This window comes from Strix aluco, chromosome 16 (assembly GCF_031877795.1).
Source record: "Strix aluco isolate bStrAlu1 chromosome 16, bStrAlu1.hap1, whole genome shotgun sequence".
Classification (NCBI taxonomy): domain Eukaryota; kingdom Metazoa; phylum Chordata; class Aves; order Strigiformes; family Strigidae; genus Strix; species Strix aluco.
In genome coordinates, this window is record NC_133946.1 from 2,401,529 (window position 1) to 2,627,323 (window position 225,795).

Genomic DNA, 225,795 nt, shown 5'->3' on the forward strand with positions numbered 1-225,795 from the left:
GCTGTTAAACATTTTGCCCTTTCTTCTTAGTACAGTATTACATCGTACATTGTTCAAAAACAAAGAACAGGTTTATAGAAGTAGCTTGGATCCAAGAAGTACCCTGCACAGAGCTGGGAAGTATAACTTTTCGTGATATTTTTACATATTTCACAATCTGCTGAGCAGACATTAAAACAGAAGTGAAGTCACCAAAGAATGACTACTCTGGAGAAATGTAAGTGGATTGCTTTAAAGTGTATTCTTGCTGTTTGTCAATCTTTTTGTGCTGAAGTATGTGCAATTTATTTTGTCTAGCCTGTTGATGTTTACTGTGTGTTTGAGTAAATCTCTAGAAACTCATAAAATAGTTCCAGTGGAGCTGATATGAATTGTGTGCTCTTATTTTTAATATGTGCTCTACCATCATAAATTTAGAGGTGAAGGTTGACAGGTCTCACCACTTTAAATTCTAGGTTTTCTTGCTCTCTTCTGGAGTATTCTTCAGAGCTTCTTCAGACAACTCTGTCCTCCTTTCTCTCTGCAGATGACTGCAGTTAAAGGTTACTTAACCAAACTGTGCTACTTCTCTCACATCTTGAACTAAATTTAACCCTGTGTCCACTTGCAAGATATTCATAAATGCTTTCCTCCTTGATGTTACTTCAGTACTTCTCTCCAGTGCAGAGCTGACATTCACTTTGGCTTTCCCTGCTCTGCAAGAAATATGACTCACTGATAGGTAATTAGTAATTATGCAACTTTCTTTTCTGGAATATGGAACAATGACAGCTTTGAGTAGCTTTTATTCTTACTATTAGAAGCAGGAGAAACCATGACTAACTGCTTAAAGCAAAAGTTCCAACACAGTAATGCACTGAATAAAACTGGAATGTGTAGAGCTATGGGCTCTAGGAAGGGTGAATGGGACTTTTTTTACTCTTGATTCAGTTATATCCATTAACTGCAAGTGTAGTGATTGTTACCAGGAGCCTTTAATTTCATTCTAATTGAATTGTTATACCTTCAGGATGGTAATTCTGTAGCCACTATCACTTCTGAAAAAAGAGCCTGACATGTAGAAGCAAGGCCTCTTCTGCTTCTTTATGAGCATATGAAAAAACTAAAGTGTGAACTTACCATAAGAATCTTTGAAATGAAAAAATTAAAACCACCACTTGGTTAAAATTTTCTGGGATGTGGAATGAACATTAAAACTTAAATGGCCCTTGCTTCATATGGCAGGAGTTTCTGCTACACCCTTTGCATATGCCCTATCTCTACTGTAGAAGCAGCAATGCAATCTACCACCAGGACTATCAGAAAGTAGTTGTGGTATTCTTGTTTTAATCAACAAACATCTGATTTACCACTTCATGAAAATGATTCACTACTTAGCAACTATTAACTTTTATGTATCATGTCAGCCTTAATCCAGATTCAAGACCGCATCATATAGTTGAATATTTTTATCCTTATGAAAGCTCATCCTTTCCTTCATTCTGATGAAATTATCCCAGAACAGGATGTCTAGGGACACAAATAGTTACACTTACTGTTTTAGGCACCTAACTTGGATGGAATTCAAGAATCTAAAGTTAGGAGGCTTGATTTCCTCTATTATACAGTTTTCTCAGTATGATTCAGAATCATAAGGCATATGCTTAAAATAAGCAGGGACTTCTCAAAAGTGGTCACACTGTGGGGTGGGGAGGGAAAGACCTGTGGAAATGAAAAGAAATGGCTGAATATTGTTAATATTTGTTCTTACGTTAGTAAGTATGTGGATTTGAGACATATAGACATGTGGCTCATGACCTGTATTGTATATAAAGCTTGTGGTCCAAACAGATAAATCAGACAAGAAGTTAACTCTGGGTCTAAATGAGCAAGTCTGTCATCTGGCACTTCTCACTTAATGTGTTCTCCTAGGACAGTGCTTATTCACCTTGAAGATTCAGATTCAGTTTGGAGAGGGACAGCGGCTAAAGAGATGTTTGGAATATTGCTGACAGTGTGTGAAAGTTTGTGGAGTCTGTGGAAGATGAGGTATTCTTTGCAGTTTACAGGATAGAAATCCTCTTGCAAGTTAATTACATGGTATGAAGTGCAACAGTGTCTCCCACAACTACACCTTAATGACTTCCATGAACAGACTCCCAGTCGGTTAAATTGCTTTTAAATAATTTCTTGTACTTCAATGAAGTAATTAATTCTAAACAAATTGCATAGTCTAGGACAAGAGGACTTGATAACTACTGTAAGTCCTTAGCAGGAAGAATGGAAATTTCCTGATCCACTTGTTCTGTACAATTTCTTGCTTCATATTCATTCAAGGACTTTTAATTGATATGCTTAATTTTTAAGTTGTACTTCAGTACTCTCCAATCATGTGAAGTTACGTGTACTTTGAGAGAGACTAGTTGTTTTTTGCTTGCCTATATCTTTCAAATCCATCCTACCTTTCCTGTTTCATAAAGGCTCTCCCAATTTAGGTCAGAGACCTGCTATTTGTCGCATAAAGCACACAGCACATACTTTCAGAATCTTGAGCCTAGTAACTAGGGTAAGGATTCAAGTCTACTTCAGGCCAGAGCAGCACAATCCTGAAGCTGTTGAGCTTTCACTGAGTAACTGTGAATTAACAACACACGCTGTTCTGACTGTTAATGCAACCTTCTCTAAGCCTGCAAGCGAAAGAGCTCTCTTCCAAATACAACAGGGGAGAACCGATAAACTGATTCCCTCCTGCATTCTGTTTGTTTGCTCGCAGAGCACTTGTCTGTAATCAGCTACTTAACTGCTCTAATAGAGGACTCATAACAATCACCTTTTTCCTCTGTATCATGTTGCAAGAGTGACAATCCAGTAGGCTGCTTCCATGTTTGGGTCTTAGGTTTAGTTTCCTCTTGCTGAAGGGGCTTTTTTAAAAGGAAGACCAGAGCTCTGGATTTAACTATGCTTCAGTAAGATCTGGTATGTTTGAAATATTTTATGGGAGGTTAGTTTGCACTGAGCAAACAAAACTCTTAAAAGCTGTTAGCTCCTTTGTTTTCCTGCCCCACCCAGATGCTATCATTGGTTCCTCTGCTCTTGCCACCCACTCAGCTGACTGTAGTTGTAGTGCTAGGCTCTTGAGATGAAAAGATTGTATGCTTTTGGTTGTAAACACTTTATTTAACACCAGGCACTGTAGATATCGGGGAAATGGCCGCTTTGGTTTTTTTAAGAATATTAAATTCTGATTCTTGGAAACAATGAAAGGCTTCTAATTCTCCTGTGACAACATGTATCAGTCTAAATTACACACTTATAAGGTTACTTAGTGAGCAGAGCATGTCTCATTACTTTTCAATCCATGTGTGAGGTTTGAAGCCACAACTAATCTTTCCTTGTCAGTGACACCTGTGGTTTTCCTCTGTTAAATATTTGATTTGGAAAGAAAAACATGCAAGGTAACTTCCACTCTCTGTGACACTAATTTAAGACCAAGTCTATCCATTTTTAATAAGAATGTGTGCTGCACTTAGCCTAGTAAGTCACCTTCTGGATGAATTAGCTACTTCTGTGCTGGTTTCTGCATTCCGTGTGGTTTCTGCATTTCAGAGTCTATAGGTGCTTAGCACCTATAAAAGCATGAAATGTGACTTGAAATTCTACAGAACATTAGGTGACTGAAGATATTTTAGGGACTTAAACTCCAGTAAGTATTCTGTGAAGGCCTTCCTTGTAGCAATCCTCTCTGGTTAGAGAGACAGAGAACAGTTCCATTTTTTTAAATGTTAAGTGATCTCACTGTTATAGCAGTCTCCACTATTACTGTAGAGAAAGAGGAAAGTACTGATAGGAATTAAATCACTGGTAGAAAATACTAGTTATGTCTGTAGTTGAGAACTGTCAATGTTAGGTTAATGGTTGGACTAGGTGATCTTCAAGGTCTTTTCCAACCTAGATGATTCTGTGAATTAATGAACTAAAATATTTTTAATCAACCTCGATAGAAAGAAAAGTACTGGGAAAACTCAGCCACAGAATATAGAAGCAGTTGGTGCTTTTTTCTTTAAAGGTTGTGTAATACCTATCAAATAACCTTGCTTCTAATTAGAACTTTACTGTAACTTTTGTAAACAAAAAATGCAAAGACCAGAAAACAAGTGCAAAATAATCAGTTCTTCTTGGCACTTCTTTCTTTGTATTAGAATTAAATGCAATCTTGTCACTTTAGTCATTCTGTTGGAAACTCTTGAGGTTTGTGCTTCTTTGTCTTTTGTTGAGATGTCAGGCGTTACTACCCTGGGTGCCAGCAGTGATCAGTGTAGCTGGCATAGAAGCTGAATGAGGAATCTGGAAACAGATGCTCCCTTCACTCATGGTAGCTTTACAGGTGCTTGGCATGCAGGTTTAGTAATTAACCTTTTTATGTCAGGCATCTTTTTGGGTAAGTTGGATAGGTGGTGGCATGGTAAGACAGCTTGCCTGAAAGGGCCCTCTCTTCAGGGACTTTAAAAAAAAAAAACAAAACACCACAACAAAAATCTGAAAAACCATGCTAAGTGGAAAGCCAATGTCACCTGCATACTTAAAGTAATACCTTTCTAAATCCTCAGGTGGCATTGTCACCACATCAGACTGTTTTTTGCATTTTCTGTTTGAAAGCTACTAAAACATGACAAGTGAAGATGATGACTTGCGTCTTGATAAATGATAATCTTTAAAGCATGAAATCTGCTTACAGTTCATCTTTCTTTTAATTCTTCTTCCCACCTATGAAACATTGGGTGGCTCCTATTTTGAGATCACCTTAGAAACCCAGGTGGGAGAGTTTAGAACATGTAGTTATTAGCATGTGGTGCTGCAAAAAGACACAGGTGTTGCACATGAGCTGCTTGGGGCTTTGGAGCAGAACAGCAAGCTCACTTGGATCTCAAGTGATGCTGAAAGAATGGGCTGACACCCCTTTAAACTGAGAGCACCTGGTGTTAGTCTTCCTGCCCAGTTTGTCTCTAGTTCCTTTCATGGGATTTTCAGGGTTGATTGCTGCTGCATCTTCTTGATCGCTTGTCTAAAAGCTTTTGCTTGTTCTCTTCATCATCAGCAGTTTCATAGGATTCCTTAGGAAATTGGTTGCAGATGGAGATGGACACAGACTTAAGGTAAGAGAAAAGTACAGATGAGAAGTTTCCATGAGGAGAAAACAGAAAAGGCTCAGAGGTTCCTCTGAATAGTGGCTTGTTTGAACTGACCCACAGTGAACTTGCTGCTCTACTTCATCTTTTCTGCATCATCTATGTGCCCACCCGTGCTGACTTGTAACACTTGCTTCTAGAGGGACCGCTTGCTTCCTCTGTTTCACTGCGTTTAATTAAAGCATTTGTCCTCAGCTGTAAGCCTTTTGCAGCCATAGTTCTTTTGATTGCAGGCAGCAATTTTTCTTTTTTCTGTTGAAGCATATATAGTGTGTTAGCGAGTGTTCAAATATGTTTCATGGCTTCTGGGTTTTGTAGAACTTCTTGATGTCTCCTCAGTACTTGAGTATTGTTCACCTGGGTAGCTTGGGAGGCTAGTGTAAATTCCTAGACATACCTCACTGGGAAAACATGGATGTGATTTCATGTGCACACAGTTGGCACTACAACATGTGAGATTAACAAGTGATTATTTTTTCTAATATAAAATGTGCAAAGTGAAAAACTACTGGTGTTTTTACTTCTGGCTATCTGTAATACTACGCTGTCTATTAATTACTGGATTTCATAGGACTTCTCAAACTATATATAAAGTGCCCGTGGCTTCTGTTGTCCACCCTTCTGGTTTACTGCTGGGTTTATGTTCCCTGGAAATAGTCTTTTTTCGACAGAATTCTATTTAGAACAGATATATCCACAGCAGGTTTGAGTTCTCATGTTTCTTGAAAGTATTACTCAGTTGCATTAATCACATTATGAACATACATAGTAATTTGCAAGCATTGTATAATAATTTGAAAAATTTCCAAAGTGTTTAGTGTGTACATGTCTCATAATCTCCATAAACATGTACATGTGTATAGAGAACAATATATATTGCCAGTCTTTCCTCTTCCATTTTTGTTCATGCCTTCTGATTTGCTGTTTTATCTGTGGCTCCTTTTGGAACTGAGGGAGGAAACACTTAACCATTACTATTTTCAAAACATAACTGCTTTGCAAGAAGGCTAAATATAGAATGCCTGTGCTAAATTGTGCCATCTGTTCGGTGCTTGGCTTGCGTCAAAACTGTGCTAGTCCAGTACCTTCTTAAGTCCTTTGCTGCGTTGATGCCATGGTCTTCATGCTGGCTGTATGAAAGAGCACCATTTGGTCTGAGGAGAAGACCTGAAGCTGGGCTGCATACAGCATTATTGGAAATTCTTTGGGGCTGCCAACTGATGCAGTGCTATAGAATTAAATACTCTTAAGCTTGTGTCCACTGGTGGGCTTCTGAAAGAGGCTTTTGAAGTATACACCAACGATAGATGGTAAAATGTTAATAGATTTGACAAGTTCATGATTTATCAGGGGCACCAAAACTGAAGTGGGGGAGCATGGGTTGTCACCAGTGTCTTGACATAAGATGTGGAAGATGGGAAGAAACACTTCATCCTTACTGCAGAAATTACTCCTTGAGACGTGTCTAAAGCCTTCTGCCCTGCTAGCTTTCGAAAGCAAGAATTACATGTGCATAGAAGAAATGGGAAACTGGATTAACTAAAACTTGTATAGCATGTGGTAGTATTTGCACCTGTCTGAAAGAGAAGTGTAAAATGAAAGTTAAAATGGAAGGTGGATGATTAATCGCTGCTCTTAAAATATTTCTGCCATTGTCCTTTTCTTTGGGGTGGAAAGTATAACTGCTTTAGAGATTGTTTTGGAAGTAAACACTCTTACTAACTTATTGCAAACACTGATTTTTGCTCCTGCAGGAATTGGTTATAGTTTATTGGTAAAATTGGTGTAGGATGACGTGTCTCAGGCTTTTGTTCTGTTCTGCCAAAATGAAGTATCTGAGGAAAGATAAAAGGTACGAAGGTTGTACCTGAAATGTTGATTGTATTGCAGGTTTTGAACAACAGACTCCTGGCTGCTGTCTGGGATGTTTTGGAGCTAAAGTAATTTGAATACGTGATGTTAGTTGGTAAGCTCTGCTTATATGTAACTGCACTAACATTCTGAACTGTGTGCATTAGTAAGCTTACTATAAAAGCAATTCAGTGTTCTGGAGAAGTGACTCACAATTACTCTCTTTATGTACTCAGATTGTAACATTAGCATAGCAGATTTTCTGACACTCCTTTCACCTCTTTTTCTTTAGAAAATAATGACTGAAGATTAGTTCTTTGTTGGAAACTAAGAAACGCAGAGCCCAGATCTCTCTTACCTGGCAGTTAACTTCTTTAGGAAAGAGGCTTGCCTCAGGAGACTGTTTGTAAGTGGTGCATGTCTACCAAAATAATGTTTTAAAAAGTACTAAAGTAAATCTATACAATCAATACTTTTCAAATCAATTTAACAGTGTACAGACTGACGTAGTGAACACTCAATAACCAGAGTTATTAAGCAGGTATTCCTTTATTACGGTGCCATGTGTGTGTGGGATCTCCTAACGCACACACACGAGTTAAAAGCCCTCAGGCCATATAGGCAGTATACATACATATGCACGAGTTTTCTGAGTATTCAAATGGTTTCCCAGAAATCATTTACGTAGTTCCCTGCCCCAACCACGCATGCTCTGTAAAATGTGGTGGTGGTCGTTGGGTGTTCTCTGGTGGTCGTTTGATGAAGGCTCAAAGTCTTCCTTGCTGGTAAACTTCTGATCTTTTGCTAATTTGTGCTGAGCTGTGTGCACCTGCTGTGTTGTGGTATTTAGGCAGACAGTTCTAACTGTAATAGAATTAAACATTTTCTGTGTCATTGAATAGAAGATTGAAATGCTATCCCAAACTTACTTATTTCCAAATAAATATCATCCTCTAAATTACATGATTTGTTTATTTGTGTAAACTGTACAGGCATATATGTGCATGTATACATGCACAGATATGTACACAAATGTATGAATGGCTTTTCAATGTCAATCTTTGTAGCAAAAGCTTCAATGCTTGCAGTGCAAGGTGTACGAGAGGATTTTCTCTGCTTTACAGAACGGAGAGGTTTTTCATCTCTATTTGGTCAATGTGGTATGCAGTTTGGAGCCTTATAGTTCTACTTTTGTTAAGTTGTTGGTTACTGCACGTAGAGAAGCTGGTGCATGTATTTTTAACAAGTTCTTCTCCAGAACAATTGATTTTTGAATAGAAAGTATTAATAAAGAGACTGAAAAAGTAAAAACTTTGTTATAAGAACTATTTTTATGACTGCGTTAAGATGTGTAGGCTCTAGTTTGTTTACCGTTGGGTTTGAAAGCTTGACAACTGGTAAATGATCTTGCAGAGAGATGGTATCAGAGTCTTAAAAATACTCTGCACATGCTTGAGCAGGTAGCAATAAATGGAAAGGTGAAAGAAGAGAAGCAAGTTCAGGTGCATTCCATGAAAGGCACTTTCCTCCTGCCAGTTAATGAAAACAACCTGGGAGCTTGTAACTGCACACATTTGAGGGGGAAAAAAATCATTTTAGTTTTACTTCTTCTACAGTTCTGTAGGAGCTGTGTTCTAGAGTTAATTTTTAGAGCAAACTTCAATGCAAAGCTAAGCAGTGGTTGAGTGAAAGTGCTGATACACCATTAATAATGATATTGCAGATGCTGTTGCTTCAGTGAGTCTATGGACTGACAATTCATTTGAATAGAGCGAGCAAGCCAAAAGAGGAGGTTTTAAAATGGGGATCATACAAAGGACTGTTGCTGCACACAGACTGTTAGGTAAGCAGTGATAGATTGGGTGCATGTCGACGGCAATGATGGTGTGCTCTGTTTTTGAAAACTTAATTGTGCCTTCTGACAAATACAGCATTACTACTGCAGGGGCTGCTGTTAGCCTGTTGTCTAACTTCACTTGTGGTTAAATGCCTTGAGACATATTTAATCTTTTGTATCATACACCTATTTATCTCTCTTGTTACATGGTAATACTGCATGCTGTCACTGTTGGTGCCGTTCTGAATGCTCTGCCTGCAGAGATAGGAAATACAGGAAATTCTGATGATCAGCTCCAAGTTGCTCACATTCCTGCAACATTGCTCAGAGCCCCTGTTTTTAGGAGACTGTTGGTGTTTCCATAGTAAACTTTCCGTCTGCAGCCTGAAGCCCTTCAGAGTGGAACTTGGCAAACAGGCCAGGCCTAATTTTGCTGCCATCGATCTCAACTGCAGGAGCGCAAACTTAGTGAAGTGAGTCTTCTGGGGAGGTTTGAAATAGATATTGCATCAAGGATACTTTGCATGGCAAAACCAACTCTTTCAAGGGATTCTTGTGCATGCACACTTCACATACACACTTAACATTTTGTTGAGGAAGAGGATTGTTCTGATTAAAGACAATTTTCCTGAGAGGGAAAAATAAACAGGCAAACAACCCAGCTCAGATGCTGTTTGAGGTTGGCCAATTAAAGCTACACTGCAGCAGCTGATTTGATACCCAACAAACTTTAATTCTAAAAGCAGCATTTTTTTACTTCAAGAATCATAAGCTCTTTATAGTAGAGAGCTTTACGCTAGCAAAGACTACAGTGCTTGCTGGGAAGTTTGGGTGCCAGTAGGCAATCTAGCTATGGCAAAATGGAGCTTTCTCTGGTGTCAGTTTTTCTGCCAAGAAGTCAAGATTATTAGCCTCAGCTGATTTGGGGAGTTTTAGATATTGAAGTTTCTGGGTATCCAAATGGTCAGAAACGTGTAGAATGTGCAACAGAAGAGTGGCAGTTCAGAGGTTCTGAACTGATTTTGGTGGGGGTTTTTTCTCTATGTTTTTAGGTTAATTTAGCCATTTTGCCTTTCTGACCTTTGCAGTGGCCACTTATGCAATGGTAATTGAGAGATGAAATTCTGGTTTTGTTTAATTGTATCAGTAATAGAATTTCATACAGTAAACCAGATATTTCAGAGTGAGGAATGAGTGAGTGTAACTGAAAAAAAAAAATCTCAATTTTAAGAAGTTTTAAGCCCAATTCTGCTGTCAAGGTTTTTCCACAATTATGAAGTCTAGACACTTGCTTTGTGCGTGTCAACTTTATTTTTAACTTAATCTAGGAAGTAGGAGAACCTTGGCTAAACACAGCTCACAAGTGATAAAGGCTGTGAAAACACAGAAAATTGGACTGTAACCAGAAGCCTCTTGTGCTCGTTGCTGAATCCTGGTCCATAGGATAGGCTTTCTGGCACTGCAGTGTTAAACTGTAATTTATCTGGTGTTTGAAAAATGACTTGCACTGAACACACCTATTAAGTAACCACTAGTTTCTTGCATGATTCTTTCCTGCCATAACAATAACAAAATTAGAAACTACTTGAATTATTAACTTTTCATCATCCTAAATCTGGCATCCTTCCCGCAAACTGAGAGCTGCAGAAACCTTTTGGTTTGCTTTCTTGCTACCTGGGAACAGTTCAGGATTCCAAAGACTATACCAGGCCCACGGAGGACCTCTAACATAGCAGGTAGAAATACAGTGCAGAAAGAAAGCGGCTCTGTTCAAGGTGGAGAAAAGCATACAAAAGATGCAGGAGCTGCTAAACTGAAGGAGTTGCCTGTTGGAGAGATCCTCCTGAATGTCTCTGGTAGTGTTTCCATTGGCTGGCTTGTTAGTCCACAGCCCTGGTATGTCTCCTGCCCAACACCATACACATTTCAGTCTCCTCAAGTGCCTTTTTTTTTTTTTTTTTGCTAGGTTGCTCTGCAGGTTAAGATGTGCCTCACTGAAGTTTGATGTGCTTGTTTTGCAGATTTATCTATCCTACCCCACTTTCTTTCATCCATCTGTCCATGCACACGTGTACCACTCAGGTTTTCTATGTTGGGGCTTTTTTTGCGTGAAAAGATAGCAAAACCTGCAGTTTATCCCTGACCTTTGCTTTAGAGGAGATTGAGAGTTCCTACATCATGAATTAGTGATGCAACTCCATGCATATTACATTAGGGCAAGGAACAGTGCAGCAAGTGATGTGTACTCGTTCAGTATAAACTAGCACAGAGTGGCACAAAACTGCAGTATTCTGCAGTATTTGTGGACTGCAGTGTTCTGAGAGCTTGACATGGCACTTTCCTACATAAAAAGGGTTGCATTGTGCACAAAGTTATGAAAGAAACACTGCTATTCAGTGTGTTTCAGCTGTCTTTCTGTAGGGAGTTAGTAGTGCTGTCTAGTTTGGAGTTTGGGATTTTTTTGGGTTTTTTTTCAGAACTGGCCAGAGATCTTGCATGATCAGCACAGCGCTGCTCACAACTGTGTGGCCGACCTACAGGACAATGAAGTCTTAAGTCAAACATGTACAGAATTTGTAGGTGGTTTTGTTCTATCTCCTGTTTACACCAACTTAAGAATAAAGGCTGTTTGTTTTAATTAACACTGTGTCTGTATTTGTTGAATTCACATGGCTTTGAGCCACTGACCAGTCTCCTAGTGCTGTGTGACCACTACGTTAGAAATAACTGTCTCTTGAAGAAAGAGGGCTGACAGTAAAACTTGCCTGCTTAGCTTAAGTGGACTGTATTGCAGTTGTTCTGAGTGGAAAGAATTTAGCAGCTTCAACTAACGCTGATTGTGTGGAATATCATGCATCCGCTGATGAAAGGTAAAAGCCACTTCCTGTCTTTGAGCATAACGTGGTTCCTCTAGTGTTCTGTCATGTTCATTAAAGGCCTCCAGTTTTTGACTGAGTTGCTGCAAGAGAATTGACCTGTGCATAGTTCAGTTTTCTACCTACTGAAGTTTCACATTGGCCCTGGAACTCCCTTAAATTAATTTTCTTAAACTATGAAGACTCTTCCATGATAATTTTGTTGCAACGTGCTGCTTGGAGCTTGCTCTGGCCTGTCATTGCAGATGTGATATTAGTAATCTAAACTCTCAAGCTCTATCAACTTTGCCAAATCTTGCTGAGACAGCTGAAATCCCTTCCAAAGCAGACGTGATGGAATGGCTGTATATCCGTGTCTTCTCAGTATGCACGATCACATTAGTTAAGTAAAACAACGTTGCTTTTTTAGTAGCTCTATTATTTAGCTTTTTCACTTGGGCTCTTTTTGCCTCTTCTTGCCATGGTCACTTTTGCAAAGACTTCAGTTGTGTTTGCACATTCAAAGTGCTGAATATTTTGTAAGGCACACTTCTCATTTCCTACTCGGTATTCAGAGCTGCATCTACCATTGCAGAGATGGGGAATCTCCTCAGTTTCAGTAGAAAAGTTTTCTACTTCTCCTTTTTCATCCTACTATGTGGTTCTTACTGTAGCACAATGTATGCTGCATCTTTCCCTAAAGGAGAGGACTAGTAGTTTCATTGCTGGCTGGTAATACCTAAGCAGCGAGTCCCCTGTGGCAGAAGATACTGGAGGCGGTTGCATTGATAGAAGCTGCTTGGCAATTTATTCAACTTGAATTCCAAGCTGGCTAAAGCTTAAACCCAGATGACTTTGTATCAGTGCATGTACCTGTACTAGGATGAATCCTACTTAAGTTTACTGTCCTTTGTACATGCAACATGGAGAGTGAGTTATAAAACTGGAAAAGCCATGCAGAAATCATACAGCAAGGTCTGTGCCAACTGTGTGATGCCGTTATCCATAATGTGGTTCTTTATTATGATTAGATAACATTGCTCATTGCTTGGTTTTTCCTAAGCCTTCTCTGCAATTATGACAGCAGTTTAAAATTTATTTCTGCAAAATCCTTAAGAGGATTATTAACTAAACTTTCTGATATGACTTTAGATATCTCACTGGATTTGAATGAGGTTTATTTTGTGGTACAGAGGGGAAACAATTGATTTTTAATTCTACAGCTACTTGCATGGCTGCATGTTTACTATACCAGGCAATATCAAACTACAAGATGTAGATCAACTACCTCCATGACAGAAATGGTGCTGCTCTGCCATCTTATGGCAGAGGTGAAAACAGAACACAACACGTCCTACTTTAGTTTCAATGAATTTTACTGTATCCATATTAATGTGGGGCAGCTAGAAGAATAAATATGAATGCAGTTGACTGGCTGTATTTTAATTATAAATAAAGGAAACATCCCATCATTGTTCAGTAATCCTGTTTGGTTTAGCTTTCCCCATCTCCCTGAAATTGTGTTCTCTTTGGGCTTGGGCTGACTTTGCTTGTGCTTTCCGCACTCTTACGTTACTCTAGTAGTATAAGATTGTAGACAGAAGACCAGGTTCCGTTTTTAACGTCGTTGCAGTCTTCCTCTCTGGCTCTTTTTTTCCTCTGTGTCTCTATTTTAATGATTAAAGGTGAGGACTGTGAATCTTGCAGTCTTTCACAAACCCAAAACGCACTACCCAGATTTCAGCCTGGAACGTATCCCCCAAAGATTTTTAAATTCACCTTTCTACAGTTCTGGCACAATATAAACAGCTTTACGAGCATGCTACTTTGTCACTGTTCTCTCCTCTTTTCTGGCTTGACCTTTCAGTCTAAACCAGCAGACTGAGGGCTGTGAACCTGCTCTCTGATCCTCCCTATGCTGACTGCATTTTCCCCTGGGTCCTGAAGATAAGTTATTTAGTCATGGAGACCAAGCCTGGCCAAGAGCAAACAGACTGTGGTTATGTGCCAGTTTTCTCTAACAGTGGAAGCTGGTCTCTGTTGACTGATTAAGAGCAAACACATGGATTACTACTGGACTTCCTTTTCCTGGAATTTTAAGCTAGTTTGACAAATTCATCTCTGATCGCCTACTGTTTGGACTCAGTTCCATCTCCTTGTGGTACCCTCTGTGAGGGTACAGGCTGTTGCAGGCTGTGCAATGATACCAAGAGTTTTGGACTTCCAGTGGTGAATTTAGCAGGCACCTGGAGTGCTGTCCTTTTATGTCATTGTCTTGATGTGATGTGAAGTACAGACACTGTACTGCTGGCATAGCCATGCTAACGTAATACTTTTTTATATCCAATATGTTTCTGAAAAAGCATGCAAGAATTCATCTCACTGCTGTTTGTCTGAGTTATTTATGTATTTTGAGCATATTCTTTAAGCACTGTAATACTGTCAATGTTTCTCCCATGTTAAAATCAGACATTAAAATGTATTCACTGTGCTCTCAAAAAATCAAGTAATTTGCTGGATTTATTGTGGACCATTTGTCTGTTATGTGTAATTTTTAATAAGACATATGCAGTTGATGTGATGTAATTATTATGAATGTCTTCTATGCAGCAGACAAATTTTCCTTTTATACCTTACTCTGTTATGATGTTTTCAACCTTGTTGGAAGATTAATATATAATCAGAGCTTGCTGGCAAAGTGTATATCAGGGCCAATAGTACCCAAAGCTGGGGAGGGGAGACAGGTTAGGACTGTAGTCTCACTTGTATTGTTTCACACTGATGACAGGGAGGAGGTTGTGTGGCCCCTTCTATTTGATGTTACAGTTGCATCTGTCACATCTGTCACTTATCAGTATATACGTTTATAGTGTCAGGTATAAAAAAATAATGCAGTCATCAAAAGGCTATACCAAAGGTGGTTTCTTATGTTCAGCTCTTATGTTCAGGAGTTGTTTGTGTTTTATGATAAAATGCTAAAGCCATCATAGAAATGCTTAATCAGAATGGATGTTTAGATGTAGAAAATCTAGTGTGTCCAGTTATGATTTCCTAGTATCAGGCCCAAAGGGGAGAGAAGTATTAAGCAAAGCACGAGCTGGAGATTTATTCCTACGAGATGGTCAATATAAACTTATCAGAATGATTCCTATCAAAAGGATGGTGAGGGGAAAAATTATAAATCTTAATAATTTTTTATTAAAGTGGTTTAACTACTTACACTGGAAAGCATTCTATTCTTTATCATTGGTCATGCTGAGAGAAGAAATTACATTCTTGGAAAAAAAAATTGTCTCCTAATCTACAAGGCCTGCTTGGTGAACGTTTGTTCAGCCAAATCACGCCAGATTGCACTAGCATCATTTCAAGTGTCCTTGTGGAATTGTGGTATGATATAAAAATGTGCTTGTTAATTGGCGTACTTGTCTTGCAGCAGTTAGCTGTGTGAGGCATCCTTAGGGCTCTTCTCCACACGCGCAGTGCCTGTAGTGGGAGGGATGGATGGACTCTGTGCACAAAGCAGTGTGGAACAGCTGAGAGAGCTGGCAGCAGTGGAGGGCCTGTTCTACAGTGCCTTACATCTGACATCGTTGAGGTGCCCACTGAGTGAGGAGGGCCAGGACCTCACACCTTTGTGCTCATCATAACTTCTCTGTGGTACAATGCCTTGTGAGTTCAGGTTCGTTGCGTTTCAGGCTTTATTCTTCTGGATGCGAGAGCGTGCTATATATAGGGCCTAAATACCTGCAGAACAAAACCAGTAATTGCTAGTATGTTAGCATAAAATAGTACAGTTACACGAATTTAATGCTTTAGTGTTCCTCCATTTTTTGCTTATGTTTACACCGAGGAGCTGCCACTGTGCTAAAGACTATGCATTTCATTAGCAATAAAACATTCCCGAGGGAATGCTATATGTTTGGGAGCTAAGCAACGAGCATACTTCTGACTGTCACTGATTTGCTTAATCCATATGCCAGATTTTCCTTAGCTGAAAAGCATTAGTATCAATCTTTCCTTAAAAAGCATTTTGAGATATTCAGGCCAAATACTTGAGCTAAGCACAACTTTGTTCCCTTTCTCTTCCTTCATTTGTCCTTTCCCAATTATTCAGTTATCCTGGAGATGCAAGGCTGGTCTCTATCCAGGAGAAGCTTTGGCCTATCTCTTAACACATTGTGCTTTTCATAGCCTGCAGTATTTTTGCATTTGTTGGCGTTGTTCATCTTGTTTGGTTGTGGTCTTGTTTACTTTGAAATGTGAAATCTCTGTCCATAGGAAAACTTAACTACAGAAGGAGAATGTATGTCATAGCATTACTCATTGCAGATGCAAGTGACTGAGCCTGTGTATACAATTCTCATGTGCTGGTGAGCTCTGAAGCAGGAAAAATGGAGCTGTTGTGAAAAGTGGAAAAAAGCCAGCAGATGTTTCTTTTACTTCTTGGTTACCAGTTACTTTTAGCTAGTATAGCAACTACTGCCCTCCGCATAATGAAAAAGAGCTTAGTGCCTTTCCTCTAAAGTTGTGCTCCTTTTTTTGCACAGGAGACTCAAATAGATCTTGATACGTATCCAAAAGCCTGAATTAAAGACCAAATGTTCTGGGAAACAGTGTCTTTGGGGGGGTTTCTGTGGGTTCTTACTTCACCAAGAACTCTTTTGAACATTCTTGCTATTGTATACTTTGTTCTGTGCCCTGACAGGTCAACTGAAGAATTTAGGAGCATATAGCAAGTTGAAGTAAAAAGACTATCAAAAGCCAACCTTTCTTGTTTTACTGCTTCCTCAGAGTCCTTACTTTAGTTAATTAGAAGCAATAAAACATAACTAAATGTCTCTGTGAGGGAAGAACACTGGCCCTTTCAGTTATGTGGAGGGCTGGAATGGGAACGCAGTGGTAGCGGGGGAGGAAATCTTAAAAGCACAAAGTCTCAGAAAGCAGCCTGCATCCAAGGGAATCTGATATATTAGGCTGACTAATACTTGGGAGGATGTAGAGTGGATGTAAGTTGTGCAGGGGTGGTAGCAACTTTCCTGTTTGAACTATGGAGTCACTAGGTGACTGTATCTCTTAACTTCTGCTATGCTGCTAAAAGTCTATAAAGATATTTTGCCCTTTCAGGGGTCTTCACACCCTAAGAAAAGGGACTTCATAATCCCCAGAGTGTGATAGTTGGTAGAATATTGCAGAACATTGGGCTGAAACATGTTTACTAACCAGAACCAGATAGGAGGTTGTAACAAAGCTTGGGACAGAACTGAAAGCTCTGGGTCTCTTTTAGGAGAATACTCTGGCTGAAGTTTCATGATTGCTTTAGATATTTGAAATTGTAAATCGAGACTGTAATCAAAATGCATGCTAGTGCATGCATTCATTCCTTCTCCTTCGCGCTGACGCTAACATTCGATTTTTGAGTAACAGCTTTGATCAAAAAACCAATCCAGCTATAAAAGCAAATCTAGTTATGAAAAAAAGAGCATTCAGCTCTCCGCACAGCCTGACCAGAACTGCGGCTAGCCTAAGGGGAATGGCAGCAAAAGGGACTTTTGTGGGAGATGGGGCACACGTGCCCTTGGTATCAGCCTAAACCTGGGTTGGTTTAAAGCTGTCATGAACCTACAAGCACTGTGGGAACATACATCCGTTTTTGGATCGCTGTGAAGCATTTGCCTTGTGTGTTTTCAACAGTTACTGTTTGTCCTTGGTATAGTAGCAATCAATCATCAGCACTGCTTTTATTAATAGATGGAAATTAAATAGGTTCAAAGTGGTACTGGCTTTAAACTTTTGTCTCTGACCTTTTTATAAATGTTGATTTGCTTAATTTTCAGGCAAACATTTTGCATCCCCAAAAAATCCCAGCGACTGAAAAATCATGGCTATCAATTCATTTTTCAGAAAGATTCATAGTATTGTGAGCATTATTACTACAAAATTTCAGTTTGCAGATCTTTTTTGCAATGTTTACCCAAACCTAGCTATAATCCTAAACAATAAAACTAGCTTAACTAGGATTCATGTGGGAATGTTGAGGTGAAATTCTGTGGTTTGTCTTTTGCAGGAGGTCAAGTGAATCTATCAGTGATCTCTGCTGGTCTAAAAAAGTACATGAATCCCAGCTGAAGGCGTAGCACGGCTGAACGGCAAGGTTGTGCTCTGAGATGAGGCTATATTTGTAGAGAGGGAAAGGAAAAAACATATTCGTGATTTGAGGTATATAATGTTTTGATTCTAGGAATTGAGAATTTCAAGGCAGTAATTCCCACAGCTTTCCGATACATTGATCTTTGAAGTAACATGAAGGCTTTGGCTGAAAAAAGTGAATATGTGTGGTGGTGGTGTTTTAAACATCCTAAAATTGGTGCTATTCAGAGTCTTTTATATGCATCTTAATGTCTTTCATTTCAGGGAAATGGTAGACAATAATGGGCTTAGCTTGAGAATGAAACTTGATTTTCTTGTTACATCAAACGGGCATAATTTGAATCAAGTAATTTGAATTACTGTAGGCTAAAACTGGTGAAAAATAAGTTTGTTGGAAAATCAAAATTCATGCACAACGGGCAAAACAAGTACACTTAATCCCTATTAAAACTAAATTTGCTTTCAGTTAATAACTACTGTATTTGTAAATGTAATACATGAATGATAAGATTTATGAAATTTAATATTTAAAGATATTATATCTTGTTTAAAATATGAAACTGTTAATTTTATTGAGCTAATAGGTTTTCCAGCAGGGATCTTGCAAACTGTTCGGATGTGATCAGTGACCCTTGAAAGCGTAGCTCATTGTGTTTTAAAAAAAACCCCCGAAACTCCAACAAAGCAAAACAAACCCATAACCAAACCCAACACAAAACAGTCTAATTTAAGTGTGTCTCTTCTATTGATCTTCTAACAGGTTAACTACTAACCAGCGTTTGCTGCTTGTTTTACCCTTCCTCCCCTCTGTCCTTCACTTCTCATTCCCTCTTCTCTTAAACTTTCTCACTACTTTTAAACTTTGTCACATTGTCACTAGGTGAATAGATTTTTCACCTTCCTTCCTCCCTGGACAGGAGGAGCAACAGAAGCAACTTTTCTAGCAAGAATAGAAAGTGGTTTTTCATGTCTTGCCGTCTGGCCATCTCGGTGGTCCACTAACCTTCACTGAAAAGCAGCCTGTGCTCCCACCAGCCCTTAACCCCTGTTAAAAACCCCTCAAAACCAGAAGAACTGAGCAACCATTCTGGAAGGTTCCGATGATAAATGTTATCTATGTTCTTTGCTTTCTCTTTGTCTTAAACTTGTTTAATAACCTCATAGGAAGGAGCAGCTATATACATTTCTACAGCATCAAGCATACTTTGATTTACAAACATTTTATTCTTCAAGTGCACAGCAAACGAAGGGGCAGGCCAGACTCACTAGCATCGATTAGTGCCACTATTTTGGTGCTAGGGAATGTCTCTATCTGCTAAAACACGGATCAGGCCATTTTGGACAGTTAGTGATTTAATGGCTTTGTTTTTCTTACCACAAAGGTGCAGGACGCCAACAGGGTACAAAGCCAGCTCTGCATGGAGATTCAGAGCAAATGCATGGATGGAGATCAAGTCTGTAAGATCTGACCTTTGCCTGCCTTTGAGGAATGATGCTGGCAGTGCTGCCTGCCAAAGCCGCGAGTTTTAGGCGCAATAGCAGCTATCCAGTGGGGGAAGTAGGTAAAGTCATTAGTGCCTCTGTCTGCACACAGGGTAAAGATAACAGCTTCAGGAGAAAGATAAATAGGTAGCAAAAGAGGAGAACAAAGAATAGTAGGACAAGAAAGCCTGCACTTCTGTTTTGCCATCCCAGATAAGGAGTAGGTTGTACAGAACGTGCCCTTCTATGCTTTTTCTTTCTGATTTCTTTGGCTGCTGCACAGTAAGTGTTGCCTCTCTGTCATAAATTTGAAATGAGCTGATTGTTTCTTTATTTGCAAGTGGGCCGGATGTTTCTATTTCTCATCGGTAATGTGACAGATGTAGTTTGCACAGCATCACTTATAACTGCAGAGGTTGTGTTTTCTTGTTTTTTATATCATCCTGTTGGATGGCAGCGTTCCAAAGGATGTCATTGTGGTGGGTGATCAGGCAGCTCTACTGTACATGGAACTGACTTTTGGGGGGTGGGGGTTGGGGTTTTTGTTTTGTCCCTGCAAAATACAAGTGAATTAACGAAGGAAAGCAGCCTTCAAAGTTTTTGAATTAGAGCTGGAATGATATTGGTGATACAGGTTTCAGAAGTTGCAGAATTTGGGATCTCCACAGGACCAGTAGCAAAACTGCAGTTTTAAGAAGTTCTGTATATTTTTAACAGAAAAAACAACTGCAGCTCAGTGTTTCTAGGACAGGGTTTGTATTCAGTTGTTTGTTATGAAATTGCATATTCAGAATAAAAGCTGGATTTTGGTATCCTCCGACTAGCAGAGAAAAAGGACAACAAAACCCTAGAATCGAATAAATACAGAAATGATTGTTGGGATGTTGACTGATGGTGGATCTGGGGGGTATTGTGAAATCCTTGGCCAAATAATAAAACATATTCAATAGACTGGGGCTAATGAGTGAAGTATAAGATTGTTTTTTTTGGGAGCCAGAGCAGAATTTAAAAAACATAAGTCTTGTCCATTGTGATGGTAACCACAAAAAGGTAAACCGTTTAATTACTGTTGCAACTTACTTTAAAAGTATATATATTTTACATTTACCTGTTGGCATCTTCAAAAATATGGTTTTGGTAAGTTATGACTATGAAGGTGTTCAAGACTGAAATCTGTATTAGCATGCATGTATTGTTTACACCATGTTTTCAAAGTTTAATGAATTTCCTATGTGAAAATTATGGGTTTTGTGGGAATGTTTGAGGTGGAAATATTGCAATATTTTTACAAAGAGAGGGGAAGCTGAGGATCTCAACCACTTAACAATGTTTCTTCCCTGTCTTGTGTAAATATTTCTTTGTTCCCAGGTATAAATATCCCTTGCCCTTTTTGTTACAGATGAGATGTGTGTCTTCTGTCATCCAGAGTACATCTGTTGCTTCTCTTGATGATTCTAATGTCTTACTTGGTGCTTATATATTTCATATGAATTTGAGATAGTTCAGATAGTATTTTAGTTGTATCTACCACTTTGTTCAGTCATTTCCAAGTCAGGCAATACTTGCTAAAACTGATGAGATGAAAGTCTTAAGTGGTGAATTTGCAGGGTAATTTAACTTATGCTTTCTGTTTTGTGAAATCTTTTAATCTAGCTGCTGATGTGTTCCTTATTTAGGGTTTGAATAGTCTTCTAAGAGACTTGCACTTAAATTGCTAGTAAAAGTGAAGCTTAGCTATCAAAGTGACTTGGAACTGGCATTGCTGATTGCAGCAATACTGAATTATTCTTAAAAAGCTGAGCCCTGTCCTCCTTAGTTGCCTATTAAAAATGGGATGTAAACACTGCTCTTTTGAAAAAATGACACTTTGATATGGAGAGTGATCTTTGTCTTGTACAACACTGAGCATGCTGCCAACATAAACCTTTGGTATGTTTTTCAGGTCTGTAAAATTGGCTAAATATAAAGTGTGTAGGAAATAGAAGGTATTGCCTCTTCAAAAGCTGTAGAAATTGTAGAGGCAAATAGCAATTGACATTCTGTTTGTGTGTGTTCTACTTGAATGCGTAGATCAGCCTGGGTATGTGTTGCTAGCAAAACATGCAATGTTAACTTTATTTTGTCATTTTGCCTGAAAAAAAATAGTTTTAGGGAGGATTTTAGCTAGTATTTTACAGCAAAGACTTCAGTAATGGTGTAGAAAAGACTCATGCTCCATTAAATTTGGAAAACTTATTTGTGCGGGTAAATTCTTTATGGCTGGGTTAATGAGTAACTTCTACTTCAATTAGTTGCTGTTCTCCTGCAGTGTAGTATTTGGGTTTCTTTTTCCCTAGAAAAACTCTCCTTGTTTTCACTCAGTCGTTTAGCACCCCAAGATGCGCTTTGCCCCCAGTAAGCTGAAGTTATTCCTGACGGGGATAATTTGTATTACAGAGCTTCATGCTGTACCATCCGCTCTTCAGAAAGGTAGGATGAAAATTTCACATCTAGCTTTAACAGTTTTCTCAGTACTGATGGTTTTGCTCTTAAGCAGTGACAAGCATGGGAGTCAGTGCTGAAAAAAAGAAGCTACACTGGTTTCACCCTCTAAGTTTTTGATCCTAAGAGCTCATAGACCTAGACACAAGGCAGCATTAGGATAATTGCTCTAGTTTTCATTCTCTGCTTTTGTTCCAATCCAAGTCTGTAACTGAGCGTTATCTTTTAATGAGTAATTCTTATGAAACTTTTGTCTGATACCTTGATGATTCAGAATGAGTAACATTAAATAAATATTATAATTAAATAAAATTGAATACTCTCAGATTTGCAGCAAGTTAACGAAGGCCATGGTTTAGCATATGAATTGCTAACAAAATACAGTGAGCCCTCTTTTTCTGTTGTCTTATGTCTTAAAATCCAGAGTATTCTTTTTCTGGAACAAGTAATGATTGTAATTGTTCCTGTTTCCTTCATGAAGATTTACTGATTTATAGCAAACTGGAATGGAAATCAGACCTTGGCTGTTTGCATAACCATTTTGCTTCCATTTTAAATTTGCAGTAGTAAAAAAGGAAAATGTATAGCTTGATTTCTGAAGTTCTGCAAATCAATTGTTTTCACTATAAAAACTCTGGTTTGCCTGTCAAAACAGGTGCAGTATCTAAATCATCATAATAAGTTGCTCGCTTAAGCAGTTCAAAGCAGAGTATTCTGTAGAATAGTAGTCACTGCTTCAGCGTCCTGCCATGCAGACGGATGTGATGCAGTTTACATCGAAATCTCTCATCCAAACAGTGAACTACGTTGGTCCTGAAGCAGTCTGTAAAGCAGTCAGGAATCTCTTGGGCTTACAAATGCCATGGTGCAGAAGATTTTGGTGTTTGTCAAAATATAGATAATATAAGTTTGGTATAGTATTGATATAAATATTAACTTGCAACTTTTAATCTAATCTTGCATACATTAGGAGAATAGGCTTATTAAATGCTGAAAGAAAAAAGAAAAGTTTTAGTTTGTGAATCCAATTTTTTATTTTATTTATTTATTTTTGCCCATTTTCCCAGTACCAAATTCATTTTGGTCTAACCTAAATCCTGTTTCTTAAAATTTTGTCTCTGTTTCCTCTTTCCCCTTTCCTCACTGTATCATTGCACATGGGAAAAAGCTGGGTGCAGTGAGAACTGGGAAAGAATGAAAAAAATCAGATAAACGAACTGGATCATTTCTATATAAAGCCTTTTTTATTTAAAAGCTAGGGTAAGGAGCATTGTGTCAGCATTATTGTGACACTATAATCACTTGCATCAGCCATGCTAATCCTGAGGATGGTTGCAAACCCCTTGTTATAGTTGTTGTAAACTGCGTTTTATAGTTTGGAGGATTCCACACTTTCCAGTGTGTACAAGTATTGGTCCTCCATCCTTTGAATACAGCCACCGATCTGCCAAAACAACAACAAAATGTTCCAAGTTTATGGATGCTAAATTTCTCCCAATGTAGTGTTTAACAGAATTTGTAGTAAAATGTCTTGCAGATGTGTTTGGCTTCAATGAGTTTTCATACAGCTTCAAAAAAAAAAAAAAAGTGGCCACTGTTGAGTTTGGGAAGTGCACTACATTTGAACCTGGAAGTGCTTGTTTGGAGAACTTCTGGAAAATAAAGTACATTGCCTTTTTCTTAGCCCAATTTAGCCTTAGTCAGGGTAGTCTGGATTAGGACTTATAAGATGTGATTCCTGTCATGGTAGAGAGGCTGCACTGACCTTTGTGCCAGGCCATGCCTTCCAATTCTGTTACTAAAAAAGTAGAAAAACTTAAATTCAGACTGAATCCTTCCTTCTTTTCCCCCTTTTACTCTCAGATCCTAAGTGTGGGCAGAAAGCTCAAGAGACAAAACCATGGAGTTATCTTAATCTTTTCACTCGGATTGTTGGAGGAAACCAGGTGAAACAAGGCTCACATCCGTGGCAGGTTTGCACGAGCAAATGTGGTTTTATCTTCAGAACAAAGTCCTGACTTTTTGTAGAAATGACAAAAGGATAAAACAGGTATACTTTGTGCTTACTGACACTTGTGTTGTTGAGCTCCACTCTGCTTTTATGAAAAGCAGTGAATCAGGTGGAGAGGAAACAGAACCTGTCCTGCTACCTGATAAACCTTTGCTTATAATTTTTAATTTTGTTTATCATTATTTCTGAAAGAGTGTCTATTGTAAAAAGGCATGGGTAAAACTGCTCAAAGATAAGGCACCGAAGGACACCACCCCCAGCCCCCAACTGTTGTCAGGCATCATGAATTTGCAGTGCTCCCACGGACCTGCAAAGGAAAAATTCTCAAATAAGTAGCAACCTGTACAGTGTGCTGCATACCTCAGTGACTTGGCATTTTATTACATGTATGCTGCTTTTATCCCAGTACCAAGTCACAGCTGAGGGGAGAACAGCAAGGTTTAGGATCTCTTACGCTCAAGGAGTGTAAGAATGCCATGAAAGTATTTCTTGAAATGCAGCATGCGCTTTAGCTATGTGAATCTTCAGAGAGCATCTGCATGTACTCTCTCCTTTCTTCCTCAAATGCAATCAGAGCAGATATAAAGATTTTCTTTATTTGACGTGCCTTCGTTATGTGATGCAGGTTTCCTTGAAACGAAGGCAAAAGCATTTCTGTGGAGGTACCATTGTTTCTGCTCAGTGGGTGGTCACAGCAGCTCACTGCATCTTGGACAGGTATGGATGTGGTATTTCAGGAGCACGCTGCAGGTGCAGCAAAACATTGATTGTAAAAGTGTGTGTGTACTGTAACAGCTTTTAGTGACGATTGCTTACAGGTGCTACTCTTTATTTGTAACCAATATTTTTGGTGTTTTAATGGAAAGGGAGAAATAACAAAACCTTTGAACATCTCAAAAATAATTAAGAATAAAATAAATTTACGGGGATTGGTGGAGACTGATTTTGGAAGTGTAGGTAAAAATCTGTACCAAACTATAGTTACCAGGTGACTGCAATTTTTTTTTTAGCAGTAACAACTGGCAGAGTCTATGCAATTAAATGGTGAATGGATATAGTTCTAACCTCTTGCACAGTGGTGATTTTCAGCCTTAGTGCCAAAAAAAAAAAAAAAGATCTGTGAGCATTGTACAGAAGGCTTCACTGAGGTTCTAATTCCCTTATAGTTAATACTGAATCTTCATACCAATGGATAACCTGGAATTATAAATTTGATCTGTGTCTGCCATTGTCTGTGATGACATCTTGGTCAAATTAGCCAGTAACTGCAGATTTATGTTTATGTTAACTACAGTTTATGTTAACTACAGAAGGACAGGCAATATCTAAATCAGCATAAAGCCTCCTGAAGCAAAAGTAATTCTTCAAGTTCAGTGAATAAATTTGAAGCAGAATAAAAAGTTTATAATGATTGCTTTTGTGTTTCCTTGATGCACATCTGATCTGGTACTAGGAGCCCTAAAGCAGGATTCACTATGTTTTTAAGGTATAAACTGAGGATGCTAGAGAAGTGGTCCTAATTTTTCTGTATTATGTCCAAATCTTCCCCCCTCCTTCAAAAAGGGGTGTGACTGAACATGTTTAAACACAGTTAGAGGACCTGGTTCCTTAGTGGACCACCAAACCACAGTCAGAAGTGTAGCCAAATGATTTTTCTTCTCAGTCCTTTTCATCTCCTGATTTCTACTGCAGGGCATACTCAGCTCTTGCTGACGGTACATGTTATGTGCTCTAAAGTCTGAAGATGAAAGGTATTAGGTATCAGTAGTAATAACTTCAGTGTTTAAAACCAACTACATTTTTTTCCTTTCATTTTGAAGATTCTGTAGCTGAATTTTTATTTTTCTATTCTACAGGAGCCTACTCCAGTACTTGAGTGTCACTGCAGGAGAGCATGATTTAAGGATCAGGGAGAATGGCGAGCAGACACTCCCTGTTAAATATGTCATTAAACATCCAGACTTTGACCCCAGAAGGCCGATGAACTATGACATTGCCCTTCTGAAGCTGGATGGAGCCTTCAACTTCAGTAAGACCATGGTTATCTGTGATCTTTTTCAGTGGGGAAGGTTAGGCCTTTGCTCCTTCCAGATGCTGTGAGTAGTCTTGAAACTCAGTTTAAACCCATTTCACAGCTGTCAGATTATGCCACTAAAAATCCCCAGAGTATTTTGCAACAGAAGTATTTAAAATACCAGAGGTAAGACAGAAAAAGATAACAGTTGAATTAAATGATTTTCTTCAGACTTAATACTCCCTTGAAGAAAAAGGTACTGTTTTTTTGTATGTAGAAGATCAAAATTTGACCAAATAGGTGTTTTTATTTTTTATCGGTATAGGTGGAGATTTCTGCCACTAGTGAATAGTAAAGCTAGTCAAAGGCAGACCAGAGGTCAGAGTGTACCGCAGTGCTGTCTGTACCTTACTCACACCCCCTCTATTTGCCCTCTTTTCCCTCCCTGCAGACTGCAGAAAGGAGAATGGGATTGTCTTTAGGAGTGGCAGAATGGCCCATTTTGGGGCTGGAAGGGGAGGGGGAAGGTGAGGGGAGGACGGCTGTTTCCTGGCCTGTGGGCCAGCCATTGCTCAGCTGTACACTAACTTTGCCTTACAGTCAGGTTTTCTGAAAGGCTACTTCACATCAGTTTTATATAATACTGAGGTTCATACACTTTGCTCTTTCAAAGGCTCCAGCTCGTGTCACTAGGTTGCTCTTTCTTTGCCACTACAAAGGTGAGCAACTATGTTTTCTAATGGAAGTTCGGATCATAATAGCAGCTAAATTTAAGCTGAATGGCAAGACCTGGGCTGAAGCTTGTGGTGCTCCTGGCTTTCTTTTTTCACTCAAAACCACTATGAAATAGTGGCACAGATAAATTATCAAATGCCAGATTAATTTTTCAGATGCCACAAAAATAACAGTACTTTTTAGTTTAAAAAAAAAAAAACTGAGAAAGGAAGCTTTTAGTTGTGTTCTTTCAAATACTTATCAATAAAATTCATGTCCATGTGTGGCAGGTTCGTCAGTTTTGCCAGCATGTCTTCCCAATCCAGGTGAAAAGTTTGAAGCAGGATACATCTGCACTGCTTGTGGTTGGGGCCGTTTAAATGAGAGTAAGCCACTCAAACTGTTCTTTGACATTCAGGTTTCTCAGTGTCTTAGTGCTGAAGCTAAGAGCTTGATTGCATAGGTCATAGACAGACCAGAATAAAACATCAACTGTTCATAAGAATCGTAATCTCAAAATGGGATCTTTGCTAGTTTCTGTGCCTACTTGTGAATTATCTCAAAATACATTGCTACAATATGTAGACCTGTATTTCAATTTTGAAATCCATTCAAGTAAAACTTGTACACAAAGCTGGATGTTTATGTAAGCATAAAATGGCTTGGAACAAGTTTATAACTCGTGTGTGTGTGTGTGTATTAGCAGTGACATTAAGTTCACCTTTTAGCATTTCTTATGAACAATTTTTTTTTGGTTGTATTTCAGATGGACTACTCCCTCAGGTCTTACATGAAGTCAATCTACCAATCTTAAACAGTAAGGAGTGTTCAAGAGCATTATCAACTTTAAAGAAACCCATCCATGGTGACACTATAATGTGTGCTGGATTTCCGGATGGAGGAAAAGATGCCTGCCAGGTCAGTGGAACAGAGGGCCTTGTGTACTCACAAGTGTTTCTCAGAAGCTCAAGGCTCTGTGTGCCTAAATGAATACACACACTGTAAAATGTGATATTTGGAGTGTGTTAATTTTGATGTGTGAATTCTTTCATAGGTTCTGTATGGGGCAATGCACTTAATTACATGATTCAATTTTAATTATTGTATGAGTTGTACAACAAGTTCCCAAGAGCAATTTTGCAATGTATTCCAGTGCCATAATGCTTAGGGCTTTCTAACTTCAGAACGCTTGATAAATTCATTACTTAATGTTGCTAAGATCCTAAGGAGGGAAGTAAAAAGTATTGCCTTGGATTACAGAGAGGAAAAAGGTTAAGTGATTGTTCCTTGTCATGGGGGTAAAAAAAAAAAAAAAAGCTCCTCACTCTTTTTACATGCTAAAATGCAACAGATGTGCACCCATAAGGGGATTAGTCTCTTTCTCCCCCCTTTGACAATCCTGACTAAACAGAATAAAATAGAAAGTGTCTGTCTTCACAGTTGTTTGTTTTTTTTTTTAAATTGATGTTCCTATGTTGCAGGTTTGTTAGTATGGCGCAAAAGAGAACTCAATAAACTCTTTAAGGCTTGCTCAGTGGTATGTTATGCACTTCTGTGGGTTTTGGGCTTTTCCTTGTTTTTTACAGGGAGACTCAGGAGGCCCTCTTTTGTGCCGGCGTAAGCATGGTGCCTGGACTCTCGCTGGTGTAATCTCCTGGGGGATGGGATGTGCTCGTGGCTGGATAAGTAATGAGAAGAAGAAACATTACAACAGAGGATCTCCGGGAATATTCACAGACCTCAGTGCGGTGCTTTCCTGGATTCAGGAGAACATGAGTGCTGGTATTAAGTCTCCACAGTAATTTGTCCCTCACTTCTGACAACTCTTCTGTCTCATAATAATATTTCATTTAATTTTATCTTTTTCAACATATAGCACTTAGATTTCCCTGTTTTTCCTAGCAAAGCACTATAGCATTTCACGATGCCTTTAAGTATATGGTACTGATTGGCAGTTGTCAAAAACAAATTGAGAGCATTATAAATGTTTGCTTCTCTTCCACTTTTCCTCCTACTTGAACTATATCTGTGTATGTATATTTATTTTTTTAACTTTAAGAATGGTTCCTTTATCCAGCTAACCAATTAGCCTGATATTTTTGTTTTTAAGTGGAAATTCACCAGTTGAAAGTGTTTGAAATTCCATGCGCACCTCTTCGAAGTCACTTGTCATTTTCTCAGCTAAAATGTGTTGGATCAGACATTTGACTACATGGAGAAAAATCATGCTCTCAGAAGTGCTTTTGCTTACTCTGCCCAAAAGGCTACATATGCCCTCTGTGCAGGGGAACAGCATGATAATTATCCATCACTTCAGAAGTCATGGAAATATAAATGATAATCTGTCTGGGGTGAACTTCACTCGTAGCATTAAGAAACTGAATTAATATTTTCTTCCAGTTTGGGCTATTTTTTTAAAAAGGTATTGGAGATTGTGTTAAAATTTATGTAGAGAACTGAAAAACTGAGGAGGGGTGTTTAAGAGTTTTTGCTAGTCAATAAGAGAAAAAATTGTGAGAGGAAAAGAAATAAAACTTTCCTATTAGAAGCCAGCTTCAACTGGTGATTGAAAAAAGAAACCCTCATGATGTCAGAGAAAAATGAAAAGGGTTTAGCTTCCGCAAAATATTTAGTTTTTCAATGTAGAAAAAAACCCCAGAGATACAACGTCTTTTTATTAAAAATTGGCCCATTTTATTATCAGGAAAAAACAATATGATTTGCTATTGTGGTAATTAAAGTGTGTTGGCTCCAGTGAACAGAAAAAGTGATTTGGTAGGGAAAGTGATGCAATCTCAATTGCATTGCGCTAGGTTTTGCTTGCTTGTTCTTTTATACTGTTGCACTGGTGCAAAAGATCTGAACTGTAATTGCTGTCAGGCTTAATGTATCTGCGTCACTGATGTGATGCTGGCAGTTGGGTTCTGCTGCCCTTAACTGAAATGTATAGTATTTATTCAACAAAGTACATAGAAACAGAGTACTGTGCTGCTCAGAGTGAGCAGCGGCCTATCAATGTATGATTAATTCTATAAGTGGCTACTCCAGAGTTGTTTATTCCAAGGTCAGCATTGCCTAAACTTGCAATTTTGTTTTAATTCTAACTCTAGTGTATTGTAACCACTGTGTCCCCAAGAAGCATTTGAATTTGCCTCAGTGCTGCCTGTATAAAATTGGTATTTCACACAGATAAAAATAAAGTCTACATTGTGAATATGAAACTACAGTAATTTATTCCTTTTTTCCCACCCCCTTCCCTATCTCTCTTTTATTAGATCTGAAAATGAAAAGCTCCACAGGTGAGTACAGTATTTTTTCAGTATCTTCTATCTGTGTTAGAGTGTAAAATAGTCTGATATATAATCTATGAAGGAAGAAATGTGAAGAAGCTTGACTCATCAAAGCACTTTAAAATGTATTCTTTAAATATATACTTTGTATGTATTTACAAATTTGTATGTATTTGCAAATATGTTGTACTTCGGTACTGATGACTTCAAAAAGGAATTTTCCTTAAAACAGCTACATATATAAAGCTCTATTTTTATTGAGATGTAAATAACATTAATGGGAAAAATACAGAACAGAACCTCAAGCAATGTATGAAATCAAGGTAGTGCTGTTAATTTTGTAAAAAAAAAAAAAAGAAGTATATTCTAAATAGAAAGTATGAGGTAAATTAGTAGTACTTTTGTGCAGTCTATGATAAACCTATCTACTTGTCTGGTGTCTATTTCTGTGAATAAAATGCAAAAAAAGCCCCCATGAAACCCAACCCTGAATGTAACATGTTTTAAAATTGAAGTCTTACTTTAATGCTGCCATTTTTATGTTCTTGTTGGATGCTATTCATTTAGGTACAAGTCCATGTAAAGATACTAGAAACAACTCTTGTGAACTAGATCTTAAAATTTTAATTTTTGTAATCTAGAGTGAGATTTCTCAGATGATAAACAAGCTTGGGCACATGGTCAGTTTGTACAGACTTGCTGTGGCCAGTGAGATTTGGGTATTTAAGTGCTGTCTGTGTCTTTGAAATTTTTTACTGGTCTTCCTAGGATACTTCAAGTAAGATAATCTTGTAAGCATATGATTCCTTAAATTTATTTCTGTATACATAGTTGATAAATATCTTACTGGCTTACCTTGCAAGGAGAAAGAAAGGCAATAGGAGATAATTTTTGTAAGTAATTGTGTTTCTAGTGACACTTATCTGGAGAGGAAAGCTTCTGTTTCTTCTATTCCAGTTTTTTGTACTGTTTTATACTGTTGCAAAAGTCTTCTGCTGTAACATAGCTAAGGATATTGTTACAAATGGGCTGCAATGAACACTTTTTTTATGTCCTGAGGCATGCACATTTCCTCCCTGAAAAATATTTGTAGTGAAATCCTCATTTAACAAATAGCTTCTTTAAGGTAAAAAGCAAGCACTGCCATTTTTACAATAAAATATGGTAGCATGTTGGCAGTGCTTTATTTTTGCTCTCCAAGTATGTGTTTTAAAACTGACTTAACCGTAATTCCAAATAAAAGAGAGAAGACCCAGCAGAAACAAGCTGAGCAATCTTGAATCTCATAATATTCTCTAGATGTTTGAGCTTCTTGGTGGAACAGATAATTGTACGTGTGTCAAACCTAAGTCCTCCTATTTTGTTTTAACTCTACAATGCAGCATTTTGTAGCATTCAGGATGGCAAACTTCCTGATGGTGAAGGAGAACTAAATTTTCCTGGAAGTCCCAAACAGTTCTATCAAAATCACCAGTAAGTGGACAAAACACAGTCTTTCCCTATCAACTATTCACTGTACTGGTGTAGATGTGGGGTTTGTTTTTGTTTTTGTTTTTTTGGAAGTTTTGTGAACAGGAACTAATTTGTTATTCCAGGTTGTGTGTATGGACTCTATTTGTACCAGAAGGAAATTATATATTGCTTCATTTTTCCCACTTTGATATAGAGCCAGAAACATTTTGTGACTATGATTCTTTATCAGTCTATTCAAAAGATGACAGACTTGTTGGTGAGTTGCTGTCTCCTTATTCTTTGAAATAATCTATCAGGGTACTCTTTAATTCTAGCAGCAAGTATGCCCAATGAGGACATTGCGGTTGATTATGTTTTACTTATGTTTTCATGATGAATACATTGTGGCATATGATCTAAAATAAAAGACAAAAAGTGTGGGAGGAGAAAAGAATGGAAAATGCCTGGTAGGGAACCGTGTCAGCATACGACTTTCTGGTGTCAAGGATTTTCAATTTTTAATAGTGTGCGTCTATTTGGACTAATGGATTAATAGGGAATGTAGAAGAATGAATAGGCAATTTCCTTTTCATCCTATAATTTTTATAGATGAGTACTAAAGATGGTACATAAAAGTTTTCTCAAGTGACTAAAGACTTTAAACAGTCATTATTCTCTAATATTATATTTCAGGGAAATTCTGTGGAGGAGATCTCCCATTACCTATTTTGATTGGCTTCAATAGTATAAGGCTAAAATTTGTTTCTGACAACAAGGATTATGGAACTGGTTTTTCCATGGCCTACAAAGCTCTTACACCAGATATTCTTCCTGGTAAGTCTAAGTCTAGTCATATACCTGTCTGCACTCTAGGGTGGTGACCTGAAAAAAATTTTTGTGAGAAAATGAAAAATCAGAGGAAGCTCCTATGATATTTCTATGTGGATGATGGTATGAACAAGGGAAGTTTGGTTAGGCTGCCATGTGATATTGTGGAGAAACTGGGATGCCAGAAAGAGATAGGATACATACTGTTGAGAGAAGCCTTCCTTTAAATTTGCCTCTTCTCCATCCACTTTATATAAGATCTCATTTCATTCCCTACTTTCAGAATGTTTTAAAACTTGATTAATAAGATTAGTCAAATGAGCAGAATTTCCAGATGAAAGCTGCTTTGCTAGTCCCAAGCATGCTTTCATGGAGTGGCCCTGAGGGAAACAGCTAACACTAGGATACATGTCATGGAGAACTGCTTTTGGTTTTGCTGTGTAGAGCCGTTCACCGTTATTAGGGAGCAGGCCCAAGGGTCATCTGCTGAGTCTGGACAATCAGGTTACAGACAGACACCTGTTGTTCCTATTTCTGCTGCTTTTCCAGCTAGTTTCTTTCCTTTGCAGAGTGTAGGGAGGAATCCCCTCTGAGGGGCCTTGCCACTGCGTAGTCCATGGGGAAGGCATGTCCTCTGGCTGTGTTTTATGTCTCCACTTTCTGCTCCAAAGAAAGTTGGCAAATGTTCTTCTGACGTGCCTGTGTTCTGCTGTTCTATCCCCCCACACAGGTACCTGTGCCTGCAGTGCACTGCCCGTAGCCAAACGGGAATGCGATAGTCATGAGTTGAATTGCTCTTCTGCCTGGGAAAAGATTAAAAATTTTCTTTGCATTTTTTTCAGACAGAAGGATTTGCGTTGCTGCTCTTGTCCTGTTCTCTTTCTCAGCTGTGTGAAAGCACCACAAGTGTTTCTGTTTTTTTGGGTTTTTTTTGGTTTTTTTCCATGTGTGTGAATGATTTAATAGGAAATCACAGTGTCTCCATTTTTGTTTTCCTGGATTTCAAGGTTCTGGCTGTGAGTCCTTAGCCGTCCTTTTTGAAGAAGGAGTGTTACAAAGCACGCACTATCCTGAGCACTACAGCAACATGGCAGACTGTCAATGGATTATTTGTGCACCAGAGGACCATGTAATCAAGGTATACTATGAGCCCTTCTTGTGTCTATAGAATGGAAGTTGGCACCATTGAGTTAACAAGAAATTATACAGTGAAGGACAAGCAAGATCAAGCAACATAAGCTTGAATAATGCTGCTGGATGCAGTGAAGAGAAATCCCTTTCCATTCCAAAAGCCAGTTAGATTTTGATTTCTCCTTTGGGTTATAGTAAAATAGGATTTTTAGGTTTAAATTTTATCATGACTGATTCTTTTAGCAAATGTAATATACTGTATATCACCTGTGAGAAGCCTGAATGTCAGAGGAAACCAAACCCCAAAGGAATTGTTGAGAATACTAAAGACCCTTTGATTTTTTTTTTCCGTGTGATTTTAACAAGGTTCATTTTTTCATTTTTTGTTTAAAGCTTACATACCAGTCTTTTGAACTAGAAGAGAGTGAAGATTGCTCTTATGATGCTGTGACTGTGTATGAAGATGTGGGAAAAGAGGAGGAAATTGGTTTGACTTTTGATTTTTGATATATTTTGGGGATGACCTGTTTCTTTTATGACTTTCACTAGCTCTGTTCTACAGTCTAAAATCAACTTCACCTCTGGAGTCTCAGGTGATATTATAGGTACTAGTTTCAGTACCTTGAAAAATACTTCTAGGTATTGCTGCTTCTGTTCCACTTAGAGGCAAAACCACACTGAACAGAACAGTTTTGTCTATTTAAATTCTATATGAGATGCAGTTCTGAATTCATATAAATGAAGAAAATGTCATAACGCAGTGATTTGTTTTTACAGTAATGATCAGACACAGAAAGCCCCTAAGAGGTCTCCTCTTCAGAGTCCAATTGTTCTTCACTCCAGATGAGCATTCATGTAGTTCTTGCCACCTTGCTGAAGATTCCCCTGGCTTACATTGAATGAGAGGAAGACCTGCCCCTCAATTGATTTCAGCACTTGGTTGATGCTGGTGCTTAGATTAGCACTAGCAGATGCCAGTGCTGAAACACCAACAAGGGGAAATCAGGTTTCCAGTGTGTTCTGTATGTAATGGCAACCTATGAGTGAGAGTGCTGCAATAGGCTCTTGTGAAATAATGCAAGAGTCTCTTTGTTCTTAAAAGATAATTACTCAACAGGGACAGACTGTCAGGAATAATAGAACAGTCCTTCAGCCTCAGTCTGCTTATCTCTACTCCTCTCTTGTGCATAGTTATTTTTTACCCTCCTGTGTGAGAGCTGGAATACACAGAATATTGGGTACCCATTGTGGAAAGAGATAAGGATGGAAAAAGTACATGTCAATCTGCAGTGAACCTTTGCTTTTCTCATCTGTAGCAAAGTCTTGTGGATTTGCGCTACCAGCACCTGTTCTAAGCTCCTCTGCTGTGATGCTGGTTGTCTTTCATTCTGATGAAACAGAGACCTTTGGGGGATTCAGAGCTACAATCTCTTTTGTTCATGTAACAGGTAATAGAAGTAACTTGGGAAACTACCTCTCTGGGGCAGCACAAAGGGCTCTTTGGTGAATTGGGCTATTCAGAATTATTTTGCTCTACAAGATTCTCATCTAACAAATTGTTTCAGTGAAAAAACTGTATTGTGAACCTATTGAGGCATTAAACAAAAGGCCTATTGAATGGGTGAAGAGAGACAATGAATCTACCCCAAACCTGAGTTTTATTTTGTGTAAGAGTAGTTTGGTGCATTTTAAATGGCACTTTACTACCATGTGAAGATGTAATAGCACAGATCCCTACTGTAGAAATCTATTCCTTCTACAAAAATTATAATAAAGGAAATAAAAGTGATTTTGTAATAAAAATATCAATCAAGACAGCCTGCTTAACACATTTGCTATTTTCATCTGCTAGATTTAGATACTTTAGATTCAACTAGTGAAGAAGAATTTGAAGATATGGATATGACTGAAGAAGAAACACAGGTTCCAGCAGGTAGCCAACCAGAGTTATATTTTCTTCATGCAAATAGGAAGTACCTTTTGGACTATAATTTAAATATTTTCTCCAAATATTTAATGGATGCAGTTGTCCCAGAATTTCTCATAAAGGTATTTTGAGGAAATAAAAAAGATAAATAGTAATGCTCCGTGCTTTGGTTTTAGAAAGTAGCAGAACCTAATTCTTCTTGCTTCCTTCATCTTGTTATTTACAGCAATGCAATGACATTATTTCAGCTTGTATGTCAGTTTACACCTATTTGCTTTGGTCAAAATAATTGCAAAGAGTACAGGGTAGTTGAAAATAATAACCAGAATTTTAGAACTTCCCTTTTTCCCTCCAGTACTTTATGGAGAATGGGATGAGTCTGTATTCATTATAGGTTTGAGGCTAAAACTTTTGAAGGTAAGCAGTTGCTTTCATCTTGGAGAAGCTCTGTTTCTGCTAAGATCATCTCCTCATGCTATCTCTAAACATTTGGATCCTTTGTAATGAGGGAAGTTGAAAGATTTAGCAAAAAAAGGGAGGGGGGAATCTTGAGAAGCTGTGGAATAGCTCTTAAATGGATTGTTCTTTGCTTCTCCAAATCTTAACCTCTAAAGGCTTCTTGAGACATCAGTGCTCTCTGTTTCAGATCATATTTGTGGAATGCCTTCAAATCAGCCCAGGTTCATCTTCAGTAGGATAATTGGAGGTGAAGAAGCTGTACCATACTCATGGCCTTGGCAGGTCAGTGTACAAATTTCAGATGAGCATATCTGTGGAGGAGCAGTTCTTGCCAAAGAATGGGTTGTCACAGCTGCTCACTGCCTTAATTCTAAGTAAGTACACAGGACAAACCCTTCCCTGGGAACATCTGTAATTGCACAGTGCTTCTCTGCAGTGTGGTGGTTCTGCTCAGGGTGGGTGGCACAGTTTCAGTTACCACATACTTACAGCTCACACTGGATTATTTTGCTCCACACACATGTACTAGGATCATAGTGGCTACTAAGGAAGTGTAAGTAGCCTACTTCTGTAGGCTTGGTTTTCATTCAGATCAGTTTTCAGAAGAGATGGCAAGATACTAAGTCCCTTGTCATCCATCACTTATTCTTAGGTAGCTTCTTTGTGTTTGGGGCATTTACAGAGCATTTCTTCATCCACATAGAATCAACCTATCCAAAAATTCTAAAATTACTGAATTTGTGTAGATTTTGAAGGACATACAGGAGGCTTTTGTGCTCAGGGTTGATGCAATTCCTTTGTTAAGAACCTATCAATCTGTTAATCAGATTACATGGAAATTTTTCTGTCTTTATGGAGAGGAGACAAAAGGATAGTCTGTGTGGCTTTTGGGCTCTTTAAAATACTTTCTAAACTGCAGTTTGTTTATTAATGAACACTACTTTGCTTTGAAGTTCAAATTAATCACAAGTATATTAATTTAAAATTCACATTCATTGGGTCATTAAAATATTTTTTAAAAATCCTCCCAGGATTGATGATGATTAGGTATTCTGGCTTGTTTTCAAATAAAGTTGCAATTACTGCAAAATGAGGGTAAGCTTTCAAGAGCCCCCAAATGCCAAAGATGGTTAGTCATCTATATTCTCCACTTTGATTCTCTTCCCCACCCCCACAAAACTGGGGATCTGAAATGCAAGTGCTGTTTTGAATTTTGGTCTTTGACTTCTAAGTTTCTAAATGTTAGTTTGCAAAATTTTGTCAGGAGCGTTGTTGTGCTGTTTTGAAGGTACTGCTTTAAGAGCCATATTAAGGAGGAATTCTCCATTGCATGTTGTTACCACGTCATAATTCGTGTATGTGGCTTAATGATTCTACACAGCTAATGTCATCAGGGGGTTATGACAGGTTTTCAGGCAGTGAGAGGATTTGGTTAAGAAACCAAGGTGTGAAATGAAATTTTTCTGTTGCATTTCTTTATATTATTTGATAGGTGGTAATGTTTTAGAGATCACCTGTTTTTTCAATAAGAAGGTAGTGACCAGCACTGTCCCTGGACGGTGTGGACCATGCAGGCCTTGTGTTCTGCATCAGGCACCCCCATCCTTATAAAAGTGACCTTTCTCTCTGTTTGCTGTGTGTTTGAGAGATCCTACTGCCTCATCGTGAGAATATTTCATGCTCCCTAGAAGTTAGTGGGAAGATTTCCATAGATTTGTGTGGGAGTATGGGCCTCAGGAGTTGTTGGCTCAGGAAAATGTAGGGGCCTATTATCTGTTTCGGGTAGGGCAGGTTTTAAAATTCACAGGTTTCAAGAATGCTGTTATACCAGCCTGAGAATGTACTTTTTAAAAATTTTTTTTTAGGGAACTATACAGAGACTTATGGATGGTGGTAACAGGACTTCATGATCTTGCAGAGCAAGAATACAGACAGGTACTATAAGTTTTGCTTAATAATAAAATAGAAATCAATTTTGCAAAATAGTTTTTAATGTAAATCCATCTCCCAAATCGTTAATGATACAGCAATCTAACAGCCTGCATGCTGACCTTAATCTGCATTTACACAACACCTTTTGCATGACTCAGAGAAATTGTATCAACACAGATGTGTGCCTTCATCAGTAATGAACTCCAAAGATCAGTATCCTGGAGGATGTGTGAGTGAGGAGTGCATTGTCTCTAAATTCCCTGGTGACTACTACCAGGTCAGAAATAATTGGAGCACAACTTTCCTTTTTCCACTTTGCTCAGACTGAACAAATGTTTTTCCAAGACCCTCTTCCTACACTTGCTGAATGAAGTTTCCTCCATGTTCCCTGATCCATGTCCAAGAGGCATAATCTTGACTTGTTAATATAAGAAAGCTGGCAGCTTCAGCAGCTGCTTTTAAATGTGCCCTCCTCTTAAGGCATCTTGTATATGGCCTGAAAATTTATAAAACCAAAGTTACTTAAAGACACAAATTCCCAAGTTACTCAGAAAGTGTCAATGTCCTTGCTTTCCTAGAAAAGGTCAGTAAAGCAGTATATTATACATCCAAGTTTTAACAAGACCACTATGGACTCTGATATTGCCCTATTGCAACTGGCCGAGCCCTTAGAATTCAACCCCTACGTGGGCCCAGTGTGCCTCCCTGCCAAGGAGGAGGCGGTTCAGCCCTCCAGGGTGTGCGTCATCACAGGATGGGGTGCACATGAAGCAGGTATGCAGTCTTTGCTATTTCAGAGGCTGAGCATGATGTAGCTTTGTCTTAAATACTGTAGTCCATGTTGTAACATTCATTGTCTCTACATTAGTTTCTGGAGAACAGATGGGTTTAAAAGGTTTCGCTTGTGTAAGCTCAGCTAGACGTGCAGGGAAACAGGTGGGAGGAAAGAAATCCGATAATTTAGATTGAGACTGTTTGAAAAGGGGAAGAGTAAAGCTTTGTTCTGGAATCACTAATTCATGCCTCTACTGGTTTCTGAGATGTCTTTTACTTCAAGACAGAGAAAAGGGGAGAAAACTGCATCAGCTGGAAGTCCCCATTCTGGTGCTTGACACATGTCAGAGCTATTACATAAATCTTCCCAGTAAAGTGACCCAGAGGATGATCTGTGCTGGATTCCCTCTGGAAGAAGGCAAGGATTCATGCACAGTAAGTTGCACACATCGCTTTAGCCTTCTGACACGGGGTATGGCCAGATGGGTTCTGAAAAGGGGAGTGTTAAAACCTCGCCAAGAGCTGTTTTCTTGCAAACAGGCTGTAGGTGATTTGCAGTGAAAGACTCCTTGACAGTAGGATTTTAATTACTTGTATTGCAAAAAGAGATGCTTCCCTTGAACAAAGGTTATTTTTTTTCTCTGCCTTTTAAAAACAGAAACCCCCAAACACATGAGCAGCTGGGACCTCTTGTAGCTGAACTGATATTTTAAAAACATAAGGAATGATGTTGACTCATAAAAAGATTCCTTTGTCCTTATGCAGGGTGATTCTGGTGGCCCATTAGTTTGCCCTTCAGAAGATAACTCGGGATTTTACACCCTTCATGGAATCACTAGCTGGGGCTTGGGATGTGGAGAGAAGAGCTACCCAGGAGTATACACAAATGTCGGTGTTTTTGTTGACTGGATCAAGCACAGTGTTAACAGTAGTGGTATGTATGAAAAAAACAATTAAATTTCTCCTTTTGCTATCGCTAGATGCTTAATTCTAGGTCTTTTCCAGGGTGCCATTTTTATATTTGGATGTCCAGCACTTCCTGAAATCTTGGCTGTTTAAAATACCCGTTGCTGAATACCCAGAAACAGATGAATCTAAATTAGTAGTCACTTCTGAAAATCTTATTTCTTCCAAACATATTATTATTCCCTTCTCTATTACATTTCTTGTGTTGATGAATGTTTTCCTTACTGCTGCTTTGCTACTTTGTTTCTCAGGGTTGGAAGGAGGTAGGGAGGTGTGAACTGACATATAATGACAGCTGAGTCCACTTCAAGTTTACAGCCTCTGTTAATGATCTTTGCAAAGTTTACCCTGTTTTGTTTTTCTCATTTTTGTAGATGTCCCCATGGTGTGACTGTCAAGAGAGCAGCTCTGATGGACCACATTGTAAAACACTTCCAAAGCACAAATGTTATTGAAAGCAAAATTTGGTGAGAGTGTGTTAGTTCATGATTGGTGAACAGATTCCAAAACAGCTGATACTTACCCTGGTGAATTTACTGCTGATTTGCCTGAATTGAGACTTTGGCTTTACATGCGTCTGCTTGGGGCAGACAGAAGTTACTTGCAGGCTTCTCACACTCTGTCAATCTATTTTACAAGGAAAGAGAGGGAAAATAAGTCACCATATACCATATGCCAAGCATGTTCTTGAATGTAGTACTGGAGAGCGTAAAAAATACTACAGAAATGAGATGAAATAATTGTCTGTGTAAAACAACTGAAGGGGCAGTCCGTCATCCTTCCACTCGGGTCAATGAGAGTGTTACCCCGGCTCTGAGAGGACCGTGGCAGTGGTAGTGCACTATGGAGGAGCAGAAGAACACTGTCTAGTCATTAGTAATGTGAATCAGTCCATTTGCTGGGAAAAGGATATTTTTAATACAGTTTCTGTTTTAGCAAACTGTGTGTTGTTTAACCAGATAGAAGTTTTTGAAAAGACAGGTGTTACAGGCCAAGGGCCTTGAGCACCATGCAAAAACTGACAGCTATCCTAATTAATCTACACATGTAAATGAAGAGGTACTGTGTAATCCGCACACTCAAACTGAGCACTGTACTTGTAAATACTAGATTGTTTAATGCTCAAATGGCTGCTTACACGAGAAATTGGGATGATGGGCTCCAATTAGCTTTGCAGACTGTTCTGTGCACAGTCTTAGTGTTTAGAAACTAGACCAGTATAGTAGTACAGTAGGTAACACAAGTCTAATCCTTCTTGGACTCAATAGTCTGGAAAATAACTAGAAGGTATGTAAGATATCTCATTTTGTTTCTTTTGATATGAATGGCAAAAGCCTTTAGAGATGTGTTTCCCATACATGCATTTGATGCCAGTAACCCTACTTTTTTGATGACATTATCTTAGAACTTCTGATTTTTTAAAAAAATATAAATTTATTCTGTAGCAAGGGAAAAAAATAATCTCTACCTTTATTCCCAAATGAATATGGTAAATGTTTTTCACCAGTTTCTTCTCTTCACTATAAAGTTTTAGGCAAAAGCCCACAAAGTAATCTGGAGAATGAGCTTTCTGTGAAACTATGAAAAAGTTTCATGTTGGAAGGACTATAGATGAATTCAGATTAAGTGTAAGGCACAGCTGTATTACATTATTGATAGAGTATGCTTGTTCTGTCTTTGATAAGCTCTCTGAAGAGGTCTTCGGAGAGCAATGGAGGGAAAATATCCTTTGTAATTGTTTATTATGGAAGTCTGTTAATGTTCAGTTATGGGGGAAGTTGCTATTCGCCTACTATATCAGTTTATGCTGGGAGCAGATGTGTCTAAGCACTTGGCTGCTATTCTGTTTTGCTTAACAAGAATGAGATGACTTAAAATACCTGTAAAGTTTTAATCTGCTTCTTAATTTAATACAAGGATATCAAGTGGGTGTGTTGAGAAAAATAAAAAGGTGGGGAAGAACTACAGGTGGTATCAGCTGTGCTAACCCTATTGAATGCAGTGGTTATATGCTGATAAATTGACATCTCTTAAAAAAATTCCTTTCATATATTTGGAACACTATCTTAAGTTACTTTGATTTGATTGTTAGGGTACTTACTTTTTACTTGACTGCATGATTTTGATCTTTTGTGTTTCTCCTAGTATGGTTTTATAAGTAGTCTAGTTTTGCTTTTGTTTGTTGTATCTTTTTAGTCTCTTGTAAGCTGCCAGCATCTTTTAGCAATAATGTGAACTGGTTTGTGATGCAAATAAAATCTGATTTTAAAAAAAAAACCCAAAACTTTCAATGGAGTTCATGTAATGGAATTGTACTTCAGTTTTTACAAAACTTATATGAAGTCCACTTTAATTCTTGACAGTTATATGAGGCTTTCTCAAACGCTACAGTCAAAAGGTAGGATACAAATAGCCTACGTGAGTACTGAGGTAGGCTCAGGTTCCCTGCATGCTTAAAATCTGGGTATAAACCTTCTTCTGTTTGCATGTAAGTAAAAATGTCTTCTTTGTAACATTATAGGGAGGCAAATGAAGGCTTATTGCATTGTTCATTGGCACTGTGCTAAGTATTTAGAATAAAAGTCTATGTCCAGAAATAATCTTGTTCTGACCTTTGGTTAATAAGAGCAACTGTGACCATAAGTCTTCCTGCTTAGCTCTGAAATGGCAGCCCTGTTCTGCGTGTGTGCATGGGCGTGCGTGCTGGGAGTCCAGCTGCACCTAGATAGCCTTTGCAGGAGTGGTTATTAGAGCATTTTTGTAACTTTTGTTGAGAAGGGAAGATCTTAATCAGAAAATAGGAGGTATATGTCCATTGTTAAAGCATGTCTGGCAATAGTACAGAAGAGGGAGCAGTTGTCTGAAATCTGGGTTCTGGCTATATAGATACAAAAGATGTTAAAAACATTGTTGATCTCTGACTCTATGGCATTACCTCAGTGAATTCTTGGTTCATAATTCTTTTACTTTGCCATCTCCTCCTTTTCCAACCTAGGGCAGCATAGCAGCTTACTGCATCGTACTGCTCCGGGTTGCTCATGCTCCTGTGACCTCCCAGGTGAAGCCAGAGGAGCCACATCACAGCACTGTCCTACCCTTCCTTCGATGTACTCTGCCTGGAGGTATGCATGCCATGCATTTCCTGACTCTTTTCTTCCACAGTGGGTCTGCCTGAAAGGATCTGACATTCATAGTATTTAGGTGGCAGTGTAGAACTGTATTCTGTTGTGATCTTCCCAGTTTTTTTCTCTTTTCCCCTAGACTTTTCTGCTTTGTACTCTTTGGGGATAAGTGATGCAAGGGCAGTTTTTTCTCATGTAGGAATCCATTTACTGTCATGTATCTCATGCACAGAAAGGCTGTTATTTCTTCATCTGAAGTGACTAGACTTCGTTCTTTGCATGCTTTTAAAAGAGTGAATTTAACAGTAACACCAGAGGAACTGTGGATGGGCAGTGCCTCTTGCTGGGTGCACTGGCATTGGCGTGCAGTCCTTTAGTGTAACGGTGCAGCCTTAACGGCCTTTCATGACGATTGTACCTGTTGCAGACCTGAAGGAGGATGTTTGTGTATGAAAATGGAAGATGCCGTCTTTACCTTTGAACCTTGTATTGTTAGATTACCAGGTTACATGCTATTTCTGCCTAGAGGACTTGAACTCAGCTGTTTTACAGGACAGACTGCGGCCAGCTGGGACTAGACCAGAACTCCTGCGTCACTGTTTTCTGTTGCTGAACACAAAGGCGATGAGAATTGAGGTAGGAGAATGCAAGGGAGGAAAAGGGCTATAGCCAGTAAGTCCACCCAGGGTAACTGGATTTTGTGGTTGTTTCTGTCCCGCTGTTTTGTGCCAAGTGGGTGTGGGTGCTGGCAGTGCCCGGGTGAAAGTGACACCAAAACGGTCCCGCTGTCCTCTCCATCCGTGAGAGCTGGGGGCCGGACGCGGGGAGGGCTGATAAACCAGCACTCCTGGGGAGACCCGCGTCAGCCGGGCTGTGGGAGCAGCGGCGTTCCGAGATGCCCCGGGCCCAGCCCCCGCCTGGCCCCGCGCTGGCGCCCGCCCCCGCCTGCCCGGCGGCGGGGCACCGGGAGGCGGGAGCCGCGGGAGCAGCCGGGCCGGGGTTGTGCGGGCGCCGGTGGCGCGGTGCCCGCCAGCGGGGAGCTGCGGGCGGCCGCCATGGAGGCGCTTGGGGTGAGGGGCCGGGAGGGAGGCGGCCCCGGGCAGCCCCGCGCGGGGCCGGGCGCGGGAGTGGCGGGCCGTGCCCCTCAGCGCCTGCCCGTCCCCTCACAGGAGGCCCCTGTGGCCATCGCCGTGGCCGTGGTGGCTGCTTCTGCCCTGCTGCTGCTCAGAGGGACGGGGCGGAGGGCGGGCGGCCTCGTCACCTTGCGGGACCCCCTCGCCAAATACCCGCTGCGGCTGGTGGACAAAGAGGTGACCGGGGGAGGAAAGGGGGTGTCTGAGGGGCGGTGAGCCTGTGAGCCCGGGGTGTCTGAGGGGCGGTGGGTCTGTGGGCCCGGGGTGTCTGAGGGGCGGTGGGTCTGTGGGCCAGGGGTGTCTGAGGGGCGCTGGGTCATGGGCTGCCCGAGGCTCCGGGGCCAGAGAAGGGCCCAGAGCCCTCACGGGGTGACTGTGTCTCGGCAGCCAGGCTGCAGCAGGGGTAGAGCAGGATTCTTAAAAGCGCTTACATCTATGCTTCGGCGTTACAGTTGTTTCAAAAGAAGAATAGACTCATTTTTTTGTATGTTTAAGTCCTAGTTTAGAGCTGTGTTTCTCCCTTGATTTCCGTCCAGTGTGCATCAGTGAGAAGTAATTCTACCAGCCTCTGCTTTTGCACGTCGTGTCTTGCCTGATTTTTGGCCACAGATCATGAAATGTGCTCACTGGCCTGGGGCAATGGAGGGTTTACAGTTTTTCTTTATATAAAGGTGCTGCAGGGATTGAGCAGACAGGCAAAAGTCACTCCTTATGGAATTAAAGAGAAAAATACTTTGCTTCTAAAACTTATGATCTGTTTAAATTTTATTTTTCAAAGCAATTTCTGCTTCCCTTCCTAGCATTTGGCTTGCATGCTTGCAAAGAACAGGCTTACTAAAGCATATCATGTTGAGTAGAGTTTGAAATTCGAAGCAGTGGTAATGTTGACCTCATTCTGATATTGGGTTGGTTTTTGTTCTTTTTTTTTTTTTTTAGGAAATCAGTCATGATACTAAGAAATTCCGGTTTGGGCTGCCTTCACCAGATCATGTATTAGGATTACCTGTAGGTAAGTACTGAAAACACTTTATTACATGTATTTCTGGTTTTAGGATTTATAACTGTACTCGTAGTTCTTGGGTTTCTGACTGGGAATAGCTGAGCAAAGCAAGGAGGTAAAAGCTGCATCTCAATGCTGCTGTGTCGGAGAGAAATGTCAGACTTCCCAAAGGGTTGTATTTCTGATCTCTTGCGTGTGCTTTGCTCTGCTTGTGTTAAATTGTGTGGCATAGCTTTAGAAGAACAGCAACGCTGAACTGAGTCTGATGAAGCTCACCACCAGTTAGGATATAAGCAGAAAAGTATCTGTCAAAGCTTTTTCATACTTCTTACTTGTGTTCTGTTTCCATCTGGTGCCCTCAGTTTATTGTCAGCTGCCCTCTTGCTTTGGATGAATATGGTCACACTTGTGGATGAGAAAGATTACAACTCTTCTGTCTGGGGAACTTGGCTCTATTCTGTGCAGAACAAAGGGGAAAATAGACCTACTGTGTATAGAAGATGCTGCAATATTCAGAGCTTTTTCTGTGCATGCACTTACCTTTGATTTACATACATATGTGTACAAGTTTTCTTGCTTTCTGTAGCATGAAGTTCATTTCAGGCTAGGATTGGCACATTCTTCTTTCCTGTACCCTGCAAAACTGATGACATTGAACTGTGGACCTTGAATTAATGGTCATCTATGCAGGGAAAAGTCTCCCTTTCTGATCTGCAGATGTGGCAGGCATAGCCCTGTTTGTGCTGTACTATGTTTCGCAGTTTCCCTTGCTGTATGGCAGGTGTCAGGGTCTTCCCCATTCCATGCTGTGAGCACGTCCTTGTATGCTGCCTGTCAAGGGCAGCAGTCTTTCTCCAACTTCTCTTCTGGCTTGTATGGGAAAGTGTAATTGAACTGTCCACATTAACTAGACAAATGACAAAGGAATTGAGATGTGCCCTGCAGTGCTTGTGTTTATCCAGACTTTATTCTTAAGAATTTAGGAATAAGATCCTGAAACTGCAGGGGCAAGATTACTTCCTGGGAGATTACTGCCTTCTGCTTTTTACCGGGATCATTTTGCTAAAAAGAAAGTGTTTCCTGCCGGCACTGTTCCTGCTTTTTGTTTTTCCATACAACTCTCTAGATTAGTGCTGTCTGGCCACGAAGACCACTCTTGGCGAGGAGTTTCAGTTCTTTTAATCAGCAGAAAGGGGCCTTCTGGAGTCTGCCTCTTGGAGCGTTGGGTTGGGCAAAGAGTTCTCTGGACAGTGATGTCCGATGCAGTGGAAGACGCAGCGTTATGGAGGCAGGAGTTATGGAGAAGGACTGTGGCCCAAGGCTTTGTTCTTGATGTCTTGGTGCAGAATCTCGGAGAAGTTTGCTCTGAGAGATTGCTGCTATTGAAATGTAATACTTGCTTCTTTCTTTGCCTGTGTGAACTAGTGCATGCTTACTTTTACTTCGTTAATGAACATAAGAACAGCAGAACCCAAAATACAGAAGCACTTGAGAATGAGCAACAAACTTTCAATATTGCTATTTTACTATAAATTTCCTACTTTCCTGGTATCTAATCCTTGATTCCTTAACATACTGGCTCTCCTCAATTACCCCATGCTCCAGAAACTTACTGAAAAAAGAGCCTAGTTGTTTTATACAGCATTTATATGGTAAAGATTTTTTTCCATCATCGCTTGTGTTTAACAGGTTACAATACCTGCTTTTCTCTTGTCTTGTCCTCCAGAAAAGTTTGAAACCAGGAATGAAAAATTAAATAATCAGATTGTAATTCTTTTTCCCCAGGCCAACACATTTACCTTTCCGCAAAAATCGATGGTAATGTGGTGATTCAAGCCTATACCCCAGTTTCCAGTGACGAGACAAAAGGTTATGTTGATTTAATTATAAAGGTAAATTTCGGTTTCCTTTAATATAGATAAGTTGCTAACTAGAAGGAAGGAAAGTACTTCATTTTAGTGAACTGTAGACTTTATTTTGATTGATTTCCTTTTGAATAGGATGACTGCATGGCAAACAACTCATTTCACATTATCCTTGAATAGTAAGTTGTATCTGCTGTATGTCACTGAGAGAGAGCAGAGGTAGAGTAAGTGGAGAAGGGGATCACTTCTTTGGCAGTACTGCAGGAGCTGCTGCTAATGTGTTCATTGTTTAAGAAAATGGGATGCAGAAACAAGGGAAATCCTTTAAGCTAGGGAATGCAGGATGATTTGATCCCAGGACTTTTGGATTTTCTCATCTTTTTTACAATAGGGTTTGTCCTTAGGCAAAAACTGGGCTTTTTTTGCATGCTCTGTTCTTCATGTTACAAGTATGGTGAACTGTTATTAACTGCTTAATACTCTGTGCTTTGAAAGGTGAAAAAGCTATCACGTGGCTGAAGTCTCTGGGAAAGTCTTAAAAAGAAAAGATGAAGCAGTGCTATTTTCAGAAGGAGCAAATACAAAAATGGGGTGACATAAGGTTCTGGCTGCAGTGATAGTGAAATGAGGGTGCCAGCAGGTAATGTGCCTGCCACCTATTCCTATTAGCCTGGCTGTTTGCAGAGAGCATAGGAACATGTGTGTGACAGCATTTTACTTATTTTGGCTGCTGCCTGTAGCAAGGCACAACAGATAGCTGAGAGCAAAGAATTGTCTCAATTTCTTTCTCAGATGCTAAATTTCAGACCTGCAATATTGTGTTCTACAGTTCGTAATACTGTCTGCAGGAAAGCTAGTGGCTGATACCATACAAATTATTGTTTTTACAGGTCTACCACAAAAATGTGAATCCCAAGTTTCCAGAAGGTGGGAAGATGTCCCAGTACCTAGATGACATGAAGATTGGCGATATTATTGATTTCAGAGGGCCAAATGGGCTCCTTGTCTACAAGGGGGCAGGTACTGAGACATGAAGGTGGGAGAGCAAAAGGGAGGAACTTGGATCAGTTGTTTTCAGAGATGTTTTTTTAAAACTTAGTAACTTCGTAGAGGATCTTTTTTTAAAAAGTAGAAAAGAGAAAATCCACCTTTCCTGCTCTTGACCAAGAGCCCATTAGAATTGATATGATAGGAGAGATACTTTGTGTTTACTTTCTGCGAGGAATAGCTGGTTATTATCTCACTCCTGGGACCATATAATTAAATCTGAAGAGATCGCTATCACATTATGTTACTGAGAAGGCTGCACTGGACATAGTACCTCAGCTGTACATATGGAGGGAGATGTTCCAGATGCTTCTTAAACAAGGGAGGTTGTGGCCTGCAATGCCATTTGAGAATCTCAGCATTGTTACTGAATAACCTGCGAACTATGATCCAGCTCCATTTCATGATGAAACCAGGTCTGAGCTGACTGGGAGAAAGTGAGTTCAGAGAAGTAATCCTCTTTCAAGATACAAGTGAAAGATTTCGCTTTGATCTTGACTGAGAGCGACTTTGCACTTAACTCCTACTTTAGGGGGATAAAAGCTCAGCGCTTCTCTGGATCATGATGATGAGCAATATACTGAGTGTGTTGTATCCATCAGGATACAGATGAGTGTGTTGTATCTCAGAGGAAACGAGTGATGTGTGGGTTACAAACATTCCTTTCTGCTCTGCTTTGGCTGCTATAAAGAGCTAGGGAAGTTTGTTACTAGTTACAGATCTCTTAAGACTGGAACGTGTCAAGTGCTTTTCGTATAGAATACTTTTCATGGGCTTTTCATTTGGCTTGGCCTTTGGAGATAAATTCAGCTGTCTGGTTTTGTGATAGTTCTGAAGCAATGATACACCCAGGTGTAGAGCAGAAATCGGCTAGGTCTTATCCCAGGAAACTAGAAGGTATGACTGGCTGACTGCGAGTGTCGTGGGGATCTCATTAACTGGGAATTAATTACAGTAATAAAGTACTTGCTAAAAGTATGCAAGGCTCTGACATTCCTGATTCTAATCTTTGCAAGGGTTCGTGCTTGATACTGGTTTAATTACACCACCACTGAATGTGGACACACCCAAGTGGCTAGATCCATGACGTAAGTGAGGATGATGAAGATGGCCTAAGAAACCTGTTTCTCTGTAGCAGGGGCTGTGATTACCTTTAGCTACCACTAACATTTGCAGTTGCTGAGTTGTGTTCTAGGCAGTGATGTGGAAATCCTTGAGTTTATTATAAATGATGTTGGGTAGCAGGGAAGAAGTAAATCAGTTGTTCAAAGCTAGAATTGGAGTTTACAGAGGCAAGGAGGTTTCTATTCTTTGTGCTCAATGCTGTGCTCGTCCATTTAGCATTTCCAGATTTGTCTTAATTGGTAGGCTATAGTAATTTATTCCCATGGAATTTGTATCCATGTTTGTTTGGGGGTTAATGTACCTATAGCTTTTGAATATTTCTTCTAGGTACCTTTCTTATCAAGCCTCATAAGAAGTCTGAAGCAGAGAAAAAGTTTGCAAAGCATCTTGGGATGATAGCTGGAGGAACAGGTAAAACTATTCTCATCGTACGGAATGTCTCGAGAACGAAGACGTCTCTGTGGATGCGTGTGAGGAGTATCAAACACTGTACCTTAGTAGCAGAGCACTTGCATCTGTATTTCTTTTCATGAGTGTTTGGCAACACTGAGGCTTTCCAGTGGCTTGAGCTTAGTCCTGGAAGCTAGCAACTTCAGAGTTTTAGTCTTGATTTAACCGTGTGACCTCAGAGAAGTCACTTCATCTCTCTGAGCTTCAGTCTCAATGACAGTGTTTTAGGAGAATGTCTTGAGGGTAAAATTACTGTATGTGATGGAGAATGCTGAAAAGGAAAACCCCAGATACAAGTATTGTGGTTTTGGTTTTGCTTTGAAATGATTTGTAATAATAGAACCCCCCAACCTGTGCATTTGGCATGGATAGAAGGTATATAGAGCAAACTAAGCTCCCACAGAAGACTGAAGGAAGGCAGCATTAATATTGAAACTGTGGCCACAGAAGGAAATACCTGTTTTTTAACCACTTTGTTTTTTAACAGGAATAACTCCTATGTTGCAGCTGATTCGTCGTATCACAAATGATCCTAAGGACTCCACAAAAATATTACCTTCTTTTTGCTAATCAGGTGAGTATACTGACTCATCTGTTTGTCCTTCTTTAATGGCCTGCTTTTTTTGCTGGCCTCTGAGATTTTTTTAAACTGATGGGGCTTTGACCCCTGGAGAAAATACTGCTCTCTGTGTTTCATACTCTTCCAGTGACTTTGGGTTTGTATCGTCATTGAACCATTTATGAGACAATATTATCTGAGATAGCACATTTAAGAATGATCAGTATAGGGAGGAGTAGGAAACAGTTATTATGTAAGCTTTTACTATATTGTCTTGGGTTAAAGGGATTTAAGAAGGAGAAACTGAATTAAAAAAAATATCCATAAGGCCCTTTATAAATACTTGTGTGGTGCTGTCATAGTTCCCATGATGATCTTTTATTTGTTTTGAAGATGGCTCCTCATAGTTTCACTTGTACTCACCAGTTCCTATATTAGGGAATAAATAGTGTGAACAGATCCTGATCCCTCTACTCATTTTACTGCTTCACTGATTTGAAGGAAACAGAGTTTTGTTCCATTGATGTGTTTCTACAGGTCGCCTTTACCATGCTGGTACAGGGCCTTATCTGCCAGGGTCAGAGACAAATCCAGCTAATTGTGATACTAGCCTGGATTAAAAAATTGTTCAAATTTCTATCTTTAAGACAGAGTTTAGGTGGCTATTAAGTATCACAGTTTCTTCTTTAATCTAAATTTACAGAAGCCTGCAATGATAATAGCTATCATGTACAGGGGAAAAAAAAAAAGAACACTTGGTTTGAATGAGTTATCATTGCATTTGTAGTGTTGAATGCCAGATGGGCTCACACTAGAGGGCATCTTGAGATGGTTTATTGCTGAACCATGGTCTCATTTTGCAGACAGAAGAGGATATATTACTGAGAGCTGAGCTAGAAGACATTGCTAAGAGGCATCCTGATCAGTTCACGCTTTGGTATACACTGGACAGACCTCCCCAAGGTAGGCTACTGGTATGTGCTGGAAATGCCTCTGCTCGTCTCTGTTCAACAGTCAGAGTCTCCTCTTGTTCAAGGAGCCATTAGTATAATATCACGTCTTCTTGTCACACACTTTGAAACAACAAAGACACCCCCAACCCCTCAGAAACAAGCCTTACCACACCATCTGTTTTGAAAAGTGATCTAAACCAGGTGGGCCTTAGAAAGTGTGCACTAAGAATTAACTCCTGTTGGGTCAGACATGTTACTCCGTGGGTCTTTTGATGTATTTCAGGATGTGCCAGGTTGGGGAGTTTTCAGTAAACGTTACAGCTCTGGTTTGGGCTATTTCCCGAGTCAGGTTATGTTAGCATTTTGTTGGCATTAATTGCTTAATACCTGTAAATAGTACATGCACATCTTTTACCAGAATCTAATCTAGAACTGCTGCAAAACAAACCAGAGCTGCCGTGTGTATAGATTAAGGCATTAACTGTAGGCTGGTGTAGCGCTGAATGAGAAATGGGGGGAGAAGTTGAACTCTACTGAACCTCCTTTGAAACCTGGGTATTCAATGTATTAAAACATACTGCTGATGTTGTGAGTTGTGCTGTTATTTAACAGACATAAGAGCCAAACTGAGTCAGATCAAAGTTCTATACCTGTTGTCAGCAATAGCCATGGCCAAAGAAGAGTAATCTGCAGGTCTTGATATTTTTCCAGTCTTTAATATTTCGCAGTTCCGAACCAAATGTGTCTCTGCAGATACAGTAACTCTCAGTGGACTACCTCTGTAAGAACTTGGTGTGTCTCCTTCAGAGCTTGTGTGAAATTTTTGGCAGGCTGTTAGTGGTTCCATACTATTGTCACTTTTGTGTGAAGAATTACCTCCTCTGGTTTGCATTTGCCTCTTAATTCTTGTGTTGAAAGAGAGCGTGAATAGGTGCCTACAACTGTCTTCACATTACTAATTTTACAGACATCTGTCAATCACCCCTGCTGCCCCATCTCTTCTGTACTGAGAACTGCTGGTCTCCCCCACACTGCAGTGATTACATACCTTTGCTCATCCTTTTCTCTCAATCTTTACCAGCTCTGCTATGTCCCTTTTTAAGCCGAGCGGACCAGAACTGAACAGCAGTAGTCAAGATGCAGGCAAACTGTATTTTTACTTTAATGTGGTGTTCCCTTTTCTTTTCCTGATACATAACATTTCATATGCCTTTTGACTGCTGCTGTTTTCATAACCCCTGATAAATGCTCCTGATAAATGAACTTAAAGAACACATTTTTATACATGAAGGAAGGATTATTTTTCCTACCTGGCCTACTTTAAATGTCAGATGCATTCAATAATACTACTGCTTGAAAGCATTTTGCATTTCTTTCCTCTTTTTAAAATATTTTTTTTCCTCTTATCACATAACTACATGGCAGAACTTTTGTTATCATCAAACTTAGTCACTTTACCACTTGATCTCTTGTCCGATTTTTTTTTTTTTTTTTTTTTTTCCTCTGTATTGGATGGCACAGGTCTCAGTATCTGTCCCTGCACAACTGCCCCCGGGTGACCTCTATTCACTGGAAAAGCTGATTTACTCTTCCTGTTTATTCCTACCTGCTATCTGATTTCTTTTAAATCTATCATTTATTCACAGACTGTCATGCCTTACCAGCCAGATCCTTGTTAGCCACATGCTAGTTGTCCTTATCAAAGGGGACCACTAGCTTTGAGCTGAGAGATTTAACCCTCTCTTGGCTTGCAGTGATGGTGCCATAACTTTGCTGATTCTTCAGCTATGTTGTGAGTACAACATATGCAGTTTAAAAAGGCTTCAGAATGTACAGAGATTCAAATGAATAGTTTAATTTCTGTGTTTCAGATTGGAAGTACAGTTCTGGCTTCGTCACTGCAGACATGATTAAAACCCACCTCCCTTCCCCTGGCAGCGAGACGCTCATTCTCATGTGTGGGCCACCGCCTATGATTCAGTTTGCGTGTCAGCCCAACCTGGACAAACTTGGCTATCCCACGAGTAGTATGTTTTCTTATTAGCACTGATGTCATCTGATACCTTTTCGTAAGTACTGCATATTTTCCTACAGGAACAACTGGTATGTAACTGTGCAGTATTTTTGTATGTGTGTGTCTTTTAACCACTTAATGTAACTTCTGTGGTTTATAATTTCATAATTGCCTTTGCATGTTTTAATACTAAGAAGTTGAGAGATCTTCCTGAACAGTGTGGCAGTAACTTAGTCTAACCTCTTAAATTACTAGGAAATGTTAATTCTGAGGGGAAGAAAAAAAAGTGTAATCAGAGAGGTAGGACAGAGATAACGCTATTTGTGTGTAAACATGGGTATGGAATTTGGGAGAGGGCAATAAATCTGGACTGGGATTATTTGACTGTAATCAACAGGTAATTTTTTAGTGAATCCTGGGGAAGGAGAGTACGAAGAACAGAGTTTTGGGGTTTTTTTAAAATGCTGTTTTACAGCCCTTTAGCAGGGACTAAGAAAGAAGTCACAGTATGCCAAAGTGAACAGAATTTAGGTTACATGCAAATTGCTTATTACTGTAACAGAAATTCTCATTCATGTGAAATTTATTTGGGAGGATTACATAACTTCATGCTGTTGCCCAACAGCCTGAGCTAAACAATCACTGCCAAGTATACGTGGAAGCCCAGGGCTGCATATACAGACATAACTATCCAGTGATGTTGCATTCTCTGACTGGCATTCTCCAAGCGTAGTGCTTGCTCTTTTGGCAGTTTCAGAAATTTCCTTTGCTTATGAGAAAACATGGCTTATTGCTTCCTATTGTAGGCTATGCTGAGTCCATTTTATACTCACTTAATACCTCATCTTAAGTGTTTTTACCACATAGCATTTAATTCTTAGTCTTCAGTGCCTGAAGTACTGCATGTTCATTTCCAGGAATTTGTTTATACTACATTTGGTTTAGGGTCCCTGAGACAGAAGACTTGTTTCTTCAGGTGCTAATGAATATGTTTACTAAATATTTTTATTCATCTGAAGCAAAACAGAAGGAATCCAAGTTAAAAAATGACATAGAGCTTTTGTACTTCATAAGTTACATCTGTAGCAATAATGCAAAGAAAGACACAGTGATTCAGACTGTGATTCTGTCCCTGATGAGAGATCAACCACATGTCTTTGTTAGAATCATTCCATGGTCAGCAAGAGATGGAGGAACATTATGAATAAATTCTGAACAGTCAAAAAATAAGCATTTACGCCAGTGTTATGCTAATTAGGATTTCTTACTATATATACTAAAAAAAATTCAATAATTCTGTATATCAACTATTCACAGCCAAGTTAGCACAACACACTGAGTTATAAATACATCACCAAACCAAATCTGAAAATCCACTTGGAATATCTCAGGGATGTTAAGGCTGCATCTATTGGAGCAGCTTATCCTGTCTGTAGTGCTGTAATAAGTCTGCTGGCTAATTAACCTGACAAAATCTTTCAAATGCCCATAGTACATGATTGCTGATTGCATTGACAGATTGGAGATGTACTTGACTGGTATGTTTAATACCTTTTATTAATAATTTTTAGTTTGCTGATGTGTAGACTGACTTCTCATTGCTTTGGATTTTCTATTGTCATTTCATTGTTCAGTGATTGAAAAAAATTGCCTTGGTTTTACCATTTTGGACAATAAAATCATGTATTTAGCTTCTAAAATCTGACCATACAGTGCAGGGTCCCTCATGGAGTGAGGACTTGAATCGGTTACCTTTAAAAACTGCCAGTGATAGCTCTGGACAGTACTGGAGACTCCCCTTGACCTGGGAGTGACCTGCCTCCAGGCTCTATTATCTCCTGCAGCCAGCAAGGAGGGAGTAGCGCAAGCCATCCATACATATACTAAGTCTTTACAATTAAAATTTATTTTGTGGCATTTCCTTATTTACTAAGGTATCTTGTGAATACCTTATTAATAGATGCGGCACTTGTCAACAGATGCCCCAAGTAATTGCTGCTGTAAAGGAGACACTTTCACCCTCAAACAGCCCCTCAAGGAAGTAGTGAGAGGCCACATTTCCCTCTGTTACAGTGCTGCAGTCCTGCCTAGCTCAGTAGAATAGCAACAGATCTATTTTGTCAGGTGTTTTAAAAAAAAAAAGTACTTGTTTTATTATGGTACTTGCTTGATGGTCCTTAGTTGCATTTTACACATCACGGAGCAGGAAGGTTTGTCTCCTATTGCTAAATAAAGTATTCTGTGAAAATCTGTCTGTAGCTGGAATGAAAAGAGAACTGAAAGAAAACAGCAACATTGTTTACAACATCACCCGTTCTCATGCAAATATTACAAAAGTGTTTCTACTGTAATTTCCAGTCCTCAGGACTGTTTGCAGCCATATGTTTAATTAGGCGTAACTACGGAAAGAAAACAGGTTTATTAGCATCCCTGTCTTCCTGAGAGCCAGTAGTATGTTTCAGACCAACCAGGTATGGGGCTCAGAAAACTGTCTGAACCATTTTTCAGAAGGCTTATGAGCATCCTGATGCTTGCACCTGTGTGTCAGTGCTAGCCATTTTAGACAAAATGTCAGTGTACAGAAAGAGCAGATTCAATGGTTCTAGTTAAAGAACTGTCATTTAAAACCAAACGATGGAGCATGCTGGGAATTGTGGCACTTACCCTCCAGAGTGCAGCAAACACCATTCTTAAAGTTTCATTTTACATTAGTTAAATGTTGTGATTTCTCCTTGACAGTGAACATCTTAGTACACATGTAAAAATCACACGATTAAAAAAAATCACTTCAAATGAAGCACCAGCTTTTGAGTCCGTCAGTCTTTCTGGCAGTCTGAGTTACATTTTCTGCTGTAGTTGTTCAGCAACCTTTTGGGTTAGGTAAAGGTTTCTTCGCCATCTTGTCATCCTCCTGATAAAAGCAAGGGCTTGATGGATAGTATTATGATCCATTCTTCCCATTCTACACTGCACGCACTTAAACAAAAAGAGAGCAGGCCGTGTGCTAATGAAAGGGATGAGAGATTAAAATCCTTTTATGGGAAACAGCCTTTTGGCAAGACTGCAGTAGTAGTCAGTGAGCTGTTACAGCTGCACTCACCACCATCCATCTGAATTTCTAGGTGGTTCTGATTAGTCCACATGGCACAATAGAGGATTAATGATTCCTGCATTACAAGTTAATTATAAAAATAAAAAATTACAAAAGGTCTTTCATGTAACACTACATAAACATACCATGTAAAAGATGACCAAATAAAAGGGTAAAATGTGTTGCCAGCCTTGGCTTTCCAGACTCTGGATATGAGAACCACTTCTCTCTCAACACTGATTTCCCATTATGAAATACGGAAAGTAGCGCAGAGGAGAGTTACCTGTAACGTGTTGCTACACTGACAGTATTAAATGGTGTGTGGTAAGTCTCACTGGCAGAAAAGAGGTAACGCCTTTCTGCACCACAGCATCAAGCTTCTCCTGGCCACCCCTCGGGACAGGCATGAGGTATTAGCAGCGTTCTTGGTCATGTTGAAACATCATCTCCAGTCTTCAAAGGTAGGTGTTAAAAATCTGCTGTCATTCAGCATTTCATCTTGGCTTAACATCGTCTGAAACAACAAGATGGGAGTGAGTAAGCATGTTCAGTTAGAGGCCTACAGTTAAAGAAATACGACTGCAATGAGATCAGATTCACAACAGAGGGGGTTAGAGCCACATGAAATTAGAAGGAATTTCTTGAATGCAGGTTTAAATAAACTATTATTTGCTTGGGAAAATTCTCACAGAGATTTTGTGTGGCATGTGACTCTACTATGTTATGTAATTCTTCATTATACCTTTCGGTCAACTTTTTTTAAAATTAGCTGCTATGGAGTCATGAATTAATAGTGATTTTCGATTGTTTTCTATGGAGTTTAAATGTAAATTTACACTATGGAGTGTAAATTTTCAAGTCTGTACCTCTGCTTGACTTTGCTGTGACTGAGGCATTTGATGGTGGTTACTTGCAAAATCTTTGAAGCATTGTTTTCATTTAAGGGCACGAATATTTCTCATTGGGTCAGAGAGATAGTGAAGTTCATGAAAAATTAAAATAGGCCTAAAGGAAACTTAATTTCTAGTATGATTTTAAAAGCAGGGTTTTTTTTTGACTGTGAATATGCAATAAGGCTATAAAGAGGAATTTAACAGGAACAGTGACCCACTTACTCTTAACTACCACCAGCAATGACCGACTTTCACTGAATTCTAGCAGAATACATTTGTGACTTTAAAACTAAGAGAAATTAGTACATACCGTGAGATGGCTTATGCCTTGAGAAAGAGCCCCTATTTGCATTACTGTTCCTTCTGAATGTTCCATCTGTAAAAGTATTCAGGAACTAGTTCAAATCAGACAGTATGTGCAATTTTATTCACTCTACATGCATCTTTGGGAGGTATCTTTGCCTGGACAAATGAAGTTGGGATAAGTTTAAAAGCTCTGATTTCTGCATATTAACAAAAACGCCTCCATGCTCTAAGGTATGTGAAAACACATTGAACAATAGGAAGAGTGAATCCTGATTAAGACAGACTGATTCCATGAAACTTAAGCTGTAATTCACACAAGAAAAGAAAAAGCTTAACTGGTTTTATCAATGAAGAGTAATGTTTTCCAGATGGTGTAAGCCTTACTATACTTCTGGTAGTCTTCTCTCACAGGCCAGAAGTGAGTCCTCCCTATCCTTATAGGCGAAGGGTATTGGTTCTGGGGCCCTGAGATGTCACTGCGTGACCCTGCGCTCAGAACTCACGCTTAACTGAAAGACCAGCTCCTAGAGAAAAATCCAGTGGTTTTGTAATGCTTGAACAACAGCTGCAACTTCCGGCTGTGCAAGCAGAGATCCATGCTAAGCTACAGCCAGGTTTGGTACTGTCCCTGCTGAGGAACGACGGGGCTTTGGGTGTACGTCAGAAAAGACAAGGGTTAGATAATGAACACAGATGAGAGGTTAGATGCAGTAAACCATGCAAATGGAAAAATTAATTTCACAATTACTTTTCAATCCTGTGACTATTTTCTTATCAGGCTTAAAATGTTTTTATCTCACTTAAGGCCACTGGAGGTAGGACAGTTTTCCCCCAGCTGCCTCTGGCTCTTGTGTGTTGCCAAAGTTCACACAAGCCTCCAGGAGCTCCATTTTTCAGGGTTTACATCCATTTACACAACAGCAAAGTTGAATAAAATTTGATGGTTTTTAGTCTTCAGCATTTGTCTGTATGATGTCTAGGCAGCTTCATTCATAAGTTCACTACTACATAACAGAAGTGAATTATTTAAGTATTGGTTTATTAATAAGCTCGATCATTACTGATGCATTGTTTTCACATATACTGTCTAAGCATGACTAGTCCCCACTGTACATAATGAAAGACAAATTCAGTTGGATTCTTCAATTAATGGCTGTTAAAAATATACAATCCTGTTGTACTTTAATATATAACTTGATAGCTTTGTACAAATTAATCCAAATAAATTTATTACATTAAAACCCACCCATAGATAATGAAAAAAGTTGCCATACTGAGACTATGAAAGCTAGAAGTACAAAACTCTTGTGTTTACTGCAACCACCACCTTAATTAATTGTCAAAATACATTGATCTTCATAGTGTAAAAGGTGTTATATTCCTGAAAAAGGGCTTGAAATGGATGAGTTTATTAGGATGTTGATTAAAAAAAATAACCTGACACTCTTAGTACAGAACTCTTTCCAGTGTCCATAGCCAGTACTTTCTCAGTAAGTTCATGCGGATGTAGCAAATGCTTTGTTACATGCTAACATTTGGTTATTTGCAAGCTCTGGAATGCAGGGGGAGGATGAGATGAGAATGGCATCAGTCTGTCTGCCCCACCTGATCCAGTTCCCTGTCAGTCAATGGACTGAGTCCTTTGTGTCCACCATAGTTTTTCTGAGTACCATTGGTAGCAGCTGGGTTTGTATCCATAGGACAGATGTAGTCGGTTGATTCATCAAACTTCTTCTTTCTCAGGTTTCCAAAATGTGAAAATCCAAGCTTCTTTGGCTAAAATAAGACAACAACACAACAAGATTTGAATAAGAAAAATAAGATTGTCCTTTAAACATTATAAATCCTCTCCTTTTTATTTACTGCTATACCCTAATCCTTCAAATACATAGATTCTGAACTAAATATATTTAATTGTTTTCATCTTGATGTTTGTTAAATATATTTAGATAGTGTTCCTTCTACAGAAAGACAGAAGGGATTCCATGCTTATTTCAGAAGCTGATTTAAACAGATACAAATTAAATGTGACACCCTTCTAGAACTGACCTCTCCCTCCCCATGTTTGTCCCTTATTTTCTTTATAAGACAGGGGAGAAGAAGTCTGAAATTCTGAAGTATCTCCTTTTCGCAGGCGGTACGTACCCGAACTTTGGCAGTGGTGGTCAGAGCTGTGTATGCTGTTGACTCTGTTATTTCTCTTTTTTCTTGTTGTGCCTCTGGTCCAATTAATACATTAAAATTGGTTGTTAGGTGGCGTCGCAGTAGGGTCTTTTGAGGTGGAATATTCAGCAGCATTGCCAGCGTGTCACCGTTAAAGCGAGGTTCAAGAATCTATTAAAAAACAGCAGAATATTTATTTTTCATATGGTTAAATACCATTACAGTGTTTATCAGAGGAATTTCTCATTCTTACTACACTAGCTACATTAGGCCTTTTATAACTCGCTGGCAATGTGAAGCTCACTGAGGTTTGAATGGAATCCATGAAAGTAGGCACTAAGAAATGCAAAGTGCTGTCAGGCAAATACATATTTATATTTATCAGCAAACCTTACATTTGTTTGGATTGAACAAGTTTGGTTTCAGGATTTTCTGCTCTACTCAGAGCATAAATTTAATCTTAGCACAATTTTTTCTATTTCATTTTTGCAAAAACTGTACAACACTAGAATCACAGTATTTCAGAACTCTGACTTTACTAAGCTGCAAATAGTTCTGAATGTTTTGAATTAAAAAAAAAAAAAATAATTGCTGTCAAGACCACTACAAGTTCAGGACAGTTATTCACTGTGGCTCAGGATTCTATTAAAACCATTCAAAGAAACACTCAGCGATGCCTTATCAATAAGTAACTTTGGTTTGTTTGGTTTGGGTTTTTTTTTAAAGTACTGCTGTGTTAAACAGTCATGCACAACTCAGCTTTGATTATAAAAAACGCTTTAGCAGGTTTTTTATTAGTTTTCCTTTGTAAAATTAAGATGCATGGATCAGATAAAGAGGCTCTTTAGAAGGCACGATCGTGCTGTCATATTGCTGTCCTGCTTGACAAACACCAGATAAGATGTTTTATATTACAGTCTGTCAATTTTTAGTAGATATGTAGTAAAACGTTAAAAGCAGTTCTTACAATGAGGCCACCATGCACTCCGCTTCCCCGAAGGTTTGGCGCGTATTCGGCCAGATCGACTGATCGGAGCCATTCCATCACTCTGTGGTTGGACCACTGAACTACTTCAGACGGCGAAACGTTATTCTGTTAAAGCAACCAGAAAAGATGATGACGCTGTAGCCTGCACTGCCGCTGCACGTTCACAGTATGTATCCTCAGGTCAGAAAAAAACATCGTTCCTCCCTGATACTAAGGTTTTGCTTCTGTTCAAGGCCTCTTTCAAACATCCTCTGAGGGGATGGCAGGCACAATCTAGTACAGATGAAACCCCAGATGTTGCATCAAGTAGTAGAACAGTAGAGATTACAGATGCTGGGGGAGCATTTTGAGAACTGTATTATTGTCAGTCTTTAATGCTGAGAGAATAAGCTATGCTGACCAGAGAAGGCAAAAACCTTACAGTCTTTCAGAGTTAAAAATCAGGACAGGCAAAGAAAAACATTGCAAATTATTCTCTTGGAAGTTGCATTAACTTTAACCTAGGCAAGTAATTTCTAAAGGGAAGTGCATGAGATTCAACTAGTAAGTGGCTCGAGCGCTTAAGGACTGAGTGGATGTTTATTATCAGGGAGTGTTACCAGTGTTACATTCCAGAGCTGGAAAGCAGCATTAGATGCTATTCCCTCGTAGCAGTGATTCTATTGTATCGTACACTGCTCACTTTCGATCCCCTTTGGCTGGAATCAGGTCATTAGTGCTAGTTTAAATTGTTTAAACATTCGTTTACCTCCTCAACTGGTCTTCTGCGTAGACAGTGGGGGTTAAAACTGTTGACATGCAGCACATGAATGGCACATTTAATACTCAGATGATGCAGCTGGCTGGTGACTTTCAGAAAGAGAAGGTCATTCTGGAAAGGAGAGAGTCTTTTAGGTGGCACAGAATACATACCAAAACAGGTACCTTTCCCAAGAAGAAAGATTTTAAGCTTCCTATGTAGTTTTATATAAACCACAGTAGTTGTGGTTTAGGTAAAATGAAAGTTTATATTTTAAAGAGCTTTTTTTAGAGTAGGGGTTTTGGGGGTTTTGTTTGGTTTTTTTTGTTGTTGTTTGTTTTGTGTTTTTTTTTTTTTTAAACATGCACCATCACAGGACCTGGCTGAAAAATGAAGGAGAGCTTGTAGCCTATTAAGTAAAATCCAGGCTCATGGATAGTTTTAAAGTATTTGGACTGTTTCTGATCTGGCTAAGATCCTGTTGGGACAGGATCACTGCAGCTAAGCAGCACACACCTAACCATGGAACAGTAGGGACCGTGCTCCTGTAACAAAGGCTCCTTCAGCAGTGTAGACAAGGCTGTGCTTTTGATAACAGCTAAATTATGAAAAAAATGCCTAGCACGGTTAACAAAAACAAATACTTAATTATCTGAACCTGGGCAGAGAAACTATGAAAACAGTAGCTCTGTGTAGCACATGGTTTGCCACTAATGTGGTTGGAGCTGTACGAATTACTGGATTTGCAGCTTTAGTTTACTGAATATTGCTGCTACCTTGGTGTGGAGAACACCACACTCCAGCAGCTGCATGCAAAATAGGTCATTTTATCTTTAATCGTGGTGTGCTACGTGATACTGAAAGAAAGACTTTGCAGAACTTAGCTATAACCTATCCTATGACTTATTTTATGTACCTTAGGAATGGTCATCATGCACTAGACGACACAGATGAGTTACTACTGGCACTATTTGTCTTGCAAAAAATTCTTTAGCTGCTCACATTCAAAGGAAAATTGTAAAATTCTTTGCTCACTCTGAAGTTAAATTTGGTTAAACTGAGGAAAAAGGATTGTAGCTTACCACAGTTAAGTACTGCAACATTCTCCCATCAACTCTGGATTCGTGAAACTGGTCTTTGTACTGAGGTAAACCAATATCATCAAGCCATCCTGCAGATACAACAACAGTGAGAATGACGCCCTTCTCCCCTTCTTGTCTGGGCTGGCGGCTTCTGAGGCCCTCAGGGAGCTCGCTCTACCTCCCCACCTTGCAGAAGGACAGCCTCTTACCAGAAGCCTAAAAGCAATTCCCACCAAACAAACTGCTTTCCCCACCATACCCCTGTGATATTTGACATACAGCATGTGACTGAGCACACACCTTCTGCAGCACAGTGTAGCTCTTGCAAGGCTGAGGGCCCGCCCTTTACTTTCCTGCAATCTGAATGACAGAGTTCCCCTTGGCAGATCATACTCGTAGCTGGATATTTGGATGTCAAGAACACCACAAAAATCCTCAAGTCTATGATGTTGAAACTTAGTGCTCTTAGAAAGATGTTTGGTAACTGCTTAGATAAACCTGTATCAGGCAGCCCAGCCATAGGGGTGGGGGAAATTCCTTTCCAAACAATTCCACCATACTTCAACCACTTACGTGTCACCCAGATATGATCGAGTTGCGCAGACTTCTCATCTTGTTTTGCATTTATTGATTTAATGGCCAAAACCAATTTCTTCCTGTGCAGCGGATGCTTTATTCCCATTTCCTGCAACAATAACCGTTAAATAGTTTGCCTTGCCTCTGGCTCTTTTCTCTCATTACGTATCTACAAAAATTGATACTACGTATTTCAGAAAGGTAGAAGTGCCAATTGTTTGCGAAGGGGCCTGGTTGTATAGAACCAACATGTGTGGTTGCTTGAGAGAAACAGTTACAGGTTATTACCTTCTCCATGTCCTGAGGCGTCGCAGTTAACAGTGTGTGGCCTGAAGTCACCCACTGCCGTGCAAAAATGACGTATTGACCGAGACCAAAGTCCTCAAGCCAGTTACAAACTCTTTCAGTGCTCCACTGAGCAAACGGAGCATTGTGGTCACTGAAAAGTACAAGAAATATTTGAAAAATTTTAAAGTAAAGAGTTATGGTTATTATCAGAAAGGTCATAGTGTGCCAGAGGCAGTGCTGCAGCGGATGTAGGAGCATGCTTTGTTCTGTGCAGTAATAAAAGCCAAGAGCCCTTCTCGCAGTATACGCCGTGGGGCTGGTGTCCTGCTGATCTGGCCGCCCAGCCTCAACTTGTGAACAGTTGGAGGCCGTGGGAGGGGGGTGTGCGTGTGAATAAGAATTTCCCATTTTCTATTTGAAAAGAGGAAAAAGGGAATTTCTGAATCCTCATTGCTTTGCAGATATTCCCACAGGAGATGATAAGTTTTCTTGTTCTTGAACAAAGAGATTTTTGACACTCCAACAGCTAGCGCTGCAACCTGCAGTTGAAGGAGTGCAGACAGGGGAGCTACTCAGGATACGTTTTCTACCAGAGAAATTCTTTCCAGTTGTTGTGGAATTCCACATGTAAAGAAGTATGTTGGGAAAAACATATTTCACAAGAGAAGGCTTTGCTCTTCAGCACATTTAAGAATACCGTAAGAGCTGTGCAAGGTGAAGGAGGAGCCATTACCTTTTCTGGCCTTTGGTTTCCTTTGATCTGGATAACCGAGGTCCAGCTGTTGCACGGAGACCACCTCTTCGAAACTCTGCCAAACCCAGATCGTCTGCAGGGAAGTTACCTGACTGAGTTCTTCTTATTCTTTCAAGACAAGAGTGCCACAATAGTACTATTAGCTTGCAACAGGGAACATTTGTTTCATATGGAAACTACAGTGACAACTAGAAGCTGTATTAATCTTCCTGTAAACCACAAACATCTAATTCAAGTGGTAGCTGAAGAAGTCTCGGGCAAACATTGTCTAGACCTACCTCTGAGGAAAGAAAAAAGCTCTGCAGAGCAGCCATCGCCCTTCAATCCATTTAATAACCCCCACTGCAGGCCAGACTTGGACATGGCTGCTGTCCTCCAGTAGGGAAAGTGAACACAGGAACACTCAGGCCTCCTGCTTTTCATTTCTTCTTGTTTCTCTCTCTTTTTTTTTTTTTTTCACCTAATGCCTTTTGTTATGAACAACTTGCTATCATTTAACTTTTCATAGCTAATGAAACTGTTGGCATTCTAAATTATTAGCCTTGAGATGACAGCAGTCTTATTTCTTCCAACAGCAGGATGCTGTGAACACTACCATCCATTTTTCTACACCGAAGGGCACACAGAGACACACCCATACAATCACAGAGCTGCTTTTCTCCTTTTCCTGATTTTTCCTTGATTATTGCTGTAGGTATTGTAACTTTTGCTGAGAACTGGATTCATTCTAAGCCAAAATGCTTTAACAGGGATAAATAAAAAAGGCCTTACTTTCCCCAGATTTTCCTGATCCCTTTTGGACTCTTTCTGTTTTCTGGAGACAAGGGAGACTGTGGACCTGAATCTGTTCCCGAAGAAAGAGGTGAAAGGTCATCCGACACTACTGTACCATCCACGTTCTCTGTTTCTCCTGGGTTAAGAACAGTAGTATAGTCACATTTTATACTAATTATTAACAAACTTGTTATCTGGGAGACTAATGTTTAAATGCAGAACATAATAAAAAAGTAAAGCTATCTATAAAATTGCTCTTGTATTAAAAAAAACATGCTCAGAAGGTGAAAAAATAGTACCTGTACATTTGATACAAAAAAGAAAATAATAAAACATTGAGTAAACCAGTATTGTTATTCAGTCATTTGTATTTAAATACATTATTTTAATTAAAGTTCTTCAGACTGAAGCAGACTCTTCAGCCTCTTGCCTTGCCTATTCCTAATACCAGAACTCCTCCATCAAAATCAGTGGGAATTTTTCTGTTGACTTCAGTGAAAACAGAATGAAACCAGGAATAACTATCTTAGAAAGAAATCTCATCCAAATGCCACATAGCAAAATCTCTTCCTTCATTTCAGTACTGCACTTAAGGAATTCAGTGTGGATGGCCCACTTGGTATTAGTATTTCATAGAGAAAGGGAGGGAAAAAGGAAAGGAAAAAGGTAAGCAGCAAAATTCATGTTAAAGTTGCATCTTGTTTGGATACAGTACCTAGCACTGGTGCACTGACACTCCTGATGCGATCTTCAGTCATCCCAAGAAGCAGAAAGCCAGATGAAGAAGCAAAGAAGATATAAAACACCAGCAAAATAAAGTTACAGAGAGCAAAGAAGTAAGCTAAGCATTAAAAGCAGAAATGAAAAGAAGCAGTTATGCTTGACATGAAAGTGAATATGCATTGGTGTGAACAAGCCCCAAGATTTATATACAGGTCATCTTAAATAGGGATGAGCATTTATCTGTTTGGGTTTTTTTAAAACTGTTCTTAGACAATTTTAATATATTAAGCGTATACTACAGAGCTCCACAAAGCGTGCAGAACATCTGAAATGAAGCCATGTCTTAAGATTACATCACATTCCTCTGAAATACGGAATTGGAGGTGCCATGAGCTTACTGCACATGCAAGAAACAAACCAACCTGCATAAAAAAATTCTGCTAATTCAGTATATTTAAGGAGTCATTGATTGTTTCTAGAAAAAGAACATTTTCCTTTACAAGATCACTCATCCTTGGATAATCCTGCCGATAAAGACATAATAGCATGGCTTATGCATTGCCTACAATGCTGCAGTCAGAAAAACTCTCTAAAAAAACATAAACAACCCCCAACCTGTTGAAACATGCAACTGCAGTACCCTATAGCAGCTTTCAGGACCACGAGGCCTTAAAATAAATAAAACCCCACCAAACAAAACAAGTCCCAGCCAAACAAAAAACCCCACCATAACATATAAAGGGTAGGAACACTTCAACATCACAAGGGATACTCTTGTGCTTGAGCTCCCAAGCTCTTCAGTCCTTAGCAAATACCTGGTTCTGTGCCTCACTGTAATACTTTTTGTCAATAAATCCACACTTAAGATGTCACTGAAAAGTAATTAATAAAGACTTCCACACATGGCTAGGGTTGTGGAATAACAATATACTTGTATTTTCAAAATCTACTGATGTTTTTCTGCACCTAGCAAGTTTATTTTTCCCTTGTGGGTCCCCACAAGCTACGACAACCAACAGTGCTGGCACTAGGATTTTTGCCCAAAACGTGCACGTTAGTGCTAGTTATATTGTGAAGTTTCACACACTAAAATGCAGTGGGATGGCAAGGGCTGGGTTGGTTTGGTTTATTTAACACACCAATCCAGTCTACATTTTTTAAAAGTCCCCATGATGTACTTGGCTGTACATTTTTGTTTGCTTGCTTGTTTTTAAGAAAACAGATCAGCAAGCTCAGGGGAGCACTGGAAAAATACTGCTTATTCATACTGTCAATATGTTTGCATCTCTAGAAGTTCCAATTTTTAGTTACAGATTTGTTGACTTTCTCTCCACAATCTACAAAACAGTGTCTCTCCATTACTTATGCTATCAATGATGTCAGCAAATTGTATCATCAAACAGAACAGAAAAGAACGCTCCAACTTAAACCTGTCCTTTACTCTCCAGTGAGCTGACGTGGAATATTTTGGTATATTGTTAAAAAAAAAAAAAAGAATTAGAACTTTGCCTAACAGAATCATGTGAACGTCACAGTCCATTGTTCTGGCATAGCAGATTATACACCATGTAATGTCCTTAGCCCTCAGTTTGCCTTTTTTCCCTCCCACATAACCCCCCCAAGAGGCGTGGACACCTACTCAGGCTCAGGATGCTGTTGTCATCATTGTCGTTCATGCCACACCCATCTGGGGAATTGTACGGTCCCTGCTCTCCGTTCTGTAAGGGTCGAGGCAGCTTTCCCGGCAACGTTTGATACTTGCTGCCTTTTACAAGTGGCTTACTCTGGGTTTTTTTAGAGGGAAAAATAAAATAAATACAAAATCAAATCGTGCATAGCATTTGCAGTCCAGTAGACAATATTTTAAGAGTTGAGAAAAAGTATTTGAAGTTCATGGTTCAAAATGACACCACCCGCTCCATGTTCCTTCTTACAGATAACTGAATATAAATCCAATAGTTAGCTGACAAAGTTTTCTAGCTAAGACACAGCTTTCTCTTCCCTCATCTATCCCTCCCACTTCAGCCAGACTGTATATTACATTAAAACATAATATATGTTGAGTATTACCTGGTTTTGTCATAAGAATTTTTCTAGCTGTCTCCCTTTCCTCTAGGACCCTAGCACTATATAATAATTTGGTCCTTCCAAGGTCAACTTTGATAGTGCCAGAAACACACTTAGTTAATTGCCAGCCCATTCTTTGCTCTGTCAATTTTTTCCCCTATTTTTCACCAGACTGCCTATGTTTGACTCACAATTGTATCTTGCTGGAATTTAAGCCAAAAGTATTCGTAAAACTCAAATTTTGTCAAACATATTTGCCCACCACCATTAATAACAGTAAAAGAATCAACAACGAAGTTAGGGTACAGAAATTTAACTTTTGTAAGAATTAAGATCTCTTTGTATAGATAACATTACAAATGCAAGATTAAGAAAAATATTATAGCTAAATATATAGTTGTCAAATATATAGCTAAATATATAATTGTCAATTCTATTGTAGAATGTAAGCACAAGGTATACTTTTGATATATGCTGGGAGAAAACAAAAGGATAGACTGAGCTGTATATTTTAGGGCTAGTCTGGCTGCTAACTACAATTTTTGTCCACGTCAGGCTAAAATAAGAGTCTAATGTATGGCTTGCCTCCAGCTATGGCACACATATATAGCGTCACGAGCATCAGTGAGATTACTTATGCTGGAAGGGCCTTCCTTTAGCCACGGAGCTCACAGGAGGTGGTCCTCAAAGTCTCTGTATATTGTATTGCAGGGGAACTGGTATGCAGGCTATGCTAAAAGTAGACTATCTCTTAATTTTCCTTGCATTCAATTTTTCAGTGATCAGCTACTTGGGTTCTTGCTCCTTCAACAAGGGTAGATTAGAACTTGCATATAAATCTGACAGTTTTGAGCACAGCAAGATACTTTTCCAGCCAAAGTATGTGTTTCACAGAGGTACTTGTCTACAGTTTTGGAAACGGCATGTTGAGACTTGTTCAATACTGAAACCCAGCGAAAAGATGAAGGAGCCATCACTCTGGACAAAAACGTGTATCCCACAACTGTCAAAACTACAGGCATACAGAGGCTTTTCCAGGGAAGCAATGAACCTGCAACGCCAGCTGACATCAGCGGGAGTGCTGTACATTCAATGTGTGCTTTGGAACAAGCTCATACTGGCAAATGTTTCTGTATTAGAGAGGAGGTTACGGAGGAGAACGTTGTACTGAAAATATGCAAAGCATATTTAGTATACAGAAACATATAGTATGCTCCTGTTTAGTAACCCCATTCTAATGAAATTGTTTTAAAACATTGTCTGTGACAGGATGAGACACAAAATATTTAATGAGATAACCACTGGTTTATCTATTCTTATTTCAAGGCCTAGAGGGATCTTTGTGATACTATAAATGCCACCCAGGTTCCTCAGAGTTCCTCAGCCCTGCTCCCATACTGACAACTGCAGGAGTACATCCTGACTTGTAGCCAAAATGGTGTGAGTAGAGAAATTATTACGTTATTGTAATTATTACCCTTATTACATTAGCACTGTATTTTCTGAAATTGACTGACTTCAGTTTCTAACCTCACATAAAAGCTTTCAGACTGAAAAAAACCATTTCCCTCTCAAATCCTCACCCCTGTTCTCAGAGTTTGTCAGTACTGGAACTATGCAAATATTTTAAAACAAAAATGAATATAAAAATGAAAACACAGCCATACCATCACAGCACATCACAACACACAAATGTTAAGAGAGTTTACAGTTAATATACCTCTTGTTCTACAACAGGCTGTACTGGTTTTCCGTCTACATACTACGGAGTTGCAGGGAGGGTAATTTCAAAGTTTTATGGAAAAAAGCAACAGACAAATGTTAGTATTAACATACATACACAGAACAATTGTAGTCTTATTACTATAGTGATGCTACTTAATGCATTGACAATATATTACAAGGTCTGTTGCCTCTTCATTTCATTTCAGTAAAATATTTAATACTAAATGTGTTTGTTCAAACCCACTACAAAATTCAGTTCCTGTTTTAGGTTTTGTTGTGATCAAAGGAATTTTTCTATTTTCAGGCTTCTGGGTGGTCACTTTAGACTTAGTTCAAGCTGGGAACATAACAGTTGTTTAACAGTTAAAAAAATATGAAAATGACTGACATAAAAAAAAAAAAGAACATCCACAGTACTGTATGTAGCCAGCTGAAACCATAAAGAGCTGTGATAGAAAAGAACTGATAAAAATACCAGCATGGCTAGGTCAGAGACACCAGCGTGTTTTATTTTATTTTATTATGTTATTGCTGGATGTAAGTGGAATTTGAGTTTTGTGCAAAGTAGAATAGCTCCAGCAAGAAGTGCCGCTAGCACAGGTTGAGTCAGCAAAACAAGTTTTCTTGGCCTTAGTTTTGGTTGTAACTAATTCACATTTAGCCACTCACTCATATGCATAGGGAGATCTCAGTTATTTCACTAAGAAGCCTCATGCCTAAATTAATGCATACAATTTAAATGTCTTGCTGAACATGGGGCTGGCTTGCTACAGTTCCCTTGTATCCTTGGTAGTTTCTTGTTCTATGGACTTTGATTTAATGGATAGAGCAGATTTACTACAGTCCAAATGTATAGGTACAGTCTTATCACATCATATCACGGAGACAAATTAAGTTATTGAATTTAAGACAGAAAAATAGTTTAAAAGTTATGAAAAGAAAACAGACCTTCATAAGTTTCACATGGAATGAAATGTTAGTTCTGAACTGATTTGTCACAGGTATGACCACAATCAAATGAGTGCAACACAAATTTCAAACATTCTATTTGGTCATTGTCATATTCACAGATTTAAAAAAAAATAAATTAAGAAGATCTGAAGAATCGGAACAATCATATTACTAGTATCTGGTTTAAATGGCATTACTGGGTGTGAGTAATCTAGTATTAGGCCTAACTGGAGTATAGAAAGGGTCAATAACAGTCTCACAAAGCATAATTACGAGTGCAGAAAAATTTCAGTGCACATAATGACAAAACAAGCCTCTGGACCATAATGTAATGAGACTTTGTAAATTGGAAAGTCTTAATTCAGAAATGGAATTAAGACTTTGAATTAGTAACAGCACTCCTGCTGTTTTAACTCTGGCAGCATCGCTACCCCCTTCAGGAATGCCATTTATATCAGAAGTCTAAGTTAGGGAGCAACACTCATATTTACATGCAAACACTCATAAAGGAATCCTATGTGGAAATACCTTGTCCCAATATTTAATTACTTTCAGGATTTGCTGCCTTAACATTGTTAGTGACTTAGAAGTCAAAATTATTTAAAACACACTTACCTATAAACACAATAATACTGCAGTTCAACAAAATGACTCCTCATTAACATTATTTGTTGTGTTTCTCTTAACTATTTTTCTTTTGGGCAAAAAGCTGAATTTGAGGACACGTACATATGGGTGTGTCAACTAGTTTGCTTATTCTAAGCTTGGCAATGGGGTAAAAAAAGAACCCGAACTGTTTTATCATTGGGTTTTTTTCCCCACATATGATGTTAGGGGTGGTTAGGGTTACTATAATATCAAGACTAAAAGATAAAGGTCAAGTATAAATACTCCTTTTGTTTCACATATAGTACACCAGAAATTGTGATTACAAATAAACCAACCTTTTCCAGGGATTCACTCTGCAAGTCTTCTAAACTACTTGACTTTTTTTTCTGTGGAACCCTTAAAATAATGACAAGCAAAAAAGCAACAGTTAATACACCACAGTATGTTTGCATATGCCACAACTATATCATATGACAGCTGTATATATCACATAATGTCTGCATATAACAGATCCTTCAGAATTAGGAGATTAGTTTCTTCTGTTATATTTTTAGCCTAAAACTCATAGTACTGGGAACTGCAATAGATGAAGTCAGAAACAGCAAGAAGACATCCTTTGATCCACAATGAAAGGCAACAAGGCACAATATGCAGTTTTAAACCTTGTATTAACAGATCACTTTTTAGAAGCTCTTAACAAGCAGTAGTAGACAGTAATAATTCTCTGTGAACAGCGGGCAACATTAAGGAATTTTTAAAATGAAAAAAAGGCAGAAATATAAAAAAAAATTCTGGCAGTATGTTATACATTTCAATTAAAGTTACTCGTTTTTACCTATTTATGATTTCCAAAGATTCTTCTTGAGGAGAGGTTAAATTAGTCGAAGATACTGGAATGCTTCCACTTTGAATCAGAATAAAATATATTGGTTTAAGTACTACAATACATTTATCTTCTGATATATAAACATGCCAATTCATTTCTGTAATTCAAACCTTATACAACTAAGTATTGCAAAATCCCATGACAAACACTGTTTTTTACTACTACTCAAAACTTCCTGCAAAGCCAAGAACAGGCAAGACAAGATGCCAACAGTTTAACAGATTAAATAATACAGACTTAGGACAACCCACACGAAAAACAAGAAACAAAGGTCTTGCCTGATTTCCATAGCTTTGTGTGGCACTGGAGAGAGCACGGCTGGTAACGATTCTCCTGAAGAGGCCTATGTAAAATACAAGGATTTCAAGCCTGTAACTCTAGTGCCTGATTCTGAATCTACTGTGCCCGTACCAAGAAGTACAAAAATTCAGCCAGGGTCTACCTCTCATCTGCATTACTTTAGCTACTACAGAGAAACCAATACAAAGAGATCATACATATAGCAGAACTTGCTTCTAAAACATCTTTATTAAGTACCTCTGTTTTAAATAATTCTCCTTGAGGATTATTCAAAAGATTCCATTTCCTTAAAGTTGTTTCAAGTTCCTCTTCACTGCCACCAGAGACAGAAGAGCCTGTGAGCATTAAAGATTAGAAGTAGAAAGGGAGAGAAACAGGCCAAAAAAATAACAATCAGGACCATACCAGACACTCTAAATACTTCAGTCTCTAAATTCCCTTCAGTCTTCATCTGATGCATGTCATTTACCAGCCTCTCTGCTCCCCACCCCTCCTTTGGGCTCTGACTTACAAGCAAGCTGATTTATATTAGAGCAACAAATTTACCACTTCTAGTTAAAACGCTGTGCTCTGCTGTGAGTAGCTGAGCTGTCTGAACCACTCTAATTCATAGTTTGATGTTCTGAGGCAAGTTCAAGTTGGTGTCCTTACTCGCAGCGTATCGCTTCAGGTAGTCTGCACGTTTGACATCGTCCGTATCACAGTGCAGTGCCCCATGCTCAGTTCAAGGATGAACATGGTAAACAGAATCCAGGTTTTTCTGGATATCCCAGATCTAAACAAATACCGAAATACTCCAGATTCATTATTTAGTAGGATTTTTATTCCTAAATTGTCAAAGCTGCAATACTAAAACAGGGTCTGACTAATTACTGCTCAGCAAACTTCCGGAGTAATTTGAATATGAAATTTTTTCTGGAGATCTTCTATGCATAGGATGGCAAACAGGATATGGAAGGGCTGCTATACCACGATGAAGGAATTTAGACTGACCTTTAAGCACAATAATAATTCCTAAGCTATGTGATAGAGGTGTGGCAGCTCTAGGCAGTTATGAAAAAACACCAAATCTTATGGTTAAGCCTTGGCACTATTTGGAGAGAGATCACTTGAAACCTCATTAGACATGAGCTTGGTTACCATGGTGTTCAGCTGCAAAGACTGACAGCTAACCTGGTACTGACCTTTGGCCCTTCAGGATACTTCTGCTATGGTTGCTGGCACACAGCCCTTCAGTTAGCACAAAAGAGCTACCTATAGTCGAGCTCAGGATAGCTCCTTTACATTTTACTCATCTGTCAGTGGCTGTTTCAAGCAGCTGCCCTACTTTAATCCAAAATAGGTTTTGTTTTTTTAAATGTAAGTGCTACCGATGGTGAAGAGTCAGCCATCTTTTGTCAACATGATTTGTAGCTTGCCTTAAGCAGAAAAAAGAAATGCTTATAATATGTTGTGTTTCTGTCAAGTAATTGTTTAAAAGAGTTATCAGAAATTAAAGATTTTAACCCACTGATTCTAACAAAAGTTTTTAAGCAGAGATTACACTTCAAAGGGAGCCTTTAAAACACACTTCTAGAAATAAAAAAATAAATAAGGAAGATATTTCTTGGCAACCTGAACATGAGACTCCCACAAACACAGGTAAGGTAACAAGCTCATTTGGGCTGTGACAATATCGTAGCCGTCACAGTATGCACCTCAGTGTGGACAATCTCAGTATACACTCTGGTTCCTACACAGGTTTTGGGGGTTGTTTTTGTTTTATTATGCTGAGCATTTTTATTTACACTGTACTGAACGTCTATACTAGCACACATTAACACCACCATACTCCCTGCAGCACCAGCTCCATAATCCAGAGCATCATGGCTTGTTCCTTGCTTACGCACACAAGTGTGCTCCAAAAACCACGTCCCACAGTGGGATGGTGCACTCAAACCTGTACAACTGGGATGTGGCCAAGGAGAGTGGAACTGCGGGGTCACTGCTGAGAGCACCTACTCTTAGGGTAACGGTGGTGTAGCTATCTTGGGCGTTAACGTCAGTATGTCTCCAAAAGCTGCAATCACACCTTTGGTTTTCCTTTCAGAACACTTTCAGTGAGAGATTTTTTTTTTTTTTAAATGAACATTCAAGAGAGAGATTTACCCAACTTGTTCCCTATTCTTGTGTGTTAAATACAAGTTTCCATTCTGCCATACAAGACCTGAAAATACTGTGTGTTAATGTGATGATGTTCACTGAGCAAAACTCTCCTTTCAGAAGGTCAAGTTTCCCAGACTAAATTTAGTACTGAAAACTAAGGCGACAACTGAAACTGAGATTGCCCTAAAACTCACTCGACTTCCTGCAGCGTAACTGAGAAATGGGACAAAGGTTTCTCCCCAGATTTTGAAGTTAAATATAAAATGTGTGCACCAAAGCAACCATCAGTTTTCGGTTGTTCCTTCCAAACCAGAACTTGCCTAGCTGCCTGTCAGGACTTTTCTTAGTAGAAGGGAAAGGCAATAGAACTTATATTCACTGCAACTCTTTTTAGCAAAAAAGAAAAGAAAGTCCTCCTAACAGTATCAAATTGCACCTGAGATCAGCTTCCTTTTTATGAATGCCATATAAAAAACATGACATAAAAGGAAAACATTGTGTCATTAACACTAGCTGGCTGGCAGCTGATCATTACTGCCATTCCTGAATTGAACTGCGGTGTAGGAAATCTGAATATAGGATATATTGAATTAATGTTAGTAATCCCCTAATGTGTCCTGATATCATTTTTCACTGTAAAAACCAGTTACTCCTAACATAATGGTCACAGGAAACACCATACAAACTTAATACCTATCTGTATACTTTATTCATCTCCCACAGATGGATTAATTTAAATCAAACTGAATGCCATTTTAATTTTGAATAATAGATTCTTGAGAGGGATATAACGCAATTTAATAAGAATATGGTAAGCACATGCCTTTAGCTAATTTGAAGGAACTTTCCTAACTGCCCCCGTGTCAACAAATTTTATGTCTGCACCAGTGTCCTGCTGTTTGCTCCCTCCTTTTCACCCTTTTTGCTGTAATTCCTTTTGGTCTGGCCTCTACAACTCGCATACAACTGAGGGGATGGCAGCCAGCAGCAGCAAAACAGGAAGCATGAAGCTTTGGCCATGAAGGACACGTGCCACAGGCCTGCACAGGAGTCCCATCAGCGAGGAGGGACAGGACTGCACGAAGTAGCTACTAAAACCATGGCTCCAGCTGCCCACCCAGTCACTGCTCCATGGCTGTAGGAGCTCTGCAGCCACAGGTCCTGCCTCACTGCAGTATACAGCAGAGTTTTAAGGAGAACAGATATCCTGGCACATAAGGAGGCAAATTGCAGTGCTCCAGACCCAGCTGATGACCTGTTCACACAGCTGTACAACCAGAGCAAGAATGCCATTGGTCATCTGTCCTGATCAATCAGAATCCTGAATGACACCATCTAAACCAACATAGAGCACCAAAATTAGGCTCCAAGGAGGGATTTACTGTTAACTGATGTAGAACAAATTTTAGGTTATGACTTGCAGAGTTTGAGCATAAAATTCAGTCCCAGAAGTCTTGCTGAATAGTAATGTTGTAACTAAATCTCCAGACAGATTTGACCCTATTTTTTTGTACGGCCTACAGCATAGGAAACAAAAAGGAAATCTCCACAAACTATGGGCAATAACACACAAGCCTGGTCAAGACATACTGTGGTTCTCTCTGTATCTGAAAGAGTGTATACTTACTCTCATAGCACTCCAACATGATACAAATCTATGCATAACAACATATGTATTACTATACACATATATTTAATAGGACAACAAATAGCAGCTGCAGTGCATGCAGTGCTTAAAAGACCTGATATCAGGAACTTATTCACAAGACATTTTACCGTGAGCTGCAATCATTATCTCTTTGACTCTCCTGTACTGGCTTAGCAATAGTGTTAACTCCTCTATTCGACGGTCCTGTGAAAAGCATTAAATAAAATCATATTTAAAATCCTACATCTTTGCCCTGCTGAAACATTGTATTACACACTCATTTCTGTGATTTTGGCCTGCTCTTCCAGAAAGCAGGATCAAGTCTCTAACATGCCTTGTAAGGAACTTTTCTTGGCTTTTATTTGCCATTGTACATAATATTTGCTGGACAGTGTGAAATTATGGATATATGAAAACCAGAGGAGTTTGACATTACTAGTAAATTAGTTATTTACAGAAACATAATTTGGAAATCTGCTTTCGCTTCTGAGAGTCAAGGGAATATTCTGGAGTTGAACCTCAATTGCCTGAAGTGGGCAGTGTTTTGTTTATTGCTAACATCGTACTTCTGTTGTAAAGTAAAGCATGTTTATGTTTTGTACAGTTTAACAGCCTAGTTGTGGCCTTTGATCCTCTCTTGTAGGCTATGTTCTGCATTCCAACATCTACACTTACTCCAGTTTTGAACAGACCCTTCTGAACTTAGGCAGTCAAACCTGTACAGAACCAAAGAAATGAGCTCCCATGAATGCCTGATGCATTAGCTGACTCCACTCTTCCTCCGATACCCAGCGCTTTCCTATTATGTACAGAAAGCATCTTGATTCACGTATTCAGGGAGGGTACTTGCCTTTTGCACACACACAACATAGTAATAGGCAGTAATCATTATTTGATTGGATCTGTGATTTCTTTCATTTCTGTATATGATACTGTGTCCCTGATGACAATAAACTCTTGCTATCAGTCACTAAGTGTGTGATCTTGCAATTTTCACTCTTATAGTTTGTCCTGTTTCTTTGACCTTAATTCTAAACCATTCCTGTGCAATGATCTTGCCCAGTGCTGTGACTACAAAGCACTGAATACAAACCCAAGCAAGTAATAAAGAACTAGTTTTCACAAGCAGGCGTCAGGAAAGCCACAGAAGCAGAGAAGTGGGCACTGGGGAAAAAAAAAATCCTTCCAGAGAAGCTGGCAAGTATTCAGGTGATTCGCTGATACTGAGATGCTGCACTGCCATAGCTAGGTCAGTGTCAAAGATATTTCAATTAAAACCTGCTCCAGTACACACGTGCTACATTACAGTCACAGCAGGTATCAACTGAGTTCTAGGAGCACAAAAACCAGACCTTTACCACATTGCAGAATGGTAGATGCTGCTGATCTCCCTTCCCGCCTCAGCAAGTATACACAAGGCAAAAGAGACCTAAACCAGATACCCAGTTATCCCAACTATGGATAGAAGCAGTAGGTGGTTCTTCATAGCAAAGAACTGAGACTAACATGCCCAGTTTTTTAAAAAAGAAATATGTGCACCACTTACTAGCAACTTAGTTGAGCACTTCCTGTCCTAAATGACACAAGGAATTATAATTTTCTCAAGAATTAATCCCCCTTCCCCCAAAATAGAGAACAATTTACATAGTAAGTCAACGGCATCTGAAGGTGGAAGATTCAACACCCTCCAAGACTGAGCCCTAAACCCTCCACTTAAATAGTCTGGCTGGCAGGCAAACAGTATACAGGTGATAAGAGACAAAATCCATATTTAACATTTAAATTGGTTTAATTTCACTCCTCTCCTTTAGTGCTTTTTTTTGGTACTTTTAAAAACTCTTTTCTCTTTAAATCCTGGTCCCTTTCTCCCAAAATTTGAGTCTGATTCAAAGGCCACTTTGACTTTCTTTTAATATCACAATCTAAATTGGGGATATCAATGCAGTTCAGATTAGGTTGGAAGATGAAGAGCTGCCAGAGATGACCAAACCTTAGTGATCTTTTTAATAGCAGCAAGCAGGAGATTCTGCTCATTACAGCCTTGGCTTTCTACTCCCCTTGGAATCTAATGAGCCTCCCAAGTTCTGCAGCCAGGTTAGCAAGGTCAGGCACACTTTCTATTTGAAAATCAACCTTCTGTCACAATCTCATGGGATAATTAAAAAATCAGGGCAATACCACACTTACAAAAAACATTTCAGAGATTCAAACCCATTATTTCATTCTTATGTAGAACAAGGATTATTTTCTCACCTTTTCTTCATTTGCAGCCAGTAATGACTCCATTCCTATCTTCAACCGTTGAACTTCTTGAACTAAAAATGTTTTTAAAATGTTATAAGGAAAACATGCTATATTTAGTGTAAACAATACATGTTTTGCGATACTCTCCTTAGATTCTTATGAGTAACCAAAACCATGTCAGTGGCATGGAAATGCACTATTCAACTACGTTTAAAATAGAGCTTTTCAAAAGCTGAACTATTAAAGGCATTGCAAAACACAAACATGCTGGTTTTGCTTATAAAAGGCTACATAGTACTTTTTTATACTCTAAAAGTCAAGTGATGAAAAGGAAGAAACATTGAAGTTTATTTTGCAGAAGATGAGAGTGTGTTTGCTGTTACACATTCAAGGATATAATTTTAAGTATGATTGAAAATTAGTTACTTTCCATCTGAGAAAAATATTCGCCAGTTTATGAGAAGTAGTTCAGGGAAACTTGGAAATGAAAAATAACAAAACCTATTTTGATAGGAGGAAAACTTTAAATTTTTTTTTTTCTTATAACATTTCAGTATGAATAACTAAGTTAAAATCTACACCAAGAGCTAATACAGAATTGCCTCACACACAGTTTAGTGTTGTAAGATACAGGCTATTCAGGAATGCTATAGTCAAATCAATTAAAACACACTCTCCGAAAATTTAGGAGGTTGTTAATCACGTCATCCAAACTTTGTTGAACCAAAGCTTTCATTTCTTCCCTACACGCTATTATTCTTAGCAAGTCCCCCAGTACCAGCCTATACTAAATCAAACGTAGATGATGGAGACAGAACCCAAAATACTTTATGTGTTGTAACTGCCACTCAAGGAATTCATGCTTTTGACATTAAAACAGACCTACACTTGTTTCACAAAAGACTATGAAAAACACAAGCATGTTATAGACTATGAAAAACATAGGCATGAAGTGAGAGAGAAGAAAGAAAAGAAATAGTGCTAAAGAGCATCTTAAAAAAAATGTTTTACAACTAAATGTTGAATATACAATGTCACATCTAAACTACTTGCAAAAACTATAATTAGTTTTTCTTGTAGTGATTCTGAAAAATACACACTTTGTAATGATTAAGTTTTAAAACATGTAAATGATCCTTGCAAACATTTCTCTTGCAAAAGGGAACACTTAGTAGCACAAGACATGCACAGGCACAGCCAAATCAAAAACTAAAGCCAGCAGGCAGTGGGCAAGCAACAGGAAGGTTTTTAAAAAGCCATGAAAAAAATCACAGTCCTACTAATTTCTCTTTATAAATATTAGACTTCAAAAAGAACTGGTGTCAAGGTATTTTTAAGTACATTAAAACTAACTTTACTTAAAATATTTGTAACAACATCAAGTATAGAAACATTTTTACTCAGACAGGTTTTTTAAATTTATTGCACTGATTAAACCCCCCCCAAATCCTTCCCCTCCAAGGAAGGAGGCTTTCAGTTACAGCCATCTTTCCAGATATTATATGGGCTTTACACATGTACAAATAAAAAGAGGTAAAGGTTAAGTTTTGGCTCTCTTAACCTTGACAATGTCCCTTTGAAGTCCAACTATCTGACTTGTGAGCCTCTGCCTTTTTTTTCTGAAGTGAAATCTTACTAAACAGGGCAAGTAGCTGTCTGCTTGCTGCAAGCAATGAAAGCAAGATCTCATGTATATTACAATTAGACAGCCAATTCTAAACAAACATTGAATTATTGCTGCAGAATGCATCCAAGTTATAATTTGTGTGAAAGGAACAGTGAGATAAAGCCAAAAGTGAATTGCAAGGCTTACGTTTTTCTTTTAGCCTTCTCCTATAAACTTCCTCTACGATGGTAAATGGTGAGAGTCACAATAAAGTATGTAGAAAAAGCACATATTAGATAAATTTTGCAATTTAATAAGAATATGCATTCTAGCATACTACAAGTACATTGACATTATTTTTCAGCTTTATTTGGGAAGACCACCCTAAAAATCTGGTAAATCAGTAATTTTTTTTCAGAAGAATTATTATTGCTGCAAACTGTTTCCATTTAAATACAGTCTAAGTGGTTTCCTTAAATGTAGCCTAAAAAAATCTGTACAGGGCTTGATTCTTCTCCCACTGGAATCAAGGGCAGTTTCAGCATGAACAGAACAGACACATTACTAGAAGTTGAACAGTGCTGGGCTCTTGATTTATTGTCATACCACTATCTTTCCTTTGAAATACCATAAATTATTTGGGAATCTCATAGAAAATACAAAATTCTATTAGTAGAGGAGTTTCTCTACAAAACATTGCTGTTAGACAAACATTTTCTAGTTAGACATGCAGTTCTCTACATGCACAAGCTCTGCAGCTGAGTGAAATCAGCACCAAGTATATGTTAAGTCACTCCTTTGGAATAAACAACAGTCAAAATGCAGAGTCTTCTAGAAAAAAACCCACATCTGCATTAATTTCTGTAAGGAGATTCTTGGTAATCCCTGAGAAAGAGGTAGCATGGCACCTGAAAAGTCACATCTCAACAAGGGCACTCTTTGGAAGCATTAGTTAACACCCAAAAAAGAAGTTAGTGCAGCTAAGCTGATGCACTGCAGTAAACTACACACAAATATTCCTGCATGGATAAGGGTCAGTATTATAGAAGAAAAAAGTCACAAGTATCATACTGCTCACAGCTCAGCAATTGACAGAAGCTCCAAGGAGTCAATATTTCAGAGAACTGTAACATGACTGGTTGAGACCAAAGGCTAAACAAACTGGTTTATTTGGCATTGGCCTGTATCAACAGTGCAGATTTAAAACAGAAACCTGCAATATCACAGAATCATAGAACAGCCCAGGCTGGAAGGGACTTTGACAGACCTTCCGTCCAACCTTTCATGGGAGAGGGAGCCTAAATGAGATATAGTCCTGAATAAAGGAAAAATGTGAGTCAATGACCATGTTTTAGGATGTTTGGGCATTTAAACATTATGTTTAGCTACTTCTGTGACAATTTTTTTTTTTCTTAAAAAATGGAAGCTGTAAAGATTGTTCAAAGAAACTTTGAAGGTATACACAAAAAATATATTCCCACTGAACTACAATGACTCTTTCAAATTATAAATAAAATTTCAGTAGAAAAATTTCAGTGTCCTTAGGATACTTATTGCAATTTGTGCTGCCTCTAGACTGGGATATAATTTCACACATTGAAGGCCTTTACTTTACTAGAAGACAAAATAAATTTGCACCATTTTTCCTCCCCAAAACAAATTCTATAAATTCATTCTTGTATCTCCTTGTATTCCTTTGAAATACTGAGCCAAGCTGCTACCAAAGTGAAGTTAAAGTAGGGTTTTGGATTTTTAATTTTATTTCCCCTCCTCTTACCTCTTTCTGCCACTTCACTATGTGATGAGGTCCTAGAGAGCTGACTTTGTAAACGTTCTATTTCTGCATCCTTGAGAGCTAACTGCTCTTGAAGCTGGGCTATCTCAGCCTGAAAGAGAGTACAACAAATTCAGAATAACATTGTCATCGATCCTCTTGGATTCTTTCCTGTGAACTAGAAGACTTCCAAGCATAACACTTTGATTGATGTCCTGTTCCCAATTCAGGCCATTTCATAAGCACTATAACAACTGTACATATTTCATGGTGTTATGATGCTATTCCTTTTACAGAAGCTCACCTTTTCTAATGCAATTAGCTCTCATTGAAGAGAGACTTGCAGAAAGATACAATTTTCAAGGATTCACATAAGTAAAGAAACTCTGGAAAGCTCTAAATGCTATAATGCTGGTCATATAATAATGACTGTTATAGGGCAACTCCTGAATTCTGCATGAAGACCACTAAAAGATAACAATGCATTTTTTAAAAGATACTGTTTTTTTAATATAACTGAGAATCTATTCATGCTGAGCCCTGCTCTCAGCAGGGTAACAAAACTGTTCTTCCTCACATCAGATACTACAGCAAACAGGCTAGAAGCAAAGCATGGCTTGGGAAACAACCACATATATGTAACAAAATATCAGTGGTTCATTTACATGAACTGCAGTTTGTGCTGCCACTAGATTGGGCTGGAATATCACACCTTTAAGACCTCAACAATACAGAGGGAGAATTCTGTGATTGTTCAAGCTCAAAATACACTGACTCAGTTCTTTTTCCTATTTATGAGAAAAAAAAAAAAAACAACCTGTCAACAGCACACTTTACTAAGCCAGTAGCTTCATTAAGATTTTCTTCAGCAGCCTTAGAGCCTCTATGTATCAACATTCTGCATTTCCCCCAGCAAAAGCATACCAAACCTCTTTGCAGTTAAAGGAAAAAAAAAAAAAAGGAAACAAACAAAAAAATCATTTATGTGACCACTTTCTCAAAATTCTAAAATAAAGCAGGAAAATATACAAAACACCAAACATTACCCAAACAGGGAAAAACATGGACTAATTTAATATACAAACCTATTTTCACCAGCAAGCATGCAGCTGGATGGCAGCAAATGATCACTGCTCTGCCTGCAATTCCATACGGAATAGAAGAATCTGCCTTGCTGCATCTCTGAAGGGCTCCTACACTTCACTTCCCAGTGACTAATATGCTTTTTATATCCAGCCATGGAAATATCTCAATTTCCCATCTAAGAAGCTGAAGCAACAGGAAGACAAAAGCTGCAGATCTCTTAATACCAGATTTGGATTTGCTTCCCCTGGTCTATTTGATCTCATAGCTCTTAAATGCCCTCTTTTCCTTTAATGTCTCATTCCTGTCATCACTACAATGATTTTTCTGCTTCCTCTCTCTTTCCCTGTATTTTTCTTTCTTTCTAGTCCTGCATCTTCTCTCACTCAATGTGTTTTATGATTCCTCTTTCTTATTTTCATTCTGCTCCTACACTTTCCATAATCTTTATCTGTCTGGGCAGCTGGCCACACACTGCCTGAGAAAATATTTTCCCAAAGACTGTTCATATCCACCATGTCAAAGAAAACATTTTCAAGGATACAAGAGGTATTATCTTAATAGGAAAAAAGACACGATAGTAACATTTCAACATTCACCCAAGAATTTTCGAAAGAAAGAAATTCTAATACAAATAATAGCTGTCTGTCATTTTGGGATGAAGCTATAAAGAAAACTCAGTTTAATACGAAATGTTTTTCCAAGATCTAACCACAACTCAAAAAAGTCAGTCATTCGTATGAACAGGGATTATAATACTACACAAATGAAAGGAGATGCAATTACAGCACAGAAGTGTACCTCAACAGGGAAAAATAATAAGGTGCTTTTTAATCTAGTGAAAAAGAGCTAAAAATTCAAACTAGAAATAAAGTGCAACTGTTTAACAATGAGAATGTTCAAACAGAAAATTAATTTTTGGGGAAAATGATGAAATGTTTCAAATGTTGAGTTTCTCCAGGTTACAATCCAACAGCTTTCCAGGGTTTAAGGTCAACAGAAGGGTAAGGCAGCTATGCACTTAGATACACACAAAGTCAAAGCAGGTGATCTAATGGTGTATTTTGGGTTTAAAGTCTATTAAAATAAATTCCATAGTAAGTGAACACCCAACCAACTTTGCATGTCTCTTCAGTCTGGAAAGCATATTCCACAGAGGCTTGTCACCATTACACAAAAAAAAGAGAGAAAACCTTCAAAGAGGGCTTTTCACAGAACAGGACTTTTCTAAGTCAAAATGCCTTTTCTGGTTTTGGTTGGGTTGGTTTGTTTTTTGTTTGTCTTTTAAATAAGAATTACAAAACAGTAGAAGACTGGAAACTGTAGGGAGGTAGCAAAAGGCACAAAAAGAAGCTACAAAAACTTTAAACCAAAATACTTATTCCAAAGACGGTTGCAGAAAAATTGACTTTATAGTAGACCCTGACACAAGGCAACTGTACATAAAGTAAATATAGAGAAGTGGAGTGTTTCTCTTTCCAGCTGAAATAAGTCTGTCATAGTAAATGCCAAGTATTCTGCTTACTTTAGTTGCTTTTAATTTCCACTCGTATTGATTTCTTTCATTTTCCAGTTCTTCTACTTTAATTTTGAGGTGTCTAAGTTCCTGTAGCAAACCCTGCAAAGGAAGAACAGCAGCTAAAAGTAAGATTTCTCTGGTAGATATTAATTTTTCATAGTCCTGAGTTAGAGATCATGCATGAACCACACAGTAATGAACACTGAACCACCACATTAAAAACTGTGACCTAGGCTAAAATGACAAAAACTATTTTGAATTAAGAGGTAAGGAATACTTTCTCAAATTCTCCACTTGAAATTGTGAACAAATTTCTTAGTCATATTAAGGAAGATAGTTGAGCCTAGTGAAGTCATGTGCCTTGAGGGGCTGTTTGGGGTTTTCAGCCACTCAGAAAGTAAACAGATAGGCGCAGTGCTAAAATATTACTAATTTTCATTAAAGTGACAATCCTCTCCCCAAAAAGCTGTTTAAGCTACTTACCAAGAAAAATAACACAGACTACAACTAGCAAGTTACAGGCATTTAATATCAAACACACAGAGTCAAATACGACTACAAATATGCTACTTTCACCATTGATGTTTTCCACTTTGCAAACTGAGCTGATGCAGCCTAGAGCTGCAGCCAGCCAGGGTTCCTAACATTCTCTGTTTATTCCTCTGACAAAGTTGTCTCTTAAATGTCCCTTTTCCCTTTACCTTGATAGAACCATATCTTATTGTTCATTCTGAAGGACAATATTATTCAATCCTTGATGGAGCTCTGACAAGACCAAATGTCTTAAAATGAACTGAGGAAAGAAAAAACTTGGAAGTGTAACTCAATTTCAGAATCCTGTACAGTATATACATTAAACAGCCATACTAATACCTTGGATTAAAGCAATATTTCTTTTGAATGACTCCCATATTTGACTCTCAGATTATTTCTCCAATATGCAGCTTGTTCTGTAGTCTAATAGTTGACTACTCAGTTCTGGACAGAGGCAAGCTCAGAAACAATAGCACTATTTTCAGAATAGGCATCATACCCAAATGAGCTATTTTTGTAAAATAAACATATGAGAAAAATTAAGGAAGAACTCCCTCACAATATAAACAGATTACTTATAAAATGAGTTCTGGGGATCCAAATTTTAACTAAAGAGAAGTGGCAACTAAAGCAAACTGATTTAAAAACAAATATTAAAATGGACTTTTTCCAGCATACCAATATATTCCACCTTCAGTAAATTTCAGCAGTTTATGCAAAGTAGCTTTTTGTTTTTGAAATGTGACATTTTTGATCAAATACAACTAAAATCTGTGATGTAAACACAAAAATACTCTTCTGGTACTTGCTAATGTCAGAGAATAAACTGTTTTGGCTTTGCTGTTTTAAAGGTACAAGCAGATTATTTTTATTATGGCTCTTTTCATTAACTTTATCATTAGAAAAACAAAGGATACATTTCCAATACTCTTACCTGAAACTGTATTTTATACCTGTGTTAAACTAAGATATTTAGGAATTAATCATCTGTGTTCATAGGACTGGTTAAGGTGCACCATCATGCACAGTTAGGGTGACATTATTGTGAGGAAAATTAGCAAACTACCAGACCATGCTAGCATGCTGCATATCAAACAGACAAATATCAACTAAGAGAAAAAAAAAAAAAAAAGAAGCCAGAAATCAAAAAACCCCACACCACACCAGCTCTACAGACCTACAAGTGAAATGACAATCATAAAAAACCTGAGAAAGGTGATTGGGTCTTACAGATATCCGTGCTTTAGCAGACAGACATCAATGGTGACCCAATTTGTCCCAATAACCGTGGGTGGGGGTTTTTTTGGTAATTTTTATGACCACCTCACTCTCTGCTAATGAAAGCCACAAAGATTAATGCCAATAATTCACAACATAGTTCTGGTTAGCGGAATTTAGTTTCTGCAAGAGAACAGAAGAGGCAATACACAGGCTTCTGCTAAGGTGTACTTCTCGTACATCACACCGAGAACAGTTCTTCTGGCTGAGAGTCTCTACCACTGATCTTGGACTAGATTGAGGACCATTAGGTGTCAGGTCTGGTTTCCTATCTTGAGACTTTCTTTCTTGGATTCTACTATTAATTTCCAGCTGCAGTCTACACATCTGTTCCTGTAGCTCACTGATCAGGTTCACTACTGACTGAAAACATGGGAAGAAAGGACAAAGAGACAAAAAAAAAAAAGAAGACAGGTGAGAAAGAAACTGATGCAAAGAAGATATTTCTAAAGTTGCAGCACAAAAAAATACATGGAGCACATCAAAGGCAAACTAAAAAAGACAGATGATGTGTTTCCCTTCTAATAAAGTGTATGTGAATGGATATAAATCTGGAATATTGCACAAAGCTACAATTTAAATAGAACAGAATCTATATTCCAGACTAATTCATGATTCTGATTCTAATGTGAAGATCAGAATTTGGCCCCTCATTTTTGGAAACAGTCATATGAAGTCAGATATCAGGAAAAATTGGAACATATTTTAATATGCTGCCTCAGAGGCACACTTTTGCTGAAATGGGTCTTGATTACTTTCATTCACACAGCCAAATCATCCACTAGGATGAAATCGCTAAGTGCTCAGTTGGGACCATAACCTACTCTCTCACAATTTATACACAGAATTTACCAGTAAAGTAATTCTGTTTCCAGGTCTAGCATGGGTCAGAAAAATAACTCCATTATCTAGCTTGCTAGCTAGGCAGTATATTGACACGGAGAAAGAGTTAAGCAACACACAGAGGAGAAATCAAAGGATACCACAGAATAAAAAGTAATGACTTTGAAGTGCATCGATTTGCTGGCCAGCTTCTTGGATTTGTGTGTATCAGTGATACACACAAAAATATCCAGCTACAGAAAGCAAAGCAAAGACAAGTATTAAAACCTATATAACATTTAATTTAAATTCCCTAAAGCAGTAGCAAATAGTGCTGGGTTTTTTCCTCAGGTATTGCGATTTTGGACTGTCTTTCTCTTAAGTTTCAAGAACATTAACAACATATGTTTTGTGATTTATCAATCTACTCAAGTGGAATAAATCTGATAAAATCCATCTCCCAAAGGAGTGAAAAAGATTTTAGTGGACAGAACAACCAATGACATAGCTTTTTTTTTTTTTTCATTTTCTTCATTACAATGCACAACGGTCCTCCTGTTATCTCAAAGCTAGGGAACAGCTACTGCAAGGACAGGACACTATTCCAACCAGGTAAGTATTTAACACAACCAATCTCAAACTGCATCAGCATCCACAGTCAACTTTAAACATTCACAAAGATTTCCTTTCAAAAGTGTATGTATCAGTTCGGTGAAAGAGTTTCATATAAATTAATTTTTTTCTCCGGCACTGTGCTTAAGACAAAAATCCAGAAAAGCAGTTGCATATATTTTACTTCAAACATATTATTCTCAACCAGGATCACAATGTCTGATCCTCATCCTCTTTCATCCAGCGAAGCTTCAGTGCACGTAAATGAGGATTAGTGCCATAAACAATCAAAACATTTAGAAAGAATACTGGGCCGTAGCGTACCAACTCTGCAACAGCCAGTCTTTTACAGGTGGGCATGTTCTGCCAGGGCTGCACAGGTTAAGAAAAGCTCCCCCAGGTGAAACCATATCCTTTTATGTTCAGCAGCTACATTAGCCACTTTGCAGCAACACAGTAGGACACTGGTATGGAGAACATCTCCCCAGCTAACTCATCCTCTTATCAGAGCACCCATACTACTAGCTGTATCTACAGTTTAGATACTATCCACAACCCCTCCACCTTCCATGCTTTGATTTTGTTTCTTTTTTACCACCATGTCCACAATCACACACCTCACTGAGCAGTACCAACCGGAGATTTGAATCGTCAGGACACACGTCCATCTCACTTCCTTTCTTTTAAGCACCAAGGCTTTAGTTTGTACTTGTCTCTGATGGAGAACACCGTTAACCCATGCAAGGTTCTGAAGAACCACTGCTCAAACAAGATGCATGGAGTTTTGAGCGCAAACTGACAGCTGTTCCAGTTATGGCAACGTGGGAGAGTTCAGAAACATTTCTGCTACCTTCTTGTAATTCTTTTCTCTTTTGCCTCACATCAAAAATGGGAATGGGAAATACTCTGGCATCCACAGAGGCTTCCCTCAGGGCAAACATGACAGTACAGCAATGGCAGAAATCCTTATCCCAGTGAAGGATAAGAGATCTATGGAAGAGAAACAGATGAGCTCCAGTTGCAATATCTGCCTTTACAGTTGTTCCTAGCTTCAAGGTAGAAAAGGCTTCTCATTTTTGAGATTTTTTTCACAGCAGGAAAATTTATTAACACCAACATACTATATCTTGAATTTGATTCAGGTGAGACAACACACCAAACTCCCCACTGGGCAGTCAGTGGCTCGCTGACCCAAGTTTCTTTGAAATTGCAAATAACTATGCACTACATATTTAATTCAGTAGTGCCAACACAAAAGCCACAAAACACTTCCCAACACCTTACAGCAAACTTCAAATCCTCAGTACAAAAAAGTAAAAACCACAAAATTTATCCCATGCTAAGAAAAAAACCCAGTAGGATAGAAGAAGGGTTGTTAAGCAAGTGGAAATGGACAATTACTTCTGCAGTCTCCTGATACTGATAGAAGGTCTCTTTTGTCCATGTTCAGAGCACGCACACAGGCTGCAATTAATCACTTGACAATGCTGCTTGCTCATACCTTGCTACGTTAAGAAAGGCTATTTCCAAAATTTCTAAGACTTCTCAGGTAAGAGAAAAGCTACACAAACTCCCTCAGGTGGGATTTCAGAAACCTTCACAGCATCACTGTGGCAAAAGCAGAACATTATTCCACAAAAAAGGAATTAAAATGACAAAGACAAGAGTGAGACAGTCCATCTACAAGCAGCTATTCTCCTGGCCCCTGTGTTATCTATATAAATAAATGGCACTTTAAATTTAGCATGTGCTTTTGAAGAGCCAGAGACAAGTGGCATTCAGTGTGAAATTAATACCTTTGAGAGGAGGTTAGAGATGCTTGATAAACTCTTTGCTGCTAACTAAAACCAAAACTAAACCACAGTTGCACAAGATAAAGTGAAACGAATCTGACACATTAAAACTTGCTCATATTTGGAAGGATATCTTAATTTGCTTTGCTTCCCCCCAACCCAACCAGAGAAATAATTCTATAGATAAATTCTGTGTGACTGGAAACAGCTGCTGTGAAATAAGCCGACACAAAATTAGAGTACACAGCAAACATGTTTTAGCTGAATTATTCTGCAAGGTCACATTTAATTTTAAACTTTTTAAAACCCATTATTATATTTAGAAATGGCAGAGTCAGCCATGGAGTATAATTAACAAGCTGTTTAAAATGGCTTAACTACTACATGCCTCTAACATATGCACTAAAGCGAAAACTGAGGCCTATTACTTCTGATAGTAGCAAATCTACCAAATCACTGTTCTGCTCACCTGTTAATCCTAAACTCAGTCTTGAAAGCAGCAATTGGCCAGCTGCAGTCTATAAGAAAGGCTCTAGCTCTGTCACCCATAGCTTTGTTCCACTTACGTAAAAATACTAACTGCAATTTTATTTGAGGCATTATACACTGCAAGAGCATGTTGTAGTAGCCTCGACATTCAGAGATACAACTGCAGCAAGATTAATTTCATTCAGTCATTGTCAGTTTGGAGAACTGTCTCACTCTGAAGCAATTAGGTCACCACAACACAACTGTGTATTCATAAACAACAGCAATCTAAAGGTAGACTGTCTGCATATGTAAGAGTGGTTTAGTCCGGCAGTGGAGGCAAGGATTCAGGAAGACACCCAAACTATTACTGAATTTAAGCAGCAGCTGTAGTGTAATAGCACAAAGAAAATATATTAATAAATTTTATTCTGATGTTTGAAATTGTGTTGTATTGATAGATTAGTAAAATTTACAGTAAAAGGACCTGAAATAAGGTTAAAGCATTAGAATTCAAGTCAGCATCCAATTTGATTGAAAGCAACCCCTGTTTATATTGACAGATTGGATTAATGCTTATTCAGGACAATCTGAAATAATTTTTAAAATGGCTCAACGAGCAAACAAAAATGTTTATTTCCCACAAGTTTACTTACCAAACCCATTTTCCTTGCTTTGTATACACAGGTCTGTGACTTTCAACAGGCCAGAAATCTAATCACATCTTGGGGTAGTTAATAATTCAGAGCATACTTAACACAATGATTCTCAACTTTACCATCAGATTAGAATCCTTTTCCATCTCAGCAGGAACGTTTCCTATCACTCAGCAATACAACAAAGGCTTCCAGGCCAATAAAGCTCAACTTTTCCATCCAAGGGGAACACACACCTTGTTGCAGCGGCAGAAGAATTTCACAGGCCATAGCCTCACCCTCATCACAGCCCCAGACCTACTGGGTACTTAAAAGTCCTGTCAATGCAAATGCACTCAAACACTATGCTGCTTTCTAAGAGTCAGGCTGACTGTGCATGTCCTGCAATAATTTAGGCAGCCTTGTGCTGGTATTTGACATGTAATGGGAAGTGCTGAAGGCCTCTTGGGAAGGCGGCTGCTGGGAGCAGGCCGCCATCTGTAGCAGCCAAGCGCTGCACAGACCTGTTTAGATTTACATGTAGTATGAGACTGCTTAGGCCTTCTGTACACAAGACACTGACGATTATGGGTGAAAGAGCTTGAGAAGGCCCCAGATGGTAAAAACAGCAGCTGGTGCCTCTCTGGCTTGCAATCTCTGCCAGAAATTGCTCTCTTTAAGCTATCTTTTAATCTCTAAAGAAAACTTCAGAGGATAAATAAGTCAAAAAAACCCCACACCCCAAACGTATTATATCACTGCAGGTAAATTACTTATGCATAGTTATCAAATATTCCAATAGCAACATTATGAAGAACAAACAGTTTTCCAACACTGCCTGGATTTCAAATTCTTCTAAGTCAATGTGGAACATAAAGTCTTTTTTCAGTCAGCAATGTATAAATCTTGGACCTAGTAAGCCTCCCTTGCCAGGTAATCCTCTCCTGCTAGTTTATCCCCTCACAAGGCCACTGAGGCAATTCCTAAGAATTACTCTCTTCCATAATCACTTTCCTTCCCAGCTTTCACCTGCTGCTCACTATCACGAAATGGATGTTGTTCATATGATTCCCTGTTTCATACTCTTTTTTAACCAATATGGTAAAAAACAAAGCTTCTTTGATGTCCAGAACTCTCCACATCTGAAGGGGAGGAAGGATTAGAATTGCCTCCATGCATGTAATTTTTTTACACCATTTATTATGTAATCACAGGGAGAATGGCTCATTTGAGGAAAATGCCCTGCCCCTTCTCTCCTTCTCAAGTGCCATGAATGCATTAAAAATCACCAAGAGTGATCATCTAAGTTTTTGTAGCACCCCTGATACTACTGAGCTGACAGTCTTCTCTGTCATATAAATGAAGAAATAGAAGAGCTCTGGTAGGCCTCGCACAGCCATGCCAGACCAGCTTCTGTGGAAAGGAAAGGGTTAAGTGAATGCCAGTTGTAATGTATGTTTCTGGAAGGGACTTTGTGCTTTGATTAAAGCCAAACAGCAGCCTCTGAAGTATAATGAGAGAGGGGAAAAGAAACCATATCCCAAAAATGCATAATCATATTCCTCACCGAGTTCACAGGATCAATGATACCAACTGTGCTGTAAGCATGGAAAATCCTACTGCATGCTGATTTCGGCTCAAAAGCTCAGGTGTATGACAGCATAGACTAGACACAACAGAAAAAAAGAAAACAGGCTAATAAAAAACCTCACCTCAGCTTTGTTCTTTTTCTCTTCATATTCACTCTGTTCCTTTTCCATACCAACCAGCTTAATCTTCAGGTCTGAAACTTCAGCCATTAAATCTAATTTCTGAGTCTCTAGGGATGTTCGACTTAGCAACTCCTGAAAGCAAAGCAGAACATTTTCTTCAGTTATTTATTTGAACACTCTCAGAATGCTACATGATTTATTGGCAGACCCATAGAAAAGTCTCTACCCCAGTGTTTAACTCTTTTAATACTAAAGCAAAATGATTCTCCTCTTCAAAGGTCACACTTGTTACTGGTTTACAATGCAAAAAATGCAGCAAGATAGATTTGATGTAAGCATTTACTGCAGAGAGAAAAAGTAACTAAAAAAAAAAGGAGCAATTGGCAAATTCATACGAAAGCAAATTTCTCTGTCTCTCTTCATGGTGTGTATACTTTCAACTGTTTGAACTGCGTGTTTCCCAAGTTCTGCAGCTATTTTAACCTAAATGTTCTCCCATGTTAATCAATAATCTACTGCGTCCCCCCCTCCCTATTTCAACAAAATGTGTGGCAGAGTTAATCCTCAGACAAGACATGAAATCAGAAAACAATACTGAGACTGAATAAACAGAAACCTACATAATACCACATGACACATTACAAAACAGTTGGCTACTTTTGAGAATACTCATCAGACATAGCTACGTTTTAGTATTACATTGAGCACCCCAACCAAAATAGAGTACCAAAGACAAGCAATGTTTCTGCAGTCATGCTAATAGTACTTGAACGTTTACACCATGTAGTACTTGTTAACTTTTGAAGGCTACACGCTGTGGAGGGAACAGCAGTGAATGAAAAGTGGTGTGCCCTAACTGGAATATAAGAGGCAATGTCTAAACTGAGTAACAGCGTAAAGAAGAAACAATCAGCGATGACTTTTGCTTGTGTGCCCTAAATTTGTTTTTCAGATTGCAGAGAAAGGCATACTTTGGACAGAGCGATATTACTGCGTTTGGAAAACATTCAATATTCATACCTGCATTGGATCTTTCAGTTTTCAAGAAAGCCAAAGCAAAAAATCTTCCAAAATTTAACAGAGTGTATTATATATATAAAGTGTTTCTGTTGGCCTCCATTTTCAAAGAGAAAAAAAAAAAAAAAATCCATTCAGGAGTTTAAGCCTTACTGAAAAATCAATACATAACTTTCCAAGTGTCTAATTATTTTTTTGCAAAAGAAGATAGGTTTCTAAATAGTTAAAAAATGTTATGCTAATTCCTAACTCACATTAGTGTTTTGATCATATGAAACACACTGAGGAATCACAGCAGATTCTGCTTTGAATTACACGGAAATGACTTAACTGAAGTTGCCATAGTTATTCTGCATCTACGCTGATGTTACTGAGTGATCAGAAACTGCCCTGTCCATCACCCTTTTCTCATCTCTTCCTCTTCCACAAATTGTACAGTATATTGTAGACCATGGCTTGGAGCCAAGGAAGCCACAAGGGTTATTTTAAAAATTATACAGTTAAAGTTTATTTGGAACCCAAATCTGATCTACATGTAAATTATTTTAGTCTGGTGGGGAATACTGCCCAAATTAAAAATAGTACTAAACTTGCATCTGCATTGCAACACCAATTATCTAAACCACCCACTATTCCCAACACCATGCCCAATCCTGCTGACATTGACAATGATATTTGTGTATGGATGGGAAAATAAACAGAAATGTAGCCTCATGGTTTGTTTTTTCTCTCTGAATGAAATAAATGAAGCACTAATCAAGAAAAGGTAGTGCACTGACTTCTTTTAATTGAGAAACTGTAAGAGGCAGTCACCTAATGAAATCCTGGTAGTAGCTGCTTTCTACAAAGGTGATTACAAATTACAGTTATAATTATGAATAACTCCTCCATCTTCCAAAACACCACTAATTTGCACAAGTTCCAGAGGCACATTCTAGTCCAGACTGGAACAGGCTCTGTACAGCTGTTAATCTGCAGAAGTCTGCTATGTTAAGGCATAGCTATAAATAAGAACTTTAATATGAAATAAAGCCACTGAATATCAAAGAGGCTAGCAGGATGAGGTAACTTTGGCCCCATGGACAGACTCCATTCACTGCTGAACTGAAACAACATTTAGAATTTATTTTGACACTGACATGATATTCCATGATACAACAGGAAGATTTCTTAATAAGGCAAGGAGGCATGGCATCCCTCTAGAAATTTTTAACAAAAGATCTATCCTTTGAGTGCACCATCTGGCATTAGTCCTTACTTTTTCTATAGACTCTCAAATTACAGTTAGTTATGCAACCGAGAGTAATACCACACTCCTCTCATTCTGAGTTCAGTAGCTCCATGTGAACACTAAGGCACTACACCTGGTATAAGTGAGCGTGAAGGCAGCTGATACTGTGGTTTGGGTTTGTTTTGTTTTTTAATGAACTCAAAATTTTACAGTTTGCTCTGAAGCTGGAGAATCATATTCACAGCTAGTGTAAACTGGCATAAAACTCCTTCCTTAAAATAGACAAAATAGCTGACTATCCCTGGTTTGTTTTCAATGGAACTACACTGATTTAAAACAGCTGACAATTTCTCTTGCATCTAGAGAGTCTAACTTCTGCTTTGAAAGAAAGTGCCATTTAAAGTAAATGTCCCCTCTTGAAATGGTAACATCTGGAAGCAATTATTTTCATCCTCAAGCAGATGCTCACAGTGAACAGCTCATTAAGAATGTGACCCATTTTGTTACAGAGAAATTATAGTGTATTTCAGTGGTATGATGCAACTTGAATTCAGCCAGAATAAATATGCAATTGTAAGAAAAGAAAATACAAATTTATGTTATTGGTTTTAAAGCAAAAAAGATAATATAAAACAGGCAAAATGGTAATTTGGGCTGTAGCAGCTTTAGGAGGATCTTACAGAGCTGAAACATAGAACAGAAATAGAATATATCCTATGGAATCTTATTTATAAACAAGAGATTTTTATTTTTAAAATGTACTATAATTTAATTTTGCAAAGTTCTTTTTTTTGAAACTCAACTTTTCACTTTAAAATGAAGGAAAAAAGCTATTTCAGAGTAGAATTACAAAGATGAGTCATGCAGAAGCTACAATATGCATGTACCAGACAGCTCAATGAACAGCAAACTATTTCCAAACACAATTGTATTTTTAAAATTCACACTGTATACTTTTAAAATATTTAATCATGTCTTTCAATATTCCCAATGAAACTGAAGTACATACTGCATACCTCACTTTCACATTTTGTTGTCTTGGAAATACATAATTCTTCTGAAGTGGCTTATAAAATTTAACATGACAGAAAATAGCTTAAAAAGAGGACACTACACTTTTCCAGGCTGTCAGCTGCAAGCATAGAAAATTCCAAGATGCTTAGCACTCCTCAAAACAGAAGAAACAATCATGCCATACACTGATTAAGAAACCATAAGTAAGATTTCAGTCAAGTGCAGGAGAAAAAAACCCCATAGATCCCATTTTGCACTTGTGCACCCTTACAAAATACAACACTCAATAATTGTTTCATACTTTTCACTTACTAAAATAGTCGAGACAGACCAGCCAAGCTACCTACCTGGTAAGCAAAATTCAGCAAGAACCACTACTAACGAGGACTGCACTTTCCAAGGGCTGTGTGTCAGCTGTGGTAGAAATAAGATATTTGCTTAACTGAAAACACAGCTGAGAGCAATGTACATGTGTAATCACCATGTAATGGTGCAAGTCAGTAGCAGAGAGCGAATTACAGCCCTCCAATTCATCATTTGCCCATTATATAGTTAAGCGATGGAAAGGACAGAACTTCCCATTGCACTGCCAATTTGAACAGCATATGCCTAAAGAGCAGATTTGTGCCTACGTTAACTGTAAAATAACAAAGCAGTGTAATGCTCACCTGTATAGATAAGCTGCACAACTGGAGAGCACACTGAAAACCTCAGCCTCCCAACCAGAGCAGCACAGAGCACACTTCGAAATCTGGAACACTAAACTAGCTGCTGGCAAGAAGTTACTGCATGCTATAAACAAGTGCTGAAATTCATCTAAGATCAGATAACTCAGGCAATTGAAAGTTGAAGGAATGATCCTTGCCGGCCAGCAAAGTTCCTGAGAGGCAAACAGATGCACGCCAGATTTCTAACCTGCAACCAAGATAGGATTCTGGCTCCCGAATAAAAGACAACTGCAAAACCAGAACAGGTACACACTAAACTGCATTGGATTCAAGTTCCTACTCTCATACAGCTCCTCCTGCATTCTTTTCATCCACTGTTTTTTAAAAGATTCTGCATTGTGCCTCACAAAGGGCACCGTCCGGCATGCTTTCCCCTGCTCCTTGCACCCAGGCAGAAGTTGGCCATAAACTGACATGAGAAACAGAAACTCTCCTGTTTGCATTCAAGCATTTCAGTTTCTATGTGTATTTTAACACAGAAAGAATGCTAAAGTCAAATGCTTTGTACTCTGAAAGAGAATTTACTTGATAGAAGACACAGTCATGTTTACACGACACAATCATCTGACAAAGAGTCTCCTGGATTGCTTCTTTCAATTATGTGTCAGAAATAATTTGGAAGCTGGAAACACAGGGTCAAACCACATCTAGGATTTGGTACAGGTCAGGTGCAGGAAAGACACTACCACACAGACCAGCATTTTGACTGGCAAAGTAAAATGTATGCTGTTATACTTTATGCTAGAGAGATTCAATGGGAACTAGTATCTGTTAAATAAATCAAATGCAGCACCAGAATAGCAAAGAGGTAGCTAACTGTTCTTACTCACGATAATTACCGTAACAAATGCACTTCAAAGAACTGAAAAAAAGTGAAATCTGTATGTGCAGAAAATGCACTTTTCAAACTGACTTAATACAGCTGTCCAGATTGACAACACAGATTCCACAGCACCAATGTGTTCACATTATGCATGGCTGGTACTTTCTGTTATGGGACAATTTAGGCTAGTTTATACATCAAAAATTACTTTTGCTTTCCAATTCTGTTCTACATTTGTACACAGTACGAAAGAAAAGTTGATAGCAAGTTGATAGGAGGTTCCCCCAAGGCTAACACAGTAGATGTTCAAGACCCTCTCTTTTCTTAAAAAAATATTTCTTTCTTAAAATTGACTGGAAGAAAGTACTCAGAAATGCCACAAACTAACTTAGAACAGACACGTACACATCATTGTTCTCTAAAATTGGCTGTAATTTTACATGTTAAAGCAGCTGATACACTGGAAATGGACCGTCACAGCATAAATGGTTTTCATAGAATAACTCTAGGAGGGTTTTTTTTTAAATTTTAAGACATATTCATTACAGTGTGCTAAGGGGCAAGACAGGGAACTATTCACAGAGGCTGCCATTTCCTTTTCTTTTACACACTCGATGGCAAGACAGAGATAGGCACTGGAAGGCAATTCAGTGAGACCGAACTGGTGTCTTGCTCCCAGTTGTGCTCCAGAAAATTTCCTCTTAACATTACCATGAAGGATGACCAGGGAAATGTGTTTCCTCATCCAAACCAGAATCATATTTAAGGACTGATTTAAAGTTTTGCCATTGACTTTCATGAGTTTTTGAAAGGCCCTACTTTGTTTTCAAGAAAGTAAATGCAAACACCTTCAAGGTGAAAAATGCTTTATCTTGATTAGAGACTGTAGCGGAACAAGTATCCTTACAAAAGCAAAATGCTGAGTTTGACATCATAAGCATCACATCTCATGAAAACATACACGCATTATCTGTAACTGTGCACACCAGGGCATCTCTGCATCTGTTACACAGAATTCTCTTGTTTCTCAAACCATCTTGAGGTGTATTTTCCTTGGTTGTGGTTTCATAAACAGCTGGGTCAAATGCATATCTCACCATTGCCCTTATGCCACACCTTGACCTTTTCTGTGACCTGTTTCAATTCACTAACCCAGCAGAAGAATATCCACTTCTTTTCCTTCTTTTTAAACCCCAAGTTAGTTTTCTCCCAGTCACTGAGGAAAAAGTCTGATGAGCATGTCAGCATAAAATAAACTGCAGAAGCACATGGTCAGGAACAGGCAGAAGGATGAAAGCAGAATGAGGCCTCCTTTTGGTAGCAGTAACCTTCAGATTGGCTCAACTCATTAATTGGAAATTCACATTTTGATTAAAGGATATTGCATCATCCTCTCAAGAGTGATGAAGAATCATGTTTTTCTGCAAAGAAGCAGCAGTATCTGTTACTACTATTCCGCATTCAAGATGTCCACCCTAAATGCTGAACAGCCATTTTATGTAATTTATATAGTTTATTTTAGCTGCTGTTTCAGAAGTGTTTCCATGATCACTTTGTAGCAGGGTTCAAAACAACTGTGCATAAATCATAAGCCAGAAGGATTTTAGCCAGTAACCCCACCCTGACAAAGTGGACAAGTCTCTGCTAGCATAGATTCAGCAAAAGCTATTTTGTAGGGTAGCATTACATACCCTTTCTCTTATGGAACTACCAGATACCGTCATTAAATTATCTTAAAGTGCATGATTTTTGTTTTTATTGTAGCATTTTGGGCACAGAATTAAGAGTTACTTTTTTTTATAGTTTGCAAAATTAAAAAGACAGGGCTTATCCTGGACTCAGGTATATGGTTTCCCAGATAAATAATACGCTTAACCATACTGCAGTTAGCTTAGTTCTACTAATATACATTAAAGATTTTTCAAGCTAGGGCAATTGTCTTTATCGTTCTATTTTCCACTTAGAATAAGCAGTCAACTTACGCTCACAAAGGTAAAAATCAGTGGAGTTCAATATATCATAAATAAGCAAGCAGAAGCATTAAATAAAATTGGATTTACATGCATCTCAAAGATAATAAAAGTCTTTCTGAAAAGCAAGTATATAGGTACATAGAGCTAGATGTTTTTTTCTTATTAGAAATGTTAGTTTACTGTAAAAATAAATAAATGCTGTCTTGAAAGACCCACTAAATAGTTTTGATTAGAAAAACTCAATGACAACACTAGTATCTTTCATCTCTTTGCTAAGCATCACCAGCACTTGTACAGGACACTGCTGGCTGAGAAGATCTGAACCCAACTCTCCACAGAACCTGGACTGATCCATCAGTCCACTGAAGTCCCTGAGGCCAGATACTCTACTTTGCAAATTAACTGCAGGAAGGCCTATTGGCCACATACCTTACGTGAATGTCCTAATCATCGCATTATCAGGTCACTCTCTTCTCTCCAAATCTCAACTCATTCCCTATAGAGGGTAATTTTTTGAACAAGATGAACTAAGAAAAGAATCTTCAAAATAAATTATAGACAAATAGGGCCCTCTGTTGAGCCATAATAAATGTATAATTTCTCGCACTGTCTACTGGGAGATGTAATCCATGTGAGAAAGACACCACAATTACTATTCCCTCATCATCCTCTAGTATTTCACTTAATCTGCTATTCCGACTGTTCACAAAACTAAAATGTTAACTAAACATCATTTTTTCCTCATTCCAGTGAGAAAAATTTTAGGTATCTCAGTTCCACCCTGAATTTATTTCTTAATTTTGGTTCAGCTATTGAAAGTATATCACTCACACTAAAATTAAAATACCAAGCATATGTGTTTGTGTACGTGTCTGTCTCTGTGCAAAGTTCAAATGGAGAAACTCATAGGATTAAAATGAAAAACAAATCTTTACCAAATCGTGACTTAAATAATTCTTTCTCTTGAAAAAAAAAAAACCCCAAACTCCAGGTATCATATATGCTGTAAGCATGAGATATCAGTCACTTAGAAATGTAGTGATCAACAAGCAACCTTGTCAGTATTTCTGTAAATTATGTTCAAATGCAAGATCTCAAAACTAGAATACAAAACAATCAACAAATTAGAGCTTATTGCTGGCTACTTAATGTCCATACAAGAAAGAAAAGACATTTGAAATTACTCCCATTTGGCAAGAATTACAGCCACTCAAAGTGACCTCAAAATTTAGATTTAAGGTGTATGTTAAACATATTTGGAGATTCTCTGACTTCTTCAGCTTTAGTACAGACTTTTGTAGCTTATCACTTTAGGATCAGCTTTGTAAGCAATTTGTGCACGTGCCTAATGCTGACTCAAAGGTAGAGTCAAACGTTTTCACTGAAATAGCAATGTACATGCATTATTATATTCTGTTTTCAGATGCCTCAGTGTTCTGTTAAATCAGGCTTTAATTTCACAGCTACCTCAGAAGACTATCAGAGCAGAAAATTTTAAGTCAGAGAAACAATAAACAATTTTAGCAGAAGTCACAGAACAACTATCTAGTTTTAGACTAAAACAGGAAACTTCTACAATCTATTGTGAATGGCTTCCTGAAGTTTGAAAACAGATTTTCATAACTTAAATAGCTCCTGTTCTTGGAATTTCACTTCAGATCTCACTGAAAAACTACCTGTACTCCCTATTTGCAATTTTTAAAATGTCCCCTCATGTAGGTATGAGAATAAAACTTTTCCCAGCTGGAAGCATTTTGGGCTGCAAAAGTTGTGAGACCAAGGTTTTTTTTAGAGAAGCTTAGAGAATTGTAACTTTAAAACGTTTAGGATACAAGTTTATCTTATAGAAACTGCTACTGTTTACATACGTATGTACATGGATCCTTATTACAGTAAAGTTTATATAGATTAAACACAACTATAATTTAAAGCTGTGAATAGTTCATAGAAAGACTTCTATATTTCACATAGACTAATACTGTAAATTTATAACACAGCATTTTGGGTGGGGAGAGGAAGTAAATTCATCAAAAACAATATCTAGCCTGCAAATTTCTGGTGTAGCTATTGAGGGTTATTTACAGTTTCAAATCTAGTTTTGATACCTATGCACTGTATTACCAGTGGATGACCTGCATTTGTAATAACAGAAAATTGCACTGGGAAAGTTCTTTTTCATCAACAGATCTGCCAGCTCTGCAGTAACACATGAAATGTAAGGAATTTAATTTCTTGTTTGTTCTGCTCCCTCAACATATAACATGAAAGAGCAAAAAATTAAATCACATAGCCTGAAACTGTGTACTGAAATAAAGAAAAATATGTCTTTATATACTAATTTTCTTTCAAAAATAAGAGGAAAGCTCCTAAATTAAGCAAAAACAGTTATAGAACCAAACTTGATACAGTAATTCATTTCAACTTACTACCTGCTCAGCTTCAAAGCCATATGAAAACAGAAGATATTTAAATAAAACTTAATTCTATAACTCCTACATATAGTAGATACATTTAACCTGTCTAACCAGTTACTCAATCATGTCCAAATTAGTTCGTCAGCACAGTACAAATAAGACACAATAGTTTCATTTTACATGCTGCCACGTACAGTATTATGCAACCAGCCAGTAAAATGTTTCTGTGACAGGAAAACAAAGAAACATTTATTGGAAAAAAACCATGTGCAAAGCAGCGAGAACAATAAAAGAGGCATTTTTTCCTGTTTTATCTTGCCAAAGGCACTCACACATGCAGACAGGCTAACCATATATGTTCACCCCTCTGTTGGAGAAGATTATGCAAGGAGCTTTCCAATCCATATTTTTACCTGTTGAAGCATTTCTTCTGTAGCATTCAGTTTCAATTGATGCCCCTCAAGACAGATTTCTAAGTCCCGGATTTTCTCTCCTTGAGCCTCCACCTGGTCTGTAAGAACACTCACCTGTAATTTGAGAAGAGAAGCACAATGCTACTGAACTGACTGTAAATAAGTTTCAATTACCGTATACAATTAACATCTAAATGCACATTTTAGCAGCAAGATCTCTTTTAAAGTCCTCAATGGTTTAATATTCTTGTGCACTGCAGCAACCTGCTCTATCAAGATAGACAATTTTTCAGTCTTACCTATATTTTGCTTCAGCCCCGCCCTCTGACACCCCCACCGTCGATTATTTTGTTTTAATATAAAAAAGAAAGAGCATTCCTAGAAGAGATGGAAGACTACCTATAGTTAGCCTTAGTCAGTTCATGCAAAAGTCTGCAAATTAGCAAGCACCAAACAAGAATATAGGATACTGAAAATATTTTATGTGGTTTTGGAGCATGCATTGCCATTTCAGGTTCTGTTAGCATTTCACTCCCTAAAACAGATAAACAGTAAAACCGTTCCTTCGAATACCAACCAATTACTTTACTTCTTACAAGAACAGAAAAACAGCTTACCTATCAATAAAGCGTTCTGAAGTTATAAAGAATGCAGTGAGTAAAGGGCATGTTTTAGCAGTGGCAAAGTTCTATTCCAAGAAAAATTCCCAGGCTTTGCAAGCCAAAACATGAAAGCAAGAGAAGTGAGATACAGACAATGAATCCCAGGAAAAGAAACAATAAGCAATACTGGTAACGAACTGTGGGAATGGTGGTGCAGACCAGTCAGTGTGCAATAAGAAAAGCCCAGCAGCCTAACTCGAAGCTTGCAAAGCTGAAAAAACTACGCTCAGGGTAACATTAGAAAGATGTGAAAAAAAAATCCCAGTGTTAATTCCTATGTTAAGCAGCACACCCCCCCTGTATATTCATTTTTGCTATTTATTTATATAAAAGCCTTGATTATACTGCAAAATGTTATATAGAAAAAGCAACCTTAGATATTTAAACTGTAGTTTGAATGAAGAGCGTTAACAAAGAAATTATCTCTGCTCTCACATCCAACCCTGAAACACCTTTGAAGGAAAAAAAAAAAAAAAAAGAGGCACAGTATGTGGAAGTGCAACCTTTAAGATGTACCCGCTACACTGCATTTCTAAAACCCAATCAAAAAACAGTTGAGTTCACCTCAGGAAAGCTGCAGAGGGAGTGACTGAGTGATCCGTATTTGTTTTACCTGCAAACATAACAACTAGCATGCCTGGGAAAAAAGACAAAGGAAAAAGAGGACTTTTTTTTTTTTTCCTCCTTTAAAGTAGTTGGCTGTAGGGTAGAGTACAGATGAATGCAGGAGGAGAAATGATAGGAAGGAGCGGGTGGAGGCAGATGGCAGGGGGACACATCTAAGCTGGGGCAGGGGGAGAACTCCCTGCAAGGAAGTCTGTTGCTTTTCTACTTTTTTGTTTTGCTCCCATTAAATGAGTGATGGCACACAAAAAAACCCCAACCCTGTGAGGTCACAAAGCAAGAAGAAACAAACTGCATCCTCTCCTTCAGTCTGGTTCCAGAGAAAGAAAACAAGCTCTACTTAAAGAGTCATGTTAGGTTCCAACCAGCACTGTAACCTGTAAGGAAAACTCTGAATGTTAAATGTGACCTGCAAAGGAATTCAGTAAAATTGTAGCAGCTTTAGAAGCGTGTGTTGGATGTTCCAGCAGTTAGGCTGAGAGGCACATGAGCCACTTTGAGCTCATATTTTCCCCTCTGTTCAGGATCACATCTGCCAGACTCTTCAGGGAATCAGTAGGCTGTACAAAGAATGTAACTCCAGCGTATGCTACGCTGGCAAGTCCATACTGCCTTAGCAGTGTAACACCTTCAAGAGTCAGCCTGTAGATAATATCTTTTCTGTAAATATCTATAAAAGTAAGACATATTGAACAATTAGCTAAAAATCAGTGGTATTTTAACACACCTCTGGGAAAAAAAACAACCAAACAAAGCAAACCCCTCAGGAAGTACATTAGCTCCTATACACAGACAGTGAGCTGTAAGAAGGTATCCCAGATGCTGTAGCAGACTGTACCAGACTGAACAGTGGAAGGTTTCAAGGCGCACTGTTTGACTCAGCCTTGGTAGACACAGATAGTGGGCACTGCCTGTGCCTACAACAAGGTGCCTTGTCCTGCTTCTGCAGCAAGTCTGACGCAAGACTGGAGTGCTCCCAGCCTCATATTCCCTAAAGAGTACAGCTATGGACCACAGTCACTGGCACAATTCAAAATGAACTATAGAATAAAGGTGCCCTGTTTCCCATCACTTCCTCATCCTTCATGCCAATGGTCACACCCAGGAGCCAGGTTTGTACCAGCAGACTCCCTCAGGCCAGTGTAACGTCAGCACTGGACTTGTCTGTGTTCCTCATATTCGACTGCCTAGATGCAGCACTGGTATAAACCAGGTTCTAACCCCAGCTCCATCTTGGCAGCTTTTTGTTGTTGTTGATGTTCATCTACCAGGCTTTCAGCTATCTTATTTGCCTGGGGTTTTTGGAGTTCTACTGCAATAGTGTGCAGTGGGATAGGAAAATGCATAAATATTGACTAAGCCTCTTGATTTGAGGAGGGTGTGATGGGAGGAAAAGGCAAGAGAGAGACAATTTCTACATCTGATTTTACTACATTCCTCTTGAGGAAAAACTAGGCAGGCCTCCAAACCATGTCATAAAAAAAACCTTTGTGAGTTTGGCTGGCAGCATTCTATGGGTACCTATTTGTGTGGATGAAGAAATAGTTACTAAAAATCAGCAGGACAAACACAGGAAAAGTACATACTGAGCAGAGGCCTGGAACAGTCTTGAGGAATTTACAAGTGCTGGAGATTAGCAGTCCTGTTAAATCCACAAAAGCTGATACACTTTGAACACCAAGATTCTGCCAAATCTGTACAAGCCCACCAGCACACATGACCATCAACAACCAGCTGTACAGCATGAACCACATCCAAGAGGACAGTGGCTGCTATATGCAGACAAAGCTTACAGGACTATACACACATGTGATGAAACAAAGGAGGCCTTCAGGGACAAAGCCACAGGTGCATCAGTACAAAACTCTGCTTCTGAATAAACAGCTGGGTTTGGCCTCCTAACTGTTGCTCCAATGATGAGTTGCACATATGTGCAAGTGAACTGTGTGAGAAGCGAATGTACTGTGTGAAAAGTTGTTTGCTATTATTAATGGAATCAAGATGTTAGTTAATAACCACTTGATTAATAGTGTGTTCTAATAGTATCAGTTGTGGTGCTGTCTCCCCTGACCTGATTCCCTCAGAAAAAAGGGAATTTGCAGCACACACTTAAAAGACTTAAATTCCAACCAGAAGCTTATTTTTCATTATTTTTTTTCCTAAATTTGGTAATAACAATTTTAGTTTAAACAGTAAGAAAAAAATCCAGAGAAGCCTAAGCTTGTGTCTCACACACTGTTTATTTAACAACAGCAGTGAGAATTCTGCTCAGTAAATTAATACAAGTGTGAACAGAACACACAGGATAAAACATGCTTACAGAAACTAGTAACTGAAAGTAGGGAGAACACCCACCCAGTATAGTTTTGTTTTATATAAATGTATATGCTTGTAATATGCATTTGTAAGAGTAAAGAGAAAGGATATGCAAAGACCATTTAAAGAATTTTCAGCTTCAATTTTAGAAAGCTTGTAATGTACACTTTAGTACTAGTGAAAATATCCAGAAAAAAACCAGGTTTTTTATTTAGGTTGTGCAACATGTGTTTTCTCCAGGAGGAAAACGTACATTGGACAGTGGATCTGTTTGAAAAAGGCTTGGTAAACTGAGAAACAGGAAACCTGGAAGAGCTTAGGCATGCATTTTACTATGAAATTTTCTTTTTCCCCCTTTACCTCCCCCTTGGGTTTTTTGATGATGTAAAGCAACTTTGGTACAGTATGCAAGCAGGAAAAATATCAGTTCTATCTACCTGCGAGTCTTCCAGTTCACTAAAAATGGTGGCACACAGAACCTAGAAAAAACAACTGGTACAACCTAGCAAACCTAGAATGAGAACCACTACCACAGCATTGTCTTGGGACTCCACAGCATCATTTCTAAGTTGTTTATTTTTATCCTTGTCATTCGTCTCCCTCTTGCTGCTGTTACTTCCCTCTCCTTTACCAAATTACCCCACCATTAAATCAATCAGATGGATTATACAAATTATAAGTTAAATTCCTGATTAAGTATCAGTTACATTTGGTGACCTGCAAACATTTAATGGAAAATACTGTCACTTCAGCTTTTATTCACTAAATACCAACTAGGTAGACAAGGTTCTCTTTAACACATACCTGCAGTATGAGTGACTCTTTATCACCTTCTAATCGTGCCAATCTTTCTTGATAAGTTTCATTATTAGATGAATGATGATTCACCTGTGACTGGGGGAAAAAAGTGCTATGAGGGTTTTTACAGATAATATCAAGATTTCAAGCAATTCTTAATAAAAAATTATATATATTGAGTGGTTGTTATAATACAAAAACCATGCAAAATATGTCTACAGACCAAAACTGTTTATTTCATATGCATTAAACCTTTTGAATGTACCTTTTTTTAGCTGGATTCTGAATATTTTCCAGCAATCAAGAATGGTATAGGAATAGATTTGATATTTTCTATCAAATTATCATTTCATTGGGAAACACCATCTTATCAAGACAAAAACCATTTAATTTGAAATATCTGGTCTCAACAGCCTTTGCCAAACAAGGAATCTTGGTGTTTATTTTTAAATGGCAAAATTTGCCATATGTATTATACTATTCCTAGAAATTACTGAAAGAAAAATATAAATTTTTTGTTAGCCATTAACAAATTTATAAAATTCTGATCAGGAACTACTCTAGCTACATAATCACATGGATTTCTAAATGGTTCTAAGGAGCAAGACCTTCTAAAACATGGCCTGTTCCTAACTATTATGTCCCATTTCCTATAAGTTTAATACTCCAGAGAGAAACACCATAAACAAAAAAAAATCTGCAGATTTACTTAAAAAAAGTTTAGAAGAGTACCATAGCTTCATTCTGCATACTAAACCATTGTGTAACTGTGGGAATGGAGCTGTTTGCTTAAAGCATCAAAAGTAACATGAGCCCGTAGCAGTTGATTGCCCAGCTCCACTGCAGGCAATGCATTTCTGCCGGGGAATAAAACACTCTGGCTGGCTTTTCAGTTAACACAAGAATACAACTTCACCGAGTTCACTTCAACTACACTAGTCTGCAGCTGACTACTCATTTATAGTTACTTGTACAATAGAACCAATATAATTATAATCCTCCTCCCCAACTGCCCTTTCTTTTTGAACTGACCACTTGTGAATGGGATTTTTTAAAAACATTAAATATGTTCATGCCTTCTTGATCTCCACTAAGGTCTACAGGCCCAAACATAAAACACATGATGAAAATAAAAATGGTGCTAATTAATGCAAATCAAGAAACCAAGTATTTATCCAATCAAAAGAGACTTTTCAAGCCATGAAGTGCTGAACTAGATATAAGTATAGCATCTTTATGAGCTGAGAGGAACTGAGCACCCTTGTCACTGATAATTTTGAAAGGAATTGAGAGAATCACGAAGACACCAGCAGGACTGAAAGGCATCTGAAGTGATCATCTGCTTCATTATTCCATCCTAGGACCAATGATTACTTGCAATATTCTTGTATTGCCTACTCCTAAAGACCTCCAGAAATGGATTACACAGCCTCCCCAGATAATCTGCTTCTTAGTTACCCATCATTAGAACATTTTTCTTAATGTCTAACCTGAATCATCATCTCTTCAACTTCAGTTTACTGGTTCTTATCATACCACCATGGATTAAAAAAAAAAAAAAAAAAAAAAAAAAAAAAAAAAAAAAGTCCTTCACTTCAGAAATTAGATCTCTGATTAGCAGGTCCCTCTTTGGACTACACAAACAGTTCTTCTGTCTTTTCCTTACTCATTAATTTTTCAATATCTGCTTTGCTGCTTTCTTTTGGTTCTTCTTCACCAATTGTTCTCTGACTTCTTTTGAAATTAAGTGCTTAAGAGGAGACACAGGACTCCAGCTGAAAATGGCTAGAGTAGAAAAAACCTTTTCACAGACCCCTGGGCCATATTTCTTTTCATATTAACCATATAGTAACACCGATATATTTTCAGCCTAGGACCCATTACTTCCAGATCCTTTTTCAATGCTTTTATTTAGCTAGCATCCTGTTCTTTGTCCTTTGTTTACTCACTGTTTCTGTTTAAATGTATAGCCTTGCACTAGTCTATACTGAATTGCGTTCCATTATTTATACTGTTTTCCTATGCATCAGGCTCTTCTTATATTTTAATCATGTCCTTTAGCATGGCTGCAAGGTCCCTAACTAGAATCACCTATAAATTCACTAAGCTTGGTCCTTATTACCTGTTTTAGAGGGCCAACAAGAACACCAAGGAACAGAATGTGCAGAGCCTCACTCCACACCTCACTTATCAGCATTAATTGTCAAAAGAATATGTTAACTCTACTCAGAACATACTTTTCTTGCTAGCTTTCGACCAGTTTCTAGTAGGTACAACTAAGATTCAAGACCTCACAGAAATGGCTTTAAATATGCAAATGTGAGTGCATAACTTATACACAAACAGAAGACTCAGACAGTAAGTTTTAGAGTGGCACCTGTAGGGAGCTGGCCCACTGTGTAAGTACATAACGCCCTTAATGGAATGGTGACTTCAATCCCTCTTCTTCTAACTAGTTTTAATTTTTTTTTTTAATTTCTGTGTCCTAACACCTCTGTTCATCTTTCCTAACATCTCAATGTAATTTTTTCAAGCCCTCTCCTTTTATTAAGAAATACCACCCACCCCCAAACACCCCACTGTGTTTATAAAACATGCATCTTCAGTTTAACTGAGGCCCTTTGTATTAAAAGTTGGTCAGTCAGTCAGTCCATATGGCCTTAAAGTTCATTCCTTATTAACTCCTGTAGTACTATAATGAAAATAAGGAATCCTCATAAGTAAACAAGATGCATTTCTACGTCTGCCTAGATCATCCTTTGACCTCAGCTATGCATCCTCCATCATACTGCCAGCCATTCTGCCTGGGTTGTTACTCCACTCAGAGAGCAAAGTCTTATACTGTAATTTAGAATCCCAAATCTTTAGCCTTGGTGGCTATGTTTCCATTAGGGTTAGAACTCCATTACATACCATTATATCAGTTTTCTCAATGGAGAGCCCACAGGCCTTCCCCAGTCTCTGGCTCACACCCAATGGTAGCGGAGACTTTCCTGCACCTAGAACATCAAGTATTCAGGGAAAAACAGCACACTGCTAGGCAGGAAAAGATTCTCTTAATGACAAAACCTAGTGATTAAGACTGCGTAGTCAAGTAGATCTTGCACCCTTTCTCCTGCTGTCATTTGCTATTTCCTAGGCTAGATTTAAGAAATATACCTGTAACCACTTGTGTAACCACTCCCCCACCAGCCTTACAGACATAGTGAGTTAAATTACTGCCAACACATTTTTACATAACTGATCTGTCATGAATGCAAAACAAAGTCCAACATTTTGTATAATCAGTAATTAAGAATTAGTTCAACATCAAATCACAAATAAGGTATTTGACTACACTCACATTTACCAAACGTCTAGCCTCCAGTGATGTCTGCTGCACTGAGTGACTGTGAAATATCCTCTGCTGGAAGTCCAATACTCAATATCCCTGTAAAACCTAGTGAATCACATCCATGTGAACAGAAAAGGAGGAAGAAAAAAAAAAAATCAACCCTGCCAGTAGGTCAGCCAGAGAGTGCTCAGATAAGTACAGGAAAGTACAGTAGACAGAAAATGACCTGGTAAATAAAAGTGGCTGATTGACACACAGCAGTTGTTTAAGACTTAGGAAATCTTTGTGGCATGCATAAAGACAAGATAAAACAATGTAATATGAACCAAGGCCATCTGTGGATGGTTGGAGTGCATTCTGCAGTTGTGAAAGTACTGACAGGAACCCGAACAAGTATAGTTAGATATCACACGTATCAGCAGCAACTGATTCTCTAACGCTAGAGTCATAAGACTACAGGTGACTCGAGTTGGTGTAAGAGCTCACAAACAACAAACACTAGACTTGTGGAACCACATGAAGAAAAGGCTGAATCACCATCTCTTCCACAAAGATGTTATTTCAGAAGATGTAGCCTTAAAGACCAAAAACCATTACCTGGGCTCCAACAAATTATAAGCTAAATATGTTAATTGTATTTCTTACAATGAAAGAATGAGAGAAATTGCATAAAACATGTAAAAATGTTTATGATAACAAAGTAGAAGGAAACATATGCTAAGGCAAGGTGGTTGAAACCATGTTGATGGTAGTACCACTGCAGATGAAAAGTCAAGTGTATACCATAAATACTTTGCCTAAGGGAGCTGCAAAGCAATTTCTTGAAGCACCTGTATTATAGTCTCCATAGAGATTCTGGATATAGTTTAATGCCCATCAGACTGCATCAGATATTAACATAAAACGTTTCCTAAAAAAAAAAAAAAAAAAAAGGCTTTTGCATTCCATTACCTGCTTCAGCTGCTTTTTCATCTTTAGTTTCCAAATCTCTCTAAGGAATACGCTCTTTACTCTAACCCGGACCTAGTATTGGTAGCTGCTGGGAAGTTGACTAAGTATCACTTACATGATCCCGTCACTACAGAGTGCTTTTCCAAGAAAAAGGCTTAAATACTCCTCCAGAATATATGACAAAAAAAAAAAAAAAATCAGAGTACGATTCAACAGCTTTAATTTAAAATGGGGATAATCAGTAAAAATATAAAAGGGTATGGCAAGAAAGGGAAGAAATGTTTGATTGATTCAACTATCTGAACTTTCAAACCTTCTCAGAGCCCGGAAAGCATAGAAGTTATGTTTTCTTGGATGTTACTTTAATAGGAAACAATTCATAATGCAGCTTATTGTCAGAACAGAACAACAACCATTGTACAGCACTTCTGTACAGATGTTCTGTTCAGAAGCTTCTGTAACAGAACTTCTAGCTGAATCTTGATATGCTGTAAAAGTAAGCCCCTTAAAGCAAGCACATATGCAAGATAATAAAATTGAATATGGGCCAGTTTGTGTTCTCCTCATGTGTGCTGTTTCAGTTTCAGCTCAAAGAATCTCCAACATTGCTAATTTTAAAACAAAAAACCCAACTTCTGAAGTTGATCAGCAAGCTGTTACACAGAAATTTGTCACTAATACCATAGATCTCATATCGGGCTGTGGTGGGAGGAGGACCTGGGAAAAGAAACCTGGCAGTCAGTTGGACTGGTGATTTGTAAGCTTTTTCAACAAGTCATCCGCCTCTTTTAGAAGACAGATTATGTCATAACCCTCCTCTCTTCTTATTCAGTCACATGAATCACCTTTAGTTCCACTGATAATTGAATAGGATGCCTGTGGCAACTATAATACTCATATTAATGGGGAAGATTAGGGACATGCTTGGCATATTGTCTTTTGTAGCAGTTTAGAAGCTGAAAACAAGGAGTATAGCCAGCAGAGTTCAACCAGCCAGTTTCCCCACAAGATACTAGCAGCACACAGACCATAGTATTATATTTCAATACAAGAAAATGTACACTATAGACTTTTCCCAGTCTATTTGGAGTTGGTAATATTTAGAAGAGTATGGACTTTCCATCTCTTTAGTACTCTTTTGGGTCAGTAGAATTGATGTTGAGTCACGGTAGTTTCTATTGTGTAGTGATGAGTGAGTAGCCTACACAGTAAACATTTTTATTTTGGCATCTGACTATGGACATAATACAAATTTAATCTCTTGGCATGTTAGTACTACCTCAGATACACACACATGAGACTGTATGTACATTCACTCAGTATACTTGAGGAGGAGGTGGCTGGAACATGATTTCTGGATCTGTAATTCTTGCCTTTCATCTGAAGGCAATTAATAAATCAACAACAGAATCTTCTATTTGCCGTTGTTCCTTGTTGATTAAGTGGTAGTCACTTTGAAAAAGCTAACAGCATATAGCCTGAAATTAAGTAAAGACAGAGCTAAGTAAATTCCTGTAGTCCTTAAAACAAAGGAATTTTGACCAAATATTTATATTTTATCTGGATCATTTTTCCTAATACTAATAGCTATTTTCTCTTCCAGATAGTTACATTACTTAAAGGAAGACATCCTTACTGAAGTCATAAGATTCACCCTCAATATCATAAGCTTAACGGCTACAGAGCGGGTTTGATCGCTCCACCTCTTGGTAGTACAGGTTATGAACAGCATCCAGAAGAAAGCAAAGCATAAGAATAATGTGTACCTATTTCAGGTCAGCCGTCTGCTCTGTGCTGCATGCACTACAAAAGTAAGTCTAAAGCAAGCTACAAGTCATCAGATACCACTTCACATCAAAGCATCGCTCTTTCAAAATAAGACTGTACAAAAGTTTTCCAGAGGTAAGAGACTTTACATTTTGCTACACTCCATCCACTGCTGTTCAAATAGCTCAGTTAATTCACAATGTCTTTAGAGAGCCCATAATACTGCTTGCAGTAAATATCAGTATTTATGTTTGTGATGCTTGTTAATAATTTGTGGTTATACCTACCTGTCTATGTACCAAAACGGGGGTTGTACCATTTTTATTTGGAATGGTGTGTTCCAATTAAGGCCAGATGGAAAGATAAGAATAAAGCAACAGGACAACAGATGAAAGTGTATGTGAACCCTCAAACCCAAATCCCTTGGGAGAACCAAAGAAAGTTTGCTCAAGATGAAACACTTTCAGCTTCAGGCAGTGAGGGGTGTCTCAGGTTGCTTAGCTTGCAACAGAAACTGTTAATAGATTTATGCTTAGGCCCTGTAAAAGAACCTGCATCAGTTATCCACAAAACACTTGCACAAACTGCCCACCAACTACTTTATGAGAACTATGTTGCTGCCTTAGCTGTAATGTTAAAAGTGCCCTGTATATACACAAGAACTTTTCCATATCCTTCTGGAAACAGACTGCTGAAAGAGACATGCCTCCCTTAATAATTTCTGTGACCTCCTTAGCTGGGCTTTTTGTCTTACTAATAGGGTAACCTCAAGTATCTGCACTGTTACAAACTTATAACACTGAATGAAACGAGGGAGGCACTATCTGCCTGTGCCAGATATACAGCTTCTCAGCCAGAATAAGCTAACAGGGACAGTTCTGAAATTGCCATCAAAGTATCACATGCCATGAAGTACAGTATAGCTGTACTCATTGCAGAGTTTTGTCTTTCTGACATTAGGTAAGATATTAGCAGAGAAAGTTCTTTCTCTTGTGAGAAATACTACTGCAGAGTAATATTTTTTATTACTGGCAAAAGGCAGAAAAAAGCAAAATGAAGAAAAAAACCAGTAAACAACAGAAAACACATTAGTTGTGCCTCACATACAACTGAGACAAACCTAAATTGTTTGTTGGTTCTGCCCATCTGCTCTTACATTTTGCTGCCCATTTTGTCCATACCTATAGCCATTCTTGGCACAGCATTTTCACAGGTAATTTTAACATCAAGAAGGTCCAATGGAAAGAGCTGAAGTGTGGTGACATTTTCTTTCAATTTGATCTAAATATTGCTTTGTCCCTGCTGCTGTTGCACGATGCTACTATACACATTATGTTACAAGACTACTGCTTAAAACCAGATCCTCTATTCTAAGCATCTGAAAATAGCAGTTGTCATTCTGCCTGCCTGGATCTTGTGATTTTTGTATTTGTTTGCTGCCCTAACCCAGTCCAAGCCGCAGATACCATGCAAATCTAGCTTAGCCAACTACTGCAACATCAAAACTGATCCTGGTCTCTGAAGTGATTTCTGCTAATGTTGAAATTTGAGCCAGCTTTGGCATACCTCACCAAGGGTTTATGGAAGTCTGTTGCAGTACTCTCTGTGAAGTGCCATTTGTTACTCTGGAGGGTACTCATACTTTCATTATCAGCCAAAGAGCAACAGTTTACGATTGCAGGGCCTAAAATCTTTATATGCTATCACATTCAGTGACATTAGGATTCTTGAATATGAGAAGTAAATAACCAACTTAGATTGTTTCAACTTTTTAAAAAAATCACTTGTCAAAGGAATTTGGGAGCAGACTGCTTAAGTTCTTCTGGGAACAATGCAAGATCATTTTCAGTTCTCTTCCCTTCCCCCACATGTGCTCACCCCCTTAAAGAGCTTGCAAGGAAAAGCAGCAGTATTGATATTTTCTATGTACCCTGTATAGTAGGAATGCAACAACAGTAATAGCATTATTAATTTCTATAAAAGCCTGTGCTACATTTGAACACAGTATCCTTTCTGAACGCTGTACCTGAAAATCATCCTAAAGACACCCTGTGTTAACCCCTCCAAATCTCTGAATATTTCAGTGTGAGACTTTCTTCACTGAAGCTATTTCTTAAGCCCTTTCTCATTGTTATTGTCCTCAGTGTATCCTGAATGCCACACAACCTCGTAACAGCTCATCTTAGCCTTAGCAATCCTATGTCTTTAGAAATGAAATTTAAACAAGGAAGCAGGGGTGGCAGACATACCATATTCAAAACCTCAGTTAAATAACAAATTAATATGGGATCTCAAAAAACACTAAAGAGTTATTTAGCCCTAACTGCACAGAGCACAGGTTAAACTAATAGTATAATGTTAACCCACTGCTACTTCCTGTTGTCTCTTCTCCTTCACTATCCCATTTACTCCCCATTTAATCCCCTCCACATCCACATTCCAGAAATGTAAAAGTTTCTAGAACCTGATATAAATACTTTGCAAAGTAACTTAAAGATTCTCAAGCTCTTATTAAAGACTAACATTATATCATGAATATTTTGTATTCATTCAAGAAACAACCCAAATTAAAAGATCCTAATCACATTTCACATATTTACCTACATTTCATGTTTAAACAGCTACTAAAAAAAGAGTGCATGTGCATATGTATACATGTGTGATTTATACATAGTGCCATATAGAAGCACTAACATAAATGGCATGCATAGAATTTGCAAGTACACACAGGTTAAAAGATTTTAAAAGTATAACGAGAGGATGCGCTGCTTACATGACACGCAATTATATTAATATTGTAATTAAAAAAACAGTCTACTGTGAAGGATCTATTCACATCCCATTCATGGATTTTTCAAACACTGAAAAATAAATACTTAGAACCTAAAAAAAAAAAAAATCTGAAAGCTGACAATATGAAGTGATTTTTCCAAGGTGACGAGACAACTGCATAAACCTACTTTTTTTTCTTTTATAGGAAGACAAAAACAATCTTATGCAGTGAATTCATGTTCAGACAGTTCATCACAAAATTAGGATTTTAACGGCACTGTCTTTTTAAGAAGTGTAATTTTATCAGAGTAACATGCACAAGAAAAAAGTACCACCATTTCTATCCAAAACAAAGGCATCCTAAGAGTTCTCAAACAGTTACCCCACTGAAGAATTGATTAAGAACTAGTGCAAATAATTTTTCATTTTAAAGCACAACATGGTAAACAACATATTCGCCTTTTTTGCCATATTCCATGCAGAATCCGCTTTGTTGTATTACAATCTCAGGAAAGCACGAGCACTTGCTAGAATCTATTGCCATTTGTTCACAGTTTGATCCTAGAGTTTCATTTTTAAAGACAAAGACAGCTGATTCTCTCCCCCCTCCCTAAGCCTCCTCCTACATGAAGAAAAGTCTTTAATTCATTTCTCATGAAGCAACTTACAATATTTTATGACTGAGGCATTCAAGAAGTTTCCTTTCACAAAGCTGAGAATTCTGACTAAGATTTGCTAATGTGCATTTACAACAAGAAAACAAAGCCCAGCAAATCACTTACCCTCTTGAGCCACGTGAAGTGCTTGTAAATATCAATCTCACCATCCATGCTTTGGGCCCATCTCAGCAGTCACATTCCCAGGGTTAAAAGAAACTTTGGAAGCAAGCGCACTGCTTTGTTCTACAGGATATAGCTGTGACTTCTTCCCCTTTCAACCCTCAACTTCTAAAATCTTGAATGCGTGTTCACATTTTAGGTTAAATACTCTGCCTCTGTCCCACAGTCTTATCCCAAATGCTTCTCACAGATGTATATATAACACACAACTGTATAAACTTCAGACTCTCCCCCAAACATCTGTTTCTTTTAAACAGCAGATCGGTTAGCAACAAGAACAATGCAACTCTAAAAACGTCAAAAATATAACTTGCTAAATGATCTTTAAAAAAAGGATCTTTCAAGAATAGTATAAATCTGCAGAAACTGTTCCCTTTTAATGTTGAATAACAAGCTAAAAATTATTAAGCTGTCACTGAGAAACTATTTTCAAGTAATGCTTTCTCTGGCTTTCTGTTTCAAGACTGGCTGGAACTCATTACCAAAGACCCCCTATTTCCTGTCTCTGTTTTACTCCCTGTTTATCGTAACACTACTCAGCCGCCTCAGTTTATTTCAGGCTCAGACTACACCTAAAAATAAGTTCTGCTTTTTGAATTACTTGTCTGTCCTCTCAAAAGTCATTACAAAAGAGGAGGAATTCAAGGATGATCCTGTGGATCCCATAAATTATCCCATAAATACTGCTATTGCCAAAGAAGCAATTTTCCATCTTAACAGAAGATGATGATACCCTTCTAAGATTTTTGTCTGTTCCTGCTGAAGCTGAAGTCTCATACCATGGCAACTTTTCAAACTTGCAACACCAAGATAAATGTATATGCAAAGCAATGCTCTGGCAAGAAGGGAAGTTTAAAAGTGTTGCCTGTTACTGCGGTGTCCTCTAGTGCTTCCACACAGTAGTTATGATCAAGCTCTCAATTTTCCCAATAAACTGCAGTTTCCAATGTTGTATCTCCCACTAGTTAAAAGTGGCTTTGGCCTTAAACTGGGCAACTGATTGTTACACATACAAGGACAACTGCTTGGGCAATGCTTACTAAGACCAAAACACAGCTGTCTCCATGGAATTTTTGTGATGATATCAGAACATTTACTTACTCCCCATTTTCTTCAGTTTCTACCGCCAAACTCACTTCTGCATTTAAGGTGAAGTAAACCAGCAATTTGGAAGAACCAGTATCAAAGTTTCCCATCATGCTAATGATATATATGAAGAACTCAAAGTCTGAAGCTGTATAATGCCCTAAAAAGCAGTTCTTACAGGGACCTGCCTCACTTAGGCATCTACCCACATTCCAAACTGTGGAAGTCACAGATAAGTGAAGGAGTTTCTGCAAGGGACATCGGCTTTTAGTATTTCAACCATTCTTGATCCTTTTGACCTGACGGACCTCTTTTTAGAATCTTCCACAACAAAAAGTAAGAGGGAAGGATATAAACCTAGACTTCCAGCTTTCTTCATGTGTTTATTACCTGTTGTTACTTAAAGTCACATGACAACAAAAATATGAATGGTTTCTAGAAAGTTAGTCCTACAAGTCTTCTAAAGGTGCTGGGATACCTAAAATCACCAGTAAATGTGACAAGATATAAGAACTCTCAGTTTCCAAAAGTAAACCACGCTACAAGACAGATCTGAAGAGGACTTGGGTTGCTCTGTACATAGAATGTACTATTCTACACTGGTTCCAGAAGTTTTTATGCTATCTCAAAAGCTTATGAGAGCAGCTATTTCTTGAATAGATCACACCATCTGACAGAAACCTTAGCACATTGTCAATGGTCCATTTAAAAAAAAAAAAAAAATCATAAAAATGAACTCCCTATAGCTTAAGGCATTTTTTTCCCCCCAGAAAACTAGTTATCTAATTATGAAGAACAGCAAACACATCAAACTATCTCAAAGTATTCCATATTCCATAGCACCACCACTACAGAGCCTCAAATTCTACATTTCATCCATTTCAAAACATCGACTCCAAGACTCTCATTTCAGGCTTATTTAGGGAAGGGAGAAACATATCTCTCTCATAACATTCCACCACACATCATCTCTAAATATTTTTCATTTAAAAAAGTACAGGAAAACTGTATTACTCCACTTACTATTGCCTCAGTGTAGTGTCTGCAGCTAGGCAAGTATCCCTTTCTCCTCTTAAAAGTATATAAAATGACAAACATACCTTATTTCTGCCTTGTCATTTGCCCTGGATTTCATGCAAAGGCCTCTTGATTCTGTTAGTCATTCTTCCTGATTAAAAGGTAAACGTGTCTGAATTTTCTGCATCTTATCAGCCACAAATGTTGACAACATACATTCCAGAGAGTCACATGTTCACTTCTAGCCTGTCACCTGCATGCTGAACTTTACGTCCTGCTTGAGCTTTGGCCTGAAAAAGTTTCAGACACCAACTGAATGCAAATCAATTGCCCCAGATTTGCTTAGAATATTTTTTCCATTTCACTGGAAAAGCAGGTTAACTTCTCTGAGCAATGTGAAAATAAGGAAAATATGTTGCAAACTGAGGATTGCTTCATCAGGATACTGCAGTATTTTTTTTTCTTATTTTTAGGAAATCCATGTCTGTGTGTGGTTCTTCACTGAGCACTAACTTCCAGTTCAATTGAGAATTTTAAAACAAGCAAAAATCCCCCACTATCACTGCAGTACCACCAGCCTCAATGTTGCCCCATGCAGAGAGAATGATCTAGCTATTACTCTCTTCCTCAACCAAACTGTTTATTTTCTGCAGTGTTGTCTCCAAAAGTAAATGAAAACACATATTACAGCAATATAAATGCAATGTAGGGCAATAAAATGTTTAAAATTAACAAAGTTTATATACTCCACAACTGTATGAAAACCCATTAGGATTTCTTTGCCAATTCTGTACTTCCATAGAAGACTACTGACTACTGCCACTGTTGATGAAACTAAAAACTCCATTTGCAGAACACCGAAGGTGCTAGCCACATGAACGTCTGCTGACACATAACCCATAAAAAAACTCATCTAAGCAACCATTACTTTATTAGTCAGAACATGAAATATTTCAAACAAGGTTTTAAATCTGTTTCAAGTAGTAAACAGACATGCTGTAACAGCTTTCAAACTGAAAGTAACAGAATGCTTTAGACAATGTTACACTTCTCATGTCTCTCCATTCCAGACTTAAAAGAGACAAGAAAACATCCACAAATCCTCTGAGAATTGTGGAGGAAAGGGCAATCTGGCTGTCTGGTGTATTCCCTCTTCTCCTACCAACACTGGAGCTGAGGAAGCACAGAGTTGTTTGTTTTTCCATCACCATCCCTCTTTCTCCCACCCAGCAGAGGCCCTATGGATATTATGGGTATTATATTTATTACTGTTTTACAATTTTACTCTTTATTCAGCTAAACGTGTGCTAAAACACAAGATCTTTGTGATCTTTCAGAGCAGCACAAATGCAAACTGTCAATAGCGTTCTTGTATTGGTACTGCATTGCCTGGGAGGTTAGAGGGCAAGGGAATAGGCAGCAGAGCAGATCTTCAGCCTCCATCAGGTCCAGGCCCCTGGAGCAGAGCACCTCTCTTCCTTTTCAGCAATACTTTGAGATCATTTTGGTTTCAAAACCCATCAGACTCTGAAAATACTGAAAGAACATACACTTGGTCTCTTAGGCCAAGAACTGAACTGACCAACTACGCGTCTTCCCAGCCTCATCAGAGGAGTCCAGCTGAGTATGGACATGCAACAAAAATTAACTCATTCCCAAGAATTATTATCAGCTTCTCTTACATCCATTACTCTGTGCTCTTCCCAATCCTAGTGTTTAGGCTGCTTTGGAAACAAAGGGATTAGGACCAGATTTTAAAAGTGAAAAATTTCCTCAGCATGCCAACTGACACGCCTGTCATTCTTATGCTGCAGAAAAATGTGAAAGCTTCAGAGTGAAGAAAGAGAGAATATGGGAATACGCTTGCACAGGAATACTTGTGTAAAAAGAAATTCATCCCATTTGTGCAAAAGACAATGGAGGAAGAAATTGTTTTTACATGGTGAGGAATGGCTTTAGAAATCTAGATGAAGCATTTCCAGCAAGATAATTTGTCTTTGGAGTCTTAATCATGACTAACTGATAATGACTAAGTGACAGAGAAAGATGAAACTCTTGGAACAAAAGGAGAAAAAACATTACAGCATTCTGTAGATGAGCACATTTGCTTTACTTGAGATAACTTAAAAAAAAAATAAACAAGTATCTGGGAAGCTGACTAGAAATAATGTTCTGTAGATACATGGACAAATAATCCTCTCCCAGCATAAAATGCACTCAATCCTCATGGCTTAATTCTTTGATTAAGATCTGTATTTCAGAACTAATCAGACTTAGATGGCCATTAGTTCCAAGCCAGCATGGTTAACCCTCACTCTTGCTGCATATTAGGCGGGGGGGGGGCCAAGGTAATACTTCAAACAGGTGCTGACATCTTTGGAGTCATTCCCATCTGCAGGCTGTGTGCTATCATGTATCTCTAGCACTACCATGTTCTTTCTGGTTACTGCTCAAGTAATAACTAGCTCTCTTCCCTTGGCTTGCATAAAGAATGTATTAGCAATACTTAGATGAAGTTACTGTTTATTAATTCATCCACAGACATCCGCACATTCCTGGCAGTTTCAAACATTCCTTGCCATATGCCGAAATACTTTTTCCAGCCCAAGTTCTAGAAGAGCTATAACTTTTTGCATAAAGCTTATTTAGAAGAAAATGTAGATTTTCATAAACTTGAATACTATGTTTTTGCATAAAACCTAAAAAAATGTTTTCTACTTAACAGAACAATGAAATCACTGTGAACACTCCCACCCCAGTTGCCATAGGCAAGAAAAAAATACACTTATATGTAAAAAAAAAAATTTAAAGATATATATTTATATTCTACCACAGAGCTTACTACAGTAATTCAGGTTTAGTTTTCATTCTGAAAGGTTTTAAAGCGCTGCTGAAATTACTAAATATGCAGTAAATCTTATATGAAACATTTGAAACAGGGTATTTACTAAATATTTGCACATACAGGGATGACATTAGCAGGCAACATTTTGCCTCTCCTTTGTATGACACACATCAGATTTTCTCTTTTAACTTTCATAACGGAAAAAATGGTAAAAAAATCCCAAACCAGAAAAAGCTGAATTATCCTATTATTATTACATTATTCTATATTATTATTATAATAATTTCAGGCTTATTTCAGCCCTTATTTCTGATAAGGAATATACAAATATTCATTATCTTCTTCTTCAGCATTTCATTATTTCAGGAAAATAAAGCACTTGTTTATCTACTTAAGAAGAGTAGCATGCCAACATGTTGTATAATATGTCTAAAATAATTTGCTTCCATATTTGAAAGATCACAAAACCTGAAAATATATTTACTTGCATTTTAACTAAATACAGGTCTGTTTACAACTGTTATTAGTGTACTATTTCGAAAGAGAATGAAATAATTTCTTTGTGAATTGAATTATTACTATGCTTGTCATAACTGACAACATTTAGCAAATGCGATAGGTCAACCTACCCAAATTCTGTGAAATATGAATAAAGGTTATATACAGAAATACTTCAAACTTATGACCTTCCTCTAACATTCAAGTAATACCGCCAAATCAATACAGGACCTTCAAAAAGAAAATTCTGCCCCCAGTTTTTTACATGACGATTACCTTCATACCTTATCTGTTAGCACCATTGTTTAATGCAATAATTCTCTCTTACCAATCGTTCTGCTGATTACTTTACGGAAAACATTTTCCAACATTTCCTCTAGCTACACTTAAAAAAGCAGATTCTTCATAGCACTTATATGTATACATTAATGTTTGTTAAAATTAATACAGTGTATCATATTTAAATCTGTGAAAAGCAATGCAGCTGGAAATTCTAGTGACAGATCATAACGTGCAATGAAAAAGGGACACCATGCATAACATTAGACACAAAAGGAAAGATGAACTAATGTGATATTCAGTCACTTAGTGCAAAGGAAGGCACTGAAGGTAACAGTTGGAAGAGTCTTAGATAAACAGAACTGAATAAATCGTATTAATGCTTTTGAAGGCTAACATGCAATTTCTGTATACAGTCATGGCTTCCTACAGAGTAATCCTCTATTTCCTCAGACAGTATCAAGGTATGCATAGCGGACATAGGTGAGAATTGCCCCCAAGGGCTAAACTTCACAATATGTCAGTAGACTACTTCGAAATCTTGGAAAACTTAACATATAAAAATACAGGCCCTGCTATAACAACAGGAATACCACCTTTCTTCCATGGGTATTCTAAGACTAAAGCCGTAACACAGTTCTGTTTAATCACTTCTGGTCATTGTAGTTTAAAGGTGGCTCTGTTAAGCATTACTGACCATTACAAGGGTGAAAGAAAACACCCAAAACTACTCTCGCTATGTCATTTTAAGAAAAAAGATCTAAATCAGTCCTACTCACTACAAAGCTATTTAAGTGTCTATTAGTTCTTCATGCAGAGAAGACTTTCCTACCTCTGCTGACAGCTACGACAGTGAGCAGTCACAGTCAGAGATGATAGGGCTGACTCCCAGACAAAGCAACCACAGAACATTAAAAAAAATAAGGCCTGGTTTAGAAAAATTCCATGGAAGCTGTGTACACCCCCTTTCCACTAGCTCCCAGCACTCTCTAGTATTCATAAATAGCTGCACATATGAAGGACACTGCTGTTTCCTGTGTGCTGTGAATTGCTCTAACATGCTTGGGAACTCTGAGAGGACCAGATCTCCCAGTTCAGGGCTTCCTTGCATCATCAACTCATTGAAAAGGAGCTGGAGCACAGCGGAGGACTGGGTCATACAACTTTTGACTCTGACTACTGCTCAGAAAACGTATCCATCTAATGTTTCAAGTTGGCAAAAATAAACATGAATGCTTATGGAATGACAGCTTTTCTACACTGTCCCAAGCAGGCTCTACTGGTCCATTTTCAGTTTAACATGTGTTAATACCACTTGGCAATGGGAAGATTCAGCTATATATAGCTCCACTGTGACTCTCAACAGTTGAGTCCCACAGTCAAATCTACCAGCAGATAAATATACTGGCTTTAACAGGCATTGCTCAGAATATATTCTCTTCCCACTCAGCTGTTGCTGAAAAATTCTATTGATACTTTTATAAAGCATGTTTTCAAGTATATTGAAGTGCCCTGTATTGCAGTCATTTGTTGCCTCTGTTCTGGACAGATAACTGTAAAACGAATCTTAGACAGAAGTGAAATAAAGAGACCAGGGATTATGTTTCAGCAGAGCACTTTAACATATGCTTAAAATAAAACTGAAATAATTTCAAAACTTCACAAACTCCACCAAGTCAGAATTCTGAACTGGGGTTTACTGTTTTACTCCAAGTCCCTGTGAAGACACTAGGGGAAAAAAATTCCTTGATTTTACCACACAGTGGTAACAATCTCTTCTGAATGTTAAATCATGATCAAATGGCAATCAAGACTCCAAGAAATTTAACATATTTCTGCTAAAAAGTCTGGTTTTACCGCTACAAAAACACAAAGTATGAAATGTGTCAAAACACAGCATATACTGTAAGAGAAATCACATTATTTTAACAAATTGCCTCTACCACACACTCCTCTATTATTTCTTCTGATCTTCTCCCTTTCCTGTTTCCTCAAATTTATTTCAGAATTAGGCTTGTGAGAAAAAACATAATCAGGAAAATATTAATGAGTTTTCAAGAATCAGCATTTTAAGGGTCAGTATATAAAGCTACATGATTAAGTGGCTTGCTTTAAATATAAATGTTCCTCTAGAAGGAAGATCATGTTTTTTGATCCTGGAAATGAGGCTTTCACTCACGCTTAAAATAATTTTAGGACCACTATAAGAACACTAGCATTTCTCTCTACTTAGAAAAGGGGTCCATAAAGATGTATAGAATAAGAAAAAGAATTCACAGTGTAGAAGTTCATTTAGAGTTATGAAATGAAACTGTAACTAAATACATTCTCTCATAGCTCACCGAGTCAAATGCAGTCAGTTGTTACTGCAGCAGTTAATTTTTAATGCTGAGATTACTACCTGTTTTGTGATATGTCACGTGGTCACTAGCAATACTAAAATATTTAACAAGAAGCATTGAAACTACACACAAAATTGTTTTATATGAACTCTCCATGATAATCCCCAGGTTTTTCTGTTCTGTTTTTAAGGCCAAATAATTTACAATTGTAAAGCATGTGAAACACTCCAGATGTCCACTTTGAGGCAAAAATTTTTATACAGTTCTTAAGTAGTTAAAAGTCTATAGTTAATGATGCTTTATTTCATTTTAGCTTTGTCAAAAGATTTATGCAGTTACAGCAACTATTAAATCCTCATTCTATGATACATAGTAATAATCTTTCTAAATTCAGCGCTAACTTTGTCAAACCTATTTCATCTATCTCAAAGCAGTGACAGCACAGTTACCGTGCCGTTATATTGTAAACTCAAGCATCTGATATGTTCACAGATCCCAGGCCACACAAACGCAAACAGGAGACTTTTCTAAAAGCACACCTTCAGTTCCACAAATGGTATGCCTCTTCCTTAGAGGATAAGCACAAAATCTAACTCCACCAAATCACTGAAACACCAAATCACCACCAATGGTTCCATAAAAAAAGAAATAAAGCAGATGCTTTCAAAGGAGAAAGTTAGCAAGGTAGTATCAGGTATGAAACGTGATGTGTAAACTTTTCACACTCTAAGCATATCTAAATTTTCCCACATCTTTGGTATTCACACCTATAGCAGACAGACCAAAGAACATAACAGTTACAATTGTTTACAAAAAGAAGGGGCGGGGGGAAAAAAAAAAAAAAAATATCAAACAGACCACAGAACACAACTTAGTGATATTTCATGTCTGATAATTTCCATAGTTGGAACTGAAAGAAAATAAGACTCTAATAAGACCAGCTATAGTATCTACAATCATCACAGAAGATTCCTGACTGATCAGCAACAAGCCAATGTGCTTCAAAGCTGGCCTAAAGGCTAAACTCCACAGTTTTATTTATTTAAACACTAGGTGTAGTTTAGCACACTAAGCAGCAACTACCAAAGCTGCAAAGCTACTTGAATTATAAGACCAAGGGCAATTTTCTGCAGAATTTATTTTTCTCATTCTAGTACAATTGAGCCCTAGTTTCTAGATGATACTTCAATACAAACAAACAAGACAAAGAAGGTTCAGTCACTCTAATGCAATCCCAAATACTGCTGTGTGGCACAAACAGGACTAGCAGGGATAGCCATACTCTGGCTCAGAGACTTTTCAGGGCTGCATTAGGTTATGATGATTGCTAATGCAGGAGAGACGTACAAGGAAATAATTGGGACTTCTATTCCATACTTCTGTTTAAACCAAAGTGCTGGCTGTTAAATGCTAACAGGAACTAGTCTTGAGTCATCTGACCCCCATTTCTGCACTTTCCCATAAAAGCTAATATAGGGCAGTAGCAAAACACAAATTCAAATTATTTCCATAAACCACATTGTATTCTTGATTAAGGATGGCAGCTGCTATGATTTTTAATACAGTTTTCAAGCACTTATTTAAAGTGAAAAAGAATCATGAAATAACTTTCCTTGAAAGAATCATGTTTATCCGCTTTAAAAATAAGTATCAGAGTACCTTTTGTATCTTTCGTTTCTAGTGTATTCCTAGTCAGGATAAGCTGGGAATATATTTGACCTCACCTATTCCTGTATAATGTTAGAAACAAAGCAGTTGCTGTATTCTCTAAAACCAGTGGCTTATTCACTTCATGCTAGAGCAGCCCTCCAGCTTTTAAGGAAGGTGCATGGACCCCAAAAACAAACAGATGTGGAATTATCATCCATGAAAGAAAATCCCCCTCCAATCTGACTTATAATAGCTCTAAAAAAAAGCTCAAAAGCATCAGTTCACCATCCACTCCAAAGTTTGTTAGAATTCAACTATTGCTACTGGTATCAAATATTGTTTTATGTAACAGTTCAGTTGACTAAAGCAATTATATTCCAAATCTCTGTACCGAATTGCTAGCCTACACTTTAAAGAGAATGGTTAGAAGAGACACTGTGTAGCAAATCCCACTTGAGAGCATCTGGCATATTCTATGTAATGATGTTTTACCTGATAATTACCAGTTTCAGCAACTGGGGACCCACACCTCAGGGGTGCCTATGTGAACTCGTGGGGTGCTTCCTCACCCGCACAGGGGTTAGCAGACCACAGGGAGCTCCACAGGTGCACACAAAAGCTAAAGCACCCACATGTCCATTAGGAGAACCCACATCCACAGAAGAGGCTGTTCATGCTTGTAACCAACACCAGCTGTGAGAGAGGAAATGTGTGCATGTAACTGTGAATGTGTACGTATACATGTCTGTGTGATTTTAACTTTCTGAAATTATAGAACCGCATTTATGAATTTGTAGGTGTTCTTTATCAATTCTTACCATCTAGTATTCTGGTTTATCTGTTCTATTGCTGATGTTGATCCTAAATATATAGTTCACTGATTTCTAGTTAATTATGTCTTTAATAAATCAGCAAACTGCTTCAAACTTGATGTGTTTGAACCATGGGAAGTGAGCAGGAGTTTTTTATGACACTCCCAACATTTCATAGAATAATGATAACCAAACTTTGTTTGAGGCTTATGTGAATGGATTCATTGAGCTACAGAGTTCTCATTCTCTACAGCTTACTTCCTTGAGTATCCTTTTTCGCATATCAAGTATCATACTTCACAGCTCTGGGCTGGAATTAAGGGCTTTTCAGTATGGGACAGAACTATGAAATACACATTCCATTTCACTGAACTGAGTTGAATTTTATCAAATTTCTTCTCAATTTCCAAGTAGAACTGCTATTTGCCAGTGGAGAAAGCTTTTCCAAATTTGAAGTCCATGGAAGTTCTGCGCATGCTTACAAATTATCTGCATTTTTAAAAAATATTAAAAAGGTCTAAAAATACATATGTTACTACCCATTTTCAAATAACTGTCACAGCAACTATGCACCACCCTCTTTGTCCATGTCTTTACAAGTGCAGAATCTGTTAATACAGAACAGTGCAAAATAATTTAAACACAGTGATCCCCATGTACTGCACTAGAGATACTCTATACCACCAATTTCCGCTCTGTTGGTTCTGAATCCAGACTGCCCAACTGCTTTATCAAATGAACACTACTCTTGATGCACTAGATAAGGCTTTTAGGACATCAGTAAACTGCAACTTTAAGAGTGAACTGTGGCTTCTGTTTTGGCTGGTTTCTCATAAAAAAAGAAGAGATACATATATATACATTTATATGAGGAGTCAAAACATCAAGTGTTACCTACCTTGCAGAGCTGAAAAACTACCTTAATTAATTTTTCTGCAACAGAGGGGCCAAAAACCAGACCACCAGATTCATACTCTTCAAAACTTGGTGGTTCAGGACCAACTTTACTGTGAACAACTCCGAAAATTTATGTCTTTTATGCATTAAAAGTATCTTTTAGTTATTGCAAAGCTTTAAAAAAGCATTAAAATTTCTGTTAAGGCAGGAATTCAGTAAAAGCTAGCATGAGGTTATGAACTCAAAATCTAATACTGTAAATCCAAATTAAACATCACCTCCACCTTTTGCTTTCAAAACTGGTACCACATTCTCATTCCTTTCTCTCATAGAGTCCCAAACAGAACTTTCCAGCCATAAGCTTGTGGAGAATGTCCACAAACCAGCAGCTGACAAGTTGAAACAGAAGCAGCTACCTTTGCAACAACATTAGGTTATGATAGGCACAAGGCAGCTATAGCAGATGATACACGCTGAAACAGAAGCTACAGACACAATTACATAAAAGTAACGTGCACTGACAAAGCCAGAATAAAACCCATTAATCTAGAAAACTTTTCTGAAGTTTACAAAGTGATAGGTAGCTTTTACTCATTAGGAAACCACCATTCACTTGCAGTGACAGGCTTGGGGAAGAGGAGTGTTCTGGCAGGACTTGCTGTTTCTCTTTCTTTACATCCAGTGGGTCTCTTCTTTTAAAGTCTGTCTGAAGATCTGCTCCTCACCTGGTAAGCCTCAATCCTTTCCAATATAGTCAAATGTTTATTCCCCATCTATGCCAATATGAATGTCTCATATTCAGAAGCTAGAGCTTCATGTACAAGATACTTTGGAGATTCACAATACCGATACTTAAGGTAAAGGAAATGTGGTGAGGAAAACGACAAGAAAATCACCCAATTTTAATTTATCCCTTTGACAATGCCACCATATTCCGAATTGGTAGTTTAAAAACGAAGTTTTATAACTAATTATAAATCTGTTTGTTATCTCAAGCAAAGTCCAACAAAACCAAACCAAACAAAAAATAAAAAACACAAAAAAGGTAACTTTTTTGGTAGTTACTTTTTACTCTTTTCTCTCACCAAGGACAAACTAAGGTCTTTTACCAACTTCTTATACTCCTATATCTGCATTGCTTTAGTAATCAGCACATAAAGTGGCAATATCCTTAGCTTTCTGTGATTGCTCACCATCCCCTGCAGTTCCCTAAGCATGCAGATTTCAGCTACTATAAAAATAATTGAAGTATCAAAATACTTGAACCAATGCTGTTTGTAAACAAAATGAAAAAGCTATAAATAATTACTCACCAGATTCTCTTCAAACCACTCCCGTATACACACTACTGTGGCCCCTGGAATTTGATTTCGCAGTGCTTCTTTCTCTTGGGGATCCTCTAGCATTTCCAATGCCATCTTTAGATCTTCCAGCAGATGCAAAATTTGGAATGTGCCCAAGTATACTGATGGAGCAGGTGACACAATATCATAACCACCATTAGCATACTCTGTAGCTGACTTTGTACCTAAAACAAGTAAAACCAGGAGAGACAATGATGTTATATAATTGTTTTGTAAGTGACAAATATATAGGTACTACACACTACAACATTCAGACTTCAGATGCTAACTGCCAAGTATCAGTATTTCAGCCTTAGAAAAACTTGAGTCAGTCTCTAGATAAATAATGAACACCAGAGAATTAAATGTGAGAGGTATGTACAAGCATATTAAAGAATTTTGACCTAGAAAACATTTGCAATGTCTGTTAAACTATAAATGCCAAAACCTTACCACGAATGACCTGTAATTTTCCATGGTTACCATGAGATGTCACTAACTTCTCAGCTACATAGTTAGAAGTCCCCACACAGAGCAGTGTTAAGCAATGTAAGAAAGATTGATGCAGTCCTTTAACAAGAAACTTAGATGAAAATAGATCGTGTTACCAGAACTAGAAAAATATGTGACCTTGAGCAGGTTTAAAACCCTCCCACAGAGAACAAAACCCAAAAGTTAGCAATAAAAACGACTAATGAAACTTTGCTAGCTCTCTAAATTACAAAAAGCTCTCTAAATTACACCTCCCTCCTGCCAGCCCTCCAGCACCAATATTATTTTGTCAAGAACAATAAACACAGCAACAAACATATCTTACTTGATGAAAGAATTATAAATAATACAAATCCTAATATCTCTGAATCTTTTTGTCTTAATATCCTGTGTTTCAATGAGATGCACACTAAAATGAGCTATCTTTTTTCAGTCCTGAATTTCAGACCTTGATTTCATTTAATATCCTTTTGTTTCTTTAAGAACTAGTCAGATGGAAAACTTCTATTTGCTCTACTTCTTACAGTTTTTATTTACTATTCATGGCCTCATGTACAAAATAGATTATACTCATGTCTTCATTTCTGTTCTCTCTGGCATAAACAATCACATTTTCCCCCTTTATTTGACTTCATGGGAGATTTTTTTTTTAGGTTTTTGATCGTACTGTACTTCTCTCAATCCTTTTTATTTTGTAACATACTTAATACGTTAGGTTGGATCCACATAACATCTAGTATTCCTCAGAAGACTGTATCATTGATCTACACAAGGGGATTATAATAATCTCCATACTATCCTTCATTTTAGTCCTGTGTTTAACATCATTTGCATCTTAGTTATGAAAGGAACAGAAATCTTCACTGGGTCTTTGAAAATTATTTGCTAAGCTTTTTTACTGAGCAGATGTATCTAATTTGAAACCTAGACGTATAAGTAACTTGAATTTTCTACTTGAACGCACACTACTTTGCACTAATCAATGTTAGTTTGCCTGCTACAGTTATTTATCTATCACGATTTGGACATTACAAACTATGTTTGAGTCCAATGGTTCATTTTATTTACAGCCTGATATACAACTAATACCTAAATACACCGACACTCTTAGTTCTGGTACACTGAAATGCCTTCTGAACCCAGATTAGCTTTTAACCAGAATGCTAATTGATCATTTTAATCCTAATACTGTTTCCCATCTCAGTCGGTTTTTGTGTCTCCTTTTGTGAATGCTTAACTTTACTCAAAGCTTTTGGGAAAATTCTAAATAATATTAACTAGGTTTTCTTCAACCACTGCTTTAATGACACAAAGAATTCTGTCAGATCCATTATCTTTGCAAAAAATCATGTGGTTTGAATTCTACTGTATGATGCATATGTTATTTTGTTTGTTTTAAACAATGCAAAATCACACATAGAAATTTCCAAAGTTTTACAAGGCTCAGTAGTAGGGATTTTTTTGTATTTCACAGTCTTAACCTCTTCTCAAACTCAGAACATTCCCTGTACGATCCTGTTGACTTCCGCTGCTTCTGAGCTTATTTTAATACCTCAAGTGTGAGATCTCAATTTCTGGCTAAGACCATGTCCAAGATAAAGTTTCTTCAATATCCGGTGCAACAAGACTGCTACACAAGACAACTTCACCTCATAAATCAACCTTGTCCTCCTGAATTATTTCCTTTCGAGGAGATGATCAACTAACTGTTTTGCTGGATTTGAGTATTCTAACCACGAAAAGATTTTTTTTTTTTTAATATTTCTATACTCTCAGCTACTTAAGCGAGCCTAGTTGTTTCTGTTTACGTACTTCCTAATGAAGATTCATATTAAACTCTAGCAACTAAAAATAGCAGACTTCCAAATTCTGTAAGAGCCATTTGGATCACATAACCTCTTAAATCTTTTCATTCAGCCAGAGTGGCTCACTACTTACTTTCCAAAAGAGATATGCACACAATCTGAAATCTGGCCCTGTCTTCTCAAGTATCATTGATGACACTTTTAAAGATGTGGCTTCCTTGGTTATTGTGATGTTCAGACTTTTAAACTAGTTTTTTCACTCTTTCTTTTGGAAAACTCCCTGCTATTTTTTTCTGTCTTTTTGCTTAGCAAGTACTTTTCACACCAGAAAAGAAGACAGCATCCAAACTTCATAATTGGCTTTGGTAGCTACTCCTTCAACAAAATGACAATTTAAAATAGATATGGAATGGGAAAAATTTCATGAAGCACTCTGCTATAGCATTCTTAATGTTATTTATACGAGTATTTTTTAGATACAGACAAGTGAGAAACAAACAAAAATCCACACAATCCAAACAAAACCACACAAACTTTCAGGATCCAAACCAATACTTCAGGTGTGAAATAAAACCCATAACCTTTAAGCTAAATACAGATTTTAAACAATTGTTCAGGAGTTCAGTTCATTATACTAGGTAGTTAGTCTATACAGCCAAATATACAGCCATACCATACATACCACTGTAACTTCCTTGAGGACAGTATTGGTGATACCTCCCCTCACCAGTCTAAATGCCTCACTACATATCACATCTTGCCTCCATCCTTAGATTATCATGGCTACAACATTACTGTTCACATCTACCTTCTACAGAAAATAATTTTAAATTCTGTAGTAAAATTTAGTGACAGTGAAATTCACATATTTTGGCATGCCTTTATTTGATTGGTCTCTATCAAAACACTAGGAAAAAAGCCATATAGGCACACTCTTTAACCTTGGCAAGCGAAAGAACTGTCACCCTTAAGAAACTCAGTTCTATAAAGGCAAAAATTCTCAAGTGCTGGAGCACAGGAGACCAGGCACACTCCATATGTATGCTTCAGTTATCCCAAGCTCTTCAACTGACTTTTCAGACTGGTTGAATTTTAAGCATCCTCAGTGTCTCACATTTTACACAGCAGTGGAAGGTCATAATTCCTCAAGAACTGGGTCGCTGTGTAAGGCACATGTGCCGAGTTGCCATAGTTGTAATCAAAGGTGGGTCTTGAGGACTGCCCTGTCCTGTTTAGGGACATTTGGAAGGTGGTAATATTTTTTTACTGGGAAAGAACATCAACTTGACATCTAGTGATTGAGACAAAGTCAATTTTGGTTTTTTCTTACTGTTCCCTTTCCTGCCTCAAGTTTTCCTCCGTTTAAGTTTGCATCAAATAAGAAATAAAAAAGAAGCCAGAAGAAGGAAATATTTTTCTATTCATTGCTAAAAAAAGGAGATGCAACAAATGAAAATTGTCAAAGACATCCTTATGATAAACTCATGTTCCTTGAACTACCTAACAACACACAAAAGCTGGTATAACTTATGACTTACCCCATACTTATGACTGAGAATTAATTTTAAGCACAAATAGTACAAAATTTTAAACTGCAGAAGACAATAAAGATACTTTCTTAGCTAAAGATATTTTCTTAGCTAATAATAGTAAACAGACAGCACAGTATTTGTTTGCTTACATGAATAAAGATGTAGTGATCTTACAAGTGAACTGGCTGTAAATTCTTATACGCACTAGTTCCATTAAACCTTGAAAGGAAAAACATCTCTGATTAATAGCAACTAAAGTTACGATGAAGGAAGTAGAGATTGAAAGGCTCGATTTCATTCATAATTTTAAATCTTTCAACTAAGGCTATTATCCATGAAAAAAATTATTAAAATATATATATATATATATATCTGTACTATTCAAGATTTGCATTTAGACTTCAAAAAGCAGGCACTGGTGAGAGAGGAATGTACCCGTGTTTGATACCATCAGAAAGACAGACAAAACCCCAAACCATATCTGTAACCTTATTATGCCGAGAATGCAGGGCATAATTCTGAGATGTGCTGAGGATTCTAGCTTTCAGCAATCAAAATTCCACTACTTTCAAGTCACTGGGATCACAAATACTAAGCAAGGACTTAAAAGTGCTTTCCTTTCCTGGAGTGCTCAAGAAAAGTTACAAAGCCCTCCCATGAGTAGCTCTCCTTGCCTGGAACAGGAGCTACCCACAGATCTCTGTGCATCACCAAGAGAACATGACCCTTCACACCTCTCCATCAAACACACACATACCCTCCTTTGTGAAATTATCTTTAAACTGGTTTGCTATGGGTTGCTACTGTAGTACCTTTTATTATCCTGGCTGAAATGGAAAACTAAGAATTCCTCTGAAGGCCACAACTAATGCATTTTATACTAGGTAAAGAAATGCAGAAATGCAGAGTTCAACTCAGCATTTTAATTCAGAAAGCTTCCTGTTTTACTGCTTAAATTCAAATGAATCACAGGCTTGCTTCTCTTATTTGCTTTCCATATAGTTTCATAATAAGTAGGATATATATTGCTCACCAGAAGGACAAAAACACACCCTGAAAAACAGAAGTAAAAGTGTGTAGGAGTAAATAATTATATTTCTTTGCATTAGTTTAAACCTTCATATCATGCTGAAAAGCACGAGACAGTAAGAATTTGGATCTCCTTGCAGATTGATGCAGTGATTTCACAGTGCAAACAGAACTCTGTTACTGCTATACTCTACCATTAACAGCAATTAATTTGTGTGTAGCTTTATTATAGATAGCTGAAGTGGGGAAGAATGTGGATCAAGCTCGACAATTTTACAGATACTCAGGAAAAATGAGTGCAGTTTTGAACTCTTGCAAAAAGACTCATTTTGTATAGCCTTGAGCAAGTCAGTCTTCCTGTGCCTCGTATTTTCCCAGGGGTAAACAGGACACAGGGGAATCTTTTGTCATTATGTTTATATAATACTCAACACCATGGTTTCCTAGTGTACTACTGGAACACAATTAATCATCATAAATGTCCACCTTAGAGGAGTAGAAAAGAAAGGAAGGAGGAAAAAAGTATTGCAACCAAGACAGTCCAAGCAGCTCTATTCTGGCTTCCACATACAGACAGTGGATGAAGGAGGTTAAACAGTATGGTAGAAAGAATAACAAAAGTGATAAAAAAAGGAAAACAACTTTTAAGTTACACATTTCCTATACCCTGACCATGCAAGCACATTTTTAGTTCAAAGTTCCTTGCAATTAGCTGAATAGCTTCAAAGAAACACTCCTTTTGGGCAAATACATAACCTATTCAGAAAACAACACTACTGGAGGCTTGCAAAAATAAGTTACTAAGCAGAAGTAAAGAAAGAGACAGAAAGCCTTGGCAGTTTGAAAATGCACTCTCCTCGGTTTCTATCGTATACATTCATCCATCACTCAACTTTCATCACTCTTAGCAGCAGATAGTGTTTCTGATCTCTCACTTTTCCTTGCACTTTAACTTCTAATCCTCTGCATTCATCCTTATTATCTCAATATTTTTGTTCTAAAACTGGCTGAGTTTTAGAAAAAAATTCCCAGTAATACACAACTCAACCATCAGTGGTTAAAAAGAAATTTTCTTAAAACTACTGACTCTTTAGTCCAGAAAACACAAAAGCCCCACAACAAAACTCAAAAGCTACTTCTATGCTGGGATAAGGATCACTTTCTATCACACTGAAATAGTCAAGGGTAGCAGTTCGGATATCTGACCAACAGTGGTTAGAATAAAATTTTAAACATACATTTTCTCTGGCCTTTCAGTCAATCATTACATTGTTAAAGAACTTTTAATTTTTTTTACCTGAGATTTTACTCAATGACCGTATACGATGTCCAAGATCTTCCTCTCTCCTTCAAGACTACAAAGTGTAATTTTCTTTGAAGTACAAGTCTCTTTCTCACGAAGATAGCCTTGAAAATGTGAATTTATGTAAACTAGTAGTAAGGTCTGGATGGGACATAATTCAGCCTCCTTGTCCTAAGCCTTCTGTCAAAGAAGTGAAGAGGTAGCTCACACAATCCTTTCTTCTAATACTAATGCAAAATACATCACAAATGGCGTGTTTTGAATCATAGCTCATATTAGCTTCTCCTCAAATCTCTGCTTTTAGATCTTTAACTACAGGGAACAGTAACTGTTAAGCTGGATTAGCAGGAAGCCCTAGGAAAAAATTTCCAAGCCTAGAAACGTTAATGACCACATTCAGATGCAAGTTTCATGCAGCTCAGATGATTTTCAACTGAACTTTATTTACAACCACTCGTGGAATCCTTGAGACAATTTTCAAGAACTGTCTATAATTTCTTATGCAAATTATCTATGTAATTACTCAACCTTTTTCCTTTTACATGCTTATAGACTCTAAGCTGTGATGTGCAGCACATTAGGTACTGTATACACAACTATGACAAAGAGATCTCTCCTATCCAGAAACACAAGTTCAGCAGCCAGGAAGATGGATTATGCAGCTATGATGGAGATTTAAGGCCAAGTCTCCATCTCACAGGAAAAACAGGATCAACGCATTTTATTAAAAACAAAGAACAACACATACTTGTACCAATTTTCTCTTTTTTTTTTTTTTTTTTTTTTTTTTGTATTCACAAAAAGTGTATTTAGGGCCAGCGAAACCATTAGTCTAATTAAAAAGGTGTTCTGAGACAAGAAAGACATCTTTTTAGTACAAAATCCATAACTGTTTGTAGCAAGCAATAGTAAGTTACTGGTAACATGAATACTGTTTCATGAAAAAATGAATCTCTGAAATCATAGGGAAGAGACGAGCATTCAGTTTGTGAGGAAATAAAGGCATCTTGCTTTATAAAATTTACACTATTTTGATTTTTAAAAAGCCTCTTTCAAATCAATTTCATTGCCTTAAAGTAGGAAGTTGAGAAGCTATGATTTTGAATTTAAAGAAAAGCCATTTTTGCTAAAACTTTTTAAAATTTAGATCTTAAAGATCTGTTCACTAGCCCGTTAAACATCTGAGTGATTCACGTACTGAAAAACAAATCACATCATATAAACCACAAAAGATTCTTTGTCTTTCAGATTTTCAATCCTATGGGGTTATGTCCATCATGGTTTAACTGCCTTTCTTTGCTACATATTGTATCTGCAGCTATTTATATTTCTGTTTCTTTTCAATCCTTTTTCAAAACTTAATACAAATACCTATGATGCATGGATTTTGTTTTGCAGAAACACAATGCAGTACTGCATTTTTGTAAGCTGATGTAGGTATATAGGCCATGACGATATTTTGGGGTTTATATTGACAGAACTGTTTATCTGTAGTCAGAGATAAAAGATTTAAATTAACATATTTCAATTGCAAAGATTTCTCCACTTTGAATTAGTTTTAACTTATTTTCAAGAAAACGTCTGATTTTATTTTGCTGGAAATGCAGGAACACATGCAAGAGAATCGGAAGACCAATTTGATCAGTAAATCACTGTTTGACTTGGACCTTCAAAAGACAATGTTGTCTTATACAAAACAATTTTAAACATCTACTTTTGTAAAAAATCATTAAGCGTTTATAGGAAACAAGTTCTCCGTGCTTTCTGCTCCATAAGATTCTGTAGTACTGTCCTGTTTAAAGAGGGAATCCATCCATCAGAGAGTCTTCACTCTCTATCTTGTGCTCAGACCCCCACTATCTGTGAGAAAATATGCTTAGGATAGTGAGAGTATGTGAAGCATGTTTTGGGACAGTAGCCCAAATAGTTATAATGACCTCTTGCAAAGTTAAGCACTCAAAATTGAGGAAATTCCAAACTTCAGGTTGCTCTGGTAACCCTGGGTAAGGAATGAGTAGACAATGCTGCAACTGCACAATGAACATGCAACTTGCCATGATTTTCACATGCTTTTAAAACACAGATCAAAACTGCACCTGAACTTTTATGCAAGGTCTTAACTTGAAGGCTACAGCATGTGTAAAGCCCCTGCAAAATACAGTATCAAATGGCTGTAGTGGTTATTCAAGTGTGCGCACAGTTTGTGAGGCCATGTCTTAGAGGTTGTTAACAAACTTAAAAGAAAGACCACAGATAGCTGATGTGAAAAATTACATATTAAGTAAATAGAAAGACAGTGAAATGCTATATTTTTAAAGTTTTAAAAGATTTAAAATTGTTATAAATCTGCTATTGTTGACATCTAAGGAATTAACTCATTAGCTCTTCCAAAGTAGAATATCTGAAGCAACATGTCAGCACCTAACAAGCTATAGGAAGCGTTATAAAATAAACATTGAACTACAAATTATAAATATTTGTGTTAAGTTTTTTTATTTTCCCCTTTAATGTCCAGGATGGTTAAAGGTCACCATTGCTGTCTATTTTTTCCCTCACAATATTCTTGACATATAATTTTCTGGATCTGTTACAACAGGAAGTTATATATTTCTCTATCAAACACCTGATTTCAAGTAATTTATTATTTAGTTTCCTTTTTCATATCTCTATTGCTATAAGATCTATACATAAATATGCCCTAACTAATGGTTTCAAAAAGGCACTATAGTATCTTGTAAGTACAACTTTACAAATGCTCACCGGAATTAATGCATAGCAGTAACAAGATAAACAAGTCCTGTAGATATATTACTTCTTTTGTTCAGAAAAAAAGCCTAAATTATTGATTGAAAAAGAATAGAAAATAAAAAGGAAATACACTAATGATAACTGAAGCACAGCCTACTAAAAGTATAATTTATTTATTTAGAAAATACAAGAAAACCACTGCAGCTGTTGCTGTTCAATTACTCTGATAACAAAAGAAATTGCTTATTTAAATTATTGTTTTTCTCATCTTTATTTCAACTATAGTCCGTGTCAGTTCAATGCTCTAAAATGAAATTCTACAAAGATCTCTATTAAAATGATAAAAAATTATACACCTTTACTATAGAAACTACACTTTGACTTTGAAAATACTGTGGACCTTGAATAGGACAAAAGTGATAAAAATATAACACCATCTGGAAGTGTACAAATTGAAAAGGAAAAATAGAAGCTATTCTCTAGTCATTCTACACAATCACAAGAGGCTCACACTGTCCATCAGCTACATGTCACCCAGCGTGTATTTCAAATAAGACCCATCCACCCCCCCAACACACACCACAAAAAATAGGATTAAGTGCTCTCTGTCTGATCTGGACAATTTCAATCCCTTGTGAAGCAGAACAGAGTTGTCTATCTTCTTCACTTAATGTGCTGTGAGACTAGTCCTTACATTCTGAATGAATCCTGTGATGACGTATATGACTATTCATGGGTAGAGGATGAGGTCACTAGGAAGTATTTTGATTTCCTATTATTTAAATAGGAACTCTGTGAAAACCTTATTCCACAAAACCTAAAATTCATCCAGAGGGGTTCAAAGGAGAGTGTTAGTATTTTTTGTCCACTCCTGCATTTTTTAATCCAAGTTCTAATCACTTAATAATCTAACACATCCAGGAACATAGCGTAGCTCTGGAACTTGAACTCTATTGTTTTCATAGTAAAATTATGATGGGGCAGAACAGTAAAAGAAAAAAAGGAGGAAAAAACCCCCACAAAACCCCCTGCAAACAGGTCCTCCTTCAAATTCTGGCAAATAGATCCCATGAGGAAAATATATTAAACTTGATTTAAAATCTTGTTCATCTCTTAAGTATAATTTCCTCTAAAGGCCCCTTTTTCAGCGAGGGTGTGGGAAGTGGTTGGGTTTGTAGCACACAGACAAAGCAATGAACTGAACATAATCGTTCTGCCACCTCAAGAGAAGGGAATTTAAACATCCATACTTGGACAACTTGACAAATTTTTAAATTCTTTGTATTTTTTAATCTTTCAGTACTAATACTGAAATATCAGTACACACCCATGTGATAACACATTTAACGTTCTCATTATTTTTCAGGAAGTAGTAATTGCAGGAGCTCTGGTTAAAAGGAAAATCAATAATTACATTTACTAGTTGGTGAATTTGAAGAGACTCTGGAGCTGCAGCAGACTAATATTGTGACAGGAGTTTTTAGATCTTACAATTATGGTCATTATTCACAAAAGGAAATAATGGATTTCCAGAATGTTGACAGAGACAAGCAGTTTGATATAAAAGTAAAATAAAAATTATTTGAATTCAGTAGGATATATTACAAAGAAAAAATAATCAAAATCTCTAGTTCTAGAAAGAAACACATTTTAATAAATGGGTACAGGCTGAATAAAAAGGAAAGCAATGACTTGGTCAAACCTCAGAGGGAAGCAATGCCAAAGTCATGCACCTGAAATAAAGAACGCATAGGCAGATCTGACATATGGGTGCCTTCTTTAGACAAAGCCTCTGTTTGGAGTGCAAGTCATTCTAACTAATGGGTAAGTCATGTTCATTGACAATCACATTAGCCCTTTTTGCTATTTTAGTCAAATAAGGCTAAATAAGGCTAATCATTTAGCATGCCTAATTTATATAGCTATGAGGGTGGGTTATCAGTACAGATGTACTGAAGCATAAAAGACTTGGGAACACTGACCTATCTGTCAAATTTGATCAAGCCCAATGAAATTCAATTTGTTAATCTTGCTTCACAATCCTACCCTCATGCACTCAAACACTAATACATTTTGTATTGCACTAAGATGCACAGTCTACAGTGAGACTTTTTATTTGGATTAATCAGAAGCATGTATGAGCTATGTTAACATTTGGAATAAGGGGCATGACTTTTAAAATTAGAAGACTAAAAGTAGGATTGCAAATCTGTAAATATTTGTAATATGTATTTGTATGCTCAGATCTTACCTTAAAGGACAAGGCCACAATCTAATACTTTAATGATAACTACAGCTAATAAAAAAAATCACGACTGTTTTATCACTCAACAGAGAGAATGCTGGTTTTGCATGTGTATACATACACAACTACTCAAGCTTCAAAAATTAACCAATGCAAGTTACACATCTCCGGACTTCTCACTTCTCTAAAATAGCGATTAATGCTCATTTTGTGCATAAAGCAAAGGTTTCTGAGGCTAAGAGAAGAGCATAGCTCTCCCAGTATGCCCTCAGGCTTCATTCCCAAGGAAACATCTTTTTCATCAGCTACCTAAGTTTTCAACAGTCATGAAGTTTAGCCTTAGTCTTTGATTCCAGTGCTGCCTAGAGATATCCACAGAATCCGGATACAATGAACTGAAACAGCACAAGCTCTCAACAGTTGATTTTTTGCTGTTTCCAATCTATTCTAAGAGCAGCTACATTTGCACAGATGATTTGTCCAATATTTGCACAATATAGTATATATAATTCTGCAATTAGAAGACTCTCAGTCCTGGTTTGTTTCATGACAGTCCTCTAGTCCTCCCTCTGAAGGCATTTCCTACCTTATAATTGTTCTCTCACCTCTCGCCATACAGGACAAGAGAACATTCCTGTTTTCCAGTCTCTGCTCAAATTGCATACAGAAGCTTACTGGATTGAATTAGAGAGACTCAAACTTGAATAATTACTATGTTCCTCAATTTGAGACAAATTGGGATAATAACTGTATCCAAGTATAGGCTCCAGCAGATATATTTGGTCCTTCAATCATACCAGACTATTCAAGAATCAGTTCTGGAATACACAGAACATTAGCTAGAAGAGAACAACCATAACAGACTGAACTCCACCTGTCTTAAAATGTCTTATCTATGTCTAGTAATGGAAAATAATAAATAAGGGAAACAACTTTCCCACCCAACTGAGCTTTTACTTTATGTTATAACTAAAAATAAGTAAAAGAATGAAGCAATATGATTTTTTTATTGGTACAGGTAGATAAAATTCTGAAATCACATGGGAAGTATTCAGTTAACACTGATGAGACTGGACATTCCCATTGTCTGGGAAATATCTTGGTTCTTTTCCCATTAGATATGTTTATATAAGCCTGTTTTCCATATTATACTGAATATCAGTGGACATTAGACTAAAAATGTAAGTAATGTGAAGTCATAAAGTCAACTCTCTTGAAGAGGTTGCAAATTTGCTCAAGACCTATCCATGCACTGTGGAAACAAACTCTACATACCACTAGCATGCCTGAATCTTTTTGTTTTAGAGCTTGGGCACCAACACCACCAAACAGCTGTGAAAAATGAGTGGGGAAAAGGAAAAGAATATTAAAAACAAACAAACAAAAAAATCAAGCCTGGCTTCATCACAGAAGAGAGATATTGAGTTAAAATTTCCAGATGTATGCAGGTGATTTATGAGCACAGTGTCCGTAGCATAAAGGGACATAGGTTTTTATGTTAGTTTAGCTCTTTTATAGCACTAGCCAGGATCATAACCCAGGGTTTGCAATGGCTAAGAAATTATTTCAGTTCCTTAGGTCACGAGTTATGGTTTGGGACTTGCTTTTCTTGTTCTCTCTTTACATATCTCAGGGAAGTCCAACACTTCCCTGACTATCTGTTCATGTGTTTTGTGAGAGGTGAAAAAATAAAATCCCAATTAACTTGCGTTGGTTAAAATCTTGTTTGAATAACGTTTTGCATTCAGAAATAGAAGGGAGAACGAAATACATATCTGAATTTTCTTATTTGCCTGGAACTTGTTTCACTAGTGTGAAAATTTATATGTGGAGTTATATCTATTACATATTCACATTTACACTTCTGTATATCTTAGCACTCTGTTAAAGCTTGCACATTTAGAATAAAGCGAATACTCGTATGTGCATGAGGAAAAAAAAAATCTAGAGATTCTTTAAACTAAAAATCCTGGATAATGACTTCCTGACTAATCATGGCTAGTCTGATGGGAATATCTGAAGCCCCATATTAGCCTCTGGATAGAAAGCTTTACTAGAAGAACAGGAAGAAAAGCAGGAAGCAGCACAACCGCAGCAACAAGAGGCTGATGTCATCTTCTTCATCATTAGGGAAAAAAAATTAAAAAGAAGGCACAGAATGGGTGTCACTATTTAAAATTATAAAGCTTTAGTGAATGCTTTCCCATTGTGCACAAGTGAGATCATGGCCCTACCCAGATACTTCTTTTAGGAGCTCATACTGAACGGTGTGCGAGCACAAACCCCAAGGCTACCAAGTCCTAACCACAGAAGTCAACTTTGCTTCTTGTAGAGAACACTCTGTAATGTTGAGAGAAGATTTTTTAATTGCCTTACCATGAAAGCACCAAAAGACAGCAAATTTTGTCTTGCATCATATGCCTTTCTAGTGGATAGCTGCCTAAAGAGAAAATCATAGCTCCACTGCTGGATATAATGCCAACAAGAGGACACACATTCTAACCGTGAAGGTAATGAATAGCTAAGCTAGTTTAAATATACACATCATAAATAAAATTATGTATACTTTTTTATATATATACACACCTATTTATGTATATCTATATGTGTGCGTGTGTAAAAAACCAGATATATGGTATGCAGCTAACCAGAAGCCTTGGTGAAAACTTGTTTCAAAGAAACACTGAAATAAAAGACTAACACATACAATATAGAAAGTTTTCGCATGAATTAGGATGCGTTTAAGCTACCATATAGCATTAGAGCAAATTAAATCTCTCTTACTTCAATATTCACATGTCTGAGTGAAATTGTGGGTGTTCTCCCTTTATTTTACTTTAAATTTTCTTCACACAACTGCTGAACCACAGAAATCTGCATGTCACAGAGAACTTGACAAATTGAGAATAATAATTAAAAAGGTAAAAAAACCCCAAACTCACGAAAATTGCAGGAGGGAAAAAGACAAACATAGTTAAATCCTGAAATAGTTTGGTGTGAAATAAAGCATTATTATACCTGCAATGATGTCATCCATCTGCTCCAAAGCTGCTTCCAGCATATGACTAGCGTCAGAAGCCATCATCTGTGAATTCTTCAGAATTTTACTCTTTCTACTGAAAAGACAGAAGAAACAATGTCTATTACACTAAACCAGACCTGATAGAAAAATATGTCACTGTTACATTATAAATTAAGCCACACAATCAAGTTCACACTAGCAAAAATACAGCCTAGTAATATGAAAACTAACAAAATTGTATTCTTGATAGATGACTTGGGATTTCTGAAGTTTTCATTCATCATTGATTTTTTTTTTTTTTTTAAGAGATTTTACTAAAAAAAGGAAATGCAGATGGAAACAAGACAAATCAATCTCAAATACTGGAAGCTTGAGATTCCCCTACCCCTCATCCTTAACAATGGTTTCCTAGATTTAAAATTCAGTGCATTTCAACCTTTTGCACTGTAGGGAAAAAGAGCATTCACTAGGTTTTAATGAAGGTATGAACACATGGTGAAAAACATGCTTAACCTATAGGCAGAACTCCATAGGAGCTCTGCTTTTTGACTGCTGCCTTAAGAGTAAAGACAATTCTGAAATAATTTTTACTCCTCCTTTCTATATCCCCATTCAGACTTTCTGCCACTTCTTTCATGACACTGAAAATACAGTTCTTTCTGTTCCAATAACCAAAATGTCCCAAGCATGAAGTTTCTGAAATTACTGCTGCCTCTTTAAAACAGGATTAAAGACATCAATGTTACCATCTGACATTAAGGCTAACAAACAAAATGGTCCAAAATTAGTCTCTATTTGTGAGCTGGTGTTGCTGGACTCTTAGTCAAGTAACAGTCACTATTGTCAACAGATGACATTTCAAAGGAGAAAAGAATTTACACTGTCCTCTTCACTGCCAGTGAGAAAATCCTATCTGAAATAAGGCTCTTTTGCACATCACTTCATCACTGAAGTATGAAACCAATGCCCACACAACAATGAACAGGGATTGTACTTATGCATCATTTTTGCAGTGCTCTAACACACAACTCAAAATAGTGACAAAGCCTTTAAAGGGTCCCAGAATTTTGATTTCTCTTCCATGACGTATGCAATTCAGTCTTTTGACATGAAACCTCCTGATACAGCAAGCTTTTAAATCTGTGATTCAAAACTGTTCAATTTTGACAGCTTTCTGAGCACCACAAAAGACATCTGTCTGACAATGACTAGAGATATCCTTCAAATGATGCAGGTTGTAGATAAATGTATCAGCAATGGTCACATGTTTGTGGGGCCGATTATTCCAGTGCTACTGGAATTATTCCAATCACTAATCTGTATTTACCATGAGATTACCTATGGTAAGAATTCAATTATTTTAAATTTAAATAAATATTACCATAATCTCTAATGGCAACTCCCATAGATGAAAGTATTTTTGCACTGTGTTCATCCAGTGACAGTTCAGATGCTGGCCACCACAACCAATCATGACTGGTAGCTAAAGCACCCATATTTACCTGCTCAGTTGGAGCCTGCCTAAACACTAGAATGTAGAATCAGCAGCCAGAGGATAAAGTCAGCTTTAAAATACAAGTTTACCCATTTTTTGTTTCAGAGGGACTGTCAGGAAAAAAAGAAAAAAGAATCCCTAGAAGTACACTTAAGGCTGAGTCTGAATTACTGCATCATAAGAAATGTTTAATCTCAGTAACAAGCCCAGTGCGACAGAAAATTTTCACTAACAAGTCAAAATTATTTGCTGCTCTTACAAACGAAGAATCCCGAGATGCAGGTTTTTCTCCGTGGTGCTGGTGAAATATACACAAAGAAAGCTAATTTATTAATAACCTCTGTGTTATCAGTAAGGTGTGTGCCCTATGTCCATTCTTGTCAATGTATACAACACCACTGTCTACACTATCAACAGGGCTGGATGCAGGAATAAGAGTCAAACTACTATGTTCTAATTTGAGCTCTGCCATTTATAGCTTGTCATAATGGGTAAGCTATTATTTAACTTCAGATCAAATTGATCTGAAGAGCAATATGAGAATGCCTTATCAGAAAACAGAAGAAAAATCTTTAGTGTCACCCAAGGGAAAGATTAATGTAAATGAATGGTTGGTTTTGGTCTCTCCATTTTTGTCAAAACAATAATTTAAGTATGAACAATGCTAAATGTAACTGAATTTCACCAAAATGCACTTGACCCAACTATTTCATTCAATGGCATTGGCAATAACACAAATCACACTCAGAATAATCTGGAAAGTCATTAAGTCAGATGATATAAACTTAAAATTTCAGAATGCTTACACATGTGAATTTTACAGACACTCCCTCTGACTCTGTTACTTCCCTTTGTTGATTTTGGTAGATTTCCATCTTCTGTTGCCACATTTACCCACCAGTAGGCTTAGTAGATTCACTAAATACTAGAGAGATACCTGATTCTCAACTGCAATGAGCCTCCTTCCTTGCAATATATCTCCTAGTTCAAAGCAACCATAATGTCGGTAATCACCTCAGTGAAAGGAAATCCACCTACAGAGAGCAGCTGCCAAAGAGGCACCTAGGCTACCTTGCTCCTTTGGCAGATGTGGCCACCAGCCACTCCCCCAGAAATCTATGGCCACCAGCTGTGTTGGTAAATCAGGACAGTAGACTGGCTCAAAATTAGAAGGGAGAAAAAGAGTGAAAAATACTAAAAATAGCATAGAGTTTCTATTGCTAGATTGCGCTGCATGCTCACTCTCATTTGTGCTGTAAGCTACTGCTCCGTGTGCTTAAAGCAGCTACAGCAATACACAGTTGTTACTAGCAAGAAATTCAAGACTACCATTTCTTCTAAACATCAAATATACTATTTGACCATCTGTAGTGAAAAAGGTACAGAAAATACTGATACATTATATTACAAACTTGACATTTTACTTATAGAAAAACCTTCAGTCAAGACCTTGGCACAAACCAAAAAGTTTTTGCTGAAAAATACTACCACAACTAAGTCTTCTACCTCCTCCCAGCCTCCACACTCTGCCTGTTTTCTCACCTGTATCCACAGTGCATTTGCTGCTTAACTGCATTAAGCTAGAGTAAACCTGCTGATCAAACAATTTATTAATAAGAGCAATGTTCTTTGCTCCAGAGAGATAATGTAATATTACTTGCTTGACATCTTTTTCTAGACAGACCTGTTGCTTGTGCTTCAGGCAAGTCTTACTTTCCCAGACACTCCCTTCTTACAGTTCAACTGTTCTGAGCAATATTATGGAAATAGCTTGTTAGATCTCATATGCTTTCTGATCTAGTTCTACAGAAATATCTGCAATTGTGGATTTTTAAAAATTGTTATTAAATAACAAGACACCTCTATCAATCCCAAGGCATGGTGAGTGCCTCAGACAGGAGCCATCTGTTTGCTGGTATTTTAATTCCTTTTACAGTTTTCATTCCTGAATGACATCAACAGATGCAGAACACCATGACTTATCTACCTATATAAAAAAATACACATATTTTGAAAAAGAAGTTGTTTCAGCTTTGGTAAGGACTGAACAAAAACTATCTCTAACATTATAGTACAAGCTTTAATATTAGCAAATTCTAACCTTCAGGATTTATTAGATTAATTTATATACTAGCAAAATACAAGAATCAATCTACTCACCTTTTCAGGTCCCTAAGAAGAAAAGAATTTACTTTTTTGCCTGATCAGTAAAAATTGTTCACTATTAATAGCTAAACTTTTACTGCTAAGCAGATGTAAGTCTAAATTATTATCTGGCCTTCTAAGTCACATGCTCATACCAATTCAGAGCCCAGCCCACAGATAAAGATATTGCAACCCTGTTTGTTATAATTATCTAAGTAATAAGATCTTCCAGGAAGCACAGACAGAGTGAACTGGTCTGAACGCCCTAAATCTATTTTGCTCAGCTAGCTTTACCCTATAAATCCCAATCTGAGATTTGCATTTCAAATAAAATTAAAAATCTCTGTTAGAACTATAGTGCTTAGAGCCAATATCCCTTGCAAATTTCTTAACCTACTTTCTGTATGTAAAACTATAGCTTACTGTGTCCAAAAAGAATCTAATATTTAACAGATGTATTCACTATGAGCAAGATGTTCTTCAGAATTATGAAAAACCTTAATTAAATTTGAATCTTTCATGGCTGCCTTGGACCAGCAGCTGTCCGGGGATTAAGAATGTGAACGTTTAGGCAACTCGTAAGTCAGATGTTTTTTCCAAGGTTGCTTCTAATAATGTGGTTGCCAACTTCATCAGTTATGGAGAGGGGTGTGGTTTTTGACAAAAACTCTTGAAATCCAGATCTCCCCTTTCTATCAATATTTTGGGTGGCCTACAAATTCCTCTTACATTTAGAAGACACAGCTAATTAACTACCACCACCTTTTTTTCCTGGGATGAATAAATACACGTTTGTGAACTGTTTAAAGATTCAAATTCAAGTATCGCATTGCTTTGTACTTAATGGTATAATGAAATATCAAGTGGCTTCAGAAGTCCTCCACGTTTTTTTCATCTGCAAGGCGACTCCTGAGCTGGAATGAACAAATGTCACAATTTCCACCCCCGCCATTTCCCACCTTGCTTCTCCCCCAGCCACATGCTGTATTGTATCCAGTCACCCCACAGGAACACAAATGCCGATTCATCTCTCCAACCTGGCTCAGTAGTTCTCATGACACCATCAAAAAGTTGTAAATACATATTTGGATCCTGGCCTTTTAGAACCTGGCATACCTCTCTAATTAAGTTACTCCTTAGTCCTAAATAACCATCCACAGCTGCTAGGAACAGAAGAATTTCTGATGATCACTAGAATGACGGCCTAAGGAACACTACTTACACAGCACCCTCCAGGACTATCCAGCCAGAAATCCTATTCATCTGATTACAGCTTGAATTTAATTTATTTGTTAATACAGACACTAGCTCTATTTCCCCTTCACATGCTTCATTGGAATAGGCAGAAGGGTAAATAGAACCATCCTTCACTGATTAGCCTTTATGTAGTAAATAAAAACCAAGACTATAGAGTCTTGTTTAAGAATAACTAGAATGGGAATTTAAAAGATATATTTATTTTCAGATAGAAAGTATAAAGGGTCCACACTAAGGAAGCTCTAGAGAGAAATATAGATTGGACAAAGTTGAACGAAGACCTGATACTGAACTATTTCAGGTAGATGGCAGAACAACTGGTAAGGTCTCTAGTCAACATATTGCTGGGAGTCCTTATATGAAAGAACATCCTTAGGTGAAGCACAGTACCAGTACAGTACCTCCATGATGAAAATGAGCTAAGCTCATTAACTAAATAAGCTAAACTAACTTATGGAGGCAGCTGGGTATTACCCTGGCCTGTAAAATCACCACGTTTGTGCGCTGCTGATAAAAGTTAGAGTGACGAGCAGCAAGAACTATGCTGCTTTTAAACATATTATACTAAATAATTTGATTTAAAATATGAAGGGAACTGAATGTAGTTAAATTTAATGCATTATGAAGTAGCAAAGTCAAAGCCAAACATCTGTTTTCAAAAATAAACCCATTAAGTTTGCTAATATGAGACTGAATTTCAATTTTGGGGGAAGGGAAGGGGAAGAAAAAAGGAAGCAGCCTTAAAAATATGCTAAATGATCTGACTGATACTTCATGATGCTTTAAGAACACAAATCACCTCATAGTAACTCCTCCACAGGACTCATGGATATTAAGTTACAGTTGCTATTGGTACCATAACCAAATTTCCTGACTCATGTTTGTACAAAGTCTCATCCTTACATATAAAAGCTGATGCTGACAGAATGGCATGTGCAAAGTGAGGTTTCTTCAGCTTCTCTCTATAGCAGTTCTATCAACTGTAGAAAGCCCTTCATTCCTTCAGTGTTTTTTAAAATATGTTCATAAAAGCTTAAAATTAAATTATGAAGTGTGTTTTTAAATTCTTATCAGATTTTTCTGTTATACACAGTATAAAGGGAAATGTTATAGCTTCCAACTTTGCAAATCTTAAAACCAAAATTGCATTTATTACTTATTATTGTATTAAGTGAAAAAAAAAATTATTTTAGTTCAGTTTTCATGTAGCTAGTTCCAATTTCTACCTAGTTAAAATTTTAAAAAGCCACAGTGAATAAATGCTTTGGATTTAAACTTCAACTGAGTAAAGCATTACCTGGTAAAATACATGAGAGGAAAGTTTCTGAACCAAGATGTGAACATTTCTGGTCTTAAATGTAAAGATGAATGGCATACAAAAGTCAGATTTGGTACTACAGTTCACATTTAGTTATAAAAGTATGACAATACAGAAGAGTTAGACCCCCAAAATTCTGACATTTAAACTACTTTTTTTTTCTTTCCCTTCTAGTCTCAGGTAGTCACTGGCTTCAAGGTCACAGCTTCAAATTTTCTTCTATGAAAGTCACTATTTCAACTAGGTCTTCTAAATTACTTAAATACAGGTTCAATGCCTGGGAAACTGCATCCCCCCCCCCCCCCCCCCAAAAAAAAAAAAAACCCCACACAAAAAACCCAACAAAGCCACACAAGAGTTGAAAAATTTAAGCTGAGAAATGATACAATGATCAATCCTGTGAAAGTAAATTTATGCTCTAGTAAATTGAAAGGTGAGAAATGGTAATAAAAGTTAACACAGAACTCATGCGAGAGTAAAATAGAGGACAAGACCTTGACAAAAATTGAGAGAGATTAGGTATATATGATTAACAAAGGTATTCAAAGCTGTCCTCTATAAACATCCTAGAAATCAGACAAACTATACTGCTGGAAAAAACACATTTTAAAACTCACTAGGATTAATATTTCTTATGGTTCATAAATAGTTCTCAGGCTTTTTCAGATATCTCTGAAACAAAGGCTTCTCAGCCTGCCCATGACAACCTACTGGATACGGCCAGTCCCTTATGGAAGATCCTAGTGTTCAAGTTCTGTTTGCCTTTCTGCATTTCAGTAAGTTTTGGAAATGGAAATCATTCTTCTTGCCCATTAAGCTGTTACAGAACCAACTCAGCAGGGCATGCACTACTAATAATTTACTTTATTAATCTATTAAGTACATGTGTATAAATCCCACTAGGGATGCAGAAGTGTGTATGAGCCCTGTGAAGCAGATTTTGCATTAATTTATGCAGGTGCCACATGTTTCATTGAAGGAGGCCAGTGCTCACATAGGGCCAGAAGATCTGATGTCTCAAAGAAATGTAAGGAGGTCCAATTTTCAAATCTGCTCAGTGTCCATTTTCTTCAGTACCTCGATGCACACAGAGGATTGTTGTAAAAATCAGCTGCTTTGCCAACAAAGAACAAACACTCCTCAGCCAACCAGCTTAGTTTTTAGAATCCATGCAGTCCTTGGTCCTAGAGGCCTTGAATTCTATTTATTGTTGCCTGTAGTGTAATGAAGACAGGTATCCATCAAATCATATGACTCAGAGGCAGAAAACAGCTGTGTATTTTTGGAACTCTTACAACACCATAAGAACAGTCATGCTCATTCAGAATAAAAGTCTGTCTGGCCCAGTGCTCTGTCTCTAATGATGTTCAGTGCAACACAGGTGCATGGTGACCAGTCTCCTGCTCTATCTTTCCCAGTAATCAGCAAGCATGAGACTTTTTCAAACACAGACTGAATAGGAACCATCATGTTTCATAGATGTTGAAGGGCCCTCTGTGGATTTATCTGATTCCTTTTCAAATCCATTTAGTATAATTTTTCAGTGAATGCTCTGACATTACAGGAAAACAACCACAAACGGTGGTTAATCACTGCTCACTCTTTCATGCCGCTATCTTACAGTCTCTTTGCAGTTCTATTCCTTTCTCCCCTGCAATGTCCCTGTTTAACTGAAGAGCCATTATTCTGCAAGTCTCTCCTCGGAATAAACCCAATCCATACTTTTCAACATACTTGCTGCTTCTCTATATACTTTTTCTTGTTTTATTGTACTGCTGTGAGATGAGATGACCAAGGCTACATGTAGCATTCAAGTTGCTGGGCATTTCTGACCTCTAGAAAAACGCCACAAAAGAAATACGTGATGACACAGGTGAATACGTGAATACAGAGTAAAAACAATGAATCTGTAAAGAACTAACTCACTTGGGGGGATTAGAAGAGTGGAGAGCACTAAGTGTTCCTTAAAATGGACAGACATGAAAGTAGGTGAGGATTGGTAGAGGAACTGACACAGTGGACACTGAGATACCCGAGATGTTCTTCTGCAACAGAACCTCAGAACTAAGAGGAGGGTTAACAAGCTAGAAAACTGATTTCCTGCAATCAAGAGAGACAATTTTCATCCACAAGATTTCTAAGGTAAAAAGCTGAAGTCTGGGTTAGACTACACAGAGAAACACTCAAACATAGACAAAACTAAGAGATATATTTCTTATGATTATTTCTCATTATGAAGTGATCTACTCTTGGGTTACTCGGGTTATAAAGTTCTGTCCTGAATTTGCCTCAACTTTATTAATGTAATATGAAGACTTTTGTGACAGAAGGCTTAAAAACAAATACTAAAAAGACAGCTTTTTTGACTTTGTAAAATTTAATTTCATATTAGTATTTTTCCCTCTTTGAAACATTTTGTGCAGCAATTTATAAATAACTGGAAACATCACTAGGCTGGTTTAATATGACCCACCCTGCATCTGTGAACACAAACATGCTGAATTCACACTAACAGGAACTGACAGTATCAAGTACTTCTGTATAAATTTAAGCTTCAGTAGCTGTTTTGAGGAAAGTGTCTGTGGGAAACAAAGAAAGGAAAAATACTTCTGCTAGAAGCAGCAAATTCAACATAAGTGAATCTGCTTGGATTAAAAGCATTAAACTAGGAACAACAAATGGATCACTATGAAAAGGATCATATTCCACATTAGTCATCACACCAATAAAAATATAAAGTTTAACAGCTGTGTCAGTTTAATGCCTACGCTTATAAACAAAACATTCATATATTGATTGCTTCCTGAAGATTAATGAATATATCTTTGGAAAAAGCTGTCTTCAAGTTTTTCTCTTTCACTGCCTAAAGAATAGGTATAACCAAAAGGGAAAAATTCTCCATAGCAAGTTAAATCCTGATCTAAAATGACACATATTGTTGATTTTGCTCCTCCGTTATTCAGAATATGGGAAATCTTACTCCTTGCAGAACTGGCCAACAAGTAAGGAAGCAGCCGTAACAAATACTGTGCCACAGCTGATTTCTAAATCAGAGAATGATATATTCTCCTATCATATTTACTTTCCATACTTAATGGATTAACATATTTTTCTATAATTTTCTAAATATCAGAACAAGCATTATACAGAGAAGCAATGTTGCAAGACAGTAACTTGACATCCAAAAGCAACATTTAATATTTTTAAGATTTGCATAGGTGAGAGAAACTTGTAATATCTCCCAGCTGAAGAAACATTATTACAGGTGGCAAGAAAAATGTGACATCCTTTATTGTTTTTCCAGTGGATCCTAGAAGAAAAACAAATACCAAGATGTCTAGAGATAGATTAAGCACCCACTGAAACCAGAAGCTGACTTTAGAGGGAACACAAAGCAGCCCATAATGAATGTGTGACTAGATATATAGGTCTCCTCAACGACCTATTCTATGGAGGATCTGTATTTGCTCACAGAAAAACATGTTTAGCTAGCAAAAATCACCAGACTGAAAACTCACTCAAGTGCTCAGCTTTTCTATTTCACATTTATCTATGCACATTGTTACTGTTCCTGCTCTATCACCACAGCTGAAACAAGTAAGTTTCAGGTAATTGTATATCCAGTTTTGAGTATTTGGTGCAGACCTCTTACAGGATTACAAAAGAGTTCTGAAGTGCCCAGCATGGTGCTTCCATAAAGTAGATACATCCGATGGCAGCGGATACAAAAGAGATCCCAGAAATCTACTGTTACACGTAGCACCTTTTATCATCAACTATGCTAGGCATTCTCAAGTTCTTACCAACCACAAAGCTCATCATGCCATGTCTGCCAATGATTTCAAGGCATTTATTCTCAGTTCTATATAAATGTAAAATGAACAAGTTTCTGTGTCAAATCACGTTATCAAGGGTAAGTCAAATCAATTTAAATTCCTCCTTAGATAATATATAGAAAATATAATGATATGTAGGACTAAGAGGTAAGAAAACGCACAGCCACAGTTCCATGCATCAGAATGCCTATTTGAATTTGCAAAACTTAAAAAGTATATGCTATTTCCGGAAAGAGGCTAACTGCTCAGTAAAACTGGTTCCATGTATGAGCCTCCAAAGGTTCAGTCTTTTTGGCTTACAGGTTTGCTAGGACACTTATTTCAGAAAGCTTTTGGAAGTTTCGCAAATTAAAAAATGCCTTTCTCAACACAAACAACGCAAGAACTGGACCTAGAAACAGAACCATTCATAAACTCAGTATTCTTCTGGTTTTTATATACATATTTACATCTGAAGTTCAGGATGCTGTCAGCATAACTCATCAATGGGTATGTATAAAGTATTACTTTTGTTCTCTTTTAATAGTGAATTCCCATTACTTTTAAGGCATGAAGAAAATAGAAGTTAAACCATTATAATGAACATACATAAGATTTCCCTGGATTTTTTTCCAGATAAGTATTTTAATTAACTACTTGAATGAGAACAATGACCCAAAAGTATTTGCCAAAAACTAAAACTGTAGTCTAAAATTTGTGCTAATATGTGTTACTTCCAGTCCAAAGAAAAACTTTCATATGATTGAAATAAATAGAAAAATTGCAGTTGTTACTGCAAATGCTAGAGTGTAACAGTACCTGAAGCAATACATTGTTATAAAGTTAAGTCAAATTTTACTGGCTCTGAGATAAATAGACTAGACACCTTGGTACTGACACAGAAGACAAATGAAACTGAATTCTTGTATTATTTTAAAGGGCCTGAGTGTCATTATAGCAGGCCAGAAGTCCTAAAGCGCACTGTTACAGTCCCAAACAGCAACGATTTCTCTATGAAAAATACCTCAGAAGCTTCTTACATATGGGACCAAGTGACAGTGCATAATAATCAAAATAAAAAAAACAAAACAGAAAAAAGATTGAACTACTCAAATGACCACCCATTGGATGAAATTAATTTTTTCTTCTATTTCCAAAGAGCAAAGGAAATCTGAGTTCTTTAACAGCTTCTTCAGTTTATTTCATGTTCCAGAAAATGGATCAAAGTCTGCTCCCATATCAGTGATGATGACATCTTTATACTTTCATACTAAACTTGTAAGTAAAATTTGATTTGCTATTATATATAAAGAGAGATTTAGTCCCCTGTGTTTCAGTGGTCTTCAAAAACTCCAAGTGGAAATATTCAAGACAGTTTTATTAATTCTGAAAAAAACACACATCCAGTCTTTTCCTACTTGAAAAGAAAAATATGGTCATGTTAACAAACACCGAAATACTGCTCTGCCATGAGGAAATTGTCTCTTCTCTGCTCCATGACAGAAACAGTACTGTTTACTTTGTTAGTTAAGAAAAGCAAATAAAATACATTCACTGTAAAATGATATTTACAGGCATACTGCCTGGCAAACTAGGCAAGCTGCTTCACATGGCAGTTTTATCAGTCTCTTGGAATCCTTTTGGAACCTCTCCTCCTAAATACCCAAATCTGGGTTTCCAAAGGAAGTGAGCAGCTGCTAGTCCCTTTCCTGGCAATTAGTTCCTGGATAATCAGAACCTTTGATTAGAGAAGAAACTATAAATGACTGCTGAATCCAAACTAAACTCATTCTAGAGCATGAATTCCCTTTGTACCAAAAAATTTACTCTGAACACAAAATCCTTCCCCCATGCTAAAAAAAACTGGTCTTCTGCAGCCTGTCCTTTTGCAAGTATTTTATTTGAAACGAGAACCAGTTGGGCTTCACAATCTATGAACAAAACTGAAGATGCTACCAAAATTCCTAATTAAAATGGAGAATACAATCAAAGCAAAACAGATTTGGACCATGATTCTTGCAATGGTTTACTAATCCTTAGCTTAATCTACAACTATTATGAAACATTGCATGCACTGGACAAAGTATAGGTGAGTAACTATTGTGGAATATTAAGTATTTTTCACAACACTACAATATGTTCTGCAAAGCAGGCCAGAACAGATCTTTTTCCTGCACAGAAGCTTGTTGTAACAACTCTCCTTTCTTATAGTAACAAAAGATTCTAATATGATTTTCCTTTTGTACATATGAAGTTTGCCAAATCAGACCATAAACTGTCTTTTCAGTTTCAGGTAAAATTACTACTTTGGATACATTCAGCTTCCTACACTGAAGAACATTTTAATTCAAGAAATATTTAAATAATCATTTATAATGTTTATGGCTGAGATTTTCAGGTTTAATATAATCTGTACTAACACTAAAATACTTTGTATATATACTTTTCATTACAGGAGAGTACTTTCAATAAAAGAAGGAAACTTGTTTTGATTTTTTTAGATACAATGAACACATTCTTTAAGAGAATTACATATCCTACTTTCGTTGACATTTTACAACTAGTCTATGTTTCTGGTCCACATAAGTAGCTCTGAATTTTAAGATTTGTTCTTCTTCCCTTCTTGAAATAATTATTAAAGTATGTATTACAAAAGAGCTTACAACAAATGCTTTACTTCTCTATATATATATGCTTACATAGCACTTGCATAAATGTGCCTTAAATTCAGCTAGAGGAGGTTTATTTGCTTCTTTGGGGGGGTGGTGTGTTTTTGTTTGGGTTTTTTTTCTTTTTTTTAGTAGTAAGTACATTTAACACACAGGTAACAAGGGTGGTAGCTGGGGTCCATGTCTGAGTATCTGGGTTGAAGCTGTAACCACACTTCCTACAGTCTCACAGTTTCTGGTGTTGTTAATGCATGTCCTGAATACATCTCAAGATTCAGTGACTTGTTTTGCCATTTTTTTCTCCTGGCCTGCTGGGTGACCATAAATCAGGCAGTGAAACTGTTCAGGGAGTGATGGTAAGGCCACTGAAGAAGACCCACGCTTGTGTGATTTCTCAGCTGTACCCTCACTGCAAAGTATATAGAGAGGTTACAATCATAAACAAACCAAGGCACAACTTCATACCTTAGGTTGGACATAAAAACTTGAAAAAAGAGGTTTTCCACATGAAAGAAAGGAATAGAATTAATACTAAATTTCAGGTAAGAGCTTATATTAACTCATTGTGAAGATATGCACTTAAGCCTAACAAGAACAGTTTTATTAAGTATATGGGAGCGTTATCTCAGAATAATTGACTCACAGAATAGTTGAGGTTTGAATGCACCTCTTCATATCACTTACTTCAATTCCTAAGAGCTTGTTTTTATTAGCATATAGGTTAACAATGGCTGGAATGTCACCAAGGCACTGAATGTATAGAACAAAGATGATTTAACAGTAATTTCATTATGAACTACAGAATGATAGAACGTTTTAAGTAAAAGATGGAGAAGTCTTATGCAAGAAGATCTTAATACATGTCCTGTCTAATACTGCACACAGCAAATACCATCCAGGTGAAATGCAAAATCTTTGCTTCCCAGGATGGTTTGTGCCAGTTTCCTATCTATTTAAAATACCAGATTTACCTCTCCAAGTTCTTTGCTAGGGAAATTTTTTTCTCAGGAGTGAAACATCAAACTACTTCCATTTAGGAGCTGACTGGATTACATGCGTTAGCTCATCATCATCACAGAAACACATTCATAAAGCTTACTGCAATGTCATTAGGATAAGATGTTCTGATTATGCGTATTAAAGCAGATGCTACCATCTGCACTGTACTGTAGTGGAACAAAAATATGATTCACTATATTCAGGAGACACTTGGCAAATATTTCCCCGTCAAGCTAAGACTTCTGAAATAAACCTTGGGTTGAAAATAGTGCAAACCAGAAACAAAATGACTTCCTTGTATGAGCAGTACAGACAGAAACAAGAAGGCATCCCCAGCGAAGTCACCTCTGAATGTGGAGACCGACCAGACTTGTCTTCAGAGCAGGATAAAGTAAAACAGCAGTTCCCATACTGTCAGTGCTTGAAAACTAGATAAGAATTCACCAGTTTATGTTTTATCTTTAGTAATTTAACTGGCATACAATCTGTTGATTTTCAAGAGTATGAAGACATAGCCAGCAAGTGACTCATTCTCTATGAATATTCATTCATCCATGTTACATGTTACTCTAATGAAAACAAGACTCACAGTCCACATTTGATAAGCAACCCTTGCAACAGAGCCAGGCTTTGGACCCATCTTTTTCTTCCATCCAGCATGTTTTGACTTTGAGTGTTCAGTCTTATTTCACCCCTCCAGCCTAATTCAAGATTTTGCTGAAGGAGAATCAGGCTTGCTGATCTGTTTTCTCCAAATTCACATCTGCTTCAGGAAATTATCATCAGTTTAGCACCATGTCCTTGGATAATATGCAAAAGACCTCTCATACAATCAGCAATTCACACTCTGTCACTGCAACTTTTTGGAAGTCAGATACATCATTTACCATTCCAGGCATGCTGTCTGCCACATACTATCTGGTCACCATCAGGTTTGTTATCTTTTCCCCTCTCTAAACCACAAAGCACTCTATTTTTCCCTGTATTCAATTTTTAACTTTTATCTTCAGTTAGTTCAAGTTTTACCTAGAAAATTCAGCTAACCAGATGAACAGACATTTTTATGTGCGTATAAAATAAATATAAGAATACGTTTCATATATCACATAGAGTTGAGAAAAACACTAATGGCTCCCCATTAGTTTGTTGATCATCTGGCAGAGAAATAATGTCCTGTCTTATTCATGTGAAGATACCAAAGTTTCCTCTTTGATCAGTATGAAAATACACAGCTCTTTCCCCTCAGCAACTCTGGGTTACAGGTCTTCCAGAAATACTAGTAAGCTACACAATATTCATAACAATCTTGCTTTACCAGTTATCAAATTAAGAGTTTAAAATCCAGGCCATGCTTACAGTCCTTTAAACTACTACATTGTAACTTGGCAGATGCACAGTATAAACATAAAATCCACAAATTGACCTAGACTGGCAACAATGCCATCAGGATTTACTTTTTATGTTTCTTTCAGAAAGGAATTATCTTTGTAATTTAACTTCTTTGTTCTCTGCATCAATGAATTGCCAAATAAAAGCAAAAGTGCTATTGGGAAATGGTTTTATAGTAAGTAAACACACGAAGATGCAGGCAAACAAAAGAGGTAACTGTAATGTTACAAGGTCACAAGAGACCTGAAATAAAAATGTGCTAAAACATATAGGCAGAGGCATCCAGCTACAAAAAAAGAAAGTACCTTTATTGTGTTGCTTAATGTGCATCTATTTAAAAGAAGAACTACAAAATACTGTAAAGGGGTGCAAGAAGAAATTCAAGCTGTCACAGTTTATCAAAGACATGTTATCACCTCAGAGCTGGTGATCAGACAAAGTTAAAGAACAGATTGTCCAAAGGTGAGAGTCTCAGTTTCTTTAGCTCTCCAAAGTAACAGGTGAGTTGATAGCACAGAATAGACAAGAGCAAATCGGGAAAAATTTAGAGAACTTAAAATAGTACATGGCTTAAACTTTCCAATTTTCAAGGGATCAAGTTACTAAAGTGAAATGATTTCCTACGCATCTACTGAACTCTGGTAACTCATCAAGCATGCCTCCAAGGGCAGCCATTGCTGGCTGAACTTTATTCAGTAGCTTATGAGAATTTCAAGATTGTATCTTAAGAAGTTGAATTCACTTCTGAGGATGAGGTGACAAAATGAGGTGATAAACATCTCCAAAGATTTGAATGATGCAACTTCACTAACAGAAAACTGACTTCTGAAGGTTCTCATTTACTGCCCTAAACAATGTTGTCTTCTGTTGCATTACTGTTTCTACACTATTAGGTATTGCTGGAAAATGCAGAAAAGCCTTGCTTGGTACAGTACACTGCATGATAACATTTGCATCTATATTGAGTGATCATTATCACAAAACACATTTCCTTATGCATCATTTCTCTGCTTTGATAAACACCTAATCCTCTGAATCATACTATGGACATCTAAAGCAAGAAGATGCTTTCATCCTATTCCTGTAAATATCATTTTCTGGAGGAAGGTGGATTTTTTGCTAACTAGCAAAGCCTCACTGAGGCTCTGCATTATGTGTAAGAACATAGTCCTTTGCTAATCTTACCAGGTCAAGGCCCTCATTTGTTTGAGCTGAAAGGCTCAAACAAATCCCTAGCTGTGGGGAAAGTGAACGAAGTTTCTGGTCTGTATCTGAATAGTCTAATATGAGTGAAAGTAGTGTCTAGGGATAAGTGCTTTATAGGTTTTTGTGGGAGTTTGTTTGTTTTGAAGAAAGACCGGAAAGAGACAAACAGGAAACAAGTTAGGTAAATGACAGCTAGAAGCAGAGCTGCACATGGAAAAAAAAAAAAAAAAAAAAGGTGGATCACTATCTTTTGTTCTTTTTCATTTTCCCATGTTTTGCACTCATAGAACATTCTCCCTCTGCCTTTCCCCCTTGTTTACTGACCCTATCAAAGTGTTTGGGGAATGTGCTTCTTAAGGCCTTCACTTACTCTTTTACATCTGTTCTCTTCCCATCCTCCATTCAAACACTCTACCACATCAAGTCACATTATGCTGCCTTAGAGCCTGCACAGACAGTCTAGAGTAACAGAGACTCAGTGTAGAGAAAACAGGGAGAAATGATTCAAGAACCCAGAAAGCACTTCTCTAGTCTATGCCTACACCAATGTATTCTATTTGTTTACACCTCCCCCAATCACTTTTCCACACTGCTGGTACCACGTTAACAAAGATGAAGTGAGATCAGATACAGCAGGAGTGAGGGGACGATAGTGCTTATTACCCCATCTCTACCTACTCCTTCCCTGCTTCTAGCATAGTTCTTATATAGACGGGGTTTGTGGAGTGAAATCAAGGTGGTAGCAGCAGTGCCCTCTGCCACCATTCCTCCAATTCCTCAGCTTCCTGGGACAGGAGATGAAAGCAGCAAGGGAACATGGAACCAGGGAACAACACTCCCACCCCAATTCCTACCATGCTTCAACCACACATTAATTTCTGCACCCTCCCTTTAAATCTGTGCTTTTCATAGGGCAGAGTCCCAGATGTACAATAGATAAAATACTATATGTTTTGCCAAGACACTTGATCATTACCTGGCTTAGGTAAATAAAGCATTTAAGTTTTCAAAAGTGATGCTAACATTTGTTTGTAACAGTTACAAGCATATCATGAGCGTCTACAACACATAAATAACAGTGGCACGATTAGTCTTGAGCTATTCCTCAGCTTAAGTCTTGTTACGGGGACTTGAAATTATTTTATATATTACAAATTATATTATTTAAAATATATTATTTTTACCTCATATTCTTGTACCAAGCTATACTTATCTTGAAGACAAACCTAAAGTTCTTTTGAGTTCTCCCTCTGTTCAAATTTACACCGGGTTTCCTTTAGCTTCAAGAGGCCCTTACAATTGCTTCCAACTGGAACTATCACCAAACAGAGGGTAAACCCACATCATTTAAAAACAACCCATGTTTGCTTAGCTTTGTCCCAATTTATCCTTTCACTCTCCTGGTATACCGAGTTCTACTCCAAGCATTTCTCCATTAGGAAGATACAAGGAATCATAAAGATTTGTTGGTTTTAGCTAAGTTCATACAGCAGAGCCAAGTCAAAGTCAGGAACACAAGCAAAGTAAATCAATAAACCTGGGAAGCTGAAATTCAGCCTTCTTTGCTCTCCCATCTACTCCTTCCACATTTCCACACAAGTGCCCTTCAGGCACCTGTTCACATGTTCCTGTTTAAAAAAAAAAAAACAAATACCAAAAAACCACAGAAAAGTGCCCCTCACTATTCCCCCTCCTGCCAAAACCCTGCAATTAAAAATCCAAAACTGTAGAAGACCTTTATGACTATGGAAATACATACATGTGTTGTACACGCAAATCTTCAAAAGCACATATTGCACTTCACCTATACACAGTCAGAGCCACAGTTACTGACCTAACAAATTAATAGTTAACATCCTATTCTGCCCCATGCAAAACTGAACAAATGTTAATACACAAAGGGGTGCGATTCCTTATCCTTCTTGTAAACGTTAAAGGTGAGGTATTTTTATCATAGCAGTACGGTAACATGAGTGCTGAACGATGAAAACTGGAGATCACTTGACATCTCTTCATGCTCTTACCGCCCTTATCTCTGTACCGGTAAAACAGCCCACAACAGCCAGTTTCATCTTCCAGCTCTCCTCTTCTGAACATCCTTTGAACTACCTTATTTCTCCCACATACCTCTTTCCCGAATTAATTCTCAATTACAGACCGGGGGTGGAGAACACCTCGCTTCCACTTTAGGGAACCTGGCTGCAGCTGGATGTCATTACTGACAGCAGAGTTTCTGAATCAACAGTTCTATGCCAATAAAACGGTTTATTTACTGACCTGCTAGCTGAACTCAAGTTTCAAAGCTTTGCTCACTGGGAGAATAAATATTTAACTTACGGGAGCCGCGTCTATTTAAAAGTCTTCTCAACAGTACGGAGCTTAGTTGCCGGCTGGGTTAAACCACGACAAGTCCTTAAACTGTCCCAGCAACAGCCACGCATTGAGAGAGGAGAGCAACAGGCAGCTGGTCACCCCCGCAGCAGGATTCGTGAGGGATCGCCTTGGGAAAAACGGCCGAAGCTCCCCAGAAACCGCCAGGAGCCCGCGTGCCCGCGCTGCCGCCCCCGGGACGGCTGGGCCCGGCGCTCCGCCACCCACCGCCGAGCCTGCGCCACGGGGACACCCGAAACGCCCGGCGAGCGGCGCAACCGCTTCGTCGCTGAGGCGGGACCCTCCCGCCGAGCGCCCTCCCGCGCAGCCCGCCCCCGGCTCGCGCCGCCCGCCCGCGGGGACAAACCTGCCGGGCCGTGCTGCCGGCGCCAGGTGCGCCTCAGGGCGGGCGGCGCGCGCCCCCCACGCGGCTGAGGGAGGCGGCCCCTGCCCCCCAGCTGTGGCGACGGGACCGGCGGCGGCGGCCGCCCCCACGTGACGGGGAGGGGGCGGGCAGGTGCGAAGTGGCGGCGGGCGGCGCGCGGCAGTCGTTAGCCCGGCGCGGCGGGGGCAGGACCCGCCCCGTAGCCGCCTCACGGCCGGAGCTCGGGGACCCCCGCCTCGGAGAGTGCCCCGCCAAGCCCGGCTGGCAGGCAGGGGGGCGCCCGCCCGCCCGCCGCTTCCCCTCAGCACCGCCGGGCCTCAGCGGAGGTGTGTGCACCGGACACCCACTGCCAGCCCCGCATGGAGCGGAAAACCGAGGCCGTGCCAAGGCTACGGTGCGTGGCTTGGTCCGTGACGGGACGGCCAGGGGAGGCAGAGCCGGCTTCAGGGGTTGTGGCTGGCGGTGCCTCACCCCTCCCCTGCCTCGCCGGGCCTCACTTTCCGCAGCTACCATGTGCCCTGCGGGGACCGGCCAGGTCGGGTTGTGGCTTTCCAAGACTTGGCTCCCCACAAACCCTTCCCCTCTCCTCACTGCAGAGATGGAAACTGGGCACTGTCAGCCCTGCACTGAATTTCAGTGGGAAGGGAAGGGTTTGGACAACTTGCCCCACTCCCCGCACCCCCAATTTCTGAGTTTTATTCTTTGTATCGTTATTATGGGAAGTAGAACAATCGATTAAAACTATGTTGTTTTAAATAGTGCTACGAGGCATATTTTTGTGCATATTCCTATATACCAGGAATTTTCTAGGTTAACAGAAACATTATGTTACTGAGAAAAGCAATACTCTTTCTCCAAATATTTAAAAATCAGGTGTTCTTATACTTAAAGCACTTATTTCTGTTAGCAAAATAATAGCATAGGCCATTTATATTGCTATAAGTATTTTATGTCATATTTCTGTTGACTCCTGTTTCAAAAACATTCTCTAATGCTATGTTTATGATTACAACAATCTCTAGTACAGGAAGTCTCCAAAGAAGCAACACATAAAACAAAGACTCACACTCAAAAAGTGTAGGTTTTTCTTCTGTCTGTAGAGATTCTAAGATTACTTCTAGAAATATGAAAAGTGCTGCAAGTTTTGGTCACTGGGAGTTTACTGTTCTCTTTGGGTGCCTTGCTGATCCAAAATCTGATAAGGGTTTCTGCTGTTTTTACCCGAACAGGTCATCCCAGGTGTGATACTGACACAGGTCCGCTGAGTACTTCTGATTACATCAGTTTTCTGGGGAGTTGGCTAAACAACAGCAAACATTTAGCAGAAGGTGAGCTAAAGAGTTTTGAGTACTTGTAACATCAACAATATAATTAAAATGCACATCTTTCACTGCTTGTGGAGTGGTTGTATTTCAACCACCACAATTTGCTGTCTTCCTTCTGTGATGATGTTTATTTCTATCTAAATAGTCTAAGCTTTTTTAATATGCATGATGTTTTAATGTAATTCTACTACTTAAAATAATTGTCCTCAATTTTAGAATTTCCTTTTGTCTAGTGTAAGCTTGTACTGTATTTGGAACGTTGAAACATTTTTCTCCCTGTTACCAACTGATGCACTATCTCACCTTGTGAAGAGTTATGTATGATTTCAGTTTTCTTTTCAACTTATGCATGAGACCGAGACTATGAATCACACACCAGATATTCCAGAAAAAGAACTGGACCTCACTTACAGAGCAAACATGCCCAAGGTGGGAGAGGGAGAAAATGGGAAGTGAAGTAGAACGCCTTTGAAACATCTCTGAACATGCTAAAGAATAATTAAAACTGTCAGGAATCCACACGCTGTGTATTAATTTGGCTTGCTTTTGAACTTTTCTTGTCTTTCCTCTCAGCTTTGAGGTAGTCATCTTAAATAGGTCATGTATAGGAGTGGTCAAAATTCTAATGGTTGATAACATTTTAAGCATCTTTCGTAATCCTGATACCAAAAAGTATTCCTATAGCGCTGCTTGTTTTAGTATCGTTAAACCGTTTGGGAAGAGGTCAGTGGAATTTAGAACAGTCTGGGCAAAGCTGGGAGTCTTTTTCAACACGAGGCTGGTTTCCTCTCTCTTTGCCCAACTAGCCTCACTGGTGGTCTAGGACGTGTGCCTGGGTCACTTTCCACATGATGGAAGCTGCATCTGGGACCTCATTTACTCCTTTATGGCCACGCAGGGTTGTTACCTCCTTTCTTATTTATTCCTGACCCCGAGTAGTCAAGACCCTGCTGATACATGCTGTACTCCAGTGTGTGGTTGAGAAAAGCAGTGTCAGCCAGTGCACAGGAAGGCGAGTGGCGCCTTGCCCTTGTGCTGTGAAGGGGAAGGACGTGGAGCAGAGAGGCTGTGCAGCTACTGCCACTCCCTTGGGAAGCACAGGCAGAAGCAAAGAGGTTGAGCAGCACAGGCTAAGCATAGAATATGAACCACTGTCCCACTACTGCCATGGTATTCATGTGTAATCATTTTACTGTTCTGTTTCTGTATTTGATATGTGGAGTGCCAATACTACTACAATATTGCTGTACCACTGGAAAGCGGAGAGAATGCTAATTTTGGGCTACCTTTAGCTTGTTGATCCTGTCTGTCCTGTTTTAATATAATTTTAACTGAAGTACATTAATTCTGCATCTCTCTTTCTCAGTGTAGCGGGTTTCAGAAGCACTCCCTCAGCTGTCCTGGCCTCTCAGCTAATTACCATTCCAGAAGTCCCCCCTCAATAAGAGAGGTTTGTTTCTTTTCTGCAGTAGTACAGACACATTACTGTCACAAAGCTGGCATTGTGTTAAGTCTTTGCCTCTTATATAACAATGAAGCTTATTCAGGGAGAGCATAACCATCCCTCTCAGAAAAGACCTATGAAAAAAAACAAGTTAGGAACCCCAAAAGAGAACACTGCTGGACACTGCTTTATGGACCATCTTCACTTCTTCCATCTTGAAAAATCAGTAGAAGGTCAACTGTGAGATCCCACATGTTGCTCTGTAACTATCTTTACCAGGGTATACTTTTATTTTGTTAAAAATTACTGAGCAGAACTGTCCAAGTTTCTCTTCCTCAGTGTCACAGTCACATTATGGGTCACGCTGACAATGCTTAGAGGCCCTGTATTTGAGTGCAGGTCATGTTCTGCAAGCATGCCTGCATGGTGCTTAGGCTTATGCATGTTACTTGTTCTTTTGTAGTGCAGTGCTTGGTCTGTTGCTGGATTGTACAGAAAAGTGGCAAAATGGTTCATAGTCACTGAAGGGTAGGGACCAAAACAGACACTTGGATGAAGGCTCTAAACGGCTACGCTCCCTAGATAGAAGCTCATGGCTATAAGGCAGGAACAAACATTCATGTTTTGATACATCAATTTGCAGTATGTTCCAAATTGCTGTTTTATTTGCTGAAAAGCTTTTATAAAGCTTTAATCTTACTGTTTGTAAAGGGGAGTAAATTAGCTGCAACTAATGTAGTCTAAACTCAGTCCCAAGCATTCTAATTTTTCATTACCAATTTACTCAAGAATTCTCACAACAGATACCTGAGACCTCATGTCCTTCTTTATCACAAGCTTTACTCCAAGAAGACCACAGTAAAGATTAGTCACAGTGTGATTTCATTGTTTTGCCCAAATCACAGTACTTTATTCATAGACTGTACAGGCTGTGAAACACCAGCATTAAGACAATGAATAAACATTGTGATGCAACTTTCATAGTCCTGCAGGAACTGTATAATCTCTTGTTTGTGAAGAAAAAAAAAAATCCATTTAAATGCTCAGAGATTTCCTTTCATGTAAATTTGGCTAAATCAACTGTAGAAAAACTGTAGGAAATAATGTATTGGAGAATCCTTCCCCATTGACTCCATACAGCTAATCCATTATGTCTCGTTAGAAAGTGTAGCCTGCCTTATCTTTAACAGAGATTTGTGGTCAGCCATGTTGCCAGTTCCTCTGGTAAGGTGCACATCCTTCTCTTACCCTTTTGAAACCTTTTTTTTAGCATATGTGGTATACTCTTTTTTTAATGGGTAAATATGGTTGTGGGTTTTTCCCTGTCATCATTTGGTGGAGTTAATGTGAAATATTCAAGAGGAGAGTTTAAATAAAGATATTTTGTCTCTACATAAAATTACACTTGAAATTTTCTTGCAATCTTGCAGGATAGCTGCAGCTTCTTGATACTAAAACAGAACTTACTATTTTTTCTCTCATAGTTTAGAGCATCAGCTGTTCTGTAGCTGTACACATGATATAAAAGTCTTCTTTTCAGATATCTCATACTAGGGCAGATTAAATACTTTTTAAAAAATTCCTTAATATAGAGATAGTTTTGTCAGAGAATACTATACTTTTTGATCTGGGTTTTTTTCCCCAGTCCTCTGTTCGTATTCCAGAAGCTTTCACGGACACATGCAGTTCTTAAAAAAGGCTTTCAGGATCATACTGTTATTTCTGTTCAGCATTTTAAAAGACATTTAAACAAGCCACTGATCTGGCCGTTTGCATGTAACTAATTAGAATTTTATCTGAGACAGCTGCAAGTATCTAAATTTACCTGTTGGTGCTACAAGGACAGAGCTCCATCGAGTGTTCAGTTTTAAAATCAGACACGGGTGATCTTGGAGAGTTTGGGAATGAATGTTCTTGGCTCCCAGGTAAATACTAGCTCCATATGTTGAGGCATTTTATAAATTTTTGGGTTGGCAAGCTTACCATAGTAAATTAAAAGCTAAAGGAGGGCAGCTGCAGTCTTTTCAGGCAGACACAGCCTTTTAAAACATCTGCATCTGCATTTGCTCTAACCATCAGGCAAAGGCCTTCTTATTGCAGCTTGGAAAATAGAGCTTATACAGTAAGTTACTGCATGCTTATGTATAGAGAATGCAGTACTATATAAGCTGTTATTCCATCTCCTTTAATGAGGTAATTTTGAGTAGAGGGACTTATTTAAGTCAGACTGGACTGATAACATTGGGGGATTTGGCGTTTGTCTAAATTTGTTGCATTAAGAAATGGTAAAAAAAAATATATGCTAGAAAGTATCGTGAATCACATAAGACATTATTAAGCTGTTTCTTGACTCAAAAGATATCCATTTTTCTATTATCTTTCTGTGAAAGCTTCTAGCCAGCATTTAGGTTTGATTCAAGTAAGATGTATTTTTTTTTTGTACAATCTTTCCTGTTTTAAAAATACACACAAAATCCTGTACCTTCAAACACAGGAGAGACCATAACAGCAGAAAAATTCCAAGTTCATCTTACCTGCAAGTTTTGAGCCAGGAGACAAGGGTCTCTGTCCTCTTTTTCCCAGATAACGCTCTTTATTGCTTCTGTCTTTGATTGTTATGGTTGCTATCACACAGTTCTTTTCCTCAAAGCCGTACCTACAGAAGCAATAAGTCATGCCTTCACCTTTGTTTTTGAGGCAGACCTTAGGCAGCTCCAGCCGATGCTGTTTGGTATTATGATTCAGTCTGATATAACAAAATACTCCGTGCTTGTTTAGCTGCAGAAATGAGCCGTGGTGTGTGACTTGTTGCAACTTTCAGGCAGTGAAGATTAGTTTAAGCCACTTTCATCAAACCTCTACATTAGCCAGAGCAGGCCAGGTCAGTTACTGTGGCTCAGCTGATAAGCAGGAACTCGGTCATATGCCTGAGCTCTTGAGTTGTTTACTGATCAGCTTTCTTTTGTTGTTTTCTGGTGTTTGCTAAGATGTGACTTCATAGAGGATGAATGATACCTTCTGTGGAGATTAAAGAGGAGTGGGCAACAGTATAACTGAGTCTTTGCTGATACACACCTTAAAATTATCCTAAGGGTCAGCCTGCAAGCAGTCAGTAAGATCTATTGCAAAAAACCCAAACAACCCGACCTCAAAACCCAAGCCAACAATGGAAAAAAGGAGCAGGTCTCTATTCTAATGATTGTCTTGGATCCTGCAGCTGATAACCTATATGTGTGCACCATAGTGTGCATAGCTTGGAAATAATGAGTAATTGGCCATGATTGACACATGCAACCAGAACTCCCAGATTTACAGGTCCCCTGGGGGCATGTAGCCTGTTTCTGCACAATACAGGTTTCCTGTCAAAGAGCCCTTCTTGACTCTGTCTGACTTTTAGCCATTTCCCTCTTCTCTTTATTCCTCTCTCTGCCTTTAGAGGTAAACTTTGTGTTTTACTGAAACTTGATCTAGTACCTAAGACCTATTTTGTCTGTCCTCCAGACTGCAGGTTTCAGCAATTCTTCACTCTTATATTTGGGGTTTTTTTAGGCTAATGTGTCTCCTCTCTCTGCCCTGGCTTTCAGCTGTAAGCCTAATTTGTAGATGACTGCCACACCCTGATCACTATTCTTTCATTAGATTTTAGAAATAACCAAAAAAATGTCTCCTGATGTGTTTTTATTTTTTAAATGTACTAGCATAGGGACCTGAAGTCTTATATCATAAAACCTGACTACAGCCATGTTAATTAATTTCCCAATGTATTGCCTATAAATTTAAAGCTAAATATCAAGAAAAAGTCAATATAATCATAGAATGGTTTGGGTTGGAAGGGATCTTAAAGATCATCTACTTCCAACCCCCCTGCCACAGGTAGGGACACCTCCCACTAGCCCAGGTTGCTCAAAGCCCCGTCCAACTTGGCCTTGAACACTGCCAGGGAGGGGGCAGCCACAGCTTCTCTGGGCAACCTGTGCCAGTGTCTCACCACCCTCACAGGGAAGAATTTCTTCCTTATATCTAATCTGAACTGCCCTCTTTCAGTTTAAAACAGTTACCCCTCATTCTATCCCTACACTCCCTGATAAAGAGTCTCTCCCCAGATTTCCTGTAGGGCCACTTTAGTTACTGGAAGGCCACTGTAAGGTCTCCCTGGAGCCTTCTCTTCTCCAGCTGAACAACCCCAACTCTCTCAGCCTGTCCTCATCAGGGAGGTGATGAATAGATGATGAATATTTGAATTCATAGTAGATTTTATGTAAATCTGATAGTATTACTGGGGGATTATAAATAGTTTTATAAAACTTTAAAATTCTCCTTTCTCTTGTATGGCCAAAATAAATCATCTTGCCCTCTTCACGCAAATCAAGAAACATGTCTATTGTACTTGATGGTCTCTGTATAGATGCATGGATCTTACCACAAACTAAAGGCTCGGGGAATATCCCTATGGTTGGAGATAAACAAATCCAAACCCAGCTGTGAGTTTCCTGTATGTACTTTTTCAGTTAGGAAATCTGAGAGACATTGTTTGTCTCTCCTGCCCCCTTAGCTGTACCATTCTGGGAGAAGAACTGGACTACAACTTGGGGGCAGAAGTTATACAGCCTTCATGTACCTTTATACCACACTGGGACTGGAGCTGGTAGGGAACCAAGTTAAGTACCAGCACAAGCCCTCTCAGGAGGGTTGTTTTCGGCTTGATCGCAGTGCCACAGCTGCAGGAGTTTTGGTTGATGCTGAGAAAACGTGTGTTTCACTGCAAATGACCTCTGAATCCTGTTGTGATTTTGCACTGATTGCAGCTCTGTAAGCCTCTAAGTAAGCTTGTCTCTGTTCAAAACCGTTTCTTCTGGGCTTTACCATAATTTCTGTTAGACCAAATAAAACCAGAACTTACCATGTGAAAAATTCCGAGCACTGTGAATTTTGACACTTGGGCGGTTAGCAAGCCTTTTCAGGTAATTTGCAGTTTAATTTTATACACATTCAAACTTAGTTAAGATGTATATGTTACTGTGGGTTATCATAACACATTATTTTATTCTCTGCAGATTCTTGATGTGAACTGTCTTTGACTTATGTTAATAAATGGTTAGGAGATTCTGTCTCCCAAAAAATCCTCAGGAAATAGTTATAGTCAGTCATCTCTGCTGTGGTTCTGATACTTGTCTTAGCAGAAGCGTTCTGCTTTTGTTATGGAACTAGATTTCTTTGCATATTTATAATCATAATGATTCTTAGTTTTTTTTCTAAATATGAATTTGTGTCAAACCAAAAGAAGTGCCTCAGTATCAGAAACTTGCTGGTATGATAATGACTGGGTTCCTGTCATAACTATAGTTTAAGACAGTGGCTTTCTGCATCCAGACATGAATTGTGACTCACAGGTTCAGCCTGAGAACTGTTTCACTTGCTATTGTAAATGAATTTTTCCTGCAGTTAAGATCTGTTCTGTGCTTTTTAGCTGATACATTCAGGAAAAGGTTCATTTCTTTTAGGCTCCTTTAAAAAACACAGCTGCATTCTTTGGTCTTAAAGCCCAGTTCACCATTCATAGAGAATGCAAAATGCTGACTTTATTCTGTACAATTTTATACAGATGAAATATTTGTTTCCCTGAAGTAATGGAATGAATAAGGATATGAATTTAGCTTCTCCTTTGTCTTGCTTGTGCATTGTTGGATATCAGAATTCTATTTCTGTGGACATGCTGCATGCCTTTTTCAAAAGTATTCATATCTTGTTTATGAACATTCCTTATTGTTTTTCTTGGATAGTCAGTCTCGTGATGTTGTATGTCTTCACTAAACAGCCAGACAAATTCTTTTAGCATAGACACAAACAAGAGTGAAACTAAAATGTGATTTTTATGAATACCAATACTTACAGTGTTGATGTTAATTTGATATTGTAATATCAGACACATATAATGACAACCAATATTAATATAAGTATTTCACCAGAAAAGTTTGCTTTAGCTGGAAGGATATGATGAGCAGCACCTTGCTTGCCTTATAGCCCCATTACATGGAGTCACTAAAATCATAGCTAGTAAAATCCACTGCAATTTAATTGTGCCACCTGGATTTCAGTGCTGTGCTCTCTCTGATCAACCTGTGGAGGTTTATGTTTCAGAGTGGCTGGATGGTGGTGGGTGTGGAGAGCTCAGATGTTTTCATTTAAAAAAATTCTATCTCTTCTGCTCTTCAAGAAAAAGGAGGTGCTGTGTTTTGGGTTATGAAATAAGCTTAAGATACATTGGTTTAGGGCTCTGATTTCACCTGGAAAATTATGATGGCATATATGAATTGTTCTATATTTGTACAGTTGTGTGCCCTTACTTTTTTGTTTATGTATGTGCCCTAGTACATGTCAGAACATAAACATACAAGTATATGACTGCTGCCAACATATTTTAAATTGCTTAGGAAAAAAGCACATCCTTTATACCTATTAGTTAGTAAAACAAACATTGTTTTCATTACAAATTTGTTAAGAAAAAGATTTATTCAAAGTATATACCATATAAGTTATGGTATTAGTAAGTAGGGGCATGAATGATATTTATTTGAAATTTAATAAATTATATGTTGACAAGACTGATGAGGAATGTAGCTCTATCAAATGTGCAAGAAGGATGGGAATATGTTATTTTTCTTATGATGCTTATGCCAGGTAAAGAAAAGGATGCAGGGTATCCTGAAGGCTGTTTCAGTTTGTCTACATGCAAGTCCTGTAAATTTAGAGCAATGCATTTTGACTTTACCACTATCATTAATCCTGCAAGTTTATGTTTGCATTTTATGGCCAAAGAATTGAATAGGAAATGCATTTTTTCTGGATATAGTCACTAGCTTCCAGAATGGGGGAGAAAACAAGCAATTCGTAACATTCAGCAACATGGCTTTTGATAAAAAATTACTGAAGTAGAATTTTTTTGAGATCCTGATAGGAGATAACATTTTCCACAGTGACACAAGTTCTGCACACACTTCAGAGATGATTGCTTCTGAGACTGAAATAACTGTTTTCAGATGGTTATCTCAGTTTTCTGGATCCATATAAAGGCTTTAAATCAGGTTTTGCACCTATTCTGAAGAAAACCTTTTCTGTCAAAGTTGTTTTTACCAACTGCACGTGAGGCACTGGAAAGCTGGCATGCATCTTCCAGACACATTAAAATTGTTTTTGGAAAAATACAATGTGAGCACAAAGCCAAAGTAAATCTTTGTAGCTCTTACAGGGAGAGCCATCTGCCCACATGGGACAGTATCAATTTCAAATTGAGTATGTACACAGGAAATTACAGTGACACTTTATCTTCTAATCCTCAGTTGAAGTAAATGGACAGTGATAATGCAAACAGTATAAGGCTGGGCCTTCAAAAGAAAAAGCAACTGGGCATATGTGTTGTTTAAAACAAATATTCAGCTAATATTGTGATAAAGCGCGTGTTGTTTAAATTAAATATTCTGATAAAACTATATTTAAAAACCCACAGAAGTGCTTAATTCTTCTTGGATATTTGTTAATGGTTACAGATAATTTCAGGCATTACATGGAATCAGAAAAAAAGTACAAAGTATAAAATCAGTGCTGGTCCCAAAAATACTGTAAAGAGGATTACTTATCAAATAGTATTTGGATAACAGGTGAACATGTACGAAGTTTATGATCTAACTCACTGCATCAGCAATTAGTGTTCATATGTTGGATTCTTTCATCTTCCAGCTAACTAAGAATAAGAAAATTATAATTACAAGCACATATAACACTGGAAAATGTTGGAAAAGTCATAAATTAAACCTACTCCTAATACTGAGAATCCTGCCATACTGGGCATGTATGTGTGCCCCCTTTATGCTTTGTATATGACCTCCAGATTACCTTATTTTCCTGTCACTGAGTACAAGATTTTTTATTTGAAGTAAACTGTTTCAATCACAAGAAAATAATTTTACACTTTTAAGATACTAACAAAATTAACAAAGCTCCAATATTTGTCTTTTTTTCATACATGTTTTAGAGTAACCCACTGTAAGAAGTTTGTTTCTTATAGACCTTGTTGCTTAGGGAAACTCCCTGTGTGAATTGCTATTTTTTGTGCAGGTTCAGTTATTCAGTATTATCCCTTAAAACGTGGGGAACTGTTAGCAATGTTTTGTTTTTCTAAATGCCCTGTGTAGCTGTAGTAATGACATCACAGAATTTCATGGCACATTTAATAGAGAAGGTCAACTTCCTCACTGATACACATTTTTGATACCCATTTTAATGTGAATAAGGTTTTGTGGGATGTACATAAGAGCAAAATTTGGCCTCCCTTCCAAATACAATTTTACAAAGTATTCATGCCAATACTGCCTGATTTTTGAGATCTGGATAAGCCCCCTTTTAAACAAAGTAAGAAAAGAAAACATTAGGACTTTTGTAGAGACACACAAGTGTGATATTATGGAGACACAACAGGGGTTAGAAACTTTCAGTTACACCAGCAGCCTTTGGATTAGGCCCTGAAGGGAAATAAATGGGTGGAAATGTCATCATGAAGAAATCTGCACAGAAATCAAGCTGTTTAGGAGGTATGGGCAGAGTTCTTACCAATATAATGCAACATAAGCAGTGACTATCATAGTCTATCAATGAATACTGAAATCCATTACTCGCTCTAAGTGATGCTGAGCAGCGTGCCAATTCTTCAGCAAGAAATCACCCTACTGTCATTCCCCAGCACATCTGTAAATGGAGTTTGTTTGCACTTTTGTTTGGTTTTCTGTAACTGCACTCCTTGAATTGTATATTCCTTTTTGTGGGCTTAGGGTTCAATATAGTGCAAATATAATCAAAAAGTATTATCATTTTATATGCAATGCAAACCCATGAAAAGTCCAAATAACTTAAAGAGCCACAGGTCCTAATTTTTGCCTTCAGGAGGAGCTATTTCTTCAGTACTAGGAGAGCTGTATCTTAACGGTTTCGGTTCTGCAGTTTCTTTTCTGAGCTTCCATGCATGTCTTTGCAACAGTGTCCTCTGACTGGGGACAAACACAGAGGGTGGGAAACAACACCCAGGGAAAAACATGGACTGTTACGTAGCAGGATGACAGTAAGCATGTAGTAGCCGCATCACTTAGTGATAAACTCATTGGTAATAATCATGTTGTGTGTGTTTTTCTTATACTGCTTGCATAAATGCTAGAAGAAGCTCTTGTCCTCCAGATCCAGGCAGACAGAAATGAAGAAAAAAAAAGAGAAAGGAAGATTATTTTCTGAGAAATAAGCATATCTCTCTGATGGACAGTGTAAAAATAAACCTAGTTATACTGGCATAGTTTACACCATGCTCCTAGCATCAAGCTTTGCTATACTAGTAAAGCAGTTGCTTTTAGCATACAGTCCACAGATCCTTGGCATCCACAAAATCCAAAGAAGAAATCACACTGCTGTCAGAAAGCTTAAATTCATCGTACAAGTGTCAATAAATCAGAGAATGCTGAAAACCCTCCTGTCTATGATAATTCCAATTGCTTCAAGTGCAAGCAGGATATAATCCTTGCAGATTATCCTGACCTGAGCCTGCCCTCTGCAGAAGAGCTGGCAGAAAGAATGGAGGGCATGGAAGATGAGTGTCTGTGCAATGAAACCCTGCTATCTGATCTCACCTTGGGAAGGGGCAGTCATGATTTAGTGCAGGAAAAGAATGGGGTAACTGGTATTAGTGGAGAGGGACCTTTTTCACAGCCAAAGCACTGAGGAGTGCTGCTGTTGTTAAAAGGATGATGATCCTGCTGTCATAGCGGAGAATGCTGGATTCCACTCAGCTGCAGCAAAGCAGAAGAGCCAACCAAAGAGCACCTGACTGTAGAGTCTGAAAATGAAAATGCAGCACTGAAAAAGCAAAAAGCCCATGATAGAGAAGAAACAGGCACATGGAGAAAGCACAGCGTGAAAGGACTGGAGTAATAAGGACAATAGTGGATGTTATCTAGATGGTGAATGTAGAGGTCATAATCTGTCATTTCTGTAGTTTTTGTTCCCGATGAAGACTTTTCTGTGTTCATTTCCTTGTACCAATTTCATTCCCATGTTAACAGTCAGTCATATCATCTACCTGAACTGGAAGCCAATGCCCTCTTTCATGCCATCTTCCATGGCTTACTACTGCCTTGCCAACAGCACTTTGTCCTTGCTTTGTGGAGACTGGTATCTTGGAGCAGATTATTCAGTTATTTGTGATTCTTTCCTTTCTGATTCTGAACAAGCCATCCTTATTTTTGCCCTGTCATCCCAGAGTTAACCAAATGTCTCTTCTGACTTTCTCAAAAATATCTGTTTGTGTGCTACCAGTTATGAAAATTGATCAAATCCATATATATATCAGGAAGCTGGAGGAGAAAGTATGCCTTCTTTCTCTTACCTGAATGTTAACTGATCAGCTTTGTTCTGTTTTCTTGTTTTCATTTCTCTTGCATTTTGTACAATATGAAATAATCTAGTGAAGCTTATCCATACAAAACTTTCTCCTTTTATCAAAATGAGGCAGTACCTTTAATTCATTATGAAGATTGGATTTCCAGGGCAGCAAGGTTCAGAGAGTACCCTGCCTGAACTTTTGAGGATTGCTCTTTGAAATCTCTATACAGAATAATAACGTAGGCTTTCTTGGTTGTGTAAGTGTTGGCACGTAGCATGTTCCAGGAATGCCTTTTTTAAAGAGCAGACTTAGTCCATATATACATCAAAAGCCTTTATTTGTTAGGTAAATTACACACCCTTTTGCAGTAAAAGATCTCAAAGCGTTCCAAAGGTGGCTAATACCATTTTGTATTTCTGCGTTTGTAATTTTACAGATGAGGAATAAAAGGCCAAATAGTTGAATCTGCCTTTGACCCATGGTCACACAGGAAATCAGTGCCAGCCCACCTTACTTTCAGCCTGAGGATGTCTTTAACTGTGCTTCCTATGGCTTCTGTAACACAGAAGTAATGCTATAGTCATTAAGGGTGCCTAGAACAATACAGTTTCTTTTGCTAAAAGCAGAGTAGTACTCTTGCAACTCAGCAGTCCATATACTCTTAGTTGTATTCTGGAACTCCTTTTCAGAATCATTCCCTGATGTTTGGCTGTTCCATTGAAGCTATTTTTAAACAGAACAACAACTCTTTCAATGTAAAGAACAAAATGGGCTTTCTGTAGAAACAGCTGTGGATTGCTTTTCAAGCACCATTTTTTGTGGTTGTTTTTTTTTTTTTGTTATCAAACAGAAATGCATCTGTCATTAAAATCCAAAAATTACAGCCAGTACCTGTGTTTCACAAGTAAAAGTGTATGGTTTGTTTGGGGTTTTTTTTAATATTATTTTTGAAACAAAAATGTGTTTGTGTTTACCTGAAGTTTATCTGTTACAAACCCAGGACCAACCAGTAGCATGCCCTCACTTGCACTCTTGTGCACATCAGGGCCAACTTTTCTGTACAGGTATTTTGATGGAGTCAGAGGTTAGGATGAGCAAGATTCTGCTATGAGCAATGGAAGTGATTTGAAGTACTGAGAAAATGCCTCACAACTAGATGCTGAAAGAGGCCTAATAAGAAAGGAAACCAGGAGTGATATGGAAAACATTTAAAAATAGTGTATGATACAGAACAGATCATCTAGGAACATTCCTTCTGACACACAAGCAGTGCTATACTGAAAAAAATTGGAAGGTGGCAAATTGAAGCTGATAAAAGTGAATATTTAGCTGCAGCTAATGTATTAGCAGGATCACAAGTGGACTGTACAGCTATATGCATAACAAAAATGTGGAAATTTCATGGAAATAGTCTAAAAGTTCAGTGATTAGGAATAGCCTTGATGTAATGTGCAAGAACTATATGTTAAAAATAAACCATGTTTGTGAGGATGTATACTGTTATGCTTTGTGATATAATAAACCTCTCCTGTTAAAACTTGATAGATAATTTCTCTGGAAGCATGTGACTTTAGAGTGCTTACAAGAAGGCTTCCTACAGTGAGCTTCAGGGTAGTAGAGGTTGTCAGATAATGTGTATTGGACAGAAAGAGCTTATGGCTTGACTTCCGTGGCACTGAAACATAATACATAGTTTTGATAGGGAGAGAATATGTCAGAGATGGATTATTATGTTTTTTAATTAACCTTAGTCTTTAAGACTAATTTGTGTGTGTGTGTTGTACATGTGTGGTATTTAGTCATCATGTAATTCATATTAATGGGGTCTTTACATATTCTTAATTGGACATTAGTTTAAGATCACTGGAGTATGTAAACCTAAATTTATGTAAAAGAGATGAAAGTTGTAATAGATGGGAATAACGTAATTTTAATACACTGTAATGACCATGTTGACATTGCACTGCTAGATTTTAAGTGTAGTTGAAAAATTGCTAAAGATTCTAAACTTTTTGCTTTGTGAGAAGCTTGTAAATGATCTGAGATCCATCACCCCAAGCAAAGAGTTGCTTTTCTTTGGGATTGTAATGTATAGTGGAATGGCTACCCTGACGTTTTGGAAAATGCAATACTGGGATTTCATAAGTATTTACAGCATCCAAAACGTCATAAACACATTGTATGCGAGAGGTGCCTCCACTAGCAAAGTTGTAGACAACATAGAGTGTGTTGCATGCCATGAAAGCTGCCTCAGCATCCTTGCTGTTGCATGATGTGTCCCAAGTATGCTCTACTGCCATGGTTATGTGGTTGATTTTAGTAATTACAATGTTTCCTTCAGTCTCTGGTTCTGCATGGATTGCCCAGAGCCCTTGCTCATCAATGGCAAGATCTATTTTTGTAGATGGAGAAAGCTGATAGGCAGGAATCCTTCCAGCCCCTGGCAGTAGCATTTGGTCAGTTATATTTCTTTTCTGGATATTGAATTTAATTATCTCATTTAAGGAGCCATATCTGTGATAGAACAAGAAACCCTGATATATGATGTGGCCAGTTCCCTCCCAGGGAGATGGCAAGGTGACTCTGCGAGCTTTTAGTGTATGATTGTCTTCCATGAATGTCATGATATTTGCAAATTCCAAAATAACATTATTTACAGAACCATTTAATAAATAAATCTTTGTATGCTTTTTGCCAGGATCTTTCATCCAAGAGCCATGCTTATCTCCAGTCTTCTTAACTATCTTTAGGGACTTAATACCTGCAAGCATGTGGTCACAACCTGCAAGGAAACACCCAAAGACAAAAAAAAAAAAAATTAGAATATCTGTGAATTTTCTAGTTTCCTTTCTTTGAATTACTTAGTTGCCTTTTAATCCAACTATAAGACCAGGGTCAGTATATCAGTAAATGTGTCAGCAATGTGGCTATGGTAAGTAGTGTTGAAGCTAATTTTATATGATATATTCAGCATCTCCTGCTAAGGAAACTGCCTATCTTCAGCTACACATAGTGTGCTGTTTTCTGCTCTATTAGACCAGTGTTATCCAAAAGGGATTCTATTTGTGTACCTGAGGAGACCAAGAGCACAGTTAGGGATTCTGTGATTACTCTTGTCAGTTCTTTTACAGGGCTGTAATTTTTACTTCAGAAAAGTGACTTCTGTTTTATATCAACACAGTAAAATAATAAAATTTATTTCTTATTGAAGGCATACACATTAAAATCAATTTTCCTGATATGCCATGTGTATAGTATTTTTGTTTCAGGAATTCGCTTATCCTCTGTTAGCCTCATTTTTTTTGCATTTATAATATAAAGACAAATAAAAATAGATCATCATAACAGAAAGCCAAAATACTGGGTTATCTTCCCATTCCACTTCCCACCTGATGCACAAAGGAACTCGTACAAATATATAGATCACAAAATTGTGAATGCTGATACATTAAGGTGGTCTTTAAATGAACTAGTATGATGTCTGTGTTATCAGTTCCTATGCTAGAAGCATGACTGGTGGAATTACATAGCTGTTTACCTCACTAGAGGGATAAAATTGGCACCAGCAGGGAGCGAGTCATAGTTTTGGCTTCATTACATTTTCTATGCACTTTGCTCAGATGTTTAAGACCAAAAAGCACCAAGCTTGTGAAGACTCAGGTATTTAGATGCTAAGATCTTTATCAAGTATCATCCTTTCCAGGAGAACCACTACTGCAAAGCATATTAACAAGCCTGTTTACCAAAGGCACTCATAAATTACAAGAGACGCTATTTGAAGTTTAAAGAATTGCCTTTAGTGAAGTGCAGCCATTTTAGTAAACAGAACAAACAAAGCCCTAAGGCAGGAAGTCCTGGCAGTAGATGAAATGGAGAAAGCAAAACCAGCCTCCCTGTTTGGCCTGATATGAACCTATTGAAGTCAGTGGCAGGATTCCAGTTGCCTGTAGAAAACAACCTTTATTCATTTGTGTGTACTGATACCCTGTAACCAAAGCATTTGGTTACTGCTGCTACAGCATGGATTTTTTTCTTGGAAGTCCTCACTCTGGATGCACCTTCCCTGAGCAAGCCACAATACCTTTCCCAAAACTAGAATTTATTGATTAGATAGATTCTAAAAACTTAAAACTGTTGAATCAAAATACCTAGCCATCCTTAGCAACATCTTTGTCTGCAGGAGAAATAACCAGATTACTATCTGAGATGTATGAATAGTGTCTTTCTTCTTGAGAGAAGATTTTTAACTCTCCTTGGCTTTCATAACAGCTTGGAGGAAGACTGAGAAACTGAGACATTTACAGTGAGCAAAAAGTTTACTGAAATTTTTCCACATTCTCCACAGTGATACGATCAAAGCCCACTGTTTCTCATCATACCCCAAGATGTGCAGAATGTCCTGTTTCCCACCCAAAGCAGGATGAGGTATCAACTACTGCACGTAAAAACAGTGATTCTACTTGATTTTTATTTTCAAGTCTGTGTGAACTTGAACCAAAACCAGTAACAAAGTTGGACTTAAAAAACCATTTTTTTCCTAGAGTTTTGGAGTGACTCAGCAAAAATAATTGTAACTTCCAGTTAATAATGATAGCATAGAAGCAGAGCTGCTATTTGCTAGAGTTGAGGGTCTTGCTACTTTTTCGAAGTGCTGTAAAATCTGTACAGGGACTAGTTTTGCCAGCAACTTCAATAGGACAAGCATCTGACTAGTACTGACAAACCTAAAGTTACTATGAACTTCTGCAATAAAATTAAATTTCCAACAAGGGAAAATGGAAAGTAATTTTTTCCCTTCAAACTCTCAGAAAGATTTAGTTTTCAACATGTCCTTACCACAGTCAGTTTAAAAATACCAACATTTTTCTCTCAGAAGAATGCCTAATGTTCAAAAAAATATATATAGAAAAAAGAAATCTTGATATTCAGAGCACTCAGTTGTGGTGTAAGGTTAGAGCTTAGGAGCAGAACAGGTGATTGCTGCTGTTACCATCTGCCTTAATATTCTTTTGCTAGAAAAGGTCAAGGAACAAATTGTAAACTTATTTGTAAAATTAAATCAGTCTAATTCTGTTGAAGTTAGTGGAATTGAATAATTGATGATGCTAAATATCTTTCATCTGGTTTTTAAAAAAATGGCAGTTTATATTTCTTATTGTTTATTTTTCATTTCTTACTACTTTTGAATGAAAAGGAAACAGCCTACTTCAAATATGTCTACAATATGAAATTTACATCTATAACTCAACTTTCTTAAGGTAAAGATACTTATAAAACTTAATTTGTTTTAAAAAAAGTATACCTTGTGTATATATTCTTCATACTAGGTACCCTAACACTTAATTGTCAAATCAGAACTAAGCTTTGCTTGCAGCTGAGCCAGTGTGCCATCCTGATAAGGTACACAGAGGGGAGAGAGTGAGAAAGAACAGAGGAGGACAGTAAACCAGATGCAAATTGTAGAAGTGAATTAAGTCTTTTTATTAACTTGTGAGTTCACTTTTGAGTTGAGGTTTTGACCCTTGCCCACTCCGACAAACAAAGACCACAATTAATTCCCTGGTATAGCTGCAATACTCAGAAATGCACTGGCATTTTTTCTGGGACTTTGCAGGAGCATACCTTCAGAGACTTTTTACATTGCTTTATAATAAAAAGCAGCTTCCAAAGAATCAATCTGATACGCAGAACAGTATCTGCAAATAAATGTTTGAATTATTCTTTCTTCCCTCTCTCTCCCATATGTTTTTTGTAGTTTGGGTTGTTTTGGTTTTTTTTATAAACCTAGTATTTACACAGCCAAACCCCCATGCAATTATCTGTGGTATTCACATAACTTGTGAAAATCTATCCCTATTTCAGCATGCATGCATTGGATAGGGGACTGGCTCATTCACATCAAAGTTCTGAAAAGTAAACCATTCTTACTTGCATTAAGCATGAGTTTAAGTTTCTTTTTTTCTTCTGCTTCTTCAAATAGCTGCTGTTTAACCAGGTCTTCATGTACTTCTATACATGTATTAGAATCTGTGACAGATCCAAAATAGTCAATGTCCCTTTGTGCTCGTTCAATCCTTGTTAGCAAATTCTCTACTTCATTTTTAACCTCAGCCTTATAATTGTTCAGTCCTGCCAGGCGGGACAGTACCATCTGTGAAAAGTCTCGGAATTCTTCCACATAATCCAGTATGTCTTGGTTGCATTTTTCCAGCGTCTTCTTGAGTTAGAACACAGGAAGAAAATATATGGATATACGTGTATATTCTGTATAGATTACAACCTCATTCATGATTACTTTAAAAACTGTGCTATTCTCTCCTTCCCAGTCCCCCTGCCCCCCATCTGTTTCAAACTGATGGTCTGTCTGTTGCTGTTTTATCTACAGGAAGAGGACATATTAGACTGGCACTAGCATTCACAGCTCTGGACAAAAATACCCTTTTTTTTTTTTTTTTCTCTTGATGTGGTTACTGACAGTTAGATACTTTGTTTTGCTGCCTAAAGAGGGAAAAATGCTCTGGTGAAAACAGCCAGAGATACTTAAGGACACATGATCTCCAATTACTTGTTTTCCATAAACTTTTCAGAACTCCTCCTCTAGGACCACAGGTGAAGCAGTCTCAAAGTTTTCTGCAGATCTACAGATGTGAACATTTCATATAAATACACCTCTTCTGACCAAGACAGCATCTAGTGTGGCTCCTTTTTATCCAGTTAAAATGGAACATGGAAATACTGACCTCTATGTTTGAGAAGATGTTGTGGTTTTTTGTTAAATTGTTGGCTGTATTTGAAAAAAGTACAGATGTTTGTTTATACCTCGATTCAGGTTATCAGCATTTTTAAAGGTGAGGAAAGTGATTTCTCTTTTGTAATGCAGATGCTTCTGTAATGATTGTGGGTGGCCTGAAAATAGAAGCCCAATTGCCACTGTGGGAAGATGACAGAATTCAGCCAATATTTAAGCCCAATCACACAATTGTAGTAGATCTAACTGCTAGATTGGGTGTTCTGATTTGGTGCTTTATGCAGAGATTTCAGGTGTTTTGTTTTAAGGTGGTGTTTGACTTGGGGATGTCTGAGTTTACAAAATGACCAGCGCAGTAGGCACGTGCTCTATGCAGACTTGTTGGTGGTGATTTGTTTGTTTTGCAAGGTGTGGTTTTTCTGTATGCCCCCTGCCTCCCATTTATACGTGACCATAAGTCCCCAGGAAGCTGCTTAATTACTTTCTACAAAAACTTTATTTTCAATGTTTTCAAGTGTTCTCTTCAATATCTGCCTCACCCTTTTTCCTGTTGTTTTGTGCCTCTTGCACCATATGCCACAGGTGGAATTGCATAATTTTTAATGGGTGCCAAATGAATGGAAATGACCACGTGAAGTTATTCCTATAAGTGGCTAAGAAAATGTAAATCTGTCTACACAATCAGAACAGAATACCATGCTGATCCTTTGGTTCTTTCTGTGTTGTGAAATTAAGACCAGCGAGAGCTTTGTACAAAAAGGGAATGCGAGATCAGGGAAGTTAAAGCTTCTCTAAAAGTCTGCTAATGCAAATCAGGAGCCAAGGACATGTTAATAATTTAAGATAAACTATGTCTGAGTACATCATGCCAATACTGAAAAGGTATTTTGCAGTACTGGTAAACTTTTACTTCAGAAAAAGAAGCAGGTACTGGTACTTTTATATAATTAATTGAAAGCAAATACTTATTTCAGTCTCCCAGCTGTAAGGGGATTATTTCAACTCCTAGTTAAAGTGCAGATACACTACTAGTTTACACAAATATGTCTTAAACTACTCCTCCAGGTAGGTTCATCTGTACGTAGGAAAAATACCTGATAAATTTCTATCTCCTTATTAATACTTGACAGCACTTCTACTGGTGACAATATGGTTATGCTGTTCCCTAGGAGGAACTGTGACAGTACTATAAACTTTTGCATATTTAGCTAAATTCACTGATGATGTAAAAAAATGTAAGTGGTAACAGAATAAAAATACAACGTTATGAAATGATATCCTGCAGTAAATGATGATGTGGTAGTTAGGAATCATTATAGTGAAAGGTTTAGCTACAGTTTTACTTACTTATTTGAAAAAGCTGGAAATTTATCTTCCTGATAATGTTTATCACACAAACTGCTCCATGCTCACACACATAGAAGAACATTCATACATTTTCACACCTCTCTGCAGTTAGGCAGTATTACAGAATGATACAGCTAGCACATACCTCTAAAGATAGGAAACGCCGGTCAATGTAGTTCATCAGTGCTGCATCTTGCATCATATATTGTGCCGCTCCCATGACGCTTGTGAGGAATGGAACTAATAAAAATCGGAGTTGCAAGACTACCATTGTTTCATAAAATTTTGAAGTGAAATAGTAGTAAATTAATTGTGTGTGTGTTTGTGTGGAGGACAATCCCAAGCACTACTGCCAGTCCAGGATTAAATGAAATTTAGCAGTTATCTGATACTGTGATGTGAAAAAGTAATATTAAAAATTACAAAAAAGTTAAAAATACATTGGCTGCAAGTATTAAAAAGACTTAAAATGGCTGTTGCAGTTTTTTCATTAAAAAAGTAAAGTTGTGGAAGAGGAACTGAATCTGTTTATTTGTAGAAGCCAGATGACTGCTTTCCAGTTTGTGATCCTGTGATCAATCCCAGATGTTCAGTACTGAGTCACATAAAGCCTGTAGGCCAAATTTTATGAAATACAAATAAAAATAATTTATTTTCCCTCCTTTCTCCTCCCATCTGCTTTCCCGTGTGACCAATGCTGTGCAGGATATACTTGGTGTAAGTCAGCATAGATTCAAATTCAATGGAGCACTGGTCATTTTTCACAGGAAGATCTGATGCATGATGTCTGTAGCTATTTCAACAACCACAGCTGTTACTGTAAAATAATCTAAAGCAATTGTTTTCATTTCCAGTATTCAGCCTATTTACAGTAGTGTCTTGGTTTAATCCCAGCCGGTAACTAAGCCCCACACAGCCACTCACTCACTGCCCCCCAGTGGGATGGGGGAGGGAATCAGAAGAGTGAAAGTGAGAAAACTCATGGGTTAAGGAAAAGACAGTTTAATAGGTAAAGCAAAAGCTGTGCACACAAGCAAAACAAGGGATTCATTCCCCGCTCCTTGTGGGCAGGCGGGTGCTCAGCCATCTCCAGGACAGCCGGGCTCCATCACACGTAACGGTTACTTGGGAAGACAAGCGCCATCACCTTGAACGTCCCCCCCTTCTGTCTTCCTCCCCCAGCTGTATGTGCTGAGCATGGTGCCACATGGTCTGGGATACCCCTGGGGTCAGCTGGGGTACAGCTGTGCCGGCTGTGTCCCCTCCCAACTCCTCGTGCACCCCTGGCCTCCTGGCTGTAAGTGCTGCTCAGCAGTAATTAAAACATCCCTGTGTTATCAACACTGTCTTCCACACAAATCCAAAACGTAGCCCCATACTAGCTACTGTGGAGAAAATTAATTCTACTCCAGCCAAAACCAGCACAAGTAGGACTGAAAACCATAGATAAACTTATTTTTAAAAAATATCTTTTTCATTCTCCTTACTGTCTTCTCTTGCCAGTACTGTTCCAGCTCAAGTCAATATCCTTAACTCAGTTCTCTGTCAATTTAATGGAGTCCTTGATAGGTCTCTTCTTTTGGAATAGTAATTATAGTTAGGATGACTTAAAAATTAATTATAACTAACTTATATGAGTATTGCATTTGAGGCAGTTTTAATTTATTTTTTATAATTTCCATGACTGCATGTCTTGTCTGGAAATATATGTGGCTATGCTAACATTATATTTGCTAGGAAACTGTGTGTTAGGATGGTACAAAGCTCCCTTTGTATCTGAAGCCAAGCTGGATGTCTCCGTTTCTCTTTCTTAGAATTTTCCACCTCTTCAATTATTTTTTTTCTAATTTTTCTTCCTCTACAGTTTTTTTCTCACATTTACACAGCTTTCCTTTGCTTTCTGTCTTGTGTGTAAGCATGTGACTTGTGACAGAATTCATGAAAATGTGTCACAGCAGGCAGATTTTTACCTCCATTTGTTGATTGTTGCGAGGTACTGTTATGCGTGCTTTACAGGCAAATTGCACAGAAGTGCACATATTTTTTCTTTTACTATTGCTTTATCCTAAGAGGCATAAACAATTTGCTAGTTCCTATTTACAGGCAAAGTCAGTGATGCACAGAGAGGCTAATACTTGGTTCTGCACTACAGTGTCATTTCACTTTACTCCAGAACTCCTGCCTGGGAGGATGGAAGGCTTGCCTGCTTGGATCCTTGAAGGGTTGCTCACTGAGAACAGACACCTTAGGAAGTGTATAGTCTTCCTTGATTACGTCCTATGGAACATCTTGGCAAAGTGCGCTGTCTTGTTTTCTACAAAATAATCAGCTTCAACACTGGGGAAGAACACAGAAAAACGATCCCTTTTCTAACCTCCTTGGTGAATCCTTCAGATCCTAAGCAAATAAAACACCCTAAGCGAAATGCTACAAACTTACAATCAAGAAAGCATACTTAAAAGTCAGGATATAGATATATTATTTCTTTCCTTCATCTTGAAACAGGGACAAATTATCTACAAAGCAAAATATCTTGAACTGCTAAACATCCTGTAGAAGCTTAAGCATGCTGTATAAGAAACAGGATTTTGTAACGTTGCTCCGCCATTTCTTAGAATTACCAGCAGATGAAAGACCAGAAGCTTCCAAGGATTTCTCTTAAAGAAACATTCCCATGCTTATTAAACCATAATCTCATGGTAAATGGAAACGATGGTCTATATCAGATGCAGTATTCTGGGAGGGCATGCTATAGCATCTGGTTAAGAACTGAGATTTGGTTTTTGGGTTTTGTTTCTTTAGTTGTTACATATTTTCCGGTTCTGTTCTGCCTAGATATATACATGTTGGGTTTTTTAATCCCAGCTACATATTAGCTGTAATAAATGTATATGTAAAAATATAATGAATGTAAAAATGTAATATATATATATATATTTAGGATAGCAATTTAAAGCAGGATTGCTTGGCATGCCTGTGAAGACATTGGTCTCACTGCACAGGATGTTACACATTAACAGAGCAGAAAGATTGTTCTTATCACAAGGAAGACTTTTTCTCTTGTGAACTGCTCCTGGAATAGGTTTCCTATTACTGTCTTGATTTGACAGACAAACCTCTAAAAGGAAATAAGTATGCTGACGTAAGTGTATATGCCTTTTCACTGTTCTTGTCCTTCTCTCTCTTGAGTAAGGTGGTCTTTTCTTGTTGATGTTGCTTCTTTGTTGCACTTATTCCACCTTTCTACCATTTGGAGTCTCTGTTTTGACAGCTGTTTGAGGTTTCCAAATGAAAAATAGGCATTTTCAGCTTCTCACCTTTGTTTGTTGTTTTGATTTCAGATGCTGGATGGAGTTTTCTGTGTTCTAAAAGTGATGTTAGAATCAGTTCAGAGTGGATACTAGATTTGGGGAAAAAATGACATTTCTTTAAGATATTATTTCACTCATACCTTTGCATGCTATGTTTTATTGTTGGTTTTTTTTTGTTGTTGTTGTTTTTTTTCTTTTTAAATCAGTTTCTTTGTGACATTTCTGTTGGTAAAACTAGAGCAGTGCCACAATAAGTCAGGCTCTCGCAGCAATTTGAAGCACACTGTGGTACCTACAAACCCGGATACCGTCAAGGGGAATGTCTGTAAAATACAAGTTTACTTCTTTGCAGAAACTAATTTCTCCATCACACTCATGATGGAGAAATCTTATCTGTCATGAGATAGCACCTCAGCCATGGAGACCTCGAGATTACTGTTCAAGGCACTTCCTTGCCTTGTCTGAGATGAGCCTCTCTGATTTGTTGCAGATCTCCAACTTTCACATCACTGCCATAGCTTCCTGTTCCAGGTCTTCTCCATTCTTTGACTAGCCTCCAGTCCCACTGTGTCTTCTTGTAGACATGCCTTAGTTCCTCACAGGAATCACAAGACATGTTTGTTGTCCCACCAGAGCCATAACACATAAACCACATTGTGTCATTGCTGGGTCCATCTGTGCCTGTGATTCTAAAAGATTCCCAGTGTTCTCTGTAAACCCAGTCTGGCATTTTTCTTTCCGAGCTTTGGAAGCATCCCTGACGCCCTCACCCTTGTTCCCTGGCTTTTACTGAGCAACGGATGCTCTCCTAATGCTGTGCCCTGCATTATTACAACTCTGAAAAGGGTGGGAAGCCCACACTCCTGTTGCTTAGATCTAAGTAATGCACATATACACTGACAGATTTTAATCCTGAAGTCCAGACTGGCTTAAAACAGGGTTGATTATGTTTTTTCATCTTTAGTTAACCTCTACATGTAAAGCAATAATAGATTAAAAAAAAGTCAGAGGCATAGTCTGACTTACAGCTTTCTATATTACTGACTTTATACACACATGAATTAGAATAACTGCTACTTGGCCTGATGCATCAGTGATGTGGTTTTGCATCTGATGATCATTAATCAAATGTGTTAGAGGCAAAACAAGAGGAAAAGAGATAACTATCTGAAATATGGGAATTTGTGATTACAATTTTGTTTAGTTTACAGTTGCCTAATTTGGTAAGTTTTGATGCTGGTGAATCATAATGATGTTTTATATTAATAACATATAGTGTATCATTGTCTTCTTGTGTATTTTCTAATTTTGTTCAGACTTGGTTCTACAGAATTAAGTTCCTTGTTAGTACTGGCCACTACTTGATGAGGTTGTCTAATGCTGGGATCAGTGAGGTTAGAAAATATTTTTGTCATGGTGGGAAATCAACACAATTCCAATTCTGCTTTTTTTTTTTTTTTTTTTAACCAGTTTCAGTTTTGGGTCGTAGAGACAGATTCACATTTCTGTTAAAAAGACAAACTGGAGTCCTTACGTGGTGTTCAGCTACAAGAACAGTGTCGGGAGTGATAGCAGTACGGAATGTGATAAAAAGGAGACTGTGATAAAAAGTATGCTGTGATAAAAAGGAGACTGCGCTGGATTTTGGGATTCAGACAGAGGTCTCCACTAGGCGGCTCTCAAGTCCTTAGAAATGAAAGACAAACTTACTGAAACGCACCATTTCCAAACTCTGAAGGAGATAAAAGATACAGAAGGAAGTATGGTTCAGATGGGCCAAAATCATAGACACACACACGAATGGAAAGCTATTAGTAAGCCAGGTGCTAGTAGGCTTTAGCAATCTGCTGCTGCAGTGACAAGCTCCCAAATGTTACAGGTCTGTGCCTTCCAAAATAGTGAAAGCCAGCTCATCCTGCAATCAGCAATAGTTTGTCCAGTACCTTCAGGAAAAACTAATCATATCATGAGGACTGGCTCTAAAAATGAAATCACAAAGGCAAAATTAATCCTCATTTTAGTCGTACTGATTTAAATCATAGAATCATAGAATTGTAGAATCATAGAATTGTAGAATCATAGAATGGTTGGAAGGGGACTTCTAAAGGTCATCTAGTCCAACCCCCTGCAATGAGCAGGGACATCGTCAACTAGATCAGGTTGCTCAGAGCCCTGTTCAACCTGGCCTTGACTGTTGCCAGGGATGGGGCATCTACCACCTCTCTGGGCAACCTGTTCCACTGTTTCACCACCCTCATCATACAAAGTTTCTTCATAATATCTAGTCTGAACCTACCCTCCTTTAGTTGGGTAGGACCCAACCCTTGTCCTATCGCAACAGGCCCTTCTGAAAAGTCTGTCCCCATCTTTCTTGTAAGACCCCTTTTAGTATTGAAATAATCCACAGAACTTCACCTGGACACAGATCATGAAATAGTCTGATGAAAAAATCAACCATGTGTAGTTATTTTGAATGGTCTGTTTGTTTGTGGTAAAACTCAGAATTACATGTCCTGTTGATCAAAAGACAATTCCCTGTTCCTTGGAGCTTAAATTTATGTAACCATGAAACTAAAATTTGTATAACCCTGAAACTTTGAGTTGTACAATTCAGTATAAACTTCTGCTTTTGGCTTGTTTTACAGGGTGAAATCCACTTATGAATATTCTCACTAAAATTCATTTTGCTTGAATGTTCATGTTCATTAAACCTATTCACAGGAGTACAGTAGCCAAAATGATGTTTTAAATTCAAAGTATTTACAGGAAATTATTATGACAATTGCCTAGCTCAGTTCAGTTGACAATGCCAATTGTGATTTTTTTGGTTATATTTATTTTTGAAACAGATATTTTAGGTGTGATGCATTGCCTTCTGTTTATTAAATATCACAATAAAACTTACCAGGGTGAAAACCTGAAAAGATATTTTTACAATTTTTTTTTTTTTGGTAGTAGACACCAATGTTAGAACATTTCATCATATTTCAGTGTTGTTTCATTTATTGTTGCACTGAAGAGATGGATTCATAACCTGTGTACTTACATGTTGCAAACAAGAGAGAAGGGATCTGTATATACCTGGGAAAGCTGTTAAAACTTATTAAGTAACTTTCCCTTTGAGATGACTAAATGTCACTAACTGGTGGAAAAAATATGTTTACTGATGATGAGTAATGCATACTTTTGTAGTTCGTTGGCAGATATGAAGAGAGTTTGTAACAGGGTGATGAGCTCTGAGACTACAGCAGTGAATTCAGGATTCTTCAGTTATATTCTTTAAAACTAAACCTCTGACCCTATGTTAAGTTTCCAAGTGATCGCTGATGACATGTTCAGAGATTATGGTGATAGCTATGGTACCAGAAACTTGAGCTGAATAGAATGGAGTTGTGCTAGCAAGTGTCTAATTAAATCTACCCAAAACTTAAAAGATACGAAAATGGCTATGAACTGGGAGAACTAGGACAGAAAAGGCCCTGAAGGGGCCATGCAGAAGTTGATGAGGATGGTTGAAATTTGTTGTGCTGTTTATTTCACATTACCAATAAAACTGAGTCCTATAAAGGAAGAGGGGCTAAGACCAAATTCCAGAGCCATGCTTAAAAATAAGGGGTATTTTTTATAATTTAAAAAAAAAAAAAATCAGAATATGATTAAAGAAGAAAATATCTGTGTTTATCTTTCTTGCTATTTATATTTTCTTGCTATCAGCTGAATCCTGGTCTCCAGGTAAGATTAATGAGGCCTGTTGTGTTCTCAGATTTCTACACAGGAATCGAGATTTCTACTTCTGGAAAAGTTGGTCAAATTTTTACACTGTTCAAGCTGTCCGATACTTCTCTGGATGAATTAAAAATTAAGAACTACATTCAGAAATTGAGTGAAAGAGACATACTCTGACTTTAAATGGAGAACCACAGGTATAGCATTCTGTCTCTCTCTAATCTGGTATGAAAAATAAATTTCATCACTTCAATCTTTTTTATTTCTAATTTTTATTTCTGCTGACCTATTTATGATCTCAAAATTATCCCTGATGTGTGCCAGAGAGTCTAAGCAAAATAAACTGTTAGTAATTATGGTGCAAAGCGGGGCGATCTGAGCTAATAAGTACAGAGTAAGTACATAATAGGAGAGCGTGGTTTTTTGATGCACGTTAATTTGAGCATTAGTTCAGAGAAATCTCCTGACAGACAAGCTCCAGGTCAGGAGAGGGCATATCAGTTGGACCTGCAGAGCAGGTTTGAAAAACTGACATTTTTCAAAGCCCCATCATGTCAAGACACTTTGATATTTTCACTTAATGTAGGCTTCATATTATGCTGCACCCAATCTCTGAAAATTAATAAAAAATAAGACATTAACAGAAATCTCCAGATCAGAAATAGTATCTTCCAAACCAACAGAGTGACCTCTAAGCATGACACATATGTAAAAAATGGATTTTGTGGCCTTTATTCTCTCACTAAGGTTAGAGCTATCACATTTGTAAGTCAGTGCATCAGATGAGGTGGTCCTAGTGCCAGTTCATGATAAATAATAAAGCACATGCGCTGCTGACTAAAAAGGATATAAACATGTTAAGCTGTCATGAGTAATAGATAACCATTTCTTTAATTCTTCTTTAGAGGTCAGCCTGTTGTTTAGCAGTGTTATACTGAATCCATTCCTCAAGCTTTGTTCTATCACCAAAATTAATTATCTTCATCCAGGAAAAAAGTCACATACATCTGTGCACAGCATATAACATTCTGCAATGTTGTATCAAGTGGATTTGATCTGATCCCTTTGACCTGTCAGGGCTCAGTGCACACTGAATTTGTACTGTTTGAAATGTGAGTTTCTGGTGAAGACAATTCCGTCTTGCCATAAAAATATGCAACCCATAGAGTCTTTTCTTGGGAAAAACACAGAACACTTGTCTTAAAAGGAGAGCCAAAAAGGACCGAATACATTCAGTAATGCCTAATATATGGTAAAATTTTCCATCTCTCTAGCCCTTAGTTGGCCAGACAATCAGAAGCTGTTTCTATTAACTGATTAAATAGAAATTCAGTGCCACCATTGTGGCCTTTTATTGGCTTGTAGGATAAAAAAAAAAGCTGTTCTGCCCTGCAAGCTATCCAGCCTGCCTCTGTTTGTTTCTCTGAGTAGATAGGGCATGACTAACTTGTCCATATGTTCAAACATAAAATTCCTGCTGTGGTTCTCTGCAACAGAGGACAAGCAGCATCTGTACATAAGGGGATATCTTTTCTGCACTTGAATCAGTGTAGTCCTCCAATGGGACTTATTTATGCCTGGCACTTGGGAGCTAGCACACTACTGCATCTTTTAGGCCTGCTGGTATAATAGCAAGATATTCCCTTTTCTGCACATGATATGTGAGTATTGCATCCAAATGCTCTACCATGAACTCCCTGTCTGCTCTGTGTACTTCTACCTCTGGCAGAAAGACTGTGCAGTCTCTGTAGAATTGTCATTCTACTGGGCCCATGAACACATGGATTAATTTTGAGAATAGTCTGGGGTAAGCAATCCCTGCAGTCATTCTCACATGCTGTGCTGTCATGGCAGAGTTAGGCAGAGAATTTGTGTATCTTCCTATGGGCTGTGTTACTGTTAATACACGAATGGGTTTTATGTATGTTCTTTTAGATCCTTTGACAAAATTATCTATGTATGTCTGCCTGAAATGTGATTTTAAAAGATGTTACTGCCTAACGTGGTATAATTATAAGTGACAAATTAGATTTGGCCACTAGCTTCTTTTTTTTGTGACTTTCTTCCTGGTCTTTGTTACAAGCTAGTTTCTGGTCCTCCAAACTCTTAAGTACATCTGTCATTTAATAATGTCACACCAAATGAAATAGCATAGGATGTATGAAGAATTCTCTGGCATGTTTCTGCAGAGACTTTACAGTAAGAGGCTTCAATCTTTAATTCTGGGCTTTGTGTTTTTTATTGGAACTCCCTCTTAAGGAAACACTGTAACTTGTGTCCATGTTTGACATGTGCCAGGTATTAGAAAGTATAGACAGCTTCGTGATCTGTCTTGAATGATATTCTTGTGTACTACCATTTGTTACATGTATTATTCTTAGCTCCTAAGGGCCAAAGTTGTCACACAGCTGAAGATGTGCTATGACCTGTTAATTATAGATTAGGATCTCAGACTGCCTTTTCCTCCCTCCATGTAGGACCACATTTCCTGCTTGTGTATGTTTTACGCAGGAAACTGGAATCATCATCTTTAGTTGACTTTTCTTACTAATTAGTTATTATTTGGTTTTGTTTTTTTTTTTTTGATGTAATGACAGTTTTGCAAATAGCTTTTCCTTTCAAAACAACTGAGTTATCTTTGACCCTAGTTTTTTTTTTTTCTCTGTGTGTCTGAAGTATCTATACCTATTATACAGACAGAAGACAGCTTGGACTAACTACAAAGTGATGTTGGTATGGGAATTGTTGCTTTACAAACCTATTGGATGATAATGAGCTCTTCTTTCTACTACTAAGCACTTCCAAAACCATCCCTATATAATAGTTTTGGCTCAAGTATCAGGTGGATGAATATGATATGGAGAAATGTATAGGATAAGCTTTAGCTCCTTGTTAGACCTTTACCAAAGAAATATGCTTGTACATAGTCTTATAAATAAAGAAAACACTAGAGAGTTAAAGATTAATCAAAAGAAAGCAATTCAAGAAGATCTGGCAGCCTAGATAATGCATCTGTAGCCCTACCATATAACAGGCCCAAAGCTGCAAACACATGGCTTTTTGTAGAGAAACCAGATGCTGCCACTGGAAAATGTCTCAGTTTGACATCTATGGCCAGATGGTCAAACCTGTGCCCTCTGTATATTGTAATGCATGCAGATACTTCTGCCAAGTGTAGAAAAACAGGAATATGATCCAGTGATTGTCAGCAGTTAAACAGGATTACAGCAAATTCTTGCACACACAGCCAAGGGTCATCAAGTTGTTGGTGATTGTTTATGCTGCATATGTAACTCAATTGTGAGATCCAAGCTTTAACCTGGCAATTCTTCTGACCTTCAGCAGCTGTTTCAGTTTAGGGCGGACAGGTACTAGTCTCAGGAGGGAGGTAACAGACAGTAGACCACTAGTATCATGGCCTCTTATTTGCTATTGGTAATGGATTTCATTGTTTCTCTTTTGTTCCGCTCCAGTGTACAGTCAAAGAGACTGAAACCATCACAAATTAAGCTAACCTGTTTGACTCTGAAGTGGACACGGGATCAGTTTATGATAGCATGTAGGGGCAGGAACTAGAAGCCCTGCCTCTTAAAACCCATTCACTGCATAGACTTGAACTTCTTTCTGTTGAGCTTGTCATGCTGACTCTCTCCTGAGCAAACTGTTGCGAAGCCATCAGTGCGCTAAGCAGAGCTGCCAAGGGGGGCTGTGCGTTAGGGTACAAATCCAGACTCAATTTCAGACTAAATAAGAATGTGGATAACCCCAGTTATTTTCAATGGGGATATGCACACCTGTAAACTGTTTTGAGCTGGTATGATAGCTATTAGGGGATGGTATGACATCGAAAGAGAGAGCTTTTGAATAAAACTAGTTGGCTAGTTAGTGGTAATTGCAGATACAACTGTATGCTTTGTAACATAGAGAGTGGCTCCAGCTGGATGGTCTGGAAAAGTGAACTCTTAATAATTTCTTTCTACTTGAAGTTGCCATTGACTGAAATGAGTTGAAACCCATTTTCCTTTCTTCCTCTAAACTTTACCTAGTTGCTTAGTACTATTAAGCAGTTGTTATGTTTTTCACAGTTACTGCATTTCAGTCATAAACATGATAGGTGAAATACACTTTGGATGAAAGATGCCACAGACCACTGAGTGCTGTTATGGGACTTGTTTCCAAAGTAGTTATTGGGAATGCAATTGTGCACTTGAGAGTCTTTTTTACCTACCTAATTACCTAGTGTTTCTGTCTACAGCTAGGCTAATAAACTTTAAAAGCTGTACAAAGATTTTACAATGCCAGTGATACAAACAGAGCATTTGCCTTTATTCTTACTGCTCAAAAGCTTCACAAGCTGTGCTATCCCAATTACCTTTTTTCAATGAACATCATCCCATGAGAAATTTCAAATCCCCTACAATCTAACTGAGTGTAGGCAAAATGGAAAATGCACATGGAAAATCAGTTTGCCCAGCAGGAGTTTTGCACAGACTAATTCTTAGAGAAGAATTTTAATTTACTCCAAAATACCTAGGGTGATTCCTTCGGGTAGCAATTGCCAGTTTATTTTCAATGAGAAACACAGTTTCCACAACTACCTGATTAGTATGATATACTTCCTTTCTCTACAGCAGTATCCTTGATACTGTAGAATAGCTGTAAACTACCTTTTTTTTCCAGATAGTGACACATGGATGGTGGTTGGCTGCTGTAATGCTTCTTTTGATAGTATCAGATGGGATTTAGTTTAGAGTAGCACTGGGGGCAGGGGGAAGTTCTGCAACCTCATAGTTGAGGTTTCAATCATGCATGAAATGAGAATGGAATTCTGCTGTATTAAAAATAGCATTGCAGATTACAAGAGTTAATTGGTGATTAGCTATTCAGAAAATATGATTCTAAATCATGAATGTATGTACATAGCAATTGATCTCTGGTTTGAACAGTTCACGTACATGTGGAAAAAACATCACAGAGGTTCAATATAGAACACTGTGCAGATAGTTTGTGATGGATTTAGATCCTTAGGGTAAACAATCCTTGCATGGAATTGTATTTTTAAGTAAGGAACTGTCTAAAGTTAGGAAACGTTCCAAAGATGGTAAAGTATTCCCCAGAAGTCTATAGGAATGGTGGCTAAATTTGGTTTTATTTACATGGAATCTATCCCACCACTACTTTTTCAGGACTGGTGTCCCATTAAGTTGAAATTTACTCCTCTCCAAGTTCATTCCTGCTTATGCCGTTGAAATAAGTATCTCTGGATCTGGCATTCTTTTCAGGTTTTTTTTGTGTTTTTTTTTTTAACTTTTGGCTTGAGTTCGACCTTTTCAGGTGGTGCAGTTTGGTCAGGATGGCTTTGATGTCTGCAGTGCTCCTCTCCTGCAGCTTTCTTCAGTCCTTTAGTATCTTGAGAACCAAGTTAAGGAACTTGTGCAAACTTGCTGAGGTTTCCATCATTCACTTACTTCTGTATTCATATAATGTGTTCATGAAAATGATGCAGCTAGAAATGGTATGGGAAAGAGTGTTGATGACTATGAACTATATCATTATGCCAATGTATTGGCATAGTAAAAGTATCTTTTTTCATATAAAAGCAGCAAATTTTCTTTTTCTGAATAGTATCCAATACAGAATGATTTTTCACTTGAATTTTAAAAGCCTCTTTTTGAAATTTATGCTTACCTATTTTGGAATGTCCTGGTACTTCACATGTTCTGATTTCTTTTTTCTTCCCTTTAATAGCTACTTGTAATATTAACTATATTCTCATAAATAAAAAAACATCTCTCTTGTCTGAAGGAAGTTTATTGTGTGTTTGTAAAAGATTGATTCAGGGAGTTGAATTCCACTGGACCACACACACTTGCAGGAGCAGTCATAAATTTTGTAATCGCAAGCATGGTTAAATCTTTTATTTATAAGCTAATGTACTTTTTATACTGTCAGAAAATAGTGAGCAGAATGTACTCCTGGTGCATCTGTCTTAATGTCAGGAATGTCTGCCAGTTTACAATTTTTGAACAGGTAGTTTGTTGTAATCTCAAACATCAGACTTCAGCATGAACTCTTGGGTGCTAAATTAAACAGAAGCCCTGTTTTACTGTAAATAGAAAGCAAATATGTTTTGATAAATTCATTTTAAAAGAACCTTAATTGTATGCAAAATATTGTGAAGAAAATATAAATTGTGAAGGACTATTTAATTACAACTGGCAAACAGAGGGAGCTGGACAGATTGTGGCTTTTAATTCTCAACACTGCCTATGGGGGCTAAAGAATCTCAGTTCTCCCAGAACTGATTATAATACATCTGATATAGCACTGCCATCTCAGAGATTTCTGAAACGTGAATTTTGCAGTAAAACTGGAACAAAAAAGACTAAATTTGGACATAGGTCTGTGTTCTGTGGTTTTTTAACTCCATCTGCTTGGCCTGTGTACATATATATGTATATGCACACTAATTAACTTAGAAGTAATCTTTGTGCGTTTGAAAGCTTGCTTGCTTTTTCTAGCTGTATCACTTGATCTAATAAAAGGTATTATGTCTTCCAATAAATCTTGCCTGTCTTATGTCCTTAGGCTATTGTAGCTACAACAGCCTTGGTTAATTTGCCAGCTTTTGCACATATATTGCAACCAGGTTGTGGAGAAGTTAGGTGATCAACTACATGTTAGTATTTAGATTATTTTTAGTCTGGCTTCTGTAAAGAGTTGGCAACCAGGATAGAGTAGGAATAGCTGAGGAAGCTGCACAGCAGAAGTCATGAGTAGGCAGGCTGCTTGTTTATTTCTTAGCAAATAAATGTGCAATTTTGCAATTTAGGTTTGCATTCTGCACATGAAACAATCAAATTCTAAAAAGCTGTCTCTTCACAGCTTTCTGCATTGAGTAGTTTTCAAATTATTAATTAATAGAATAGGAAGTGTTTCTGGAATGCTTAATCTGAATAATAAATAAGCTGAATAATTTACTACTCACCCTTTGCTAAACATAGTCCCCACAATTTCAGTTAAAAGCTACATTTTGCTGCTGTTCAGTGAAGGCTGTATTATATGATGTTTTGACAATAAGAATTACCAACAGGAAATTCAAAATGCCTTCAGTAGCTCCATTTTTATGTTACGTAGAATTTAGTGTTTTAGTAATAGCCTTTATAGTGAAATAACATAGAAGTCCACCCAGGTATTAGGCATAATGTCCCTGAAGACAAAGACAGAAGGGGATGTAATTGTTTGCTTTCATATATAACAATATTTATAGTATTAATTCATTACTGGCTGAAGTGAGTGATACAAAATCTTGTCCAAGATTTTTATATCACATGAATTTAAACGTGCTTAACAGCACAGTATGGAATCAGTGATACAGTATCTAAACAGTGATGGGTTTTGGCAGGCATGTTTTTCAGAGGAATGTAATAATTTTTTGCACTATTTTTCAACTTTTTTTTTTTTTTTTTACATGTACTATTGGGGAAGAAGAATATAGGATGTAGGAATCAGACAGCGGACACAGCCCTGAAATGACTAAACAGTAGAGAAGAGATTGTGTTTGCTTTCTCAGGGCTGAATGCCTAATCGCTTTTCTTTATTATGGCTTTGTTTTGGCTTTGCTGCACAGTTGATTATCGCAGCAATCTTTATGCCATCCGCCAGCATGGCCTTTCTTTTCCAATTGTGGAACTGGACCTTATTCTGGGCTCTAGGCATGGGCTGCACCATGACCTTCTGGGTCTGAGTGCTTGTTCATGGACTGCCACTACACGTTCTGTTCAGCCTCGTCTGCTACCTTGCCTCCTTTGAGACAGTTGATGAGCCAAGCTGGGTTGCCCTATGGGCTCTTCCGGCTGCCAGTTGGACCAGCCTGCTGTATACAAGTGGTTCCACATACGAATTTAGATTATTAAATGAATGTCCTTCTGTTGTTGAGTCAGGAAGAATAGCCACTTTCTTCTCTTGCTTTTTAAAGTTTTACCACAAATTTCCAATCTATTTTCTCTTTTCTTTCATTATTCAGGGAGTGCCATAGACAAATCAGAGTAGAATATCCATCATGGGATAGACCTTGATGATCTTTTACCTCTCAGATGTCCTTCAAACTATTTTGGACAAAAATCAACACTGGAATTTTCTGTCCTGAGTGCTTCAGACATAATTGGTCACCAGCTACCTCAAATGGGTATTTTGTCATTTGGCTTCTTCAAGTCAGGAGGATAAAAAATGGATACTGTCAATTGAAAGCACTCTAAATAGCTTAATAGCCATTACCTTAGGCAGTACCTTTTACTCTTCATTTTGTCTTGATTCCAAAATATGACTTTATCATTTGTTGACTACTTTTTTCAGATTTGCAGTCTCAGAAGATGCAGGTGCCATCCTGTACCCAGAATAGCTCCCACAAATCTGTCTGAAAAAGTATTTTATAATTGCATCACTATAAATCACTAAATATTTGTACCAGGCAGGCATACATAACCACCCATTAAATGAATGATACCTCTTTTCAGTGTCTGGCCTGGAAAAGATACAAGTATATTGATGCTGTTAAGTGGAGTACTGATCTTTGTTTTCTATTCTTTTTCCCATGATATATGCAAATATAACCCATTACTTCAGAAGGTTAATGCATAACAATGTGGTTAAAAGTAGTTAGTATCAGAACATGTTATTCTCTTAGAATCTCACATGGCATTTAATAACCACAGTGGATTGCACAGAAGTGCACCATGTGTCTGTTTATAGCCAGGGATCTAAAAATATTTTCTGAACATTAATTGTGAACAATATGCAATAACACATAGAGGGGAAGAAATACTATTTTAGTTTTAATTCATCTTTCTCTGAGTTTGAAAATCCTTTTTTTTTTCCCCACAAACATCTGGAGGTATTAGGAGCAAGTTCTAGTGACTGAGATATTTATTAAAATCTCTGAGGACACAAATCACCTTGGTTTTTAACTTGAAAGTTAGTACCTAAGATTTGACTCTCAAATCCCATTTTAAAAACTAGAATATAAAAACTGAATTTCTAATTTAAGGTACTTTGTCAAAGATGCCAGAGTTCAACTAAGAAAACTAAATTTTATAATTTTATATTCTTAGATTTCTAGTAGTATACTTCCTTGGCAAAAAGACTGTGCACTTAAGTGGCCTTCTTGAAGTGCTTAAAAATGTCAGGAATTACAGCTGCAATTCAGTGATAGAAACTACTTTTGAGACTGAAAGTATTCTGGAAGCTGTCTTGAGTAAGACTTTCACATCTGAAGCTGTACTAACCCTTTTTGGACACTTACAATGAACAGTGTCATCACTGTTCTATCAGATCCTATGGAATATTGCAGAGGAATTTTCTGTGTGATTTTCATGCTGAGCTGAGTACTCCTTGCCTTGGACATGCATCAAATAGAAATGTCTCTTTTGTAGTTGAAACCATAAAATGGACTGATTCACAGGTGCACCTGCATAAGCAGGCCTGTGCATATGCTAACAGATGGTTGGGTGAAGAGCTCTGTGTGGGCATACAGGGTCATTCAAATCATCCTGTACAGAAGTGCTAGGACCTCATATAATGGTGCAGAGTAATTTTTACTGACTTATTCTGACAACTCAGTATTTTTTCTCTATACAAAAGTAATAGAGATGGCACGGCTCACCGAAGAAGAAGAAATCAGGATGGTAGAGACAGAAAATCCTTGAGAGAAGGCTAGGATCAGTCAAACTTGAAGAATATGGGGTTTTGTTTGTTTCTTGTGGTTGTTTGAAGGAGTAGTTAGTACAGGCTCCGAAAAAGCAGTCTGTACAAAATTGGATGTATGAATATTTTGTCCAATGCAAGTTGGGAGTTGCACTAATTTGCATATGAAACAAAGAAAGGGATTGAGTGTCTGTGCATCAAGCATAGAAAAACATTTGTCTGAAAATCACCTAAAATGGATACTGTGTGCTGGAACAACAGACACAGCAGCAGCAGACTGTGCTACATGTACATTATTTGCAACAATCCTAGTGCCTTCATGATCTGTATAACATTAGAGGAGTGAGTGATTGTTTCTGTGTATGACCAGATGTTTTATTTGAAGACCATTAATCAAATTTCCCAAGGCAAAAGAAACATTAGTCAATTAATTAAGATATAATGCTAGTCTTGTAAGAGGGTTCTGACTACACTAATTAATCAAACCAAGTTGGAAGATTTTGTTCAAGGAGCTCTGAAACACTTTCTGATATACTTCAGAGAAAGGAGCTGTGAGTATTGCAGAGGAGATGTTCAAGACACCCATTTTGCACTCATGTTCACTGCTGATGTGATGGATTGTGTGTTAGAAAGTCATGGTGAAATCAAGTTTTTTTTATATTCACAAAGGGCTTTGTAATGAGCTGCAGTTGAGTGAGACAAGGAAGCTCATCTTTTTCTCTGCTGAAATAGAAGAAAAGTGCTTTGAATTTAGGAGGTGAAGCCAGACTGCTGTTTTAATTATTCATTTTGGGGAAGTATGGAAAGAATATACAGTTAGGAAGAGCTATATCAATGATTATGCTCATTATTTTTAATGTTTAATGCGACAGCATCTAGGATCCACAGGTTGAAGGTCCTTTCTTGTGGACGTTGCACCCTTTCTGAAAAAGCAAATGTTCATGTCTCTAACAGAATTTTAAAACTGCAGAAGATTCTGAAAAAGGTAAAAATCAGACAGGTAGAGTAGTAACTAACAAAGATTACTGTCTTGAAGGACAAGCCTTTCGTAGATTTCTCTGCTGCATGACAATAGAAAGCGGCTTTGTATGATGGGATTGCCATATTATAAGGACATTAACTTCAAGAGAAGGGAAACGTGCATCCACTGCTGCATCTTTTTGGCAGTCCTGCAAAGGGGAAGAGTGTTCATGGTGCTAGAGACCCTGCAGGAACTTCCCTGTATATATTGATAAATCGGAGTGACTCGTGTCAGTAGTTGATTGAAAATTTCAGCCTCAGTGATGTAGGAGGACACTGCATGTTTTCTCATGATGGGTCCAGGAAGACTCTTTGAAGGGCAAAGTGAGAAGTTCTTCAGGTTGACAGGAGCATGATAGCAACCTTCATCTGGTGCTTCAGGTAGCAAGGACAGTTCTGTTTGCTATTTGTCATTCTATATCTTTTAAACTCAGCTCTAATTAGAATTCCTATTCCTCAGTATGTTGTCCAAAGGGCCTGGACAAGTAAGTTTATGAGAAACCTCAGTCATGCAGGAAATAAAGTAATTAGAAATAGAAGATCAAATGATTTGAAGACTATGTTTAAGAAAAGTAACCATTAGGTATGAAAATAAGTAAGAAAAGATCTCTTTTGACACATTATCAACTATAGCAGTCAGGAAAAATAATGAAATATTGTAAATTTTCAGACTAACAGTTAATACACAGATGGTTGTACTTGTTTCCTTGATTACCGGAGCACATTTTGGTTGCTATGTCAAGTGACTTCCGGAAACTGGCCTGACTGGATAGGCATTGTCTGGAGTTCTCTCCAGAGAACATGCCTGTGTAGGAGGTAGAGAAAAAGTTCATTAATCAAAATGATCTAGAGCACTTAAAAATTGAAAATGGAGAGCCTACAGTTATTAAAAATTAAGAAGTAAAAGGTTTCAATGTCACAGAAGATCTTTGACAACTAAGGCAGCAAAATGGGATTTTGACAGACTGAGTCAGATAAGAGGTCAGAAAGTGTATTGTGTGGGTTTTATCTGATGAACTGTGGCTGTCAACCAAAAAGAAATCTGCTAACTCAATCAAGGTTAAACAAATACCAATCAGAATTGAAGGGCAAATAGTGGTTATAGTATAGTTTCTCCAAAGATTATGTCCATGGAAGTAAAATACCTTATGATGGTTAAGGGGAAGATACCAAAATAACATAACTGAGAGGCTAACTTGACTATTACTTGGGAGAGCTGCAAAACGTATGTTTCCATAGAAACAAAAATGACAGATTTATTTAAATGATTGCTTCATGGGCCAGAGTCTTTCCTTACTGCCTAGAGAGGGTTCATTGGCAATGGATAGAACAGGCAGGTGCCAAACTGATGAAATCATCACTTGAAATGAAACCATTAATTGAGATGGAAATCTTGCAGGGGAAGGTATTACAGTAGCTGATACATATGAAAAAATAATCACAGAATCACGGAATGGTTTGGGTTGGAAGGGACCTTAAAGATCACCTAGTTTCAACCCCCCTGCCACAGGCAGGGACACCTTCCACTAGCCCAGGTTGCCCAAAGCCCCGTCCAGCCTGGCCTTGAACCCTTCCAGGGAGGGGGCAGCCACAGCTTCTCTGGGCAACCTGTGCCAGGGCCTCACCACCCTCACAGAAAATAATTTCTCCCTAATATGTAATCTAAATCTACCCTCTTTCAGTTTAAAGCCATTACACCTTGTCCTATCCCTACACTCCCTGATGCAGAGTCCCTCCCCAGCTTTCCTGTAGCCCCCTTTAGGTACTGGAAGGCCCCTGTAAGGTCTCCCCAGAGGCTTCTCTTCTCCAGCTGAACAACCCCAACTCTCTCAGCCTGTCCTCATCAAGGAGGTGCTCCAGCCCTCTGATTTTCTTCATGGCCTCCTCTGGAGGCAGGTCCATGTCTTTCTTATGTTGGGGGCCCCAGAGCTGGACACAGCACTGCAGGTGGGGTCTCATGAGAGCAGAGTAGAGGGGGAGAATCACCTCTCTCGAGATAAACAAGCTATCATGCAATTCTCACCCATCTTTGTCAGTCTGTCTTTTTTAACTCTGAATTGGTCTAATAAAAGATATCACCTCTTCCCACAAACCTCATCTTTCTTCCATTGTTAGATTATCATCGACCAAATGTTACCATTTGAAAAAAAAAAAAAATAGTTGCTATTTAGTTGTAGCTGTTATAGTTATTTATAGCACCTCTTTTTTTCCTGAGATCTTTCAGGAAAAAACATAAACACAGATTTTTCTTCAGAAAAGAACAAGAAAGTGCAAAAAAATAGATATATATTGTCCTGGTTTGAGTGAGTGGCAGTGTTTTTTCGTAGCAGGGGCTGGAGCTACAGCAGTGTCCCCCTGTGAGAAGCTTCTCAAAGCTTCCCCAGCTCCAAGTCAAACCTGCCTCTGCACCAAGGCTGGGCCAGTTCGCTGTGCCTCTGCCGTAATGTATTTAAGAAGGGGAACCTGGGAGGAGTTGGGTGAGTTGTGAGGAGAAGTTGTGAGGAGAACATGTGTGTGAACACCGAGGTCAGTGGAAGGAAGGAGGAGAAGGGGGGGAGGTGTGCTGGAGCAGAGACTCCCCTGTATTCCATGGCGAGACAGCAGGGCCGCCCCCCTGCCACCACGGGGGTCTTTGGTGGAGCACAGACGGATCTGCGGCCTGTGGGGGCCCCACGTCAGGACAGGTGACTGCGCCTGAAGAAGGCCGGGAGCCCATGGGAAGGAGGCCCTGCTGTTGTAGCTCAGCGCTGGGAGGACTGCAACACATGGGGTGACCCACACGCCCGTGGGAGAGACTCCTGTTGGAGTTGGTTTGTGGAGGACTGTCTCCTGTGAGAGGGGACCTCGCTGGAGCATGGGAGAAATGCCAGAAATTTCCTCCCCACTGAAGTGTAAGAAGTGGCAGGACTGACTGCACCCCCCATTCCCTGCCCCCTGCACCACTGCGGGGCAGGAGGTGGAGATACCAGGAGCAAAGCTGAGCCTGGGAAGAAGGGAAGGGTGGGAGAAGGTGGTTTCAAGATGTGGTAATGCTGCTCACGGTCCTACTCTGTTAAGTGCTGTTGTCAGTGTCTGTATTAAATTTATGTTCTTTTTTCTTCCCCTAATGAGTCTGTATTTTGCCTGTGCCTTAAAGGATGAGTTCATTCCTCCTTGTCCTTATCTCAGTTTCCTGGGTCGTTTGCTTTTCTCCTTCCCAGTGCTGGGTGGAAAGTGGGGAGTGAAAGGCATCTTTGCTTATTTTCCCCTTCTTAGCACTGGTGAGGAAGAGGGAAGTGAGTGGCTGCGTGGTGCTCATTTGCCCTCTGGGCTCAAACCACAATATGTACACAAATATCTGTGAGGAAAAAGCTTGTATAGGTTATTGAAAAACTTTTAAAAATTTGCACTGATTTTTGAGTGATTTAGATTAAGGTGGCAGAAGGACATTTCTAGGGTTCAGCTGTGTAGTGTAGGATTAAAAGACTGAGCAAAATATTAAATGATATTTGGTAAACTTTTTTCAGGAGTCACTTTGTGCCAACAAAATTGTATCATTTGCATTGCCATCTGATGAAAATGTGAAATTATTCTTAGCATTTTTTCAAGCTTAGGGTTCTAAGTTTTTCTTGAGGGTGTCTCTTCCACGCTGGATCTTCTATGTACTTCTAGATGTGGACTTCTAGAGAACCAAATAACCTGAAAACAGAAGTGTGTCATTTGCATCCCAGTGGCAATATAACTATAAGAAGAAATTGTTTTGATCTTTCTTAATTATTTTTCTTCTCAGGATGGATGCCTGGATAGGATTACATTAAAAGGAGATTTTAGGGTAGTTTAGTAAGCTAGTTTACTAGTTAACAGTAAGCTCCCTGGAAAAAAAGTAAAACCTATCTGTCCAGTTAATTACTGTGCAGGTGAATTTACTTAGCCAAGTGAGATGTTTTAAAAAATAGGTGATTTTTTTTTTTGTGTCCATTCATGTAGCTTTAGTTACACAGAGCGGGAGGTGAAATTCCTGAGCTCCCATTTTGATCTCAGACACCAGTGGGCAGATGAGGGAGCTGGTTCTGCAGTTACTGCACACTTGTATATAATACTGCACCCATGTTAAGGCTTAGTTGCAGTATCCTCTCTTGGAAGAAAAAAATACAGTTCACTGGAATAGTGACACCACTATATCTTTTCTAGAGAGTCCATGTCTAAGGACTGCTCTGTGAGTATAAAAAGAATTATAAAGCAGGTATGAATTTTTGTACTTAACTGGAGTGCATCAGCAAAGTACAGAGAAAATGTGAAAAAATAAAAATAATACCCTAAATCTGAAAAGAGAGGAAAATATGCTGAATGAAGTACTAGATGAAATTAGAGGTATAACTATTTGGCCAGAATTACACATTATATCTATGTAAAGATAATGTAACCAGAAAAACGTATAATATAGTAGTGCTGTTTGATGACATGCCATCACCATTTTCCTCCAGGTACCTGTATACTAGTGTGATTTTTTTTTTTTTCATATCTTTTTTTCAGTATCTTTCTAAAAGCTTAACAAACTGTGTGTGTCATGGCTGCTCTATTACTATTACTGAATAACTTACTAATAGTGGAATGATGATCAAAGATAAAAAGATATCTGGGTTGGTTTGGTTGGTTTTTTTTTTTCTCCACAAGTAGAACTTAAATACTATCATCTAGCAGCTAAACAGAAACAGAAATTATGTGAAGTCAGTTTTGATATGTGACTGATACTTTGGACACTAATATTCATGAACCAACTCAGACTGTGACCTGGCTATAGTGGGGTTATTAGAGTTTATATTGTTAGGATACGATAAAAAAAAACATACTTTTTGCACAGGAAGAACTAGTACTACCCTTACTCTGTTTAATATTTAATGGTTTTGGGTTTTCTAGTCTCAAGCAATTTTTTTTTCACATAAATCATATCAACTCTTTGAGAAGTTCTCAATAAGACTGATAGTTGATAGGGCAGATTATTTTATGTTTATTGTTCTGATTAAATAATGTTGGTTTTTTTATCATCTAGGTCTGCAGTATTCCAAACTTAGAAACCTGCTGCTGCCGCATTTGAGCAAAGATTAGAGCATATCACCCAATATATGCAAGTCTGAAATGAGAGAAGATTGCATCAGGATATTGTTGGCAAGGTAATTTTTATCATAGCCTGACATACCTGTCTATACAGCTTACTCAAATTAGTATTTTTAAGTTGAATTGTTAAAGGTCGTGCATGTTGCATTCTTGTTACGAAGTTAAATCCTAGATAAAATGTATTGTATGAAGCTACAGTGTTCGTGATTTCACACTGAGGTATTTATTTTTTTTCATTTTTATTTAATCTCTATGTCACTGGAATACATCATCTCTACTCTGAATTGGAATATTTTTCAGGCTAAATGGGCAATATTATCATATGCTTAAACAGTTTTGTTTTTACACTCAGAAATGTATATATTATTACTTGATAAAATCAACAATCCTGTAATTCTAACTGAAGCAAAGTTTCAATACATACAGTTATTTCTTTGAAGTCCGTGGGGTCAAGATATTATCGTGGATATTTATCTTTATATTTCTGGGGAATTGGTGAGACTGAAAAGGAGGAGAAAGAAAGGGGAAGCCAAATCTGGACTCACCGAAGTTTGCAGCAAAACTTCCATTCATATGGTTGGGACCAAAGTTTCATGAAAGGTCCTAGAAACATTATTAATAACTGAGTATCATGCCTTTTCATACTGTTTCTATGCTAAAACTACTATACCACCTCAATCCTGTAAGTTTCTGCTTTCTCTTGTCTTTGATACCCTAATGATTTATGTAACACACTTGACTTTAAATTCATGTACAGTCAAGTTGAGTTAATTTATTTAACTATAAGAGTAGTAAGCTTGTCCCACATATCCTTGCAGTATGAGATAATTGCATATTTTAAACATACACAACTAATGCAAGCATGTACTTAAAGCCAGACAAAAATTCTGGTGCAAGTAAACATTTCTATCCAGAAAAAACCATATATATATATATATCTAGGACTCACTGAATTTATAAAATTGGATCACATGTTTAAATATATGCTTCATTCCACATTTGAGTAAGGATGGACTTAGACACATCCATAAGTGTTTTCTTTAGCCAAGTCCCAACAGAGTGTTAATTAAACTGTGTAAGCAATAGACTTTCTAATGCTATATCTAAATTGTGAGCCTAGGTGTTTACATGACTCCTTGTTAAGACAAGACTCAAGTGCAAGCCAGGTTTCCCTTTCCTCCATTTCTTGCTTTCCATGAGAAGGAAACAGATATAAAGATCAGAGCACAGCTAAGGCACGTGTCAGCCTAGGTGGTAGAGTGTGTCAAGGACCATATCTATCTATCTTGTGGCTGTATGGAGTAAGATTGTTCAGGTGTTCATCTACAAAAATATATGATCAACTTACTAACCCAGAAATATCTGAATTGTTACTTTTGTAGAAATGTGAAGGAAAAGATGACTTCAGAAAAGCCTAAAGACGTGCACGGTTGGACAATGAGTAATTCTGGTGGTGAAATTGTTCAGAATAAAAGCTTTTTGTGAATTCCAGCATGAACATCAAAAAATTCTGTTTTATGATTAAAGATTGAGACAACCAAGCCAAAATTACTCTACTGCTATTTATTAATCCTTGTTCAGTAAGCCTCTTCCATCGTTCTCCAGATATTTTTGTGTGGCTCTTTTCAGAGCCCTTACTTCAGTATAAATGGAAATGAAATTTAGTTACGTGAAGTTGCTTTGCTTTCATTTTCTGTGATGACACTATTTACACAATTTATTATTTGTCCCTTGTTAGTTTGCATCCCTTCTCAGCTTTGCTATAGTTTAAGTAATTTAATGCAGTAATGGACAGAGAAGTTGGTCTTTACAGGGTGTGTACATGCAAAGACAAGCATGCTAGTTCAGAGAGTGCTAGGAGATTGAGATGTGAACAGCCCAAAGCCCACATTTTCTCTAAAGAGTCCTTCTCTTAGGCACAATCACATCAGTCAGATGACTACCAGTATATTGACATATCTGGCAAGCCAGCTAATAGATATTAAATGTCTTCCTTTGTCATGAGACGTGAGCTTTGTACCCTATATAGGATGCACATCCTTTCCAGTATGAAGCATGCTGCAAGAGACATGAGTCAGCATAAAATCAAGGAATTTGCATTATAATCTCAGTTTGGACACTGTCTTATGATTTTGGCATACCATTTTATTCTGACCTCTCATGACCTTTCACAAATCTCTGTATGCATCACAGTCAGATAATTAAAGCAGGACACACATCAGGGCTTTGATTGGGAAAAGCATGTGCTTTGTTATGGTAGATATCTTTATAGGCTTTGATATCTAGTGTTGACAAGGTTGTAAGTTATTCTGGAGTAAATGAGGTTTTACTTGGCTTAATCTGTTTGTTCTGTCATTTGTCCCTTTATCATGATGACTTCTAGCTGACTTTTTGCTTTTTCAGCCTTTATGTGACTCAGAATGAAGCTGCTGAGATTCCATGTGCCTTTTCACTAGGGCAAGCAGAAGTCCTCTTTGTTTCCTGCTGCTCTGCTGAAGTAGAGCACCATGCCTCTGCCTTGTAAGGACACATTTTAGTGTTTACAAGAAACTTCCTGAGATGAGGAAACTTTGAAGTCACTCTTGATATTCTTTCACTGGAGAAAATGGAAGTAGTGACAGCCTATGATATGTCACAAGACAAGAAATAACCTTTGAATAATTGGTCTCTTTAGATAGAGGCTTGTTGTTATGGTAATATTATCATCCCAGTTGATGGAGAAAACTGAACAGGGTCATAAAACAGCAATTACGAGACGTGTCAGAGTGAAAGAATTGGGTAAGAAATAGCCTTTCAGGAAGTGATCGTTGGCAAGTTTCCCAGGAAGCTTCTAAGCCAGAGATGCCTGATTCATCTAATCCCTTGCTGCAGTCCACATAGCACAACAATAATTGCCTGCTTACTGAATGAGGATCTTGAGATCAAGACCATTCACTGAATCCTGAATGCTTCGTATTGAGCTAGGAGATTCTTTTCTCTACCTGTCCCATTCAGGGACTGGTTGGCTTTATCCTATAGGCCCTTATGGCTCCGATTATGATACTGAAACCTTTAAAGATGCTCAGAAATTTGTGAATGATGTGAGCATACTGTGTATATGCGGTGCATAGTATATGCAGAAAGATGGTTGCAGCAGGGAAGATTTTGAAGTTGTTGCTTTTGAAAAGCTCAACAGAAACAGTGAAAAGCAAAAATGGGTTTTAAAAAAGGGTGGAAGATTAGGGCTGTTGTTAGTGTGGAAAAATCCTTCACTGTGCTAAAATGAACTTTGTTAAATGAAATATTCTTTTTTTAAACCTCATTTAATAAGCTTAATAAGAGAAAGCTTAACTAAAACAAACAGTAAGATTTAACTGTGTAGAGTAAAATTTAACTGTAACGTAAATAATATCAATGGGTTGCTTGGGTATTTATGAAGGCAAAATTCTCTCTATCCTCTTACCTGTTATTTAGCCCATGAACTTTCTTGTGTTTTATGTCCAGCTTAAAGTCATACAAAATTTAGGAGTTGTTACATGTTATAGGTTGCAGGTAGGTCACCGGCTGTTTTGCTGAAATGCTGCACATTAGGCACCCCAGTTTCTGCGCTGATACTGTGCAGAACCTTTCATTCACATGGAAAGAGAAAGAATAGTCCGGTGACTGGAGTTCTGGACAAGCACTGGCGAATGCTGCCACTGACCTCTTGTGGGAATTAGACAAATCTGGGACACTTCTGATTAGCTGCATACACAGAACTGTAATATTTGAACGCTTCATATTGTCTTTCAGTCCTGAAGAGCTTGTCCTGAAAATAATTTCTGCCTTTTTTTTTTTTTCTTCTTTTTGCCTGAGAAGAGATACTGCCTTTAAACCTTGCCTTGGTATAATCTTTAATGTGTTCATCCTTGTAGCAGTGCTGTGGAATATAGAAGTACTCCTTACCCGTTTTAAAGGCAAAAACAGACTTGAGGGCTATTCAGAAAGATAAATTTTGGCTAGAGAAGTTTATCTAAGCTATGAAGTGTCTGGAGGCCTGCCTTTTTGAAAAGAGAGAGGCTTCTCCAGTGATCACTTCACAGGAAAGGCCTAGCTTAGCCACACTCGGTCATCTAGAAGGACCCCTCTTTCATTCTCCATTGACTATAGCTATTTTTGGATTCTGTGAAGTGAGGATAAGCAGACTTCTACATTTCGTAGCACTGTGTTGGGAAAAAATGATTAACATTGCATGGTACTCAAATACTTTGTTTCAAAAGTCTTAGATATTTAATAGAGCTGCAGGGCCTCTAAGGCATTTGTGTGATGAAGTCACATGAGGAACTTCATCACTTATTCATCACGGTACAGGGTCTCACTGTATAGCGTGCCAGTCCCTGGGAGTGGAAAATCTAAGTGTCTAAGCTGCAGTTTGTTGAATGGTCTTCCTTCAGCCCTTTAATGAGCTGTTTTATCTAGTGTTACAAGAGACTATAAAAGAAGCAGATATAAGGATTGTGCGGCAGCTTGGAGATCTCATAGGTACTTTTTGAAAAGGTAGAAATGAACTAGCTTTTCTTCAGTTGTGACAATATCTCATAAAGCTCAGTGCATCAGTATTAGTGCTGAAATACCTAAAAGTGTACAGCTGGATTCTGCCCTCATGGTCAGATTTATAGATAGTCAAAATTAAGAAGCAGCAATCACTCTTCCTTATGGCAGCCGCCAGCAGTGTTCTCAGATTTTGTGGAGGGCTATATGCTACCTAAAATGTTTTTCTGCCCTTCAGTGAACAAGAAAATCTTTCTACAGTTTAAAACCAGGTTTAGCTCAACTTTAGAACATCCTTGTTAGGCTAACAGACCTGAGGCTCAAGATCACCAGCACAGCCATCATACCTACCTTCATGCTTTGTGTTTGATCCCATTCAAAAGTTATGATGATTTGCACTAACACAATCAGTATAGCAATTTTGATGATCTTAACTGACTACTCTTTCCTCATTTTGTTAAAAAGTACTGTAATAAATCTGTTAGGGCTAGCATGTGAGAAGGTGAAGCCAGAGAACTGCTGTATTGCCATTCTCCCTTATCTGAGGCTTCATCATGAGGTAGGATGTTTAAAATGAAATGATTAGGTCACTTCACCCCAAGACTGACCAGAGCTGTTGGTTCCTGTGCAACTACTATTTCATGTTAGAAAATATATTGAGATTCCACCATGCTTAAAAATGTATGGAATACCTGGTCTTGGCGTGCAAGGTACAGGTTATTTTTCTACAGAGAACTAATTTTTCAGTTCAAGAACATTCAGGGTATGTTTATTCTAGTAAATTAAGTAGTGCCAGGGAACATTGGTGTGTATTGGAGCTTCATTGTCTGTATTATCACACTTTTAAAAAGGTCTCCTGCTCAATTTTGGCCTGAGCTCACTGCCACTTTCTCAAACCATAGCTAGGCATGATTCAGGAGTCAGCACTGGTCGGGAGCCCAATACACAATCTCAATGCAGCCTGTTTTGGTGGGGAAGAGAGTTTAATAGTGTGGACATGAATCATTTCATGCCAGCTGGCCTGAAGGCCAACAAACAGGCTTGTGCATAATAATTTACTAGCATTGCCAAGACCTACTTTTAGAAAAATGATTTTTTCCTTTTTTGTAAAGTTAATTGTAATGGAATTCAATTTCAAATTTTCATTTCAAAATGAGAAGTCAAGGCCCTTGGTTTAAAAATGCCAAAATGAAATGTCTCAGCATAAATACACAACAGCTATTTGTTCTTTCCTGAAATGACTCAAGAATTCATTTGTGTGCAAATAAAAACACTTTTTCTTTGAAAATTTTGAAAGAAAGTTTTTCCCGTTTTAGTACTTAATGTTCTTTCAAAATGTTGAGTACCCTCAACTCCCACAGCAGTCAGATAGGATTTGTGCGCTCAGCCCCTAACTGGAGGGCTCTATTTTGAGATATACGGCAATAATATATGTATGAAAGAATTGACCTAGACAAGCGCAGATATGCAGGCAGGAAGTAAAATATCTGTCAGTACTGAACATACAATATTTTTCTGTTGATTTAAATGGCAGCTAGTTAGGTAGTTAGATATGTGTGCGATTTTTTAAAATATTCTGAATGTTTAAGAATGTTAGTATAAACCCCCTTTTTTTCCTTTTCCCTTTTGCAACTTTGGCTTTACCATTTAGTACAATAACAGATGTGGAAAAAATTCTGGATTTTCAAATAGATACAATGTTAGTTGCAATTTAAAGAATGTATTCATGTTTTGGATTAGGCTTTTTAAAACACAATTTACCCAGTTTTCCTTTTTCTAACTAAACTATCTGTGAAAAAATACATTAACTCGAGAAGGGCAAACAGTTTTAGTTAATGGATTTACATAATGAGTTTTATTATATTTATTTTTAAACTTTCTTACTTGTACAGACCAATGGTAGTTTCTCTACTTCACCAGAGTATTATGATTATAAACAAGTTAAACCAGAATTACTCAAATCTTCTGTGCTAAGATATATGTATTCCTGAGATATCCACATACTCTTTAACTGTCTCTTTTGTTGCTAACAAAAAATGCATATTATCCAGAACTCACAGTGAAGACATTTGGGATTACAGATGCTAATTATAATCTCTGCAAATTAAGGTACTTACGTATTTGCATATAGCTACAATATGTGAGTGCCTGTAACTAGACACAGAAGAAAGAAACAATCCTTCCTGTTCATAATTTGCCGTATGGATGACGAAAACAGAATGAAATTTTTCTATGATCTTCTGTAACATTGATCATTAGTAAAATGACAAATTCAGAAAGGTATTAATGGTCTGGTGAAATAATAGACACATTTCAGGGAAGCAGCAGAAGCTGAGCTACAGAAAAAACTGAAGAACATGACAGAAGTGGAGGTTGCATCTGGTTAACCCAATGTCTGGGAGGCAGAATGACAAAATTAGTGGAATCATGCCAATACTGCTTAGGTAGGGCACAAGGATACAGTCACTGGAATTGGTACTTGTTGGTAATTGATGATGATAACTCATGACTTGAAACACAGCATCAGCATGTACACAAGTATGTGCAGACAATCAGGTTCTGAAATGTGACCCTACTTTTGTGAAGCAAGAATAAAAAGTCTGTCTCTGCCCAGAAAATGCTTCTTTCTGTCAGGCAAGAGTTGACAGAATGGTGCAGATGAATAAGCTAAGGTGAAACGCCGCTAATTTAAATTTTTATAACAAGGAACAGCAAATTCCTTTGCTCTTGTAATTTTAGGATTTTTAGTGAGCCAGATCCTAGAATGTGGCAGAACCTCCATCTCCAGGGAGTGAAGCAGAGTCCTAAGTATAGCTCAGTCTGAAAAGTATTTGGATGGCACTGGGGTAGAGAATGTTTTATGAGGTTTCCATATATAAATAAAAGATGAATGCAATTAGTGCTCACCATAGGATATTTCCTTCTATGTGACCCAAATTTATTTTTTCTATGGTTTTCAGCAGGAGATGTGTCATCAAATGCCTTTTGAATATCAAACAGTTTGAATGAGCTGCCATAATCAGCTCCATAACCTTTTATAACCATCTTTGTGGATGAACATTTTCCCTTTGAAATCCATATTGGCTATTCTCTTTCAGGTTATTACTTCAAATATGCTCTGCAATTCTCTTCTAATTAGTGATTCCATCTTTTTTGTAAGCTATGGATGAACAGTGCTATTTTGGTTTCTCCAGGTCAGGACTGCATGCACTTTATAAACACTGAGGCCTCATCTTTGTACTTTTGCACTCTTCACACTTCATTTGTGCTAGTGATTTTCTCATGATGACTGCCACAGCCTCTGAATTTACCCTGGTCTGAGTCTTGACTGTCAGAATAACTTAGAGCCTGAGGCTTCCATGAAGATTTTGGGAGTTAGATCTGCTCAATATCTCCAGTGGTCATACTTCATTTTCTTTAGAACTCTAGAATAAGATTAGCAGAGTTTTCAACATTATTAAACTACTTGTGTAAATTAATATTTTGCTTCCTCTTGATCATAAAGTCACTGGCATCAATATTTGCTTAGGACTGAGTCCACATTCAAGCCCAATGACTTCTCTAGGAGGTAACAATTTGAATGAACACCAAGGGATAATAAGGGTAATTTGGGGGGATGTTCTTAAGACTGTGCTACTCTGTAATCAGCTAGTTTCAATAAAATTGTCCACCATCACCCTTCCAGAAGTTTCAAATGCCCCACTAACAGTATAATGCACAGAGCAAAGGGCACTTGTTTGCATCAGAAGGGACACTGACTTGAAAAGAGCCTGTCTTCCAATTCAATTGCAAATCTAGTATCTTTGTTCATTCAGAATTTCTCTCTTCCTAATGCTAATTCCCTACTCATAACAATAATTACCTGTTTCTGGTACTGCTGCTTCAGAAATCTGAAGTTATTATGAGGAAGAAATATAGAGGCAAGGGAACTTCATATTAGGGAATAAAAATATTTTTGTGGTTTTATATTACCAAATAATATAATGAAGACAGAAATAGGAAGTCAAAGCTCAGCCTATCACACACACACAAAAAGCAAGATATGAATCCTCAAGATTTGAGATTATTTTTCCAGTATATTTGTTTCCATATGCCTTGCGTTCCCGGGGGCAATTTGATTTTGGAAACAGAATTTATAAAGTCCTTTGAGAGTGTCTGTTCCATGCAGTATTTCCAGCCTGACCAGAAGTACATTTTCTCAAAGATCTGGAGACAATATCTCTTCTTTTTTTTTAAACGCAAATTTACTCTTTAATCAGACAAAACCCTCTGTTTTCTTAGTAAGGTTGTCCAGTCAATCAAAGTTTGCTAATTTGTGATAGGATTTTGCCCTTTTCTCATACCAGGCAAATTTGTAGTTGTTCCTAGCCCTATCTTTTCCAACAGTGGATGAATAGTTTTAGTTCTGATAAACTTCTGAATTTTTACAGTTCTGTAAGTTAAACTGAAGTTTTTAAGTATTTCCCAGTGTGCTAGAATCTTCGCAGTGGTTCCTCTCAAATGCATTCAATGTGAATGCTTGATGCTTAGTACCTCGATATAGTATTCAGTAGCTTACATGGCTGTCTCCTGTCTTTGTAAAGGTGACTGAGAGAATGTATTTGCTAGTGAGGACATGCTGTACTCTGTGCTAATCCAACAGACATATGTATCCTAGTTGAACAATGTACTCCTGGACCAACCCATAATATACAGCTGGAATTGATGACAAGGAGAAAAAGTGTCATGGAAAATACACACGACTCCCCTCAATTTTCCCTCTATATTATTAAAATTTTCTCTGTAACATCAAAATTAAGGACTGAAATACTTGATTCAGTTGCAACATGTCAGCTGACCAATTGTAGGAGATAATATATATGCTGTTAGGCTGTGGCAGTGAAAGAAATTCAAAATGATCTGTTTTCCCTCACAGTCCATTACTGCAATTATCTGAGAGCCTGCAATAAATCAGTCTTGTGTCCAAGCTCTAGCTGACCTTGGTGTCTTTAGTTACAAACTGAATGCTTATAGAAAATGTGTATAAATCTCTAGTGCCCACAAATAACCACTAAATTCACCATACTCTAATGGATAAATTCTGGCAAATTAAAAACCAGCTAGTTGTGATGTTACTACTTTTAAAAATTATTTTTTCTTTCATCAATGTTTTGCAATTGCAGTCATGAAATGATGTATATGGTACTCTATAAATGGAACAATATTATAGCCCTTGCTTTTGCAGAGCTTCTGGGATAGACAAAAACTCAGTGAGGTGAACAGGCAGGAGGCACAAAGTCATGGTAGAGTGGCTCTGAATGGTTTGATAATCGCTGGTCAAAACAGACCAAAGCTTAGCCATGCTGTTCTAGACATACATTTCACTCATTGTGTTTTACCACTACTGCAGTCCCTTATACACTGATGAGTAAATAATGAATTTCTGTTTGATTTTGCATTTGATTAACATTGATTACAGCTGCCATGACAGAGTTGTAGGTTGACACTATTGAACTCAGCTGAAAAATTCCAAGTATTTAAACAGAGTAGAAACCATATCAGGACGTCTTGCATTTTTTGTGGAAAAATAAGAGAAACAGGTTATTCAGACTATGACTTGCTGAGACAAACTAGAGGAGTACATGTAGAAATAAACATTGAATAAGCATAAAATGTGTAGGTTGCAAAGTTTCTTTGAAGGTAAAATAAATGGACCTGCAAGGTCCCCTTCCATAGTACTAGTTCTAGCTGGAAGCACTTGTAGATGACCGTTAATTTTAATTTTCTGATAGAGTAGCACAACAATTTTATCTTGATTTTTCAAAAGTAAAACTCAATTTTATCTTGAGGCAGGAATTCTCAGTTGAGTGAGATTTTAGCTCAGCTTTGGAGCATCAAGTGTTAACAGTTCCACAATCAGTTGTGGTTATCTTCATGTAATTTTAATTTCATATGATTTATCCAATTTATCTGTAACATCTTGAGTTCTGATCCTGTCATAAAAATGCTTGCAATTCTATTTTGTTGCATTAGAACATGTTGACAAGCTTTGAGAAAAGGCTTGTTTGGGGGGAAGGAAAGCTCTTTTTTCCTGACAAATACTTTGTGGAAATACTGTCAATACTTACACTTCATGGTATACTTTCAGTCATTAAATATGGTATTCCAGCTAGTAGGATTTTGGTGTTTTTTTAGGACAGAACCAGTAACTTCTTTAGTGCCATTTGATAAGCAGAGATCCAGCAGACCTAAAGATACGGTGCCATGAACTCTTTTACAGTTTTCAGTACTTCCTCCAAAAATACATAGAGAATTTCACAGCTCTGGGCATCTGTGTTCTGATGTACTTCCAGCATCCCACTGAGATTTCCGGTGTAAGTTAGAATCATGAGTCTGAATGGTGTAGCCGAAATGGCATTTGATATGTTTATTTTAAAATGCAGTAATTTGGTGCGTTTCTGCAAGTTTTCTTCTGCAAGCCTACGAGTTTCCTTCCCTAATTTAATCCCTCTCCCACATAAACTCCACAATCTCTTTAGAGAATAATTTTTCTGTGAGTTTTTAAGAGAACTACTAAACAACAACATTAAATTGTAGTCCTCCTTTTATTTTAAATGAATCCCAAGAAATTAAGGTATAATTTCTTCCTGCATCAGCATTTTTTAATCCAATTTATGGCAATTGAAAATTTATATTATTATCTATATTTATGTCACTTAAGACTGGATACATATTAGTACTATGTTGTAGTCAACTAATTTTGTATTTATTTAAAAAAATGCAGGGGAGCTCAGAAGGGCTCATTTTTGAAGCTCAGCAAGGACTGAGTATCCTTGATTTTCCCTTCTTTTTTTAGAAAGGAGGTTTTTCTTTTGATTTTGCCTTCTCAGTTGCTCTCTCGGTACATTTAACTTTGGAAAGGTTCATTGCTAACATCGCGAGGTTCAGCAGCGCCTTGATATTTTTCCAGTAGTAAGTTCCAGACTAATTGTATAGTTGCTGAAATGTTCTGTGTGCTACATTCATTAGTTTTTCTGAGAAATGGTATGATTATTGTCATTCTGGAAGGTGACATGTTGTGCAGTTGTATGGAAGCATCATGTGTTAACTGTGCCATTCACAGTCCAGAATGGCTTCAGGAGGGCACCGCTTCTCTATCAAAGAAGAGTATCTTTATTTCTTCCCCAGTCAGGATGTTGATTCATTAGAAGTCTTTGTGCCAGAGCCTGTATCCCTTCCTTCCTCCCTTCCTTCCTCCCTTCCTTCCTCCCTTCCTTCCTCCCTTCCTTCCTCCCTTCCTTCCTCCCTTCCTTCCTCCCTTCCTTCCTCCCTTCCTTCCTCCCTTCCTTCCTCCCTTCCTTCCTCCCTTCCTTCCTCCCTTCCTTCCTCCCTTCCTTCCTCCCTTCCTTCCTCCCTTCCTTCCTCCCTTCTGTCATACAATATCAGAGAACCATAAGTCTCGCTGAGGACCAGGAGAAAGAAATGCATGCATGAGTGCCAGTATCAGCAGTTCTGTGGAATGCATGCAGTTTGCGTATATCTAGATTTATGTGACTCAGGATAGTGTGTTTCAGTGGGGCTGGGTTACAGGAAAGCATAAAGTGGCACTGGGGTCCCTGAGATGTACAACCAGAAAATAGTGGTCAAATGTTCTTTCTTTGGGACTGAAGAGTCACTGATCTCATTTTGTGATCATTAGACCCCAGAAGAATAATTTTGGTGAGTTAGTATATGTAAAGAATTCCTATAGTGGGATATGTGAAATGATTTACCAGTATGGTATGATCTAGCACATCTGGCAGGTGCAGAGAAGCTTTCTAACAATCTGGAAGAATCTTTTTTCTACCAGTTACCAATACAGAATTTCTACCACCTGATACATACTACTGAACTTGAACTGGTAGATTAAATGTTTTAAATGTTAAAATTAAAACATAATGATATAAATGAACTGATATCGTATATATAGCATATATCTTGAGATATGTTACGAGTGCACTGTCTTGTCTCATCTGGCATAAATCTGTCATTGACTTTGCTTTCTTGTACTATTTCTATTATCAACTGCAGTTAATATGTCTTCCATCACCACTAGATTCCACCACAACATTCGTTCACTTCTGTGATAAAAAACCTGAACAACAGAAGAGCACTAAGTATTAGAAATAACATCATTTAAAATTAATATAAATTAAAAAGTTAGAAAGCTTCTTAACCGCTTTTGGCCAGGAGGCAGAAATAAATGTCTTCAGTCCTGTTCACCAGTGGGTACAGAAATGTAGTCAATAAATTCCTGTTCTAGCTGTTCTCAACACTGTCAAAACTGATGGGGATTTTTTGGGTCTTAAATGTATATTATAAAACAAGACAGAAGAGGTTATGTAAGTCAAGTAACAAAAATGTAGTTGGCTGTAAAAATCTTGGCACAGAAACTCCCAAGGATTTCAGAGTCAGAGGGACCATGACAACAGAGTCTGAACAAATATTTGAGCTAGAAATTAATGGATTTAGGGGGACTAATAAATAAGTTGAAGGCCAAGGGGTTATCATACCAACTGTATAAAAATTACAGATGGGCAGCTTCATCTCCCAAATTCTTGACGACTACTTCAGACCTTACACTATTCATATATCCATATACCTTCTTTCTGTGCATTGCTTTTCAGCATGCAAAATATTTTATATTTTTACTCACATTTGCCAATGAGAAAAGGTGTTTAAAAAGAAAGAAAAAAAATGAAACCAACCATACAGGTTTACACTCAAGAGTTTAATTCAACTCAATTTAATACCAAAGTTGGTACTATTAAGTAGTCAGGGAGAATGCATTAAAGCTCAAATTTGCAATAAACCAAAAAATTGAAATGATTGGAGGCTGCATTTTACTTTTACTGAGAGCAACAAAAGAAAAAGGCCAAAAAATTAAAGGGTTCTGTGAAAAATGAACATGTGTCTGTGTGAGTTAGTCTGCCTGTGTACATCCTTTGAGACAACCTGCCTCTGGGCACAAAAAAATCGCTGCATTTATGTCAGGGATGTGAGAAAATATTTTCCATTTAAAAATTCATTAGCAGAAAGTAATAGAATGTTATGTAATCAGATAATTTTTAGAAATTGTTGATAACTTAGTGATTATTTATTTTTTTATGCTGGCTGAATTTTGTTCACTGAAGATCTATTAGAAATGTGTAGTTCATACTAACTTACTTCTTTAGTGGTCAGAACTATTTCCCCCACTCTTTATATTACATCCCAATGATGATGACTAATTCACATATGTCCTCAGTAATGAGTTTTCCTGAAAACTGAGATATCACAGAATAATATTCTGCAATTCTGGATGATGAGCTCAGCATTTTCAGAACTGTTAATTTGTTGTTTTTCCCTGCACTACTGTGTTGTTATCTCTGTTCTGGTGAGATAAGAAGAAAACTAAAAAACCATGGAGATTAAGAGCAAAAAACTGAGAAACGAGCTTCTTCCCATGGGCATCCCTGCCTCAAAACCACTTTTCCAGCTGATTTACCCAACATTCACCTGCATCTCTAACTGCAGGGCTTTGCAATGCTCCATGTGTCATTGTATTTGTTTTCACATTATCTCACAAGAAAAAGGTGTGCATTGGCAAATTTTATGTCAATCACTGTAAACTTCACGGTGGCTAGGCAGGAGCCTGTGCAAAACATGACCAGTGAGGAGGCTGGCATTGCTGACAAACTGTTATGGCCATATGGGGTCTTCTGGGGAAATGGATGCAAGAGCAGGTGTGCTGTTGCAAACACTTACAAACTGGTAAGACTACTTTTGTGGGTGACTGGAGGAAAGCGAACAGTGGTTTTGTCTCTGTGTGTGTTTGGCTTTGTTGCACAAAACAGGGTAATTAAATTATGGTATTGTTCGGGCAAGCTGGGTTTCTTAGATGCCCTAGAAGAGATTGGTAGCAGATTGCTATTAGAAGAGCTGTTCCTAAAATCAATTAGGTTAATGTGGAAAGCTGATAGTAAGGAGACGTAAGCCTTTTTTCCCAAATACTGGGAGAAAAAGTTTAGGGACAGCTATGCTTCTGCAGGTGTCCATCTGTCAAAGCTATGGGAAATAGAATGTGGAACTGGGTGCAGGAAACAAGGGCTGGGGTTCAGTGTGGTTTCTGAGTACTTTAAAGAAAAGCTAACAACTAGTGGCTTTTAGAGGACTTCTTGACATCAGATGGAAGGTGACAGCCTTAATTTGGGAGGGCATAGTAGAAGGCCTCTTGGAGTTTGAGTCTGTGCACCTTCAGAGACTATCGAGATTCTTGTTCAACACACACCTGAGAAGCCCGAGGCAGCTGTAGCCGTGATTGCAGACCTCTCCCAGAGCCAGTCTGAGCTCCACCAGAGTTACAGGAGTAGCCAAAGTGAGCCTGAGTTATGTGACATATGGCAGTTTGTGGATCTGGATAAAGTAACATTGATAGCTAAATAATAAAGTGGGTTCCAACAGTCTTTACAGTTAGATTATGAAGCAAACATAGCCAATTCCCCTGTCTTGCCTGGAATACTTCTTGTACTCAGTGGGATTTTATATTAGATGAGTTTTCAGACATAAGTGCCCAGATGATTTTGATTCCAAATTTAAAGAATGTTTTCTGTAATCACTGGAATTCTTACAGCCTCTGATTATTTTGGAGGCTACAAAGATGCTGGGCTATTTAACTTTACAGCTACCATTGAACATTTTGAAACCACCAACAATGTTTTTTGCCTTGGTGTTTGTTGCCCCTGTCTAAATATGCTAGAAGTGAAAGTTATATTAGAATTCCAAAAACTCTGCATGTAATATTCCTCTGAATGTTTAATTTGCACTCATTGCTGTCTTGTCTCCGTCTATGCATAATCTGCTGCAGATTCCTTTAAAAATAAATTCCTTTTATGTCAGAAAGATCTTGGGAAATAAAACCCTATAACATGGTTGAGAGTTAGATCTACACAAAACTCTTTCAGCAGCTTTGTGTTTTGGAAATCAGTATCTGGGACTGGAACTCCAAAAGCAATTTGCAGCATTTAAACATAAATGTAGTAAACATCAGCAGCTGTCTGACAGAGGGACCGTGCAAGGCCTGCACAGGAGCTGTGTGCAATTAGCGTTCAGGTTGGTGTCTATCTAGGTTAGTTTCCTCTTCTTATCAGAGACTTCTGCATAACAAATAAATATCCATACAGGAATTTTAAATGTAGGGGCTGAATCTTGTAAGATTCTAAACATTTTTGTTCCAGCCTGAGCAAAACACTTCATAACACATGTGCTTAGCTTCAGCAGATTGTATGAAGTTCTTGCTTGCTCTTTTGTGATGGGTGGGATCAGGACCACAAGTCAGCACCTTGCAGGATCAGTCCTTGTGTTTGCATAGAGCATTCCTGAACACTTCAAACAACAAAAGCATTGTCAATTAAAATTACCCAAAATACCCCAAAACCAGTAACCATCCACATCTGTTTGTGCATCCTGTCTTCTAAAGGTTTCTGGTACCATTAATTAAAAAGTGATTAGGACAGGAAATGAGATCTATGCTGAAATGTATTCTGCAGCCTTAGTGTGCTGCAGGTCTGAATTACTGTGGGAAAAGCACTTTCAGGAAGACAGTTAGGTGCTTGCAGTCTTTTAAGTTTCTGGACCTTCCAGCCTCTTCCTGTCTGTGAAAGTACTTCCTTAGAAAATGACAGCCATAAATGACTGTGAAGTGCTCAGAAGCTACTGTGATTAGGATTATCTAGGTACACCATCTGATATGTTTTGAAACAAAATCATAAGTAATATGGGGATGATACACACCAAAAAGTTTCATCTTAAGGCAATGCATGCTGAAATATTTAAGTTTTGGCTGACTTAAAACTGCTGGCAGCTCTGAAGTCTTCTTTAGTAATTTGTCATTTATTTACTTAAAGGCTTACAAGATTTTTCTTTCTCTGGACAACGAGGTCTTCAGGCTTGTTTATACATACCTCTGCTTTTTGTTGTTGAACTTAGAGAGCAAAATTTACTTTTCAAAATGTGGTTATGAGGAAACATGCAGTTAAAAATAATGAGAAATTAATTAAATGGGAAGCTTATTTTAAATATGAGGGAATATGTACCTGACTAAATATGTACTGTAAATAATTAATCCTATATCTGTTGCATAAATAATAACGTATATCAGACTGAGCTAGCCTGAGGGTTCTGTAAGTGTTATGCTGTGTGTGTATCCCATAGGAACAGGAGAAACCAGCAAAGGTTTCACATTTCATTAAACTTTAGACAATTTTGTAGATTTGAAGCCTGCTGGGATAAGAAATTGGCTTTACGTGACTTTCTCAGATGAGATGTAGTGTAAACACTCTTCTTTGGCTACAGTTTTCAAAATATTTTGCACGATACCGGATATTCATGTTTGGATGAGCAGGCAGCTGGCAACTTGTGTACGCTTTGAGCAAACTACAAGGCATAATCAACCCTGCTATATACTGATGTAGGTCAAGTGTAATAATGGTAATATTCTGAGGAAAGTAGGTAAAGAGGTTTTTGTTTTGTTTTGTTTTTTTCTATCCATCCAAGATGCTATAGATAGTATGTCCTGCATTTAGGTAGTTGATGAAATAATTCCTTTAATACATGTACTGAAAATCTGTCAAGCACTGTAAGATCTAGAATCTAGTGTCCTCTCTTTCACTCTCTTTTACTTACTTGTACATGTAATCATTAGAACTTTATACATTTTTCATTATCCTGTATTAGCAGGATCTGCCATATTAAGAACAGATGAACAAGATCAGTAACTGAGGATTAGTTTGGGTAATTTCTCTGATTATTTCATAAAGAAGATAGTAATCAAAGATATCTTTTTTCCAGGAGCAATAAAAATGCAGTAACAACTCACATTAACATTTTAGTTTTTAGCAGACAAATGTAGAGGCAACTTTACTCCAGTGGCTGAATATGCTTGAACTAAAATCTAGTTATCTATGTTCTTCAGTTTTTCACTCACTCAAAGCCATGATTTGGCAGTTTCCATGTCTGAGGATGTCCACAGTGCTAATGGTATTCAGCACTCAATAAAGCTAAGACCTTCTTGTTGTCTTTCTTCTATGTGGTTGTGATTTGTTCATTCTAAAGAAATGGTTCTGTAATTAAGAAATAAATTTTAAATTCTGCTAGTGCACTGTCTTTGGGTCCCCTACTCTTCAAAATTATGGAATTGTTCAATAATATTTTTAAGTGATTATCTCCCTCTGTGTTTTAAAAGAAATGCTAATAGGGTGATAATTGAAAAAACTTATATCTAAGTAACACTATAGTAGATGTTACAATAGTCCTTTAAAATTCCTATCAGTGCTGTACACTTTGCTTTATTGCTGTGCTCCTTCATGTATCAGTTCCCTAAGCTTTCTAGATTCAGAGGGTAGAATTATGCACTATCAGTGCTCAAGGGGCCCCCTGCTAGTCTTTGATTATGATCTTTTCTGGGTCAGATTAATAATTCATATAATATTTCTCTATGAAAAGAGATATGTTGCCTGTCAGCTCCTGTCATCTTTTTAAGATTTCTTTCAGCCCTCTAATGGGACTGAGGCCAGATAAGTTCATTTGAGGATTAAACTTCAGAAACAGGATAATTACTAGGTTATATGAACAGACACTAAGTAAAAAGCATTCTTAACTTGGATGTGTTTTCTGGATTGTCGTCTGTTAGATTGTGGAGCAACTTCTCATGGAAAATGATGGATGATCCATTACGTGAGGCACTTAAAATGCAATTGATAATTCCTGGTGGGGAAAAAAAATCACTGTGGGAAATAATTTTGCTCTGTGAAAGGGATGTAGATACGAGTAAATTTTGCAGCATTTTTGAGGGAAGTGATACATTTGTCATGCATCTTTTGGATGGTTCCTTTAGGCCATTTCATTATTTTTAACATTTTGTTCATGTTCTTCAGGATACAAAACATATTTGATGAAGATGTTATATGTTTTACATTTAAAAAATCATCTTTGAGTTAAGAAAAAATGAATTATGTCAATTTTTAACCGAGTGAGGAAATCCATTTTCAGGAGAGAAACAGGAATTTCATAAAAATGGGTTTGGACTGAACAATTCAGAACAGAAGGCAACACCCAGGGATTTTGATTAGCTTAACACTAAGTCATGAGTTTTTTGGGTTTTGTTTTTAAATTTTCCAGTTCCACTCAGTTTGCCTGTAGTACTTGAGACACAGATAGTGTTGTTTGCTATCCCTTTGCCTACTTTCAAAAGAAAAAGAGGCAAAGTGTAGTGTGACAGTCTCATTAGACTCCTTATTCTTTGAAATGAAGTTGAAGGAGAACTCTGGAAAGGGATGAGAACCTCCCTGTGTAGACATCCATGGCTTGAGTATTCCTTCCTACAGAGCTAGGGAACAGATGAAGAGAAAGGGCTGTCCACACCAAGGCATGGCAATACTGTTTGAAGGCCTCATCATATAATGAACTTTCTGTATGACTGTGGGAAAGTTATCTGGCTTCCCAGCACGCTTGTAAAACAGCCTAATGTGAGTAGAAATCTGTTAATCTGACATACTCTGTACTAGAAAAATGGGGCTATATATATTCTTGTTCTCCTAGAACCATGCTGTAACATGACCCTGGCAGGGAAGGAGAAGGCTTCTGCTTCAAAAGCAGTCATGATTAATTATTTTACTAAAGAATATGGTAATTTAGCTTCACGTTAAATCTTAGTATCCAACATTAAAGTGATCTGGAACACTTTACATTAAATTGAATCAAATAACTGAAGTATATTAATATTGCAGTTCCAGGATAAAGTCTTGATGATATGTTGTTTGAAAGATAAATGAATGTACAGGAGAATAATAAAGTTAATATTTTCTGCACAGATAATTAATGACAACTGTATTTTTTCTTTCACATTCCATCAGCCTGGGAAAGATTAATTTCTAAAATATCAGCAGGGACTACAGCATAAAATAAACTGGTATAGGTGAGGCATAGTATTGCTATCTTTTTAAATGGTATGGATATGATTAAATTGCAGGTGAGAGACTAAAACTTTTTATTATAGTAGTGTAAAAAGGTAGATGGGGCTAAATTACTCTGAGACACACATGTCAAGAACGTTGCACAATCATATTGAGAGAATATCAGTATAACTTGCAAGAAAAGTATTAAGGACAAAGAAAGTTGTGCAGAGATTTAAAGGTCTAATCACATATGTAAGTACTTAATCTGTGGCAAGATTTGAGACAGTTTAAATTGCATCTGGAAGAAAAGGAAGTAGGTTTGAGATTATCTGTGTTATACTTTCTAAGTAGAACCCAGGAATTTTTTTGAACACCAGAACTATCTTGTCTTAACCAGCAGCACCTGGTTAACATGAGCTGAAAATAAAGGTATCCTTTACCACAGTCTCCAGAGTATTGGCTTAGGGAGAACTGTCAGTGTTTGCTGTGTTCCTGACTCCAATTACTTTAACCCTGCTCTTAAATTTTTACTGTACAGGAAAGGCGAGAAATGACTGTCATGAAATTTGCCCTGTCAGTTTTGCATCTTCTGAGGATTTCTTTAAGCTGGGAGAATCCCATTCTCAGACAGGTTTGAAAGCTTTCTGGAGGTGTTTAACTCAGACGTGTTTGCCTCACACAGCAAAACTTGTGATGTACTGTGGTTGCTTGCTGTCTGTCTGAACTAGCTACAAAAGGAAGGTTCGTGTTTGTAAGAGTAAAGGAGGCTTTAGATCAAATCCCTAATGATTCATCAGAGTGCATATTTCTATCTGTTTGTGGACTGGAAAAACTATAGTTTAATGGCTACAACCCACTGTGTCTTTGTTGCTTCCTCCAGTACTTGTACATACCTACAGTTACCACAAATGTAAAGTCAACATACACACTGGAAAAGCACGAAGACCTCTCTCTACTGTCCTTGGTCCTCTCTGGTACAAATATTTTTAGAGTATTTTGTGTTTTATGCCATATATTGTTTAGAATATAACAAAGTAATTAGAACTGTACAGTTTTATTGCAGTCACTAGAGCTTTGAAATAGACGATTGCAATATTTTATACAAAAATGCAAGCAGAAACAAAATAAAGTCAAACCTTTTTACTTTATCAGAAGAAAGT

The 225,795-nt window shown here is 37.8% G+C and overlaps 4 protein-coding genes and 1 long non-coding RNA gene across 12 annotated transcripts; 3 read left to right on the forward strand and 2 right to left on the reverse strand.

Moving 5' to 3' along the window:
* The first annotated feature begins 21,599 nt into the window (after positions 1-21,599).
* Positions 21,600-41,593, forward strand: OVCH2 (ovochymase 2). Of its 6 annotated transcripts, none has more exons than XM_074841644.1 (21): positions 21,600-21,806; positions 23,682-23,791; positions 24,455-24,546; positions 25,686-25,858; positions 26,848-26,943; positions 27,324-27,475; positions 28,144-28,339; positions 29,833-29,856; positions 31,230-31,320; positions 31,443-31,576; positions 31,993-32,133; positions 33,135-33,265; positions 33,652-33,745; positions 34,575-34,706; positions 35,111-35,191; positions 35,832-36,018; positions 37,510-37,579; positions 38,155-38,350; positions 38,634-38,785; positions 39,116-39,284; positions 39,691-41,593. In XM_074841644.1, the coding sequence occupies exons 1-21, from the start codon at positions 21,716-21,718 to the stop codon at positions 39,705-39,707; spliced, it is 2,529 nt and encodes an 842-aa protein (XP_074697745.1). In that variant the 5' UTR covers positions 21,600-21,715; the 3' UTR covers positions 39,708-41,593. The 6 variants fall into 6 exon arrangements, 4 of the variants coding, with proteins under 4 accessions (XP_074697745.1, XP_074697746.1, XP_074697747.1 ...); XM_074841645.1 differs by having other exon boundaries at positions 23,682-23,764; XM_074841646.1 differs by lacking the exon at positions 26,848-26,943.
* Positions 41,594-42,416: 823 nt separating this feature from the next.
* CYB5R2 (cytochrome b5 reductase 2) lies at positions 42,417-64,588 on the forward strand. Its single transcript, XM_074841649.1, is given in 14 exon segments — positions 42,417-42,438; positions 42,991-43,074; positions 43,608-43,748; positions 44,508-44,580; positions 46,357-46,463; positions 47,327-47,456; positions 48,936-49,019; positions 49,546-49,610; positions 49,612-49,632; positions 50,481-50,580; positions 52,442-52,639; positions 58,963-59,011; positions 60,038-60,191; positions 64,245-64,588. Coding segments are annotated over 10 exon segments (906 nt in total). The 5' UTR covers positions 42,417-42,438; positions 42,991-43,062; the 3' UTR covers positions 52,615-52,639; positions 58,963-59,011; positions 60,038-60,191; positions 64,245-64,588.
* On the reverse strand, positions 54,815-161,058 carry PPFIBP2 (PPFIA binding protein 2). The gene is made up of 31 exons (XM_074841643.1): positions 161,024-161,058; positions 141,990-142,087; positions 127,788-128,002; positions 105,392-105,481; positions 100,986-101,099; positions 91,373-91,504; positions 85,511-85,693; positions 83,525-83,617; positions 80,920-81,028; positions 79,350-79,382; positions 77,546-77,607; positions 75,421-75,496; positions 71,737-71,834; positions 71,478-71,542; positions 71,149-71,217; positions 70,649-70,709; positions 68,749-68,790; positions 66,601-66,745; positions 64,954-64,986; positions 64,236-64,374; positions 63,444-63,572; positions 62,711-62,861; positions 62,420-62,531; positions 61,847-61,935; positions 60,774-60,896; positions 60,005-60,130; positions 59,020-59,208; positions 58,480-58,650; positions 56,879-56,944; positions 55,959-56,189; positions 54,815-55,560 (listed from the first exon to the last, which is right to left on the reverse strand). The coding sequence occupies exons 2-30, from the start codon at positions 142,054-142,056 to the stop codon at positions 56,118-56,120; spliced, it is 3,054 nt and encodes a 1,017-aa protein (XP_074697744.1). The 5' UTR covers positions 142,057-142,087; positions 161,024-161,058; the 3' UTR covers positions 54,815-55,560; positions 55,959-56,117.
* Positions 161,059-162,310: 1,252 nt separating this feature from the next.
* LOC141930778 (uncharacterized) lies at positions 162,311-206,615 on the forward strand. Its single transcript, XR_012625394.1, has 3 exons — positions 162,311-162,369; positions 205,111-205,231; positions 206,558-206,615. It is a non-coding gene; the product is annotated as an uncharacterized LOC141930778 (long non-coding RNA).
* On the reverse strand, positions 174,548-183,156 carry OLFML1 (olfactomedin like 1). 3 transcript variants are annotated; one of them, XM_074842050.1, is made up of 3 exons: positions 182,468-183,156; positions 180,156-180,441; positions 174,548-177,009 (listed from the first exon to the last, which is right to left on the reverse strand). In XM_074842050.1, exons 1-3 carry the CDS (start codon positions 182,591-182,593, stop codon positions 176,231-176,233), a joined length of 1,191 nt encoding a protein of 396 aa, XP_074698151.1. In that variant the 5' UTR covers positions 182,594-183,156; the 3' UTR covers positions 174,548-176,230. The 3 variants fall into 3 exon arrangements, with proteins under 3 accessions (XP_074698151.1, XP_074698149.1, XP_074698152.1); XM_074842048.1 differs by having other exon boundaries at positions 180,156-180,444; XM_074842051.1 differs by having other exon boundaries at positions 180,156-180,254; positions 182,468-182,585.
* Positions 206,616-225,795: the final 19,180 nt, after the last annotated feature.

Coding starts and splice junctions, on each gene's coding strand:
- OLFML1 (XM_074842048.1), bottom strand. CDS start 182,593: ATGGTAGTCTTGCAACTCCGATTTTTATTAGTTCCATTCCTCACAAGC. Junction 180,445..182,467: donor GGCGTTTCCTATCTTTAGAG/GTATGTGCTAGC, acceptor TTCTAACTCAAG/AAGACGCTGGAAAAATGCAA. Junction 177,010..180,155: donor TAAACTCATGCTTAATGCAA/GTAAGAATGGTT, acceptor GTTTCCTTGCAG/GTTGTGACCACATGCTTGCA.
- OVCH2 (XM_074841644.1), top strand. CDS start 21,716: ATGCGCTTTGCCCCCAGTAAGCTGAAGTTATTCCTGACGGGGATAATT. Junction 35,192..35,831: donor AGAAACACAGGTTCCAGCAG/GTAGCCAACCAG, acceptor TCTCTGTTTCAG/ATCATATTTGTGGAATGCCT. Junction 37,580..38,154: donor CAGAGCAAGAATACAGACAG/GTACTATAAGTT, acceptor TTGCTTTCCTAG/AAAAGGTCAGTAAAGCAGTA.
- PPFIBP2 (XM_074841643.1), bottom strand. CDS start 142,056: ATGATGGCTTCTGACGCTAGTCATATGCTGGAAGCAGCTTTGGAGCAG. Junction 71,835..75,420: donor GATAATGATTGCAGCTCACG/GTAAAATGTCTT, acceptor TAATGCTCACAG/GCTCTTCTGTCTCTGGTGGC. Junction 56,190..56,878: donor AAGGCATAAGCCATCTCACG/GTATGTACTAAT, acceptor TTGTTGTTTCAG/ACGATGTTAAGCCAAGATGA.